At 41.6% G+C, this 263,684-nt stretch overlaps 7 protein-coding genes and 6 long non-coding RNA genes across 14 annotated transcripts; 3 read left to right on the top strand and 10 right to left on the bottom strand.

Moving 5' to 3' along the window:
* Positions 1 to 5,193: 5,193 nt before the first annotated feature.
* On the top strand, positions 5,194 to 7,971 carry LOC117521874. Its single transcript, XR_004564087.1, has 3 exons — positions 5,194 to 5,237; positions 7,731 to 7,823; positions 7,906 to 7,971. It is a non-coding gene; the product is annotated as an uncharacterized LOC117521874 (long non-coding RNA).
* Positions 7,972 to 11,239: 3,268 nt separating this feature from the next.
* si:ch211-106h4.6 (plexin domain-containing protein 2) lies at positions 11,240 to 51,164 on the bottom strand. Its single transcript, XM_034183903.1, has 13 exons — positions 51,021 to 51,164; positions 37,595 to 37,812; positions 36,013 to 36,156; positions 35,454 to 35,523; positions 33,027 to 33,149; positions 32,824 to 32,942; positions 32,648 to 32,747; positions 32,386 to 32,481; positions 24,081 to 24,162; positions 23,457 to 23,517; positions 23,136 to 23,340; positions 12,135 to 12,286; positions 11,240 to 11,468 (listed from the first exon to the last, which is right to left on the bottom strand). The coding sequence occupies exons 1-13, from the start codon at positions 51,100 to 51,102 to the stop codon at positions 11,253 to 11,255; spliced, it is 1,668 nt and encodes a 555-aa protein (XP_034039794.1). The 5' UTR covers positions 51,103 to 51,164; the 3' UTR covers positions 11,240 to 11,252.
* LOC117522481 lies at positions 35,061 to 40,679 on the top strand. Its single transcript, XR_004564224.1, has 3 exons — positions 35,061 to 35,070; positions 36,881 to 36,882; positions 40,478 to 40,679. It is a non-coding gene; the product is annotated as an uncharacterized LOC117522481 (long non-coding RNA).
* A 2,182-nt stretch (positions 51,165 to 53,346) lies between the features above and the next one.
* LOC117521725 (12 kDa FK506-binding protein-like) lies at positions 53,347 to 56,909 on the bottom strand. Its single transcript, XM_034183059.1, has 4 exons — positions 56,742 to 56,909; positions 56,605 to 56,652; positions 53,584 to 53,696; positions 53,347 to 53,512 (listed from the first exon to the last, which is right to left on the bottom strand). Exons 1-4 carry the CDS (start codon positions 56,776 to 56,778, stop codon positions 53,384 to 53,386), a joined length of 327 nt encoding a protein of 108 aa, XP_034038950.1. The 5' UTR covers positions 56,779 to 56,909; the 3' UTR covers positions 53,347 to 53,383.
* Positions 56,910 to 62,175: 5,266 nt separating this feature from the next.
* Positions 62,176 to 62,986, bottom strand: LOC117522326. Its single transcript, XR_004564198.1, has 3 exons — positions 62,905 to 62,986; positions 62,702 to 62,777; positions 62,176 to 62,463 (listed from the first exon to the last, which is right to left on the bottom strand). It is a non-coding gene; the product is annotated as an uncharacterized LOC117522326 (long non-coding RNA).
* Positions 62,987 to 64,896: 1,910 nt separating this feature from the next.
* LOC117521294 (MAM and LDL-receptor class A domain-containing protein 1-like) lies at positions 64,897 to 95,193 on the bottom strand. The gene is made up of 9 exons (XM_034182615.1): positions 95,138 to 95,193; positions 92,990 to 93,177; positions 90,266 to 90,431; positions 88,433 to 88,651; positions 86,761 to 86,933; positions 85,521 to 85,758; positions 82,867 to 83,026; positions 82,056 to 82,170; positions 64,897 to 65,106 (listed from the first exon to the last, which is right to left on the bottom strand). Exons 1-9 carry the CDS (start codon positions 95,145 to 95,147, stop codon positions 64,897 to 64,899), a joined length of 1,479 nt encoding a protein of 492 aa, XP_034038506.1. The 5' UTR covers positions 95,148 to 95,193.
* A 10-nt stretch (positions 95,194 to 95,203) lies between these two features.
* On the bottom strand, positions 95,204 to 101,051 carry LOC117522234. Its single transcript, XR_004564182.1, has 4 exons — positions 100,983 to 101,051; positions 100,663 to 100,822; positions 95,421 to 95,536; positions 95,204 to 95,280 (listed from the first exon to the last, which is right to left on the bottom strand). It is a non-coding gene; the product is annotated as an uncharacterized LOC117522234 (long non-coding RNA).
* On the bottom strand, positions 101,049 to 107,168 carry LOC117522233. Its single transcript, XR_004564181.1, has 3 exons — positions 107,061 to 107,168; positions 101,171 to 101,293; positions 101,049 to 101,069 (listed from the first exon to the last, which is right to left on the bottom strand). It is a non-coding gene; the product is annotated as an uncharacterized LOC117522233 (long non-coding RNA).
* A 1,940-nt stretch (positions 107,169 to 109,108) lies between these two features.
* On the bottom strand, positions 109,109 to 121,575 carry LOC117521293 (MAM and LDL-receptor class A domain-containing protein 1-like). The gene is made up of 8 exons (XM_034182614.1): positions 121,563 to 121,575; positions 120,225 to 120,307; positions 117,393 to 117,558; positions 115,560 to 115,777; positions 113,882 to 114,055; positions 112,650 to 112,887; positions 110,007 to 110,166; positions 109,109 to 109,314 (listed from the first exon to the last, which is right to left on the bottom strand). Exons 1-8 carry the CDS (start codon positions 121,573 to 121,575, stop codon positions 109,182 to 109,184), a joined length of 1,185 nt encoding a protein of 394 aa, XP_034038505.1. The 3' UTR covers positions 109,109 to 109,181.
* LOC117522232 (MAM and LDL-receptor class A domain-containing protein 1-like) lies at positions 120,135 to 162,679 on the bottom strand. Of its 2 annotated transcripts, XM_034183623.1 has the most exons (23): positions 162,560 to 162,679; positions 159,228 to 159,329; positions 158,994 to 159,144; positions 158,671 to 158,890; positions 158,446 to 158,569; positions 155,437 to 155,566; positions 155,088 to 155,166; positions 154,846 to 155,001; positions 140,373 to 140,498; positions 139,991 to 140,200; positions 138,169 to 138,288; positions 137,885 to 138,046; positions 137,703 to 137,794; positions 136,391 to 136,558; positions 135,041 to 135,223; positions 134,208 to 134,316; positions 133,993 to 134,001; positions 128,302 to 128,424; positions 128,113 to 128,200; positions 127,793 to 127,951; positions 122,552 to 122,666; positions 122,268 to 122,411; positions 120,135 to 120,307 (listed from the first exon to the last, which is right to left on the bottom strand). In XM_034183623.1, the coding sequence occupies exons 2-21, from the start codon at positions 159,242 to 159,244 to the stop codon at positions 122,633 to 122,635; spliced, it is 2,460 nt and encodes an 819-aa protein (XP_034039514.1). In that variant the 5' UTR covers positions 159,245 to 159,329; positions 162,560 to 162,679; the 3' UTR covers positions 120,135 to 120,307; positions 122,268 to 122,411; positions 122,552 to 122,632. The 2 variants fall into 2 exon arrangements, with proteins under 2 accessions (XP_034039514.1, XP_034039515.1); XM_034183624.1 differs by lacking the exon at positions 133,993 to 134,001.
* Positions 162,680 to 162,807: 128 nt separating this feature from the next.
* On the bottom strand, positions 162,808 to 176,179 carry si:ch211-106h4.4 (MAM and LDL-receptor class A domain-containing protein 1). Its single transcript, XM_034182613.1, has 15 exons — positions 176,072 to 176,179; positions 175,807 to 175,915; positions 174,949 to 175,080; positions 174,652 to 174,776; positions 173,320 to 173,557; positions 171,477 to 171,745; positions 171,292 to 171,382; positions 170,866 to 171,006; positions 167,821 to 167,952; positions 167,425 to 167,558; positions 167,148 to 167,319; positions 163,734 to 163,853; positions 163,217 to 163,367; positions 163,033 to 163,134; positions 162,808 to 162,876 (listed from the first exon to the last, which is right to left on the bottom strand). Exons 1-14 carry the CDS (start codon positions 176,177 to 176,179, stop codon positions 163,071 to 163,073), a joined length of 1,986 nt encoding a protein of 661 aa, XP_034038504.1. The 3' UTR covers positions 162,808 to 162,876; positions 163,033 to 163,070.
* A 2,953-nt stretch (positions 176,180 to 179,132) lies between these two features.
* On the bottom strand, positions 179,133 to 239,371 carry LOC117521653. Its single transcript, XR_004564014.1, has 3 exons — positions 239,268 to 239,371; positions 179,392 to 179,520; positions 179,133 to 179,235 (listed from the first exon to the last, which is right to left on the bottom strand). It is a non-coding gene; the product is annotated as an uncharacterized LOC117521653 (long non-coding RNA).
* LOC117521652 (macrophage mannose receptor 1-like) lies at positions 187,948 to 240,023 on the top strand. Its single transcript, XM_034182975.1, has 31 exons — positions 187,948 to 188,100; positions 188,509 to 188,865; positions 188,962 to 189,132; positions 194,909 to 195,064; positions 196,717 to 196,827; positions 198,613 to 198,750; positions 198,826 to 199,002; positions 200,519 to 200,673; positions 201,250 to 201,363; positions 201,475 to 201,590; positions 201,742 to 201,890; positions 201,989 to 202,188; positions 202,799 to 202,914; positions 207,406 to 207,478; positions 207,602 to 207,755; positions 210,838 to 210,876; positions 211,677 to 211,840; positions 211,946 to 212,007; positions 213,690 to 213,790; positions 213,963 to 214,105; positions 214,757 to 214,862; positions 215,039 to 215,166; positions 215,292 to 215,336; positions 216,669 to 216,771; positions 226,830 to 227,062; positions 227,326 to 227,491; positions 230,690 to 230,854; positions 231,080 to 231,196; positions 234,659 to 234,820; positions 239,145 to 239,174; positions 239,293 to 240,023. The coding sequence occupies exons 1-31, from the start codon at positions 187,998 to 188,000 to the stop codon at positions 239,538 to 239,540; spliced, it is 4,302 nt and encodes a 1,433-aa protein (XP_034038866.1). The 5' UTR covers positions 187,948 to 187,997; the 3' UTR covers positions 239,541 to 240,023.
* The last annotated feature ends 23,661 nt before the right edge of the window (positions 240,024 to 263,684 follow it).

The following is a 263,684-nucleotide window of genomic DNA, read 5'->3' as shown; positions in this document are numbered from 1 at the left end:
TATGATTGATGTCTCTGCTGCCTCGGAACTTTGCCAGTTACTTTAATGAGGGTTATGGTAAGGATTAGTCTTTAACTTTTCTGAAATGCATAAAAAGTTTGAAATTTGAACAACACTTCCAATTCTGGACCTCTTCCAGAATTGTTAGCAGTACAAGAATTCCAATATGGTCTATATGTAATTACAGAATATTTTACATTTACGTGCTGCGCACGTCTGGTGGTCAGAATGAAGCCCTAATTTGATGTCTCAGTTGCTTAGCAAGCTTGCAAATGGGTTTAATTTTCTGAAATGGCAAAAAAAGGTTGGAAATTACTTCCACTTCCAGAATTTTCCTGAATAGTAGCATCCTGATATGGATTAAGTCAATTTCTGGAATATTTTACATTTGCATACTGCACAATGAATACAATGGCTTGCAAAGTATTCATACCCCTTGGTATTTCACTCATTTTAATTTATGTATGACATTTCAAATATAAAAAGTAAATCAGCTTCTCAATATAAATTTCCTAAATTATCTTCCTTAGGCCTCAACGGAAAGTAAATCTCTACAACTTAATATAATTATTAAAAATATTAAAGCCAAGATGATGGTTGCATAAGTAATCAGCCCCTTTGGTATAATACCTATAAATTTAATTGCCAGTTTTCTTCAGACAAGTCAGGGGAATGGATACATGAATGGATACATTTCCAAGTCACTATGACGTTATAAAGAATACAAACACTGTGGCACTCTATGGTAAATCTGTGTGGAGTAGACAGTTCTCAAAAACTGAGTGACTGTGCAAGAAGGATAAGAATGAGGAAAGCCACCAGACACCCAGACAACCCAGAAGAAGTTATAGGCTTCTGTGGCTGTGACTGGAGAAAATTGTGCCATAGCACGTTTGCATTTTGTATCCCTAGTTATACAGCTTCATGATGAAGTGGTACAGAGGAGGGTTTTAATTAAAAAGAAGACCTGAAGTTCAGCTACAATTTGCCAGAAGGTACATCTGAGATGCAAGCCTAGATTTAATGTCTTGGTGAAAGAAAACCCTCCTCTGATTATTTACTGATTATTTACAGGTATGATACCAAAGGGGCTGATTACTTATACAACCCATCATTTTGGCTTTTACATTTTTAATTAATTTATATCAAATTGTAGAGATTTACTTTCAGTTTGAGTCTAAGGAAGATAATTTAGAATTTTATATTGAGAAGCCTAATTTACATTTTGTACACTGAAAAAAAGATCATGTTTGAACCAACTTAAAAAGTGTTACAATTTGTAAAAACCTGAATGAATTAAGCTGTTTGAACTTAAGTTTGTAAGTTAGAGTTGATTTAACTTTCAAGCGTAAGTTCAAACACTTAATTCATTCAGGTTTTTACAAATTGTAAACACTTTTTAAGTTGGTTCAAACATGCTCTTTTTTCAGTGTATTTGAATGCCATAAACAAATTAAAATGTGTGAAATACCAAGGGGCTAAATACTTTTGCAAGCCAGTGTACATTCTTTGAACAACTCAGACACATGCCAAAGTGAGACACTAACAAGATGTTGCTGAACACTGAGCCACAGTTTCTAAGCCAGTCTGAGTTCGGTTCACCGTGGTGGAAGCAACCGCTTCACCAGAACGACTGAGTATTTGCTCGATGCTCGTTCTTCATTTTTTTCTCTTCTTCTCTGTGCACACCAATGAAGAATAAACCATGTTTTAGTGGAAAGTGCTGAAGATAATTAACATGTAATGAGGCACCATGCAGAGAAGTTTAGATATGCATTTATCATTTATCATCATGTAGGTGCCACGCACCTTAGTGCACGTGTGAGTGGGCGGGTTCTGACTGCATTAGGCCACATCCTATGAACCACTGAATGTTCAGTTTTCATTTTGTTATTAAATTATTTCCAAGCCCCCAAAAGAGATCATGATTTTTCTTTAAAATGCAGCTATAGTTAGTTTGCAGTTTTTAAAAACGCAATCTTCATTCCCGAAACGGCTGCATTTCTCTGTAAATATAACACGTTTCTCATATATTATGAGAAATAAACACTTCTAAAACTGAAAGCGCTGTTTTTGGAACCTGATAATACCTCTGGAGTGATTTGTAGGACATCTTGTGGATGTCAGCGTGCACACACATCATACACAGTCAAAGGTCATTTCTGGTCTTTTCAAAAGAAAGCTCATGTATGTGCACAAGCACGCCCTCCTGCAGAGACCTTTAAAAGGTACATGCTCATACGGCTGAGGGTATTTCAGCATTGCTTTATTTATTTTTTTCTTTGTTTCTCGTACTGCTGAATGTTCAAATAATAGTTGTTTATTACTATGTCGCAGAAATCAAATATCAGACATTATTTGCAAACATTCAGTATAAATATTATATGATTTGATATCATGGTGTGTGTGTGTTTGTGTGTGTGTGTGTGTGTGTGTGAGCGCGCACTGTAGAGGTCCTCGGCTGAGTCTTTGCGCAGTATCACCACTGAGGTGCTTAAAGTGCTGAATGCCACTGAAGACATGCTGCAGGCTGTAGAATCGGGAGACGAACCCAGACTGCCCTCCATCTCTCTGCACCAAACGTGACCCCAGGAAGCTGGATCAGCCGTTCTCCAGGCTCGAGGAAATGTATGACTGACTTATTTTGGTTGTTTATTGTTTCCATCAAGGAGGTAATGTTTTTGTTGTTTCTCGTCTCTTTCAATTAAACTTAAAGGAGATGTAGCTTTGGGTCAAGGCAGAGTTAATAGAATTTTGGTGTTGATCCAGATCATTGGGGTGATCTTGCCTTTGATCTTTGATCGTGATTTAGTATCACAGTGTTGATGAGCGGATCAAAGGATCAGGTAATCTTTTGAGGTATCCTGCTAATAAATGAAAACACAATCAAAGAAACGTTATGTTGTTGTATGATCAGGTTCAAAGCTTTTCAGTCAGGATCAAAGTTCAATGATTAGGTTGAAAGAAAGGAAAATATCAACAGAGACCATGCAAAGTGGGTATTGTTGGACTGTAATTTAGGTTTTACTTGAGTTTGACCTTGGCTTAAGTTAGTATTCTTCTTCAATGAATTATGATGGAGCCCAAACCAGTTTTGCAGAAGGTAAAGTTTGGAAGCATAGGAAGCATATTGCCCCACCCACAGCACTATTAGTGGACCAGATTATGTAAAAATCATGCATTTGGTGTTACAAGTACCACATTTGCATGTCATTCTCATGATATTAATTAGCATATCTGGTGGATCGGCCCCTTGAAAATTCAAGATGGCGGCCATTTCCCAAGATGGCCACCATCTTGGGAAGGCGGCCGTTCCGGGCTGTCCTGTCTGGACACTGGACACATCCAAGTCTCGGCTGTTGTCTGTCATCTGTTGTGATTGTTTTTTTTGTTTTTGTTATGACTGTTTTCTGTGCTATGGGTTTTTTTTGCTCTCCAGTGGTGCTGCGGGAGTTCAAACGCAGCAGCAATGGAGTTTTTCTTTTCCCAATTCTTTCCTTGTGTGTGCTTTTATATGTGTTCATGTACCGGACCGGCTTATGTGTGTTGTTGTTTGTTAAGTGTGTCATGAGGCCGGTCAAGGTTTGCTCAGCCCTGCTCGTGACCTAGGGCAGGGATATACATCTGGAGCTGGGTCCCCGGGCGCCAAAAAAGGCGACCTCTGCTCCTAACTGGCAATTAGGATGGGTAAAAATGCAGTAACATTTCATTGTGCAGGGAACATGTTCCTATGTGCATATGACAATAAACTTCTTTGAATCCTTGAATCCTTGAAAATGACCTATTGAAAAACAATTTTGGATCAAAATGCACCTATTTGGGCAATTTAAAATGATATTGATATCAATTCCATTTTGTCATATTTTATTTTCTTTGCTATTTATGGTATTCATCATGTTTTGTTTGTGTATGTGCCAAATTAGAGTGAAGTGTATTACATTTAGTATTAATGGGTTTCCAACCAGCATGTTTGAAAGTGTTCCTCTTTTGAAACTACTGCATGTAGGCCTATTAAAAGATGTTAAGGGTTGAGTATATTGTGATTTTATTTGAATATATACAGTCAGCATGTGCAAATGGCAATTTATTGTTGTTGGAAATAGTTGAATCCAACATTCCTTCAGTGAGAGCATTGAAGATGCAACGTGTCTGGGTCTTCCAGCATGACAATGATCCCAAACACACCACTCGGGCAACGAAGTAGTGGCTCCGTAAAAAGCATTTCAAGGTCCTGGAGTGGCCGAGCCAGTCTCCAGACCTCAACCCCATAGAAAATTTGTTAACAGAGTTGAAAGTCCGTGTTGCCCAGCAACAGTCCCAAAACATCACTGCTCTAGAGGAGATCTGCATGGAGGAATGGCAAAAATAGCAGCTACAGTGTGTGCAAACCTGATGAAGACTTACAGGAAATGATTGACCTCTGTCATTGCCAAAAAAGATTATGTTACAAAGTATTGAGTTGAACTTTTGTTATTGACCAAATACTTATTTTCCCACCATCATTTACAAAGAAATTCTTTAAAAATCCTACAGTGTGATTTCCTGGATTTTTTTTCCCCTCATTTTGTCTCTCAATTGAAGTGTATCTATGTTGAAATTTAGACCTCTCTAATCTTTCTAAGTAGGAGAACTTGCACAATCAAGGGCTGAGTAAATACTTTTTACCCCACTGTAGAGTGGTCTAGTCCCACCTTCTGAATGAAGCCATCTATGTGCCACGGCCAGGTGATGGGCGGGCATCACCTTGGTCTTCTCCACTTGCAGTAATCAGAATTGAGGCACCTGCACCGTGGACCCTGCTCAGTCAGGGACGTGTGCTACATTGCCTCACTCACAATACAAGCGATCGTCCTCATTTGGGTCTCCCTAAGTAACCATTCCTTTAACACAATCCCATTCCAGCAGTAGCCAAGGATTCTCAGTGACCTAGTACCAGAGATACCATTATGTCCTTAGATCAGTAGTTAGAGTCTCAGAACTCTAGATAATTCCTGTGTTTTTCGCTGCACACGCGTGTCCTCGGAGGGGATGACTTGTTTTTGTGTCTCATGTTATTTCCTCCATTGTGCTGCAGGTGTATATTGCAGCTGGCACAGTGTGCAGCCTGGAGGAGGAGCTGAGTGACCTGGAGGAGTGTGCCAGAGCAATCAGCAGCAACACTTCTGACATGGAGCTTTATTTTCTGGAAGAAACAGGTGGCAACAGCAGCAGCAAAAGTCCAGCAGTCTGAGCTGCAGGTGGGATGAAGCTCTGCTGGCTTTTATTTGCTGAATATTTAACTGTATTTGGAATTGGGCAGAGATAAAGATGCAAAGCTAATTTGAATGTTTCATGTGCAGAAGGGGATTTTTGGCCTATAGGTGGCACCATAGGAAACGTTTCTGATGCCAGATGTCATCTCTTAAAGTACAGAGGCCAAGATGTTGGTCAGAAGAGATTACTGACCTGATGCTGGTGCAAGATAAAATTCAGTCATCAAAAGTCATAGAAAACATTCTCTGGAGTGTAAATAACAAATATGATTTCACTAACATCGCCAATAACAGCGCAGGCTTTGGATAAACAGACAAATGATAGGACTTCACATTTGGACAAGTACTCTGCTGGATTAATAAATAGAAAGTACTCACTAGAGTGTATATTTTGCCAAGGCCTGCAGACACCTGGGTTTCAAGTTAAACACAAACCTGAACCTGGCTGCTCATCTTTCATTGTGTTCCTGACCTTTGATCTGATTGTTGATCTTAAATAAAAGCAATTAGGGTCAAAGTCAGGATCTGCTCCTTGACCTGAATCTGCATCAACATGTAATGAATTATTCATTGGTATGTGTCCCATCCTTCAACAAAATTTCATTAAAATGGTTTATTAGGTTTAGTGTAATTTTGCTAAAAACTGAATAAATAAATGTGACCCATCTATTTATTATTTTAGAAATGCCACTGGTTGTCTTAAAAGAGTTGTTAAGGAGGATGAGTAACAGGAAGACGGGACGGGAAGGAGAGGAACAGTAGTAGCCAGTAAACCAGTAGCGAGCAGTATTCTGGTATTTATGTTTGTATTTACATTTTGCAAATAGTTTTTTACTTCTGCTTTTGATACTCTGTGTGCTTCTTACCGTGTGTGCTGCTATACAATGTTGCTGGAACCTCAATTTCCCTGGGGGAGTCTTCCCAAGGGATTAATTAAATTCTATCTAATCTAATATAATCCAGAAATAGTCAATCAATCAATCAATTTTTTTATATAGCGCCAAATCACAACAAACAGTTGCCCCAAGGCGCTTTATATTGTAAGGCAAGGCCATACAATAATTATGTAAATCCCCAACGGTCAAAACGACCCCCTGTGAGCAAGCACTTGGCTACAGTGGGAAGGAAAAACTCCCTTTTAACAGGAAGAAACATCCAGCAGAACCAGGCTCAGGGAGGGGCAGTCTTCTGCTGGGACTGGTTGGGGCTGAGGGAGAGAACCAAGAAAAAGACATGCTGTGGAGGGGAGCAGAGATCAATCACTAATGATTAAATGCAGAGTGGTGCATACAGAGCAAAAAGAGAAAGAAACAGTGCATCATGGGAACCCCCCAGCAGTCTACGTCTATAGCAGCATAACTAAGGGATGGTTCAGGGTCACCTGATCCAGCCCTAACTATAAGCTTTAGCAAAAAGGAAAGTTTTAAGCCTAATCTTAAAAGTAGAGAGGGTGTCTGTCTCCCTGATCTGAATTGGGAGCTGGTTCCACAGGAGAGGAGCCTGAAAGCTGAAGGCTCTGCCTCCCATTCTACTCTTACAAACCCTAGGAACTACAAGTAAGCCTGCAGTCTGAGAGCGAAGCGCTCTATTGGGGTGATATGGTACTACGAGGTCCCTAAGATAAGACGGGACCTGATTATTCAAAACCTTATAAGTAAGAAGAAGAATTTTAAATTCTATTCTAGAATTAACAGGAAGCCAATGAAGAGAGGCCAATATGGGTGAGATATGCTCTCTCCTTCTAGTCCCCGTCAGTACTCCAGCTGCAGCATTTTGAATTAACTGAAGGCTTTTTAGGGAACTTTTAGGACAACCTGATAATAATGAATTACAATAGTCCAGCCTAGAGGAAATAAATGCATGAATTAGTTTTTCAGCATCACTCTGAGACAAGACCTTTCTGATTTTAGAGATATTGCGTAAATGCAAAAAAGCAGTCCTACATATTTGTTAATATGCGCTTTGAATGACATATCCTGATCAAAAATGACTCCAAGATTTCTCACAGTATTACTAGAGGTCAGGGTAATGCCATCCAGAGTAAGGATCTGGTTAGACACCATGTTTCTAAGATTGTGGGGCCAAGTACAATAACTTCAGTTTTATCTGAGTTTAAAAGCAGGAAATTAGAGGTCATCCATGTCTTTATGTCTGTAAGACAATCCTGCAGTTTAGCTAATTGGTGTGTGTCCTCTGGCTTCATGGATAGATAAAGCTGGGTATCATCTGCGTAACAATGAAAATTTAAGCAATACCGTCTAATAATACTAGTGATTATAATAATGAACTGAAATTGATTTAGATCTCATACAAATAATGGACAGATTATCCCAACAAAGAAACATAGATTAAATGTATTTTAAAAAAGAGAAAAACTTTGCAGGGGCTCTACTTTTGCTGAAACTAAAGCAGATCATTTTTGTTGCATCATTTATAATGTTTTTTCTTTAAAGACAGTTTTCTGTTACTGCTGTTCAGATATGTGACATCTCTGCAAGAATCGCTGCTTTGAAGAGTGCAGGGCTCAACGTGGACCCAAAGTCACGTTTGACTAAAGGATGGATCAGACCAGTGATGGTACATTATTAATACTCTAACAGTGACACGGTCAGACAAAATAAAAGAAACCTACTTGTTACATTTAATTTTGCAGCCATTCACTCTGGACTCATCTAGACACCTGAGGAGGCGATTACCAGCACCACCAGTGAACGGTAACTGCCCTGATAATCACAAACACTGGTTACGAGAACAGTATATTATCAGCATAACATTTAATATAACCAAACACATTCCTCAGCACATACACAACTTTTTGAGTAATCCTGACATTTTTGATTTTTAATGACACAAAAGTGCATCTTTTTTTTGCTCTCTTCCATTTTAGACAAGAAAAATTAAGTTATCTACCGCCAACTGTCAACACAGCAGTGCCTTCACCCTGTCACTCTGCAGCCAGCCACAAGAGATGTGATCACACAGTCACAGCAGCTGAATTAACACCGTTCTAAAGGAGATCACATGCACTTTAACACTATGATAGCGTTGATTTAACACTGCTTTGGAGCTTTATGCACTCACTACCATGCCAATTTAACACTGCAAACCTTACTGTGTGGGTGACATTTGCCTTAATCTTATGATACAATAAAAAGATTTAAAATCATACAATGAGATACTTATGTGTATATGTTGAACTTTTAGGTTGTGTACCATTGTGGCACAAATATTACAAACTTTCTAAGCAATGAGACTGGGACGATAAAATTATTAGAACATAATACATGTAAAAACAACATGCTTATATAAGAGGAAAAACATGGTTTGTTATGTTTTGAAATAAATAAATCCATACAAATAATAATGTCATCACATCTATATTTATGCCTCAAAGGATGAAGTCACCCCACATAGAGTGGTGTTGCGAGGAAAGAAAACATTCAAAATTGCGAAAATATGACTGTAAAATGTGTTTATTTCTTCCTATGATTTCTTCCATTGTGTTGTCACATATGGAGTTTGTATTTTAAAATATACAATATAAAAACAAAACAAATTGATACATGCTTTAATATACCTGATGAATAATAGTGTTCGTAAATTCTTAAAAGCTCAGTGAAACTACACAAAAAGTTAAAAGATAACTAACATTTTTTTTTTCATTTGTCATGTTTTTTTTGGTAATTTCTGATAGTATTTTTTGTAAAGTGATGTTTATCGTCTTTCTAGAGTTCTATCAAAAAATTAGAAGGCTGCAGTTTATTTATATTCATTCTCAGTATTGTTGGTCAGTCAGGAATTTGCACAGGAGTTCCATCTCAAACGTCAGCTAAAACAGCTTCAGTTTACATGCACAGCAGTTAGTGAAAAATGTCAGGAATGTAAAAGAAAAAATTCAAAACCGTCTGAGCAGAATGAATCCGAATGATGTTAATTTAAAATGTATTCAATTCAAACAGAATTTTCTTTTGAGCTGAAATGGAACACAGGCTTCAAACAGCTGTTGTTTATCCTTCACCTGCGCACTTTTTAAATATCAACATTTGATCATTTTTAGTGATTATTTGTGCACGTTTTGATGTCACCTACTGTTTAAATCCAATTTCAGTGTGTTTCCTTGATCTAGAACTGATTAAAAACCAGATTAGCTGTCATTTCAAGGGATTTAAGACATTTACTGTGGTTTTGATTATGTTGTACAATGAAAGTACATTTCAAATACAAAAAGCAGTGAATCCATAAATGACTGAAGAAGGTCAATTTGGTCATTTTTTGATAAATCTCAACTTATTAATTGATATTCAAACTGTCTGATTTTTAATTAAACTCTACTAATCTAATTGGTTCATGTATGAGTCCCTAAATTTTCTACTCCATCATCTATCAGGTGTGTTGCCAATGAGCTTGTGATGTGATGGTGATTAAGTTTAGGAAATGAATGCATTTGTGCAGACGATGCACTTTTGTAAACTGAAGTCTACATTGATAAGATTATCCAACAAGCAACAGTGGCCTCTAGTGGCCACCAGAACCATGCATATGCACCATTTACACTCAACAAAAATATAAACGCAACATTTTTGGTTTTGCTCCCATTTTGTATGAGATGAACTCAAAGATCTAAAACTTTTTCCACCTACACAATATCACCATTTCCCTCAAATATTGTTCACAAACCAGTCTAAATCTGTGATAGTGAGCACTTCTCCTTTGCTGAGATAATCCATCCCACCTCACAGGTGTGCCATATCAAGATGCTGATTAGACACCATGATTAGTGCACAGGTGTGCACTATATTTTTGTTGAGTGTATATAGTGAGATGGGCCTGTGATAGAATAATTACCTCTGTGGACGTGGACTGCTGGGGGGTTCCCATGATGCACTGTTTCTTTCTCTTTTTGCTCTGTATGCACCACTCTGCATTTAATCATTAGTGATCGATCTCTGCTCCCCTCCACAGCATGTCTTTTTCCTGGTTCTCTCCCTCAGCCCCAACCAGTCCCAGCAGAAGACTGCCCCTCCCTGAGCCTGGTTCTGCTGGAGGTTTCTTCCTGTTAAAAGGGAGTTTTTCCTTCCCACTGTAGCCAAGTGCTTGCTCACAGGGGGTCGTTTTGACCGTTGGGGTTTTACATAATTATTGTATGGCCTTGCCTTACAATATAAAGCGCCTTGGGGCAACTGTTTGTTGTGATTTGGCGCTATATAAAAAAATTGATTGATTGATTGATCTAAGTGCCCTTGTAATTAACTTTTAAAAAAATCTGTTTATCATTTTTTAAAAAAGATACGCAGCATAGCAATAACTAAGTTAAAAACTGTTATGTCTATGGTTAATACTGTTCATAATCTAGAAAAACTTTTTTCATGGTTGTTGGGTCTTTGTAATGCTGTAGTGTGTATCATACAGTACTAAAAACAACAACAACAAAAAAATCAAAAAATATTGAAAGTGTCATTTATTACAAATATTTAAATAAATGGTTGTGGAAACACGCTGCTTCCTGTTTGCTCCAGAGGTGACTGTGGGTGTCATGGTGAAGAATTCAGTCTGTATTTTTCAGACGAGGAAGTGACACCCCATTACCACATTCCTCTTTTCGAAGAGGTCGTGGGCAAGACAGTCAACAATTCTGGAAACTTAGCAGCCATCTGACAGAAAGGCTTTAAAAACATTTGAAACGAGAATGAACCCAGCGGAGTAAAACTACAGTTAAAATGTCTTCCATGTGGTATTTGACTTCACTAAGTCCTGAACATACCAAGGGAGATTTTTAAAAAGACATCACGGCTCACTGTGCAAACGCTAACATCAAACCGCACTGCTACCACGCTAAGGTCATCCATAAACTCTGTTTTGTAGCAGAGGTTTAATGTTTTATTGTCTGAAAGCTCCAATGAAGTCCTTTAACTGAACCTGAGCATCAGCTGGAGAGACATAAATGTCATTTAAGAAAAGAACCAATTCTCTCCCAAAGCCTGCTGGGATATGTAGTATTGGTCAGCAGTTCTCTGACAGCAGGAAGAGTTCCCTCTGATCAGGAACGATGAATCCTTCTTTCTGTTCGCTCTCTCTTCTGTCTGAAATGACAAAGACCTGTTTAGGGTCAATGCCCGCTGTACTGTCTTTATCCTGACCGGGAGCCTCCACCTCAGCGTAGGATGGGTGGCCGGAACCCCGCCGGAACTTCATGATAGGCCAGTGGGTGGGACGTCGCTGTGGGGAATAACACAAACAACCAGCTGGGTGAACACTGTCAGCTGTTTTTCTTTTTTACTTTCACTTTTGAAGCTCTGTGTGCTTCTTACCCTGTGTGCTGCTATACAATGCTGCTGGAACCTCAATTTCCCTGAGCGAGTCTTTCCAAGGGATCAGTAAAACTCTAGATAATTTAATCTATTCTATTCTAATCTAATCTAATGTAGCTATGCTAGATACAGTAAGGTGTTTGTTTGTCTCCCGCCACGTAAAAACTAGTTGCATTCATCTGCGCGTCCATCACACCGCTTGTTGCTGCACTAATTCATTAATGCTTCCAGGTATTACTTTAATGTCGGATACACACGCTGACCCTTGTGACCTAGTTAAAAGTATGTCACGTCGTCGCTATAACGCTTGAAATATACATTTAAGATTTCACATGTTCCCCAAATGGGGGACAGAATTATGCCAGTTGTTAAATATATGAACCAACTATTCTAAGAGAATATGACTAAGTTATATTCCTTTTGTAAATCACAACATTCCACAACACATGCTGACAAAACACACGTGTTACTTAAAGGGGTCATATTAAACATCTGATCACCAGGTCTGTTATTAACAGATATTAAAGTTTGCATCCTAAAAACAAGCATTAACCAGCAGCTGTGTGTCGCTGACCTCCATGAAGAAAAGAGTGGCACTGGACGTAGGGTGGCTGTACATATAGATAACCAGAATAACCCCTGCTGCCACAAGCACCATCACCACGACAACACCCGGCAGGAGGCCATTTTGCATGCGGTCATCGTCCTGTGGTGCACTTTCTGGTGCTGTACAGAAAAGATGGTAAGTTCAGGTGCACTGAAAGTTCTACATACACATCATTAAAACCTAATCCCCCTGTTAAAGCTGTAGTGCCACTGGGTTTTTTAAAGATTTATTTCATAAAAAGAACTTTCTTTGGCATCACTATAATTTTATTCCTTAGCATTTAAATCAGGGATTCATAATTGGATATTGCCAATATTGTTGTGAAAGTGTAGGAACACGGACCCACAACAGGGGGCATAAAATGAACGGGCAATGGATAAGCCAAACAGTAACAATTTAATGTTGTGAAGTGCACAACGGAATACAGACAAATACAGTTTTGGTAGTACAGACAATTATATGTTGAGTGACGTGTGGGCAGGCTTGAGGATAGGAGACGTCCGTCCAGAACCGAGCCAGATCCCACACGGCCTTCACCGCCAACGGACCTGAAGAACACCGGAGCCGCCAAGTCCTGGATCCCCAGGTGGCCACCGTCTCCAGCTGTCAGACCTGGTACTGCTGGCAGAGAACAGAAACAGTATAGATGAGTGTGGGTTCGCACACTCAGTAATTCCACAGTCTGTGTTCCTTTGGGAGGGAGCACCTCCACCTCCAATCACACACTCGTGCAGCTCCTGTCTAACCACTTATCTGGTTGGGGTGTGAAGCGAAGCCGTCGCTGATCACACCAAATGCCAATCCCACAGATAAGGCAACACCACAGGAAAACGGCTGCAAAGAAGTTCAGACTATAAGTCAGTGTTAAGTTCGACTGAGAAATTACCTCTTCTGGTAACTGATTTCTCAGCGAGGAGGTGGAGTTGCAGTCTGGCCTTTATGGTGATGGTGATGAGTTGTATGAGTGACAGCTGGTGCTGATGATAAGTGACAGCTGTCACTCCCAGTGGCTCCAACGCCCTCTCATGCTTGAAGCCCGCACTTCAAGCAGGGCGCCATCTGGTGGTGGTGGGCCAGCAGTACCTCCTCTTCAGCGGCCCACACAACAGGACCCCCCCTCAACGGGCGCCTCCTGGCGCCCGACCAGGCTTGTCCGGGTACCGGGTGTAGAAGTCGGCCAGGAGGGCCGGGTCCAGGATGAAGCTCCTCTTCACCCAGGAGCGTTCTTTGGGTCCGTATCCCTCCCAGTCCACTAAGTATTGGAACCCTCGGCCCTTCCGACGGACGTCCAGGAGCCGGCGCACAGTCCAAGTCGGCTCCCCGTCAATGATCCGGGCAGGTGGCGGCGCCGGTCCAGGGACACAGAGTGGAGAAGTATGGCAGGGTTTGAGGCGTGACACATGAAAGACCGGATGAATCCGCAGTGAAGCTGGCAGCTTCAGCCAGCTTCACTGCGGCTGGATTGAGGACTTTAAGGATGGTGAAGGGTCCTATGAATCTGTCCTTGAGTTTTTGGGACTCCACTTGCAGGGGGATGTCCTTTGTAGATAGCCAAACCGCCTGCCCGGGCTGATACGTAGGGGCCGGGGCACGCCGGCGGTCTGCATGGGCCTTAGCCCTCGTCCGGGCTTTGAGCAGGGCAGAGCGGGCGGTACGCCACACCCGACGGCACCTCCTCAGATGGGCCTGGACCGAGGGCACCCCGACCTCTCCCTCCACTAGCGGAAACAATGGGGCCTGGTACCCTAAACATATCTCAAACGGGGAGAGGCCGGTGGCAGATGACACTTGGCTATTGTGAGCGTACTCGATCCAGGCCAGATGGTTGCTCCAGGCCGTCGGGTGTGCGGAGGTCACGCAGCGGAGGGCCTGCTCCAGTTCCTGGTTCATCCACTCTGCCTGCCCATTCTGCCCGGTTCTGCCATGGTTCTTCGCACCCCTTGGTGACAGGAGAGCTTGGAACCGTGACAGAAGTCCAGGACTGCAGCCCCGGCCTCTGGTGGGACGTACATCTTGTTCTTCGGTCCAGTCCCCGGGTCTGGGTTCCATGTCAGGGCCTCCCGGATGGTCTTCTCCACGTCCCAGGTGAGGGTGGCCACGACAGTGGACTCGGGGATGATGGTTTCTGTTGGGTCTGACAGCTCGGTCCTGACTTCCTCCTCGTGCACCCGGGACAGGGCGTTAGACCGTTGGTTCTTCGTCCCGGGGCGGTATGTGATCTGAAAGTCAAAATGCCCGAAGAACAGTGACCAGCGGGCTTGCCTGGGGTTCAGACGCCTGGCGGTCCGAATGTACTCCAGGTTCCAATGGTCTGTGAAAACCGTGAATGGTACCGAAGCTCCCTCCAACAGGTGTCTCCACTCCTCCAGAGCCTCCTTCACCGCAAGAAGTTCCCGATTGCTGACGTCATAATTCCTTTCAGCCAGGGTCAACCTGCGGGAAACGTAGGCACATGGGTGGAGAACCTTGTCGGACTCCCCGCTCTGGGATAGCACGGCTCCTATCCCTGAGTCAGAGGCATCCACTTCAACTATAAACTGGCGATTTGGATCGGGCTGCACCAGGACTGGTGCAGTCAAGAACCGGCGTTTCAACTCCCTAAACGCGGCTTCGCACCGATCCGACCAGGTGAAGGGGACTTTTGTGGAGGTCAGGGATGTCAGGGGGCTAACTACCTGACTGTAGCCTTTGATGAACCTCCGGTAAAATGAGCAAAACCGAGGAACTGCTGTAGTTTCCTACGGTTTGTTGGTTGGGGCCAATCTCTCACCGCCGCAACCTTGGCCGGATCAGGGGCGACGGAGTTGGAGGAGATTATAAACCTCAGGAAGGACAAAGAAGTACGGTGGAACTCACACTTCTCGCCCTTCACAAACAGCCGGTTCTCCAACAACCGCTGCAGGACCTGACGTACATGCGTAACATGAGTCTCAGGATCCGGGGAAAAGATGAGTATATCGTCTAGATATACGAAGACAAACCGATGCAGGAAGTCCCGCAAGACGTCATTAACCAAGGCCTGGAACGTCGCAGGCACATTGGTGAGGCCGAACGGCATGACCAGGTACTCAGTGACCTAACGGGGTGTTAAATGCCGTCTTCCACTCATCTCCCTTCCGGATCCGAACCAGGTGGTACGCATTCCTAAGATCCAGTTTTGTGAAAATTTGGGCTCCATGCAGGGATGTGAACACTGAATCCAACAGAGGCAAAGGATATCGATTACGAACCGTGATCTCATTCAGCCCTCTGTAGTCAATGCATGGACGGAGTCCGCCGTCTTTCTTGCCCACAAAAAAGAAACCTGCACCCATCGGGGAGGTGGCGTTCCGGATCAGCCCGGCAGCTAATGAGTCCCGGATGTAGGTCTCCATTGATTCTCGCTCAGGACGTGAGAGGTTGTACAGCCTGCTGGATGGGTACTCAACGCCCGGGATCAAACCAATGGTGCAATCGTACGGTCGGTGCGGGGGAAGAGTGAGTGCCAGATCTTTGCTGAAGACGTCAGCAAGATCATGGTACTCCTCCGGTATCGCCGTCAGATTGGGGGAATCTTGACCTCCTCACTAGCCATCACACCAGGCGGAACCGAGGATCCGAGACATTCCCGGTGGCAGGTTTCGCTCCACTGAGCCACAACCCCAGACGGCCAATCAATCCGGGGATTGTGCTTTATCATCCAAGGATAACCCAAAATCACATGGGAGGTAGAAGGTGTTACATAAAACACAATCTCCTCCCTGTGATTACCAGACACCACCAATGTCACTGGCTGTGTCTGATGTGTGATTAGTGGAAGAAGGGTGCCATCTAGTGCCAGTACCTGCAAAGGTGAAGGTAGAGCCACTAGAGGGAGCCTGACTTCCCTTGCCCATCTGCTGTCCAGCAGATTCCCTTCGGACCCCGTGTCTACCAGTGCTGGGGCGTGAAGGGTCAGATCCCCACTCAGAATCGTAACTGGGATGCGTGTTGATTTACGGGGTTTCCCCGCGTGCGTGTTATGGCCCACCCTTAGCCCAGTTTCTAAGGGCGGGCGTTGTCGTTTAACCGCTTGGGGGCACTTCTTCTGTAGATGTTCACTCGAGCCACAGAAAAAACACTCCCCGCGGGCCAGCCTCCGTCGTCTGTTATTTGATTTGACTTTGGCCCTGCTCGTGTCCATAGCTTCATCAGCAGGGGGAGCTGTTGCCACACGGGAGTCTCTGGCTGTGGAGTGTGGGGACAACGGCACCCTTTCGGACCCGGAAGAGAGAGGGACGGCTCGTGCCCGGCCACGCCCCCCCGCCCTGCTCCCGACGATGTTCCTCTAATTGGTTATCTAATCGTATAACCAGATCAACAAGCCCATCCAAGTCCCGCGGTTCGTCCTTAGCCAGCAGGTACTCCTTCAGGCCCGGAGACAGTCCGTTTACGAAGGCGGCGTGGAGCGCAACGTTATTCCAGCCAGACCTCGCAGCCGCGATGCGGAAGTCGACTGCATACTCCGCTGCACTCCGATGCCCCTGTCTCATTGACAGCAGCACGTTCGAAGCAGTCTCGCCTCTATTGGGGTGATCAAAAACCTGTTTAAACTCCCTCACAAACCCAGTATAGGTCGAAAGGAGCCGTGAGTCCTGCTCCCAGAGCGCCCTAGCCCAGGCGCGTGCCTCTCCTCGAAGCAAATTTATTATGTAAGCCACCCGGCTAGCGTCTGACGCGTACATGACGGGACGCTGTGAAAAGACGAGCGAGCACTGCATCAAGAAGTCCGCGCACGTCTCGACACAACCTCCATACGGCTCCGGAGGGCTTATGTATGCTTCAGGGGACAGTGGGGGGGGTTCGATGAACGACCAGCGGAATGTCTGTTTCTGGCACTCGATCAGCAGGAGGAGGTGCTGCAGCAGCGCCCTGAGCATGCGCTTCCACATGTGTTACTTAAAGGGGTCATTTTAAACATCTGATCACCAGGTCTGTTATTAACAGATATTAAAGTTTGCATCCTAAAAACAAGCATTAACCAGCAGCTGTGTGTCGCTGACCTCCATGAAGAAAAGAGTGGCACTGTACATATAGATAACCAGAATAACCCCTGCTGCCACAAGCACCATCACCATGACAACACCCGGCAGGAGGCCATTTTGCATGCGGTCATCGTCCTGTGGTGCACTTTCTGGTACTGTACAGAAAAGATGCTAAGTTCAGGTGCACTGAAAGTTCTACATACACATCATTAAAACCTAATCCCCCTGTTAAAGCTGTAGTGCCACTGGGTTTTTTAAAGATTTATTTCATAAAAAGAACTTTCTTTGGCATCACTATAATTTTATTCCTTAGCATTTAAATCAGGGATTCATAATTGGATATTGCCAATATTGTTGTGAAAGTGTAGGAACACGGACCCACAACAGGGGGCGTAAAATGAACGGGCAATGGATAAGCCAAACAGTAACAATTTAATGTTGTGAAGTGCACAACGGAATACAGACAAATACAGTTTTGGTAGTACAGACAATTATATGTTGAGTGACGTGTGGGCAGGCTTGAGGATAGGAGACGTCCGTCCAGAACCGAGCCAGATCCCACACGGCCTTCACCGCCAACGGACCTGAAGAACACCAGAGCCGCCAAGTCCTGGATCCCCAGGTGGCCACCGTCTCCAGCTGTCAGACCTGGTACTGCTGGCAGAGAACAGAAACAGTATTGATGAGTGTGGGTTCGCACACTCAGTAATTCCACAGTCTGTGTTCCTTTGGGAGGGAGCACCTCCACCTCCAATCACACACTCGTGCAGCTCCTGTCTAACCACTTATCTGGTTGGGGTGTGAAGCGAAGCCGTCGCTGATCACACCAAATCCCACAGATAAGGCAACACCACAGGCAACACCACAGGAAAACGGCTGCAAAGAAGTTCAGACTATAAGTCAGTGTTAAGTTCAGCAGAGAAATTACCTCTTCTGGTAACTGATTTCTCGGCGAGGAGGTGGAGTTGCAGTCCGGCCTTTATGGTGATGGTGATGAGTTGGATGAGTGGCAGCTGGTGCTGATGATAAGTGACAGCTGTCACTCCCAGTGGCTCCGACGCCCTCTCGTGCTTGAAGCCCGCACTTCAAGCAGGGCGCCATCTGGTGGTGGTGGGCCAGCAGTACCTCCTCTTCAGCGGCTCACACAACAAATATGATCAAAATTCACACTTTCTGGAAACAATTTAGAATTTCTCCCCCCGAGGGGGAGAAATTCAAGCCATCAGACAGTCATGATGTACATTTGTTAGTGACAGCAGACCATGTGGGGGTTTCCCCCAATATGCTGGGAAGGACACAGCCAATTGGAGTAAAGAAAGGCAGTGTGACATCACGTAGCTGCTCGATTGAACAAAATAAAGATGGCAGCAAACACTCCAAAACAGCTTATTTCTGTTTCATATTTTGTAAAAGTTAGTGAGAAATAAACTTGACTAAATCTAAAAATGCTATTTTTGAAAACAAAATAACACCTCAAATGATTTACAAGACATCTTATAGATGTGAGCGTGCACGTCCCAGGAACGTGCCTCACACAAGTACATTAGATCGGAAGTAATCTCAAAACCTCAGGCATGTGTACACACGCTTTCTCCTGTAGATGCAGTTAGAAGGAAAAGAAGAAATTCGCTGTGGAATTCCTCCCAGATAAATATGTTCTCTTCATTAAAATGAGCTGTAATTTTACAACGTTACTAAATTAAAGAGACATTGTAATTCTTGGACTTTGGCAGAAACTAAATTTGTCAGTTTTGTGAGATTTGAAAGGCCATACAGCTATAAATAAACACTTAAGTCAAACACATATATAGATATTTGTCACTGGGAAAAAAAATCTAAGCATGTAATAAACTCGGAATACATGAAATGTTTAATTAAATTATTTTTCCACAGCACTACTCATTTAAGAAAATCCTATTGCATTAACTCATATTACCAATCCAGGCCGACCCAAACAGACATCATGACAATTTACCTACAAATAAATTATGATTGTGGTTGTACATAAATAATAATTTAATCGATATTCTAAAATTACTTTATATTACTAAAATTTTTTGAGCACATGTAATTTCATAACTAGTAAAATAAACACATGTGGTTACTTATGTTTGACCAATCAGCTCCTCTGCTTACTTGGCAGAAATGTTATGATGCATGCCAGATAGCTAATCTGGAAGTGGGACACGTGACATGCAACTGCCTTTAGAAGTTTTCTTGAAAAACACTGAGGCTGACATAGAATGTGGCGAGGGTCCACTGGTCCTAGGGTCCACTGGTTCTAAGGTCCACTAGTCCTGGGGTCCACTGGTACCAACCTATTTATATTATTTGATGCTGTATATTACAACCCCAAACTGATTTTAAAGTTCACAAATAAATGTACATTCAAATAGCTAACAAACCAGATCCAGTTTTGTTCAACTGACAAAAATAAAACATGATTCTGCTGACATACACCATTAATCACCTTTAATTGTACTGTTGTCTATAAATCTGTTGAGTTGAAAATCAGCAAATAATGATAATTCACTATAGTTAAATGTTTCTTTTTAAATTGTCACACTTTTGTAACACTACTTAACGTACTTTAGTGCAACAGCCTACCATAAATGTAAAAATAACATGCTCTCCTTAAGATTAGGATTAGTGGACCCTAGGACCAGTGGGAAGTTTCCAATAATGCAGGTAAACCTGATAGTGATACAGCTAGAAATACATTGCTACCACTAGCCTAAATGCTAATGCTACTGTTACCGTTAGCTGCTCATTGGAGATGTCACCATCAACTGGTACTGTGCTAATATCGGCAAGTCGAGATTAGGAGCACGTGCTGGTACACTGCATCCACTAGACTACAAAATTGCTCCAGGAGATGAAACGCAACCACTGATAAGCAGACCATCTCCACCACTTAAAAGTAATGGCCCCTTGACACATAGTGGGAAGTTTGGACGGCATTTGGGCGAAAACGGCGATACAGCGCGAAACAGTTCTAAATTAGCGTATGAAATATCGCGCGACGGGCAGGTGTGCATGAACCTGTTGCGAGAGTTTATGCACGCACCGGTGTCTTTTGAGCAGGAACAGTGCCAAGTGCAGCACATGGCGCCGCTTATGTGGTATAAATAAAAAAATAAAAAACAGCCAGTACCTGTGGAACCACATCACACCGCTTATGTAGTATAAATAAAAAATAAAAACCAGCTGGTACCTGTCAAACCACATTGCGCTGCTTATGTAGAATAGTAAAAAAAGAAAAACACACTTCCCACTGGATGCGAATTCACACCTTTCAAAAGCTTTGATTACCAGGCAGTGACTTTACCACAGAGCTATGAAGCTGTTCTTTAAAAGCTACAGGAATCTGCCTCATATCAGGAAGGACATGGATGTCTTACAAAAAAAATTTAAATCCTTCACCATATAAAAACACCACATTTATCAAGCGAGCAATACAAATATGATCCGTCTGTTCCTCTGTAAATGACCCATGGTCACAGACATACAGTCATGAAATGACATGAATGAGAAGCAGTTAACTCGTCTCATTCATGTCCACATCTGCTGGCGTGTCTCCAACCGGCCGTGAGCGCGTCTTGTGGGCGATGCACCACAGGATGCTCACATGGGTGACGTGACAGTGAGATCGCCTGCTACGTGTTCTCATCTGACGATCCGTTTCAACCTGGGAGCAGCCTGTCCATGTGCGCGCAGTGTGCGCGCTCACTCGCTGCAGAATGTCACCACAGTGATATGTTTTTATTTATGTCCACTTGATAACAGCAAACAGACACGCGCGTCACAGTGGGCAGTTGTTTGTCCATGTCCATCCAAACACACTAGGTGGTGTCCAGCTGGACTGTCCAGATCCACAGATTTCCACAGCTGCTTCAGTGGGAGGACACACCTCCTGTCATCTCAGCGCACACACCAAAGCAACACTCGTGGGGGACTTGGACAAATTTCTCTGCGAGTATGAAGGTGATTGTCTACAGTCTGTTATTGTGCCAAGAGTGTGACTGGCCACACATTTTCTAAGTGGTCAAATGACCACACATTTTCTAAGTGCCATGCGAGCGGTGTTCGATCTTCGTGTGCGTCACCTGGAATTTGCCCGGCACCTGCTGCGAGAGGGCGCGATGGGTTCGCACAGTGCACACTCTGTCCTTCCGGCGCTTGTGTGCCGCAAATAGTTGCAGCAATGGTGTATGAGGCGTTGGAGGCAGGGATGACATTAGATGGTTTGCACACGATTCCTGCATCATCCATACTACAGTAGTGTTCAGAATAATAGTAGTGCTATGTGACTAAAAAGATTAATCCAGGTTTTGAGTATATTTCTTATTGTTACATGGGAAACAAGATACCAGTACATTCAGTAGATTCTCACAAATCCAACAAGACCAAGCATTCATGATATGCACACTCTTAAGGCTATGAAATTGGGCTATTAGTAAAAAAAAAGTAGAAAAGGGTGTGTTCACAATAGTAGTAGCATCTGCTGTTGACGCTACAAACTCAAAACTATTATGTTCAAACTGCTTTTTTTTTTAGCAATCCTGTGAATCACTAAACTAGTATTTAGTTGTATAACCACAGTTTTTCATGATTTCTTCACATCTGCGAGGCATTAATTTTGTTGGTTTGGAACCAAGATTTTGCTGGTTTACTAGTGTGTTTGGGGTCATTGTCTTGTTGAAACACCATTTCAAGGGCATATCCTCTTCAGCATAAGGCAATATGACCTCTTCAAGTATTTTGACATATCCAAACTGATCCATGATACCTGGTATGCGATATATAGGCCCAACACCATAGTAGGAGAAACATGCCCATATCATGATGCTTGCACCACCATGCTTCACTGTCTTCACTGTGAACTGTGGCTTGAATTCAGAGTTTGGGGGTCGTCTCACAAACTGTCTGCGGCCCTTGGACCCAAAAAGAACGATTTTACTCTCATCAGTCCACAAATATTCCTCCATTTCTCTTTAGGCCAGTTGTGTTCTTTGGCAAATTGTAACCTCTTCTGCACGTCTTTTATTTAACAGAGGGACTTTGCGGGGGATTCTTGCACATAAATTAGCTTCACACAGGTGTCTTCTAACTGTCACAGCACTTACAGGTAACTCCAGACTGTCTTTGATCATCCTGGAGCTGATCAATGGGTGAGCCTTTGCCATTCTGATTATTCTTCTATCCATTTTGATGGTTCTTTTCCGTTTTCTTCCACACGTCTCTGTTTTTTTTTTTTTTTTTTTTTTACCATTTTAAAGCATTGGAGATCATTGTAGATGAACAGCCTATACTTTTTTGCACCTGTGTATAAGTTTTCCCCTCTCCAGTCAACTTTTTAATCAGACTACGCTGTTCTTCTGAACAATGTCTCGAACATCCCATTTTCCTCAGGCTTTCAAAGAGAAAAGCATGTTCAACAAGTGCTGGCTTCATCCTTAAATAGGAGACACCTGATTCACACCTGTTTGTTCCACAAAATTGACGAACACACTGACTGAATGCCACACTACTATTATTGTGAACACCCCCTTTTCTCCTTTTTTTTTACTAATAGCCCAATTTCATAGCCTTAAGAGTGTGCATATCATGAATGCTTGGTCTTGTTGGATTTATGAGAATCTACTGAATCTACTGGTACCTTGTTTCCCATGTAACAATAAGAAATATACTCAAAACCTGGATTAATCTTTTTAGTCACATAGCACTACTATTATTCTGAACACTACTGTAAGTGTGCACTTCGTCCAAACTTTGCACTACGTGTAAAGGGGCCCTAACCATCTATCTACTGCACCCAGGTGAAACTTGGGTGAACCCTTGGCCTTCTTCAGCCAATGGAGTCTTCAATACTGAGGTACTGGGTCATAAAAGACAAATGCACCACATGTCCAAAATGTGCCACATGTCTGCCAAAATGAAGGATCACGTTTATTTGTCAGCCTACTGTCTGCAGTCTGTCCAGTTGTTGGAAGTGTTGTGGACATCCTGCTGCCGCTGCTGCGCGCTGAAGGGTGGAAAGGCAGTTTGCCAACAGGGCTGGGGGTACTCAACATCCTCTGGTGCCCCACAGTCACAGTAACTGCACTGGTCATGTGATTCCGCTGGTCAGATATGGTATTTTTCATTCGAACACAGTGGGGATCCTTTCTCTAAAAACATAAATATAATAATCAATACACAGTGTGTTCAGGTACATGAGATGCTCAAACCTTTGAGATAATAAGCATTGTGGGGTATATTAGGAAATAAAAGGATAATAAAACACCTCTGCCATGCAGCCAAGGTCAACCCACTCCTGACGATTACGATCAAAACCACTGGAGCATCTGAAGAGGAAATAAATATGTGTGGAGAAAATTGTTTAACTGCAGAGTAAGTGCTATATAGGCCTGAGCCTGACGCCTGTTAGAGCACCATAAAGTGGATGACGGTTTATGACTCCTCCTTCCTGAGTCAGACTGGCGTCTGAAGCCAAGTGAAGCCAAGGCTGGTACCCATTTCTAGCTGGGTGGACTGGGAAAATGCAGGTCACCTGTCACAGGGATCATAGGGAATTGAGCAACTCTTTATCTCACTGAGCCGTCTGCAGTATATATTTAATGATATTACCCTGCACACCGGCAAAGCAGGGTATTGTTTTCACTGGCGCGTCTGTGACTGTGGCTAAGATAACTCAAAAACAGCTTGGCGGATTTCCTTCAAACGTAGTGGGAATATTACTTGGAGGTGACTCTATTTTGGAGTAGTCTGGTCAAAGCTCAAGGTCATGGGAAAAAAAACTAATGGTCCACTGAGCTACCTGTACTACATTATACGTAAGTTAAAGTTAGAAGCTTGTGCACCTCTTACAGATTTGTGCATTTAAAGAGTGTTTTGTTGTGTAGTTTACCTCTGTAGCCGACTGCACCAGCTGCAGTTAAATCCAATCTGAGAAGTGACACACGGAACACAGCTGGAGAACTGCAGACATGCTGAGAAGAAACAGAACTGAATAAAGAGAGTGAGAGAAGAGATGCTCATGTATTTATCTTATAAGTTCCTCCTACAAAAGTGAGGCAGTTCATTAGTTCATTGCGATATTAATGTATTTATTTATAGTAATTTGATTATTTTGTTACTTTTGGATTTGGAGGAAAAATCCAAGGAAGTGTTCAGTACGATCATAGATTAATGTAGCACAACTTTAGGAATATGATGAGATAAAATGGATGTTGCTGCTGCTCAGGTTTTATGGATGAAATACAAAATAATTGTAAAATTGATAATATTTTTTTAAAATCACAAATTAAATTTAAAAAGGCAGCATCCATAACTGAGCTGCAGTCAGGTGAGTAGCCGTGTGTCTATATTAATTCTCACTCTCTATTTGATCAGTGCTTTTATCCGACAGTTTAGCCAATCACACAGTATGTGTTTATTTTTTGTCGATACAACAGTAAAATATTGTTTTCTCTCAGTGCAGTGAATTTGCGATAGTGTTCCATGTGGACTGTTTGGTAAGTGACCTAATAATGGTTTTATCCTTTTTCTGTTGTATAACACCACAAAGAAAAATGCAGACTGACTTGTTGACATTTTCGCAGTGACCTAAATTTGAAAAAAACAATTTTCCCTATTTAAGTGTTTCGTCAAGTTCTTAAACACTGCAAGATTATTTCCCTGCTGTCTCACACTTCACATTTGCATCTTACACTGCAATAAATATTTGACGGGTTAAAAAAACTCAGAAATTTGACTGCTGTCCTTGGTTCAATGGACAAAGTTGATCATGGTTGGCAGTGTTATTTGGTGGGTCTTCTGAATGCCCCTTCTTATTTTAAAGTGTAATCCTCAAAATAATCGCCATTTTTATGATTGCATATATTTGCAGTTTTTAAAAATATATATTATCCCCATTGAATATATTCTGTTGCTCCTCTACTCAGGGAGGATATCACGGCTTTAGTTTGGGCTGTCAAACTGAACTGAATTTGAATTACATTTTATTTGTCAATAAAATACATACAAAACAAGCATATACAAAATTACCATAGATAACAGCCCTGCCCCCGGTAAAACACTTGTGATGCACAATTAGGGAATAACCCTGTTGTGTCTGATGATTTGCGGACGTTAATGCTGGTGTTTATGGTCGCAAATTGAGTTTAACGGCTATTTGTGACTGTAATCCAGCATTAATGTCCACAAATCATCAGATAAAAGGGGGTTATTCCCATTCTAATCCAATTCCATCATTTGCACGGTTTATTTTTCTGTAAGTAATTTGGTTGGCAAAGCTTACCATAGCAACAGCGCCGTCGCTCCAGCGCCATGACTGACATCTGCGCAGCAAAGCGGTCAGGGTGTGGAGTAATACATCAAATGTGAAACGGTTGAATATTATGGTCGGAAATCTCACACGATTAACCAATCAGATTTGTGGAACAAATGTAATTGGATTAGAATAAAATGTTGAAGGCAAATATGGCAATTAAAAGGAAATAAAGTGGTACAAATGATTAGCATAATGTGAGACCATAAAGTACATACAATATCATGGTCTGGAGTACAACCCCAATTCCAATGAAGTTGGCACATTGTGTAAAATGTAAATAAAAACAGAATACAATGATTTGCAAATCCTCTACAACCTATAATCAATTGAATACACCACAAAGACAATATATTTAATGTTCAAACTGATAAACTTTATTGTTTTTGTGCAAATATTTGCTCATTTTGAAATGGATGCCTGCAACACATTTCAAAAAAGCTGGGACAGCGGTATGTTTACCACTGTGTTACATCACCTTTCCTTCTAACAACACTCAATAAGCGTTTGGGAACTGAGGACACTAATTGTTGAAGCTTTGTAGGTGGAATTCTTTCCCATTCTTGCTTGATGTACGACTTCAGTTGTTCAACAGTTCGGGGTCTCCGTTGTCGTATTTTGTGCTTCATAATGCGACACATTTTCAATGGGCGACAGGTCTGGACTGCAGGCAGGCCAGTCTAGTACCCACACTCTTCTACTATGAAGCCACGCTGTTGTAACACGTGCAGAATGTGGCTTGGCATTGTCTTGCTTAAATAAGCAGGGATGTCCCTGAAAAAGCTATTGCTTGGATGGCAGCATGTGTTGCTCCAACCTGGACGTACCTTTCAGCATTGATGGTGCCATCACAGATGTGTAAGTTGCCCATGGGCACTAACACACCCCCATACCATCACAGATGCTGGCTTTGAACTTTGCGCTGGTACCAATCTGGATGGTCTTTTTACTCTTTTGTCTGGAGGACACGACGTCCATGATTTCCAAAAACAATTTGAAACTCACTATTACTAACCCTACTCCTAACCCCAGACTTTGTGTCTGTCCATTTCAAATGAGCTCAGGCCCAGAGAAGGTGGCAGCGTTTCTGGATATTGTTGATGTATGGCTTTAACTCTGCATGGTAGAGTTTTAACTTGTACTTGTAGATGTAGTGATCAATCAATCAATCAATCAATTTTTTTATATAGCGCCAAATCACAACAAACAGTTGCCCCAAGGCGCTTTATATTGTAAGGCAAGGCCATACAATAATTATGTAAAACCCCAACGGTCAAAACGACCCCCTGTGAGCAAGCACTTGGCTACAGTGGGAAGGAAAAACTCCCTTTTAACAGGAAGAAACCTCCAGCAGAACCAGGCTCAGGGAGGGGCAGTCTTCTGCTGGGACTGGTTGGGGCTGAGGGAGAGAACCAGGAAAAAGACATGCTGTGGAGGGGAGCAGAGATCGATCACTAATGATTAAATGCAGAGTGGTGCATACAGAGCAAAAAGAGAAAGAAACAGTGCATCATGGGAACCCCCCAGAAGTTTACGTCTATAGCAGCATAACTAAGGGATGGTTCAGGGTCACCTGATCCAGCCCTAACTATAAGCTTTAGCAAAAAGGAAAGTTTTAAGCCTAATCTTAAAAGTAGAGAGGGTGTCTGTCTCCCTGATCTGAATTGGGAGCTGGTTCCACAGGAGAGGAGCCTGAAAGCTGAAGGCTCTGCCTCCCATTCTACTCTTACAAACCCTAGGAACTACAAGTAAGCCTGCAGTCTGAGAGCGAAGCGCTCTATTGGGGTGATATGGTACTACGAGGTCCCTAAGATAAGATGGGACCTGATTATTCAAAACCTTATAAGTAAGAAGAAGAATTTTAAATTCTATTCTAGAATTAACAGGAAGCCAATGAAGAGAGGCCAATATGGGTGAGATATGCTCTCTCCCTCTAGTCCCCGTCAGTACTCTAGCTGCAGCATTTTGAATTAACTGAAGGCTTTTTAGGGAACTTTTAGGACAACCTGATAACAATGAACTACAATAGTCCAGCCTAGAGGAAATAAATGCATGAATAAGTTTTTCAGCATCACTCTGAGACAAGACCTTTCTGATTTTAGAGATATTGCGTAAATGCAAAAAAGCAGTCCTACATATTTGTTTAATATGCGCTTTGAATGACATATCCTGATCAAAAATGACTCCAAGATTTCTCACAATATCACTAGAGGTCAGGGTAATGCCATCCAGAGTAAGGATCTGGTTAGACACCATGTTTCTAAGATTTGTGGGGCCAAGTACAATAACTTCAGTTTTATCTGAGTTTAAAAGCAGGAAATTAGAGGTCATCCATGTCTTTATGTCTGTAAGACAATCCTGCAGTTTAGCTAATTGGTGTGTGTCCTCTGGCTTCATGGATAGATAAAGCTGGGTATCATCTGCGTAACAATGAAAATTTAAGCAATACCGTCTAATAATACTGCCTAAGGGAAGCATGTATAAAGTGAATAAAATTGGTCCTAGCACAGAACCTTGTGGAACTCCATAATTAACTTTAGTCTGTGAAGAAGATTCCCCATTTACATGAACAAATTGTAATCTATTAGACAAATATGATTCAAACCACCGCAGCGCAGTGCCTTTAATACCTATGGCATGCTCTAATCTCTGTAATAAAATTTTATGGTCAACAGTATCAAAAGCAGCACTGAGGTCCAACAGAACAAGCACAGAGACGAGTCCACTGTCCGAGGCCATAAGAAGATCATTTGTAACCTTCACTAATGCTGTTTCTGTACTATGATGAATTCTAAAACCTGACTGAAACTCTTCAAATAGACCATTCCTCTGCAGATGATCAGTTAGCTGTTTTACAACTACCCTTTCAAGAATTTTTGAGAGAAAAGGAAGGTTGGAGATTGGCCTATAATTAGCTAAGATAGCTGGGTCAAGTGATGGCTTTTTAAGTAATGGTTTAATTACTGCCACCTTAAAAGCCTGTGGTACATAGCCAACTAACAAAGATAGATTGATCATATTTAAGATCGAAGCATTAAATAATGGTAGGGCTTCCTTGAGCAGCCTGGTAGGAATGGGGTCTAATAAACATGTTGATGGTTTGGATGAAGTAACTAATGAAAATAACTCAGACAGAACAATCGGAGAGAAAGAGTCTAACCAAATACCGGCATCACTGAAAGCAGCCAAAGATAATGATACGTCTTTGGGATGGTTATGAGTAATTTTTTCTCTAATAGTTAAAATTTTGTTAGCAAAGAAAGTCATGAAGTCATTACTAGTTAAAGTTAATGGAATACTCAGCTCAATAGAGCTCTGACTCTTTGTCAGCCTGGCTACAGTGCTGAAAAGAAACCTGGGGTTGTTCTTATTTTCTTCAATTAGTGATGAGTAGAAAGATGTCCTAGCTTTACGGAGGGCTTTTTTATAGAGCAACAGACTCTTTTTCCAGGCTAAGTGAAGATCTTCTAAATTAGTGAGACGCCATTTCCTCTCCAACTTACGGGTTATCTGCTTTAAGCTGCGAGTTTGTGAGTTATACCACGGAGTCAGGCACTTCTGATTTAAAGCTCTCTTTTTCAGAGGAGCTACAGCATCCAAAGTTGTCTTCAATGAGGATGTAAAACTATTGACGAGATACTCTATCTCCCTTACAGAGTTTAGGTAGCTACTCTGCACTGTGTTGGTATATGGCATTAGAGAACATAAAGAAGGAATCATATCCTTAAACCTAGTTACAGCGCTTTCTGAAAGACTTCTAGTGTAATGAAACTTATTCCCCACTGCTGGGTAGTCCATCAGAGTAAATGTAAATGTTATTAAGAAATGATCAGACAGAAGGGAGTTTTCAGGGAATACTGTTAAGTCTTCTATTTCCATACCATAAGTCAGAACAAGATCTAAGATATGATTAAAGTGGTGGGTGGACTCATTTACTTTTTGAGCAAAGCCAATAGAGTCTAATAATAGATTAAATGCAGTGTTGAGGCTGTCATTCTCAGCATCTGTGTGGATGTTAAAATCGCCCACTATAATTATCTTATCTGAGCTAAGCACTAAGTCAGACAAAAGGTCTGAAAATTCACAGAGAAACTCACAGTAACGACCAGGTGGACGATAGATAATAACAAATAAAACTGGTTTTTGGGACTTCCAATTTGGATGGACAAGACTAAGAGACAAGCTTTCAAATGAATTAAAGCTCTGTCTGGGTTTTTGATTAATTAATAAGCTGGAATGGAAGATTGCTGCTAATCCTCCTCCTCGGCCCGTGCTACGAGCATTCTGACAGTTAGTGTGACTCGGGGGTGTTGACTCATTTAAACTAACATATTCATCCTGCTGTAACCAGGTTTCTGTTAGGCAGAATAAATCAATATGTTGATCAATTATTATATCATTTACCAACAGGGACTTAGAAGAGAGAGACCTAATGTTTAATAGACCACATTTAACTGTTTTAGTCTGTGGTGCAGTTGAAGGTGCTATATTATTTTTTCTTTTTGAATTTTTATGCTTAAATAGATTTTTGCTGGTTATTGGTGGTCTGGGAGCAGGCACCGTCTCTACGGGGATGGGGTAATGAGGGGATGGCAGGGGGAGAGAAGCTGCAGAGAGGTGTGTAAGACTACAACTCTGCTTCCTGGTCCCAACCCTGGATAGTCACGGTTTGGAGGATTTAAGAAAATTGGCCAGATTTCTAGAAATGAGAGCTGCTCCATCCAAAGTGGGATGGATGCCGTCTCTCCTAACAAGACCAGGTTTTCCCCAGAAGCTTTGCCAATTATCTATGAAGCCCACCTCATTTTTTGGACACCACTCAGACAGCCAGCAATTCAAGGAGAACAGGCGGCTAAACATGTCACTCCCGGTCCGATTGGGGAGGGGCCCAGAGAAAACTACAGAGTCCGACATTGTTTTTGCAAAGTTACACACCGATTTAATGTTAATTTTAGTGACCTCTGATTGGCGTAACCGGGTGTCATTACTGCCGACGTGAATTACAATCTTACCAAATTTACGCTTAGCCTTAGCCAGCAGTTTCAAATTTCCTTCAGTGTCGCCTGCTCTGGCCCCCGGAAGACAATTGACTATGGTTGCTGGTGTTGCTAACTTCACATTTCTCAAAATAGAGTCGCCAATAACCAGAGTTTGATCCTCGGCGGGTGTGTCGTCGAGTGGGGAAAAACAGTTAGAAATGTGAACGGGTTGGCGGTGTACACGGGGCTTCTGTTTAGAACTACGCTTCCTCCTCACAGTCACCCAGTCAGCCTGCTTGGGATCTGCCAGGGGGGAACTAACGGTGGCTAAGCTACCTTGGTCCGCACCGACTACAGGGGCCTGGCTAGCTGTAGAATTTTCCACGGTGCGGAGCCGAGTCTCCAATTCGCCCAGCCTGGCCTCCAAAGCTACGAATAAGCTACACTTATTACAAGTACCATTACTGCTAAAGGAGGCCGAGGAATAACTAAACATTTTACACCCAGAGCAGAAAAGTGTGGGAGAGACAGGAGAAGCCGCCATGCTAAATCGGCTAAGAGCTAGTAGCTACGCTAACCTAGCGGATTCCTAAAAACACGCAAAGTGAATAATTTAGAGGTGATTCAGCAGAAGGAGTGCTTTAGTTAAGGCACGTAAAGATTACACTGGGAAACAAATCGTAATCTAGATAACTAGATCAATCTAACTGCGCAGATTAAACAGCTAACAGATACAGAAAAACACCGCTGTGCTCCGGAACAGGAAGTGATACAATACCGCAGTGAGAGCCAACCACCAGTCAATTTCAGTGATGAACTGTGTTAACTGACAGTGGCTTTCTAAAGTGTTCCTGAGCCCACGTGGTAAGATCCTTTGCACAATCATGTCGGTTTTTAATGCAGTGCCACCTGAGGGATCAAAGTTCACGGGCATTCAATGTTGGTTTTCGGCCTTGCCACTTACGTGTCGAAAGTTCTCCAGATTCTCTGAATCTTCTGATTATATTATGGACTGTAGATGATGGAATCCCTAAATTCCTTGCAACTGAACATTGAGAAACACTGTTCTTAAACTGTTGGACTATTTTTTCACGCAGTTGTTCACAAAGTGGTGATCCTCGCTCCATCTTTGCTTGTGAACAGCTGAGACTTTTGGGGATGCTCCTTTTATACCCAGTCATTTTATACCCATCCCTGGTTCTCAAGACCAGGCACCTAAGTGGCTCTACTCTACTCTTTTCTACTCTCCTATTTTACTCTTCCTTTTTAGATATTTAGATATACCTTTGTATACTGGCATAGTTCCACCTCAGAATTGGAATATAATATATAAGATATACCTTACTGAATTTTCATGACACTCACCTGTTTCCAATTAACCTGTTCACCTGTGGAATGTTCCAAACAGGTGTTCTTTGACCATTCATCAGCTTTCCCAGTCTTTTGTCCCAACGTTTTTGAAATGTGCTGCAGGCATCCATTTCAAAATGAGCAAATATTTACACAAAAACAAAAAATTCTATCAGTTTGATCATTAAATATCTTGTCTATATGGTGTATTCAATTGAATATAGGTTGAAGAGGATTTGCAAATAATTGTATTTTGTTTTTATTTACAATTCACCCAATGTCCCAACTTCACTGGAATTGGGGTTGTAAAATGGTAGAACTGAGATTGAATAGCAAAATAATCTAATTTAGTACACTACTAACAGCAATCATACATGATTTTTAAAAATAAGTCAAATTAATAATAATAGGTAGTCTGCTGAGTACGGCTAATGTCTGAGTTATTCTTGCAAGAGTATTTTATTTTTACAGATTAACAAAATACACTGATGTAAGATCATCTAAGCAGCAGCAGCTCGACATGTGTTTCTATACTATAAGTGTGATTAACTTACTAGGGAGAGGCAACATCTCCACCACCGTATAATTAGAGATTTTGGACTTGAGGATGTCGACTTTGTGATATTCGTAGATGGTTCTCCTCCGAACATCTGAAGCCGTGCAAAGCAACACAATGGTGTTAACTTCTGAAGAGACTCTGAGTTTGACAAATATGCTCAAGAATAAAAAACAATCCAGGTTGCACAGAATTTGAACATTTGAAAAGTAAAGGTTTCTAAGAGCTGCATCATGAATATATACTGAGCAACTACTCACGTGGGATCTGCTCGATGTCGTGAAGAACCACAAAAGCGTCAGATAATCCCACTTTGACCGGGTGATTCTCCGTGCTGATGTCGTTGATGTTGATGGGAATCTATGAATATAAGAGCTGTGAGATTTAACAAAGTTACTTTTCAAGCATGAAGTTGGAAAAACAAAAGAAACGCCACCTGTTTGTAAGCGAAGACGATCCGCCCGTCGCTGTGCAGAATAGCCTGGAATGTGAACATTCCGGCACTGAAATGGTCCTGGAGGTGGATGCGGCTCCACTGTACCACCAGTGCTGTGCCTAAATGGAAACGTGCACAATCACGCACACGCTGGACGTGGTATAAATATTCTACACAGTGAGCGTTACGGTCCTCTCTCTTACCGTTATCAAAGTAAAACACAGTGGAGTTTTCGGATATGCTCAGGTGAAAGTTAGCCATGAGGGGAGCGATGTACTGAGCGGCCGTTAACATTCGGTGGATTACGTCTCCAGTGTAAATGAAACCTGGAGAGAAGAAGAAATGTGTTTCTTAACATTTTTATCATGAAATGTTTTAATCTCAGTAATGTTGTTGGCTAATTAAAAAACAAGTTCACGTATTGTTTTTACAACTTTTGCCATTAAAAAAAAATGCTAATCAGGCCTGATTTCTCATCTTTAACATTACTTCATATGATTGAAACCTGCTTTTTTTCCCTGACAAATTGCAGAAAAATAAAAAAAAACCCTGCAGTCAAGGTTTAAATGAGTCAGACAGCATTTTCCCCAACTTTGAAAGTACACATTATTAATGCCTTTTTGACTTTTATGATTACTTAAACATATTTCACTTGATATGAATAGACTTCTATTGGGACCATTTACCCAGTGATGGTATTTCTACTGTCTTTGTGGCTCATCGTTCAATAAAGTTTGGGGACAAACAAACACACAGACACTTCCACTTTGGCTAGCTTACCAAATAGGCTAGCAACCTATTTTTTGGTATATTAGCGGACTTTACAACACTATTTGATCAATATGTTCTTCGTAAGGTTTTTAAACAAGGACTTGCTGATGCAGGGTTGATATAAAGTGGGAATTTTGGCGGGAGGAACACACAACATTGACTTGGAAGTACTCGTATTTCTTCAGATGATGATGTCCCACTAAAGTTGCAAAAATTTCATGTTAGGTTGTTATTGTGTTGCTATTTTGAGTGTAGAGTGGATTTTTTTATGACTGTACTGTTCACTCGAATGTATTCCTTACTAAATTAATTTTGCTCAAATAATAAATAAATAAATACATTTTGCAAATAAAACACTCATCAGTGAGCAGAGCACGGACCAGCACAAACACTAACAATGTCTGAATATAAATAGGGTTCTAAAGAAAGTGAACCAACACTATAAATTTCCTATTGACAATCTGTCAGCTGGAGACATACAATGCCATCGGTCTAACGTGTTTGTTTGTTTGTAATTCTTTATTCACAACAAAATGTTGTACACTAAAAATGAAACTCTTAAAACAGCACCAGGCTGTCACCCTGTACATACGTAAACAAGTAATAATCAAATGACATTCATGTTAATTCAAAAAGCCAACTTCACAACTGTCTCTCATTTTACAGAGCTTCTTAATTTGCAGTGCAAGTCTTAATAAGTGAATTATCAAAATTAATCTGCCAAAAGGCACACACATTTTTTATATCACAATTAAATGTATACATGAGATATCTCTTATTAGCACCTATCACAGAATGGGTACCTAAGTCCCATATTGGCAATGGTACTGACAACATTGTTATCACTATTACACAACTTATCAATAAATTTAGCGCATCACTTTGCAAGCAAGAGATCAATGCTCATAGTATTTGCAAGATAAGGTAAAATGTTACTATGAGTAGTATATGGAACATGCCAGACCTTCCAAATAGCTTTCCTCCATGCATAATAAATGTTTCTAATTCATTTGAGTACAAAGGAAGAATTTGACTACCGTAAAATGAAGTACAATACTTGTGAAATAATTCATTTCTAATGAAAGAATTATCATTTTTAAATCAGCAAAAAACATGTTACACTGATGATTGAAATCTGCAACACATTTTTCAGTAGATAATTTAAAAATATCCTCGTACAATTCATGGCCCAGATACATAACTTTATCTTTTCTAGGTACTCTGACATTATTCATAAAAATAACAGGATCTGAAGGTCTAGCCTTTGTACATTTGTAAATAATGAGCTCACTCTTTTTTCCATTGAACATGAAGTCAAATTCTCTGGCATAGTTTTCACATGCAGTATTATTAAAAAATAATAATGTATAGTTAAAAAATAAGAAAAAAAAACAAATAAACAAACAAACAAAAAAAAAACAAAAAAAAAACACCTATAGTCTAGTCCAAATGTATTTGGGTAGTGACAAAATTTTTGTAATTTTGCCTCTGCACAACACCACAATGGAGTTATATAGAAACAAAGTTCTGCTTTCAGTGTAGAGAGCTATATCACAAAATAAGTCACAAGGTGACTTATTTTGTGATATAGCTCTCATGTGATAAGGGGACAGTGGCAGGGAAAAATTCAAGGAGTTTAACAAAACTATTGCATTACAACCATTTTTATACACAGTCCCTCCATTTGCAGAGCCAATAAGTAATTGGACAAACTAAATACAAGAGTTCGTTTGACCACAAAGCTTCACTTTTAAAGCCAGTTTTCTTTAGACTTGTAGACGTGTCAGTGTATGTGATTTTGCAGATATGCATGTCTGTTTCACCATCGCAAAAAGGACAGTGTGCAGTGAAAGACTCACCTCCAGTGGTGACAACGATTTCCTTTAGTATGTGGCCATAGAAAGGAAAGTCAAAGGAAAGAGTCACCCTCTGGAAACAAAGAATCAAAGTCAGGCATGATCATAAAAACACATGAAAAGCTTTATGAACTATAACGTACGTATATACTGAAAATTCACAAATTTGTGATTAATAATAGTAATTATAATGACTATTTTAGAACTTTCACAAGAATCAATGAACTAAACAAAACCAAAGAATAAATGCCAGGAATAAAAAAATACACTACAGCAATGCACAAAATTTCCAAATTAAAGAGCTCATAACACAGAAAAAGAAGTGACTTATAGCCCGGAAAATATGGTACACGTTAATTCTGAGGGCATTTCACCGTGTGTACTGTCCATCCAGTCCATAAACAAAACAAGAACATGCATTTAATTAGTAAGATCTACGCAATTTTAATATATGTATATATTCATAATTTTATTCAAGAAAGACCAAAGACATCCACAAACTGACTGAATTATCGACTCACAGATATTGACTGTTTAGTCTGCTCTTGCAGATTTCTTGTACCTCTGCTTGCCTGTGCGTAGTGGACAGGAATTCATGCACTTTCCATTCATTTTCTTTCATCTTGTCAATGTTCACCCAAAGTTCCTCACCGGCTCCTTCTCCAGGACCGTAGATTTTAGATGTATAGTAGATATGATCAACATCCTGTACAGAAACATGAGATAGAAAATATGAACGTCTTTTTTCTACCATATTTATGATTTCTGTATCATCTTTGAATTTGCCAGATTAGATGATCCACATTCTGTTTTTTTTCCAGAGTATAAGTCATGTTTGTTTTACATTTGAGAAGTTATGCAACTTATATTCCATTAAGGCTTAAAGACTGAAAAGTCACACATTTGTTATTAATAATAATAAAGAAAACTTCAACAAGGTGCTCTGGTTACTACTAAAATATTTTCTGAAACCTAATTGTAATCCTAATGCTACGTTTTCCGGGTACCCATTATGTGCTTTATAGAACTGGGGACACAGAGGCCTGAGAACATAGAACCCTTTTCATGGTCCCATTATCAGCCATAATTACGTCAGGGACACAGGGCCTTGGCACACAGAGATGACCCAGAAGATGCCAGTAAACCAGTAGGGCTATCAATAGAGCTCGAAAAGCCAAACAAACAAAGATTTGCAGTTGGTAAGGCCAGTGGACCACAAAACTAGATGCTAGGCTTTGTGAGCTTTCTTTCACGTGACAGCAGTGCGAAACCCATTGTCTGTTGGTGAACCTAATGGGGCTATTCTACAGAGCGCAGTTCTTTCCTGTTTAATCCCGAATAGCAAATCGAGGCAAATTTTTGGAAGCATCATCGTAACTTCTTGATCCATCTTTGTTAGTCTTGAACAAACTTACTTGTAGTATATATAGTAGTTACGGCCATCATGATTTGAAATCTGGCTCCAATTTTTGAACTGTTCAAACATTTCATCGATTCATTCTCGAAATCGTTTATAGTACACGGTAACTTCAGGGTATTCCTAGTTTTAACCACTTCAATCATGTTTGAACGTCTTTCAACTGGGTATTTGTAGTGACTGTGACTTGGCAGCTTGTTTGATCATACTCCATCGGGGTAAAAATTTGAAGCTGAAGCAGCCTTGATGAACTGGGACTGTAGTAGAATGGTGCCCCGTGGAATAGCCCTGTTAGCTAGCCCAACAGGTGCGCTAACCACCCCAGGACTGACGTAATCTGGACTGCCCCTAACATCTAACTCCACTGACTCAAGCTGCTCTAATTTACGGACATGACTCTGCAAAGACAAACCTTTACGCGAGATTTGAATCGAAACAGCTGATATGGCTAATGATAACAAACCAAGCTAACCATCCCTGAAACAGACAATTAATGTTACTTAAACACTCACAGCATGTTAAAGAACATATTATAACTAACACATATGAAGTAAATGTAATTTAAATAGTTAGAAGGTGGAATAATTATGACCTTTTGTTAACATATTGAGAGCTCATGAGAACATCCCAGTTACAGGTTTATGGAGCCAGTTGGAATGAAACAGCAGAACAAAGATTCTGTTTCAACTCTAGTGACGAGCATTTCATGTGAGAGGAATAACCGTACCAACGTCTGCGTAGACTTGTGATGCCTCTCCTCCATCACCAAGTCTGAGTCTGAGTCCTCCTGCTGGTGTTGACCTCTGTGGTGACCCCTGTTATCTGCATGCCTGCCAGGGGCCCCAGAATCCCATGACCTCCTCTCCCTGGAAATGTGGCTGTTTGAGTTTAGATACGACGTTCCGTCTGGGTCAGGCTGTGCCCACATGCCTGTGCAGTAGACTCCTGTGGATCAGATGAGATTATGTTGCCGTGTGCTAATCCTCCTCGGTTCTTATTGTAATACTGCCCCTTACAAACTACAAAGTCAAACTATTTCGCACTTTTAAATTTATTGAAAGTCACAGTGAAAAACAGGCCTGGATTATGAAGAACTTCTCTCTCACAGGAGATCCATTTGTTCAGACTCCCGCACAAAACACTAAAACAGTTTTTATAAAACACAACATGGGCGTGACAAAGGCAGACCTTATTTTGCAAAATCCTTCCCTTATTGGTCCCTGTGGGCATTCATGGGAGGTCCCGCCCCCTTACCCATAACCTGCAATCTACCACAACCACATCTGATAGAATGATATTCTATCTGATATTCTATCAGATGTCAGGAAAACTGTAACGAACACTACATAGGTGAGACTAAGCAACCTTTACACAAAAGGCTATACCAGCACCGCAGAGAGGGTGCCAGTGGACCTCAGTCTGCAGTTCATCTCCACCTTAAAGACACTAACCACACGTTTGAGGACAAGGAAGTTAAAATATTAGCCAGAGAGAAGAAATGGTTTGAGAGAGGGGTCAAGGAGGCATTCTTTGTGAAACGTTTGAAACCCAGCCTTAACCGGGGAGGGGGTCTGAGACACGCTTTATCCCCTGTTTACAATGCGGTACTCAGGTCAAAGCAGTTTCAGTCTTTTGTTCATGGTAATGAGTCATTCACGTCATCAGCAGAGTCGTCAAGGGAGCCATCAGGAGAGGGACAGCTGCCCTGTCATTAGGAGGGTGTTAACTAGAGCACAATAGGTGCTAATTAGAGCTATTGTTTAGTCACCAGCCTATAGCAGTCTGCCTCTCGGTAGGAGGGGTCTGGTTAGGTTTAAAACTCCGGCTTTTGTGACTTCTTGATTATTCTTCTCTACAGAGCAAGAATTTTAGCTGAGGAAGCTTCTGCGATTTGAAGCGAAACGTCCTCGCGTCAAGCAACCCAGTCCAGTCGAAGATTCAAGCTTCTCTACTATGGAAAACACCTGGACAACTGAGAGCCTACACAGAAACAAACTAAGAATATAATCATTTAAGTAAAGTAATTGCTTAATACCAAAACAAATAGCCAAGAAAACAAAATAACAAAATAATAGATAAACACACAAATATATCTAAAACATGGGAACATACATGGACTGACTGTCACTGCTGTGTAATCAACGCCCTCACCAACAGTCTCATTTAAGCACATATCAAAGTTAATTTGCTCAGATTTTATGCTTTACTCATCGAAACTCAAACTGTTATCACCTGACCCATCCCTCTAACCTCTAGTCCTTCCATCATGGACTCAAGGTTGACAGATGTTTCTGCATCGCTGCATCACTGCATCATTCCCTCCGGCCTTCTGAGGGCCAGGAACAGCTCAGCACAGTTACAAAGTTCATTTTCTTAAACTTACTGTCAGTCAGAAACAGAAAACCGACCACAGACTGCAAATAAAGTTCCATTTTCAGGAAGAATTCTGGAAAAGTTAAAGGGAACCACACTTTTCTGTTGTTGTTTTGTCAACATGGTTGACTTAAATGTGCCACAACACATGAACATGTTCCACGTTTGGGGGGTGCGTTTTGTTTTGTGAACTGCTTTGGGAAAGCAGCAGGAAAAAGTAGAAAAAAATCACCCTTAATACTACAGTGTGTAGAATTTACTGCCATCTAGTGGCAAGGTTGGAGACTGCATTATGCTTTTACATTTTTGGTTCTTTGGGTATGGGGATTCATGCTCCCTTGCTTTCTCGTGATAAACAGCATGCATAATCATCCGGTTCACACATATGAGGGTTCTCAGACTTGTCAAGTCAAAGTCAAGTCAAATTTATTTGTATAGCACATTTACAACAACCAAAGCTGCCCAAAGTGCTTCACGGATACAGAATAAAAAATATATAAGAAATCCAAAAATACAAAATAGAAAATCCAAACACTAATAAATACAATAAAATTTAATACAAAAGTGCAATTCAGTTGAAGGCCTGTACAAAGAAATGGGTCTTCAAGGATGACTTAAAACATTTAAAGAAGGCGCAGATCTAATATTCAAAGGAAGGCTGTTCCACAGTTTAGGGGCAGCTACAGAGAAGGTCCTGTCTCCTCTGGTTTTCAAATGTGTTCTTGGCCCATTGAGAAGCAACTGACTGGTGGAACTCATCATCCTTGGGGGAGCATAAAAGGACAACAGCTCAGAAAGATAAGGTGGAGCCAGACCATTGAGGCATTTAAATACAATGAGCAAAATTTTAAAATCAATCAATCAATCAATTTTTTTTTATATAGCGCCAAATCACAACAAACAGTTGCCCCAAGGCGCCTTATATTGTAAGGCAAGGCCATACAATAATTATGTAAAACCCCAACGGTCAAAACGACCCCCTGTGAGCAAGCACTTGGCTACAGTGGGAAGGAAAAACTCCCTTTTAACAGGAAGAAACCTCCAGCAGAACCAGGCTCAGGGAGGGGCAGTCTTCTGCTGGGACTGGTTGGGGCTGAGGGAGAGAACCAGGAAAAAGACATGCTGTGGAGGGGAGCAGAGATCAATCACTAATGATTAAATGCAGAGTGGTGCATACAGAGCAAAAAGAGAAAGAAACAGTGCATCATGGGAACCCCCCAGCAGTCTACGTCTATAGAATCAATACAATAGCTGACTGGAAGCCAGTCCAGAGATGACAGAACAGGTGTGATGTGTTCACTGCGCCTGGTACCTGTCAGCAAGCAAGCAGCAGAATTTTGCACAAGCTGTAAGCGGCTAAGGGAGGATTGGTCTACTCCACAGTACAGCGAGTTGCAGTAATCGAGTCATGACGTGATAAATGTGTGGACAACATGCTCAAAATCCTTGCAGGGGAGGTATGGTTTCAACTTACTTAGGACTCAGTTGAAAAGGCTAGCTTTAAGCACAGAATTGATCTGTTTGTCCAACTTAAACGAGCTGTCTATTAGAACTCCAAGGTTTTTTTTTTTAGCCCAGACTGGGAGAAAGGTGCCAAGGGGCCAAGAACACAATCAGTGAATGATGGGAAATTAGGATGACCAAACACAACAACTTTGGTTTTATCTTCATTTAGTTTCAAAAAATGTTGAGCCAGCCAATTCTTCACATCCTGCAGACAAGCCAGCAAAATCACTGTGCTACCTGATTTGATGGGCAGATAAATCTGCACATCATCTGCAAAGCAGTGGAAGGTAATATTGTGTTTTTAAAAATATTACTGAGAGGCGAGGGGTGACGTCATGCACACCGTAGGGTAGACGTGTTTTCTTTGACTGCTCCTTGGGCTTGTGTAAAACGATATTTTAAACTATACCTTTGCCGTGTGCTTTGTTACAACTGAAGATAAAAGTCTAAACATGTCTCTGGACAACTTTTTTGGGAATCCCGCATCAAATAAACAAAGGAAAGGCTAGTGGTCGCAAGGCTAATGCTAATGCTACCTTAGCTTATGCTAGCCAAGATGGTTCGGAGACCAGCGCCGAAATGGAGATTACTAGCGGCCACGCTGATAGCAGGGAGGCTGACCAAGACCAGGTGATCATTGATAGCGAGGTAAATGATGAGCCTCAAAGAGAAGACGTGATAGTGGAACGAGTGACCAAGAACATTGAGCAAATGCTAAATAAACAACTCGCTTCCATACTCAAGCCAGTGACCGACCTCTCCTGTACGTTTGATGCTGTGGCTATAAGGCTGAATGAGATGGAAAAGCGTGTGTCTGATCTGGAGGATGCATCTGTGACTACAGCACCAAGGCTGGATGTTGTGGAAAAATCTCTGAAAAGAGCTCTGGAGCGCCTTGATAGTTACGAAAATCAAAGCCGCCGTCATTATGTGAGAATCATGGGACTGAGAGAGGGGCTCGAGGGACGGGACACGGTGACTTTTTTTGAGCAGTGGATTCCTGAAATATTGGATATGCCAGAAAAGTGGATCAAAATCGAAAGAGCCCACCGCATGGGACCCCCGACTGGACGAGCCAGAGATGGTCCGAGAGCAGTCTTGGTGAGACTACATAACTACACAGACAAAGACAAGATCCTCTACGCTGCCATGAAGAAGGGGAGAGTGAGCGTGGAGGACCGACAGGTCTCCTTTTATCAAGACTTCTCGGCTGAGGTGGTTTAACGGAGGCAGGAGTCGGCGGGCGCACGACAGCAGCTCCGGGAAGCGGGAATCGGGTACGCGTTCCTGTACCCAGCGGTGATCAAGATCTTTCATCAGAATGGAAAGACTACAGCCTTATCCAATATGGATGAGATCAATAACTTCATGAAGACACTTCCCGGGGGAAACGTTTAGCTTCCCAAATACACACGTAACCACTACGCTACAGGTAACCAAGACTTTGTAAAAGTGGACTTGTGTGCTTAACTGGGCTGATATCATATGGTTACGAGCATAAAAACGAATAGCTAGTTAAGCGGGAAATATCGGTTCCTCCTTGTTATTTACAGTTACAGAGTTGTTCTTTGTAACTGCTGGATAAATAATTGTGGTACTTTTACGGCAGGCCCTAAATATCACGGCCCAGGGGGCAGTACAGTTGACGCTTCTTTGTTTCTGTTATTTTTATATATAGCATCGTTACTTCCGCTATACTCTGGCCTAGGAGTGGGGTATAACAAGATTATTTCATTTTTATTTTTATATTTGTTTTTCGTATTTACACACTACAGCAGTGTTTCTGTTGTACATGAGCCTAAGTGGGTTAAATCCAAGCTATGTGTTCTGTTTTTGCTTGGATCTCTTCGCACAGGAAGCATTATTAAGGCAAACTTATTTTGTACTAAATGCAGCAAATATATACAAAACAAGGTGTAAATGGATTTAAGGATATGTACTTGGAATGCTAAAGGGTCAAATAATGCGGTTAAAAGAAAAGCAATTCTTAATAGTTTAAAAAAGGACAAAATCCAAATAGCCTTACTGCAGGAGACCCACCTAAGTGATGAGGAACACAGGAAATATTTAAGGGAGTGGGTAGGTCAAATCTATTTTTCGTCCTTCTCAACAAATAAAAGAGGAGTAATAATATTAATACATAAGAAACTGCCCTTTAACCTTACAGACACATTTAAAGATACAGAGGGCAGAATCATTTTAATTAAGGGTGTCTTATACGGTGAGCCTATTTTATTGGGTAATGTCTATTGTCCTAATGTACATGATGAGGATTTTTGTGCCTCACTCCTCAACCGGATTGTAGAGATGGATTGTCCAAATATGCTACTAGCAGGAGATTGGAACTGCCCTATTTGTCAAAAAATGGACAGATGCCCACCGAGTAGCATCCAATCAAAACAGGCAAGAGCAGTAATGAATATTATAGAAGAACTTGAATTAATTGACATCTGGAGGCATTTTAACCCCACAGTTAAAAGCTTTACATTTCACTCATTACCTCACTCCTCAATGTCACGCATAGATTACATATTTTTATCAAAACATCTGACACATCTGGTTGAGGAGTCAGATATAGGCATTATCTCACTCTCTGATCATGCTCCAGTCAGTATAAAAATGCAACCATCCCGGCACCTCAAACGTACAATATCGGCGGAGTATTCCATGGACTTTCGGATTTTTTCTGCTCAGTCAGGTTGGAATGCCGCAGCTTTACGAGGCGTGTTTGTAGATGGGTTAAATGAGTCATTAAAAGATGAGCTGGCAGTCCGTGACGAGCCAAACGATTTAGATGAGCTAATATCATTGGTGATTCGTCTAAATGATCGGATGAAGGAGCGTGGACGCGAGAGAGGATGCCCATCAGAGCGGGTTTTTTCGTCTCTGGGCTTTCCCCGACACAGATCTGGGCCGCCTCTTCTTCGCCCCACTGAGGCTCCTCCGACGGGACCACTGGCTCCTCCTGTTGACGAGCCCATGCAGCTCGGACGAGCAGAGATTACTGTATTGCCCCGACATAGAAACGTCAAGAAAAATAATGGTGACGTATCTCCAGGTGTTCTGGGACAGGCAAAATAACACACATAAAAAAAAAAAAAAAAAAAATCTAGTACGGGTTAATGTTTTGGTTTCTTTCAATAGGGGTTATAATTTGTTTGGGGAGTCAGAGGTGTGTCTGGTGGATTGAATTGTTAGGCGGATAGAAGCCCGTCTGGGCTCACTTAATCGTTAATTTTTTATGTGTTTTTAGGTATTTTCTGTTTGGGTTGTTGGGTCGTTTTATTTTGTTGTGTTTTATTTCCCTACATCCCTAACCCCAACCTCACTTGCCCCAAGACCGTTTGTCTTGTGGGTTGTGGGGTGGTGCAGGTTGGTCACGCTGAGCGTTCTCAGAAGACCTCTGCACCTGGGGGGGGGGGGGGGTGTTAGGGGCGTTTTTCTTGGTTTGGTTAGGGCCCGGTTCCACTCCAGCCTCGGTGAGCCTTTGTACCGTTCGTCATTGGTGTTGCCGGGGTGTGGTGCAGCGGAGACATACCTCAGTCGGAGGGGTGGGCCGATCTGTTGCCGTTCGCCATTTCGGTAGTTCCACCCCTCCTGAGAGGCTGGGGTATGGTCGAGTTGGGGCACCGGACGTATTTCCGGTTCTCCGCTGCGCCTTGGGGTTGGGGCTGGGTTAGTTTTTCCTGTTCCCTTCCCCGGCTTAATGTTTTGAGCCATTCGCCAAAATTGAGCCGTCGAGGGGCTCTGGGAGGGACCTGGGGTCTTTCGGGGTGCCGGGGAGGGTAACAGGGTTTACGGTCGTTTTATATCCCCCCGGGGTTGTTTTTGGTAGTCCTCCGGGGGTTGAATTTTGATTTTGTTCTGTTTCCTTCCGGGTTCCACCTCCAGGGTTGATGGGACGGTCCTCTGGGGGGGAATTGGCTTGGGGCCAACTAGCCAAGTGTGGCCGGGTCTGGGGTTCCAGGGTTGTGGGTTGGGTACCTCCTGGGGTTGATGGTACGGTCCTCTGGGGGGCGCCGTTTGCTCCATGTATCCCTGGGGACCTTTGTGGGATTCTGGTTCTGGCTGTTCCTCCTGGAACTGGCGGTAAAGGCCTTCTGGGGGGGGGGGGGGGTTTGGGCTCTGCAGGTCATTCTGGGGGGGGGGGTTGTTTGTTATTTTTCTTTTATGCATTTATGTTTGTATTGTGTTTGTGGGGCTGTGTTGGGTTTTTGTGTTTGGGAGTTTTTCTTTTCTTCCCGGGGTTTGATGGGACGGTCCCCTGGGGAGGTTTGTGTTTGTGTTTTTTCCTGTGTGTTGGATTGTACTGGGGAATGTTTTGGGGCTTTTGTTGATGCCAGCCGGCCTTCCAGCTGCAGTGCCCTGTCCTGCTGTCTGTGGTGGACCTTGGGAGCATGGTGCTGTCTGCTTCCTGACGAGGACCCCGGAGGGAGGTGCTGTTCTCGGGCCTGGTTTGTTCGGTCGCCGGGAGGCTTCCCGTTAAAGGGGGGGTACTGTTGTGTGTTGGGGGGTGTGGCTGGATATTTTGGTGTTTTTTTCTTTTCTTTGCTCTCCAGGTGGCATGAGAACTGATTTGTCTGTGGAGAAGGTGCTGGCTGAAGAATCCTTCACCCTCAACAACATCATGTGTAGCACCTGTGAATGGTGCTCACATGCAACCTTAAAGACTTTCAGCTGAAGCAGATAATTGGATGGCATTCTGCATTTAAGTCATGTGTGATTCAAGCAGAACTGCCGGGAACTCGACCTTGTGATGTTCGTTTGTGAGACGCTGAGGACCGCGCCTGGGTTTGACACATCGAGTCCGTGAAGCAAGGAAGGGTGAGGGACACATGCTGTCAGCACACATCAAAGGTGATTAAGTGTTTGACTAATTGTTGATAGTAACTTGGTATTTTGTTACGCAGTAAACTTGAATTGTGATGAGGATTGTGCAGCTCGCTTCTCACTGCTGTGGCATGCGGACAAGTGGTCCTCCACCTGTTGTGAGAAGCTGCTTATTTGCATAAAGCTTAAAATACAGACCTGTATGTGTTGCTGATAGTGTGTGTCTTTTGAAGGATATTAGTTGTAACTGCTAACTTACCTCACCTCTTCTATGCTTCGCAGAGAGTCGGTTTGTCGTGTCCACCTGGGGGGTGTTTGGCGGTGGTAGTGGGTCCAGGAGCGCCGGGCTTCGATCCTTTTGGGCGCTGGAGAGCGTGCCAGCCTTCACTCCACCAGAAGGACGCTATTTCTGTTTTTACACTTTTATGCACCAGTGGGTGAAATAAATATATTGTTTTTGGAACCGCTTTTCTGGTTATTGTAGCGCTGGGTTCCGTCTGACGCAGGTCCGCTCCTCAACCCGCGTCGACACATAACAGGAACATCCCCAAATTGTCCTAAATGTAAACTGACTATAGGAACTAGATTTCATTGTTTATGTGAGTGTAATATAATACAGTCATTCTGGAAGGCGGTGTGCACACAGATTAGCACTGTAGTGGGGCAGAAATTTGTCTCCCAGCCCTCTGCTATGTCTTCTGGGACTGATACCTGTAGGCCTTAAAGCTCACAAAGACATCTTACAATTCCTCCTGATGCTGGCTAGAAAGGCCGTAATGTCCAAATGGGTCAGTGGTGATGCCGCTTCCATTCAAATGTGGAAAAATTTAATTTCTGAGATAGTGACTTTGGAACGTTTAAGATATCGTCTTAATGGTAAAGCCAACCTGTTTAAAAAATGGGAGCATGCTTTGGACTGTCTGCAAATCAAAAGATTAGTGATTTGAAATTGCCAATAAATTTGTACTTTATCTTATTTTTATTTATTTTGCGGTAATTGCTGTAAACATCCTCAGACTACTGGCTACCAGCCAGTTGCTTGTATTCATGTACTGTGCTGTTCTGTTTTTTGTTTTATTTGTTTTCATTGGTGTGTTTGTAATAAGGAAAAATGTTTAATAAAAATAATAATAAAAAATAAATAAAAATAAAAATATTACTGAGAGGCAAAATGTACAAAGAGAACAAAACCGGGCCCAGGACTGAACCCTGGGGAACTACACAGGTCAGAGGAGCTGAACCAGATGAGTAAGGGTCCAAATGTACAGAAAAAGTCCTGTTTTCCAAGTAATTGCATCACATGTTTTCCAAGTAAGACTTGAACCAAAATAGGATTGTGCCTTTGATACCCACAAACTGTTCAAGGCAAGAAATTAAAACTTGATGGTCAACTGTATCAAAGACAGCAGACTTGTTGGTCTGTTTTAGCAAGATTAGATTCAATTATATTTGCTAGAACTCTATTAAACCCTTGGGAAGACTCCCTCCAGCAGCATTGTATGGCAGGACACAGGGTAAGAAGCACACAGAGTATCAAAAGTAGAAGTAAAAAACAATTTGCAAAATGTACATACAAATATGTCCTGTCCCCTGTGCTTGTCTTCCTGTTACTCCTCTTCCCCCCGAGTGAGGATATGCAGTATAAGAAATACACTGTCTCGTGGTGGTGGTGGTTGGGGTGTGTGTGTGTGTGTGTGTGTGTGTGTGTGTGTGTGTGTGTGTGTGTGTGTGTGTGTGTGTGTGTGTGTGTGTGTGTGTGTGTGTGTGTGTGAATGGACCAGTGGACCCAAATGTAAAGAGTAAGTCCCTTTTGGGCGACTGTATCAACATGGTGGTGCAACATGGCACCTGCCAACGTTGACCTCTGATACTGACTTTTTGAATAAGGATTAAGGCTCAGTGGGAACAAAGATAATATTTTTAACATTCATTTACTGCACTTTTTCTTTTGATTTTGTAGCATGGGAGCAAACTCAGAGGGTAAAAATTGATTTTCATTGTCTGTAATCAAGCTATACCTGCAGTAACTCTGCACTCCAGTATGTCTTTATAAACATGAGCACAAAACTGACCTTTAGGACAAAAAATAATCAAAGAATAAAAAAGTCTATATGATTGCGTAACTGCCAATTAAAATAAATAACCCTGTCACAAAGAAAAGCAAATATAAAAAAAATTGCTGACTGAGAAAATATTTTGAACCAGAATACCCTTAAATGCAGACAAACTAAAAAACATTCTTTCTGTATCTTATGTGTGCTTGTATCAGGACATAAACATGTGTCACATGTGTGCCATGAGGCAAACAATCACACTGTCATTCAGCCTTTTAGTGACATCAGCATGTCTTGGTTGTGCCTTTCACAGCTGAGAGTGAAAGCATGTTTCACATTCTTCACACCAGCAGGTCCACAGCCGGTCTGTGTGCACTTGGATACTGACCGGTGTTGCGTCTGGATTTCTGTCAATGAACGCTGTCCACCTGTGGTAAGAGTGACGTGAGCAGCAAACTGATGCCACATAATTTATGTTTCACACAGAAGGAGAAAAAAAAAAAAAAAAAAAAAAAAATCAGGGGAGCTGTGTGTTAGAGGGAAAACAGTTTTTTAAGAAGTGATGTTATGAATTTTAAAACAAATAAATGTATATCCCTCTCATTGGGGCATTTCTTCAACCTAGACTGACATACAGTAAGTAGACTTGAATCATGGCTGCAGGATTAATTACATCTATTTTGGAAACTATTAAAATGCAGACACACATACACACATTTTTGGCACAATTACATGTATATATTCTACAGCACTGCACATGCATGTGTATGTATCAAACACCTGCTGATTACTTTTCTGACAGATGCATATTGCTACACTGTAAAACTCAGAGTTAGTTGAACTCAAACCATTTGAGGAAACCGACTGCCTTAAACCATTTGAGTTTGTCAAATAAAATAATTTTCAAAAATTTAATTGTTAAAGTTTTAGTAACTTAACAATTTATAGTTAATTAAACATATGTAAATCCATCTTATGTTTTTCAATAAAAAAGTGACAAATTGTGCCTAAAAAAAATTAGCATTATATCTTAGATTAATTTTTTTGATGCATTCTTTGGTTTACTTGTTGACAATAATCTGCTTTCTAAAAAAAAAAAAAGAAAAAAAAAAAAAAGGACTACAACAGAATGAAAAATGCGAAATGGCAGCCCATGATCAGAACTTGCAGTTTTTCATGATGGTATAAATGTAGCGGCTGCACTCTGCATTGTTATGACTCCGCCCATTCGCTCCCCTCAGGACGCAAACTCACGATCTCCGGCATGGAAGTCGGACTGTCTAACTAGAAGGCTAAAACCCAGGATTCTGGCCTTGTGACCAGAGAATCCTTTTGAGCTATTGGGAGTGAGGTTTACTAACTACATCTGCACAGCGACACCTGCTGGCCTCCGTTACATAAACTCAATTAAAATGAGTGAATGGAATGCACTGGAAATACATCACCAACACTTAAATGCCCCAAAACTTTAAATGCACTTAAAGGAACTGAGTTGTTATGACAACAATTCATTTTTCAGTTAGTTTAATTAATGGAAATGAGTGACTATAACTTTTTCAAAGTTTGAGTTACAATAACTTCATTATTGTATTAAAATGGAGTATTCAGTTTAACAGTCATTTTAAGGTGATGGCAGAAGTGAAATGTCATGAAAATTTGGTGTAGTTTGTAATTCTCTTGTGTGACCTGCAGACTTTTGCACTGAAACATGGACAACATGGTTAAGCACAATTATTCAAAGGGGTCATATTGTCCAAATACTTTTTACAGTTTCATCCATTTGGCCACAATGAAAACAAGCGCTTTATGGTTTTTTGTGTTACCCTGTATGTATCCATGTTTGTTTATTACATTTTTATACTGTATTATCTTGCACATGTTTACATTTTATACAAATAAAAATCAATCAATCAATCAATCATGTGTTTGCGTTTTTATATTAAATGTCCTCAAAGTCTCAAAATTCTATAAATGTGCTCACAGAAATTCTGGATCTGTCAACATTTAAGCATGAAAGCATTCTTTGTCGACTTTGAAGAGTTTCAGTCAGGTTTTAGAATTCATCATAGTACAGAAACAGCATTAGTGAAGGTTACAAATGATCTTATGGCCTCAGACAGAGGACTCATCTCTGTGCTCGTCCTGTTAGACCTCAGTGCTGCTTTTGATACTGTTGACCATAAAATTTTATTACAGAGATTAGAGCATGCCATAGGTATTAAAGGCACTGTGCTGCGGTGGTTTGAATCATATTTATCTAATAGATTACAATTTGTTCATGTAAATGGGGAATCTTCTTCACAGACTAAGGTTAATTATGGAGTTCCACAAGGTTCTGTGCTAGGACCAATTTTATTCACTTTATACATGCTTCCCTTAGGCAGTATTATTAGAAAGCATTGCTTAAATTTTCATTGTTATCCCGATGATACCCAGCTTTATCTATCCATGAAGCCAGAGGACACACACCAATTAGTTAAACTGCAGGATTGTCTTACAGACATAAAGACATGGATGACCTCTAATTTCCAGCTTTTAAATTCAGATAAAACTGAAGTTATTGTACTTGGCCCCACAAATCTTAGAAACATGGTGTCTAACCAGATCCAGGACCCTTGGGTAAGGTTTTTAATCCCCGATTGCTCCCGGTGTGTAGTGAGCGCCATGTATGGCAGCACCCTGACATCGGGGTGAATGTGAGGCATAATTGTAAAGTGCTTTGACCGTCTGATGCAGATGGAAAAGCGCTATATAAATGCAGTCCATTTCCCATTTACCAATTTAATTTTATTTTTACATTTTTATAATTTTTTCAGAAAATAATGCTCGGACTTCATGTAGATGTGGAAGCTTAAACAAATTTAAATGTGGACATTTTTTGTTCAAATCGTCGATTATTTGAAGGGTAAACTGCATTATTATATTTTTATAATATTAAATATTTACAATATGTGGTGCTATTTGTATTTAACGCGCTTCTTTTTCTGCTTTACGCACTTTGATATTATATTAATTTAAAAGTTGTACAAGTGTTATTTTTCATGGCATATTCGCCAACATCATTCTACAGGACCACTATGGAAACAAGTGTTTTGCGGTTTTTTGTGTTATCTTTGACAGTTTTTTTTTTACAATGTGTGTTTTTAATCAAGCAATCAAACTTTACTTACTTCTCACGCAAATCAAATGCATCAGTTTTTAACAATAAAATTGTGCTGCAAACCCATCCAACCAATTACTTAAATGTATTTTATTGCAACAACAACAACAGTAATTATTATTATTATATTTCAAGTCAGCATGCGCTCCTTGTGCGCCAGTCGTGCGTAAATGCCGCATCCTGTAGTAAGGTTTTTGTTTTGTTTTTTTTTTAATAATTTTGGCCCTTACCATTTATCTTCACGTGGCTCATTTGAAACTGGAAAACAGCGCTCAGTCCTGTAATGAGGTGAAACGTCTTCATGACGATCATCGCCGTCCAGAAGAAAAAGAAATTCCAAGGCGCAACAAACTCACGAGTGCAAGCAAAGTCCAACTGCGCCTGCGACCATCACTTCAGCCCTCGTGAAATAATAAAATCCCCTAAAAACTCTACAATTTAAGGTAAAAATAAAAATGAAAATGGGTTTGATGTACAAAGTGTTAAATCTTTCGCATTAGAGTGCCCATAATGCGCAGTTTTCTTCTTTCATAGTGATGATAGAAAATGATGCGTTCACTGGCTGTTGGAATATGTAGAACTCTAAACCCGAAGACTCAATGATACAAGAAATGATTGTATTCGCTTATCTATTTTTTCTTTTTATGTGTCTCCGTTTATTTTAAATTACTGTGTTTCATTTGTAGAGTTTTACTGTTATTTTAAAGTCGTATTTTAATTTGAGAAACATGGGACATATGGCTGGAACATGCTAAACCATTATATTTCATCTGCTTTGAGAAACTTGGTTGGCCTCACAGCACCAAAAGAGACTGATTTGTATTTAATAACTGGATCCGTGTAAAAGTCCACATTTTCCTCTCCAAAATAATCGTCCATCACTTCATTGAGATGTGCAAATCCTGCTGTTTGTCAATCAAGCAACACATTCTGTTCTTCAACCTGCAGAACACTGATTGGCCCGGGCTGATAATTGAGTTTTTCGGGCACATATTCATAGATTAAGACAGGGATCACTAACCCTGCTCCAGATCACTAACCCGACAACTGGCCTGAATTAGGCCAGACACCTATCTCTCCTAGCCTGTGATTGGTTGGCAACACCTATCTCTCTCTCTCGTAGCCCGTGATTGGTTGGTGGCTGAGAGGCTGTCAATGTTGGTCAGTCACTTTGGTCATGTTTGGGGGTGTGGCACGAGTGCTGCTCTTCTATTGGTCGTTTAGGAGTGGGAATTCCTACTCCTAAATGGTGGCCAGTATCCAGCCTAATTCAGGCAGGTTGTCGGGCTACCAGATAACTTGTTAGCCAGGTCTCCATTCTCCGCCCACTGCTGATTAACTCAAGCCCTGGGTAACACCCACAGCCTTGACTAATCAGCTGTGGTTGCAGCAGGTAGACGTGGAAAAAGTGCACACTGGTGAACACCAGGAGCAGGATTACAGTCACTTCGCCCAGTTATACTGTAATCTCATGTAAAATTGGTCAACAAATGGCAGAGACAGGTGTATGGTCAGTTTCAATGGGTGGGTGAGTGTGATTGGCGTGACACCCCCCCACACACACACACTGAAGAAAGTGAGGGAGTCTGAAGTTTGTGATAAAAGTACGATAGTTCAACTCAGTACACATAAAATCCTACAAAACGACTAATTTTATGACAGTATACAGAAAATGAGTAAATCAGAAAAGACACGCACATCCAGTATATATATATATATAAAAAAAGGTGTGCTGGATCAAAAAAAAAAAAAAGAGATCAAAAGCAAAAAAGCCTCAAAACCTGAATGCTCCCCTGCAAAAAGCTTTATTAGGTACAAATAGTAGTGACGTTTCGAGCGTTCAGGCTGAGTATATAGGAAATGGCCATATTTTCCTTTAGTTCTGAGGAGGCTAAAACAGTAAGGGGTCACACAATTGATTCTGAAGATACAATCATTCAACTCAGTACACATAAAAACTTACAAGTTTTTTTATGGGGAGGGGGGGGGAATGATTAGTATTAAGTGGGAAAAAAAGAAGGTATATTTATAGTTCTGAGGGGGTCAAAATGGAAGTGCCCCCCCCCCCCCCCCAAAAAAAAACAAGAAAGGTGTCAGAAGATTTGAACCCCATCATTTTGGGATAGTCTGGTCCAGGGTCCCTAATGAAGCCAAAACAACAACATATCAGTTTTAGCCTGAAAATCTTACAGGAGCCGTTTGATTTACCAAACTGCACTAAAATCTGAAATCCTCAGTTATTTGATTACTTTCTCAGGAAAAGAAGCACGTTTACCAGCTTGTGTTTGCTGGGGGGAAGAAACTGAGGAAAATCTGGTTTGACAACATTGATTTCATAACATGACTACTACCAGAGTTATGCTGAGCACAGACAGACGGACACAAAGTCTTCGTAATACCCGATGGCCGTATTTTGGCATCAGGTAATAAACCAAAAACATTGTCAGAAATATGACATTATGCCAGTGATTTGTTAAAAAAAAAAAAAAAAAAAAAAAAAAAACACACAACCCAACGATTTACACTTAAATGGTGGAAATACAGGGAGCGACAGTCAATTTATGAAATCATTCATGTTTAATTAAAGGTGACTTTATTTTATATCAATCAGTTCCACGTCAAAGATGAGGGTGGCGTTTGCTGGGATTATGGTACTGAATCCTCTTTCCCCATAAGCATAGTCTGGTGTGCAGGTCAGTTTGGCCCGCTGGCCAACACTCATCTGTGGAGGAGAGAAAATACATCTTACACGACAGCACTACTACTTCATGACCACAAAGTACTGTGTCTTACCTGAGCTACACCCTCGTCCCAGCCACGAATGACTTCATTCCTTCCAATATGGAATGAAAATGGTTTTCCCCGGTCCCTGGAGGAGTCAAACTTCGTCCCATTTACCAATGTGCCTGTTTAATAAAGACAGTTAGCAGTCTATGAATGAGTGAAAAGCTTTTACTGATTGTACCTCCAATATAACGGAGGTGTATAAAACCCCCTGACTGGACTAGTTGGGCTGTTCCGCTCACCCTCCAGGTTATGGTAAAATGGTACATCCCACTTTGCCTCTGACTTGTCCAGACCTTTTGTGCCTTGTTGAACCTGCAAATTGATTGATAGTTTGTTGCTCCGAACGTGTGCAGTGTGTGCGCGTGAATATTAACGTGAGTATCCTGTATATTATTGTCATTACATGTGCTATGTTTAATACTGCACTGCATAATGTAGTTGTTAAGTTTGCGCGGTGTTAGTTTGGTTATAGTGTTTATTTGGCCGTGGGGCGTTCGACCATAATGGCGGCGCCCATACAGTCTTCAACCAGAATAAGGAGCCCTCAGTAAAGATGTCTACATTCCTTTGTTAGTAGGGTAGTACATTTTTTTGTCCAGAAGAGGGGGGTATTCTATCACTTATGAGTGGCCTGAATTTGAGTGTGTTTTTCATGCTGGTTTGACATGTAGATTTAGATTGTATTATGATTATTCATTCAATTGTAATTATTTTTTCCTTTTATTGTTTTACAGAAACCACACACACAAACACTTGTTACTTGCATGTCCTAATAAAGTCCTGGAACCCAAAGGCTGTGGATAAGACTTCATCTCAAGTCTCCAGTACCTTCTGACAGAGGATAGGAATATCCAGCTGTAACTACCCAGTCAATACACACGCACAACGTTCACATCAGGAGGTTTAAATTTCAGTTCAAGATTCAATTCAAAGATCGATTGCAAAGAACTCGATCAGTGGTTCCCAACCTTTTTCATCCCCCACCCACCTCCAACATTACTTGGATTTAATGCTAAAATCACATTAGCTACAATGGACAGTAAGCGACAGAGGCAAAGTAGCGACTTGTCATTCATTTCCAATCTGAGTGGTGTTTTGCAACAGCAAGAGATAAAGGTCTCTCCACCTCCAGCTAGGCGGGGCCCAAATAGATCTGAAGTCTATTTTATGCAAATCATGTGTGACACGACATGGCGACTGCCAATCAGAGTGAAGGAAGTATGACATTAGCTGGCTGGTCGCTTGAACAAAATAATCAAAGATGACAGAAAATACTGTAGTACGAAACTACTTATTTCTCTACATATCCAATAGGTTTCTCATATATTTTCTAAAAGTTGACAAGAAATAAACTCTTCTAAATCTCAAAATGCAGTTTTTGTAACCAGGTAACACCTCTTAAGTGATTTACAAGACATCTTACGGAGATGTTGGCGTGCACGCCAGGGAAACACCCATCAAGTGACACAGCCAAATGCGTCTTGCTGTCATTTCTAGCTAACATGACTGTAGCGTTAGTTACAAGGGACAGAGACAAAGCAACCACTTGTCATTCATTTTCAATCAGAGTAAGCATTTTGTAGCGGTAACAGACAAAGGTCGCTCTGCCGGCAGTTAGGCGAGGCCAAAATAGACCTGAAGTGTATTTTATGCCAATCTGAGTGAAGACAGAGTGACGTCAGCTGGTTGTTTGCGCAAGTAAAATAGTCCAAGATGGCGGAATATACTCTGAAACAACATCCATTATGTTTAATCCATTTTGTAAAACCTGATGAGAAATTAACACAGGTAAATCTAAAAACTGATACTTTTTGTAACCAGATAACATATTTGAAGTGATTTACAAGACATCTTACAGAGATGTTTTTGTGCATACCACGGGAACGCCCATTAAGCAACAAAGCCAACTGCTTGTCGCTGTTATTTGTAGCGACATGCATGCATGCACACATGCTAACTTTACAAACAAAAATGTTCGTAAACCCTCAAATCATACAACAAATCACAGTATAGAGGGTTTTCATTTGACGTATCGGTCACGTCATTTTGTGTCCCGCGCCCATTCTGGATTACGACGCAGTGGCCGCTGTGATACGCTACGTGCATTTGGCGAACAATTGCAGAAGCTTCAGCGTTGACGTGAAGAAGCCTCATGGCACCGTGGAGAGAGCTCCGCCGCTACCAGAAATCCACTGCTCCCACAATTTTATTCGGCAATAAAATTATATAAGAATACATAAAAATAATGCTGAGGATAACACAAGAACGCTTCCAATATGGATGCTTCTTTGCATTGTGGTCCTCGAGCACCGAACTGCTGATCCGCAAACTGCCCTGCTAGCGCCTGGTGAGAGAAATCGCTCAGGACTTCAAGACCGACCTCCGCTTTCAGAGCTCCGCTGTGATGCTCTGCAGGAGGCTGGCGAAGCTGACCTGGTCAGCAGCTTCCTAGTTCACAATATCGCAGTGTGACACTGTCGGCCAGTTCATTACATCACCACTAAATTTACTATCTGGTATAAGATACAGATCCACTGAACCAACTGCTACACATCTATCACGATAAATAGCTTTATCTCGAGGGTTTAAAGCATCGTAATAACTGGACATTCTCTCCATTTTTCTATCACACACCAACCTCCTTGTAATCCAGAATGGAAATGGCACCTGTCTTGCAGCAAATCGGTCACGTGACTGAGAACCCTGTAAACCCCCCCCCCCCCCGCTTTCTAATTGGTTTATTCAAAGAAAATGTTTTAAATTATTTTGATTGTTAATTAAATGTGTTAATTTTGACAACCTCACAGCAGGCAAAAAAATGTGAGCTTTGGCGCCCCCTAAGGGACATTTGGACCCCAGGTTGGGAACTAGCAAGGGTTCTTAAGTAAAATGGTGAGAGTGCTACTGAGTAAAAATTTGTAAAAATGTGGTAAGACAGCACTTTGGATTCGTGTGAAAGATATATCCATTTTTTTTCTAAACAACAACAAAATGAGTTTAAGTGTAATCAGCAAACGTGTGTCATACCGGTGTAGTGCACAAAGACTTTGTCTCCTGTCTTTGGAAACGTCTTTCCTAAAAGGGGGAAGAAAACATGCTTTTAAAGTCCAGAAACGTTCGGCGTCCGTCAGTAATTAGACAAAGGAAAGCGGAAAGCCTCTTACCGTCCCCAGCTTTAACGGTATCCACGGTTACTCCCATGGTTTTGTGTCTTTCCCTGAATCCAAACGCGTTGGTTGTCCTCGGTTTGAAGTCCTTTTCAATGACGTGAGGAGGAGCCCGTCAGGCTTCAGGAAATATTTGTCTTCTTTTTTTAACTTATGGGTGTAACCGCGTGCGCGTGCATGTCGGAACGGAAAGGAAAAAAAAGCAGGAAGAGGAAGAACTGCACAGCCTGCAAAACGTAATCCTGCTCTCGGTTTATGAATGGTAATGCAGTATATTAATATTATTATTATTCTTTTTATTCATTTTTTTTAAAAAGAGGGCTGTTCTTTAAAGGAAAAGTAATAAACCCGTTCTCTTCACTGGTTCTCTGCACCAAGGCGGCAAACTTTGATGACGTCAGATTTAGCCTTACCGGAAGAACAATTTGCAGTTCCTTGACTGGCCGCTTGAGGCAGGCTCTACATTCGTATAGGACTCCGTGTTAAAATGTCCTGCTTTAAAGCACGAATAAACATGTTTACAGCCTGGTACAAAAAAACAAAAACAAAAAAACCCCAACAACAACAAAAAACGTTTTGGTCTGTACTGATAGTTTACATCTCCATGACAGTGCAGCAGATAAGAGAATATTGTCGGTGGTCAGGTAGAGGTCAATTGAAGAATTACACAGGGGTCAAAATTAAAAGATTATCTATCTATGGCTCTCTCTCCATATATATATATATATATATATATATATATATATATATATATATATATATATATATATATATATATATATATATATATATATATATATATATATATATATATATATATATATATATATACACAACTCCTGGCCAAAATTATGGAATCACCAGCCTTGGAGGATGTTCATTCAGTTGTTACATATAGTTGTTATACTATATCACCCGTTACCCCTTCACAGCAGCGTGATGTCAACCTCTCAATGGGGGATTTTCACGCACACGCTCCGTAATTTACAAACTACAACCCCTGGCAAAAATTATGGAATCACCGGCCTCGGAGGATGTTCATTCAGTTGTTTAATTTTGTAGAAAAACAGCAGATCACAGACATGACACAAAACTAAAGTCATTTCAAATGGCAACTTTCTGGCTTTAAGAAACACTATAAGAAATCAGGAAAAAAAATTGTGGCAGTCAGTAACGGTTACTTTTTTAGACCAAGCAGATGGAAAAAAATATGGACTCACTCAATTCTGAGGAAAAAATTATGGAATTATGAAAAACAAAAGAACACTCCAACACATCACTAGTATTTTGTTGCACCACCTCTGGCTTTTATAACAGCTTGCAGTCTCTGAGGCATGGACTTAAAGAGTGACAAACAGTACTCTTCATCAATCTGGCTCCAACTTTCTCTGATTGCTGTTGCCAGATCAGCTTTGCAGGTTGGAGCCTTGTCATGGACCATTTTCTTCAACTTCCACCAAAGATTTTCAATTGGATTAAGATCTGGACTATTTGCAGGCCATGACATTGACCCTATGTGTCTTTTTGCAAGGAATGTTTTCACAGTTTTTGCTCTATGGCAAGATGCATTATCATCTTGAAAAATGATTTCATCATCCCCAAACATCCTTTCAATTGATGGGATAAGAAAAGTGTCCAAAATATCAACGTAAACTTGTGCATTTATTGATGATGTAATGACAGCCATCTCCCCAGTGCCTTTACCTGACATGCAGCCCCATATCATCAATGACTGTGGAAATTTACATGTTCTCTTCAGGCAGTCATCTTTATAAATCTCATTGGAATGGCACCAAACAAAAGTTCCAGCATCATCACCTTGCCCAATGCAGATTCGAGCCCATTGTAACCTTGTTTTTTTCTGTTTAGGTGTTAATGATGGCTTTCGTTTAGCTTTTCTGTATGTAAATCCCATTTCCTTTAGGCGGTTTCTTAAGTTCGGTCACAGACGTTGACTCCAGTTTCCTCCCATTCATTCCTCATTTGTTTTGTTGTGCATTTTCGATTTTTGGGACATATTGCTTTAAGTTTTCTGTCTTGACGCTTTGATGTCTTCCTTGGTCTACCAGTATGTTTGCCTTTAACAACCTTCCCATGTTGTTTGTATTTGGTCCAGAGTTTAGACACAGCTGACTGTGAACAACCAACATCTTTTGCAACATTGCGTGATGATTTACCCTCTTTTAAGAGTTTGATAATCCTCTCCTTTGTTTCAATTGACATCTCTCGTGTTGGAGCCATGATTCATGTCAGTCCACTTGGTGCAGCAGCTCTCCAAGGTGTGATCACTCCTTTTTAGATGCAGACTAACGAGCAGATCTGATTTGATGCAGGTGTTAGTTTTGGGGATGAAAATTTACAGGGTGATTCCATAATTTATTCCTCAGAATTGAGTGATTCCATATTTTTTTCCCTCTGCTTGGTCTAAAAAAGTAACCGTTACTGACTGCCACAATTTTTTTCTTGATTTCTTATAGTGTTTCTTAAAGCCAGAAAGTTGCCATTTGAAATTACTTTAGTTTTGTGTCATGTCTGTGATCTGCTTTTTTTCTACAAAATTAAACAACTGAATGAACATCCTCTGAGGCTGGTGATTCCATAATTTTTGCCAGGGGTTGTATAACCCGCTACTTTTTTCATACGTTTTGAACACTTCGGCTTAAACAATGATGAGGCTAATTTATGGATTTTTACAGGCTTTCATGTGATTTACTCATAATTCGAAATACATCCATCAATGCTGTCCATTGATTGGCTGAAATCTGCAGTCCATTATGCAGAGTAAATTCACACACAGAGTAAATAATAAAGTCTTACCTGTTTCAGTGGAATTCATTATCACACGATTCTGAAGAAACATAATCCACATAAAGCCTCTTGAGTTTGGAACACAACATCTGAAAATACTTGAATTCCTTGTCATGGCTGAAAAAAGTTCCTGTGACACCGCTCTTTGCACCGGTTCCTCTGTCAGAACTCAGATCACAGTTTCAGCGGCGAAGATTGTCCATCAGGTTGGTGAGTATCATCCCTTGGTGTGGCTGTTCTGGCCGATGGGAGGCTGGCTCGGTCTGCTGCTGGTGTAATCCGTTTGGTGGATGTCTGTGGCGCTGTGTTCGGACCTTCTGCTCCTCCTGCACAAGAAGTTGAGTCACTGCTCCTCGTTAACGGCTAATTTACAACAGGCAACGGGCTATTCTGTCTGAACGCGAGGAAATTATCCCATGATCCACAAAGAAAAAATAAAATATTAAAATTGCTCCATTTTGCCTCCGTGTTGCGGAGATGCCACGTGACACTGTGTGCGCGTGACGCCGTGATCTTCAATACTTACATGTTCCACATTTGGAAAAAAATTTCGTTTGTATTTGTGTATGTTACCTGTACTTACTTAAGTGAAAGGCTGTTTAGCTCAGTGTCACACAGTGTAGATGAAAACAGAAAGTCTCACAGCTGATAAGGCAGAGAAGCTTCTTTTCATCAAAAAGAATCTGCCCTCACAAAAAAGGCTTAGTGCTCACAGACATAAATAAAGTTAGTAATGGACAGTTTCAGTTGTGTTATTGTTGGTATTGTATATTTCGTAGTGCTGAAGTCCACGGGTTACATTTGGTTAATGTTATAGGGCAATTTGTTGTAGTCAAAAAGTGATGTCACATGATTTAAGTGAAATATGTGTAAATAAAAACAAAGCTAATGATGTTGGTAATAGTTACAGTCAAAAACTAAGGAACAACTGATGAATAAAACATATTTTCAAAGTCATCATCATAAAACTGTGATGGGATCATTAAGTATTCGTATCGGTACTCTATCAACAAATGTATGTACTTGTACTCAGTCTGTAAAAAAGTGGTATTGGTGTATCCCTACTTAGAATGAGCCTCTCATATCTACATGGAAGTGGGCCCCCTCCATCTGGTGCTGTTCCTCGTATCATTGCCCCTGTTGTCCTCTTCATAATCCTTTTGTTGGATTATATGTCCCTTGTTGCCCCCACATTCGTTGGTGTTCAGTTGCTCCATTTGTTTGTTTGTTTTTGCCTCCCCAATCTCCTTTCTCTTGTGTCTGTGTCTCTCTATGGCCCCCAGTTCTGCTGTCCTCCCGGTCCTCTACGTTACCTCTCATATTTATTATGTGGTTTCCTGGATGTTTTCTCCACTGTCAGTGTCCCACGTAGACATCTGTTATATGTCCACTGGTTTACTCACAATCAGTCCTCTTTTTTGTATGCGTGTGTCGCACTCACTGTTGCCCCTCTAACTTTCCATCTCCCCACTGTTGGCCACATTGCATGGTTTTGTTTGTTTTTCCCGCCCCCTTGCCTGCCCCGCTTTTTGTTTCGGTGTGTGTTGGTGGTCCTTTTGTTTTCCTGTGTGTGAGAGCTTTTATTTTGAACACAACTGTATCTGAAAAGGGTCTTGGAAGTATGACCAACCAGTCTACATGCATTTCGTGGACTTGGAAAAGGCACACAAATGGTTTCCTCCAGGTGTCCTGTTTGGGGTGGGGTGCTTTGAGAGTATGGGATACCGGAACTGCTGCAATGTGTGATCTGGTCTCTATACGATCAAAGTAGGAGCTGTGTCCGCATTCTTTACATCACATTGGACCCCGTTTCCGGTGGGTGTTTAGAGCATGAGGTCAATAGACAAATTGGGGAGGCACCTGATGTCTTACAGATGCTGCAGCAGACCATTATGGTGAAGAAAGAGCTGAGCAAGAAGTTGGGACTCTCAATTTACCAGTCAATTTTATGCTTTTATGGATGTTGGGTAATGACTAAAAAAATCCAAGTGGCGGTAATTGGATTCCTCTGTCAAATATCTGGGATTACACTCCGGGACAGGGTGAAAAACTCAACTATCCTGGAGGGACTCGGAGTAGAGACGCTGCTTCTTCATATCGAAAGGTGCCAGCTGAGGTGGTTCGTACATCTAGTGAGGATGCCCCCAGGCCATCTCCCTCGGTAGGTCTCCCAGGCACATCCAGCTGACCCAGGCTTGCTGGAGGAATTAAATTTCCCAACTGGCTTGGAAACACCTTGGGATCCCCCAGGAAGAGTAAGTGGACTTGGTTGAGGATAGAGAAGTATTGATGAGCTGCTTGCTCTGTTGCCACTGTGACCCAGATGTAGACAAGCAGCAGAAAATGAATGAAAGAAAGAACTAATTGGAAAAATACAAAAATTGACTTTACTACTACACTACTTGACGTCAATGAGATTGTGGGTCGTGCTGGTATAGATCCAATCATTTAACCATCTGAATAACTCATGAAAGGGGTTGACAGATGCTACTCTGGTTGGTTTATTATACCCAAAGCACACTCATGACTAATTTAGTGGATAGGTAGAACCATTTTGTGCCCTGCACCATAATTTGTACCCAGATTACATGTACTCTAACACACACACACAAAAACTGAAAACAATGACACAATGAAATATTTATTTTAGATTTTGTTTGAAATGTCTCCTGTAAAATTGAAAGAAGATAGTTTTTTTTAGCATTTGTTGATTGCAAATTTTTAAAGGCAAACATATAAAACTGAGACATTATATTTAAAATGAGGGTTGTCATCACTTATGCTGAATGTATTCTAGTGGTTTCTGTAGGAAAGTCTAAGACTCAGATGAAGCAACTGCAGCATCTGTTAACTGCGATTCATATAAAATGTTGAAGAAAGAGGAGTCAGTCTCAGTTCTATGTTCTGTGTCCTGTTGGGAGAAAGCATTGTTTTAAATTCATCTGAGCCACCAAAACATGTTAAATAAATGAATAAAAAGAAATACACATAATAAATCACACAAAAATGTAAATAAATTCTATATACACGTATATATATATATATATATATATATATATATATATATATATATGTAGTGTGTGTATGTGAAAATAAAAAAATAGAAATAAGTAGAAGTATACATAAAATACTGTAGCTTGCTTACTTACAGCTGTTCTGCAGTCATGCAGATCAAAACCTGAGTTCTGATCTGATTCATCATCTATCAATAATGCTGCCTTTTTCCTGATGCAAAGGTAAAAAAATAATTCAGAACATTGTGTGGTTACAGCAATGCATAACTCATTATTAGTGCATGTACATGATGCACGTTGTTCATATTTTTACATCAGTGATTGTACATTAATATTACCTCTTCAGTATTATGAGGACTGCAAATGTGATGCTTCCGGCCACCAAAGTCAAACTCACAGACAGTGCAATGGGCAACAGAGCTACAGAAAAAGAGGAAAAAAATTGGTCAGAATGCAACACATAAAACTGAACACTTTCTTTGCGTGCAGTTCCTGTAGTCGTATCTTTAAAAACTATAGTGTGTAGAATTTAGTGCCATCTAGTAGTGAGATTGCAGATTGTCATGATTTTGTTTCCCTTCCTGTTGTTGCAAACGGTTCCATGAACAGCTCATTTTTTTAAATTATTCACGCATCGATTATTTATTACAGATAAATTATACTTTAATGAACAGATGGTTATGAATACTACATTCCATTGTTGCTAACAAACATTCCTAAATTCTACACACTGCAGCTTTAAGCATCAGCATCATAAACAAAATAGCTAGACATTTCTCTTTCAAGTTGAAATTAGGGAAATTCTAGTTTATTACTTTTGCCAAATAGATTGTTTTTGCATGCATCCATTTGTATTTTTGAGCAATATTTCTCTATTACATTAAATTTTATAAGAAGGTTTTGAGGTGCAACCTAAAAAAGGAATGTAATACCTTTTTAGCATTGCAAAAATGGTGCTTTTTGGTGATTCTTAGACTACGGGCACTTATTATGTCCTTTGATCATATTGTATGAAAAAAAGAAAAAAGGGGAAACTTGACACTTTTATAGTTATCTTTACAATGAAAGTGTGTTAAGAAATTTGTTCTAGTAGTCTATGATGACTTTTTCACCTTTTTCAGCATCATTATATGCAAATATTGCCGTTTTGTGCTTGTCCCACACCCAGACTTTTGATCTTCAATGATAAAAATGAATGGTAAAGAAACATTTTTTTTCTAATGTTTTAAAATATCTCTGAATAAAATATCAGTAAAATAATCAAAACATAATTGGGGTATTCAATGTCATACAACTGTTGTGATTTTTTTTTAAACAAAATGTAGTTGTCCCACTATTGCCGTAATTTCCACCACAACACTGTAATGTCCCTAAACAGTTTGTATGAAAGATTGTTTGGGTAGTTTCTATGGAGATAAACAGTGATATCAGAGCACATGTATATAGCGCCAAATCACAACAAACAGTTGCCCCAAGGCGCTTTATATTGTAAGGCAATGGTGTGGTGGAAATTACATTTACAAGGCCAATAGTGCCTGTAGTTAAAGAATCACCCTTTTATGGCTTTGGCTGAGGTATGCCTTGAAATCGGCCTTGCAGTCTGTATATTTGCTTCCTTGGTTGGTGTCTTAGTGTGAATGCAGAAAAAATAATGACATCATGTTCAGAAAATGTAGTGATGAAGCTGAGGCTGGCCTGGAAAACAAAACATCATGTGATGGGGTGGCTCTAAAGAAGTGTTAAGGCATTTTCAGTCTTGATGACGGTACTGTATATATTCTAATGGGAACCTTCCTATTTTATCGTTGTTGATCAGTCATATCAGTTATGGTAACACTGTTGTTCAATCACTAAAATGTGAAAATGTGGTGATATTGTAACAATAAAGGAAAATGAGATGTCAGAAGAATACTGTATTCGCACATTGGAACGCATGAAATTCTGCCAGAAGCAACAAGCACTGATGGTTTCGTCACACGTAAGATGCAGAAGTGATGAGAAAAACATTGTGAAAACTCATTATTTTGTACTTTTTATGATGTGTTGGGGTCACAAAATTAATTTAGTTTAGGATGGGTGTTGAATCAACTTTAATAAAAAATCATTTTGGGTGGTCGTTTAACCAACTTTGATTAAAAACGGGGGTAAGGTAGGGAGGGGGGGTTGTTCCAATGCATGAATACAGTGCAAACCACATGCAAACAAACCTCTACTTCAGCCAAAGCTGTTTTAAACTGGACCCAGGTCAGCATTTATACAACCAAAATGTAGCCATTAGGAAATTTCACCAAAATGATCAAACAATAGCTTGTAATAAACTGATTTCCCTTTCACAGAGACTGAGCTCTTTGCTGATAAAACAAGAAATCTGTATAAAAGGTAGATAGATGTTCATTAAAACAATGTAAGAAGAGTTTTGTACAACTTGTATAATGATGCTCAATGACAGGATCTGTGTAGCAGGGACCCATGACAATGCTGATGTCATCCAGAGCAACATCTCCACCGGCATTCTCCCCTCGCTGATACACAAGCACAAACTGTGACATAAATTCAGGAGACAAATGATGAGTAAAGAGTTCCTCCACTGGTGAGTGCTGCATGTAAATAAAACAGAAAAGGCTTCATTCATCAAGACCTTGAGGGTACTGCAATCACATATAGTGTAGATTTGACTAACATGAAACCTTTGTGCAAGATTTTATGTCATGGCTCCCCAGTGTTCCTCCAAAGTCACCCAGGTGTAGGTGTTGACCTGCCCTCTAGCAGAGCTGTCAAATCCGGCTTCAGAAGGTTAAAAGTCCAGCCACATATTTGTTCCAGCTTTACCAATAAACCAGCTGATTGTAATTAGTTCATCTCTTCAGGCAGGTGGATGAGCTAATTATTGAGATCACCTGTTTTAGGTGCACAGGTAGAAGCAACACATGGGAGGGTTTTTACTTTCTGAAGGCGGATTTGACAGCTCTGCCCTCTAGAACTTTATATTTTTTTTTATGACTGAGATGGTGCCACTTCAAATGTTTAGTTTCTATCTGGGCTGAGAAGTCTAATCTTGAAATCAAAAGGAGAGTGGGTGTATTTCATTCATTTCCATTCTCCTCAGTCAGGGAGATGAGGAGTAACAGGAAGACAGGGGACAGGAAGGAGAGGGACAGTAGTAGCCAGTAAGCCAGTAGCAAGCAGTATTTGCAAATTGTTTTTTACTTCTACTTTTGATACTCTGTGTGGTTCTTTCCCTGTGTGCTGCTACACAATGCTGCTGAAACCTAAAATTTCCCTGAGGGAGACTTCTTAAGGTATTAATCAAATTTTGTCCAATCCAATCTAATCTGATGTAAATGACCATGAAGGAATAATTCAAATTAGATCTGGAGAAAATAATTAAAGGAAAGTCCACCATTTTCCAGCCTGAGTCCTATTATTTAGATGTTTTTGGGTTCAGCTTTTACCTTTGGACAAAAATGATGCTCCAGTGTTTAGTTAGAATGCTAACAGTGCCACAAACTAAACTGTACAACATAAGGTCATGGGGAAAGCTAAAAACCTCAAAGTAAACCACTTTGTGCCACCAATGAGTTGAGGAATGCTGGGAAAGTGTAATGACACAGACCCACAACAGGGGGCGTAAATGAACGGACAATAGATGAGCCAAAAATACAACTGTTACTGTTGTGAAATGTGCACAACGAGAATACAGACAAACATAGAATTTGGATCACAACCAAAATATACAAGGTGACGTGTGGGTAGGCTCGAGGATAGGAGACGTCCGTCCCGAGTAGAACCGGATCCCACACGATTTCCACTGCCACCGAACCCGAAGGATACTGGAGCCGCCAAGTCCTGAGTCCCCAGGTGGTCACCGTCTCCGACTGTCGGATCTGGTACTGCTGGCAGGAAGCAGAAGAACATGTAATGAGTGTGTGAAAACACACCCAGTAAACAGTCAGCAAGTTCTTCTTTTAATAGTCGGGTGGGAAGAACACCTCCACCTTAATCACAGAAACAACAAACGTGCAGCGCCTGACTACTTATCCGGTTTGGTGTGAGGAGAGAAGAACGTCGTCTCCTTCACGATCCACAACCCCAGCCTCCAGCTGCGGATAGGTATCAGGTACGCCTGCAAAGTATTCAGAATAATTGTTTGGCACCAAAAACGGCTGAGAGTTTTACCGTAGAGGTAGATGATATCTCGGCGACGACGTGGAGATGTCGTCCGGCTTTTGTGTGTGTGGGTGATGACCTGATGATTGGTGACAGCTGTCATAGTTAATGAGTGACAGCTGTCACCCCGGCTGTTCCTGTGAGGCGGCAGCGCCCTCTCGTGCCTGAAGCCCGCACTTCAGGCAGGGCGCCCTTTGGTAGTGGGCCAGCAGTACCTCCTCTTCAGCAGCCCACACAACAGGACCCCCCCCCCCCCAACGGGCGACCCGGCTTGTCGGGATGGCGATGGTAGAAATCGGCCAGGAGGGCCGGATCCAGGATGAAGCTCCTCTTCACCCAGGAGCGTTCTTCAGGTCCATAACCCTCCCAGTCCACCAAGTACTGGAAACCCCGGCCCTTCCGGCGGACGTCCAGGAGCAGACGCACAGTCCAAGCCGGCTCCCCATCGATGATCCGGGCAGGAGGCGGCGCCGATCCGGGAGCACAGAGGGGTGAGGTGTGATATGGCTTCACTCTGGAGACATGAAAAACCGGGTAGATCCGCAGTGAAGCTGGGAGCTGGAGCTTCACTGCGGCAGGACTGATGACTTTGAGGATCTTAAATGGTCCAATGTATCTGTCCTTGAGTTTTGGGGAGTCCACTTGTAGAGGAACGTCTTTCGTGGAAAGCCATGCCTCCTGCCCGGGCTGGTATGCAGGGGCCGGGGAACGCCGGCGATCTGCATGGGCTTTGGCCCTCATCTGGGCTTTTAACAAGGCAGAACGGGCGGTGCGCCACACCCGACGGCACCTCCGCAGGTGGGCCTGGACCGAGGGCACACCGACCTCTCCCTCCACCACAGGAAACAATGGGGGCTGGTACCCCAGACACACCTCAAATGGGGAGAGGCCGGTGGCAGAGGCCCCTTGGCTGTTATGCGCGTACTCGATCCAGGCCAGATGTTCACTCCAGGCCATCGGGTGCACGGACGTCACACAGTGCAGGGCTTGCTCCAGTTCTTGGTTGGCCCGTTCTGCCTGTCCGTTGGTCTGCGGGTGATACCCGGACGAGAGGCTCACGGTGGCCCCCAGTTCTCGGCAGAAACTCCTCCAGACTTGAGAGGAGAACTGGGGACCTCGATCCGAGATGATGTCCATGGGTATCCCATGCAGACGCACGACATGGTGGACCAGGAGGTCTGCTGTCTCCTGGGCCGTAGGGAGCTTCGGGAGGGCCACGAAGTGGGCCGCCTTGGAGAACCGGTCCACTATCGTGAGGATGGTAGTCATGTCCCGGGATGGCGGGAGGCCCGTGATGAAGTCCAGGCCGATGTGGGACCAGGGGCAATGGGGCACAGGTAACGGCTGGAGGAGTCCCTGTGCCCGTTGATGGTCAGCTTTACCCCTGGTGCAGGTGGTGCAGGCCTGGACATAGTCCCGGACGTCGGCTTCCATGGACACCCACCAGAAGCGCTGCCGGACCACTGCCATGGTCCTTCGCACCCCTGGATGACAGGAGAGTTTGGAACCGTGACAGAAGTCCAGGACGGCATCTCTGGCCTCTGGTGGGACGTAGAGGCAGTTCTTCGGTCTGTTACCTGGGTCCGGGTTCTGTGCCAGGGCCTCCCGGACGGTCTTCTCCACGTCCCAGGTGAGGGTGGCCACAATAGTGGACTCAGGTAGGATGGATTCTGGCGGATCCGACAGCTCAGTTTTGACTTTGACTTCGTGAAACCGGGACAGGGCATCCAATCTTTGGTTCTTGGTCCCGGGGCGGTAGGTGATCCGGAAGTCAAAACGCCTGAAGAACAACGACCAGCGGGCTTGCCTGGGGTTCAGCCGCTTAGCGGTCCTGATATACTCCAGGTTCCGGTGGTCCGTGAAAACCGTAAATGGTACCGCGGCTCCCTCTAACAGATGTCTCCACTCCTCAAGAGCCTCTTTCACCGTGAGGAGTTCCCGATTGCACACATCATAGTTCCGCTCAGCTGGGGTCAACCTGCGTGAAAAATAGGCACAAGGATGGAGAATCTGATCGGACTCCCCACTCTGGGACAGCACGGCTCCTATCCCTGAGTCCGAGACATCCACTTCTACCACAAACTGGCGGCTAGGATCGGGCTGCACCAGAACTGATGCAGTCGAAAACCGGCGTTTCAACTCCCTAAACGCGGCCTTGAACCGATCCGACCAGGTAAATGGTACTTTGGAGGAGGTCAGAGCTGTCAGGGGGCTAACTACCTGACTGTAGCCCTTAATGAACCTCCTGTAGAAATTCGCAAAGCCGAGGAACTGTTGCAGCGTCCTACGGCTTGTCGGTTGGGGCCAGTCTCTCACCGCTGCAACCTTGGCCGGATCAGGGGCGACGGAGTTGGAGCTAACGAGTCCCGGATGTAGGTCTCCATTGATTCGTGTTCCGGACGTGAGAGGTTGTACAGCCAGCTGGACGGGTACTCAGTGCTCAGGATCAAATCAATGGTGCAATCGTACGGACGGTGTGGGGGAAGAGTGAGTGCCAGATCTTTGCTGAAGACGTCAGCGAGATCTTGGTACTCCTCAGGCACCGCCACAAGATTGGGGGGGGACTTTAACCTCCTCGTTAGTGGTCAAACCGGGCGGAACCGAGGATCCTAGACATTCCCGGTGACAGATTTCGCTCCACTGAGCCACAACCCCAGATGGCCAATCAATCCGGGGATTGTGTTTGATCATCCATGGGAAGCCCAAAATCACGCGGGAGGTAGAAGGAGTCACAAAAAACTCAATCTCCTCCCGATGATTCCCAGGCACCACCAGAGTTTGTCGGGTTTGTCCCACGTGAATTTCTTGACCCACCCTTAGCCCAGTTTCTAAGAGCGGGCGTTGGTGTTTTAACCATTTGGGGCAGTCTCTCTGCTGATGCTCACTTGAGCCGCAGATAAAGCACTCTCCGCGGGCCAGCCTCCTTTGTCTGTTAGTGGTTCTGACTTTAGCCCTGCTCGTGTCCATAGCATCGTCAGCAGGGGGAGCTGTCGCCACACGGAGCGCTGAGGCAGTGGAGCGTGGGGAGGGCGGTACCTTTTCAGACCCGGAAGGGAGAGGGACGGCACGTACCCGACCACGCCCTTCGTCTCGCTCCCGACGGCGTTCCTCTAGCCGATTGTCTAATCGTATGACCAGATCAATAAGCCCATCTAAATCCCGCGGCTCATCCTTAGCCACCAGATGCTCCTTCAGGACTGACGACAGTCTGTTTACGAAGGCGGCGCGGAGTGCAGCAGTATTCCAGCCGGACCTCGCAGCCGCGATGCGGAAGTCGACCGCATACTCAGCTGCACTCCGACGCCCCTGTCTCATTGACAGCAGCGCTGTTGAAACAGTCTCGCCTCTGTTTAGGTGATCAAATACTGTTCTGAACTCCCTCACGAACCCAGTATAAGAGGTAAGGAGCCGTGAATTCTGCTCCCAGAGCGCCGTAGCCCAGGCGCGTGCCTCGCCTCGAAGCAAATTAATTACATAAGCCACCCTACTGGCGTCTGACGCGTACATCATGGGACGCTGTGAAAAGACGAGCGAACACTGCATTAAAAAGTCCGTGCACGTCTCCACACAACCCCCGTACGGCTCTGGGGGACTTATGTATGCTTCAGGGGATGGTGGGGGGGGGGGTCGTTGAATGACCAGTGGAATGTCTATATTCGGCACCGGGTCAGCAGGAGGAGGAGCTGCAGCAGCGCCCTGAGCGCGCGCTTCCATGGCGCACAGCAACGCCGTGATGAAGCCTCACTGGACATGTTCTGGCATGTCCAGGCACATCCACAATTTCTCGGATAATCACTCGATGGAAAAACCACCGACAGCTGTCTGAACGCCATCTCAAAGCCGTCCTGTGAGACCAAAACGGAGGTGTTCCTTGGTCTCGCTTCATCAGCAAATCGGTCGTGATGCGCGAAGCCTCCGCTCGGCTTTCCATGACAAAATCTCTTGTTAAAAGTGAAATCTGCCGGAAAATGTTGATGTCCAGCTCTTGTGATAAGCAGAGAAAGTGCACACGACGGTCTCGGATCCACAGAGCCATCCGTTTAGAAATGATCCGGTGGTTTGTGGCTCTCGATGGCAGCACGGAGCGCGGCGCACCGAGCGTCCTTAAAGCCGTCCTTAAAGCTGTAGTAACAGTCCTTATTCTCTGTGAAGCCCGTAAAATTTTCACCGAAAGCCAGATAAATTTTTCTAACGGTTTCCAGCTGCCAGTCTCTAACAGTTTCTGAAAAAATTCTGATGGAAAAAAGCCCAAATCATTCCGCCATTTCCTGACAATGAAAATCCGCCGAGGGGGTGGACCACTCCTCACTCAAAGCCTGCTCACAGGCGAATGATGCAACTGATAGGCGTGGAAAAACTCACGCATGTGCACGAGGGTTCAAGCTTGTCTGACGCAATCACACGTGATTCAAATCCATATAGTTTTTGAAAAAATAAAAAGGTCGGTTTCTTTTCTAATAGACCCCATATTGCTTTTCTGTTAACTAAATGTTCGGTTTTAACTAAATGTTCTGTTTGACCGCCTGTAATCTGTTAAGACATGCTCAGTGTGAAAGGCATCTGATAAGACATTCCTTCAGTCTTGGTGTAGCAATCTGATAAAACCATCCCTTGAGCCTGCCTTATCTCACAAATGACCTCTGAGTGACACTGCAAAACTCTGATCAATGACAATGCAAGAAAAGGCACCGTCTTAAATAGACACGTGTCACAGTGGGACATTGTTCACAACCTCCAAGTGACCCCTCATCCTCACCATGATGGAAAAGACATTCTCTCAGATGAAAGGGACTCTTTGATCATCATAGCCCTGTCATTCTTGTAAATAGAAGGCCAATAATTGAGTCTTCAGTAGGGATGGGTATTGATAAGATTTTATCGATATCGATACCATTATCGATTCTGCTTATTGATCCGATTCTTTATCGATTCCCTTATCGATTCCCTTATCGATACCTCTTGTGAATTTTGTACTAAAAGTAGGCTTTACAGGTTTTCTATGTATTTCATTGAGTCTTAAAGTAAATAAATATGAAATTGGTCACTGTATCCTTGATCTCTGGACATAAATAAAAATAAACAAAACGGTGTTTTGCTTTGAAGTAATTAATTCCGACTGGATTCTATTGTTCTAACTTGACTCAGCAGAGAGCCGCACAGCGTTTGGGGGTGATTCTTTAACTACGGGCACTATTGGCCTTGTAAATGTAATTTCCACCACACCATTGCCTTACAATATAAAGCACCTTGGGGCAACTGTTTGTTGTGATTTGGCGCTATATACATGTGCTCTGATGTCACTGTTTATCTCCAGAGAAACTACCCAAACAATCTTTCATACAAACTGTTTAAAGGGACATTACAGTGTTGTGGTGGAAATTACGGCAATAGTGTGGGACAACTACATTTTGTTTAAAAAAATCACAACAGTTGTATGACATTGAATACCCCAATTATGTTTTGATTATTTTACTGATATTTTATTCAGAGATATTTTAAAACATTAGAAAAAACGTTTCTTTACCATTCATTTTTATCATTGAAGATCAAAAGTCTGGGTGTGGGACAAGCACAAAACGGCAATATTTGCATATAATGATGCTGAAAAAGGTGAAAAAGTCATCATAGACTACTAGAACAAATTTCTTAACACAATTTCATTGTAAAGATAACTATAAAAGTGTGAAATTTCCCCTTATTGCTGTTTTTCATACAGTATGATCAAAGGACATAATAAGTGCCCGTAGTCTAAGAATCAGCCTTGGAGCTATGTGAACAGAAGGGAGGACGATTCTCGTTTCTTTCTCTCAACAAGACAGGAGTCCCAGTTAGTAACTTTAATCCGCACAAAAGTGACTCACGATTTCACATATTCAGGGATGAAAGTGGTGAAAAACTAAAAAAGCTGAAGCCCCAAATTACCCCCCAACAACACCCGCACGAAAATGTTTCAATTCTAGAAGCTCTGAAATGCAATCTGGGACTATTCTTGACAATAAACTGCAGTGACTCCAGCATCCATTTAGTGAGAAAAAAAAAAACAACTTTCCTTATTCAAATTCATTCCAGTAGTATTCTGCTCTTACTAGGATGCAGCAGTTTTCTAGCTTGGCAGATAGTTCGAGAGGAAATCACTGAAGAAATTAACACATTGAAAATATGGTTTGACCGAAACAAACTGTCATTAAACTTAAATAAGACAGGGATGAAGTGGAGGTGTGAGAGTCACTAGGTGTTCACAGGAAACACTTATTTCTGTATCAATCAATCAATCAACTTTTTTTTTATATAGCGCCAAATCACAACAAACAGTTGCCCCAAGGCGCTTTACACTGTAAGGCAAGGCCATACAATAATTATGAAAAACCCCAACGGTCAAAACGACCCCCTGTGAGCAAGCACTTGGCTACAGTGGGAAGGAAAAACTCCCTTTTAACAGGAAGAAACCTCCAGCAGAACCAGGCTCAGGGAGGGGCAGTCTTCTGCTGAGACTGGTTGGGGCTGAGGGAAAGAACCAGGAAAAAGACATGCTGTGGAAGGGGGCAGAGATCGATCACTAATGATTAAATGCGGAGTGATGCATACAGAGCAAAAAGAGAAAGAAACAGTGCATCATGGGAACCCCCCCACAGTCTACGTCTAAAGCAGCATAACCAAGGGATAGTCCAGGGTCACCTGATCCAGCCCTAACTATAAGCCTTAGCGAAAAGGAACGTTTTAAGCCTAATCTTAAAAGTAGAGAGGGTATCTGTCTCCCTGATCTGAATTGGGAGCTGGTTCCACAGGAGAGGAGCCTGAAAGCTGAAGGCTCTGCCTCCCATTCTACTCTTACAAACCCTAGGAACTACAAGTAAGCCTGCAGTCTGAGAGCGAAGCGCTCTAATGGGGTAATATGGTACTACGAGGTCCCTAAGATAAGATGGGACCTGATTATTCAAAACCTTATAAGTAAGAAGAAGAATTTTAAATTCTATTCTAGAATTAACAGGAAGCCAATGAAGAGAGGCCAACACGGGTGAGATATGCTCTCTCCTGCCAGTCCCCGTCAGTACTCTAGCTGCAGCATTTTGAACTAACTGAAGGCTTTTTAGGGAATTTTTAGGACAACCTGATAATAATGAATTACAATAGTCCAGCCTAGAGGAAATAAATGCATGAATTAGTTTTTCAGCATCACTCTGAGACAAGACCTTTCTGATTTTAGAGATATTGCGTAAATGCAAAAAGGCAGTCCTACATATTTGTTTAATATGCGCTTTGAATGACAAATCCTGATCAAAAATGACTCCAAGATTTCTCACAGTATTACTAGAGGTCAGGGAAATGCCATCCAGAGTAAAGATCTGGTTAGAGACCATGCTTCTAAGATTTGTGGGGCCAAGTACAATAACTTCAGTTTTTTTCTGCGTTTAAAAGCAGGAAATTAGAGGTCATCCATGTCTTTATGTCTGTAAGACAATCCTGCAGTTTAGCTAATTGGTGTGTGTCCTCTGGTTTCATGGATAGATAAAGCTGGGTATCATCTGCGTAACAATGAAAATTTAAGCAATACCGTCTAATAATACTGCCTAAGGGAAGCATGTATAAAGTGAATAAAATTGGTCCTAGCACAGAACCTTGTGGAACTCCATAATTAACTTTAGTCCGTGAAGAAGATTCCCCATTTACATGAACAAACTGTAATCTATTAGACAAATATGATTCAAACCACTGCAGCGCAGTGCCCTTAATACCTATGACATGCTCTAATCTCTGTAATAGAATTTTATGGTCAACAGTATCAAAAGCAGCACTGAGGTCCAACAGAACAAGCACAGAGATAAGTCCACTGTCCGAAGCCATAAGAAGATCATTTGTAACCTTCACTAATGCTGTTTCTGTACTATGATGAATTCTAAACCCTGACTGAACCTCTTCAAATAGACCATTCCTCTGCAGGTGATCAGTTAGCTGCTTTACAACTACCCTCTCAAGAATCTTTGAGAGAAAAGGAAGGTTGGAGATTGGCCTATAATTAGCTAAGATAGCTGGGTCAAGTGATGGCTTTTTAAGTAATGGTTTAATTACTGCCACCTTAAAAGCCTGTGGTACATAGCCAACTAACAAAGATAAGTTGATCATATTTAAGATTGAAGCATTAAATAATGGTAGAACTTCCTTGAGCAGCCTGGCAGGAATGGGGTCTAATAAACATGTTGATGGTTTGGATGAAGTAACTAATGAAAATAACTCAGACAGAACAATCGGAGAGAAAGAGTCTAACCAAATACCGGCATCACTGAAAGCAGCCAAAGATAACGATACATCTTTGGGATGATTATGAGTAATTTTTTCTCTAATAGTCAAAATTTTGTTAGCAAAGAAAGTCATGAAGTCATTACTAGTTAAAGTTAATGGAATACTCAGCTCAATAGAGCTCTGACTCTTTGTCAGCCTGGCTACAGTGCTGAAAAGAAACCTGGGGTTGTTCTTATTTTCTTCAATTAGTGATGAGTAGAAAGATGTCCTAGCTTTACGGAGGGCTTTTTTATAGAGCAACAAACTCTTTTTCCAGGCTAAGTGAAGATCTTCTAAATTAGTGAGACGCCATTTCCTCTCCAACTTACGGGTTATCTGCTTTAAGCTACGAGTTTGTGAGTTATACCACGGAGTCAGACACTTCTGACTTAAAGCTCTCTTTTTCAGAGGAGCTACAGCATCCAAAGTTGTCTTCAATGAGGATGTAAAACTATTGACGAGATACTCTAACTCCCTTACAGAGTTTAGGTAGCTACTCTGCTCTGTGTTGGTATATGACATTAGAGAACACAAAGAAGGAATCATATCCTTAAACCTAGTTACAGCGCTTTCTGAAAGACCTCTAGTGTAATGAAACTTATTCCCCACTGCAGGGTAGTCCATCAGGGTAAATGTAAATGTTATTAAAAAATGATCAGACAGAAGGGAGTTTTCAGGGAATACTGTTAAGTCTTCTATTTCCATACCATAAGTCAAAACAAGATCTAAGATATGATTAAAGTGGTGGGTGGACTCATTTACTTTTTGAGCAAAGCCAATAGAGTCTAATAATAGATTAAATGCAGTGTTGAGGCTGTCATTCTCAGCATCTGTGTGGATGTTAAAATCGCCCACTATAAGTATCTTATCTGAGCTAAGCACTAAGTCAGACAGAAGGTCTGAAAATTCACAGAGAAACTCACAGTAACGACCAGGTGGACGATAGATAATAACAAATAAAACTGGTTTTTGGGACTTCCAATTTGGATGGAAAAGACTAAGAGACAAGCTTTCAAATGAATTAAAGCTCTGTCTAGGTTTTTGATTAATTAATAAGCTGGAATGGAAGATTGCTGCTAATCCTCCGCCCCGGCCCGTACTACGAGCATTCTGACAGTTAGTGTGACTCGGGGGTGTTGACTCATTTAAACTAACATATTCATCCTGCTGTAACCAGGTTTCTGTTAGGCAGAATAAATCTATACGTTGATCAATTATTATATCATTTACCAACAGGGACTTAGAAGAGAGAGACCTAATGTTTAATAGACCACATTTAACTGTTTTAGTCTGTGGTGCAGTTGAAGGTGCTATATTATTTTTTTCTTTTTGAATTTTTATGCTTAAATAGATTTTTGCTGGTTATTGGTGGTCTGGGAGCAGGCACCGTCTCTACGGGGATGGGGTAATGAGGGGATGGCAGGGGGAGAGAAGCTGCAGAGAGGTGTATAAGACCACAGCTCTGCCTCCTGGTCCCAACGCTGGACAGTCACAGTTTAGAGGATTTAAGAAAATTGGCCAGATTTCTAGAAATGAGAGCTGCTCCATCTAAAGTGGGATGGATGCCGTCTCTCCTAACAAGACCAGGTTTTCCCCAGAAGCTTTGCCAATTATCTATGAAGCCCACCTCATTTTTTGGACACCACTCAGACAGCCAGCAATTCAAGGAGAACATGCGGCTAAACATGTCACTCCCGGTCTGATTGGGGAGGGGCCCAGAGAAGACAACAGAGTCCGACATTGTTTTTGCAAAGTTACACACCGATTTAATGTTAATTTTAGTGACCTCCGATTGGCGTAACCGAGTGTCATTACTGCCGACGTGAATTACAATCTTACCAAATTTACGCTTAGCCTTAGCCAGCAATTTCAAATTTCCTTCAATGTAGCCTGCTCTGGCCCCCGGAAGACAATTGACAATGGTTGCTGGTGTCGCTAACTTCACATTTCTCAAAACAGAGTCGCCAATAACCAGAGTTTGATCCTCGGCGAGTGTATCGTCGAGTGGGGAAAAACGGTTAGAGATGTGAACGGGTTGACGGTGTACACGGGGCTTCTGTTTAGGGCTACGCTTCCTCCTCACAGTCACCCAGTCAGCCTGCTTTCCCGACTGCCCGGGATCTGCCAGAGGGGAACTAACGGCGGCTAAGCCACCTTGGTCCGCACCGACTACAGGGGCCTGGCTAGCTGTAGAATTTTCCATGGTGCGGAGCCGAGTCTCCAATTCGCCCAGCCTGGCCTCCAAAGCTACGAATAAGCTGCACTTATTACAAGTACCATTACTGCTAAAGGAGGCCGAGGAATAACTAAACATTTCACAACCAGAGCAGAAAAGTGCGGGAGAGACAGGAGAAGCCGCCATGCTAAATCGGCTAAGAGCTAGTAGCTACGCAACCTAGCGGATTCCTAAAAACACGCAAAGTGAATAATGTATAAATAATTTAGAGGTGATTCAGCAGAAGGAGTGCTTTAGTTAAGGCACCAGACAGGCCATGAAGCAGCACAAGTAACGCACAGCAACAGCGAACGCACGACAACGGTGCAAAAATAAAATAAAAATCCACTAGACAGGCTGTGGAGCAGCACAGATAACACACGACAACAGTGGTAAAAAATAAAATAAAAATCCACTGGACAGGCTGTGGAGCAGCACAGGTAACGCACGACAACAGTGGTAAAAAATAAAATAAAAATCCACTGGACAGGCTGTGGAGCAGCACAGGTAACGCACGACAACAGTGGTAAAAAATAAAATAAAAATCCACTGGACAGGCTGTGGAGCAGCACAGGTAACACACGACAACAGTGGTAAAAAATAAAATAAAAATCCACTAGACAGGCTGTTGAGCAGCACAGGTAACACACGACAACAGTGGTAAAAAATAAAATAAAAATCCACTGGACAGGCTGTGGAGCAGCACAGGTAACACACGACAACAGTGGTAAAAAATTAAATAAAAATCCACTAGACAGGCTGTTGAGCAGCACAGGTAACACACGACAACAGTGCTAAAAAATAAAATAAAAATCCACTAGACAGGCTGTGGAGCAGCACAGGTAACACACGACAACAGTGGTAAAAAATAAAATAAAAATCCACTAGACAGGCTGTTGAGCAGCACAGGTAACACACGACAACAGTGGTAAAAAATAAAATAAAAATCCACTGGACAGGCTGTGGAGCAGCACAGGTAACACGACAACAGTGGTAAAAAATTAAATAAAAATCCACTAGACAGGCTGTTGAGCAGCACAGGTAACACACGACAACAGTGCTAAAAAATAAAATAAAAATCCACTAGACAGGCTGTGGAGCAGCACAGGTAACGCACGACAACAGTGCTAAAAAAATAAAATAAAAATCAAAATCCACTGGACAGGCTGTGGAGCAGCACAGATAACACACGACAACAGTGCTAAAAAATAAAATAAAAATCCACTGGACAGGCTGTGGAGCAGCACAGGTAACGCACGACAACAGTGGTAAAAAATAAAATAAAAATCCACTGGACAGGCTGTGGAGCAGCACAGGTAACGCACGACAACAGTGCTAAAAAAATAAAATAAAAATCCACTGGACAGGCTGTGGAGCAGCACAGGTAACGCACGACAACAGTGCTAAAAAAATAAAATCAAAATCAAAATCCACTGGACAGGCTGTGGAGCAGCACAGGTAACGCACGACAACAGTGCTAAAAAAATAAAATCAAAATCAAAATCCACTGGACAGGCTGTGGAGCAGCACAGATAACACACGACAACAGTGCTAAAAAATAAAATAAAAATCCACTGGACAGGCTGTGGAGCAGCACAGGTAACGCACGACAACAGTGGTAAAAAATAAAATAAAAATCCACTGGACAGGCTGTGGAGCAGCACAGGTAACACACGACAACAGTGCTAAAAAATAAAATAAAAATCCACTGGACAGGCTGTGGAGCAGCACAGGTAACGCACGACAACAGTGCTAAAAAAATAAAATAAAAATCAAAATCCACTGGACAGGCTGTGGAGCAGCACAGATAACACACGACAACAGTGCTAAAAAATAAAATAAAAATCCACTGGACAGGCTGTGGAGCAGCACAGGTAACGCACGACAACAGTGGTAAAAAATAAAATAAAAATCCACTGGACAGGCTGTGGAGCAGCACAGGTAACACACGACAACAGTGCTAAAAAATAAAGTAAAAATCCACTGGACAGGCTGTGGAGCAGCACAGATAACACACGACAACAGTGCTAAAAAATAAAATAAAAATCCACTGGACAGGCTGTGGAGCAGCACAGGTAACGCACGACAACAGTGCTAAAAAAATAAAATAAAAATCCACTGGACAGGCTGTGGAGCAGCACAGGTAACGCACGACAACAGTGGTAAAAAATAAAATAAAAATCCACTGGACAGGCTGTGGAGCAACACAGGTAACACACGACAACAGTGGTAAAAAATAAAATAAAAATCCACTGGACAGGCTGTGGAGCAGCACAGGTAACGCACGACAACAGTGGTAAAAAATAAAATAAAAATCCACTGGACAGGCTGTGGAGCAGCACAGGTAACACACGACAACAGTGCTAAAAAATAAAGTAAAAATCCACTGGACAGGCTGTGGAGCAGCACAGATAACACACGACAACAGTGGTAAAAAATAAAATAAAAATCCACTGGACAGGCTGTGGAGCAGCACAGGTAACGCACGACAACAGTGGTAAAAAATAAAATAAAAATCCACTGGACAGGCTGTGGAGCAGCACAGGTAACACACGACAACAGTGCTAAAAAATAAAGTAAAAATCCACTGGACAGGCTGTGGAGCAGCACAGGTAACACACGACAACAGTGCTAAAAAATAAAGTAAAAATCCACTGGACAGGCTGTGGAGCAGCACAGATAACACACGACAACAGTGGTAAAAAATAAAATAAAAATCCACTGGACAGGCTGTGGAGCAGCACAGGTAACGCACGACAACAGTGGTAAAAAAAAAAAAAAAATCCACTGGACAGGCTGTGGAGCAGCACAGGTAACACACGACAACAGTGGTAAAAAATAAAATAAAAATCCACTGGACAGGCTGTGGAGCAGCACAGGTAACACACGACAACAGTGCTAAAAATAAAATAAAAATCCACTGGACAGGCTGTGGAGCAGCACAGGTAACACATGACAACAGTGGTAAAATAAAATAAAAATCCACTAGGCAGGCTGTGGAGCAGCACAGGTAACGCACGACAACAGCGCTAAAATAAAATAAAAATCCACTAGACAGGCTGTGGAGCAGCACGACAACAGTGCTAAAAAATAAAATAAAAATAAAAACGAAAGCGTTAGCAAGCTAGTTAGCTTGCCAACGCTGATGAAAGTTAGCTGATAAAAGTGCTCCGTCGCGATGTTTCGACCGTTAGAGGTCTTCTTTAGGCGTTGGAGCACGGTGAAAAAGTAAAAAAAAAGTAAAAAAGTAAAAAAGTCTTGAAAAAGACTGTTAATTCAAAGAACTCAAACAGCTCAGTTCAAACAGCTAACAGATACAGCAGAACACCGCTGTGCTCCGGAACAGGAAGCTATGTGGGAAAGTATGTATGTATGTATTTATTTATGTATGTTCATTGTTAGTTGGTTTTCTATTTTCTGTTGTGTTTTTATTCAGGTTCTTTTTGTCTCTTTCTCTAAAATTGAGATTAAAATTGAGATCATTAGATTAGTTATTATTACTATTATTGTTGTGCTTGCTATTATTATTAATATCTAAACAAAAATAAATTTAAAAAATATTACAATTTGTAATACATTTTACTCTTTTACGACAACAAACGCTTGACAGCTGCAACTGCTTAATGCTAAGTTTAACATTGTAAATGCTATAGACATGCTAACGTGTTAGCATTGGTCCCGTTTTAAAGTTATAAAATACATCTATCAAAGTGTTTCAGAAGACCATAACAGGTCGGTTTAACATAAAAAAGGTAAATAATACTCGCAGCCATATGCTCTTTAGGGTTTTAGCGGGGGAAAGCAAAAGAAAAAATTAAGCAACGAAGCAATGATCAAAGCACTGCTTCGATCTGCAAATCACTGCTTTGATTGGTTCAAGGTTCAAAGCAAAGCCGCGCTGCAGAAAAGTTGATTACAGACCCGCTGCAGGGTCTGTAGTCATTGTAGAGAAATTATAATTTTCCTGATAAACACCCCCAAAACAATGGCCACTCTGAAGGACTGATAAGGGAATCGTTAAGTAAAAAGGTTATTGATGTCGGTGGATCGAATCATTTCTTAACGATACCCGAAAGGAACTGGTTCTCGATACCCATCCCTAGTCTTCACATAGGACTTTGTTTTAACAACCTGTTTCTTTTTAATTAACTCTGTGTTTATGTTTGAACAGATGCATTCTTTAGACACTGTACGCGTAACTTCCCCCTGCTCTGACATGTGGATAAAAGCAGAGCTCAAAAAGCCACACTTCACACTGTTCCAATCAGAACACTCTGGTTGACACAGTGTCCGAAGCTTCATATTAAAAAGCCTGTTATTGGACAAATGTTCAATGTCTGGACTCTTTCTTTCCACAGACAGCCTGAAAATCCTTCTGCCTTAATATCCGCTTATTGCAGGAATGAAACCCTCATCAACAACTGACTTATACGGACTATAATTAGATTCTCTGTGCTACCAGATACTTCTAATGACATTTTCACCTGTTAATCGGTGACAAAAGCTGATTTATTTTGAAGTGTTTATCTTGCCCCACAGGCTTATAAAGTATAGCTCTTTAATCCTTGATGGTGTTAGCATTCTAACTCAATACTGGACCTATTATCACTGATTTAGCCTTGAATGAAAATTTGAACCCAAATATACTGAAAAATGGGGGTCAGGTTAAATAATTCTGGATTTACCCTTTAAACATTTCCTTTGATGTAATGAAAAGTTAATGTTGTAATATTCTGAATGTGGCTAAAAACAATCACCTCTCCACAACTGGCAGGGTGGAGGATTTGGTTGCACAGTAGCAGTATGAAAGTGTCATAAAATCATTATTACCCAGAAGGCTTCTTCGTGGTGAACTGTCACACTGGCCTCACGCCATACAATGTCATTGTTTCCCGCCTTAATCCAATGTAGAATTCCTTTGTCATTTCCAGCGTCATGCATTCTTCTGAAAAACCGTGCAGAATTTTTATGTATTAATATATTAATAGCATATTTACTAATGTAAGCCAGCGGTTTTTCTAAACCAGTAAATTGGGGGCCACGCTTGTTCTGGCTGCGCGTCACCTTGCCGAAAGGCTGATTTTTAAAAAATAATTTTTTAAAAACCTTATTCCTAGCAGCCAGCCTTCCCCTCGACAATTGTTTCTTCCATAAATCCATAACACTGATGCCAGGAAATAGGAAGCCTGTTAGTAATAAACAGCGTATTACTCAAAAATACTAAAAATGTGGCAAAATGACAGTAAGAATGAGTAAATATCCTATTACATGCCGCTCTCATCCTCTGTTGTTGTTCCGATCCTACAAGAAACCTCAGAATGCCCTCAAATTTTCAAAAGCTCTACACCACACATTGCTCCCACTTTGCCGCTATGCTTTCTCGCTTCTGGTGTCACCCCCTTGCTAAATTCTTCTAGAAAGCCCCCTGTAAGCAACAGGTTGGTCATCAGCAGCATATATTCAAGGTTCTTGAAATTGAGCAATATCTCCACCTGATGGACATTTAATGCAGGTACAATAGAGTTTCACCAAGAGTGCTGCTATTGTTACAATATGACAGTGTTAATGTAAAAGCAAGAAATATTTAAATATCAAATTATTCTTAATGTACAGTTTTATGTGATGTTCCAGTACAGATTACCTGTTATTTATGTAGACTCTGAGAATGGCACGTTGACTGCCATACATTCGATACCAGAATTTAAGACAGTGCACACTTGAGATGGGCTGAAGTACGTCACTGATCAGGAAGGTCATGTCTCCCACCTGACCCACTGAGCTGTCCACATATAGATAGAAACCTAAAGCAAACATAGCAAGAACACTCAACATTGCATGCATCACTGTAAAAATGTATTTTATAGCTATAGTGTATTAAATCTGTGCTGAGTGGTATCTTAAATAGACAATGACAGATTAATGTTTAAAAAATTTGAAGCTTGCTGCGCTTTACATATGTACTATCTCTGTACTGTATTCAAATATAGGCTAAACTGTTCCCTGTATAGGGAGTAAAAAAAAAATTAGGGGAAACTCTAGTAATGTGAATTCCAACAACAAAATCAAATGTGGATGCTCTTGGTGATAACTCTTGTATCCCTAGAATACCAAAAACATGTCCATTTTATCACACAAAGATGATACAGTCCATGCAGAAAGTACTCAGTGTTGCACTTTTCCACATGTTTTTTTTAATGTTTCAGCTTTTTTCCAAAATGGATTAAATTATTTTTTTATGGAAAAGGCTGTGAATACTTATGTACATGTGATTTCTTAGCTTTTTTATTTTTAAGAAATTTGAAAAAAAAAAAAAATAAAAAAAAATTCACACTGTCATTATGGGGTATTGTGTGTATACTTTTGAAAAGAAAAAAAAAAAAGAGAATTTCATCCATTTTGGAATAAGGCTGCAACATAACAAAATGGGGTAAAAGTGAAGCACTGTGAATACTTTCTGGATGCACTGTAAGGTCCCACAGTTGACAGTGTCAGAGCACAAACCAAGCATGAACTCAAAGGAGGTACAAATCTGGGAAAGGGTACAGAACCATTTCTGCTGCTTTGAAGGTCTCAGTGAACACAGTGGCCTCAATCATGTCTAAATGGAAGAAGTTTGGATCCACCAGGACTCTTCCTAGAGTTGGTTGCCCATCTAAACTGAGCGATCAGGGGAGAAGGGCCTTAGTCAGGGAGGTGACCAAGAACCTGATGGTCACTCTGTCAGAACTCGACCATTCCTCTGTAGAGAGAGGAAAGCCTTCCAGAAGGACAACCATCTCTGCAGCAATCCACCAGTCAGGCCTGTATGGTAGAGTGGCCAGACAGAAGCCACTCCATCTGGCCACTCCGCCTTAGTAAAAGGCACATGGCTTTCTCTTATCATGTCCCTGTTCTGTGGAATGATCTCCCTGTGTCAATAAAACAGTCAGATTCTGTGGAAACTTTCAAGGCCAGACTTAAGACACACATATTTTCCATTTCGTATGGCTAGCATACTGGAATAGTATAGTTCTACGCTTTTTACTCTTTTAATTCATTTTATTAGGAAATGGAGCGGGCCGCGGCCTCAACTTTACCTAAATTCTGGGTCTTTTAGTGAAGCTTAGGGCTAGTGGCCGGCGATCACCTTAGTATTTCCTGTTTTTCTTGTTGTTTAATGCTGACAAATTATACTGTATTTCTTGTCTTTCTGATGCTTGATTCTGTTTTTTCTCTCTGTTTAAGGTGCAGCTCCATCTACAGATGGGTGTGGTATTTGTGTTGGAGACCCTCCTGTCCTGTGCACCAACAGCTTTTCCTGTATATTCGTTTTGTGAATTGTTCTGTAATTTATGTCTGTAGCATGGCCCAAGCAGAGGGTCACCCCTTTGAGTTTGGTCTGCTTGAGGTTTCTTCCTCAGAGGGAGTTTTTCCTTACCACTGTTGCTCTGGGGGTTAGTAAGGTTAGACCGTACTTGTGTAAAACACCTTGAGGCAACTCTGTTGTGATTTGGTGCTATATAAATGAAAATAAATTGAAACTGAAAAATGGCAGCCCACCTGGAGTTAGCCAAATGTACCTGAAGGACTCTCAGACTAAGAGAAACAAAATTTTTTGGTCTGATGAGACAAAGATTGAACTCGTTACCAGGAGTTTGGAGGAAACAAGTACCATCCCTACAGTGAAGGATGGTGGCAGCATCATGTTGTGGGGATGTTTTTCAGCAGCAGGAACTGAGAGACTAGTCAGGATTGAGGGTAAGATGAATGCAGCAATGTACAGAGACTTCCTAGATGAAAACCTGCTCCAGCGTGCTCTTGACCTCTGACTGGTGCGACAGTTCATCTGTAGGACAATGACTCTAAACACACAGCCAAGATATCAAAGGAGTGGCTTCAGGACAACTCTGTGAATGTCCTTGAGTGGTCCTGCCAGAGCCCAGACCTGAATCTGATTCAACATCTCTGGAGATGTTCCTCACCGACGCTCCCCATCCAACCTGATGGAGCTTGAGAGGTGCTGCAAAGAGGAATGGGCAAAACTGCCCAAAGATAGGTGCACCAAGCTTGTGGCATCATATTCAAGAAGACTTGAGGCTGTAATTGCTGCCAAAGGTGCATCAACAAAGTGCAATAAGTTTGCAAAAAAAAAAAAAAAAAAAAAATCATGTTGTCATTATGGGATTCTGTGAGTAGAATTTTGAGGAGAAAAAAAAGGATTGACTCCTTTTTGGGCTAAGGCTGTAACATAACAAAATGTGGAAAAACGCTGTGAATACTTTCTAAATGCACCGTATCACATACATTTCAACTAACCGTTTGTTGAGTTGGTGGTATGATCGACATCGGAACCAGTGTTGGGATTTAAAGAGGCTCCTCTTCCTCGGAGCCAGTCCCCATGATCAACTCCTCCTCCCACGTTGCACCAGTTGCACATACTGCTCTCAAAGTCACAATATCCAGGAGGAGAGCAGCGGGTATTGATCACCCGTACATCATTGAAAGCCATATCTCCCTCCTGGGAAGGACCAGCCTTTATGCCTTCCACCACAATCTGAAACATACGGCCACTGTTTACTGTCATGACCAACACAGAGATATTATTCTACAATATTAATAATTAATCTGTTTGCTAGTGTGGTCAATAGGGGCCATAACACTTCCACATTAAGATGACTTCAATAAATACAGAAAAACCCTTGCATGGCAAGAGTACGTCCATTCAGTTAATCAAATAAATAAACAGTCGAGACCTTGCTGCACATTTGGGCAGCTTTTGTCGCCATCTAGCAGGCGATGTGAGTATTTCAGGACTTGTGGAACATCCTCCTTGAAAGCCAAATTTAAGTTAAAAAAAAAGAAGAAGAAGAAGAAGAAAAAAAAAGGGCATTTGTAAATGTCAGAAATGCATGTTTTGTTTTGTTTTTGATCTCCCAGTATTGATGTATAAAAAAAATTTAGATTTTGAGTGTTTTGTGGTTCTTGAGTTTTAGGATGTGGAAGGATTTGTCATACAGACTGATGGAAGGACAGACAGAAGGACTAATTTATCTTGACAAGCACAAATTACAGTTGTGAATTAAACTGGTGCATGTGATGCAGGTTATACGATGCTTGTGTTCTCTGTACTGCAAGTGGTTTTATTTTTCCCTCCTCAATTTGGAAGAGTTTTTTTTAATGCACCTACCCGTTGCTTGGTTGATGCAGGGTTTGGTTGTTGGGGTTTTTTTTTTTTTTTGCATTTGTGGTTTTTGCTTTCACCAGTGTCTTCATTTATAAATGTTGCCGCCTATTGACCATTATAATTTGTACTTTTATTTTTATTGATGAAAATATTAAACAGCAATTATGCTTCAGTACGACAGAAATGTTTTTTTTTTCTTTAGATTTTATACTGTTTGAACAATTTTAGATTTTCCAGCTACACTAAAATCTATAATGTGTTATACAGGATTTCATAAAATGATGTGCAGAAAAATCCTGGGATTTTTATCATGGAATTTTCAGTTTGCTCCACCTGCATCTCATTGCCATACCTTTGTGCTAAGTGACCTACCCTGTAAGCCGGATCCCAGGGCACCACTGGAACCTGGGTAAACCTCCACAGGAGGCCCTGGTCTCCAGCTTGGGAGAAGAGCAGCGATTGCTTCCCTTGATCATCCTGCTGGTAAACATTCAAGGTTCCTGTGCCTTCTCCATACATGTGGTACCACAGCTGCACACAAACTCCTGCAAGAAATAGGAAGGAAAACTATACTGGACATCATTCCAAATGATACAGTGACCAGAATCCTCATTAAGTCATGGCCATTAAAAAAAAAATCCTTTAAACATACACGTCCTTCAGAAAATATAATAATTATGCAGCAGTGAAACACAGTAAATAAAATAATTTCACCTAATCCTTCAGTATACCATGCTGAAGAGGTGCTTTGCTTCTTGGCTTTGCTGAAATAAGGCTCAGCATCTGCAGCACTATAGTGTATAAACTCTGGCGCATACCCCAGCCTGGCATCAGACGTCAGGCTGGAAGGGCCAGACCTCCCTACCAACACTTGCCTCCTAAATCACATGTCCAAATTATGGAAACAGACGTTAATAAATTGTCATGAAAATTTTGCTTCAAATATGTTGTGTTTTCTGGGACATGTCTATCTCGGCTTTCAGTGCTTACCAGTCAAGTGAGTATAAGAGATATTGTGGAGAGCTGGGCTTGTCCCAACTTGTCCTCTAACACTCCGAAACGGAGGTGTTCCTTTATCTCGCTTCATCAGCGAATCGGTCGTGACGCGCGAAGCCTCCGCGTGGCTTTCCATGACAAAATCTCTTGTTAAAAGTGAAATCTGCCAGAAAATGGCTGATGTCCAGCTCTTGTGATAACCAGAGAAATTGCACACGACGGTCCCAGCTCCACACAGTGATCCGTTTAGAAATGATGTGGTGATTTCTGCCTCTTGATAGTGGCTCGGAGCGCGGCGCGCCGTGCGCCATTGTGGGCCGTCCTTAAAGCTGTAGTAAGTAAGTCCCTTTGGCTGCTCCCTTGTTTGCACTTGGGGTCGCCACAGCAAATCCAAGGTGGATCTGCATGTTTGAATTGGCACAAGTTTTACGCCGGATGCCCTTCCTGACGCAACTCCACATTACATGGAGAAATGTGGCAGGGGTGGGATTTGAACCCGGAACCTTCTGAACTGAAACCAAGCGCATTAACCACTTGGCCACCACCCCTGTCCTTAAAGCTGTAGTAACACTCCTTATTCTCTGTGAAGCCCTTAAAATTTCACCGAAAGCCAGATAATTTTTTCGAATGGTTTCCAGCTGCTTGTCTCTAACAGTTTCTGAAAAAAATCTGATGGAAAAAAAGCCCAAATCATTCCGCCATTTCCTCGCAATGAAACAACGACGAGAGGGGTGGACCAATGCTCATTCAAAGCCTGTCCACAGGTGAATGACGCAAGCGACAGGCGTGAAAAAACTCACGCATGTGCACGAAGGTTCAAGCTTGGCTGATGTAAAAACATATGAATCAAATCCATATAGTTTTTGAAAAAAATAAAAAGGTCCATTACTTTTCTCACAGACCTCGTATATATATGTGTGTGTGTGTGTGTGTGTGCGTGTGCAGACTTACCAATGGGCGCTGTGCATGTTGTATAGCTTCATTTTAACCATTCTAGCTTGACAGTTGCAGGAAAAATAAGACTAGAACCAAGACACTGGCAACTCACCTGATATGTAAAATGGTGACATCATTTGGGCTCGCTGTCCGTGCAGGTCAGCAGCAGTGGAGAGCAGGTAGTAGTAGTGTCCATAGGACGTGTTAGTGGTGTGGTCGCCATCAGGCCCAGTATTGGGGTTCAGGGTGGATCCTGAGTGGCGAACCCATTCAGCATCATCAGTGGTGTCCTGCTGCCAATTACAGTTTCCCTCTTCAAAGTCACATAAATCTACAGGATAACATTGTGAAAATTAATTAGAATTATTTTTTCAATTTATTTGCAGAAGATTTAAAAATGACAGTTTATGTGCTAGTGATAGTAAATGTGGTAAAATAATGGCTATCCGGGTATTCCACAAGTTTTCTTTTTGACGTAACAATGTGATATTATTTCAGTTTGTTAACATAAATTAGCTGCGACAGACTGGAGTCCTGTCCAGGGTGTACCCCGTCTCACGCTCCATGACTGTTGTGATAGGCTCCAGTCCCCCGCCACCCTTAATTGGACGAGGGGAAGCAGTTAAAGATTGGAGAGAACAGGCAGCTCCAGACAGAGGTTTACAGAAAACCCACTCACACTGACCAATATCTGCTCTTTGGCTCAAACCACCCCCTTGAACACAAGCTCGGGGTGATCAGGACTCTTCAACACAGAGCCCTACAGGTGCCCACAACTGCAGAGGGAAGGGCTAAAGAACAACAACTTGTCCGGAAAGCCCTCACAGTTTGTGGGTACCCACGATGGTCCCTGGACATAGTGCAGAAGTCCCAGAGAACAAAGAGACCAGATAGACAGGAGACGGAGACAAGAAGAAGAGGAGTGTCTCGCCCTTATTTAGCAGGAGTAGGGGAAAACTACAGAGGATCTTCAGACAGCACAAAATCCCAGTTTACTTTAAACTGGTTAACACCTTGAGACAGAAATTAGTTCACCCTAAGGACAGGATCCCTAGTTACAAACAGAGCAATGTAGTGTATTCTATCAGATGTCAGGAAAACTGTAACGAACACTACATAGGTGAGACTAAGCAACCTTTACACAAAAGGCTATACCAGCACCGCAGAGAGGGCGCCAGTGGACCTCAGTCTGCAGTTCATCTCCACCTTAAAGACACTAACCACATGTTTGAGGACAAGGAAGTTTAAATCTTAGCCAGAGAGAAGAAATGGTTTGAGAGAGGGGTCAAGGAGGCATTCTATGTGAAACAGTTGAAACCCAGCCTTAACCGGGGAGGGGGTCTGAGATACGCTGTGTCCCCCTTTTACAATGGGGTACTCAGGTCAAAGCAGTTTCAGTCTTTTGTTCATGGTAATGAGTCATTCACGTCATCAGGAGAGTCGTCAAGGGAGCCATCAGGAGAGGCTTCCGTCCCATCATTAGGAGGGCCAGCTGCCCTGTCATTAGGAGGGTGCCAATTAGAGCACAATAGGTGCTAATTAGAGCTATTGTTTAGTCACTAGCCTATAGCAGTCGGCCTCTCGGTAGGAGGGGTCTGGTTAGGTTTAAAACTCCAGCTTTTGTGGCTTCTGTTTATTCTTCTCTACAAGAGTCAAGACAGAAGTCAGACTACCAGAGCAAGAATTTTAGCTGAGGAAGCTTCTGCGATTTGAAGCGAAACGTCCTCGCGTCAAGCAACCCAGTCCAGTCGAAGATTCAAGCTTCTCTACTAACGATGACGGGATTATATCAGCTAGTCCTACATAGAAATGGCTATTAATGAAATTGATGGATCTAACGTGAGAGAATGACTGCAATTTAAGAAAAATGGTTCCTTCAAAGATGGTCAACACTAGACCTATCAACCATCGAATCTTGGATTTTCTGCAGCTTCAGCCTTATTACCAGTGGCAGGACATGGTCCACTGATGAAGGAGACATCATCGATGGCTATGTCCCCTGCCTCTCCACCCACCGTAGCCTCTAGAATCACTTGGTGGACTTCCTGTTCAGTCACGTGGCTTTGCACCAACTGCCACTCATGGCCTTGGTTTCCTGATTTTTGCCACACCTACAGGAAAGAAAGTCGGTTGATTCATTCTTCACAATGAGGATGTGAAGAAATTTTTGCAACACAAAATCATACAGACTCTGCAATGCACCCTCAATATACATCAACGCTGTTTTGCAATCAGTGTTTCACAACTATGTGAAATGCAGTGATGCCGGTCTAATCTGAGCACTTTTTTTTTTAGTAACGAGTAATCTAACGCGTTAATCTTTCCAAATCAGTAATCAGATTAAAGTTACTTCTCCATGTCACTGTGCGTTACTATTATTTTTCACTGTGGGTCGATATTAAACTTGGTCTGTGGGCAGGAGGTCGGGGTTCGACTGAACTGCACACTTTCAGTGAGCTGTGAGCTTTTCATCCGCGTTTTTTTGCAGCTGCTCGACTCGTCCTCACCTCTTAAAGCGCGGTGATCAGCACACCTGCACTGAGCTTTACAAAGACATTTTTATACTTTTTTCCCTCCTTTATTTAGGATTCTGAGCTGAGCCGCTCCGTATCTGGTCGTTAAAAACAGCTGATCTTCCACGACGCGTCAACAACTAACACTATTTTCCACTCAAATGCACCTAAACTCTATTTCTGAGGACCACATGATGTGAAAACGCAATAAAACTTTCTTACCTGTAAATCTGGTCCTGTTTTCTGCATAAATAAATGTTATCCATTCTTTGTGCTCAAACGCCAAAGCAGGGGCGAATCCAGATGGAATGGGGGCGTGGGGGAGGGATGTGCCCCCCCCACAACACCCCTAGATTAAAGGTCCAGTTTTGAAGCCTTTTTTTTACTACAACTACTAATACTACTTAAAATAATATTAATTTCGACAAGTAAAATATTTAGAGAGAATTTAAATGTTACAAAAATGCTAGAATGAATTTAATAGTTACATTTATAAACAATGTAGGTTCGAAATTGCAAGTTTTACTGTTACAGTGCTGTCAACAGTTAAATATGAGGTCAAGAAAGAGGTCTTTATTTTACTTTTTATAAAACAAGTATTTATTTTCATTGAAGTTAAGAAAGGTGACTATAAAGTAAGTTTTGGCAAAACAGGTATCATTGTCATGTTGAGGGGGGTTGTTGTTGGCAGCTGGAGAAAGTAACTAAAAAAGTAACTAGTAATCCAACTTAGTTACTTTTACAATTGAGTAATCAGTAAAGTAACTAAGTTGCTTTTTCAAGGAGTAATCAGTAATCAGTAATTGGATTACTTTTTCAAAGTAACTGTGGCAACACTGGTGAAATGTACGATACCAAAATGAAAAGCCACTGGATGCAGTCCCATATGTTTCTCAATCAGATTTTGGAGCCATTTAAGGCTGTAGTAAAGGGAAGTATGGCATATAGGAAACAAAAATCAGATTTTAAAAAACATTGGTTGACATGTTCTACCAATTTTCATGTCAATCCTGATAATTTAAGCATTTTGAGGCAACTGATTACCTCTAAATGTTTGCTAATTCACCATCAAACCTGTTTTGTTTTAATATGACAAACACAATAAATTTTGCATAAATCAACCTAAATGAGTACAATTTCATTCAAGCATTATGCAGTGCACCCTGCAGGTATTGATCCAGTAAAATTCTGATTTGTGAACTACACAGTCTGCCAACTATGCCAGAATCACAGCAACTTGCTGTTGAAATTATATTTCATCTTTCTAATATTTCTGGTGAGTCAAAACTGCTATTTACTTTTTAGGGCAACCCAGATAGTATATATACTGGAATCAAACACCAAACTGAAAATAGATTTTTATGCTTTGATGCATGCTTGCAAACCAAATAACAAAAAGTTTGTAGAACATATTCTGAAACTACAAACCTGATGGAAAATCATTAAGAACTCCTGTATGTCAAAGTATCCATGATAAAAACACTACACGCTCAAGTCCCATTAATAGTGCAGCAGCTAAGAGAATATTTAGAGCAAAATCCTGCAAATGGTGATACATCGTTACAGTGTACTTTTATTGCTTGATTTTAATTTGTTTGGTGCAGTGATTCATGGGAAAGTCCTTTATAAATACTTACTATGATAAATAAAGAATGCATGATTTTTAGGTATAGACATTTATCCAGAGTACAGGTCACAGGACCTCCTAAACTACCAAAAAACTAAACAAACAAACACCCCCCCCCCCCCAACAAAACAAAACAAAAACAAACAAACCAAAAAAACACCAACATCAATACCCCTCCAACTTATATTATGGAAATATGGTAACTATTGATGCTTGTTTTATTTAATTTTAGATTTGAAATAAATTTTTGTTGTTGATCAGTTTGAGGTATTCAGTTGCTTTAAAATGTTGCAGTTGGACTAACCTATCAGCTTTTGCAGTTTTGCTCATAAATCTTTAAATTTTGTTTGAGGCAAACAGCACTGCATGCAGCCTGATAAAACACATACAGAAGTGCTGAAGAAAGACATCAGTAATTTAACGGTAGTGCAGATATGAAGAAAATGTTGGTAGAGATTTGTTTTTGATGCTTGAACCCTCTGATGTGGGACACACAGATGAAAATGTTGATGCACTGTGTTGTATTTACCACAGTTTCAGTCACCAGATCGGCTGTTTGTAGAATCACCCTCAAAGAGCCCACTGTAGAGCCAAACATGTGGTACCAAAATGTAAAACAGTATCCTACTTCACCAGCAGGTGGCAGCAGGGAGGATTTTAGCTGGGCCACATTCCCTTTCACACTTGGAGGAGAACTTTCAATGTGGAGGTATTTCCCTGTGAAACACACAGGATACTGTATGAATGAGAACAGTGTGACAGGGGTGAGATGTGGGGTAGGAATGATGGATGGGTTCAAGGTGAAATGGTAAATGGGAAAATGGACTGCATTTATTTAGCGCTTTTCCATCTGCATCAGACGCTCAAAGCGCTTTACAAGCAATGCCTCACATTCACCTGGATGTGAGGGTGCTGCCATACAAGGTACTCACTACACAAACTGGGGATTAAAGACCTTGCCCAAGGGCCCTTCGTGATTTTCAGGTCAGGTTGGAGTTTGAACTGAAGATCTTCTGGTCTCAAGCCCAACGCTTAACCACTAGACCAATCACCTCCCCTAAAGGTGGAGGTGGACTGCATCAAGCATCAGCTCTGAGCCCTCTCTTGTTTGCAATGGTGCTAGATAGTTTGACAGGTGAAGTCTTACATGCATCTCCATGGATTATGATGTTTGCTGATGACACTGTGATCAGTAGAGTAGAGTGACAGCAGTGATTTGTGATAGAAGGGTAGTTGGCAGAGTGAAATGGAGAGTTTACATGATGGTAGTGAGACCCGTTATGGTGTACAGCTTAGAGGCGGTGGTGCCATTAAAAGGGCAGGATGGGGAGCTGGAGGTGGCAGAGCTGAAATGTTGTGTCATGCTGTGATGGTCTTTGGGAGTGAAGACAACAAACTAAATTATGAATGGGCATATTATCAGAACACTGATAAGATGCGTAGAGATAAAGTGAAAGGGATCAAATGGTTTGGGCATGTGCAATCAAGGAGAATGTATATCAGAAGAAGGATAGTGAGACTGAAGCTGCCAGGAAGATGGAGAAGAGGAAGACCAAAGAGGAGGTTTATGGGTGTGGTGACTTAGAGTGTGACAGAGAAACCCAGTCTCACGACAGTTTGTTGGACTGGGTTACGAACAGTACATTAATGTATGGGTTTGTGACGAAGGTACAAAAATAGGGCATTTCTCGTAACAGGGGCACAAATTCATTTCGTGATGGCGGCACAAAATGTGGGGTGAAAGGGAGGGTCTGGGGGGTCATGGTTAATGTTTGGGAACACACTTACGCTATGGTTATGGTTAGAGTTAGGAGAAGGGGAAGATTATAATTAGCAAAATAAAAAAAAACATGTTACGAAAAGCGGGTGCTTTTCATAATGGGGGCATGAAAAACGCCCACCCCAAAAAACGTGAGACCGGACTGGACAGAGGTAGATGTAGAAGACAGAGTGAGATGGACTTGGATGACCTACTGTGGCGACCCATAATGGGAGAAGCCAAAAGTAGAAGATGAAGTTCCTTGTTGATGTTCAAACTTATTCGTGGTCATCAAAGCTTTCTTTTGCACAAGTAACAAACAATTTGCAACAAAAGCAAACAAACAAAAAAGCTCTTAACATTTTCAGTTTCACTTTTGTCCTGTTCTTCAAATTTGTTTGTCTCATGGAGGGACCCAATGCATTTGCACAGGAAATCAGCTGAAAGGACCACTGGCTCATCAACAAACTCCTCTGCTGGTCTACTGCTGAATTACAGGGAGGGACTTTAAAATTCAAAGCCCTCCCAGAAGTGATCTCATCAAGCTATATTCATTTCATTCATTCGTTTCTAGTCACTTATCCGGGTTGGGGTCGCGGTGGCAGCAGAGCAAGCAGCTCAGCCTACACTTCCCTATCCTCGGCCAAGTCCTCTCTTTCCTGGTGATCCAAAGGCATTCCTAACATATATTTATTTTTAAAACTGTTGCTGGATTTTAATTTGGATTGTTGTATTAAAAATGTTGTTTTTGGAATAACTGTGTTCAGGAAATGTTTACCTCTATCTTGATATCCATATTTTGACATTTTATTGCTTAAAGGGTTTAAAGGATGACATAACTCTCCTTACAATACTGGAACATGAGTCATAACCATAGGTTATTGGAGGACACAAGTGTGTAGTTTATCATATACTGACCACAGCCCATAGTGTGGTCTTCTGCAGGTCCAGTATTGAGGGTTTCAGTGGGACCTGACCAGATCGCCAGTCCAAGTTGTCTTCACCCCCCTGCACCCAACCACACAAACCATCTTCAAATGAACATCCGTAGGCTGACAGAGCTGGTGAGAGAGAAAAAGTTACTAATGTTCCTGCCTCCTTGGTGTTAAAACAGTAATTGAGGACACCACGCTTATGTACTGCAGCTAATCTTACCACAGATAGTAATGAATATGATATGAATATGGTAATGCTTATTTACCTGGGGGTTGGAATGATTTTTCACAGTTTATAAAGAGATATCATCCACAGCAACATTCTGATCTGCATCCCACTGGGCCCCTAGACCTCCTCTGCATCCACACCACTGAACACAACCTAAAAATACAAAGTGTCACATTGCTGCTTTTGAAGGATTTCTATCACCAAAACCAAAGTACCATGTAAGTTGCACTAAAGTGTAAGTCACACCTGTAATCAATATTATCAACCTTTTAATTTGGGATTTTTGTTCACTGTTGTAGTGTACTTGTTATTATGTGACGTTTATTATTTTATAAAGTCTTCTTGTTTAGTGCTTTAATTAATGGGAAAGCCGTATATAAATATTTATTATAATTATAATTATTATTGTTATTAATAATGACTGATTATTAATTGATTGATTGATTGATTGATTGATTGTTTATTTATTTTTGGTACATAAAATCACACTGGCATATAAGTGACAGAACCTCCCAAACTAGTTAAAAATGCAACTTATCCTACGAAAAATATGGCAATAATTTTTCTTCCAGGCATTAACTGGCAACATGTTATCACAAAACTATGAATACAGAAACTACCCACAATATATTACAAAATGTGGCCGTGTATTAACTTAAAAAGTAATAATAAAAAAAAATTCATGGCTATATCCACTTTTAAAAGCAGTACATATAAATTATGCAGCAACAACAGCTATATTTCACAACACATTGCAACACTATCTTTAAGAGGGCCATAATATCCAAAATCTTATTTATGGACATTTACATTTAAACATGGTTTTAGATTCAGGTTTTCATGTCACATATCCCCAAAGGATCACAAGAGTTTGCATGTTGACATTCTACTGTTTTCAAAGTTTAAGTCCCCTATGACAAGTTTTGTGACCAGTATTTGCAGCAGAAATCTGTATCTGCACACGTATTTGCTCTGTGAGACACACATTTTGCTAGTCTGCCCCATGTGTGGACACACCGACACGGTCCTCTGGTGGTTTGGTCCACTCAACAAATGGGAGATCCTACATTAAGGGTCTGCAACCTTTACTGTCAAAAGAGCCATTCCTCTGTACGCAAAACATATTTGACCTTTAAAATTAATGAATAAAGATAACACAGCTTATAAAGGTTTTGTAAATACAGTTCAATTGCATATTTTAATAGGCTGTTTTTTTGTGGCACAGGCCAAAAAGGCAACATGGACTTTCCATCTCTACCGTGTGGGCTCACTACCTGCAGGGGGAACCGCTGTGATCAGGCACGCTGTCCCATGGGTGGCAGTGAAAGTCAAGGCCTTGACGGACCAGATCCGGGTGGCAGAGGCCAGCTCCGGGGGTGTGGAACATCACCTTGTTATGGGAGCCTGGAGCTGGTGCAGGTAGTGGAGTGCTACCAGTTAGACCTGTTGGGCTTCACCTCCATTCACAGCCTCAGATCTGGACCATTCTCCTTGACAGCAGTCTGACCTTATTCTTCTTTGGAGTTGCTCAGGGTGTGAGGCGCCGGGCGGGTGTGGGGATACTCAGCAAGTCACCGGCTGAGCACCGCTATGTTGGATTTACCGTTAGATGAGAGGGTCACCTTCCAGTGGCTTTTGGGTGGTGGGAAGAGTGGGGGGGGGGGGGGTACTTTAGCATCATGGTGCTTTTGGCAGACCATGAGGCACTTCAGGAGAAGAAAAACATGGAAGCAATCCAGCTGTCTGCAGTAAGGATTGGACTCTGTTGTCCTCAACTGAAGAGGTAATCGGACACTGGAAGAAACACTTTGAGGAACTCCTGCATCAGACCAGAGTGCCCTCTATAGTAGGGGCAGAGCTGGAAGCTGAAGGAGGATTTTCATCAATTTCCCTGGTGGAAGTCACTGAGGTAGTCAAAACAACTCCGCAGGTGGCAAGGCCCCGGGGGTTGATGAGATCCGTCCAGAAATGCTGAAGGCTCTGGGTGTGGAGTGGGCTGTCTTGGATGAGACGTCTCTTCAACATTGCGTTGAGGTCTGGGACAGTGCCTAAGGAGTGGCAAACTGGGGTGGTGGTCCACATATGTAACAAAAAGGGGACCAGAGAGTGTGTGCCAACAGGGGCATCACACTAATCATCCTACCTTGTAAAGTCTGCTCCAGGGTGCTGGAAAGGAGGGTTTGGCCGATAGTTGAACCTCTGATTGAAGAGGAACAATGCGGGTTCCATCCTGGTCATGGAACAACCGACCAGCTCTTCACTCTCACAAGGATCCTGGAGGCTGCCTGGGAGTATGCCCAGGCCAGTCTACTGTGTTTTTGGACTTGAGAAGGCATATGATCAGGTACCACTGGGAGATACTGTTGGAGGTGGCTGTGGGAGTATGGGAGTGAGGGGGTCCATTCTCAGGGCCATCCAATCTCTGTACTCGCAAAGCGAGAGCTGTGTCGGGATCCCGGCACGGGCATGTTTCTGGTGGAGGTTGGCCTCCGCCAGAGGCTGCCCCTTGTCACCATCCTGTTTTGTGATATTCATGGAAAGGATATCGAGGTGTAGTCAGGGGAGGAGGGTTTCCAGTTTGGTGGGCTCAGGTCTCATCATGCTTTTTTGTGCTTTATCAGCCTGTGACCTCCAACACTCACTGGATTGTTTCGCAGCTGAGTGTGAAGTGGCTGAGATGAGGATCAGCACCTCTAAATCTGAGGCCATGGTTCTCGACAGGAAACCGATTCTCATCAGTCTGGGAGGAGACCCCGGGGAAGACCCAGGACTAGGTGGAGAGATTATATCTCCATCCACACTGCACTGTAAACTAAATGAGTTAGTTGAACTCAAACCATTTGAGGAAACCGATTGCCTTAAACCATTTGAGTTTGTCAACTCAAAAATTGAATTGTTAAAGTTTTAGTAACTTAACAATTTATAGTTAGTTAAACTTTTGTAAATCAAGTTTATGTTTTTCAATAAAAAAGTGACAAATTTCTGTCTAAAAAAATTGCATTATATTTTGGATTAATTTTTTTGATACATTCTTTGGTTTACTTGTTGACAGTAATCTGCTTTGTAAAAAAAAAAATCTAAAAGAACTACAACAAAATGAAAAATGCTAAATGGTAGCCCATGAACAGAACATGCAGTTTTTCACAGTGGCTGCACTCTGCGTTGTTATGACTCTGTCCATTTGCTCCCCTCAGGATGCAAACTCGCGATCTCCAGCATGGAAGTCAGACTTTCTAACCAGATGGTTATAACCCAGGGCTCTGGTCTTGTGACCAGAGAATCCTTTTGAGCTGTTGGGAGTGAGGTTTACTAACTACGAAGTCTGTTAGAAAAGTATTGGACCTTTTTATTTTTTTCAAAAACCATATGGATTTGAATCACGTGTGATTGCATCAGCCAAGCTTGAACCTTCGTGCGCATGTGTGAGTTTTTTCACGCCTGTCGGTTGCGTCATTCGCCTGTGAGCAGGCTTTGTGTGAGCAGTGGTCCACCCCTCTCGTCGGATTTTTATTGCGAATAAATGTCTGAACGATTTGGAGCTTTGCTGCATCAATTTTTTCCAGAAACTGTGAGAGACCTCCAGGTGGACACCATTCAGAAAATTCTGTTGGCTTTCAGGGACGATTTTATGCAGATTACACAGATTAATCTTTACGCGCGGAATTCCTCCACTCCTCTTTCCATGACACAAACTCCTGTAACGGTGGAATGTGCCATTCATTTCCAAACTGGATGCTGTGTTGATCCGGGACGTCCTCTGACTAGCACAGGAATTGCGGAAGATGTGGACATCAGCACTTTTTTGGCACATTGAGACAGACGTGCGGAGGAATTCCCGCGCGTCGCGGTGGAGCCGCATGGTGCAAAGCAACGCCGTGATGAAGCCTCACAGGACATGTTCTAGCATGTCCAGCTCATGCACAATTTCTTGGTTAGTCACACGACTGAAAACCCACCGACAGCCGTCTGAAAGCCATCTGAAAGCCGTCCTGTGAGACCAACACAGAGGTGGTTTTGTGCCGCGCCATGAACGGCATGGTGGCACATCCGTCCGCTTTTCTTTCCATGAAAAAAAACTCCTGTAACAGTGAAATGTGCCGAAAAAGTACTGATGTCCACGTCTCCTGCCATTTTTGTGTAAGTCAGACGACGTTTCGGATCAACAAAGCCTTCACGTTGGAAATGATCTGGTTGATTCAGCCTGTCGATCAGCGCTCGGAGCACGGCGCGCTCTCAGCAGCTGTGGGCGGTCTTTAAACCGGCTGGAGCACTCCTTAATCTGTGTAATCCCCATAAAATCGTCCCTGAAAGCCAACAGAATTTTCTGAATGGTGTCCACCTGGAGGTCTCTCACAGTTTCTGGAAAAAATTGATGCAGCAAAGCTCCAAATCGTTCAGACATTTATTCGCAATAAAAATCCGACGAGAGGGGTGGACCACTGCTCACACAAAGCCTGCTCACAGGCGAATGATGCAACCAACAGGCGTGAAAAAACTCACGCATGCACACGAAGGTTCAAGCTTGGCTGATGCAATCACACATGATTCAAATCCATATGGTTTTTGAAAAAAATAAAAAGGTCCGATGCTTTTCTAACAGACCTTGTACATCTGCACAGCGACACCTGCTGGCCTCCGTTACATAAACTCAATTAAAATGAGTGAATGGAATGCACTGGAAATACATCATCAACACTTAATGCCCAAAACTTTAAATGCACTTAAAGGAACTGAGTTATGACAACAAATAATTTGAGTTAGTTTAATAATGGAAATGAGTTACTATAACTATAACTATAAAAAAATATTCACGGGCACGAGGTTGGACACGAGACGTTTTTTAGGAGCCGCAGGTTGCAGACTCCTGTCCTAGAGAATGGGCACTGGAAGGTGCATCTTCTTTTCATTTAAAACTACAGTGTGTACGATTTAGTGTCATCTCGAGCGAGGTTGCAGATTGCATTATACCATCACTGGTCATGATTATGTTTCCCTTCACTTTTTTGTGTTCTGTTGCTGATTTAATGCTGATACCTTTGTGCATTTCTACTCTGTTCAGTTATTTGTGTTACTAGTACTGAAAAAATATGGAATACAGTGCATCATGTTGCAGAATAAGAAGGCCTGCATGCTTGCAGCTACAAATGTTCCTTTGCAGTAGAAAAAAGTAGGAATGTGACTCCTATAATTCAAAATCACTGGATAAATGTGCACAAGGCATTGTCCTTGGCACTGCAGGCTTTAGATGTAACCTTATTAAATGATATGTATGTTTGCACCTTGTACGGCTGCTGGTGCGGGCCGAGAGGCAGAGTCTCTGGGCTCCATTGAGAGACAGTGTTGTGACTGCGTGACCACAAGATTGCTTCACGTCCCTCAGCTTGCTGCATAAGCACTCTGAGTGACCCAGCACTCACTGCGCTGATGTGGAAGTGAAACCTGCGTTTAGGAAAGAAGGAAGGAAGGAGAGGAGCGTGTTGATTGGGAAGGAGGATGGTAGGGGAGCATTGAGCAATTCAGTTTCTCCTCTGCACCAAAACAAATATTTTACACACACACACACACGAGAAATGATAATGAATGCAGTTTTGCTTCTTACTGCATCTGGCAATAAGGTGACGAGGGAGGGAGGCTGGGACTCTGCAGCCGAGCTTCACCCGGACTCAAATCACGCTCATGTAGTAGCCTGTGAATTAGGGAGAACAACTGCTAGTTCTTTTGCTGAGATGTGGTACGACTTGTGGATCCACAGAATGAATCAGTCAGTGGATGTGAGACTGGGAATACCTGCGCCTGCGGTGTGATCAGTGGGTGGTTTAGTATTGTTACTGGCTTTCTGTCTGTGCCACCTGCTCGGCCCGTCTCCACTCTCAGTCCAGCGGCATTGGTCACGTTCAAATGTGCAGGGACCTGAAAGATCAGCACAACACACGAGCATCTTACTACTGGTGGTCAAGAAAAAGGAAGCGAATCCCATCTTTAAGCAAAAATAAATAACATGTTGCAACAATAAATCTTGTGATGAAATATAGTTTTTTCTTAAAGGCACAAATCCCAATAATTGAAGACTTCAAACTGGAATTGATTACTTTCATACACAGCTTTCTATAGCATCTTACTATTGTGTAAACTTTCATTGAATTCCATAAAGTGGCTTTGGGGGAGTTGTACTCACAAAGTCAGTATCGTACAGTATGATGCATCACTTAAACACAAAAGTCAAATGACCTCTCCTTGAAGACATCGAACCAGAATTATTTTCCTTCATGCTTAACTTTATATGATGTGCTGCCACTCTGTGAAGGTTCACTGAATTCATAACCTGGCGTAGGAGGAGTTGCACTTATGAGGTCAATATCATATAGTATGGCACATCAATTAAACAAAAATGAAAAATTATCTCCCTTGAAGACAGTGGATTGGAATTATTTTCCTTCATGCACATCTGCATATTGTGTGCTTCCACTGGGTAAAATTTCACAGAAATCTGTCATGGAGCTAAAGACATGCTTACAAAGTTTTATACAGTATGATGCATCAAAACCCACACAAAACATCCAAATCTTTAGACATTACTCTTTTGACAAAGCCAACTGGCCACTTCACGTCACTAGGTGACCGGGTTCAGAACAATTAAGAATACAGGAGACTCAAATTTAGAAATTGTCAAATCATATTGAAAACTATACCCATTATTTGTCTGATCTTAAAGATTTCAAAAAGGTATAGTTTGGACTATCTATCACTGAATTCTATGGATGTATGGGGTAAAAAACAGCAAGAATGATGTCAAAGTCAATTTCAGTTTGTACAGGGTCAAAAGTTAAAGTTGCTCCAATTTTGATAGAAAGTGATGCAAATTATTGGTGGAGTTAATAGGGTTTTAAAAAGGAATTGTTTACTCCATCTGTCTTGCTTAGTTATTATGTTACGGGGTAACATAGGGAGACTGTTTAGGGAGACAGACACCCTCTCTACTTTTAAGATTAAGCTTAAAACTTTCCTTTTTGAAAAAGCTTATAGTTAGGGCTGGATCAGGTGACCCTGAACCATCCCTTAATTATGCTGCTATAGATTTAGACTGCTGGGGGGTTCCCACGATGCACTGAGTGTTTCCTTCTCTTTTTGCTCTGTATGCACCACTCTGCATTTAATCATTAGTGATTGATCTCTGCTCCCTCCACAGCATGTCTTTTTCCTGATTCTCTCCCCTCAGCCCCAACCAGTCCCAGCAGAAGACTGCCCCTCCCTGAGCCTGGTTCTGCTGGAGGTTCTTCCTGTTAAAAGGGAATTTTTCCTTCCCACTGTCGCCAAGTGCTTGCTCACAGGGGGTCGTTTTGACCGTTGGGGTTTTTCTGTAATTATTGCATGGCTTTTGCCTTACAATATAAAGTGCCTTGGGGCGACTGTTTTGTTGTATTTGGTGCTATATAAATAAAATTGATTTGAAATTGATTTGATTTAACATATGTCACATGTCATAGAATCCATGGACGTTGACATTGTTTGGCTTTGACTTTGGAGACCAGACATTCAATACAGTTAAAACTATTCCATTTACTAATCCTATTAGCTCAACATTACACGGAAAACAATACAAAAACTTTGGGACTTTTTGTCCGGTGACTGCAAATATCTGGTTTATATGATGATGGTTTAGGTGAGTTTACTGTATATGGGACTGAACAATAAATTTACCTCGCAAAGCTTTGATGATGAAGACGCTTCCATCCCACACCGTTGACTTTATTTTCCCAAATTTCTTCTGTCAGATCTAAAGGGAATCTGTACATCTTGCAAGCCCTTGTGTGTATTTGTGCCTCCAAATGCGCAACAACCCGGCATTTTTAGTGAATAAATAAATAAAATAACTGGATTTACATGCAGATAGATTAACAGCGAACGCTATTTTGGCCACAAGATGGCACCACGAGTCACGTGACTGTTTTTTTTTTTCAGTTCGTCATGTCGTTACTCTCTGAATAAAGGGACTCTAGTCCAAACTATACATTTTTGGAATCATTAAGATCAGACAAATAATGTGGTATATTTTTCAATATGATTGGAGCTTTTTAAAATTTTGACTCCTGTGTAATTCTTCACCTGGCCACCTGTTGCAAAATTCAAGTGTCATTTTTTTTTGAAACAGTAATGTATAAGGAGTATTTGTGTTGAATTTGGTGCTTGTTTCACCATTTGAAAGATTCCTCTGTAAATATTCTGTTATCTGCCGCACTAAAGTTCCTCATGCCAATACAACTAAAGAAATCACAAATAAATTATCAGAGATGTTTGAGGGTAGGAAGGACTGTGGGCTTTAAAAAACATATAATTTTTAGTTTGAGAATACTTGTTTACAGAAGAGTAGTGATGCCACACCTTACATTCATTTATTCTCTATAGCTGTTTATTTCATTGAAGGGCCTGGTCACATGGCACACAGCGACAGCTGAACGAAGGATAAAAAGTCACAAATCGTCGCGGAAAGGTGGATAAATGATCCTGCAGCTTTCCCATCACCGAGAAGCCTGTGACTCAAGAGCGCATAAACGAAACAAAACCAAAACTAATGAAAGAAAAATGAAGCAAACATCAACCTTGATGCTTTAAACAAATTCAAAACAAAACACTCACAATGACATGAGCGACAGGAGTTTTGAGACCAAGCGCAGCCAGCACTGTCCTGTACGCAGTACTTGCAGGTGCGAGGTTTGGTTGTCTTGACAGGTGAGAGATGTTATGTGCCTTCACAACAACAGTGTGCACATGCAGGCCAGCCACAAACCGCTGGAATGTGTGTCAATAGTTAAAGTAGTTGATAAAACGTTCTTACCGCTATTGTTTCTGTATGACAACGTTGCTTTTTGTCCCACACATGGACGAGTCATCAGCGATACAAGGATGTTACGTTCAGCTCGTCGGAGCTTTCGTTATTGATCCGTTCAGATTGTCAATGTTTGTGCAATATGTCAGACTTGCGAGGCTGGATGAAGTTGGACAACAGCTAAACAGAAAGCTGATGTTATGGAAACTACGCAAACGATAAGCAATCGTCAAGACAGACAGCAAAACGGAATACGGACGAATTGAGGATATCGTCAGGATTTGTTCACATTTTTCAACAGTTTGAAAATTCTGACGACGCACTGTCAGCTGTAGGAACGAAGCTGGACGACAGTTAAATGATGCCTCCAAAAGTCAATGTAAGTCCAGATTTCTTGTTTTGTTTGGGCTTTGTTATCCTTCGTTAGTGCCGTGTGACTGGGGCTTAAAGCTCACAAGGGATTTGTACAAGGCTATCCCATTGGTCACTAGGCAAGACGCGGCTACACCCTGGACAGACCGCCAGTCTGTCGCAGGGCCACATATAGATGGACAAATGCAGTCATGCACTCACTCATACCTACAGTCAATTTAAAGGTTTTAATTGACCTAACCAGCGTGTCTTTGGAAGTGAAAATAAGTCGAAGCACCTGGAAGGATCCCACATAAACACGGGGTGAAGATGCAAACTCCTTTAAAAAAAACAAACAAACAAAAAAACTAGTGTGGCATCACTACCCTTCTTTACAATACATATTACATGAATCAAAAAGTTGTACAGTTCACCCTGAATTAATTAATTTCTCCGTGTGCTCTCAGCACAACAGATTTGGGGAAATACTATTTCTCAATCAGTGAATCAGTCATCACAAAACTAATTTTATCTACAGCTGCCTATACTGCAAAACAGGAACTTATTAAAAACATGTTTAAATTCAACTAACTCAATCTGTCTCATATCTAAGAAAGACTTACCATTCTGTATTTCAGCTTATGTATTTCTACAAGTAAGTGTAACGTACAAGGGGTGACTGATTTTGAGCTTGACTCTGAAAAAAGTAGGGCTTGGTTTTCCATCTTTTGTATTCTGAGAAAGTAAAATGTCTCAACACTGCACCACCCAGTGAGTCAAAACCTCACACATGCTCGAGAAATATTGATTTGTCAGAATGCACAAGATACACTCTGTCTGAGTCAGGCTCAAAACATCTCCATTGCCCCTTGTACATTAACAAACAATATAATGTTTACCTTTAAACAAGGTGATCTCAACAAAACGGCAGGTTAAACTCCAAGTGCAACTAGACAAGCGCATTTATTGGAGGAAATATGTGTGACTGCACATAAGTTAAACTGCTTTGTTGAAAAAACTGGAGCTGTTGTGTTGCCCTTCCGTTAGATTCCTTTTACATTTCAATAGCTTCCATTACCGTTCTTTGAAGCAAATGGCAAAATCTGCCACTTTTTTCCTTCTAAATGAATCTTCTACAATAATCAGACATGCAAGCTAAAGTTACACCAACGCAAATAAAATTATAGCATGGCTATTGTTACAGTGCTATATTCCATTTTCACAAGGCTGTTCTTACAAAATGTAATAATATAATAATAGTCATGATTATCGCGAGATAAAGAGAGACATCATGGCACCAATGTTGTGCAGGAGGCCGTTGATGGATATCAAGCTTAGAATTTAAGGTTTGGTTGTGCATGAACTCTGATGATTCCCATGATGCACTGTTTCTTTCTCTTTTTGCTCTGTATGCACCACTCTGCATTTAATCATTAGTGATCGATCTCTGCTCCCCTCCACAGCATGTCTTTTTCCTGGTTCTCTCCCTCAGCCCCAACCAGTCCCAGCAGAAGACTGCGCCTCCCAGAGCCTGGTTCTGCTGAAGGTTTCTTCCTGTTAAAAGGGAGTTTTTCCTTCCCACTGTAGCCAAGTGCTTGCTCACAGGGGGTCGTTTTGACCGTTGGGGTTTTACATAATTATTGTATGGCCTTGCCTTACAATATAAAGCGCCTTGGGGCAACTGTTTGTTGTGATTTGGCGCTATATAAAAAAAATTGATTGATTGATTGATTGATGCTGGGCAGTTTAAATAACAGTAGGTGCTGTTATTTTAGCAAATCCAGGTAGGGTCCACTAGTCCTAGAGTCCACTGGTCCTAGAGTACACTGTTCCTAGGGTCCATTGGTCCTAGAGTACACTGGATCTATGGTCCACTGGTCCTAGGGTCCACGGATTCTAACCTCTTCATATATTTGATGGTGTATATTACAACCCCAAACAGATTTTAAAGTTGACAAGTAAATGTAATACTTTAGCTAACAAACCAGATCCAGTTTTGTTCAATTTACATTTGTTGACATACACCATTAATTACCTTTAATTGTACTGTTGTCTATAAATCTGTTGAACTGAAAAATCAACAAATAATGGTAATTCACCATAATTAAATGTTTCTTGTTATTGTCACACTTTTGTAACATTCACAGCTAAAGAAAGCTAGCTAAAATCACAAGAAGCTGCTATCATCAAAGCAATCTAAACAGTCATAAGTTTAAAAAGCAAATGAAAGCTTGCTTAAAATCACAGAAAGCTAAATAAAGTCAGCAAAAGACAGAGAAAACTAACAAGCACTAACTAAAATGAGAAAAAGGTTAAAACATTTGGCCAAAGTCAAAGAAAGCAATCCAAAGTAAGTTTCCATTAGTGAAAAGAAAGGTAATGCAAGGTAGCAAAAGACAAATAAAGATAATGAACACTAGCTACAGTCAGAATACTTTAAACAGTTAAAATGTGAGGAAGTTAAAAACTGTTATTAAAAGTCAGAGAATGTTCAGTTCTCACCGCAGCCATCCTCGTCCTCCCCCTGTGGGCAGTTTGGCTGATAATCACATTGTAAACTCTTCAGAATACACACTTCACCTGATGATCGCCAACAGAAAAACTCATAATCCTACAAAACAAAGCAAAAATGTTTTAGAGTGTTTTAACACTAAAAACCTTGTTAAATGGCCTCATGAGGGCAATTCCATGAAATTCTCATGTCAGTTATGACTTTCCTGTTGTGATGTAGTCATCTCAAAGAAGTGTATTTTCTCCATTATTTATTCATTTTATTGAGAATAAATCTCTGGGACAGATAGATCACACATTCATCCATCTGCTTTCTACATCCACTTACTCTGGTGTCACGGTCTGACTTTAAATAGAAAGGAGCTGGTCCTACTTGCTTCTTTTAAGAAAGGATGTCTGTTTTTCTGTCTCTTAAAGACTGAGTGGGTTTCATGGACACAGCATAGACCACACCAGCGGGTGTGTGACATACAGGAGTCTCTATCTGGACACATACTGTGGACTTCTAGGAACGGCTCGTATGGTACGGCGTTGGAGCACGGTGAAAAAGTAAAAAAAAAGTAAAAAAGTCTTGAAAAAGACTGTTAATTCAAAGAACTCAAACAGCTCAGTTCAAACAGCTAACAGATACAGCAGAACACCGCTGTGCTCCGGAACAGGAAGCTATGTGGGAAAGTATGTATGTATGTATTATTTATGTATGTTCATTGTTAGTTGGTTTTCTATTTTCTGTTGTTTTTATTCAGGTTCTTTTTGTCTCTTTCTCTAAAATTGAGATTAAAATTGAGATCATTAGATTAGTTATTATTACTATTATTGTTGTGCTTGCTATTATTATTAATATATAAACAAAATAAATTTAAAAAATATTACAATTTGTAATACATTTACTCTTTTACGACAACAAACGCTTGACAGCTGCAACTGCTTAATGCTAAGTTTAACATTGTAAATGCTATAGACATGCTAACGTGTTAGCATTGGTCCCGTTTTAAAGTTATAAAATACATCTATCAAAGTGTTTCAGAAGACCATAACAGGTCGGTTTAACATAAAAAAGGTAAATAATACTCGCAGCCATATGCTCTTTAGGGTTTTAGCGGGGGAAAGCAAAAGAAAAAATTAACCAACGAAGCAATGATCAAAGCACTGCTTCGATCTGCAAATCACTGCTTTGATTGGTTCAAGGTTCAAAGCAAAGCCGCGCTGCAGAAAAGTTGATTACAGACCCGCTGCAGGGTCTGTAGTCATTGTAGAGAAATTATAATTTTCCTGATAAACACCCCCAAAACAATGGCCACTCTGAAGGACTGATAAGGGAATCATTAAGTAAAAAGGTTATTGATGTCGGTGGATCGAATCATTTCTTAACGATACCCGAAAGGAACTGGTTCTCGATACCCATCCCTAGTCTTCACATAGGACTTTGTTTTAACAACCTGTTTCTTTTTAATTAACTCTGTGTTTATGTTTGAACAGATGCATTCTTTAGACACTGTACGCGTAACTTCCCCCTGCTCTGATAAAAGCAGAGCTCAAAAAGCCACACTTCACACTGTTCCAATCAGAACACTCTGGTTGACACAGTGTCCGAAGCTTCATATTAAAAAGCCTGTTATTGGACAAATGTTCAATGTCTGGACTCTTTCTTTCCACAGACAGCCTGAAAATCCTTCTGCCTTAATATCCGCTTATTGCAGGAATGAAACCCTCATCAACAACTGACTTATACGGACTATAATTAGATTCTCTGTGCTACCAGATACTTCTAATGACATTTTCACCTGTTAATCGGTGACAAAAGCTGATTTATTTTGAAGTGTTTATCTTGCCCCACAGGCTTATAAAGTATAGCTCTTTAATCCTTGATGGTGTTAGCATTCTAACTCAATACTGGACCTATTATCACTGATTTAGCCTTGAATGAAAATTTGAACCCAAATATACTGAAAAATGGGGGTCAGGTTAAATAATTCTGGATTTACCCTTTAAACATTTCCTTTGATGTAATGAAAAGTTAATGTTGTAATATTCTGAATGTGGCTAAAAACAATCACCTCTCCACAACTGGCAGGGTGGAGGATTTGGTTGCACAGTAGCAGTATGAAAGTGTCATAAAATCATTATTACCCAGAAGGCTTCTTCGTGGTGAACTGTCACACTGGCCTCACGCCATACAATGTCATTGTTTCCCGCCTTAATCCAATGTAGAATTCCTTTGTCATTTCCAGCGTCATGCATTCTTCTGAAAAACCGTGCAGAATTTTTATGTATTAATATATTAATAGCATATTTACTAATGTAAGCCAGCGGTTTTTCTAAACCAGTAAATTGGGGGCCACGCTTGTTCTGGCTGCGCGTCACCTTGCCGAAAGGCTGATTTTTAAAAAATAATTTTTAAAACCTTATTCCTAGCAGCCAGCCTTCCCCTCGACAATTGTTTCTTCCATAAATCCATAACACTGATGCCAGGAAATAGGAAGCCTGTTAGTAATAAACAGCGTATTACTCAAAAACTAAAAATGTGGCAAAATGACAGTAAGAATGAGTAAATATCCTATTACATGCCGCTCTCATCCTCTGTTGTTGTTCCGATCCTACAAGAAACCTCAGAATGCCCTCAAATTTTCAAAAGCTCTACACCACACATTGCTCCCACTTTGCCGCTACGCTTTCTCGCTTCTGGTGTCACCCCCTTGCTAAATTCTTCTAGAAAGCCCCCTGTAAGTAACAGGTTGGTCATCAGCAGCATATATTCAAGGTTCTTGAAATTGAGCAATATCTCCACCTGATGGACATTTAATGCAGGTACAATAGAGTTTCACCAAGAGTGCTGCTATTGTTACAATATGACAGTGTTAATGTAAAAGCAAGAAATATTTAAATATCAAATTATTCTTAATGTACAGTTTTATGTGATGTTCCAGTACAGATTACCTGTTATTTATGTAGACTCTGAGAATGGCACGTTGACTGCCATACATTCGATACCAGAATTTAAGACAGTGCACACTTGAGATGGGCTGAAGTACGTCACTGATCAGGAAGGTCATGTCTCCCACCTGACCCACTGAGCTGTCCACATATAGATAGAAACCTAAAGCAAACATAGCAAGAACACTCAACATTGCATGCATCACTGTAAAAATGTATTTTATAGCTATAGTGTATTAAATCTGTGCTGAGTGGTATCTTAAATAGACAATGACAGATTAATGTTTAAAAAATTTGAAGCTTGCTGCGCTTTACATATGTACTATCTCTGTACTGTATTCAAATATAGGCTAAACTGTTCCCTGTATAGGGAGTAAAAAAAAATTAGGGGAAACTCTAGTAATGTGAATTCCAACAACAAAATCAAATGTGGATGCTCTTGGTGATAACTCTTGTATCCCTAGAATACCAAAAACATGTCCATTTTATCACACAAATGATACAGTCCATCCAGAAAGTACTCAGTGTTGCACTTTTCCACATGTTTTTTTTAATGTTTCAGCTTTTTTCCAAAATGGATTAAATTATTTTTTTATGGAAAAGGCTGTGAATACTTATGTACATGTGATTTCTTAGCTTTTTTATTTTTAAGAAATTTGAAAAAAAAAAAAAAAAAAAATTCACACTGTCATTATGGGGTATTGTGTGTATACTTTTGAAAAGAAAAAAAAAAGAGAATTTCATCCATTTTGGAATAAGGCTGCAACATAACAAAATGGGGTAAAAGTGAAGCACTGTGAATACTTTCTGGATGCACTGTAAGGTCCCACAGTTGACAGTGTCAGAGCACAAACCAAGCATGAACTCAAAGGAGGTACAAATCTGGGAAAGGGTACAGAACCATTTCTGCTGCTTTGAAGGTCTCAGTGAACACAGTGGCCTCAATCATGTCTAAATGGAAGAAGTTTGGATCCACCAGGACTCTTCCTAGAGTTGGTTGCCCATCTAAACTGAGCGATCAGGGGAGAAGGGCCTTAGTCAGGGAGGTGACCAAGAACCTGATGGTCACTCTGTCAGAACTCAACCATTCCTCTGTAGAGAGAGGAAAGCCTTCCAGAAGGACAACCATCTCTGCAGCAATCCACCAGTCAGGCCTGTATGGTAGAGTGGCCAGACAGAAGCCACTCCGTCTGGCCACTCCGCCTTAGTAAAAGGCACATGGCTTTCTCTTATCATGCCCCTGTTCTGTGGAATGATCTCCCTGTGTCAATAAAACAGTCAGATTCTGTGGAAACTTTCAAGGCCAGACTTAAGACACACATATTTTCCATTTCGTATGGCTAGCATACTGGAATAGTATAGTTCTACGCTTTTTACTCTTTTAATTCATTTTATTAGGAAATGGAGCGGGCCGCGGCCTCAACTTTACCTAAATTCTGGGTCTTTTAGTGAAGCTTAGGGCTAGTGGCCGGCGATCACCTTAGTATTTCCTGTTTTTCTTGTTGTTTAATGCTGACAAATTATACTGTATTTCTTGTCTTTCTGATGCTTGATTCTGTTTTTTCTCTCTGTTTAAGGTGCAGCTCCATCTACAGATGGGTGTGGTATTTGTGTTGGAGACCCTCCTGTCCTGTGCACCAACAGCTTTTCCTGTATATTCGTTTTGTGAATTGTTCTGTAATTTATGTCTGTAGCATGGCCCAAGCAGAGGGTCACCCCTTTGAGTTTGGTCTGCTTGAGGTTTCTTCCTCAGAGGGAGTTTTTCCTTACCACTGTTGCTCTGGGGGTTAGTAAGGTTAGACCGTACTTGTGTAAAACACCTTGAGGCAACTCTGTTGTGATTTGGTGCTATATAAATGAAAATAAATTGAAATTGAAAAATGGCAGCCCACCTGGAGTTAGCCAAATGTACCTGAAGGACTCTCAGACTAAGAGAAACAAAATTTTTTGGTCTGATGAGACAAAGATTGAACTCGTTACCAGGAGTTTGGAGGAAACAAGTACCATCCCTACAGTGAAGGATGGTGGCAGCATCATGTTGTGGGGATGTTTTTCAGCAGCAGGAACTGAGAGACTAGTCAGGATTGAGGGTAAGATGAATGCAGCAATGTACAGAGACTTCCTAGATGAAAACCTGCTCCAGCGTGCTCTTGACCTCTGACTGGTGCGACAGTTCATCTGTAGGACAATGACTCTAAACACACAGCCAAGATATCAAAGGAGTGGCTTCAGGACAACTCTGTGAATGTCCTTGAGTGGTCCTGCCAGAGCCCAGACCTGAATCTGATTCAACATCTCTGGAGATGTTCCTCACCGACGCTCCCCATCCAACCTGATGGAGCTTGAGAGGTGCTGCAAAGAGGAATGGGCAAAACTGCCCAAAGATAGGTGCACCAAGCTTGTGGCATCATATTCAAGAAGACTTGAGGCTGTAATTGCTGCCAAAGGTGCATCAACAAAGTGCAATAAGTTTGCAAAAAAAAAAAAAAAAAAAAACATGTTGTCATTATGGGATTCTGTGAGTAGAATTTTGAGGAGAAAAAAAAGGATTGACTCCTTTTTGGGCTAAGGCTGTAACATAACAAAATGTGGAAAAACGCTGTGAATACTTTCTAAATGCACCGTATCACATACATTTCAACTAACCGTTTGTTGAGTTGGTGGTATGATCGACATCGGAACCAGTGTTGGGATTTAAAGAGGCTCCTCTTCCTCGGAGCCAGTCCCCATGATCAACTCCTCCTCCCACGTTGCACCAGTTGCACATACTGCTCTCAAAGTCACAATATCCAGGAGGAGAGCAGCGGGTATTGATCACCCGTACATCATTGAAAGCCATATCTCCCTCCTGGGAAGGACCAGCCTTTATGCCTTCCACCACAATCTGAAACATACGGCCACTGTTTACTGTCATGACCAACACAGAGATATTATTCTACAATATTAATAATTAATCTGTTTGCTAGTGTGGTCAATAGGGGCCATAACACTTCCACATTAAGATGACTTCAATAAATACAGAAAAACCCTTGCATGGCAAGAGTACGTCCATTCAGTTAATCAAATAAATAAACAGTCGAGACCTTGCTGCACATTTGGGCAGCTTTTGTCGCCATCTAGCAGGCGATGTGAGTATTTCAGGACTTGTGGAACATCCTCCTTGAAAGCCAAATTTAAGTTAAAAAAAAAGAAGAAGAAGAAGAAAAAAAAAAGGGCATTTGTAAATGTCAGAAATGCATGTTTTGTTTTGTTTTTGATCTCCCAGTATTGATGTATAAAAAAATTTAGATTTTGAGTGTTTTGTGGTTCTTGAGTTTTAGGATGTGGAGGATTTGTCATACAGACTGATGGAAGGACAGACAGAAGGACTAATTTATCTTGACAAGCACAAATTACAGTTGTGAATTAAACTGGTGCATGTGATGCAGGTTATACGATGCTTGTGTTCTCTGTACTGCCAGTGGTTTTATTTTTCCCTCCTCAATTTGGAAGAGTTTTTTTAATGCACCTACCCGTTGCTTGGTTGATGCAGGGTATTGGTTGTTGGGGTTTTTTTTTTTTTTGCATTTGTGGTTTTTGCTTTCACCAGTGTCTTCATTTATAAATGTTGCCGGCCTATTGACCATTATAATTTGTACTTTTATTTTATTGATGAAAATATTAAACAGCAATTATGCTTCAGTACGACAGAAATGTTTTTTTTTCTTAGATTTTATACTGTTTGAACAATTTTAGATTTCCAGCTACACTAAAATCTATAATGTGTTTATACAGGATTTCATAAAATGATGTGCAGAAAAATCCTGGGATTTTATCATGGAATTTTCAGTTTGCTCCACCTGCATCTCATTGCCATACCTTTGTGCTAAGTGACCTACCCTGTAAGCCGGATCCCAGGGCACCACTGGAACCTGGGTAAACCTCCACAGGAGGCCCTGGTCTCCAGCTTGGGAGAAGAGCAGCGATTGCTTCCCTTGATCATCCTGCTGGTAAACATTCAAGGTTCCTGTGCCTTCTCCATACATGTGGGTACCACAGCTGCACACAAACTCCTGCAAGAAATAGGAAGGAAAACTATACTGGACATCATTCCAAAGGATACAGTGACCAGAATCCTCATTAAGTCCATGGCCATTAAAAAAAAAAAATCCTTAAACATACACGCCTTCAGAAAATATAATAATTATGCAGGCAGTGAAACACAGTAAATAAAATAATTTCACCTAATCCTTCAGTATACCAGCTGAAGAGGTGCTTTGCTTCTTGGCTTTGCTGAAATAAGGCTCAGCATCTGCAGCACTATAGTGTATAACTCTGGCGCATACCCCAGCCTGGCATCAGACGTCAGGCTGGAAGGGCCAGACCTCCCTACCAACACGTGCCTCCTAATCACATGTCCAAATTATGGAAACAGACGTTAATAAATTGTCATGAAAAGTTTGCTTCAAATATGTTGTGTTTTCTGGGACATGTCTATCTCGGCTTTCAGTGCTTACCAGTCAAGTGAGTATAGAGATATTGTGGAGAGCTGGGCTTGTCCCAACTTGTCCTCTAACACTCCGAAACGGAGGTGTTCCTTTATCTCGCTTCATCAGCGAATCGGTCGTGACGCGCGAAAGCCTCCGCGTGGCTTGTCCATGACAAATCTCTTGTTAAAAGTGAAATCTGCCAGAAAATGGCTGATGTCCAGCTCTTGTGATAACCAGAGAAATTGCACACGACGGTCCCAGCTTCCACACAGTGATCCGTTTAGAAATGATGTGGTGATTTTCTGCCTCTTGATAGTGGCTCGGAGCGCGGCGCGCCGTGCGCCATTGTGGGCCGTCCTTAAAGCTGTAGTAAGTAAGTCCCTTTGGCTGCTCCCTTGTTTGCACTTGGGGTCGCCACAGCAAATCCAAGGTGGATCTGCATGTTTGAATTGGCACAAGTTTTACCGCCGGATGCCCTTCCTGACGCAACTCCACATTACATGGAGAAATGTGGCAGGGGTGGGATTTGAACCCGGAACCTTCTGAACTGAAAACCAAGCGCATTAACCACTTGGCCACCACCCCTGTCCTTAAAGCTGTAGTAACACTCCTTATTCTCTGTGAAGCCCTTAAAATTTCACCGAAAGCCAGATAATTTTTTCGAATGGTTTCCAGCTGCTTGTCTCTAACAGTTTCTGAAAAAAATCTGATGGAAAAAAAAGCCCAAATCATTCCGCCATTTCCTCGCAATGAAACAACGACGAGAGGGGTGGACCAATGCTCATTCAAAGCCTGTCCACAGGTGAATGACGCAAGCGACAGGCGTGAAAAAACTCACGCATGTGCACGAAGGTTCAAGCTTGGCTGATGTAAAAAACATATGAATCAAATCCATATAGTTTTGGAAAAAAATAAAAAGGTCCATTACTTTTCTCACAGACCTCGTATATATATGTGTGTGTGTGTGTGTGTGTGCGTGTGCAGACTTACCAATGGGCGCTGTGCATGTTGTATAGCTTCATTTTAACCATTCTAGCTTGACAGTTGCAGGAAAAATAAGACTAGAACCAAGACACTGGCAACTCACCTGATATGTAAATGGTGACATCATTTGGGCTCGCTGTCCGTGCAGGTCAGCAGCAGTGGAGAGCAGGTAGTAGTAGTGTCCATAGGACGTGTTAGTGGTGTGGTCGCCATCAGGCCCAGTATTGGGGTTCAGGGTGGATCCTGAGTGGCGAACCCATTCAGCATCATCAGTGGTGTCCTGCTGCCAATTACAGTTTCCCTCTTCAAAGTCACATAAATCTACAGGATAACATTGTGAAAATTAATTAGAATTATTTTTTCAATTTATTTGCAGAAGATTTAAAAATGACAGTTTATGTGCTAGTGATAGTAAATGTGGTAAAATAATGGCTATCCGGGTATTCCACAAGTTTTCTTTTTGACGTAACAATGTGATATTATTTCAGTTTGTTAACATAAATTAGCTGCGACAGACTGGAGTCCTGTCCAGGGTGTACCCCGTCTCACGCTCCATGACTGTTGTGATAGGCTCCAGTCCCCCGCCACCCTTAATTGGACGAGGGGAAGCAGTTAAAGATTGGAGAGAACAGGCAGCTCCAGACAGAGGTTTACAGAAAACCCACTCACACTGACCAATATCTGCTCTTTGGCTCAAACTACCCCCTTGAACACAAGCTCGGGGTGATCAGGACTCTTCAACACAGAGCCCTACAGGTGCCCACAACTGCAGAGGGAAGGGCTAAAGAACAACAACTTGTCCGGAAAGCCCTCACAGTTTGTGGGTACCCACGATGGTCCCTGGACATAGTGCAGAAGTCCCAGAGAACAAAGAGACCAGATAGACAGGAGACGGAGACAAGAAGAAGAGGAGTGTCTCGCCCTTATTTAGCAGGAGTAGGGGAAAACTACAGAGGATCTTCAGACAGCACAAAATCCCAGTTTACTTTAAACTGGTTAAACACCTTGAGACAGAAATTAGTTCACCCTAAGGACAGGATCCCTAGTTACAAACAGAGCAATGTAGTGTATTCTATCAGATGTCAGGAAAACTGTAACGAACACTACATAGGTGAGACTAAGCAACCTTTACACAAAAGGCTATACCAGCACCGCAGAGAGGGCGCCAGTGGACCTCAGTCTGCAGTTCATCTCCACCTTAAAGACACTAACCACATGTTTGAGGACAAGGAAGTTTAAATCTTAGCCAGAGAGAAGAAATGGTTTGAGAGAGGGGTCAAGGAGGCATTCTATGTGAAACAGTTGAAACCCAGCCTTAACCGGGGAGGGGGTCTGAGATACGCTGTGTCCCCCTTTTACAATGGGGTACTCAGGTCAAAGCAGTTTCAGTCTTTTGTTCATGGTAATGAGTCATTCACGTCATCAGGAGAGTCGTCAAGGGAGCCATCAGGAGAGGCTTCCGTCCCATCATTAGGAGGGCCAGCTGCCCTGTCATTAGGAGGGTGCCAATTAGAGCACAATAGGTGCTAATTAGAGCTATTGTTTAGTCACTAGCCTATAGCAGTCGGCCTCTCGGTAGGAGGGGTCTGGTTAGGTTTAAAACTCCAGCTTTTGTGGCTTCTGTTTATTCTTCTCTACAAGAGTCAAGACAGAAGTCAGACTACCAGAGCAAGAATTTTAGCTGAGGAAGCTTCTGCGATTTGAAGCGAAACGTCCTCGCGTCAAGCAACCCAGTCCAGTCGAAGATTCAAGCTTCTCTACTAACGATGACGGGATTATATCAGCTAGTCCTACATAGAAATGGCTATTAATGAAATTGATGGATCTAACGTGAGAGAATGACTGCAATTTAAGAAAAATGGTTCCTTCAAAGATGGTCAACACTAGACCTATCAACCATCGAATCTTGGATTTTCTGCAGCTTCAGCCTTATTACCAGTGGCAGGACATGGTCCACTGATGAAGGAGACATCATCGATGGCTATGTCCCCTGCCTCTCCACCCACCGTAGCCTCTAGAATCACTTGGTGGACTTCCTGTTCAGTCACGTGGCTTTGCACCAACTGCCACTCATGGCCTTGGTTTCCTGATTTTTGCCACACCTACAGGAAAGAAAGTCGGTTGATTCATTCTTCACAATGAGGATGTGAAGAAATTTTTGCAACACAAAATCATACAGACTCTGCAATGCACCCTCAATATACATCAACGCTGTTTTGCAATCAGTGTTTCACAACTATGTGAAATGCAGTGATGCCGGTCTAATCTGAGCACTTTTTTTTTTAGTAACGAGTAATCTAACGCGTTAATCTTTCCAAATCAGTAATCAGATTAAAGTTACTTCTCCATGTCACTGTGCGTTACTATTATTTTTCACTGTGGGTCGATATTAAACTTGGTCTGTGGGCAGGAGGTCGGGGTTCGACTGAACTGCCCACTTTCAGTGAGCTGTGAGCTTTTCATCCGCGTTTTTTTGCAGCTGCTCGACTCGTCCTCACCTCTTAAAGCGCGGTGATCAGCACACCTGCACTGAGCTTTACAAAGACATTTTTATACTTTTTTCCCTCCTTTATTTAGGATTCTGAGCTGAGCCGCTCTGTATCTGGTCGTTAAAAACAGCTGATCTTCCACGACGCGTCAACAACTAACACTATTTTCCACTCAAATGCACCTAAACTCTATTTCTGAGGACCACATGATGTGAAAACGCAATAAAACTTTCTTACCTGTAAATCTGGTCCTGTTTTCTGCATAAATAAATGTTATCCATTCTTTGTGCTCAAACGCCAAAGCAGGGGCGAATCCAAATGGAATGGGGGCGTGGGGGAGGGATGTGCCCCCCTCACAACACCCCTAGATTAAAGGTCCAGTTTTGAAGCCTTTTTTTTACTACAACTACTAATACTACTTAAAATAATATTAATTTCGACAAGTAAAATATTTAGAGAGAATTTAAATGTTACAAAAATGCTAGAATGAATTTAATAGTTACATTTATAAACAATGTAGGTTCGAAATTGCAAGTTTTACTGTTACAGTGCTGTCAACAGTTAAATATGAGGTCAAGAAAGAGGTCTTTATTTTACTTTTTATAAAACAAGTATTTATTTTCATTGAAGTTAAGAAAGGTGACTATAAAGTAAGTTTTGGCAAAACAGGTATCATTGTCATGTTGAGGGGGGTTGTTGTTGGCAGCTGGAGAAAGTAACTAAAAAAGTAACTAGTAATCCAACTTAGTTACTTTTACAATTGAGTAATCAGTAAAGTAACTAAGTTGCTTTTTCAAGGAGTAATCAGTAATCAGTAATTGGATTACTTTTTCAAAGTAACTGTGGCAACACTGGTGAAAATGTACGATACCAAAATGAAAAGCCACTGGATGCAGTCCCATATGTTTCTCAATCAGATTTTGGAGCCATTTAAGGCTGTAGTAAAGGGAAGTATGGCATATAGGAAACAAAAATCGATTTTAAAAAACATTGGTTGACATGTTCTACCAATTTTCATGTCAATCCTGATAATTTAGCATTTTGAGGCAACTGATTACCTCTAAATGTTTGCTAATTCACCATCAAACCTGTTTTGTTTTAATATGACAAACACAATAAATTTTGCATAAATCAACCTAAATGAGTACAATTTCATTCAAGCATTATGCAGTGCACCCTGCAGGTATTGATCCAGTAAAATTCTGATTTGTGAACTACACAGTCTGCCAACTATGCCAGAATCACAGCAACTTGCTGTTGAAATTATATTTCATCTTTCTAATATTTCTGGTGAGTCAAAACTGCTATTTACTTTTAGGGCAACCCAGATAGTATATATACTGGAATCAAACACCAAACTGAAAATAGATTTTTATGCTTTGATGCATGCTTGCAAACCAAATAACAAAAAGTTTGTAGAACATATTCTGAAACTACAAACCTGATGGAAAATCATTAAGAACTCCTGTATGTCAAAGTATCCATGATAAAAACACTACACGCTCAAGTCCCATTAATAGTGCAGCAGCTAAGAGAATATTTAGAGCAAAATCCTGCAAATGGTGATACATCGTTACAGTGTACTTTTATTGCTTGATTTTAATTTGTTTGGTGCAGTGATTCATGGGAAAGTCCTTTATAAATACTTACTATGATAAATAAAGAATGCATGATTTTTAGGTATAGACATTTATCCAGAGTACAGGTCACAGGACCTCCTAAACTACCAAAAAACTAAACAAACAAACACCCCCCCCCCCCCCCCCAACAAAACAAAACAAAAACAAACAAACCAAAAGAACACCAACATCAATACCCCTCCAACTTATATTATGGAAAATATGGTAACTATTGATGCTTGTTTTATTTTAATTTTAGATTTGAAATAAATTTTTGTTGTTGATCAGTTTGAGGTATTCAGTTGCTTTAAAATGTTGCAGTTGGACTAACCTATCAGCTTTTGCAGTTTTGCTCATAAATCTTTAAATTTTGTTTGAGGCAAACAGCACTGCATGCAGCCTGATAAAACACATACAGAAGTGCTGAAGAAAGACATCAGTAATTTAACGGTAGTGCAGATATGAAGAAAATGTTGGTAGAGATTTGTTTTTGATGCTTGAACCCTCTGATGTGGGACACACAGATGAAAATGTTGATGCACTGTGTTGTATTTACCACAGTTTCAGTCACCAGATCGGCTGTTTGTAGAATCACCCTCAAAGAGCCCACTGTAGAGCCAAACATGTGGTACCAAAATGTAAAACAGTATCCTACTTCACCAGCAGGTGGCAGCAGGGAGGATTTAGCTGGGCCACATTCCCTTTCACACTTGGAGGAGAACTTTCAATGTGGAGGTATTTCCCTGTGAAACACACAGGATACTGTATGAATGAGAACAGTGTGACAGGGGTGAGATGTGGGGTAGGAATGATGGATGGGTTCAAGGTGAAATGGTAAATGGGAAAATGGACTGCATTTATTTAGCGCTTTTCCATCTGCATCAGACGCTCAAAGCGCTTTACAAGCAATGCCTCACATTCACCTGGATGTGAGGGTGCTGCCATACAAGGTACTCACTACACAAACTGGGGATTAAAGACCTTGCCCAAGGGCCCTTTGTGATTTTCAGGTCAGGTTGGAGTTTGAACTGAAGATCTTCTGGTCTCAAGCCCAACGCTTAACCACTAGACCATCACCTCCCCTAAAGGTGGAGGTGGACTGCATCAAGCATCAGCTCTGAGCCCTCTCTTGTTTGCAATGGTGCTAGATAGTTTGACAGGTGAAGTCAGACATGCATCTCCATGGATTATGATGTTTGCTGATGACACTGTGATCAGTAGAGTAGAGTGACAGCAGTGATTTGTGATAGAAGGGTAGTTGGCAGAGTGAAATGGAGAGTTTACATGATGGTAGTGAGACCCGTTATGGTGTACAGCTTAGAGGCGGTGGTGCCATTAAAAGGGCAGGATGGGGAGCTGGAGGTGGCAGAGCTGAAATGTTGTGTCATGCTGTGATGGTCTTTGGGAGTGAAGACAACAAACTAAATTAGGAATGGGCATATTGTGAGAACACTGATAAGATGCGTAGAGATAAAGTGAAAGGGATCAAATGGTTTGGGCATGTGCAATCAAGGAGAATGTATATCAGAAGAAGGATAGTGAGACTGAAGCTGCCAGGAAGATGGAGAAGAGGAAGACCAAAAAGGAGGTTTATGGGTGTGGTGACTTAGAGTGTGACAGAGAAACCCAGTCTCACGACAGTTTGTTGGACTGGGTTACGAACAGTACATTAATGTATGGGTTTGTGACGAAGGTACAAAAATAGGGCATTTCTCGTAACAGGGGCACAAATTCATTTCGTGATGGCGGCACAAAATGTGGGGTGAAAGGGAGGGTCTGGGGGGTCATGGTTAATGTTTGGGAACACACTTACGCTATGGTTATGGTTAGAGTTAGGAGAAGGGGAAGATTATAATTAGCAAAATAAAAAAAACATGTCACGAAAAGCGGGTGCTTTTCATAATGGGAGCATGAAAAACGCCCACCCCAAAAAACGTGAGACCGGACTGGACAGAGGTAGATGTAGAAGACAGAGTGAGATGGACTTGGATGACCTACTGTGGCGACCCATAATGGGAGAAGCCAAAAGTAGAAGATGAAGTTCCTTGTTGATGTTCAAACTTATTCGTGGTCATCAAAGCTTTCTTTTGCACAAGTAACAAACAATTTGCAACAAAAGCAAACAAACAAAAAAGCTCTTAACATTTTCAGTTTCACTTTTGTCCTGTTCTTCAAATTTGTTTGTCTCATGGAGGGACCCAATGCATTTGCACAGGAAATCAGCTGAAAGGACCACTGGCTCATCAACAAACTCCTCTGCTGGTCTACTGCTGAATTACAGGGAGGGACTTTAAAATTCAAAGCCCTCCCAGAAGTGATCTCATCAAGCTATATTCATTCATTCATTCGTTTCTAGTCACTTATCCGGGTTGGGGTCGCGGTGGCAGCAGAGCAAGCAGCTCAGCCTACACTTCCCTATCCTCGGCCAAGTCCTCTCTTTCCTGGTGATCCAAAGGCATTCCTAACATATATTTATTTTTAAAACTGTTGCTGGATTTTAATTTGGATTGTTGTATTAAAAATGTTGTTTTTGGAATAACTGTGTTCAGGAAATGTTTACCTCTATCTTGATATCCATATTTTGACATTTTATTGCTTAAAGGGTTTTAAAGGATGACATAACTCTCCTTACAATACTGGAACATGAGTCATAACCATATGGTTATTGGAGGACACAGGTGTGTATTTTATCATAATACTGACCACAGCCCATAGTGTGGTCTTCTGCAGGTCCAGTATTGAGGGTTTCAGTGGGACCTGACCAGATCAGCCAGTCCAAGTTGTCTTCACCCCCCTGCACCCAACCACACAAACCATCTTCAAATGAACATCCGTAGGCTGACAGAGCTGGTGAGAGAGAAAAAGTTACTAATGTTCCTGCCTCCTTGGTGTTAAAACAGTAATTGAGGACACCACGCTTATGTACTGCAGCTAATCTTACCACAGATAGTAATGAATATGATATGAATATGGTAATGCTTATTTACCTGGGGGTTGGAATGATTTTTCACAGTTTATAAAAGAGATATCATCCACAGCAACATTCTGATCTGCATCCCACTGGGCCCCTAGACCTCCTGCATCCACACCACTGAACACAACCTAAAAATACAAAGTGTCACATTGCTGCTTTTGAAGGATTTCTATCACCAAAAACAAAGTACCATGTAAGTTGCACTAAAGTGTAAGTCACACCTGTAATCAATATTATCAACTCTTTTAATTTGGGATTTTTGTTCACTGTTGTAGTGTACTTGTTATTATTGACGTTTATTATTTTATAAAGTCTTCTTGTTTAGTGCTTTAATTAATGGGAAAGCCGTATATAAATATTTATTATAATTATAATTATTATTGTTATTAATAATGACTGATTATTAATTGATTGATTGATTGATTGATTGATTGTTTATTTATTTTTGGTACATAAATCACACTGGCATATAAGTGACAGAACCTCCCAAACTAGTTAAAAAATGCAACTTATCCTACGAAAAATATGGCAATAATTTTTCTTCCAGGCATTAACTGGCAACATGTTATCACAAAACTATGAATACAGAAACTACCCACAATATATTACAAAATGTGGCCGTGTATTAACTTAAAAAGTAATAATAAAAAAAATTCATGGCTATATCCACTTTTAAAAGCAGTACATATAAATTATGCAGCAACAACAGCTATATTTCACAACACATTGCAACACTATCTTTAAAGAGGCCATAATATCCAAAATCTTATTTATTGACATTTTACATTTAAACATGGTTTTAGATTCAGGGTTTCATGTCACATATCCCCAAAGGATCACAAGAGTTTGCATGTTGACATTCTACTGTTTTCAAAGTTTAAGTCCCCTATGACAAGTTTTGTGACACATTATTTGCAGCAGAAATCTGTATCTGCACACGTATTTGCTCTGTGAGACACACATTTTGCTAGTCTGCCCCATGTGTGACACACCGACACGGTCTCTGGTGGTTTGGTCCACTCAACAAATGGGAGATCCTACATTAAGGGTCTGCAACCTTTACTGTCAAAAGAGCCATTCCTCTGTACGCAAAACATATTTGACCTTTAAAATTAATGAATAAAGATAACACAGCTTATAAAGGTTTTGTAAATACAGTTCAATTGCATATTTTTAATAGCTGGTTTTTTTTGGCACAGGCCAAAAAGGCAACATGGACTTTCCATCTCTACCGTGTGGGCTCACTACCTGCAGGGGGAACCGCTGTGATCAGGCACGCTGTCCCATGGGTGGCAGTGAAAGTCAAGGGCCTTGACGGACCAGATCCGGGTGGCAGAGGCCAGCTCCGGGGGTGTGGAACATCACCTTGTTATGGGAGCCTGGAGCTGGTGCAGGTAGTGGAGTGCTACCAGTTAGACCTGTTGGGCTTCACCTCCATTCACAGCCTCAGATCTGGAACCATTCTCCTTGACAGCGGTCTGACCTTATTCTTCTTTGGAGTTGCTCAGGGTGTGAGGCGCCGGGCGGGTGTGGGGATACTCACAAGTCACCGGCTGAGCACCGCTATGTTGGAGTTTACCCAGTTAGATGAGAGGGTCACCTTCCAGTGCTTTTGGGTGGTGGGAGAGTGGGGGGGGGGGGGTACTTTAGCATCATGGTGCTTTTGGCAGACCATGAGGCACTTCAGGAGAAGAAAAACATGGAACAATCCAAGCTGTCTGCAGTAAGGATTGGACTCTGTTGTCCTCAACTGAAGAGGTAATCGGACACTGGAAGAAACACTTTGAGGAACTCCTGCATCAGACCAGAGTGCCCTCTATAGTAGGGCAGAGCTGGAAGCTGAAGGAGGATTTTCATCAATTTCCCTGGTGGAAGTCACTGAGGTAGTCAAACAACTCCGCAGTGGCAAGGCCCCGGGGGTTGATGAGATCCGTCCAGAAATGCTGAAGGCTCTGGGTGTGGAGGGGCTGTCTTGGATGAGACGTCTCTTCAACATTGCGTTGAGGTCTGGGACAGTGCCTAAGGAGTGGCAAACTGGGGTGGTGGTCCACATATGTAACAAAAAGGGGACCAGAGAGTGTGTGCCAACAGGGGCATCACACTACTCAGCCTACCTTGTAAAGTCTGCTCCAGGGTGCTGGAAAGGAGGGTTTGGCCGATAGTTGAACCTCTGATTGAAGAGGAACAATGCGGGTTCCATCCTGGTCATGGAACAACCGACCAGCTCTTCACTCTCACAAGGATCCTGGAGGCTGCCTGGGAGTATGCCCAGCCAGTCTACATGTGTTTTTGGACTTGGAGAAGGCATATGATCAGGTACCCTGGGAGATACTGTTGGAGGTGCTGTGGGAGTATGGAGTGAGGGGGTCCATTCTCAGGGCCATCCAATCTCTGTACTCGCAAAGCGAGAGCTGTGTCGGGATCCTCGGCACGGGCATGTTTCTGGTGGAGGTTGGCCTCCGCCAGGGCTGCCCCTTGTCACCAATCCTGTTTTGTGATATTCATGGAAAGGATATCGAGGTGTAGTCAGGGGAGGAGGGTTTCCAGTTTGGTGGGCTCAGGGTCTCATCACTGCTTTTTTGTGCTTTATCAGCCTGTGACCTCCAACACTCACTGGATTGGTTCGCAGCTGAGTGTGAAGTGGCTGAGATGAGGATCAGCACCTCTAAATCTGAGGCCATGGTTCTCGACAGGAAACCGATTCTCATCAGCTGGGAGGAGACCCCGGGGAAGACCCAGGACTAGGTGGAGAGATTATATCTCCATCCACACTGCACTGTAAAACTAAATGAGTTAGTTGAACTCAAACCATTTGAGGAAACCGATTGCCTTAAACCATTTGAGTTTGTCAACTCAAAAATTGAATTGTTAAAGTTTTAGTAACTTAACAATTTATAGTTAGTTAAACTTTTGTAAATCAAGTTTATGTTTTTCAATAAAAAAGTGACAAATTTCTGTCTAAAAAAATTGCATTATATTTTGGATTAATTTTTTTGATACATTCTTTGGTTTACTTGTTGACAGTAATCTGCTTTGTAAAAAAAAAAATCTAAAAGAACTACAACAAAATGAAAAATGCTAAATGGTAGCCCATGAACAGAACATGCAGTTTTTCACAGTGGCTGCACTCTGCGTTGTTATGACTCTGTCCATTTGCTCCCCTCAGGATGCAAACTCGCGATCTCCAGCATGGAAGTCAGACTTTCTAACCAGATGGTTATAACCCAGGGCTCTGGTCTTGTGACCAGAGAATCCTTTTGAGCTGTTGGGAGTGAGGTTTACTAACTACGAAGTCTGTTAGAAAAGTATTGGACCTTTTTATTTTTTCAAAAACCATATGATTTGAATCACGTGTGATTGCATCAGCCAAGCTTGAACCTTCGTGCGCATGTGTGAGTTTTTCACGCCTGTCGGTTGCGTCATTCGCCTGTGAGCAGGCTTTGTGTGAGCAGTGGTCCACCCCTCTCGTCGGATTTTTATTGCGAATAAATGTCTGAACGATTTGGAGCTTTGCTGCATCAATTTTTCCAGAAACTGTGAGAGACCTCCAGGTGGACACCATTCAGAAAATTCTGTTGGCTTTCAGGGACGATTTTATGCAGATTACACAGATTAATCTTTACCGCGCGGAATTCCTCCACTCCTCTTTCCATGACACAAACTCCTGTAACGGTGGAATGTGCCATTCATTTCCAAACTGGATGCTGTGTTGATCCGGGACGTCCTCTGACTAGCACAGGAATTGCGGAAGATGTGGACATCAGCACTTTTTTGGCACATTGAGACAGACGTGCGGAGGAATTCCCGCGCGTCGCGGTGGAGCCGCATGGTGCAAAGCAACGCCGTGATGAAGCCTCACAGGACATGTTCTAGCATGTCCAGCTCATGCACAATTTCTTGGTTAGTCACATGACTGAAAACCCACCGACAGCCGTCTGAAAGCCATCTGAAAGCCGTCCTGTGAGACCAACACAGAGGTGGTTTTGTGCCGCGCCATGAACGGCATGGTGGCACATCCGTCCGCTTTTCTTTCCATGAAAAAAAAACTCCTGTAACAGTGAAATGTGCCGAAAAAGTACTGATGTCCACGTCTCCTGCCATTTTTGTGTAAGTCAGACGACGTTTCGGATCAACAAAGCCTTCACGTTGGAAATGATCTGGTTGATTCAGCCTGTCGATCAGCGCTCGGAGCACGGCGCGCTCTCAGCAGCTGTGGGCGGTCTTTAAACCGGCTGGAGCACTCCTTAATCTGTGTAATCCCCATAAAATCGTCCCTGAAAGCCAACAGAATTTTCTGAATGGTGTCCACCTGGAGGTCTCTCACAGTTTCTGGAAAAAATTGATGCAGCAAAGCTCCAAATCGTTCAGACATTTATTCGCAATAAAAATCCGACGAGAGGGGTGGACCACTGCTCACACAAAGCCTGCTCACAGGCGAATGATGCAACCAACAGGCGTGAAAAAACTCACGCATGCACACGAAGGTTCAAGCTTGGCTGATGCAATCACACATGATTCAAATCCATATGGTTTTTGAAAAAAATAAAAAGGTCCGATGCTTTTCTAACAGACCTTGTACATCTGCACAGCGACACCTGCTGGCCTCCGTTACATAAACTCAATTAAAATGAGTGAATGGAATGCACTGGAAATACATCATCAACACTTAAATGCCCCAAAACTTTAAATGCACTTAAAGGAACTGAGTTATGACAACAAATAATTTGAGTTAGTTTAATTAATGGAAATGAGTTACTATAACTATAACTATAAAAAAATATTCACGGGCACGAGGTTTGGACACGAGACGTTTTTTAGGAGCCGCAGGTTGCAGACTCCTGTCCTAGAGAATGGGCACTGGAAGGTGCATCTTCTTTTCATTTAAAACTACAGTGTGTACGATTTAGTGTCATCTCGAGGCGAGGTTGCAGATTGCATTATACCATCACTGGTCATGATTATGTTTCCCTTCACTTTTTTGTGTTCTGTTGCTGATTTAATGCTGATACCTTTGTGCATTTCTACTCTGTTCAGTTATTTGTGTTACTAGTACTGAAAAAATATGGAATACAGTGCATCATGTTGCAGAATAAGAAGGCCTGCATGCTTGCAGCTACAAATGTTCCTTTGCAGTAGAAAAAAGTAGGAATGTGACTCCTATAATTCAAAATCACTGGATAAATGTGCACAAGGCATTGTCCTTGGCACTGCAGGCTTTAGATGTAACCTTATTAAATGATATGTATGTTTGCACCTTGTACGGCTGCTGGTGCGGGCCGAGAGGCAGAGTCTCTGGCTCCATTGAGAGACAGTGTTGTGACTGCGTGACCACAAGATTGCTTCACGTCCCTCAGCTTGCTGCATAAGCACTCTGAGTGACCCAGCACTCACTGCGCTGATGTGGAAGTGAAACCTGCGTTTAGGAAAGAAGGAAGGAAGGAGAGGAGCGTGTTGATTTGGGAAGGAGGATGGTAGGGGAGCATTGAGCAATTCAGTTTCTCCTCTGCACCAAAACAAATATTTTACACACACACACACACGAGAAATGATAATGAATGCAGTTTTGCTTCTTACTGCATCTGGCAATAAGGTGACGAGGGAGGGAGGCTGGGACTCTGCAGCCGAGCTTCACCCGGACTCAAAATCACGCTCATGTAGTAGCCTGTGAATTAGGGAGAACAACTGCTAGTTCTTTTGCTGAGATGTGGTACGACTTGTGGATCCACAGAATGAATCAGTCAGTGGATGTGAGACTGGGAATACCTGCGCCTGCGGTGTGATCAGTGGGTGGTTTAGTATTGTTACTGGCTTTCTGTCTGTGCCACCTGCTCGGCCCGTCTCCACTCTCAGTCCAGCGGCATTGGTCACGTTCAAATGTGCAGGGACCTGAAAGATCAGCACAACACACGAGCATCTTACTACTGGTGGTCAAGAAAAAGGAAGCGAATCCCATCTTTAAGCAAAAATAAATAAACATGTTGCAACAATAAATCTTGTGATGAAATATAGTTTTTTCTTAAAGGCACAAATCCCAATAATTGAAGACTTCAAACTGGAATTGATTACTTTCATACACAGCTTTCTATAGCATCTTACTATTGTGTAAACTTTCATTGAATTCCATAAAGTGGCTTTGGGGGAGTTGTACTCACAAAGTCAGTATCGTACAGTATGATGCATCACTTAAACACAAAAGTCAAATGACCTCTCCTTGAAGACATCGAACCAGAATTATTTTCCTTCATGCTTAACTTTATATGATGTGCTGCCACTCTGTGAAGGTTCACTGAAATTCATAACCTGGCGTAGGAGGAGTTGCACTTATGAGGTCAATATCATATAGTATGGCACATCAATTAAACAAAAATGAAAAATTATCTCCCTTTGAAGACAGTGGATTGGAATTATTTTCCTTCATGCACATCTGCATATTGTGTGCTTCCACTGGGTAAAATTTCACAGAAATCTGTCATGGAGCTAAAGACATGCTTACAAAGTTTTATACAGTATGATGCATCAAAACCCACACAAAACATCCAAATCTTTAGACATTACTCTTTTGACAAAGCCAACTGGCCACTTCACGTCACTAGGTGACCGGGTTCAGAACAATTAAAGAATTACAGGAGACTCAAAATTTAGAAATTGTCAAATCATATTGAAAACTATACCACATTATTTGTCTGATCTTAAAGATTTCAAAAAGGTATAGTTTGGACTATCTATCACTGAATTCTATGGATGTATGGGGTAAAAACAGCAAGAATGATGTCAAAGTTCAATTTCAGTTTGTACAGGGGTCAAAAGTTAAAGTTGCTCCAATTTTGATAGAAAGTGATGCAAATTATTGGTGGAGTTAATAGGGTTTTAAAAAGGAATTGTTTACTCCATCTGTCTTGCTTAGTTATTATGTTACGGGGTAACATAGGGAGACTGTTTAGGGAGACAGACACCCTCTCTACTTTTAAGATTAAGCTTAAAACTTTCCTTTTTGAAAAAGCTTATAGTTAGGGCTGGATCAGGTGACCCTGAACCATCCCTTAATTATGCTGCTATAGATTTAGACTGCTGGGGGGTTCCCACGATGCACTGAGTGTTTCCTTCTCTTTTTGCTCTGTATGCACCACTCTGCATTTAATCATTAGTGATTGATCTCTGCTCCCCTCCACAGCATGTCTTTTTCCTGATTCTCTCCCCTCAGCCCCAACCAGTCCCAGCAGAAGACTGCCCCTCCCTGAGCCTGGTTCTGCTGGAGGTTTCTTCCTGTTAAAAGGGAATTTTTCCTTCCCACTGTCGCCAAGTGCTTGCTCACAGGGGGTCGTTTTGACCGTTGGGGTTTTTCTGTAATTATTGCATGGCTTTTGCCTTACAATATAAAGTGCCTTGGGGCGACTGTTTGTTGTGATTTGGTGCTATATAAATAAAATTGATTTGAAATTGATTTGATTTAACATATGTCACATGTCATAGAATCCAATGGACGTTGACATTGTTTGGCTTTTACTTTGGAGACCAGACATTCAATACAGTTAAAACTATTCCATTTACTAATCCTATTAGCTCAACATTACACGGAAAACAATACAAAAACTTTGGGACTTTTTGTCCGGTGACTGCAAATATCTGGTTTATATGATGATGGTTTAGGTGAGTTTTACTGTATATGGGACTGAACAATAAATTTACCTCGCAAAGCTTTGATGATGAAGACGCTTCCATCCCACACCGTTGACTTTATTTTCCCAAATTTTCTTCTGTTCAGATCTAAAGGGAATCTGTACATCTTGAAGCCCTTGTGTGTATTTGTGCCTCCAAATGCGCAACAACCCGGCATTTTTAGTGAATAAATAAATAAAATAACTGGATTTACATGCAGATAGATTAACAGCGAACGCTATTTTGGCCACAAGATGGCACCACGAGTCACGTGACTGTTTTTTTTTTTTTCAGTTCGTCATGTCGTTACTCTCTGAATAAAGGGACTCTAGTCCAAACTATACATTTTTGGAATCATTAAGATCAGACAAATAATGTGGTATATTTTTCAATATGATTGGAGCTTTTTAAAATTTTGACTCCTGTGTAATTCTTCACCTGGCCACCTGTTGCAAAATTCAAGTGTCATTTTTTTTTTAAACAGTAATGTATAAGGAGTATTTGTGTTGAATTTGGTGCTTGTTTCACCATTTGAAAGATTCCTCTGTAAATATTCTGTTATCTGCCGCACTAAAGTTCCTCATGCCAATACAACTAAAGAAATCACAAATAAATTATCAGAGATGTTTGAGGGTAGGAAGGACTGTGGGCTTTAAAAAACATATAATTTTTAGTTTGAGAATACTTGTTTACAGAAGAGTAGTGATGCCACACCTTACATTCATTTATTCTCTATAGCTGTTTATTTAATTGAAGGGCCTGGTCACATGGCACACAGCGACAGCTGAACGAAGGATAAAAAGTCACAAATCGTCGCGGAAAGGTGGATAAATGATCCTGCAGCTTTCCCATCACCGAGAAGCCTGTGACTCAAGAGCGCATAAACGAAACAAAACCAAAACTAATGAAAGAAAAATGAAGCAAACATCAACCTTGATGCTTTAAACAAATTCAAAACAAAACACTCACAATGACATGAGCGACAGGAGTTTTGAGACCAAGCGCAGCCAGCACTGTCCTGTACGCAGTACTTGCAGGTGCGAGGTTTGGTTGTCTTGACAGGTGAGAGATGTTATGTGCCTTCACAACAACAGTGTGCACATGCAGGCCAGCCACAAACCGCTGGAATGTGTGTCAATAGTTAAAGTAGTTGATAAAACGTTCTTACCGCTATTGTTTCTGTATGACAACGTTGCTTTTTGTCCCACACATGGACGAGTCATCAGCGATACAAGGATGTTACGTTCAGCTCGTCGGAGCTTTCGTTATTGATCCGTTCAGATATTGTCAATGTTTGTGCAATATGTCAGACTTGCGAGGCTGGATGAAGTTGGACAACAGCTAAACAGAAAGCTGATGTTATGGAAACTACGCAAACGATAAGCAATCGTCAAGACAGACAGCAAAACGGAATACGGACGAATTGAGGATATCGTCAGGATTTGTTCACATTTTTCAACAGTTTGAAAAATTCTGACGACGCACTGTCAGCTGTAGGAACGAAGCTGGACGACAGTTAAATGATGCCTCCAAAAGTCAATGTAAGTCCAGATTTCTTGTTTTGTTTGGGCTTTGTTATCCTTCGTTAGTGCCGTGTGACTGGGGCTTAAAGCTCACAAGGGATTTGTACAAGGCTATCCCATTGGTCACTAGGCAAGACGCGGCTACACCCTGGACAGACCGCCAGTCTGTCGCAGGGCCACATATAGATGGACAAATGCAGTCATGCACTCACTCATACCTACAGTCAATTTAAAGGTTTTAATTGACCTAACCAGCGTGTCTTTGGAAGTGAAAATAAGTCGAAGCACCTGGAAGGATCCCACATAAACACGGGGTGAAGATGCAAACTCCTTTAAAAAAAACAAACAAACAAAAAAACTAGTGTGGCATCACTACCCTTCTTTACAATACATATTACATGAATCAAAAAGTTGTACAGTTCACCCTGAATTAATTAATTTCTCCGTGTGCTCTCAGCACAACAGATTTGGGGAAATACTATTTCTCAATCAGTGAATCAGTCATCACAAAACTAATTTTATCTACAGCTGCCTATACTGCAAAACAGGAACTTATTAAAAACATGTTTAAATTCAACTAACTCAATCTGTCTCATATCTAAGAAAGACTTACCATTCTGTATTTCAGCTTATGTATTTCTACAAGTAAGTGTAACGTACAAGGGGTGACTGATTTTGAGCTTGACTCTGAAAAAGTAGGGCTTGGTTTTCCATCTTTTGTATTCTGAGAAAGTAAAATGTCTCAACACTGCACCACCCAGTGAGTCAAAACCTCACACATGCTCGAGAAATATTGATTTGTCAGAATGCACAAGATACACTCTGTCTGAGTCAGGCTCAAAACATCTCCATTGCCCCTTGTACATTAACAAACAATATAATGTTTACCTTTAAACAAGGTGATCTCAACAAAACGGCAGGTTAAACTCCAAGTGCAACTAGACAAGCGCATTTATTGGAGGAAATATGTGTGACTGCACATAAGTTAAACTGCTTTGTTGAAAAAACTGGAGCTGTTGTGTTGCCCTTCCGTTAGATTCCTTTTACATTTCAATAGCTTCCATTACCGTTCTTTGAAGCAAATGGCAAAATCTGCCACTTTTTTCCTTCTAAATGAATCTTCTACAATAATCAGACATGCAAGCTAAAGTTACACCAACGCAAATAAAATTATAGCATGGCTATTGTTACAGTGCTATATTCCATTTTCACAAGGCTGTTCTTACAAAATGTAATAATATAATAATAGTCATGATTATCGCGAGATAAAGAGAGACATCATGGCACCAATGTTGTGCAGGAGGCCGTTGATGGATATCAAGCTTAGAATTTAAGGTTTGGTTGTGCATGAACTCTGATGATTCCCATGATGCACTGTTTCTTTCTCTTTTTGCTCTGTATGCACCACTCTGCATTTAATCATTAGTGATCGATCTCTGCTCCCCTCCACAGCATGTCTTTTTCCTGGTTCTCTCCCTCAGCCCCAACCAGTCCCAGCAGAAGACTGCGCCTCCCAGAGCCTGGTTCTGCTGAAGGTTTCTTCCTGTTAAAAGGGAGTTTTTCCTTCCCACTGTAGCCAAGTGCTTGCTCACAGGGGGTCGTTTTGACCGTTGGGGTTTTACATAATTATTGTATGGCCTTGCCTTACAATATAAAGCGCCTTGGGGCAACTGTTTGTTGTGATTTGGCGCTATATAAAAAAAATTGATTGATTGATTGATTGATGCTGGGCAGTTTAAATAACAGTAGGTGCTGTTATTTTAGCAAATCCAGGTAGGGTCCACTAGTCCTAGAGTCCACTGGTCCTAGAGTACACTGTTCCTAGGGTCCATTGGTCCTAGAGTACACTGGATCTATGGTCCACTGGTCCTAGGGTCCACGGATTCTAACCTCTTCATATATTTGATGGTGTATATTACAACCCCAAACAGATTTTAAAGTTGACAAGTAAATGTAATACTTTAGCTAACAAACCAGATCCAGTTTTGTTCAATTTACCTTTGTTGACATACACCATTAATTACCTTTAATTGTACTGTTGTCTATAAATCTGTTGAACTGAAAAATCAACAAATAATGGTAATTCACCATAATTAAATGTTTCTTGTTATTGTCACACTTTTGTAACATTCACAGCTAAAGAAAGCTAGCTAAAATCACAAGAAGCTGCTATCATCAAAGCAATCTAAACAGTCATAAGTTTAAAAAGCAAATGAAAGCTTGCTTAAAATCACAGAAAGCTAAATAAAGTCAGCAAAAGACAGAGAAAACTAACAAGCACTAACTAAAATGAGAAAAGGTTAAAACATTTGGCCAAAGTCAAAGAAAGCAATCCAAAGTAAGTTCCATTAGTGAAAAGAAAGGTAATGCAAGGTAGCAAAAGACAAATAAAGATAATGAACACTAGCTACAGTCAGAATACTTTAAAACAGTTAAAATGTGAGGAAGTTAAAAACTGTTATTAAAAGTCAGAGAATGTTCAGTTCTCACCGCAGCCATCCTCGTCCTCCCCCTGTGGGCAGTTTGGCTGATAATCACATTGTAAACTCTTCAGAATACACACTTCACCTGATGATCGCCAACAGAAAAACTCATAATCCTACAAAACAAAGCAAAAATGTTTTAGAGTGTTTTAACACTAAAAACCTTGTTAAATGGCCTCATGAGGGCAATTCCATGAAATTCTCATGTCAGTTATGACTTTCCTGTTGTGATGTAGTCATCTCAAAGAAGTGTATTTTCTCCATTATTTATTCATTTTATTGAGAATAAATCTCTGGGACAGATAGATCACAACATTCATCCATCTGCTTTCTACATCCACTTACTCTGGTGTCACGGTCTGACTTTAAATAGAAAGGAGCTGGTCCTACTTGCTTCTTTTAAGAAAGGATGTCTGTTTTTCTGTCTCTTAAAGACTGAGTGGGTTTCATGGACACAGCATAGACCACACCAGCGGGTGTGTGACATACAGGAGTCTCTATCTGGACACATACTTGCTGGACTTCTAGGACGTATGCTCGTATGGTACAAACATGCACACGTGCAAAGAGAATGGGCACAGGTGGGCTTGAACCCAGAACCTTGTTGCTGTGAGGTAAGAATGCTAATTACTCTGTAAAACATCAACAGTAACTCTGTCCCATTAGGATTATATTTGGACATACCAGACAACTATTTTAAAACTGAAGAAACTACATAGGTGAGTGGTGAAATATCTTGAAGAACAACATGAAGTTGGGTTTCTGCAGATGACACTCTTTGATATTTCTTACCTTGATGGCAAAGACATTTTATTGACTTCTATATGTAAAGTTCATTACCTTACAGGGGTTGGTTGGTGCAGTTGTTGAGGTTGTGGTTGGAGACGTGTGTGGAGCAGAAGTGGATGATATATCAGGCAGTTCACTGTTTTGTGGGTCAAACACACACTCCTTGGAAAAAGAGATATCGTCCAGTGCGACGAGGCCTCTGTGCCCCAATCCATGCTCATAGCAGAAGACAATCTAGAAAACAGAAGAAAACATCAGAAGAAAACATACTCTGAAATACGTTTGCCTGTCTTGTTTCTTCTTGTACTCCTCCCGGGTCATTGGCTTGATTTACACAGAACTTAATATGTGGATAAATGTCAACCCCATAGTTGACCTAAAGGGTCTGACCTTAAACTCAATGGAATCCAACAAAATTGAGATTTTTACTCCAGTGTCCACCAAACCTGGTGGGGTGGGTTCTGGAATTACACAGGTGAGGTCAAATTTTCGAAAGGTCAATCAGAGGGGTCAAGATAATTAAGGTCCAAATTCAAGGTTGGAATTCCACTGTCCACCAATTTGACACTCATGTATGTGGGTTCTGGAATTGCCCAGGTGAGGCTGAATTTTCCAAAGGTTTGAACTGGATTAAAATTCATTGGAGTTGAAAGACAAAATTTAGGTTTTTGACTCTGATTTGCACCAACCTTGGCACACATATGGAGGTAGGCTCTGGAATTGCTCAAGTCAGCTCACTTTTGCCAAAGGTCAACCATTGGGGCCAATGTCATGTCTGCCTGTCTTTCTTCTCTCACATCATTTTGCTGATTTCTACCAAACTTGGTAAAATCATTGAAGGTTGACCCCAAAATTAGCCTCAAAGAATTAATTTGGGCAAGATGGGTTAAGGGATGTGACTTTCAACCCGATTTGGAGAATATGTGGCACATACTCTAGAATTTCCCTGCCAAGGTCAGCCACTTGTCAGCCATTTGGATGAAGGTCAAGGTCATTGGCGTCAGATGTCAGGTTGCTGTCACCCTCACTGTCTTCATGCTCCACTGGTGCTATTAACTATTACTTAAAAACAGCATTCTGCCACTGCTTTTTTCCACTATAAAAGAAATATAAAGCTGGTAGCTGAGTGGATAAGGAGCTAGCCTGCGAATACGTAGACTTGGGTTCGAGTCCCACTCATGCTACCTGTCTCTGTCTTTGTATAAGACAGTTAGTATACATTGCCTCTGTCCACCCAGCTGTAAATTGGTACTGGCCTTGATTGGGAAGTAACCTGCATCAGACTGGTGTCCCTTTTAGATAGGGTCACATCCAATTGATGCTACAGAATCTGGAGATAAGCACCGGCATCACCGGACCTCAGGGTCTATATAGGACTTACTAGTCATCGCCTTCACTGACCTTACTGTTGGCTGTGGAAGAGAAGTTGAGCTGCACTCTCTGCCAGCTGAAGCTTTCTGAATTTTCTCTGAGCCACAACACTGTGTCGTCACTTCCAGACCGCCGAATCCTGGACTGAATGGTTAAATTGGAGGCAGCATCATCCATACTGTAGACGAAGAACCTCACCTATATGAACCGGTGTCAGAACACTGAAATGAGTGTTGAAAAGAAGGCGATCACTTCAATTTCTGTCACATTAGTACTGTTGCACGGACAGTACTGAACTATAAAAAAAATGCCGTTGTTTTTAGGGAAAAATTCTGGCAGCTGTGGTTACCAGGGGAATTCTGTAACAATTGCAGTGAATATGTAAATGGTTATACGTAAAATATGTAAATTTTTACATCTTAAACCTGTAATTTACAAACAAATTTGAATTAAAAAAAAGTAAAACTGTAATTTTAACGGTCTTTTCCTGTTGAATTAGCATAGCCATGCTGTTATTAAAACAATTTTTTTCTGTAATATTTACACATATAGTAAGTCCCTTCAGCTGCTGGTTCTGCATGTTGATTTGACACAAATTTTATAAATAAATAAAATAAAATAAAATATGAAATAAAATAAAAAAAGTTTTACGCTGGATGCTCTTCCTGACGCAACGTCAAATTATATGGACAAATGTGACGGGGTGGGGTTTGAACTGGGAACTGAAACCAAGTGCACTAACCACTTGGTCACCACCCTTGCTATCTATCGCTATATTATTGATTAATAATTATTACAATGCAAAATGAATCTGTTCTTCATTTTTGCATGTTAATTATTACAATGCAAATTTATGGGAACAGATAAGCTATTAATTGTCTATTTAGAAGATAAAATCTCTGCAAAAGGGTCATTTTATGTTTAAATATCCTCAAAATGTAGTTTAAACAGACACATCACCTCATTTTTCAAGCCCTTAATTTACAGTATTTTACTGTATTTGTAAAAATTCTTATCTGTAAAGTCTAAAAAAAGTTTTATTTAAATTAACAGAAAAAAAACATTTTAACAGTGTCATGTTGTAATTTCAACTATATTGTACAGTTTTTGTTATTACTGTTTTTCTGTGTTTAAACTAAGGTCATTTGTTTATTCTACATTGGTATATGCTTATTTTTAACATATTTGTACTGTTAGTCACAGTTCAGTTTCGTTCCACATTTTACAAATTATTGCGGTCAGTTAAACACAACTCTGTTGTTTTTATTTTCACAGTTTTTATGTTGTAATTTCACAGGATTTCCCTGTTAATTTCACAGACTTTTTTTTTTTTTTTACTCACAGTGCAGCTAGAACTGGGCAGTAAGGTTTTAGAGAGCATCTCTGATGTTTGGCCTCTCTCATTCAGGTGAGTCCCCGGGACAACAAAGTGACCTCGTTGAAGCAGATGAATGGAAAAATGGTGATCAGTGTAACTTATAAAAAAGGTCAGTCAGCAAGTGTAAGTCATGGACAGTTCTTCACCTGCAGCAGAGTTCTGGGTATGATCCCTGGGAGGCCCTCGCTTGGGCCAGGCTTCCTGACCTCTAAGACGTGTCCACTCAGTCCCAGCTGTGTCTACATCACTCTCCGCCCAAGAACACAGACCTTGTTCAAAATTGCAGCGTTCCGCCATACCTTGTTGCTCTAAATGAAGGTGGAAAGAGACGTGACTTAAAACTAAATGTGAAGAACATCTAAACTCTTTACCAAAGAAAGTAGCTGCATCGTGGTTAGACTCCACCACTACCAAATTTGATATATCTCACCGCAGTTGTTCTCATCGGACCGATCTCCACAGTCATCACTATAGTCACACACTTGGCTGTGATCCACACAGACTCTGTTGTTGCACGTAAACATATTATCTGGACATGAAGGCTGGGGCTCTGATAGCGGAAAAAACAAACAAAAAAAATATGAATAACATGGTTTTATTAAAACACAGTGAGAACTCTAAGAAATAAAATGTTGAATTTAATTGCTAAAGTTAAGGTAACTTTTTCCACATAACTTTGTCAATTAAGTGCAAAACAATATTGAGATTTAAGTAATAATGTTTCCTTTTATTTAATTAATTTCAGCTACAATGTTGTTTTGCACTTAATTAACAATGTTATGTGGAAAAAGTTACCTTAACTTTTTCAATTAAATTCAACGTTTTATGCCTAAGAGTACAGAAAGGGCGCTGAGAGAGTTCAACACCTACACTTTACATGTTTGACACTGATTCCTGCAAATTAATTCTGTGTGATTCTGGAGTACCATAATATTTACTGTATTTGTCGTAGTAGAAGTAGCACCTTTTTCTGTATTATGCTTTGTGCATCGTTGTAATGTACTTTTTTTTATTATTGCCATTCATTTGGTTTAGTGTTTTGATTTCTGGGAAGGCCGTCTGTAAATAGTTATTATAATTATTGTTAATAATGAAGGCATAATTTATTTATTTATTTATTTTTTGAGTCACACTTCAATATAAATTGCAAGACTTCCTCAAAAATACCCCATGACTTACAGTCTGGAAAATATAGTTCATATGATTATGTGTGGTCTTAGTATTTGATCACTTCTATCCAAAACTGAATTAGTTTATCTGTAACTAACACCATGTCAAATCCACACTGGCTCCAGACTCCTTGATTTAAACAGTCATGACCTTGAGTTTGACATTTGTTGGTCACCTAAGGCAGTGGTCTCCAAACTATTCTAGAAAGAGCCGAGAGGGTGCAGGTTTTCTTTGCAGCCACTGACTTCAGCAGGTGATTTCACTGATTAACATCCCTTTGAACAGGTGGGATGAGTTCATCAATGAAATCACCTGCTGAAGTCAGTGGCTGCAAAGAAAACCTGCACCCTTTCGGCCCTTTCTGGAATAGTTTGGAGACCACTGACCTAAGGTTTAAGGTCATGTGACCCATACAAAGGTGACATATGAATTCAAATTAGTGTTTAATAGTAACCATCGGCAATAATTCTATACTGTCAAAATTTAGTAAATGTCCACTCTTTCTATACCTTATGGGATATTTTCCTGACAATGATACTTTGGAGTACCGAACTCATACCTCTATTTCTCTGTGTGAAAGGTACACAAATGGACCTAAATGAGCCCAAATTCTTTCTTCCTTTACTTGTACCTCTGGGTAAAGAAATCGTGCCCCTATTTCTCTGTGTGTATAATTACAGACCCCAAAAATCAGACCTTGTTCTGTGACATTGATTTTTAACCATTTTGTTTTCAAAATGAAATCATCTTGCATTTGGCCAACCCTCAATCATTCCACTAACTTTGGTCCCAATCAGATCAAAACTCTTGTATTGACACATGAAAATTCAGTAAGGTATATGTTATATATTATATTCTAATTCTAAGGTGGAACTATGCTAGTATACTAAGGTATACCCAAATATCTAAAAAGGAAGAGTAAAATAGAAGAGCAGAAAAGAGTAAAGTGCCTTAGGTGCCTGGTCTTGAGAACCAGGGATGGTTCTCAAGACATGATACACAAGGCCAAAAACAATACCCAGCATGCGTTACTATTGTGAGTAGGTGCAAGAACAACATGGCAGAAGAGACTGATAGCCTACCAGGCAAGGTGCAGTTGGTGAAATCAATATCATCAATGGAAACATGTCCAGGGCTGTTGAAATTCCTTGAGCCTTCAAACATGATGGTGAAATCGTGAAGAGTTCGGCCAACTGTTACCACAGAATGACTCCACAAATCTCCCTGATTTCCAGATAGCCACCACAGTGTTGTATCTCTGAAGTCATTCTTTAACAAGACTTTCAGTTGTCCTATGCCAGGAAAAGTATGCAGCGTTAAAGATCGCATGTAACAACAGAATATTGTTTGGAAGCTGCTTTAATCCTAGTTCATAAGAAAAAAACACTGAGAATCTTGTTCACTTTTACTGTGTCCACATAAGTGCTTAGATGCAACAGCAGTGTCCTCACATGCAAATCTCACCTTCACCGTGCATGTGATAATAGAAGTGTAACGTGCATGTGGCGCTGGCCTGTATCATGGTGGGGCTCTTCAGTGTAGCAGGGTGGATGTGTTCACCTCGGTCTGACTGTACTGCCACGTACCAACCTAAAGAAAAGGGCACAATTTAGAACTAGAAATTGGGGGGGACAAAGTGTGAGGCCCGCAGGGTCGAAGCCCATAGGCCAGGGGTCTGGGGGCCGCAGTTTCTAGATAAGCTCAGATGCATTCTGAGCATCCATAACAGTAATTTTAATGTTTTGAGAAGACCATAAAGTGGACACCATTTGACTTATGCAATTTGAAACTGTGGATATAAGTACTTTATTCTGAGAATAGCCAGCACTGATTTTATTAACATCCTGGTGTAAATAAGGTATCACCACATGTGAAGAACTCAAAAAGAATGATAGGTTGAGTTTTCATTAAAAAAACAACTGCAATGCGGTAAAATGTATTCATAAATATGAAAGAACAGGCTCTTAATAATTATTAACTATCGCATACTGTATTTTTTTTCCCTCAAGATTTGTTTTTGCATAAGTTTGAAAAAACAACAGATCATAAGTTTAGGATAAATTATTTATCATGAATTTAATTTTCGAAGTGGCACTAATGACAACACTCATACTGAACATAATTTCGCTTGCATAGACTGATTTTGGAGATCAAGCAATAATTGCAGATGGGCTTTCTGAGGTCCCAGAAAGCTTTTCTGATTTCCTTTTCTAACTTTCAGAATTTAGTAAATTAGCATATGGTCCATTGATACTTATGTGTAGATACTAGTCAATCAATCAATCAATTTTATTTATATAGCGCCAAATCACAACAAACAGTTACCCCAAGGCACCTTACACCGCAAGGCAAGGCCATAAAATAACCACGTAAAAACCCCAATGGTCAAAACAACCCCCCGCGAGCAAGCTACTAGTCCCTAGAGGCAACTATTTTTGGTTTCAAATCTGGGCAAATGCAGTCCCAGAAAATTCTGAATGTGACAAACAAGAAACAGGTGTTGTAAACAAGTCAATGCTGCTAAAAATACAAACTTGCAGAAACAAAGATACTATTCTGACATGGTTTTGCACATAAGACTGGCATAGCATGTTTCAAGCACACACATATATGTCAGAAGGTGGGGGGGCATACCATATTCTGTCCCCCCCGGTTGAAAAGGTGGGGGGGACATGTCCCCCCTATCCCCCACCAAATTGCACCCATGTAAAGAAGTAAAACTTAAAACCAATCCTGTTGTCATTCATACCACAATCTGCAACGAGAATATCGCCACACTTGTAGAAAGCAGAAAACGATATCAGATCATTGCTCGGTCAGGATTTATAGATCAGCAGAAGTCCTTAACTGTTCAACAATATAGTAAAAACTGTTGTGAAAGTGTAGGAACACGGACCCAGAACAGGGGGCGCAAATGAACGGACAATGGAGTAAGTCAAATAACAACGCTTTACTGTTGTGAATGTGCACAACAAATACAACCAATCACGGAAATGGACAACAGTCAATTCACAAAAGTGTCGTGTGGGCAGGCTTGAAGATAGGAGACGCCTCTCCAAGGTAAGACCGGAACCACACGGCTTCCTCCGCCACAGGACCCCGGGAATACTGGAGCCGCCAAGTCCCGAACTCCCAGGTGGCCACTGCCTCCGCGTGTCGGACCTGGTACTGCTGGCGAGGAACAAAGAACAGTTAGATGGGGGCGCGTTTGCACCCAGGACTCCGAACAGCAGGGAAGTTACCTCCACCTCTCGTTGGAACAGTAATCCACAAACTAAGCACAAATCCAAAAGGATACACTCCGTCAGCTTTGATACGTTACCTCTCAGGAAGAAACGATATCTCGGCATTGAGGTGGAGATGCCGTCCTGCTGATATACCCCACTGATGATTGCTGTCAGCTGTCTCAGGTGATGGGTGACAGCTGTCACCTTGGCTGCTCCTGTGAGGCGGCGGCGCCCTCTGGTGCCTGGAGCCCGCACTCCAGGCAGGGCGCCCTCTGGTGGTGGTGGGCCAGCAGTACCTCCTCTTCAGCAGCCCACACAACAGGACCCCCCCCTCAACGGGCGCCTCCTGGCGCCCGACCGGGCTTGTCCGGGTGGCGACGGTAGAAGTCGGCCAGGAGGGCCGGGTCCAGGATGAAGCTCTTCTTCACCCAGGAGCGTTCTTCGGGACCGTACCCCTCCCAGTCCACCAGATATTGAAAGCCCCGGCCCATCCGTCGGACGTCCAACAGCCGGCGCACTGTCCAAGCCGGCTCGCCATCGATGATCCGGGCAGGAGGTGGTGCCGGTCCGGGTGTACAGAGGGGCGAGGTGTGATGGGGCTTGATCTTTGACACATGAAATACTGGATGGATCCGCAGTGAGGCCGGAAGCCGAAGCATCACTGCGGCGGGATTGATGACCTTGAGAATCTTAAACGGACCTATGTATCTGTCTTGCAGTTTTGGGGAGGCCACTTGCAGTGGAATGTCCTTGGTGGACAACCACACTTCCTGCCCGGGGCGATACGTAGGGGCCGGGGTCCGCCGCCGGTCTGCATGGGTCTTCGCCCTCATCCGGGCCTTCAACAAAGCAGAACGGGCGGCACGCCACACCCGACGGCACTTCCGCAGGTGGGCCTGGACCGAGGGCACACCGACCTTTCCCTCAACCACCGGGAATAAGGGGGGCTGATACCCCAAACATACCTCAAAGGGGGAGAGGCCGGTGGCTGATGACACTTGACTGTTGTGGGTGTACTCGATCCAGGCCAGATGAGTACTCCAGGCCACCGGGTGCGCGGCTGTCACACAACGTAGTGTTTGCTCCATTTCTTGATTGGCCCGCTCTGCTTGCCCGTTGGTCTGGGGGTGATACCCGGATGAGAGACTGACCGTTCCCGGCAAAAGCTCCTCCAGACGTGCAAGGAGAACTGGGGACCGCGATCGGAGACAATGTCTGATGGTATCCCATGCAGGCGGACGACATGGTGGACCAGGAGGTCCGCTGTCTCCTGGGCCGTTGGGAGCTTCGTGAGGGCCACGAAGTGGGCCGCCTTGGAGAATCGGTCCACTATCGTGAGGATGACGGTGTTTCCCTGGGACGGCGGGAGGCCCGTGACAAAATCCAGGCCGATGTGGGACCAGGGGCGATGAGGCACGGGCAGCGGCTGTAGCAGTCCCGGAGCCTTGCGATGGTCGGCCTTGCCCCTGGCGCAGGTGGTACAGGCCTGGATATAGTCCCGGACGTCGGCCTCCAGGGACGCCCACCAGAAGCGCTGCCGGACAACTGCCACGGTCCTTCGCACCCCTGGATGACAGGAGAGCTTAGAGTCCAGGACTGCAGCCCTTGCTTCTGGTGGGACGTAAAGTCTGTTCTTTGGTCCAGTCCCGGGGTCCGGGCTTCGTGCCAGGGCCTCCCGGACGGTTCTCTCTACGTCCCAGGTGAGGGTGGCCACGATAGTGGACTCCGGGATGATGGGTTCCGGTGGATCCGACAACTCCGTTTTGACCTCGTCTTCGTGTACCCGGGACAAGGCATCCGATTTCTGGTTCTTGGTCCCGGGCCGGTAGGTGATGCGGAAGTCAAAACGGCCGAAGAACAGTGACCAGCGGGCTTGCCTGGGATTCAGCCGCTTGGCGGTCCTGATATATTCCAGGTTCCGGTGGTCAGTGAAAACCGTGAATGGCACGGATGTTCCCTCCAACAGGTGTCTCCACTCTTCAAGAGCCTCTTTCACCGCAAGGAGTTCTTGGTTGCCGACGTCATAGTTCCGTTCAGCCGGGGTCAACCTGCGGGAAAAATAGGCACACGGATGAAGGACCTTATCGGTCTTCCCACTCTGGGACAGCACAGCTCCTATCCCTGAGTCCGAGGCGTCCACTTCAACCACTAACTGGCGACTAGGATCGGGCTGCACCAGAACGGGTGCAGACGAGAAGCGCCGTTTCAACTCCTTGAACGCGGCATCGCAACGATCCGACCAGGTGAAGGGGACTTTTGGTGAGGTCAGGGCTGTCAGGGGGCTAACAACCTGACTGTAGCCCTTAATGAACCTCCTGTAGAAATTCGCAAAGCCGAGGAACTGTTGCAGCTTCCTACGGCTTGTGGGTTGGGGCCAGTCTCTCACCGCCGCAACCTTGGCCGGATCAGGAGCGACGGAGTTGGGGGAGATGATGAACCCCAGGAAGGACAAAGAGGTGCGGTGGAACTCACACTTCTCGCCCTTAACAAACAGCCGGTTCTCCAATAACCGCTGCAGGACCTGACGTACATGTCGGACATGGGTCTCAGGATCCGGAGAAAAGATGAGTATGTCGTCTAGATATACGAAGACGAATCGGTGCAGGAAGTCCCGCAAGACATCATTAACTAATGCTTGGAACGTCGCGGGAGCGTTTGTAAGACCGAACGGCATGACCAGGTACTCAAAATGACCTAACGGGGTGCTAAATGCCGTCTTCCACTCGTCTCCCTTCCGGATCCGAACCAGGTGATACGCATTCCTAAGATCAAGCTTGGTGAATATCTTAGCTCCATGCAGGGGCGTGAACACCGAATCCAACAAGGGTAAGGGGTATCGGTTACGAACCGTGATTTCGTTCAGCCCCCTGTAATCGATGCATGGACGTAATCCGCCATCCTTTTTCCCCACAAAAAAGAAACCCGCACCCATCGGGGAGGTGGAATTCCGGATCAACCCGGCAGCCAAAGAGTCCCAGATGTAGGTCTCCATTGACTCGCGTTCAGGTCGTGAGAGGTTGTACAGCCTACTGGACGGGAACTCAACGCCTGGAACCAAATCAATGGCACAATCATACGGGCGGTGCGGGGGAAGGGTGAGCGCCAGATCCTTGCTAAACACCTCCGCAAGGTCATGGTACTGCACCGGCACCGTCCCTAGATTGGGCGGGGCTCTGACCTCCTCCCTGGCCTGGGAACCGGGAGGAACCGAGGAACCTAAACATACCCGATGGCAGGTCTCGCTCCACTGAACCACTACCCCGGACGGCCAATCGATCCGGGGATTGTGTTTCAACATCCAGGGAAAACCTAAAATCACACGGGAGGTGGCCGGAGTCACGAAAAACTTGATCTCCTCCCGGTGATTCCCCGACACCACCAGAGTTACTGGTGGTGTCTTGTGAGTGATTGGAGGGAGTAGGGAGCCATCTAGCGCCCGTACCTGCACAGGCGAGGTAAGCGCCACCAGAGGGAACCCTATCTCCCTGGCCCATTTGCTGTCTAGCAAATTCCCTTCTGAGCCCGTGTCCACCAGTGCTGGGGCCTTCAGGGTTAAATCCTCATAAAGGATTGTAACTGGGAGTCGTGTGGCGATGTGGGTGTGTCCCACGTGAATGTCTCGGCCCACCCCTAGCCCAGTTTCTAGGGGCGGGCGTTGGTGTTTAACCGCTCGGGGCAGTCTCTTACTTGATGCTCAATCGAGCCACAAACAAAACACGCCCCGCGGGCCAGCCTCCTTTGTGTGACCGGTGCCCTAAATGTTGCCCTACTCGTGTCCATAGCTTCGTCAGCAGGGGGGGCTGTAACCGCACGCAGCGCAGGGGCCGTGGAGCGTGGGGAGGGCGGAACGCGGTCGGAACCGGAAGGGAGAGGGACGACGCGTGCCTGGCCACGCCCTTCGTCTCGTTCCCGACGGCGCTCATTTAACCGATTGTCTAATCGTATGACAAGATCGATAAGCCCATCTAAATCCCGCGGTTCGTCCTTAGCCACCAGGTGCTCCTTGAGGACCAACGACAGTCCGTTTACGAAGGCGGCGCGGAGGGCAGCGCTATTCCAGCCGGACCTCGCAGCCGCGATGCGGAAGTCGACTGCATAAGCAGCTGCGCTCCGGCGCCCCTGTCTCATTGACAGCAGCACGGCTGAAGCGGTCTCTCCTCTATTAGGGTGATCAAACACCGTTCTGAGCTCCCTCACAAACCCATCATATGTCAGAAGGAGCCGTGAACTTTGCTCCCAGAGCGCTGTAGCCCAAGCGCGTGCCTCACCACGAAGCAGATTTATCACATAAGCTACTTTGCTAGCGTCGGTCGCGTACATGACGGGACGCTGTGCGAAGACGAGCGAACACTGCATACGAAAATCCGCGCACGTCTCCACACAGCCTCCGTACGGCTCTGGGGGGCTTATGTATGCTTCAGGGGAAGGTGGGAGGGGTCGTTGGACAACCAGTGGAACGTCGCTGTTACGCACAGGGTCAACGGGAGAGAGAGCCGCAGCGGCGCCCGGAGGGCGCGCTTCCACCTGCGCGGCGAGAGCCTCCACCCTGCGGTTCAGGAGGACGTTCTGCTCGGTCATCAAATCCAACCGAGTCGTGAAAGCGGTGAGGATCCGCTGCAATTCACCGATTACCCCTCCTGCGGACGCCTGTGTGCCTTGTTCTTCCATTGGCCGTTCAACAGCCGGTTGACGCCCCTCGGGATCCATGACGCTGGCCGAGATATCCTGTTGTGAAAGTGTAGGAACACGGACCAAGAACAGGGGGCGCAAATGAACGGACAATGGAGTAAGTCAAATAACAACGCTTTACTGTTGTGAATGTGCACAACAAATACAACCAATCACGGAAATGGACAACAGTCAATTCACAAAAGTGTCGTGTGGGCAGGCTCGAAGATAGGAGACGCCTCTCCAAGGTAAGACCGGAACCACACGGCTTCCTCCGCCACAGGACCCCGGGAATACTGGAGCCGCCAAGTCCCGAACTCCCAGGTGGCCACTGCCTCCGCGTGTCGGACCTGGTACTGCTGGCGAGGAACAAAGAACAGTTAGATGGGGGCGCGTTTGCACCCAGGACTCCGAACAGCAGGGAAGTTACCTCCACCTCTCGTTGGAACAGTAATCCACAAACTAAGCACAAATCCAAAAGGATACACTCCGTCAGCTTTGATACGTTACCTCTCAGGAAGAAACGATATCTCGGCATTGAGGTGGAGATGCCGTCCTGCTGATATACCCCACTGATGATTGCTGTCAGCTGTCTCAGGTGATGGGTGACAGCTGTCACCTTGGCTGCTCCTGTGAGGCGGCGGCGCCCTCTGGTGCCTGGAGCCCGCACTCCAGGCAGGGCGCCCTCTGGTGGTGGTGGGCCAGCAGTACCTCCTCTTCAGCAGCCCACACAACAAAAAACATTAACTGCCTGAATATACATTTAAAAGGCATACAAGGTGTTGTGGAATTTCTGCGATGATGTCAGCATAAAATGAGACAGGTGAGCAAGGAGCACTCAGGATTCAGATTTAATTGTGGTTGAAGCAGAAAATTGGTGCAGCTGGAGAAGCTCCCACAGGTACTGCATGCAAACATACCCACAGAGCCTTCTGGCTTCCACACTCAGACAGCCGTGTTAAGTGCAACTCCCATAATTAAAACAAATCATTATACAAACATGGCTTTTGGCTAGTCCCGGCCATAATCAGATGTTTAGTCCTGAACTTGGAGAAACACAACATGTTCTATCAACAAAGACAAGCAGGCAAGGGATGACCCGGGCTTAATATGCTCTGCTTCAGCAGACATAAGGAAAAACAACAATTTTTTTCTGCACACAAGGCAACAACCAGCTGTGTTTTGTGTATTTGTGTTCTCAGGCATTATAAGGTTGTATGTCCAAGAATTCTGCATCATGAATTATGAGATTTCTCTATTATTGTGGTCTTACTTTATACCAGATAACACAATGCGGAGCTACAAATAAATGCATAAATTCTAAGTTTTTCAATGGATTTTGGGTAATTTGGGTGCACTGAATCCGAATCTGGTGGCATTTCTGAAATATGAAAACATATTTTTTTCGTATCAAGCATTGAAGCAAAAGCTGCAGTGTCGTGCACCTCTTTGGTGCCATAAACGATATTACGGCTCTTGTTCACATTTCGCAAACCTGGTTTAAAAACTGTGCTTTTGAAGCTGCTTGTGTGCATGATTAGTGGTGTCAAACTCGTCAGTGAATGAGCAACTTTTGCGTAATCCATCAATAGGGAACATGCAGATTGCAAAAAAATGTGATGTGATAGAAGAAATCTGAGCCCAGATTCAGATTCAGCACCCCAAAATTATCCCAAATTAGTTATTAGTTATTAGTGCTGCAGCCAAACTGGGTTTGACAACTAGCTAATGCAGCCGCTAGCCAGATAATAAATTAACAGTAAGTGAATCAATCAATCAATTAATTAATCATTGCTAATCTGTTTTTATATTACTTGGGCAGAAATGTAATGAGATCATGACCTTTAGCAAACATGGCCGCTACCATCATAAACTAGCCATGAAGTGCAGTGAGGTGACTACAGTAATACTGTTGCCCAAAAAATGTCACCAGAAGCACTATGGCTTTCTGAAATGTTGTGACGTGATAACATAAGTCACATTGAATGCATATGGCAGGAAGCGCCGAATAGCATCTTGTTCTTTTGAAAGTTGGATTGTTACGTTTGCTTGTTGGTTATTGTTATTGTTGCCTGGGGGCAGTGGCATGGGGAAGATGGGTGACTATATTGTGATAAATTTGTTGTTGTATTTTTTTTTCTTTTTGTAATTCTATTATATTAACCATTTCCAAACTGTTGCTAAATTTGGCAACTTTTTGACATTCTCAAGCAACTAAAATCCTGTCTATCGACTATTGATAAATCTGGCGACTTTTAGTCTGTACAAAACCGGTCAGTTTGGCTATCTATTGTGATATCAAAGAGCTTTTGGATGGTGTTTTGTTGGGCGCACAGTGGATAGTGGGTTAGCACTGGTGCCTCACAGTAAGAAGTCTTGGGATCGATTCCCAGGGTAGTTTGCATGTTCTCCTGTGTCTGCGTAGGTTTCCTCCAGGCACTCTGGTTTTCTCCCACAATCAAAAAACATGCTTATTTAGTGTCTGCTCCTTTCTCTGTCCTGACCAAGGCAGCGTCTTTACATCTGGAGTTGGTCCCTGGGCGCCAGACTGTGGCTGCCCACTGCTGCTAGTGGCAGGATTGTGTCTAACTGTAATTAGGATGGGTTAAATGCAGAAGACAAATTTCACTGTATGTATGTATGTATGTATGTATATGTACAATGACAACAAAGGTTCTTTCTCTCACTCCGTGTACTATTTCCACTTAAATTGCTGTTTCCCTTCCTGCTTATAAAACCTGCAAAACCTATAGGAGTTTGTGCAGGTGGTGTGTGTAAATCAAGGGGACCCTTCAGTCAACTCAAACACACAACTGCTGCACTGTGCATTCATTGTTTAAGGTGGAATCACAAATTGTCTCTTCAACAAATCTCTGATTAACCACCATTTGTTGTCAAGAGAATGGTTTTATCTTAGTAGTCTTACACACCTCTCTGCAGCTTCTCTCCCCCTGCCATCCCCTCATTACCCCATCCCCGTAGAGACGGTGTCTGCTCCCAGACCACCAACAACCAGTAAAAATCAATTTAAGCATAAAAATTCAAAAAGAAAAAATAATATAGCACCTTCAACTGCACCACAAACTAAAACAGTTAAATGTGGTCTATTAACATTAGATCTTCTCTTCTAAGTCCCTGTTAGTAAATGATATAATAATTGATCAACATATTGATTTATTCTGCCTAACAGAAACCTGGTTACAGCAGGACGAATATGTTAGTTTAAATGAGAGGCAAACATCCCCTCTTGCTTGCCTCTACTGGTGGTTGGCTCTCACTGCGGTATTGTATCACTTCCTGTTCCGGAGCACAGCGGTGTTTTGCTGTATCTGTTAGCTGTTTAATCTGCGCAGTTAGATTGATCTAGTTATCTAGATTACGATTTGTTTCCCAGTGTAATCTTTACGTGCCTTAACTAAAGCACTCCTTCTGTTGAATCACCTCTAAATTATTTACACATTATTCACTTTGCGTGTTTTAGGAATCCGCTAGCTTAGCGTAGCTACTAGCTCTTAGCCGATTTAGCATGGCGGCTTCTCCTGTCTCTCCCGCACTTTCTGCTCTGGGTGTGAAATGTTTAGTTATTCCTCTGCCTCCTTTAGCAGTAACGGTACTTGTAATAAGTGTAGCTTATTCGTAGCTTTGGAGGCCAGGCTGGGCGAATTGGAGACTCAGCTCCGCACCGTGGAAAATTCTACAGCTAGCCAGGCCCCTGTAGTCGGTGCGGACCAAGGTAGCTTAGCCGCCGTTAGTTTCCCTCTGGCAGATCCCGAGCAGCCGGGAAAGCAGGCCGACTGGGTGACTGTGAGGAGGAAGCGTAGCCCTAAACAGAAGCCCCGTGTACACCGCCAACCCGTTCACATTTCTAACCGTTTTTCCCCACTCTACGACACACCCGCCGAGGATCAAACTCTGGTTATTGGCGACTCTGTTTTGCGAAATGTGAAGTTAGCGACACCAGCAACCATAGTCAATTGTCTTCCGGGGGCCAGAGCAGGCGACATTGAAGGAAATTTGAAACTGCTGGCTAAGGCTAAGCGTAAATTGGTAAGATTGTAATTCACGTCCGGCAGTAATGACACCCGGTTACGCCAATCGGAGGTCACTAAAATTAACATTAAATCGGGTGGTAACTTTGCAAAAACAATGTCGGACTCTGTAGTTTTCTCTGGGCCCCTCCCCAATCAGACCGGGAGTGACATGTTTAGCCGCATGTTCTCCTTGAATTGCTGGCTGTCTGAGTGGTGTCCAAAAAATGAGGTGGGCTTCATAGATAATTGGCAAAGCTTCTGGGGAAAACCTGGTCTTGTTAGGAGAGACGGCATCCATCCCACTTTGGATGGAGCAGCTCTCATTTCTAGAAATCTGGCCAATTTTCTTAAATCCTCCAAACCGTGACTATCCAGGGTTGGGACCAGGAAGCAGAGTTGTAGTCTACACACCTCTCTGCAGCTTCTCTCCCCCTGCCATCCCCTCATTACCCCATCCCCGTAGAGACGGTGCCTGCTCCCAGACTACCAATAACCAGCAAAAATCTATTTAAGCATAAAAATTCAAAAGAAAAAAATATAGCACCTTCAACTGCACCACAGACTAAAACAGTTAAATGTGGTCTATTAAACATTAGGTCTCTCTCTTCTAAGTCCCTGTTGGTAAATGATATAATAATTGATCAACATATTGAATTTATTCTGCCTTACAGAAACCTGGTTACAGCAGGATGAATATGTTAGTTTAAATGAGTCAACACCCCCGAGTCACACTGTCAGAATGCTCGTAGCACGGGCCGGGGCGGAGGATTAGCAGCAATCTTCCATTCCAGCTTATTAATTAATCAAAAACCCAGACAGAGCTTTAATTCATTTGAAAGCTTGACTCTTAGGCTTGTCCATCCAAATTGGAAGTCCCAAAAAACCAGTTTTATTTGTTATTATCTATCGTCCACTGGTCATTACTGTGAGTTTCTCTGTGAATTTTCAGACCTTTTGTCTGACTTAGTGCTTAGCTCAAGATAAGATAATTATAGTGGGCGATTTTAACATCCACACAGATGCTGAGAATGACAGCCTCAACACTGTATTTAATCTATTATTAGACTCTATTGGCTTTGCTCAAAATGTAAATGAGTCCACCCACCACTTTAATCATATCTTAGATCTTGTTTTGACTTATGGTATGGAAATTGAAGACTTAACAGTATTCCCTGAAAACTCCCTTCTGTCTGATCATTTCTTAATAACATTTACATTTACGCTGATGGACTACCCAGCAGTGGGGAATAAGTTTCATTACACTAGAAGTCTTTCAGAAAGCGCTGTAACTAGGTTTAAGGATATGATTCCTTCTTTATGTTCTCTAATGCCATATACCAACACAGGGCAGAGTAGCTACCTAAACTCTGTGAGTGAGATAGAGTATTTCGTCAATAGTTTTACATCCTCATTGAAGACAACTTTGGATGCTGTATCTCCTCTGAAAAAGAGAGCCTTAAATCAGAAGTGCCTGACTCCGTGGTATAACTCACAAACTCGCAGCTTAAAGCAGATAACCCGTAAGTTGGAGAGGAAATGGCGTCTCACTAATTTAGAAGATCTTCACTTAGCCTGGAAAAAGAGTCTGTTGCTCTATAAAAAAGCCCTCCATAAAGCTAGGACATCTTACTACTCATCACTAATTGAAGAAAATAAGAACAACCCCAGGTTTTTTTTCAGCACTGTAGCCAGGCTGACAAAGAGTCAGAGCTCTATTGAGCCGAGTATTCCTTTAACTTTAACTAGTAATGACTTCATGACTTTCTTTGCTAATAAAATTTTAACTATTAGAGAAAAAATTACTCATAACCATCCCAAAGACATATCATTATCTTTGGCTGCTTTCAGTGATGCTGGTATTTGGTTAGACTCTTTCTCTCCGATTGTTCTGTCTGAGTTATTTTCATTAGTTACTTCCTCCAAACCATCAACATGTCTATTAGACCCCATTCTACCAGGCTACTCAAGGAAAGCCCTACCATTAATTAATGCTATCGATCTTAATATGATCAATCTATCTTTATTAGTTGGCTATGTACCACAGCTTTTAAGGTGGCAAGTAATTAAACCATTACTTATAAAGCCATCACTTGACCCAGCTATCTTAGCTAATTATAGGCCAATCTCCAACCTTCCTTTTCTCTCAAAAATTCTTGAAAGGGTAGTTGTAAAACAGCTAACTGATCATCTGCAGAGGAATGGTCTATTTGAATAGTTTCAGTCAGGTTTTAGAATTCATCATAGTACAGAAACAGCATTAGTGAAAGTTACAAATGATCTTCTTATGGCCTCAGACAGTGGACTCATCTCTGTGCTTGTTCTGTTAGACCTCAGTGCTGCTTTTGATACTGTTGCCCATAAAATTTTATTACAGAGATTAGAGCATGCCATAGGTATAAGGCACTGCGCTGCAGTAGGTTTGAATCATATTTATCTAATAGATTCACAATTTGTTCATGTAAATGGGGAATCTTCTTCACAGACCTAAGGTTAATTATGGGAGTTCCACAAGGTTCTGTGCTAGGACCAATTTTATTCACTTTCTACATGTTTCCCTTAGGCAGTATATTAGACAGCATTGCTTAAATTTTCATTGTTACGCAGATGATACCCAGCTTTATCTATGCATGAAGCCAGAGGACACACACCAATTAAGCTAAACTGCAGGATTGTCTTACAGACATAAAGACAGAGGTGACCTCTAATTCCTGCTTTAAACTCAGATAAAACTGAAGTTACTGTATTTGGCCCCACAAATCTTATAAACATGGTGTCTAACCAGATCCTTACTCTGGATGGCATTACCCTGACCTCTAGTAATACTGTGAGAAATCTTGGAGTCATTTTTGATCAGGATATGTCATTCAATGTGCATATTAAACAAATATGAGGACTGCTTTTTTTGCATTTGCGCAATATCTCTAAAATTAGAAAGGTCTTGTCTCAGAGTGATGCTGAAAAACTAATTCAATGCATTTTATTTCCTCTAGGCTGGACTATTGTAATTCATTATTATCAGGGTTGTTCTAAAGTTCCCTGAAAAGCCTTCAGTTAATTCAAAATGCTGCAGCTAGAGTACTGACAGGGACTGGAAGGAGAGAGGCATATTTCACCCATATTGGCCTCTCTTCATTGGCTTCCTGTTAATTCTAGAATAGAATTTAAAATTCTTCTTCTTACTTATAAGGTTTTGAATAATCAGGTCCCATCTTATCTTAGGGACCTCATAGTACCATATCACCCCCAATAAGAGCGCTTCGCTCTCAGACTGCAGGCTTACTTGTAGTTCCTAGGGTTTGTAAGAGTAGAATGGGAGGCAGAGCCTTCAGCTTTCAGGCTCCTCTCCTGTGGAACCAGCTCCCAATTCAGATCAGGGAGACAGACACCCTCTCTACTTTTAAGATTAGGCTTAAAACTTTCCTTTTTGCTAAAGCTTATAGTTAGAGCTGGATCAGGTGACCCTGAACCATCCCTTAGTTATGCTGCTATAGACTTAGACTGCTGGGGGGTTCCCATGATGCACTGAGTGTTTCTTTCTCTTTTTGCTCTGTATGCACCACTCTGCATTTAATCATTAGTGATTGATCTCTGCTTCCCTCCACAGCATGTCTTTTTCCTGGTTCTCTACCTCAGCCCCAACCAGTCCCAGCAGAAGACTGCCCCTCCCTGAGCCTGGTTCTGTTGGAGGTTTCTTCCTGTTAAAAGGGAGTTTTTCCTTCCCACTGTCGCCAAGTGCTTGCTCACAGGGGGTCGTTTTGACTGTTGGGGTTTTTCCGTAATTATTGTATGGCCTTGCCTTACAATATAAAGCGCCTTGGGGCAACTGTTTGTTGTGATTTGGTGCTATATAAATAAAATTGATTTGATTTTGATTTGATTTAAAATAACTGTCTTGGTGTTGAGGTATATCTCTACGTATTCTGTTCAGGGTCATGGAAAGTTGAAAACCTTGGGTCAGATTTATTTATTTATTTATTTTGTATTTTGGAATGCTGTTAAGTTTGGTCTTACCCAACTCAGTGCCCAGTGTGTGGTCCATAGGGGGTCCTGCATTCTCAGTACCATTTCGTAATCTTAACCACTGAAATGGGCCATCACTGACGTCCTCCCAGCCACATGTACCATTCTCAAACGAACAGCCCACAAATCCACCAGTTGTTTCATTCACTACAAAGAAATACAGATTAGTGTATTTGGTTGGTCAGCTGAGTTTTACAATGTATTCTATGTAGAAAAAACTAAAGTATCAGTACCTTGACAAAGGCCTGGTGTGACGGTGATGTCATCAACAGCAATATGTCCACTGTTGACAGCCTCTGCCTCGATCAGCAGCTGAACATGAACGCAATGAATAATCATAAAAAGGATAAATTATCAATTGAAAAATGGTGTATATCAGGGGTCTCCCACCTACTGCTAATTAATTAAATAAAGCGTGCTTAGCCAATCAATAACTTGGAAACATGAGAATTGACGAACTGTGGTTGCAGCAGCTACACTTGAAAAAATGCAGGACGGGCGAACTGTGGCAGGCTTGGTGACCCCATGGGGTAGATGTAACACTGAATGAGCAGGTAAAGATAAAGGCCTGCTTTGGCATACCTGGAAAGGTTTGGTCAATGAGAGAGATTGAGAAAAACTGGTCCAGCTGGTTTTACTGGTGCTTGTGTTGAACAGCATGTCCTGCTCCAGTGGCTCTGAACGTTTATAGACCCGCAATGTTCCCGATTCCCTGACAAAGACACAAATAAGATGGTTTAGTGAATTTCCATGTGAGGACACGACGGACCAGTAGTTCCCACCATGGTGTTACTGTAAAGTTGTGGGTCAGGTATTTAGGCACTGACATTTCAATCCTTCCTGATTTGACCCTGAAAAGGAATCAAGAGAACCAGAGAACCTTCAATTCTGGGTTGTGTTCACATCTTTTAACATGCAACATATGATTTTAAAGCCTTGTTGCTCATTGATAGCTCCTGGGGGCTGCTGGAGGCCACTCTTGCTTGTTTAAGATGAAACCAGACTCATATTATCAGTAAAATGCAGATAAAAAACATTGACACATGAATAGTTTTAATTCAGCCAAAAAGCATGTTTGATTCAGATTTAGTTTTTGTTCTAATACAAGGGTAGGCTGAAAAGTTCTAAGGCTCACCAAGAAGACTTGGCAAAAAACTTGGCATGCATTAAGTTCAACTCTTCTGATGACTAACTGTGTTTTTTTTCTTCCAGGTTGTGAGGTAGTTTGTGGTTCATAGCCAAGTTTGAATGTTCGTGGTAGAGGGAAACGGCAAAAATGGACAAAATCTGGCATCGCGGTTTGATTAAGTACTTGCATAAGAAGGGGTTAAAGCCCAAGGACATTCATGTGGATATGGTTGCTACATTAGGGGATGAAGCTCCCTCCATATCTACAATGCAGAAGTGGGCAGCTGAATTTAAGAGGGGCAGAGAGAGCCTTGAAGACGACCCAAGGTCTGGGCAGCCTGCAACAGCCACAACCCAGAAAAACATTGACCTTGTTCATGAAATGGTGATGGACGACAGACGATCGACAATTAATCAGCTAGCAGATGCTGTGGGAATATCCCGTGAGAGAATTGAACACATTCTGCATGAAGAACTTGGAATGTCAAAGGTGTCAGCTCAGTGGGTGCCATGTCTTCTGACGCCTGATCAGAAATGCACCAGGCTAGTCATGTCGAAGGCAAACTTGGCACAATTTGAAGAGGATCCAGCCAATTACATGGAACGTTTTCTTACCCAGGATGAGTGTTGGGTTCACCACTTTGAACCAGAGACAAAAAAACAATCATTGCAGTAGAAACACCCAAGGTCACCACCTCCAAAGAAGGCCAAGGTTGTTTCGTCTGCAGGGAATGTCATGGTTTCAGTTTTCTGGGATGCCAAGGGCATTGTGTTCGTGGACTATCTTGAAAAGGGACAAACCATAAATGGACAGTACTATTCTAACCTACTGAGACAGCTACGCGAGGCTATCAAAAAGAAGCAACCAGGAAAGTTGACGAAAGGGGTGCTGTTCCATCAAGACAATGCCCCAACTCACAAGTCAGCAGTGGCCATGGCCACTATCCTTGAGTGTGGATTCGAACTGGTAGATCACCCACCATACTCCCCTGACTTGGCACCCTCGGACTTTCATCTGTTCCCAAACCTGAAAAAAAAACTTGGCTGGGAAGCACTATCAGAGCAATGTTGAGGTGATGGCTGCCGTTGAGGACTGTTTTGACTCTCAAGATGAAAGCTTCTATGCAAAGGGAATCGAAGCACTCAAGCACCGCTGGAAGAAGTGTGTGGAGTTACAGGGAGACTATGTAGAAAAATAACCCTGAATTTGTTCAATTCGACAACTGCATCATAGTCAGCCTTAGAACTTTTCAGCCTACTCAGAAGCAACCTATGTGCGAGTGCATGTACAGACCCTGAACTGACTGTCACTGTACGCTATAAGTATGAAATTCCTCATATGATATAGATGCACATTCTTGAAATGTCCAGCAGGTGTCGATGTTCAGCAGGTGGGGGCACAGCACACAATATCTTCCTTTTGATATGTAGTTGGGAACTGTGTTCAATATAAATATAAATATGGGTGTTTGTAAAGGTTTTGAAATCTTTTGGAACAGTCTTTCGTGTATGCCATATTGATGAAACCTTGTGGTATCATCCCCAGCCTCACATTCTATCAATTTCTTAATTCTGGTTTTACTTTCCCATTCTGTTGTATATTTTGTCCTTAATTTTTTCTCACATAGAGGACATCCTGCAAATTGCTATCTTATCTTGTTAGATGGCACTCATGTTAAGGCGGTTGATGTATTTAGCGGGTATCAAACACATCTCTGGGATGTAAACTAGGCAAACAAACAAAACAAAGCCGCTTTTATGATTGAGCTGGTGTGTCAAAGTTAACTACCATCATTGTCAATACCTGTTTTTTTAAAATTTGGTGAATAACTCATTATTATTCCTTACAAAATGTTGAGTGGGATGGACTAACCCACTCTCTCACCCACCCACAGGTGTGGGATGTGTGTACTGGTACTGCATGTGGCCACATCCACCACACCACAGAACCATCTTGGGTTCTGACTGACAACCACCCAGGTCGACAACCTACCCACTCCTCTACATTTGTGTTGTATAGCACAGAGAAAGCCAACTGTCATAAAACACCAATTAAGTTTTTTTTCCTTGAATCCTACATACTGTACAAGAGATATTAGTAGAAGTTAAAAATCAATATCAGTTGTAATGTGGAGTTGCCATCAGAAGGGCATCCGGTGTAAAACTTGTGCCAACTCAACATGCAAATCCATTTCGGACCGGCTGTGGTGAACCCAAGTGAGAAAAAACAGGGTGGCAGCCGAAGGCACTGACTTACTTATCAGATCTGGTCTAAAGTGCAATTCTTGAACGACACCACAGAATATTCTAAGGCTTGCACAATGTGCAATAGGTGATTCATGTCTCAATGACATTTGTGCACACTTCCTGAGGAAGTCAATGGGGAAATGAAGCAGGATAAACAGGATGAAGTGCATCCTCTGCATTCTCACATACTTAGCAATGTCAGTTTTTTTTTCTGACCTGTTGTCCATATGGTACCATAACGTGAGACAAGAGGGTGTGTTCTTCAGTTGAATCCATTCTGATACAACCTGGGCTACACTGGTTGGATTTGCAGGTTGTAATAAGCTCATCAAGAACCGGCCTAAGGGAAATAAGCAAAAAGATATGTCTGAAAATGTATGTCCATACGTTTGCAAACATGGATATTTATGTATTTATTCATTGGATGGACTAAGCTCGTACCCTCTGGGGTTTGAGTGGTGTGATCTGTAGGTGGACCCTGGAAGCCTCCTTTTGCCAAAAACCAGTCATCCCCCTCTTTCTTTGGGATGTTGACCCAAGTGCACCCTCCAGACTCAAAGTCACAATTTCCCCGGGGCATGCAGGCACCATCCCTAGCAGAATAATCATCTATTTGCACTGCAGAAGTGCTTCCTGGAGCATAGACTGCCTTAAATACCACCTGACGAGCAAAAGAATGATTTTATATGGCAAGAAGTGGCTGAAATACATGCAAGTGTGATCTCACGGCAAATATGGGGAGTGAGGAAAACAAAATGGATTACATGGAACTTTTCTGGAGAAGATACCGTGACCTCTGCAACCTCCCAGCCTGAAGAGGGCGCTCCAGACCTTTGCCAGAAAGCATCATAATACGTCCCACTCCGCAGGACAAGGACTTCGAGATCATTAGAGGAATCTGGAGGCAACCAATACCTACACAAATACAACACAGGCATGACCTTTAACCTCCATAACGAGATAAAGACACACGTGTGGAAGAGTAGTACTGGACTCACCAGAAGCGGATGCACATCTCACTTGCTGACAACTCTGGTAGTGAGCAGCTGAGCACTTCAGCTGTGTAGAGTTTGACGTCATCATAGACGTCATGTAGAAACCTACAGGGACGAGGTGCAATGCTTCAGAAGCAGTTCCAGCAAAATTACAGGTTAATTTAAGACAGAGTGATTCTGTCCAGCACATCTGATCTAACTAAATGCCATGCTAAACAGTTTTACAATTAAAACAAGAGCAATCCAGAGATTTCTGACATCGCCAATCCGGATCCAGATCACCTCCAAAATTTAATGGTGTCTTCCGTCCTAATAACTATCTGGTGGTGCAAATGTGGTCAGAATCTGTGAAGTAGTTTTGACTTAATCCTCAAGCCTATCTAAAGTGAAACTCTCTCTCTCTCTACTCTCTCTCTCTCTCTCTACTCTCTACTCTCTCTCTCTCTCTCTCTCTCTCTTCCGATGCTCCTTCACACTGAAAATGGTCCACCTAATCCGCAGTCACCCTAATTTACTGTTTGCAAAGTCATTCCAGTGGATCCCCTAAGAGACCTAGTACTCAAGACATTCTCCTGACGGTCACATTGGCTACAAACGACGAAACGCAAAGCCGATGGACTTGCTATTCATTTTCAATCAGAGTGAGCGTTTTTGCAGCGACAAGAGACAATGGCTGATTATGCTGCCAGTCAGGTGGGGCCAAAATGGACAAGAAGTCTATTTTCTGTCTGAGGACACGACACTGAGACTGCACTCAAAAAAAACAAGATGGGTGTCTTTGGTTTTTATGTTACATGAACGTAAGTCTAACATGTAGCTTCTACGATACAGAATCAAGTTTTATGGGTGAAGACATTAAAACCATGTTACTTTTAAACATAACATGCAACAACTTAAAATTCAACGTGCTCAATAAACATAATAAAATTATGGAAAGTATTTCAACCTAAGTAAAGATGCATTAAGGTAGCCAGAACCAATTTTGCGGAGTGACCTAAATGTAAATTTGTTGGGTCAACGTGATGAATTTGCATTAGTGTTACTTAATTATGATGGTATCAGGTCCAACTAGATTTGTAAGGGTAAAATGTAACAAAAAGAACAGTAATTCCCTTTGGCTGCTCTCTTGTTTTGTGCTCGGGGTCTCCACAGCAAATCCAAGGTGGATGTTCATAAATGTGCTGATCCAACACAGCAAAGTTAATTTAACTGTACTATTTAAAAGTAGTTGTAACTATTTACGTGGGGGGTGCACGCACACACACACACGCACAGCTGCTGTAAGCAGGTGGTTTTATTTGTCAAACAAAGACAGTGGCTGAAGACATTAAAATCACTACAACCATTTCACACATGGTACCAACATGAAACTTAAGTACCCATGGTAATAGGCAACATGAGACTTATCGAAACCTAACTAAAACAATTGAGCTACACAAAACACATTCAATAACACTAGCAACACTGTTAAACTAAAATGAACCACAATAATAACATTTAAACCTCAAAACCCCGAACTACCATGGGGCATTGCATCCTTGTTATATTAAGCTAAATTACTATTTCTCCAAAAATATTAGCTCCTTTCAATTTTCTGTTTGCTCAGCATTCATCCTTTAACCACATACATAAGCATACCCAAACAGGCAAATGTCATATCTCCCAGTTTTTTGCGTGATCAAAGCCATACACATGCACACAGAAGCCATTTGGCTATTATAATATGATGGTGGAAATGTGCAGAAACAGCTGTATTTCTGTATAAATCTAATATGTTTGTATTTTTTTCCTCATATGTTTAATGAGAAATAAACAGTTTGAAATCTAAAAACACTTTTATTACAAGATAACACCTCTGAAGTAATTTACAAGACATTGTTGATGCTGAGATGTTAGCATGACAATTAGAAATACCAGACATTATCATTATGCAAGATATTGGACTGAACAAATCAAGTGACTTTATTTATGTTAAGCAGCCAAGCGTGGAGGAAAAAACTTATCATACAATGTCAGTTTTTTCTGCCTTTTATAATCTATCATTAAGCATTGTATACGTACTTTGATGCCAAGTAACCACAAGCTGACCACAGCAGGGGAACACTCAAGTGACAAACGCCAACTGTTGCTCGCCTTCAGTTGTGGCTAATGTGACCTTTGGGTTAGTCGTCATCGTAAGTCTCATAGTTACACAGTAAGACAGGAAACACCAGAACCCCCAAAAGTGTGCTGTGATTGGCTGGTTCAAATTGAAACATTCAAACATTTAATCCTGATTCTCGAAATCGTTGATGGTACGTGGTAACTTCCGGGTATTTGTAGTATTAAGAGCTTCAATCATGTTCAAACCTCTTTAAACGGGGTATGCGTAGTGGCTACGGCTTGAAACGTGTTTGATTGTGCTCCATCAGGGTAAAAAACTGAAGTTGGAGCATCCCTGATGAACTTTTGTTGCAGATTTTGTTTCAAAATTGAACAGGGTCGATCATGTCTAGCGAGGGCACAAGAGTAGAGCAGACAAGCCCAGGGGAGGTGATGGTCTAATGTTTAAGAGTTGGGCTTGAGACCAGAAGATCGTCCGTTCAAATCCCAGCCTGACCGGAAAGTCACTAAGGGCCCTTGGGAAAGGTTGTTAATCCCCTAGATGCTCCCGTTGTGTAGTGGCCTCCTTGCATGGCAGCAGCCTGACATTGGCTGTGAATGTGAGGCATTGATGTATAAAGTGCTTTCAGCATCTGATGCAGATGGAAAAGGGCTATATATGTAAATGCAGTCCATTACCATTCAAGCCTGCAGCTGCTACGTAATACGGCAGGAGATTAAACTGTTTCATCCTATTTATGCACTTTCTTGGATCATGTGTAGTAGAACCGTTCTGTAGTAATTTTTAATAATTATTTCTTCAGCACAGTTGTTCCAACACATTCTCACTCCCAGTTCACCTGCTGGTTTATGCTTGTTTAGTGCCCATTTCCATCACTATGTGACAAGTAAGGCAGCCTCGTTGTATCATTTAGTGACAGGCGGGGGAGTAATTTCTCTCTGAGAGTGCACAGAACCTTCTGCGTCACAAACTGACGTTCAGTCAAGATGAACCGAATGAGACCGCTGGTTGTTCATCAAAGCAACAGCATCACAATAGTGCAAACATTGGCAGAATGATTACCATGTGGTAATCTGAACTATTGGATTCTGACATCCTAAAGCTAAGCATTTTCAACACAAATGCAATTTTTTACCCCAAACATATGTTGCATTTGCAGGTTTAACTCAGTCTTTATGGCTGGTTTTCTACAATCCATTCAGCAGCGTTCTAGAAGTCATTGCTCACTTACCGTTTTCAGTTCCATAGGTGTGATCCACGTGATCCTTTGTTCCTTGTTTACGACCCCAGCGACCTACGTGACTGACATCATTCTCAAAGCCACACCAGTTAGAATCAAACCCACATGAGTCTAAAATAGCATTCAATAAATGAATGAATAAATGAATCCTTTCAAAGTTGTAATAGTGCATTTGATTTCTTTGCAGCGTTTTGTGGTGGGCTCAGCATTTATTTACTCTGATCGCTGCATGCGCCCTCCCTCACTGTGATGTCATCTATGGTGATAAATCCACGGCTGCTTGGGTCTCTACGGCCAGCGAACAGCACCTTTGCACAAAAACAAGAACACATGCACCGTATTAACATGCTGTGAGCGGAATTCGTTGCCCACAGCTGTCAGGTGTCAGTGCAACATAACACGTGAAGTAAAGTGTGCTGAGCTTGTGTTTCTCTGTACTTGCATGCTTGAGTGAAAAAACATACTCGTTTTGCATCGCTGCTGCTGATTGTTACTTGTGCATTCATCCATTCTGGATTCTGGCTCCCGCTGCGAGTCCAGTGGGAGGACTGGAAGGACTTGGAAGACTAGAAGGAAATATTTCAGCTTTGATCCAATGGTGCCAAACATTTTAAATAATATTGAGTGCAGTGGTGATCAGGTACGTACAGTCTGAACCAGAAGATCCAGAGTGGACACTGAAGGCCCAAACATGTAAAACCAGAATCCAACACAGACTGTGATGCAGATTGCAAGGTAGCAGAGATGACTGCTCTGTCACCCTCCTTGGATCCAGAGCCATTTAGCTGTAAATAGAATCCTTCATAAAGGAGATACAGAATGAGAAGCTGCCAGACGAATGAAACTATTACACATATTGCTGTTCCTTTGTACATTTATCATCAGCAAATCAACATTTCTACACAAACCTTTGTTATTAATCACATGTTGTAGCTTTTTGGAGTTGTGCTTGCAGATATACAGTTGAACAACATTGCATTTATTAAAAGAAAGGTTCGTAGTTTTACAACCTTAAAACTCCTACTAAACCGAGTGCTCTATGCTTTTTGGGAAAAATCCTGTTTTGGCCACTTTGGCAACTCAGATTTCTGCCAGTGTGCCATTAGTACACAACTGTAGTAGTATTTCATTGCCCATAGCTTTTTATACAGTCACTCATCATTACCTTGATTGTTTCCAACAGTATGATCATGCTGAGGTCCATCCCATGGTAGGTCTGCTTGGAGTCCCCGACTTAAAATCCAGTCTGAATCGTCACTGACCTCCTGGTGCCAGTTACACAAACCTGCTGTACAAGATATAATTTTAAATCTTGATGCATTTTGGACAAGCATGTTGTTTAATTTACATAATGAGCTAATTATATTTTGAATTGAAGGAACAAATCTTCAAGTGGCCTCAAGCAGAGATCAAAAATGTGGTATAGCAAGACAAGTTTATTGATGGCCTAGTGAGTAAACGTCCAAAATAGAAGGTTAACAAACTCCATCTACCCTCCGTCTACTTGTGGTTGTTTTTCATTGAGTGTATATGTTTAGTTGTGAGAAGTTACACCAAAGAACAGTTTTCTTCATGTAAATTTGAAGATTTTGAATCATTTTTGGGCAGTGCGATACCGCTCATCATTTCACTGGAACATAAAGTCAAAAGTGCAGAAAAACAAACAAAATGCATCGTAGTTTGTTCTTTGTTCGCATCATTATTCATCTTGGATCACAGGTCACAGATGCTTTCAGAGTTGATAAGAAAAAAATTTTGTTCCAGTATTTTCTGGAGTAGATGTTGCACTGAAGTATAAATAATGCCTCTTGAATGGAAAAACCCATATACAATATGTAAAGTTTGGGCACCCCTGATGATTCCATGATTTTCCTTTACAATTAATTGGTGTCTGGATCAGAAATTACAGTTAAATATATCAATAGCAGACAAACAGTGATATTTGAGAAGTGAAATGAAGTTTCTAGGATTTACAGAAAGTGTGGAATAATTCTTTAAACAAAATTACCCAGGTGCATAAATTTGGGCACCCCAACAGAAAAAAATACATCAGTATTTAGTAAATCCTCCTTATGCAGAAATAACAGCCTCTAGACGCTTCCTATAGCTTCCAATGAGAGTCTGGATTCTGGCTGAAGGTATTTTGGACCATTCCTCTTTACAAAATATCTCAAGTTTGTTGGTTTTCAAGCATGGACAGCCCGCTTACACACCACAAATTTTCAACAGTATTCAGGTCTGGGGACTGAGCTGGCCATTCCAGAACATTGTACTTGTTCCTCTGCACGAATGCCTTAAAGGGGATAGAGAATCAAAATCATCTTTTTCATGTTTTTGGTGTTAGTTCAGAGTCTCCCCGCTGTGGGGAATACACACGAAGTGCCAGCAAGTTTCACAACCTCTATTTCAAGTATTTCTCCTTTTTTGAATTGCCCCTAGAAAACAGGCCAATCCATTTTTGAGAGAAAACTTGTCACTTTTTCACCAATAGCCCCCCCCCCACACACACCCACACCCACCCCCTTTTACACACGCCCCTTTGAAATTAATTATTCATAAGGTTGTGCCCACCCATTCGTACCACTGGAAGAGGAGCAATGGCGAGCTACAGGTGTGCTTTCCCAGGCTGTCAAAGCGGACTACGATCTTTCCATATTCTTCCCACGGAAAGCAATGTACGCGATCACTGGCTTTTATTCATTTTTAACCGCATCCCCAGGACATACACCCGCCGACTATTTCAATCAATCAATCAATCAATTTTTTTATATAGCGCCAAATCACAACAAACAGTTGCCCCAAGGCGCTTTATATTGTAAGGCAAGGCCATACAATAATTATGTAAAACCCCAACGGTCAAAACGACCCCTGTGAGCAAGCACTTGGCTACAGTGGGAAGGAAAAAACTCCCTTTTAACAGGAAGAAACCTCCAGCAGAACCAGGCTCAGGGAGGGGCAGTCTTCTGCTGGGACTGGTTGGGGCTGAGGGAGAGAACCAGGAAAAAGACATGCTGTGGAGGGGAGCAGAGATCGATCACTAATGATTAAATGCAGAGTGGTGCATACAGAGCAAAAAGAGAAAGAAACAGTGCATTATGGGAACCCCCCAGCAGTCTACGTCTATAGCAGCATAACTAAGGGATGGTTCAGGGTCACCTGATCCAGCCCTAACTATAAGCTTTAGCAAAAAGGAAAGTTTTAAGTCTAATCTTAAAAGTAGAGAGGGTGTCTGTCTCCCTGATCTGAATTGGGAGCTGGTTTACTGTAGGTAGCAAGAGTTTTTCTTGGAATGCTGTGTTCTTTTTTAGCAATGCATACTGCCCCTTGTTATGTCCAGATAACTCAATTTTAGTTTCATCAGTCCACAGCACTTTATTCCAAAATGAAGCTGGCTTGTCCAAATGTGCTTTAGCATACCTCAAGCAACTCTGTTTGTGGCATGTACACAGAAAAGTCTTCCTCTGCATTACAGCATCATAAAGCATCTCTTTGTGAAAGGTTCACTGTATAGTTGAACGATGCACAGACACACTATCTGCAGCCAGATCATGCTGTAGGTCACTGGAGCAGGTCTGTGGGTTGACTATGACTGTTCTCACCATCTTTCGCTTCAGATTATCTGAGATTTTTCTTGGCCTGCCACTTCAGGCCTTAACTAGTACTGTGCCTGTGGTCTTACATTTCCTCACTACGTTCTTCACAGTGGAAACTGACAGCTGAAATCTCTGAGATAGCTTTTTGTAACCTTCCCCTAAAATATGATGTTGAACAATCTTTGTTTTCAGGTCATTTGAGAGTTATTTAGAGGCTCCCATGTTGCCACACATTAGACGAGATGCAAACAGGGAAACATTTGCAAATCGCGGCCTTAAATGCACTTTCTCATGATTGGATTCACCTGTGTAAGGAGGTCAAGGGTCAATGAGCTTACCAAACCAGTTTTGTGTTCCAATAATTAGTGCTACATGTATTCAAAGCAATAAAATGACAAATTTATGCACCTGCCCAATTTTTTTAAATAATTAATTGCACACTTTCTGTAAATACTAGAAACTTCATTTCACTTCTCAAAAATCAGTGAGTTCGTCTGGTATATGATATATTTAACTGAAATTTCTGATCCAGACAACCAATGATATATAAAGGAAAATCATGAAATGTTTGCATACAACTGTATTTAGGGCAGCACAGTGGATTAGTGGTTAACACTGTTGCCTCACAGCTAGAAGGTTATGGGATCGATTCCCACCTGTGGCCTTTCTGTGTGGAGTTTGCATGTTCTCCTCGTGTTTGCGTGGGTTCCCTTTGGGTGCTCCGATTTCCTCCCACATCCAAAGACAAGCAGGTTAGGTGGGTTGGAAAGTTTAAATTGTCCGTCTGGGTGTTTGTTTGTCTATATGTGGCCCTCTGACATCCTGGCATCCGGCCCAGGGTGTACCCCGCCTCTTACCCTATTTCTGCTGGAAACAGGCTCCAGCCTCCCGGACCCTTAATTGGAGTAAGTGGGTATAGAGAATGAATGAATATTTGTATTTATTTACTACTATTTTCATGCTGAACTCTGTTTCCCTGGTGTCACCTTGCTCAAATGTACAGTCCATTGAAGAAACGGGAGCAGTGGTGGTTGAAGTGAAAGGGTTTGCAGTGGTGGTTAGAACGATGTCATCACAAGCCACGCCCCTCATGATGTGCACATCATCCATAGCAAAACTTCCTTCTTTTGAGTCTGGGTTTGTAGCTCGTAAAATGATCTGCAACAAAAATTGATTGGTTTTTTTAATCCGCTCAAATGTGTTTTCACCATCTTCTCAAATAAAATGATCACTACTGATTGTGTAATTTAAGCGCTGCTGCACCTGGTGAAGCCCTGGCGCTTTGTAATCCACCCTCTCTCGGAACCATGTGTCATTCATGTATCCGCTTGTATTCCACACCGAGCGCAGCCCAGATGGCTCATTGATCAACACCGTCAGCACATTGTGAGAAGGTCCTGGCAGAAGCAAAATCACTAGTTAAAATTTTGCTGTCATACTTCCAGAAGGATTCTCCTTCATCAGAACAGAAATATGGGACCATGCTTTGATGTTATACCTGCAACAATCATCCTTCTGAGATTGCACCTTTTGTTGACCTTTTCAGTATCTCATTCAGGACTGTTTTCATATGCATGGTGTACTGTACTTTAGACACATGTAAAAGTGGACTGCAATGCTTATTTTTGTGTCTCATAAAGTAGACAGAGTTGTACTTACTGTCTGTTGACCATCCCACAGCATAGTGCCAAAACTCCAAGCAAGCTCTGTCTACTGCCTCCATTGACTCACTCTCCAGCTGGGCGATTTCTTCAGTGTTAGACTGAGAGGACACGAAGGCTGCAAAGTGGCCTATAATAATAATAATAATAATAATAATAATAATAATAATTAATAATAATAATTCGAGCAAAGCGGCGCGAAGCTTGCTCGTGGTACAGGGCGTCCTAAACAGGAAGTGCCAAATTTCAAATCCACAGTAAAACAGGAAATGTTCAAATGTCAAACACTTCCCGGACTGACAGACGAGATCCCATGGAATCTTGCGGGAACTCAGTGGCAAGCTCACACTCAAACAGGAAGTGCCAAATTTTCAGTCACAGTGAAACAGGAAATGTCAAATGTTGAACATTTCCTTGCATGGGTGGAGCTAGAGCAGAGGCCGGGGTTCCACTGGACTTCCCTGACATCTGATTGGACACAGCTGATTGACATGTCACGGCACCACACGTCTAGTTGAAAGACCTGCATTTTCAAATCAGTGAGTCACATTGACTGCTAGGTTCCTCCTGTCCAGTAGTTTGTGCTGTGTACGACAAAAAGTTCTAATCCACCTTAGTAGAAGAAGAAAAATGTTTGCTTCAGATTTGCAACTGTTTGTTGTGATTTGGCACTATATAAATAAATAAATTTGAACTGAACACGTCGTTTCAACTATGGACTAATAATGACACCAAACTTATATTGGTGAGTAAACAACCATATTTTATGCCAGAAATGAGGTCCAGGTTGTTAAAAACAGCATTTCTCCTTTAAGTCCAAGACATATTCAGTGACCTGGAAATGTTCATGTTTCTATCCCCTAACTTGTCTAAAGAAAACTGGCAAGAAAACTGATTATTATTTGCAAGTTTTATCAAGTTTTAGAGATTTGCTTTCAGTTTGAGTTTGAGGAAGATAATTTTAGAAAATTTTATTCTTTATTCTTTTGTATTTGTTGTATTTAAAATGACATAAACAAATTAAATTGTGTGAAATTCCAAGTGTTCCAATACTTTTGGAGGGCACAGTATCCTTTGTTTAAGAATGCTGCTTTGTTTAAGAATGTTTAATTTTCATTGTTGCTGCACTTAGTATCAAATAATAGTCATATCATATGTCATATTGATATGAAAATTCAGTAAGGTATATCTTCTATTATACATTCCAAATCTAAAGTGGAACTGTTTACTAAGGTACACCTAAATATCTTTAAAGAAAATAAATAAATAAATAAATAAATAAATTAATTAATTAATTAAGAGTATAGAGCCACTTAGGTGCCTGGTGTTGAGAACCAGGGATGGTAGGTTGAAAAGCTTTTATATCCCATGTGAACTCTCCCTACCCACCTAAGCGTCTCAAGAATATGGACAGCATGTATATAAGTAACATTTACATGACAATTTATATGACAATATTGAGATATGACAATTTGGCCATATTGTACAACCCTACTCTCAACTAGCTGAAAACTTAGAATATGTATTTACATCTACATAAAAAATGCTTAAAGTTGCAGGGGGTTAAAAGGGCTGCAATTACGGGGTCAGCTGAAAAGCAAAAAAGAAAAATGCTTAAACAGGTGGGGGTCTGGGGGGATGGAGCCCTCCCCAAGCTGTAAGGTCTTAGTCATGCTCATGCTACCAAGAACCATTTTATTGAAAAAAGTCTGAAGGAACTAAAGGACATAGTTAGATGGCGAGGAGCTTTATCCGGCAAGTGAGAGGCGAAATGCTTAAAAAAGCGGGGGGTCTGAAGCTCCCCAGAAGCTGAAAGGTTTTAGTCATGCTCATGCTCCCAAGAACCATTTTATTGAAAAAAGTCTGAAGGACCTAAAGGACATGGTTAGATGGCGAGGAGCTTTTCCAGGCATGTGAGAGGCAAATAAAGGAAAATGCTTAAAAAGGCCCCCCCAGAAGCTGAAAGGATTTTGCCATGCTAATGCTCCCCTGAAGCATTTTCTCAAAATAAAGTCTGAAGGACCTAAATGACATGGTGAGATGCTGATGAGCTTCGCTCGTTCATGTCCGTGACATATGCATGTTAATAATAATAATGTGTTGTGTCCAATAGGGGCCACAACACTTCCAAATTACAACCCTTGCAAATGCAGAAAACACTTTCAAATTAAAACAAACAAACAAAAACAAACACCTGCATCAATTGTACAAGTAGCTGAATCAAAAACCAACCTGTTCCAAAATTACAGGACACAAAATATAACCTGCGGTACACGCAATAGTTACGGTAGGTAGGGTATTCTTGTCCTTGTGGGCTTCATTTTATCGACTACAAACAAACTGAAAAACTGCATTCCCAATCTACCTTCTCTACAGGAGAAATGGGAAGAACATTTTACATTTTAAAAGCCTTTTTGTTTAGTTCTGCTCTGGCTCTAAAGCTTGATGAAAGCACAATTCACATGTTCATAGAGGATTGTACCAGAAAGGCTGTGGCTTATCTAGGAAGGTTTTACAATCATTAGTCTTGTCTCTTGGTGCATTTTTGAAATGGTAGTGTTCTTCTTGATGTTCTCCCATCGTACGCTACTTTGTTTACCATGTACCATTTGGTACAGACTGGAACCACCACTACAGATGGGTCCAGGTCAGTTTAGCTGTCTTGTGTAGTGTTTGTTCCACAACTGTACCAACCTTCACAGATTGTTCCCATAGAGTTTCTTCTCAGTGCCATGTCCTGTTCTGATAAATGTCTTAACAGTTTTGTTTGAAGCCTTTCAAATGTTTGCTTTTTGATAAGAGAATTTCTGATGAAGTATTCTATTTATACATAAATGGACAGGCATTCTCAATGATGTCCTTGAAAATCAGGGGTGCCAGTAACTTTGACTAGAACTCTTCCTCAAAGTTTTACTCTAAAGTCCACTCAGTGATGTACATTTCGAAATGAAGCAGTTCTTCATCCTGAGTCAAGCATCCCTGTTCTTGTTAGTTTTCAGTTTCATTAAGTGCAGTAAGTTACATGTGTCAGGAGTGGACTTACCTAAAGGAGAATTGGTTGTATGGTCCCTTTTTGGGATTAAGTGGACGACACTGGTGCCTGACAGCCAGTCCCAGTCCACTGCAGAATCTGCTGGAGGATTGTTCAACCAACCACAGAAATCCATCTCAAAGTCACAAAAACCTGCAAAAATCAGGGAATATGCATCCAATATGGGGTTTGCACTAACTAAAAGACCAGAGGTGGGACAAAGTCACCATCAAGTCACTCTCAATTCATGGACCAGCAAGTCCCAAGTCAAGTCTCAAGTCATAATGACCACCAATTGCTTGCAAGCTGACTTGAGACTTGACTTGGGACTTGCAGATTGATGACTTGAGAATACCTTGACAGTGACTTTGTCCCACCTCTGTAAAAGACCTTTCACACCTTTTTTTAAATTATTGTTTATGGTCCAAGTTCACTAACCTGATTGAGGACAGGCGCCATTCAGCACTGTGAGATCATCAATGGCAATATCTCTCTTTGGCCCTTCACCTACCACTGCCTCAAAAACCACCTGTCCACAAAAGTTACACATAATAATCAAGACTATAATCAGATACAGATAATCACAATTGTCTGATTATCTGCTTTGATTTAGGTGGACTGACCTGATATGGAGTATTGAGGTTGAGAAGTGTTGCTCTTCCATGCCTCCAATGTTTCCCCTGATCTCCACTTCTGGTCCACAACTGGACAGCACTTTCATGGGTGGAAGGAGTTTGAAGGTAAAGATTGAATTCCCCAACTCTTACTCCCTCCATGTAGTACCAGAACATTAGGCATTCACCGTCAGGAGGGGTGGGCTCCATTACTGCAGTTGTCATCTTGCCTCTGGACCCCACAGGGTGACTCCACAACTTGGCACTCAGGTAATAACCTAGGCATGAAGTAGAGGGATGCTTATGGAAACCACCCAACTCGACTTGTGGAGGGGTGAGCAACAGCGGGCCATAAAGGGCCAAGACACTGCAGATTTTCCTTCCTACTGATCTTCTCAGCAAGAAATTTCATTAGTGATCAGGTGTTTAAGTTCAGGGGAGAAGCTCATCAGTAAATTCACCTGATAAGGTGATTGGTTTCAAGGAAAACCTACACCGTCTTAGCCTTCGTTGCCCACCCCCGCATTAGGACAAGGTTCTCCATGCAGTGTTCTGTATATCAAGCATGCTATCAGCTATTAAACCGTTTTCCTTGTTGGACCCTGTATCCCTCAGGGTGTAGATACTGTCACTCCCTGAGCTCCGTCTGTGCAAATTCAAGGGTATGCTGCAGGGAATGATGATCTTGTATCCCTGATGCTAAGCATTACCCACTGCACTTCCATTAATAAGATCATATCATTATTGAGTTGGTTATGTAACATGATCTGAGACGGTCAGGTCATTGTTGTTGGAAACCTGATAAAGGTGGCATCTCAACAACCAGAGTTAAACATTAACTGAAAGGCTCTGTATAGACCTGAAGATGCATTTGTTGCAGGTGCTTACACCTAGATACCATAGTGTGAAGTGGATGAGAGTTTATATCTCCCCTGGACAGGATACCAGTCCATTGCAGGTTACTTCACCTGCCAAGGCTGGTACCATTTACATCTGGGTAGACTCGCATAATGCAGATGAATTGTCTCGTCCACAGACACGAACAAGTATCATGACTGGCAGTGGAATCCTTATCTACAAGCAGTACTGAATGTGTTGCAGGCCTGAAATGCAAGAATGAATGAATATTAACAAATAAATTAAGCTGTCTGTCAAAACCTGAAAGATCAGGTTTATACTATCTGCAGTGAAACTGAATTCAAACTGTAAGAATAAACTGTGAGAATAACCAAAATCCCCCCTCCTCCCTCTTTTTGTGGACGTTTGCATTTTCCATACCATCCCAACTTTTCCTGGTTTGGAGTTGGTTGTATATTCACTGAATGGAGAATAGCTGAACCAACTTTAAAAAAGTGTTACAACTGCTAACACCTGAATGAATTAAGTTGTTTGAACTTAAGTTAGCAACTTAGATCAACTCTAACTTAAAAACACAAGTTCAAACAACTTAATTCATTCAGGTGTTAACAATTGTAACACATTTTTAAATTGGTTCTTTTTTCAGTGTTGGAGGGAAGTCCTTCAATTTTGGCACACAGCTTAGACTAAATAAATACATCATATAGGTTTCTCTCAGTTCATTACATCTGATCTAAGATCCATTAATAGGCCATCAGTTATATTCTTAAAGCCCACTCAATGCAGAATATTTCAAATAACTTATGCCAAACTGTGACCAGGAGTGTCTCAGATGTCAGTTTGGAAAAACATAATTTGTGTTGCTGGCACAGGCTGTAGCAGAAGGCTAAATTTACTTTAGAAGTAAATTAATTGAATAACAAAAGCAAAATTATAAATTTTTTCTCAACTTCTGGAATGATCAATATGAGGATATGTTCAAGGAGTCCCAGACCTTGGTCTGTCCCCAGTGTGTGATCTGCAGCTGGGCCTGAAGAGTTGGCTGGTTGGGTTGTCCCTGTGATCCGACTCCAGCTGAAGTCTGCAGTAGGCTGAGGCTGCAGACCACACAGGGAACCTTGGAAGGTGCACTCCCTTTCAGCAGGGCAAGAACCATTCTCACTGTTGGACATGATAATGTCATCGATGGATATACTTCCTTGCCCACTGCCTGGTAGAGCTTCTATAATAAACTGAAGAACAGATAAGTAAATTAATCATAATTTCAAGTTACAAGGCTATGGACCAAATATTTTATGCTACTCTCCTGACATGTATTCAAAGTAAGGATGGCACAATACTACATTTTCATGTCTGATATGCTACTGATACTGGAAACTAAAGTATCTGCTGGCACTGATACCAATTTGCAACAGTTTTCCCTGTCTTAACAAGAACTATTCTGGTAATAAATACATTTATCTAACAAAACACCAACTCAAATTGTAAAACAAATATTCTGCTCCCCTAAAGGTAAACCTACATTGACCACAACTTGACTAAGATGAACAATAAAAGGCTTTTTTCCACCCTATTTTTTCCCGACAAGTAAATTTGGCCCATATTGGACGATACATTCCAAAATATTGGATTGGACTGGCACACCCCTAATTCAAACTAACACTAACATTACTTGATATTAGTAACATTAGGCCCTAACTTACACCTGGCACAATTGTTTGCTAGTTTCCACCTGATGCATTTGTCACTTTTGTGCCCAGTATAGGTCTTCACTCTTCATGGAACAAAGGATCCCTGTGTTCCATGTGTTTCTTGTCTTGATAAATACACATCTCAAAATTAATGTTACTTTCATTTGCACAATTAGGATTCAAAGCCATGAGTTGTTTTTAACCGCATCAATGTTGCCTCCCCAATTCCAAGCTGTTTTATTCCTCAGTGTATCTTCAGGTGGTGTCCATGCCATTCACTGCATTTTACCACTCATAATTCACTGGTCAATACTTCTCCCTGGAAACTAATTTCTGAATCCTGAATCCTGATCCTGATGTTTATTAAACATCAAATGTTCTGCTTTTTTTCCTTTAATCTGCAATTCTGTCCTCGAACACCTTCAGTCATTCTTCTCGCTCCCTCTTCAATCGTTTTGAGTGCTGTACAACACCATGTCATCTGCAAAAGTGTGCACCAGGGGAATGCCGTTTTATCCCACAAGATTGCACATACATAAATTGTTCTTTTTATCATGTGGTCATCAGGACACAGCAAAGGGATTACAACACAAACAAATAAACAAGCAAACAAACAAAAACAGTAACAGGGCTACCTGTGTTGGTGTGTCACTGTTGAAGGTTAGATCTGCAAAGCGCCACGTGTTTCCTTGGGTGCCATTCCTCATCCACACAACTGTCTGCTGTTCACTGGCATGCTTTGTTATAAACGTTAAAGCACCTGAAAATATTTCAGAACTTTTGCACATGATGTACCTACAGTCGGCGACAGTGTGTGTAAGTTAAATGGTGTATGTATATGGTTGAATTAATCAAAATTATATGTCACAATGCTGGAAAAGACATTTTTTAGTCTGTGCATATAATAGAATATTGGACAATGAAGCACGTACCAATGCTGTTACCAAACATATGATACCAGAAGCTGACACAGATGACTTGACCTCCAGGTTGAGGGTAACTTATAAGTCTGGCTGCTGATGAGGTGTTAAGGTTGTTTTCGGCAGCTGTGAACATGTAATAACCTACGAGGAAAACAGCAGACCATTACAATAGTACAAATCTATGGAACTGTGCAAACCAAGAATTACTATCAAGTACTATAAGATATCAGACTTAACCAAGACAGGTCAAGACATGATAGATGAAGCTTTTTCTAACTCATTTTTCAACAACAGAACAATTTTCTTGTGGTTGTCATCTAGACTCCTGGTCAGAATTATTGGAACCCCTAAATCTTTTAGGGGTATGTATAGTATATAAAATAGGTTCAGAAACAAATAGAAAATGATCAGTTTTGCATAGACAGGTGAAAAATTCCAAGTCACTGAATATATTTTGGACTTAATTTACATCACTTTTTAAGAACAAGAAATAGTATGGCACTGCAGGATAAATCTGTCTGCAGTAGGAAGTTCTCAAAAACTGAATAACTGTGCAAGAAGAAGACTAGTGAGTGAAGCCAACAATGCACCCAGACAACACTGGTGGAGTTATGAGCTTCTTTGGATGTTACCAGTTCAGCAATGTAAGAGCTAAAACATTTATGTGCACCTTATCACAGTGCAAATAAATGTTTTAGCTTTAACTTTGCTGGACAGGTAACAGTCCAAAGTGGAGTCAGTCATGTACATACGTATATGAGCCCACTCTTACACGCTTACTTATGAAAGCCTTTATTCATTTAGTTTTTGATGTTCAATGGGAATAACTTCATTATTTATCATCTTTAAAGCCCTGTGGATATTTACCTTTTCCATTTGTGTGGTCATATCCTGGACCATCACCAAATGTCGTAGTACCACGAACAGGTGTCCTGTTCAAAATCACACGAGAGCCAGTCCGATCCGACAGGAATGTCTGCTTCCCCACAGTAGTCAAAACTGATATCATCCAGCATGATGTCTTGGTGTCCGTAAAATGGAGGTATGTAAAAAAACAGCAACTGTAGAAAGAAGAATTTTCAATTTATGCACTTTAAAATTATAAACTGATAAGTAAGGATATTTCACTGACCCGGTATCCTCCTGGCTGATTGCCTATGAAGACAGTAGCATTCTCCCAACCATCTGTCTTACTTTCAGCAATCTTCAGCAGTTCTTTCTCAGCATCGCCTCTTATCATCTTTACCCTAAAATCTGTTGTCAGAGACTCACCAAAAATATGGTACCAGAACCTGAAAAAAGGAAATACAAAAGATTATTTTAAAAATAATCGTATTTATTGTCAATAAAGTGTCAAAATTTGTGTCCATTTGGTTTTGAGAGGGACATGGCAATGCTGTGGTCACTATACTACTGGGTCAAATCAAGCATGGACTTCATTTATTAGCAGTTAGTATGCATAAAAACTACATTTATACGTCATATTTAACTTGAATTTGTGAAGGGTTTGTAAGGGAAAAATGTCCTGTGAAAATGTGTGCATGTTACACGTATGTTGGACCATGTATTCACAGGTTCTTCAGAACAAATCAAGCCAAATATGGCGCAGCAGAAATTAAAATAAAGAGTAATTTAACATAAGGAGTGTATTTTTTAAAATCATTAAAATATTGTGTCCATACAAATCCTTCTATATTAATGCGTACAATTTATCAGTCTGTGATTCCAAAGGTCTGGGCAGTAGGATCCCTGTGGGCTGTGAAGGTACAGCAGGTGGGCTCTGCCACACATCTATCCTGCACTCAAAAAAACTAATTCACTGGATTGGATTTCCATCTAATAAATATATGTAGTCCTAACTAAATTAAATGATCTTGCATGGATGTACTTTATTTGAGTTGGGGCTACATACATTTATGAGATGGAAATCCTGCACAGAACTAAACTGAGTTCATCCAATGAGTATTTTTTTGGGTGTGTGTGTGTGGTGGTGGTGGTGGTGGTGGGGGGGGGGTGTGTGGAAGGAGGGATTAGAGTCTATCCCAGTGGTCATATTGGCAATTTCATATTATGAATACGCTGTTTAAAGACTAATCAATAAGATTACAGTGGTGACAAAAAAAATATTTTATGACTTAAATGTTAAAAAAACAAACAAAAGCTGTACACTTTTAACTTGCATGTCTTTGGAAGTGGGAGGAAGCAAGAGCACCCAGAGAACATGGGAAGAACATGCAAACTCCCAACAGAAGAATATGGGAACTTCTCACTGTGAGGTTACAGTGCCAACCATTAAGCAACAGTGCTGCCTGACATAAGGTCAAATAAATAAAAACATCTTTGATATTCATTTTTGTGAAGAAGTTTAAACTTACCTCAAAAATATTGATTATTTTGGAAATATAGTAAGTCCCTTCGGCTGCTCCCTTGTTTGCACTCGGGGTAATTTTACATTATCAACCAGAGCCATGGGATTTAAATGAAACTAGCGTGTTGCCCGTGGGGATCCGTGGCCTCTAGACTGGGTAGTGTTTATAAAATAGGAAGCTGAAGTGTGCAACGCGTCTGTGCATGCGTGGGTAAAACGGGGGCAAAAATCCCAACTACCAAACTCACACCGCCTCCATTGAATTTTGTATACCGTAGCATTAGCGGACTGTAAAAGTTAAGGCTTACAGGGATTGTTTCAAAGGCTTTAAGCCTTAAGCAATGCATACAATAATGACAGGGGCGCATTGTGCTGTTTTCAAATGCTCAAACGGAATTTATAGGCTTGAAAGTTGGCTGAAAACATACGATTGCAAAGCTCCGCCGAGTCCACACAAAGATGGAAAGAAAAAGAAATGTGGTCGTAAACCTCCGTTCATTCTACACAATTTCGCCACAGAAAAGAAAGATCCAGACAGACGTAAAAGACGGACTAAAATTGTAAGTTTCTTGCAGACATTTATTTTGTCAATATCCTGAAACCGTGCCACCGTTTTTGTGCATCGGTTTATTACTGTAATGCCGCGCCATAAATAATGTGGCACGTAATATTGCATAGCTTGTATAATGAGTTGGAATGGTGTGTGAGTCCAGAATGTTTTTAGAACCTCAGACCTCAACAATTTTTAGAAGAGGAACTTAAGCCCCAAATGCATGCACGCAGGGCTTTTTGTTTTTCCTGTATTCTGCTGGAAGCAGGTGATTTTAATTGTTACACATGCACAAACAGAGACAGTGGCAGAAGACATCAAGAGCAATACTGTTTTCAGTCATGGTCATGACAACATGACTTAACTAAACTGACTAAACCCACTGAACTACAAAAACACAATAAATCACTAAACACTAACAACACTGTTAAACTAACATGAACCACAATACCACCCCAAAACCATAAACTCCCATGGTGCATTGCAGCACAATGTCCATTGTTTACTGGTTAGCTTAAATGGCAAATCAGCTTTCCATTTTCAGAGCGTTCATCCTTGACCCAAAATACATAAGCATACAAACGGCAAATGTCAGCTCTCCCCAGTTGTTTAGTGATCAAAGCCATACACATGCACGCACACACACACGAACACACACAGAGGCCACTTGGCTATTATAATATAGATGTTATTCTTCCTTTATCTGACCTACTTTAACATAATATATATTTAAAAATACTTCATTCTAATCTTATGTGTCCATCAAAATCATGAATAAAGGCTTTGGGTGGGCCCCAGCACATTTTCAGGTTTATATAAGCCCGCTTAAAAATATGATATATTTATTGTGTTAATTTGTGAACACAATAAAGATAATTAAGATTAATTAATTAAGATTAAGATAATTCTTAATCCAAATCATCACTTGATCATCATAAATCACAGATCATCAAACTGATTGTGTCCTGGATTTCATTTACATCAATCATTAAGAAATACAAACAGTGTGGTACTGTAAGATAAAACCGTCCGGAATAGGCAATTCTGGAAAACTGAATGTGTGTGCAACAAGGAGACAAGGGAGGGACAGTACCAAGACACCCATTACAATACTGAAGAAGTTATAGGCTTCTGTGGCTGAGACTGGACAAACTGGAGATAGTCCAGCACTACAAGCACATCATGATAGTTTCATTTCAGCTGTGATTAGAGGCAAAATTAGAAATATCGTGTCCTTGTCCAACTACTTTGGACAATGTCAGGTAGTATTAGTACCTGATTTGACATCCAAGAGCTGCTGCATTGTCAACAGTATACTCCAAAATAGCCTTGGCTAACATACCCCCTTCTTGTGTGCTGTCTACGTGCATGACATGTCCTGGAAAAACAAACATACTTTGTGTCAAATGGTAAAAAATAAACATCCCATGAAAACCAACTGCTAATCTATCTAATTACACACAAATTCACACAAAAATGAAGCTATACATCTGTATATAATAATGATGGAGCAGGGCAGAGGGTTGATGCTGACCCCATGGACTTCCTTTGGTGTGGTCCTGTCCGGGTACCAAGGTGACGTTTGCCATCTGCAGCTTCCAGTGGAAGGAATCTTGACTGATACTTTTCCATCCACAGGAATGATGCTCAAAGTCACATGAGCCTGAGGAACAGTAACATAGATTTGATATCTAAGTCTTGAAAACTGTTCATGCAGATGGTTTTAAAAGTATCTGTTGGTGGACTTATTAACAGGATGACTCAAAAACTGACAAACTAATAACGTCTGTGATCAGTGTATGTTAGAAGTAGCACCATGACAATTTTAACCAAATATTTTAGGAAATTTAAAATAAGTAGTTAAAAAAGCAGAAGTCCCAGCGTACCACAAAACTCCTCATCAGAGCCATCATCACAATCCTGCTGAAAGTTACAAACCACTGCAGCGGGGAGACATCCTCCAGATGGACACTGGAACTCATTATCAGGACATAAAGACACCAACACAAAGAACACTGTAAAAAGATTACAGAGCTGTAAAAAATCTATGATTTCAGACTTCGTAATGTTTATGTTTTGAACTGGTAAATCACTTCAAAGGGGTAAAATAAGTATTGAACACGTCACCACTTTTGTCAGTAAATATATTTCTAAAGGTGCTATTGAAATTTTCACCAGATGTCAGTAACAACCCGAGTAATCCACACATACAAAGAAACCAAAACAAATTAGTACAGAAATTAAGTTATGTGTAAATATGTGAAATGACACAGGGAAAAAGTTTTGAACATCTGAAAAAAGGAAGGTGCATAAAGTCATGTAAAGCCAAGACAGCAGCTGAAACTTATCAACATTTAGAAGGCAATCCTGCTCCTTTCCAGTGCAAATTAATATAATTTTGTTCACTGCCATCTGATGGCCTACATTATCTGTGTGTCTCATTATCAAGGTATAGCACAAAAAACCCAAAAAAACAAAACAAAACAAAAAACAAAGATATTCACAACCTTATTGTCGTATAACATACCGATGGCACTGGTTATAGAAGGAACCAAAATTTCTGATTGTTCCATTGAGCACTACTGGGTTCATAATCTGAAAGTGGATAGAACATTTAGCCACAAACAGGTGCTCCTTGCAAGATTTCTGACAGAGGAGTGAAAAAATTATCAAAAGATTTGTCCAAGAGCCAAGAACCACTTGTGGAGAGCTTCATAAAGACCTGGAATTAGCAGGTACAATTATTTAAAAGAAAACAATAAGTAATTAACTCAACTGCCATGGCCTGTATGCACGTTTACCAGGCAAGACTCCACTGCAGAAGAAAAAGCATATTGAAGCTCATTTAAAGTTTGCTGTGCAACATTTAGACAAGCCTGTGAAATTACTGGGAGAATATAGTCAGGTCAGATGAGACCAAAACTGAACTCTTTGGATGCCATAAATCACACCATAAATGTCACTGCACATCACCCCAAAAACACTATACCAACAGTGAAGTTTGGAAGTGGGAACATCATGGTGTGGAGCTGTTTTTCAGCAAACAGCACTGACAAACTTCATATAATTGAAGATAGGATAAATGGAAAAATATACCAAGATATTCTGGATAAAACCCAGCAAGATGAAGATAAAATGATGGTGGATATTTCAGCAAGACAATGATCCCAAACACAGCCAAGTAAATCTTCTAGAATGGTCCAATATTTATATTCTCCTGTGTCATTCCATTTTACTATGCATAACTTAATTTCTGTACTTATTTGTTTTGGTTCCTTTGTGCATGTGGATTCCTTGGGTTGCTTCAGACATTTGGTGAAAATTTCATGTCAATAGTACTTTTAGAAATATATTGACTGAGAAAAATAGTGACGTGTTCAATAGATATTTTACCCACTGTAGCAGTGTGAATGCTTGCATACAATTTCTAATTGTTGCAGATGATGCTCAGTCTTCAGTAAAAAACAAACAAGCTCCTGTTTCATCATTAGGTTCAATAATTGCTGTACAATTCTTGAAATAATGAGAGGAAATGAAAAGTTCCCAATACTCAGTCCCCTTACCTGACTGCAGAAGAAAGAACTGCTTCATGACTGAGACACAATGCAGGTCAAGAATTCCAGTGATAGGCTTTAAAACATGTTCTATACTTGAGCCAACCATTTAATCAGCTGTTTTTGTGTCATGACTTGAACCTTTGCAACAATATAATAACACCTATGAATGATTATCTGCAAACTCTCGCTTAAAGTCCGGATTATATTTCCACTCCTTGCCCTTTATGACTTTGAACGGAAGTAATAGTTAAGAGTTAAGAGTTTTTTTTTATAGTCATGTGCACAGTAAAAACAGGCAGTTACAATGAAATTCTTATTCTGTTCAGTCACATAGCAATTCCAAATACTGGCATCTCTGTTTTTGTATCCAGGCACTATATGTGAGACAGGGAGAATTTTGACCATTTTATGGTTTTAAAAATAATATTAAATCTTTCAAAAATGGTTGCATTTGTTAGACAAGGCCATTTCATACAATATATAAGAGGGTCGGCTCAAAAGTTCTACCTCCTATGCTATTATTTGAATGACAAGTGAGATACTCAAATGAATCTCATATCTGGTTACAGCTTGGGATGTTCTCTATCCGGCACTGTCATTACGTTTCCTTGTAGCCAGCTTCTGTTTCCACACATTTACATCAATGGAGGACAGGTTTTTGTATCCTGTCAGTGAAGAAATCGGGTGTCTTCTCTCTGCACCAGTGACACACAGCTGCACAATGTATTTTTGTCCATTCAGGTGTTCTTTCAGCATTGGAAAAAGTAAAATACCGGAGAGTGAGAGGTCCGGACTGCACGGTAGGTGTGGTAAAATCTTGTAAAATTTGAGCCGCTGCAATGTTTGTCAATGCGTGTGTGGACAAGCATTGCCATGCTGAATGGCCCTTTCACACATAGTGCAAAGTTTGGATGGCGTTTGGACAAAAATGGTGAAACAGTGCAAAACAGTTCAAAATTAGTGCACGAAACATCGCTCTGATGGGCAGACGTGCACAAACCCGGTACGAAAGTTCATGCACGCGTCAGTATCCGTTGAGCAGGAACAGTGCCAGGTGCACCACATGGCACCGCTTATGTGGAAGAAATAAAAACCAGCTGATACGTGTGGAACCACGCCACAAAACCACACCACCCGAGATGTGAACTTGCAGCTTTCAAAACCTCTGATCCCCAGTCAGAGACTTCACCACTGAGCTATGGAGCTGTTCTTTGAAAGATGCGGGAAGCTGCCTCATATCAGGAAGGACATGGAAGTATTAAAAAAAAAATTAAAATCCCACACTGTATACAAAAACCACATTTATCAAGCGAGCAATACAAATATGATCTGTCTGTTCCTCTGGTGATGACCCATGGTCACAGACATACAGTCATTAAATGACATGAACGAGAAGCAGTGTGCTTTAATCATGTCCACATCTACTGATCCGGTGCATCCAGTCGGCCGCGTGCGTGTTCTGCCCGACACGCGTGTCTTGTGGATGGCATGCCACAGCATAGACACTGCATCATGTGGAACAGAGCTCATGTGGGTGACGTGACGGTCAGATCGCCTGCTGCGTGTTCTGATCTGATGGTTCAATTCAACATGGGGGGCTGTCAGTGTCTGCTCTGTGTGCGCACTTGCTTGCTGCAGCTTGTCGCCACCACGGCGATATATGTTTTTATTTATGTCCACGTAAATACAGCAATCAGACACATGTGCCTCACAGTGGCCAGCTTCTGTCATAAGCCACGCCTCCCATGAGTGGAGTACACACACCCACGTGTCAATGTGTGTGTTTGCAAAGTCACACTCATGGGGAACTTAGACAAATTTCACAGCAGTACGACAGTGATTGTCTGCAGCCAGTTGTTGTGCCAAGAGTGCGACTGGCCACACATTTTCTAAGTGCCATGTGAGCTGTGTTAGGTGTTCCTGCATGTCACCTGGAATTTGGCCGGCACCTGCCGCGAGAGGGTGTGATCAGTTTGCACATTGCACACTTTGTCTTTCAGGCACTTGTGTGCGCAAATAGTTGTAGCAACAGGTGTACGAGACGTTGGCGACAGGGACGACATTACACGGTTTGCACACATCATGCGCATTAAGTGTGCACTTTGTCCAAACTTTGCACTATGTGTGAAGGGGCCCGAAGAACTGCATCTTTTCCCGGAGCAACCCAGTTCTGTTAAACAGGGACACATTCCGTTCTGCATCCCTTGTGTGAGCAGAAAATCAGGGAGGATGCTACAGGATTCTCAATTTATGCACCACGCATGCCAAGGTCCTACAAGGCATGTTTGGTGGTTGCACAGTGGATGCCAGGATCACTGTGAAGTATGAAGCATGCATCTGACAAATACAGAATCTCCAAGATTGGAAGATGCTCAAATGATGCGCAGGCAATGCATAAACAATACACAGACAACACCGTGGCCGCCCATCAGACGCTGAATGAATATACAATGATCAGGGCTGTGTGCCGTGATTTTTATAAATAAGGTTCATTTGATAAAGTGCTGTAATAAAGCACAAAATGGATTCCTTTTCAGCTGATATCTACCCAATTCATCAGAAGGTTTTGTGTGTGTTCAAAACTTTGAGAGGAGATCAAGCAGAGAGCTTTGTCTTCTACTTTTCCTGCAGTTGATGGTTTATTCTGGGCATCTGAAAGCTCCAGTGTCAATTCAGCACAAGTGGACATGCAGCGCCGCTCCATGTCTTGATGAAAAAGACAGCTGTCTCTCTCTCTCTGTCTCTCTCCCTCCCTCCCTTTTTCTGCATCTCTCTCTCGCTGTCTCTGGAGAAGGCACAGTGGAGTTGTTTGATGTCCTGGCGCATGAACAGTGAGGAAACATGACATCATGCTTTTTGACTACGACAAATTCCGCTGAAGTCCAGCATATATTTCAGAAAATCCTTCTGTTCAGAGCAAATCTCTGTGGAAATCTGACATAATCTGTAGCTCCTCAACTTCACGGGGGACAACAACACACAAGGGACACTGAAGCAATTACACAGGAAGATGTTTTTCATCCCTTCTGTGTACACAAAGCTTCTACATTTTCACCTGACATCAACTGTGCTCCATAACACTATTCGTGATGTCTTGATAGGCAAATTTAAGCATGTCTCTGCATCTTTGGAGGGTGATGTTAAAGGGTAGAAAGCACTTACTCATTACATTTACCCACTCATTACTTACTTATACACTTACTCATTAAGAATATTCTTAAAGCAGTCACTGCCATAAAATATAGCACTTTCAGCACAGTATTCTTCCAGAAAGATATGAACAGAAAAAGAGGAAGTGAAAACATAGAATCCTATGATGCATATTAAGTAAGAGGTGCGGGGCCAACTTCAAGATTCTTCTGTCTCACAACCGGACATTATGTGACTCCACTCAGGATGTACAAAATGTTCTCTTCTTCAGCAGCTGTGCAATATTACTTCGGGTTAATAAGGTCATAAAAAGAATTGTGCTTCTTGACTGTTATCTGAAGGGTGACTTTTGGCCCTTCTGGTGACTGTGTTTTATTCAAAAGTACACTTGCAGGCGCCTGATGCCAAAGGTCCAACCATCTGATTACCTGTCATTTTCTGAGTTGAAATGCACGTAGGGACACTTTTATCAAAGCACAAGATGGAAATCAGTAGCATTCAAAACAATGAATTAAAAATAATCATAAATCTGGTTCTGTCCCAAAATGTAATGAACTCTTCCTCATATGAAGCCCTATCGCTGTCTTTAATTTCACTTTAATTTTATTACATTTTAATTTAATTTTTTTCACTTTACATTTTATTTCCCTTTAATTTTATCAGAAAAAGTTTGTATTTTTGAGATATCCTGTTGAAAAGGTTGGAGCCTATTCCAGCAGTCATAGAGCATGAGGTGAGGTCCAACCCTGAACAGGACACCAGTCTTTCACAGGGCCGCGTACAGACAAACACACACACACCCCTACGGACAATTTAAAGTTTCCAATCTACCTAACCTGCATGTCTTTGGATGTGAGCGGAAGCTGGAGCACCCGGTGGGAACCCACGCAAACATGGGGAGAACATGCAAACTCCACACAGAAAGGCCACAGGTGGCCTTCTTCCTGTGAGGCAGCAGTGCTAACCACTAAGCCACCGTGCTGCATGACACTGACAGTAAACAATCTAGCCTAAATGCACTTCACAGGCAGTGGCTATATAGCCGTGTGTTAGCTAAAGCAAACTTGTTACAACATGTGCCCACAGTAGACACTTAGGGAAATTGATGATGATCCTCCATCAGCTTCCAGCCCTGCCTCTGCTACAGAGGGTGCTCCAGTTTGATGCAGGAGTTCCTCAAAGTGTTTCTTCTAGTGCCCGATTTCCTCCTCCGTTGAAATCAACAGAGTCCCATCCTAACTGTAGACAGCTTGGATGGTTCCTCGTTTTCCCCTCCTGAGATGCCTCACAGTCTGCCTGAAGCACTTTGGTGCTGACCGAAAGTCCTTCTACATGGTTACTCTGAACTCATCCCACACCCACTGCTTTGCCTCCCTCACAGCAGAGGCTGCTGCCCTTAGGTCCTGTTGGAACCTTGCAACAGCCTCCAGAGTCCTCCAAGGTAACATATCCCAGAAGGACTCCTCTTCAGTCGGACGGCTTCCCTGATTAACAGTGTCCACCACGATGTTCAAGGGTTGCTGTCCCTTGAGGCACCTAAGACTTTCAGGCCCCAGCTCCCGACTGCAGCTTCAGCAATGGAAACTTTGAACATTGCCCATTCTGGTTCAATGCCCCCAACCTCCACAGGGATGCCAGAAAAGCTTTGTCGGAGATGTGAGATGAAGATCTGTCAGACAGTGGACTCCTCCAGATGTTCCCAGTTACCCACACTATTTGTTTTGGCTTACCAGGTCTGTCCAAAGTCCTCCTCCACCCTCTGATCCAACTTACCACCAGATGATGATCAGTTGACAGCTCTGCCCCTCTCTTCACCTGAGTGTCCAGAACATGCAGCCTCAGATCAGATGATACGATCACAGAATTGATCATCGATCTTCGGCCTAGGCTCCTCTGGTACCATGTACACTTATGAGCATCCTTATGTTTGAACATGGTGTTAGTTATGGACAGTCCATGACTAACACAGTAGTCCAATAACAAACGACTGCTTGGATTTAGATCAGGGAGGTCATTCATCCTAGTTACGCCCCTCCAGGTGTCATTGCCCACATGTGTGTTGAAGTCCCCCAGCAGAACAATGGAGTCCCCAAATGGAGCCCCAGGGACTCCAGGAAGGCTGAATACTATAACTGCTGTTCAGTGAATACAGACAAACTACAGTCAGTTTCCCCCCGGCAACCCGAAGACGCACAGAGGCAACCCTCTCATTTACTGGGGTAAACTCTAACGTAGTGGTGCTCAGCTGGGGACTCATGAATATCTCCACAGCTGCCTGGCGCCTCACACCCTGGGCAACACCAAAGAAGAATAAGGTCCAACCCCTATCAAGGAGAGTGGTTCCAGAGCTGAGGCTGTGTGTGGAAGCGAGGCCCACCAGTCAGGCAAGGGGCCAGACTCAGAATGGCTCACAATAACTCTGGAAAAACAAAGAAGAAAAAATGTGACCCGGCCTCGAGGAACCCCGGGGCCACCGTTCAGCACCAAGTGGTCAGGCTTGCCATGGAGCTGAACCGGGCACAGCCCAAAAAGGCTACATGGACTTTCAGTCTCCACCCTGTGGGCTCCCCACCCACATGGGGAACCACTGGGGTTGGGTGCGTTGTCCCATAGGTGGCAGTGAAAGTTGAGGACCTCGATGGACTAGACCCGGGCAGCAGAGGCTAGCTCAGGGGTGTGTGGAACGTCACCTCATTGTGGGGCAAAGCCGGAGCTTATGTTCCTTATGGTGCACCCGAGACTCCCCAATTTTGGGGACTTCCCCCATTTTGGAACATTTGAAAGCTCATATTTAACCAATGCTGACACCAACATACACTAATTATATATCAAAATGTCAAGTGAAGTCTCCTCTACAAAAGTATCCACTTCAATCACATATCAACTAACCACAGCTCAAATGTCAAGCAAATAAAGACATAAGTCAGAATTTATTTTTTGGCAAAAAAAAAAAAAAAAAACTTAATTTACTCCTAACAAGTATTATTTACTTTCAATTTTTTTTTTGCATCCACAACATTCCCTAGGACCTGTCTTTTACTTGATCCAAAGTTTTGCATTTTTGACCTTGTACAAGCTGGGAAATAAATCATAATATATGGGTATGTGATTTTGGTGAAATGGGCCTTCTGCAAAAAAGAAAAAGCAAAGGTATCCTGATGAGTCATGTTGAAGCTAAATATCTTACACATCACTTTTCATGAATAGGAAGTGCATGAGGCACCTGCAAGTGCATGCAGGAACGCTTGTGAGTCCAAGTCGTCCACACTTCCCTTTACACCCCCTTTATTTTTGAGTAACAACATGTTGAAATGTGTCCCTCTGAAACATGATACTGTCCACCCCCCCACCCCCCAAAAAAGCATGACATTTTGAGCGCTATTAAGATTACTCTCTTTACATTGCCCAACTCATAATCCTCTGCTTGCAATGCATGGACAACATCAGTGGCTCAACAGGTAGAATGATGACTATGAGGATCGCGGTTGCAGCCTTGATGCTTCTCTTCCCAACATTCCAGTGTGTGCTTCAAGACGGTACTGTAGAACATGCCAAATTTACAATTTTGTTTTTAACTTGCATTCTGGACCTGACTTTATTGTTCTTGTCCTTGCAGGCATAAAAAAATAGTTTTGTGCAAATTCTTATAAAATGCAGAACTGATGGATGCTCTGAATGCATCTGTCACACTAAAACAGGAAATAATGTTTTGAACAGAAAACTGACCCACATGAAAACCACACAGATTTTTAGCTTTCACTTCAGCAACAAGTGGAAAATATTTTCACAGATTTATGTCTGATTTGAAATGTATTTAAGGTCAAAACATCAATGCGTGGTGAAGATTTGATATAAATTCAAAGTTTGCATTTTAAAAACAGAGAGTTAATTATAGTACAACATCAAGTTACATTGATGGATTATTTCAACATCTTTCTCCACAGATGGGCCGTTCATACTCACTAACAAGGCCACTGGATTTTGTTTGGCGAAAAGGTCATCCCGCTGTCTAGACATGCGTTGGACGACTGGTGGACGGCTTTTCGTTCCCTCATCCAAAAAGTGCCTGGGAGCCCAGGGGAAAACTGTGGGCAGCGAAGTCAACTTCTATGACTGTGATGACAAGAGCGATCTCCAAAAGTGGGAATGCCGGAATGAGACGCTGCTCGCCCTCAAAGGGCAACAGCTCTACATTGAAATCAAATCCGATGAGACGGTCGCTCTCACCAAAACGGTTGGGCCCAGCAACTACCTCACAATCACGGGGACGGGAAGCGGCGCTTGTACAAGAACGTACAGAGGTGCAGTATGGAATGCTTCTGAAGAACGTGCAAACTTTCCTGTGTGAACGTTAGGGCACAAATTCAAGTTGTAAGTTTCACTTTCTTTTCCTTTAGAGTTTTACACTATTGAAGGGAATGCGTTTGGAAAGCTCTGCATGTTTCCTTTCCTCTACAAAGACCGGTGGTTTTCAGACTGCACGACGTTTGATCATTCAGGAAGGCGTCAGTGGTGTGCAGTTGAAACAAAATATGAGCGGGAACTCTGGGGTTACTGCCCATCTACTTGTAAGTACTTGATTTTATCCTCAGTATGAACAAAGTTGAGATAGCTATGCAAAATTAGCAAACACTCCAATTTTCCCTCTGTTTAAAGGTGTCAATATTCCATGAAATTGCTAAAATTGATTTTGTGTGAAATTATTATACAGTGCATATATTTGTGCAAGATATCACAAAGTGATAGCTAATTTCATTCCTGATAAAATTCTCATTCTGGGGGGGATGTTCCATGACAAAAGTAAGAAGTTTGCTTTGTGAGATTTTACAGACAAGAAGAAGGATGAGATGCATGTGCAAGCAGTGACGGTGCCAGGAATTTTTTGTTGGGGGAGCTGGGGGGGGGCTGGGGTAAAAGTTGGAGGGGCTCCACAAAATGTCGTTGAAATGAACAATATATAGTAAATTGCTTTATAAATACCAAGGTATATGTTTTAGTCACCAGTGCTCCTCTAAAATGTGGTATCAGTGCATACACAAATCACTTAGAATCACATGCTTTGTGATCCACAAACACAAATTTCTGATTTGTAAATTGTGTGTGGGTTTTTACAAATAAATGTTTATTTGCAAAACTGAAAATTCTGTTTGTGAAGGGTGATTCAGCATTGGTGGATCACCAAACACACACATTCATCACTTTGTTCAGTTATGCAATATTGAGACATTCTCAGCGCAAAACTGCAGTTGAGATCTACAAATATGTCAGTCGCTATTCACATTATTGGCAGAATTATTGGGGGGGAGCTTGGCTCATTATTGGGGGGCTTAAGCCCCCAAGCTCCTCCCTTGGTGCCACCACTGTGTGCAAAGTACAAAGTTCATGCAGTATTCAGTGGAAACTGCGAGCTCAAAAATGTCTGACAAATACAACAACAAAAAAAAAAGCAAAAAAATACATCTAATAAAATTACAGTATGATAGTCTTCCTACTGACTTATTTTGCTCAAACATTGTAACTGTAACTGTTTGTATTGAGTGCTTACACAGTAGAGCTGTGTGAATGTCTTACTTGTCTAGAAGATATCCAGCAAAACATTTTTGGAAAATTTGTTCAGGTTTTATCCTGATGCCTTCCCAAAGGGATCTGTGGAACATCAAAATTTGCGAACTGTTTCTTAAAAACCAAAAAAACAAACAAAACAAAAAAACAAAAAAAACAAAAAAAAAATTCTTTCAAAAATAAAAAAAATTGGTTGTTCAGTCTCAATTACGTGCCTCCTTGCCGACCGTAACATGTAGTGTAGCGGTTATGCATGAACCTTGACCAGCAAATTCTGCTATCTCCACCCAAAAGTGATCTGTGATGCCACAAAAGTGTATCATTGTGTCTTATGGCTGTGTTTCAAACCAAGTTAGTCAAAAATCACAAATAAATAAATATATGGTTTCAAGACAAGGAAAATTTTGGTCATGTTCTCAGTATAACGCTGAGAATCCTTTATGTGAATGCTAAGGAGCAAAATTATAGTAGTGTTGAACAAAATCGTTTATATGACCAAAACATTAAAAGAAAAAGAAAAAAGGAGTAACACCTTTAAGAAGGTAGAGTGGTTGTCAACACTTGTTAGTTAGTTGCTTTACCGGTGTGATTTTCAGCTGATTTACTCAAAACTACTGAAGTATAGTTATTATAATGCTTACTGAAATGATTCGGTCTGTATGAAGTAGAAATGAATATTCAGATGTAAGGTTCAGATTCTTTGATTTTTAAACTATTTTGGAGCATCCAAAATGGTAACTCACCACTTCCTGATGTACTTCACAGTAAAAGTACTATATGGTGAGAGCACCTCTACGACTTTACTCTGGAAATGCAACAGTTGATGTTAATGATGCAAAATTGGCCAAACCCTAAAACTCTGGAAAATTGGAATAAACAAACTTCAGCACATTGTTTCAGGATGTTGTGCAGGCATTATATATAATACACTCAACAAAAATATAAACGCAACACTTTTGGTTTTGCTCCCATTTTGTATAAGATGAACTCAAAGATCTAAAACTTTTTCCACATACACAATATCACCATTTCCCTCAAATATTGTTCACAAACCAGTCTAAATCTGTGATAGTGAGCACTTCTCCTTTGCTGAGATAATCCATCCCACCTCACAGGTGTGCCATATCAAGATGCTGATTAGACACCATGATTAGTGCACAGGTGTGCCTTAGACTGCCCACAATAAAAGGCCACTCTGAAAGGTGCAGTTTTGTTTTATTGGGGGGGGATACCAGTCAGTATCTGGTGTGACCACCATTTGCCTCATGCAGTGCAACACATCTCCTTCGCATAGAGTTGATCAGGTTGTCAATTGTGGCCTGTGGAATGTTGGTCCACTCCTCTTCAATGGCTGTGCGAAGTTGCTGGATATTGGCAGGAACTGGTACACGCTGTCGTATACGCTGGTCCAGAGCATCCCAAACATGCTCAATGGGTGACATGTCCGGTGAGTATGCCGGCCATGCAAGAACTGGGACATTTTCAGCTTCCAAGAATTGTGTACAGATCCTTGCAACATGGGGCCGTGCATTATCCTGCTGCAACATGAGGTGATGTTCTTGGATGTATGGCACAACAATGGGCCTCAGGATCTCGTCACGGTATCTCTGTGCATTCAAAATACCATCAATAAAATGCACCTGTGTTCTTCGTCCATAACAGACGCCTGCCCATACCATAACCCCACCGCCACCATGGGCCACTCGATTAAACAACACTGACATCAGAAAACCGCTCACCCACACGACGCCACACACGCTGTCTGCCATCTGCCCTGAACAGTGTGAACCGGTATTCATCCGTGAAGAGAACACCTCTCCAACGTGCCAAACACCAGCGAATGTGAGCATTTGCCCACTCAAGTCGGTTACGACGATGAACTGGAGTCAGGTTGAGACCCCAATGAGGACGACGAGCATGCAGATGAGCTTCCCTGAGACGGTTTCTGACAGTTTGTGCAGAAATTCTTTGGTTATGCAAACCGATTGTTTCAGCAGCTGTCCGAGTGGCTGGTCTCAGACGATCTTAGAGGTGAACATGCTGGATGTGGAGGTCTTGGGCTGGTGTGGTTACACGTGGTCTGCGGTTGTGAGGCTGGTTGGATGTACTGCCAAATTCTCTGAAACGCCTTTGCAGACGGCTTATGGTAGAGAAATGAACATTCAATACACGAGCAACAGCTCTGGTTGACATTCCTGTTGTCAGCATGCCAATTTCACGCTCCCTCAAATCTTGCGACATCTGTGGCATTGTGCTGTGTGATAAAACTGCACCTTTCCGAGTGGCCTTTTATTGTGGGCAGTCTAAGGCACAACTGTGCACTAATCATGGTGTCTAATCAGCATCTTGATATGGCACACCTGTGAGGTGGGATGGATTATCTCAGCAAAGGAGAAGTGCTCACTATCACAGATTTAGACTGGTTTGTGAACAATATTTGAGGGAAATGGTGATATTGTGTATGTGGAAAAAGTTTTAGATCTTTGAGTTCATCTCATACAAAATGGGAGCAAAACCAAAAGTGTTGCGTTTATATTTTTGTTGAGTGTATATATATATATATATATATATATATATATATATATATATATATATATATATATATATATATATATATATGTGTATGTATATATATATATATATATATATATATATGTATGTATATATATGGACCCAAGACGCCGTGAGATAACAGAGAACTTTCAGAAGAATTCGGGATCAGGAATTTATCCAGACATTCCACTGTTAAAGGAGATTTTGTAATGAATGAAGGTGCGGGCAGATTCGCATGTCGGGCCGGACCTGACCGCTGGGGGTCGCGACAGAAAAAACACCTCCGTTGGAAACCTTAACGGGCAAGTTGGAACATGCCCAAGCTGTTAAACAATTTCTCAGTTACTCACTTGTTGAAAGCCATCAAAAGCCGCCTGAATTTTACAAATGGTTTTCAACACGGAGGTGTTTTTCCTGTCGCGGCGCACACAGATTCGCTGAGTCGTCACAGAAACAACTCGGCGAATTTGCGCGCATGTCTTTCACTACAAAATGTCCTCAAACAATGGAATGTCCGCATAAAGTCCTCATGCCGGCCTCTTCTGAATCTTCTCTGTTCTCTCACGACGTCCTGGGTGAATTAAGCCTTAAATTAGGATGTTTTCAGGTCGAAACAGGCAGCCGACGGCGCCTGGAAGCGCTGCGCGACGTCCCGCTCCGTGGGAAGTCCTTACACCGACAGAAACACCCCATAATCACTCATCAGCCGTTAAACTTTTCACCGAAAACCAGCTTAATTTCTCGAATAGTGTCCACTCGGATATCCCTCACAGGTCCAGAAAAAATGTTGATAAAGCAACGCGCGCCGTCTCGAGCAGCGTGTGAAACAAAGGAATTCAGCCGAGAGGGCGGGACCACATCTCACTCAAGGCCTGCCCACAGGGAAATGACGTCACCGACACGCGTGGAAAAAACTCACACATGCGCACGAGGGTTCAAGCATGATTGGTGTAATCGCACGTCATTCAAATCCATATAGTTAAAAAAAAAATAAAAGTGTCGGTTTCTTATCTAATCGACCTCGTATATATATATATATAAATAAATAAATCACACCAATAAAACTATATATATATATATAGTTTTATTGGTGTGATTTATTTTTTTTTTTTTTGCGGTACTGGTTATCTTACGAGTTTGGTCTAAGAATTCCAACAAGTAATGATGAAACTGAAACATACTTTTCCTTTGTGTGCCGACATTGAATTTAATGAGATGGCATGTCTGCACGCATCTTAATATGGTTAAAAAACTAAAATAAATTATAAGTACTATAGAAATAGGTTTTCTAATAGGCCTCACTTTGTACAGTTGTCTTAAAAATAATAGCGTGCCTTGCACTTCACTTACTTAGAAATGATGCATACTATTTTGTTAAAAAGAGGATCATTTTTGGGATTCTGGACAGAATCCACACACACTGCTTCTGTGGGTCTCCAAGCTTCTTCTTACTGTTCTCACTTCACTGATGTTATTCTTTCATTGCACAATATTTGGTTCAGTTTCCAACTTCTCTGGAAGATGTTACTGCATTTTTGGTTCAGTTATTTTTTTAAAAAGTGTTTTGTACGACTTGCTCTCTCATTAGAATTTCCAAAGCAGATGGCCACCCACTGAGTCTGGTCTGCTTGATATTTCCTCCTGTTAAAATGGAGTTTTTCCTGTGTTATTGTTCTAAATGTACTTATTCGTAGGGTGGGTAAGGTGTAGTCCATACTCAGCAATTTGTACAGCAAATTGAACTGGCTGATTGCTTTCTAGCTGCAACCTTCCCCATATTAGATCTGAGCAGCCTGGAGTCTGCAAACCCTCCCTTCTCTGAAGTTACTTCACACACTTCATATTTAATTGAGCTATTTCTTTTTGGATTGGTAACTGCAGTTTGTGTGTGTGTGTGTATATATATATATATATATATATATATATATATATATATATATATATATATATATATATATATATATATATATATATATATACACATATGGGGCAGTTTGCATTTACTTTGTCTTTAATGTAAAAAAGTATTACGGTGCAGTTTGTCTTCATTTTCTGACTAAACTTATCCTACACCGATGATGTTTGAAGCTTTAGACAATACATCCTTCTAAATTGTAATCATTTTGTTGCAAACAACATTTCTAATGAGATTACTGTAATTCAAGACATTAGGTGTTAATTAAAAATTTAAGAAATAAATGGTTCCATGTTCCATATTTCATTGCACAGCTACAGAACACTGGAGGAGAAACCCTGTAACAGGAGCGGTTTTCCAGGTGAACACACAGTCAGCCCTGACGTGGTCGCAAGCAGATACCAGCTGCAAGCAGCAGGGGTCCACCCTGGTCAGCGTCAGTGATCCCCACGAGCAGGCCTTTGTGACAGGTGAGGTTGTGACACAGATGCGTACCGATGAGTACTGATCCAATGTCAGTTAGTACTAATCCATAACGTTTACTAATTTATAACTGAACAACTACAATTTGATGAAAGTGTTTCAAATGAAATTTATTACTTTATCATATAAATCTCTTCTCTCGTTTCACTTGGGATCATCATGGCAGATTTGTTACGAATCTGCATGTTGATTTGGCACAGGTTTTACACCAGGTGCCCTTCTTGATGCAATTCTATGTTACACGCAGAGTACACAGGGGTGACCTTGAACCCGGAACCAAGTGTACTTAACCTCTTCGTCAACACACCTGCATGAAAAGCTATAAAAAATTAATTTACATTTAATTTAAAAATGTTAATACATGATTTGGCAACACAGTGGCTTAGTGGTTAGCACTGTTGCCTCACAGCTATAAAGCCATGGGTTCAATTCCCACCTCTGGCCTTTCTGTGTGGAGTTTGCATGTTCTCCCCATGTTTGCGTGGGTTCTCTCCAGGTGCTCCGGCTTCCTCCCACATCCAGTGATATGCAGGTTAGGTGGATTGGAAACTTTAAATTGTCCGTAGGTGTGCATGCGGGTGTGAATGTGTTCATTTGTCTATATGTGGCCCTGTGACAGACTGGCATCCTGTCCAGGGTGTACCCCACCTCACGCCCTATGACTGCTGTGATAAGCTCCAGCCCCTGCAACCCTTAATTGGAGTAAGTGGTTGAACATGAGTAAGTGAATACATGATTAAGCTGTTAAAAAAAGAATTCGAAAAAACAAATCCCTACTTTTACCAACTAAGGTTACATTATTCATCTTGTTTCAATGAGTCAGACTTTTGCATTATCATAATAATGACTTTTCTTTTTTGCAGTCAATTTCTAGAATTTTAATGAAATGATAAGTCAGTTATTTTGTAAAATCTGAAAAAATGCAACCTTCATAGAAAAAACTGAGTTGATTATGAAATGCTCTGAATACACACACACACACACACACACACACACACACACACACACACACACACACACACATATATATATATATATATATATATATATATATATATATATATATATATGTGTGTGTGTGTGTGTGTATGTGTGTGTGTATGTACTTGGATGTTGGAAGTGGTTTCCTTAAATTCATCATGAACATCTTTGATACAATAAACAGTCCAAAGATCAGTGTGAGTGTGTGCACAGAGAAAACACTGTAACATCAGATTAGCTCAGCACTAATATGAAATCTGTACTATGGCTGTAAAATGATGGATGAACTCAATAACCTCATGCACCTTAAACATAATCAGTATATCAATATAATATAGTTAATTTCAGGCTACATTAATATGGAACACTTGCTTAAAAACATAAAGAAAAACAATATATTTTAAAGCACACAGTAAATAAGTGTTTCAAGTTAATTTGGGAGGAATTTTGTACTTAAATGTGTATAAAGATTATATTTGATTAAAACACTTGTTGGTCTTTTTGTGCTCATGTTTTAAAACTTATGGTTGTAAAAGCACGTACACTGGATCACTTTCTTTTTGGATCAATTACACGTTTATCATGGAACTACTACATATTATTTTTTAATGTTATTTATGTATTTATTTGTCTCTCTCTACCACAAACACAACAATAGCACTTTTGGGATCAGAGAAATACAAACTTTGGATTGGCCTTGTACTGAACCAAGAAAGCGGTTGGCATTGGACTGATGGGAAGCCGTACCGTTACTTGAGGTGGAATTCTGGTGAGTGTTTTAAAAATAAATTCATTAAGATACCACACACAAATCAACAATTTTGGTAGGTGGGTGGGTGGTGGCTGTGATGGCAACCAGGTAAATGTATCCTTGATAAAAATGCATTAATTCATTCATTCATTTTCTGCTGCTTATCTGAGTCCAGGTCACAGTGGCAGCAGACCAGGCAACTCATCCCACACTTCCCTATCCTTGGGCAAATAATAATAATAACAACAAAATTTCTTTATATAGCATTTTGAGACAAAATTTTCAAAGAAAGGGGGAAAAAACAGGAAAGACAAGTCACAATTCAAACATAATAATAATAATAATAATAATAATAATAATAATAATAATAATTCAAAACAAACCAACCCAACCAACAAATATAAAAAGCACAAAATAAAATCATCTTCTCATTGCATACAAAATAAAATAAATATGTTTTAGAGTTGAGCAGTTAGCATAGGTCGCAGCTTTGCAGCACTGTAAAAGAAAAAAAAGAAGTTGTAATAACTCAGTAAGTTTTCTCAAAAAACATGTCAGATGTGATGACTTTAAGTTGAGGAAACTTAAAAATGTGCAGCTTTGTGTCTTTCATTTTCTCAACTTAAAAAACCAACACAAAACATACAAACAAACAAACAAAAACAGTGTATTTGTATAAACAAATGCTAAATGTGAAAATGTGGGTAAATCTGCAGGTTTTTATTTTATTGGGCTCGACTTAAGTATTACAACATGTGCCTCCATGAAATATACTGCAGGCCAATTAAATACTTATATTAAAACATAAAAATACATAAAGGGATAAATACCTCTATTATCTTGTAATGGTTCTTATTCCTGAGCTTTGGAATAGCTTAGGAAGGCACATAATAAATTTGAGTTGATAGATAGATAGATAGATAGATAGATAGATAGATAGATAGATAGATAGATAGATAGATAGATAGATAGATAGATAGATAGATAGATAGATAGATAGATAGATAGATTTAATGTATCATTAATGCATACACTGTAAAAAAAAAATCACTTGTTTTTAGGAAAACGTCCGGCAGCTGTGGTTGCCAGGGGAACTGTGTAAGAATGACAATGAATATGTAAATGATTTTACATAAAATATGTAAATTTTACAGTGTAAATTTGTTGTAATTTGATTGTCTATTTAGAAGATAATTCTCTGCAAAATGGTCACCTTACGTATCCTCAAAATGTAGTTTAAACAGACACATCACCTCTTTTTTCAAATCCTTAATTATCAGTATTTTACTTTATTTGTGAGAATTCTCATGTGTAAAATCTTACTGTATTGTACAGTTTTTTTGGTATTACAATTTGTCTGTGTTTAAACTCCAGTCATTTGTAAATTCTACAATGGTGTATGATTATTTTAACATATTTGTACTGTTAAATTCACAGTTCATCTTCATTCCACATTTAATACATTATTTCTGTAAATTTAACACTGCTCTGTGTTGTGATTTCACAGGTTTCCCCGTTAATTTCACAGACCTTTTTTACAGTGTAGGTAATAATTGATGTATAGGTATTAATGTAATTATTAAAACTTTTTATGTTGTGGCTGCTCGTGGCACAGCACTATCCCTACCGATCTCATCCTGCTCTCAGATGTTTTCTCAAATACAAAACAGTTACTTTTGATATGGCCAAATATTACAGAACAGCATAGGAAAGTGAATACAGCACGATATTTGAGATTTTAGAATTGATCATATTTTAAGATTTTTCTCAGGAGATCTTAATTTATTACTTGATGCGTTTTAGGAAACCCACTTCCAAACCCAGGACATAACTGTGCCCTGCTTGATTCATCGGTGCAATATACGTGGCAAAGCTCAAGCTGTGCCAAGAAGCTTGGCTACATCTGCTACAAAGATGGAGCACCACCACCTCAGATTCCAGGTATGCTGAGATACCTTCTCCCATTGTGTTTAAGCATCACACGTAGTTTTGCTATATCTTATCCTTTCTCTTTAGTTGAAACTGGATTTTGTCCAAGTCCCTGGATTCCTTACAACGGCCACTGCTTCCATCTTCACCGTACAAAGAAAAGTTGGTCTGAAGCTCAGAGAGAATGCCGTAAAGAAGGAGGAGACCTCGTGAGCATCCGAAATGTGGAGGACCAGAGCTTTGTCATCTCCCAGCTGGGATATGGTGAAGACAATTACATCTTACCTTAGCATAAAGATTAGAGCACAGACTCAATGCACTTTTATTGGCAAAATTATGATTTATCTTCTTATGACCAATGTGAGACCCAAAGAATTAAACAAATTGACTAATTAGCCCAAGCACATATCCGAAAAAAGTCGAAATTATCGAAATTTTGCAGAACAAGCTGAAATATTTAAGAAAGGTCCACTTTCATCAATGTAGACTTGAAACTTCCTGAACATCCCTCTTGTGGGCTTTTTCAAAATTTAAGAAATCATCCAACGTGGCAGCTGTTAAGATTTTGTGTGTGCGTGTGTGTGTGTGTGTGTGTGTGTGTGTGTGGTGTGAAAAATGTGAAACCTCACTGAAAGAAGAAAAAAATATGGAAGAAGAAATAATCTCAAGGGAAAAAGCAAGTGAGAATTCAATCAATATTACTTGAAGATTTACTTGAAACCTCTAGATGATCATTGTTGAGTTTCTCATGGCTTAATATATACATTTAGACACTTAAATTAGGTTTTTTACCTTTCCAGAACCAAAGATACGTCAAAGTAAGTGAAATGGTGGCCATTTTGGATGCCATCTTGAATTTTGAAAAAGTCACAAAGGGAATTTTCGAGGACTTTGGGTGTGTGATTCAACACATTTTTCTGAACCTATCCTGAAAGTTTCAGGTTTTCTTGCAAAATTTCCTTTTTCTAAACTAATATTCTTGAACTAAATAGACAAAGAACATAGAGCAACTGTTGTTTTATGCCGGATGTCCTTCCTGATGCAACTCTAGGTCCACCTAGAGAAACTTATAGCAAATGTCAAACTGAAAATATTAGTTGACAAAAAAAAAGAAATGGCAATTTTGATCAGTGATTAGCAGCCATTTGTCATCTAAATAACCCCTAATTAACTTGATGTAGCTTTTTTTAACCGTTAATTTTTTTTGTGATGTCATGATTAAAATTCCATTTGCTTCAATTCAATTTATTCACAAGTATACAACATTAAATCACAACATGCGTCACCCCAACATTATATAGATGAGTCAGGACTAGACTTTACCCACCCCATTAGCAAGCAGTTTGCCTACAGTGGTAACAAATAACAGTCTGCATTTTTTTTATTACAGGAAGAAACCTCAAGTAGATCAAACTCAGTGGGGTGACAATTTGCTCTGGCCATACTACAAAAACAAGCACCCCCCACCCCCCCCCCCAAAATACAAAAAAAAAAAAGAAAAACAACAGCAACACAAGACGATCTGAAATGTTGATTAATATGAATATATTTGAATCATCCAACAACCCAGCATTTACAGTATATGAAAAAAAAACCCACTTGAATTTTAATTACTTATTTACTTTTTGTGGTGATTTTGTAAAATCACAGTTATTATATTTCTTATAGGGTAATGGTTATATTAACAACATATTTCTTGGCAACACCCAAAGCACAACTTGTGCAAGTGTGCGAATACTTCATCTCCTGGTTTACCATGATTTCATTGTTATGTCCGCAGGGCCTACTGATGAGTTGTGGATTGGTCTGAATGACATAAAGACAGAAGGGCTGTTTGAGTGGAGCGATCACTCTACCGTCAGCTTCACAAGCTGGATGTACGGAGAACCCACCGTCTCCATGGACACAGAGGACTGTGTTGTCATCAAGGGACAGGTGAGTCGATGCACGTGCACATGATGATGTATATTCTAGTGCACCTATATGTACCCAAACAAAAACATAACCAAAACTGATTCAATAAGAGTTCATCAACATTCATTACAACAGACAAATAATCATTCATTTTTTTGAATCTAAATATCTGATTAAAGTATTACGTTATGAAGTATTCATGCATAGTTTTATTTCTTTAACTTAGAGCCTATTATTAGACTTAGATAATAATTCAAATTCCCTTTATTGAGGATCAGATGATTTATCAGGATCATTTATGATTTTTAAATAAATAATCATGTTACAAACTAACAAAATCTAGGTTTTATTTATTTATTGTTGTTTATTTGGTATTTAACAGACTTCCAGGTAAAAACCACAAATAATTTACGTTTTTATTATGATTATTATTATTATTATTATTATTATTGTATTAAAGCACCCAAGTTACTCTTTACAAAATCTTCCTCTTTTGCTTTAAAGCTTGTATTGACAAACAATGGTGGCCTTTGTGTACCTTATTCTTTACAAATTGCTTAAGAAAAAAGTCTTTCTTGGGTTCATTCTTTGCTCTAGAATGGGAACTGGGCCGACCGTGCATGTGATGAGAAATTAGGCTTCATCTGTATGAAAATGAGTGAGACACAACGTCCTGCAGAGGAAGTACAGCTGGACATCGGATGTCAAAGTGTGAGTAAACCTGCCATGCAATCAGTACAAGATAATGCCAAAAACAAGAAAAAAAGGAACTGCAGTATTTAAATGAAAACTCTAATCATAGCTGCTTTTGATCTAATCCAGGGCTGGAAAAGGCACGGATCCTACTGCTACTTTGTAGGATCGGAGACAAAGACCTTTGATGAAGCTAACGAAGCCTGCAAGAGTTCAGATTCATATATGGCTGATGTTCAAAGCGGGTAAGAACAGTTATTATCTCCATCATGTCATGCCGACCTCTCTGCAGACCTGTCACATCCTCACACACTGTGTTAGAGACCCTGCTAAATAGTTACTGTTTTACAATTTACTATTTTAAATGACTTTGTGAGAAAATCTGTGACTTTTCAGGGTGGATAATGCGTTCCTTGTAAGCTTGGTGGGAATAAGACCAGAAAAGTATTTCTGGCTCGGGCTCTCGAACCAGAAAAACATTGATAGTTTTGAGTGGACCAACACGGCTACTGTGAAGTTTACGCACTGGAATGCTCAAATGCCAGGTAAAGAAAATCTTTGACGCTCCACATGAAAAATGTGACAGAATCAACAGCATCAAAGTTAATATTTTGCAAAAAAAAAAAACCCTCAACAACACAAGGTTACCAGCAGGGATGTGTGGCCATGACAACTGGTATTTTTGCCGGCCTCTGGGATCTTCTGCCCTGCACCAATAAGGAGAAATACATCTGCAAGCAACTGGCACAGGGAGCGGTTTTAACTGAAGCACCACCGACTGTTACTCCACCTCAATGCGCTGATGGATGGTTTCGTGTGGGAACACGAAACTACTGCAGTAAGGTACAGTTACAACTAATTAAGTCCTGATCAGTACACTTACAGTGTGGACAGAAGTACAGAAGTCTATAGTCTACATACACTCATCAGACCAAATGCTGGACCAAATGATTGTAGAACTATCCTTAATAGTATACACACACACACACACACACACACACACACACACACACACACACACACACACACACACACACACACACACACACACACACACACACACACACACACACATATATATATATATATATCTTTTTGAGTGGACCTTCATTGCTTTTGTGAAGTTCACTCATTGGAATGCTCAAAAGAAAGGTAAGGAAATCGTTGAAGTTCCAGGTGCAAAATGTCACAGAAGCAACAGCATCAAAGCTGACCTTTTGCAACTTCCCCTTCAACAACACAAGGTCACTAGGAGGGATGCGTGGCCATGGCAACTGGTATATTTACAGGCCCTGGGTTCTTCTTTCCTGCACCAATAAGGAGAAATCATTCACACATTTTATGGATCCAAGCCATTTATCTGTAACTGATGTACAACTTGTGCAGTTATGCACATGGCACAAATATTCATCAATTTTTTTTTTAGCTGGCTGCGCCTCTTGTCTTGTTTTAGTTCTTCACAGGGCCACGTTCATCTGAGAAGACCTGGTTTGAAGCCAGAGATTACTGCAGGGCAATTGGAGGTGATCTGCTTAGCATCCACAGCAAATCAGAGCTACAGACTGGACGGTATGACCACCTTAAATACAGTTCAAGACTTCCAATTTCAGCACTGAAGTTAATTGTTATTAAAAAAGTAATGTCCCATATAAAAGATATGTCAGTTTCTATTGTTAGCACGCAGGGAAAAATTTGAAACATATTTATTTAAATCAAATGCGATTAATGCTAGTGGTCGTACAGACCCTGAGCTGACTGGAAACCTTCATTTACTTGTGTTTAATGTTCAGGTTTCAGTAGCCAACGGGGCAAATCAAGTAGAAACTTTGTTAGAAGTCAAAAACTCTGGCTACAGTGAGTAAAAGGCACACGGTGCATCTGGAAAGTATTCACAGCGCTTCACTTTTTCTGCATTTTTTATGTTAGAACTTTATTGCAAAAATGGATTAAATTCATTTTTTTCCTCAAAGTTCTACAGACAGTACCCCATAATGACGATGTAAAAAAGATTTTTTGAGATTTTTGCAAATTTATTAAAAAGAAAAAGTAAGAAACTACGTGTACATAAGTATTCACACCCTTTGCCATGAAGCTTAAAATTGAAATCAGATGCATCCTGTTTCCACTGATCATTATTGAGATGTTTCTACAGCTTAATTGGAGTCCACTTGGGGTAAATTCAGTTGATTTGACATGATTTGGAAAGTCACACACCTGTCTATATGTAAGGTCCCACAGTTGACAGTGCATGTCAGAGCACAAACCAAGCATGAAGTCAAAGGAATTGTCTGTAGAACTCAGAGACAGGATTGTGTGGAGGCACAAATCTGGGGAAGGGTACAGAAACATTTCTGCTGCTTTGAAGGTCCCAATCAGCACAGTGACCTCCATCATCCATAAATGGAAGAAGTTTGGAACCACCCGGATTCTTCCTCGCATTGGCCTTCCAACTAAACTGAGAGATTGGGGAGAAGGCATTAGTCAGGGACGTGACCAAAAATCTGATGGAATCTCAGTTTGCCAAAAGGCACCTGAAGGACTCTCAGACCACAAGAAACAAAATGCTCTGGTCTGATGAGACAAAGTTTGAACTCTTTGGTGTGAATGCCAGGTGTCAAAACCTGCTCCAGAGTGCTCTTGACCTCAAACTGGGGCAAAGGTTCATCTTTCAGCAGGACAATGACCCTAAACACACAGCCAAGATATCAAAGGAGTGGCTTCAGGACAAGTCTGTGAATGTCCTTGAGTGACCCAGGCAGAGCCCATACCTGTGAATACTTCTGTACATGCGATTTCTTAGTTTTTTTTAATTTAGAATAAATTTGCAAAATTAATAAAAAAATGTTGTCATTATGGGATGTTGTGTGTAGAATTTTAAGGGAAAAAAAATTAATTTACTCCATTTAGGAATAAGGCTGTAACATAACAAAATGTGGAAAAAGTGAAACACTGTGAATACTTTTCGGATGCACTGAATTTGTTCCATCCGCCCACTGAATCCATTTTCTATACCTGCTTACTCCAATTAAGGGTCAGCTGGGGGAGCTGGAGCCTATCCCAGCAGTCATATGGCTTAAGGAGGGGTACACCCTTGAATGGAGCAGCGGCTCGACTCCGAGCTCCTCAAGAGTGACCGAGCTCCTCACCCTATCTCTAAGGGAGCGCCCAGCCACCCTGCGGAGGAAACTCATCTCGGCCGCTTGTACTCGCGAACTCATTCTTTCGGTCATGAGCCAAATCTCATGACAATAGGTGAGTATTGGAACGTAGATTGATCGGTAAATCGAGAGCTTTGCCCCCCTACTCAGCTCTCTCTTCACCACGACGGTCCGATACAGCGACCGCATCACTGCAGATGCTGCACCGATCCGTCTATCGATCTCACGCTCCATCCGTCCCTCACTCGTGAACAAGACCCCGAGATACTTAAACTCCTCCACTTGAGGCAAGGACACTCCACCGACCTGAAGAGGGCAAAGCACCTTTTTCCGGTCGAGAACCATGGCCTCGGATTTGGAGGTGCTGATTCTCATCCCGGACGCTTCACACTCGGCTGCAAACCGCCCCAGTGCACGCTGAAAGTCCTGATTTGATGAAGCCAACAGAACCACATCGTCCGCAAACAGCAGAGACGAGATTCTGTGGTTCCCAAACCAGACCCCCTCTACACCCTGGCTGCGCCTAGAAATTCTGTCCATAAAAATAATGAACAGAACCGGTGACAAAGGGCAGCCCTGGCAGAGGCCAACGTGCACTGGAAACAGGTTTGTCTTACTACCGGCAATGTGAACCAAGCTCCTGCTGCGGTCGTACAGGGACCGGATAGCCCTTAGCAAAGGACCCCGGACCCCGTACTCCCGGAGCACCCCCCACAGGGTGCCCCGAGGGACACGGTCAAACCCCTTCTCCAGATCCACAAAACACATGTGGACTGGTAGGGCGAACTCCCATGAACCCTCGAGCACCCGATGGAGCGTGTAGAGCTGGTCCAGTGTGCTGCGACCAGGACGAAAACCACACTGCTCCTCCTGAATCCGAGGTTCAACCATCGGTCGAATTCTCCTCTCCAGTACTCTGGAATAGACCTTACCGGGGAGGCTGAGGAGTGTGATCCCCCTGTAGTTGGAACACACCCTCCGGTCCCCCTTCTTAAACAGAGGGACCACCACCCCGGACTGCCAATCCAGAGGCACTGTCCTCGATGGCCACGCGATGTTGCAGAGGCGTGTCAGCCAAGCCAGAGACTTGAGGTACTCAGGACGGATTTCATCCACCCCAGGAGCCTTGCCACCGAGGAGCTTTCTAACCACCTCAGTGACTTCAGCCTGGGTAATGGATGAGTCTGCCTCTGAGTTCCCAGTCTCTGCTTCCTCTTCAGAAGACGTGACGATGGGATTGAGGAGATCCTTGAAGTATTCCTTCCACTGCCCGACAACATCCCCAGTCAGAGTCAACAGCTCCCCACCCGCACCGTAGACAGTGCTGGTGGAGAGCTGCTTCTGCATCCTGAGGTGTCGGACAGTTTGCCAGAATTTCTTTGAGGCCGACCGATAGTCCTCCTCCATGGCCTCCCCGAACTCCTCCCAGACCTGAGTTTTTGCCTCTGCGACTGCACGGGCTGCGGCACGCTTGGCCTGCCGGGACCTGTCAGCTGCCTCCGGGGTCCCACCTATCAAATAAGACAAGTAGGACTCCTTCTTCAGCTTCACAGCATCCCTTACTTCCGGCGTCCACCACCGGGTTTGTGACCACAGCTACGAGTGGCCGCATCGACAATGGAGGTGGAGAACATGGTCCACTCGGACTCCATGTCTCCAACCTCCCCCGGGATCTGGGAGAAGCTCTCCCGGAGGTGGGAGTTGAAGACCTCGCTGACAGAGGGTTCCGCCAGTCGTTCCCAGCAGACCCTCACAATACGTTTGGGCCCGCCAGGTCTGACCGGCTTCATCCCCTCCCAGCGGATCCGACTCACCACCAGGTGGTGATCGGTCAACAGCTCAGCCCCTCTCTTCACTCGAGTGTCCGAGACACGTGGCCGAAGGTCAGATGATACGACTACAAAGTCGATCATCGACCTCCGGCTCAGGGTGTCCTGGTGCCACATGCACTTATGGACACCCTTGTGCTCGAACATGGTGTTCGTGGCACCATGCACACACACTTACAGACTATTTAAAATTTCACTTCACTGCATGTCTTTAGTTGTGGGAGGAAGCCGGAGCGCCTGGAGAGAACCCACACAAACATGGGGAGAACATGCAAACTCTACATAGAAAGGCCACAGGTGGGAACTGATCCCATGACCTTCTTGCTGTGAGGCAACAGTGCTAACCACTCATCCACCGTGCTGCCTTCCGTCTAAACCAGTTAAGTCCAAGTAGTTCAGCTCTTCAGGCAGATACTTGAGCAAATCAGTGAAATCAGTGGTTTTAGGCAGAAGCATGCAGGTCACTTTTACTCAGTGAAGCCGGGGTATTCCACCTCTCATGTTCATTTAGATACAGTTGACGTAACGACTTTCCTTTCACACTGCAGATAACTTCTTCCTTTTGATACAGACTCTGGAACAATGCTTCAAACAATGGGTGTGGCAACATTTTCGAAACATTCCGGCACATTATTTGAGTTTGCTCTCACTGATTTGCACTGCCATTGACAGGTTTTGTCAACCCCATCCACATGCACTGTCCATTCTTTAATAACAGTTTGACCTGCCGTTGTATATTTCGTCTCTGCTACTCTGGCTTGAGATTTCACATATCAGTAAAATCAGTGTCTATGATAACAATTAAGAAAATGCATAAATTTTGCAACTCAGTCTCATGCTTTTTCCCCCCTTAACCCTCACCCCAAATATTGTGGTACCATCACAAACTAATAGATTAAATCAATTTTCATGATGCCATCATGAAATGTCATGAGATTGGGTTGAAATTTTGGCTTAGATAATATCACTTACTCACTCATCTTCAACCGCTTATGCAGGATCGGGTCACGGGGGGCTTAAACAATATGCCTTAACTAATAATAATAGTGCCATTTATGTGATGGGACCCACAGGCATGGGAAAGCTTGGATAGGACTTCGTGTTTCTGACTCAAACTCTGGTTATACTTGGAGCGATGGAACCCCAGTGAGTATATTCTACCTTCATGACTAATTTGATAATCTAACTTTTTTCCATCATTATTATTTACTTTCTATTACCAGTGAACCCATAAGCATGTCCTTTTTTATTTTTATTTTTCATTTACAGCTAAATTTCCAGCACTGGCAGGAAGGGGAGCCTAACAATTTTAATAACGCAGAATCTTGTGTTGAGTTCAGGATGTATCACTGGGATGAAAGCGGCTCTTGGAATGACGTACACTGTGAGAGTTACAATGACTGGCTCTGTCAGATCCGTGCAGGTATAGTGGAGAAAATGTGGCTTGTATTAAATGTGTGCCTTCTAAAGCTGTGGCACCCAATCTTTGATCCTGGTTCCCCAAGGCTGTGGACAAAAGAATGAGGTCTTCTGTCGGAAAAAGGGTGGCTTGTCCCCTCTGTGTCAGAGGAGAGTTAATTTCCACACTCTTGTTTACGAGTGTGAGTAAGATGGAGCACGAGACTGGCAGACAGATTTACGCTCCTAGCCTCACCTAGTGTGCCTTGATAGAGTGCCAACATGATGAGTAAAAAAGAAAAAACTGGTCACGTGACTCATCGTGCCATCTTGGGTTCAAAATAGCATTCACGGTTAATCTGTCTGCATGTAAATCCAGCTATTTTATTTATTTATTTGCTGAAAATGCCGGGTTGCTGTGCATTTGGGGCACAAATAGACACAGCAAGGCTTCAACATGTACAGATTTCCTTCAGATCTGAACAGAAGAAGAATTTGGGAAAATAAAGTCAACTGTGTGGGTTGGAAGCGTCTTCATCATCAAAGCTTTGAGAGGCAAATTTATTGTTCAGTCCCATGTACAGTAAAACTCACCTAAACCGTCATCATATAAACCAGATATTCGCAGTCACCAGACAAAAAAAGTCCCAAGTTGGGACGTTGTGTAAAATGTAAATAAAAACAGAATACAATGATTTGCAAATCCTCCTCAATCTATATTCAATTGAATACACCACAAAGACAAGATATTTAATGTTCAAACTGCTAAACTTTATTGTTTTTGTGCAAATATTTGCTCATTTTGAAATGGATGCCTGCAACACATTTCAAAAAAGCTGGGACAGTGGTATGTTTACCACTGTGTTACATCACCTTTCCTTCTAACAACACTCAGTAAGCGTTTGGGAACTGAGGACACTAATTGTTGAAGTTTTGTAGGTGGAGTTTTTTCCCATTCTTGCTTGATGTACGACTTCAGTTGTTCAACAGTCCGGGGTCTCCATGTCGTATTTAGCACTTCATAATGTGCCACACATTTTCAATGGGCAACAGGTCTGGACTGCAGGCAGGCCAGTCTAGTACCCGCACTCTTTTATGAAGCCACACTGTTGTAACACATGCAGAATGTGGCTTGGTGTTGTCTTGCAGAAATAAGCAGGGACGTCCCTGAAAAAAGACGTTGCTTGAATGGCAGCATGTGTGGCTCCAAAACCTGGTTGTATCTTTCAGCATTGATGGTGCCATCACATGAGCACTAACACACCCCCATACCATCACAGATGCTGGCTTTTGAACTTTGCGCTAGTAACAGTCTGGGTGGTCTTTTTCTTCTTTTGTCTGGAGGACACAATGTCCATGATTTCCAAAACCAATTTGAAATGTGGACTCATCAGACCACAGCACACTTTTCCACTTTGTGTCTGTCCATTTCTAATGAGCTCGGGCCCAGAGAAGGTGGCAGCATTTCTGGATGTTGTTGATGTTTGGCTTTTGCTTTGAATGGTAGAGTTTTAACTTGTACTTGTAGATGTAGTGACGAACTGTGTTAACTGACAATGGTTTTCTGAAGTTCTCCTGAACCCACGCAGTAAGATCCTTTACACAATGATGTCAGTTTTTAACGCAGTGTCACCTGAGGGATTGAAGGTCACGGGCATTAAATGTTGGTTTTCGCCCTTGCTGCTTACGTGTAGAAAGTTCTTCAGATTCTCTGAAGGTTCTGATTATATTATGGACTGTAGATAATGGAATCCCTAAATTCCTTGCAATTGAATGTTGAGAAACATTTCTTAAACTGTTTTTTTCATGCAGTTGTTCACAAAGTGGTGATCCTTGCCCCATCTTTTCTTGTGAACGGCTGAGCCTTTTGGGGATACTCCTTTTATACCCAATCATGACACTCACCTGTTTCCAATTAACCTGTTCACAGGTGGAATGTTCCAAACAGGTGTTCTTTGAGCATTCATCAACTTTCCCAGTCTTTTGTTGCCCCTGTCCCAGCTTTTTGAAATGTGTTGCAGGCATCCATTTCAAAATGAGCAAATACTTTCACCAAAACAAAAGTCTACAAGTTTGAACATTAAATATCTTGTCTTTGTGGTGTATTCAATTGAATATAGTTTGAAGAGGATTTGCAAATCAATGTATTCTGTTTTTATTTACTTCATCTGCCATCATATTATAGTAGTTTTTGCTGTGCGCACACTGATTACAAATGGATCAGAAAAGTCCAAAACACAGCACGAAGTCAGTAAAAGTGGAAAATGTACAACTTACCTTTGATTTGGAGGTGATGATTGAAGAAAGAAAAGCTTGTTGAGGGTCAAATTAGTCCAGAATAAATCATAATCCAGAGACGGAGAACTTTAAAACTGTCATGTCATTGCATGACACGGAGTTACAGAGCAGCAGCTGTATAAATCAGGTTTTAAATTAATTAAATAAATCATCATAAATTGTAAATTTATGTAAATTTCATCACTTAACTGATTTTATATTTATTTTGATAGTACCTGTACCTGGATGTGTTGCTGTTTGGGGTTAAATGATATTAAAAAATGTTGAAAACATTAAAGGTTCATTCAGTAGTTCAGTGCAGTTGGAACCAAAATGGTGCCATGTTCTGAGTTGACACCACTCTATCTGGGCACATTAGCCTCACCTATCATCATGAACTTTGGGTAATGACTTAAATAACAAAGTCACAGATACAAGCAATTAAAATGGCAAATAGACTGCAACTACACAGGACTGAATCAGAAGCTCAAAGTGCTTTACAATGATGCCTCACATTAACAGATGTCAGGATGCTGCCATGGAACGCACTCAACTGCTCAATGGAAGTAAACTGGGGATTAAGGGCCCTGCCCAAGGGCCCTTAGTAATTTTCCAGTCTGACGGGGATTTGAACTTACAATCATCTCATCTCAAACCCACTGCTTAACTGCGAAACAACACCTCCCGAAAATGAGATTAATACTGCTAATCTAATTCACATTAGATTACAAAGCAATTATTACTGATTTGATTAAGGGAAAAAATAGCCAAATTTGTATGTTTTGCTAACCTTTATTGTGTACATAATTTTCTTGATGATGTATTTGCAGGAGTGACTCCAAAGCCACCTCCAAATAACACTGCAACGGGTAAGCTTTCATTGAACAAACAGCAAAATAATAATGTTCTCTGCATCCTTTAATAATAAATTATAATCTTAAAAACTTAAACATAATAGGCTATGTTGATTTTTTTTTGTTTGTTTTGTTAATAAAGCATAATCTTAAAGTATTGTAATTTATATATTTTTTTCTTAAAGTTGTTATATTACAATACCCAGGTTAAAGAAAGAAAGAAAGAAAGAAACAAAGAAAAGCTAAACCTGGGTATTGTATGTTAGCGAATTTAAAAAAGAAGAGCACAGTTAATAAAATTTGTTTCGACAGTCGTTACAGGCTTTAGTCCACACCAGTGCAGTCTGTGATAGTCATCTATTTTACTGTACAGCTCATTTATATTTTTGATCTCTACAACTCAAATCAAATAATTTAATCAGGACACACGTGTTACTGGAAAACACATATCATGGTATGTATGGGTTATTCATTTTTTGAAATTACATACAGATAAAGACAAAAATACCAGCTCCCCGCCCCACCCCACACACGAAACTGAATGTTTTCTTCAAATTTTCACAAGTGCTTTTTTAACAGAGCAAGGAATTTTCAACACATTTCCAAATATCTGAGTTTAATTTTTGGATGCTTACCTTGTTTTACTTTGGACACAGAAACAAAATTGTTTCATAGAAACCTTTGAAAAAAAAAAAAAATCATAGGGGGCTAATAATAACAATAACAATGCTTTGGACACAGAATAAAATTGTTAAAACTCAGTGTGTGAAAAAATCTAAAATGATTCAATGTACATATTTCTGATACCTTTCCAGAACACAATATGACATCCGATGGCTGGTATGTGTGGAGGGGAAATCAGTATTATATCAACACCATGTCAATGGCAGCGGAGGATGCGCGCCACTACTGCCAACAGAAACATGGCGACTTGGTTGTCATTAACAGTGAAGCTGAAAGTGTCTTTCTGTGGAAACTGGTATGTACTTCCTGGACTGCTAAGTCCATTCTTTCAGGTTCAACATATTTGACTGACCCAGAATAAAAGCTATAGTTCTTAAAGTGTCTATGTGTGTGCATACAGATATCCAGAAACTACGGGATGTATTACATAGGTTTGAAGGTGGATTATGATCGATCACTCTGGTGAGTATGTTACAGTAGAAATATGGATGTGTCTTAAATTAAATGTAAGACAGCAGACTGAAATGCCTCTCACCCTAAAAACCCTGTCAATAATTCTTATCATTACTGGTTTATATGTAGGCTGGTTATACTGTTGCATTATTTGCTTCAGTCTAAATGTTTGGAGTTCTGAGGGGACATACTCGTTCCATGCGCTGCATCGTTGAACCACCGTGGGTCCTGAATAGCAATCATACAGGCATCCATTCAATCCACCCAATCCCCTCAAAAGCACCCATCTATCTGCCACAGCCAGGTGCAATGTGGACATCACCTTGGACCTTTTCAGTTGCTGTGGTCCTCAACACCAGGGTGCTGGATCATATATGGAGAGAAACACGCCACATGGCTAAAATGTTGTTGCTGATGTTACCTCACAATGCAAGTGTGCAACTGATCTGAGTTTGCTTAGGTAATCGTTCATTTGGCACAGAGTTTTTTTTCTTTTTCGTGGTACCCAAGGATCCTCAGAAGAGACATGGTATCAAGGATATCCATGACTTGTCAATGTCCAAGTCTCATAACCATCCAGTACCACAGGAAGCACCGGGACCATAAAGACTTCATTCATTCATTAATTGTTGCTTATCCGGTCTTGGTAGCAGCTCAACCCACACTTCTTTGTCCTCAGCCAAGTCGTCTAACACTTCCTGGGGGATCCCAAGCCATCTGGGAAATATAATCCCTCCAGTGTTTCCTGGGCCTTGCCTGAGGCCAGTTAGATGTGCCTGGAAGACCTCCCTAGGGAGACAACCAGGGGCAGGCATCCTTATCAGTTGCCCGAACCTCCTCAGGTGGGTCTGTTCGATGTGAAGAGGCAGTGGCTGCAGTTTGAGTCACTTCCTGCATATTTGAGCTTCTCACTCTGTCCCTGATTGTAAGCCAGTTGCCTGAGCAGCTTCCTCAGCATCCTCCTCTCTGACACTTCCACCACAGACTCCAGGTCAACCCCCAGGACAGAGTCAGCTCTCCTGATGAAGCATACAAAGCTGTGTGAAGCCAAAAACAACGTTTGACAATTCTTGATGTGAACGGCTCTCTTTGTGATCTCAACAAGAACAGAAGAAAGACTCAAGAAACTCAAATGTGATACAGGCAATTGGATGTTTAATGACCTGTCATTTCAAACTTGTGGAACTTGAGAATATTGAAGCATACAAACTCACGTGAAGCCAGAAGCAACCTCAGGCAGCAGGACAATATTCTACTGTATCTGGAATATTGTCCTTACTCTTTTTATTGTTTATGACTTAGTTTGTCCAGTCTTGTTTCCACTTATATGATATATAACAATCATAGTTCACCTCTATGGTGATTCATAGGTGACTATACTGTATGTGATAGAGAGAACTAAAGGGGAAGAAGTCAGCGAGTCTGCCCCTTCTCCACACAACACCGCAGCACCTCTTTACAAACCAATTATGACGTCCAGCAACTTATTTTTAATCCCACAAATTCTCAGACTGTCCCACAAAACAGCCCATCAGCAAAATCAAACACTTTGAGAAAATCAGCAACATGCAAAGAGGAGTTTTTCCACTTTTCTATGACAAGTTAATGGCATCTGAGAGCGTGTTTGTTATTCATCACGTACAGAAATTATTTTCATAAATTAATGTTCCCTCATTTGTGCAACATTCAAGGTGGATGGATGGATCTTCAGTGGTATTTCGGAGATGGGATGAAAATCAGCCAGATTTTACCAGCTATGATGAAAACTGTGTTGCTATGACTTACTATATGGGTGAGTAACCTACAAGGTAGAAACTCAAACTACATCATAAATGGCCAGATCTCTCACTTTATTCTGTGTTTGGCCTGAATTAGATGCTCAATCTTGCAGTTAAAAAAATAATTAAAAAACGAACAAAAAAATGTAAACAACTTCACTAATTATGTCTTTACTCCACTTGCAGGTTTCTGGTCAAACTATAATTGTGGTAAAGAATGTCAATCCATCTGTAAACGCAGTATGTCAGCGCCTGTCAACACAACTGCAGCCCCCACAGTGCCCCCTAAAGGCGGTTGCCCTCTGGCATGGAAAAAGTTTGATTCAAAGGTCAGAAATCACAATAATTAGCTGTGGAAATAATAATTATAAAATGCAAGGGACAATCATTAGGGCCCCTTCAGACATAGTGGGAATTTGGTTGGATTATGGCGAAACAGTGCAAAACAGTTCGAATTAGTGAACCACAAGAACATTGCGCAGATGGGCAGGCGTGTACGATCCTGCAGTGAAGATTTTGTGCAATGTCCAATGTGGAATGTGGAAATCACGATAATTAGCTGTGAAAATAATAATAATAATTATAAAATACAAGGAACAATCATTCGGGCCCCTTCACACATAGTGCAAAAATTTGGTTGGATTACGGCGAAACAGTACAAAACAGTTGAAATTAGTGAACCATGAGAACATCGCGCAGACGGGCAGACGTGTATGATCCCGCTGCGAAGGTTTTGTGCACGCTTGTGCACAAACACAGTGTGAGCAACTGGAGCAAGTGTAACCACATGCGTGAGTAGGATGAGTCAGATTTGGAAAAACAGGTTTGAACGTTATCTGGCTAGAAAGCAATCCAGAACAATTAAAGACTAATCCTGGGAAGAAATGAAATGAAATGAAAGAAAAAAAATTACATGACACAGAAGTTAGTAAAAGCTATTGTTTGGTTGCTTTGTTCTTACTTTTGTTTCTTACTTGCAGTGTTACAACTTTGTGACGAACCGGAAGACCACCTGGGAGGATGCAAGAGCGCAATGCATTTCCATAGGAGGGACTTTAGTCTCCATTACTTCGAGGCGCATTCAAAGTTTGTTTGTTTTTTTGGTATAATGCACGACATGTAAAAAAGCCTCAAGATGTGATTTTTTTTTTTGAAAATCGTAAAATTACTTGTTGAAGCCAAATTCATGTTTCATTTTTTATATTTAGCCAGAATCTAAAACAAGTTGATGATAATATTTTGATTCAATCTATGCTTTTCAGCATTTTTGATTGCTCAGTTGGCGGAGGCAGCCAGTACAAACTTGTGGATTGGTTTGAACAGTATCAAAGGCGAAGGCTTTTACTGGAGTGATGGAAAACAACGGAAGTACACCAACTGGGGCAATTCTGTAAGTATTCTTTGAAACCTTGTCACCTAATTTGGATCAAACAACTGTCAAAATGACAGAAGATGCACAAGACTAAATTGTATGTTGATTAAAAATATTTGTTAATTTTTATTGTTATTTTTTAGGGAAATCGACGCTACCAAGGAAGCTTTTATCAAAGATGGAATGAGGTTAGGCAACTCACAACTGATTGCACCATGCACAAAAATTTGATATCAAAGAATAACTGATATGAGGAATAGTTTATTGTATCTTTACAGTCACCTGGTTGCAAACAACCAAATCTTCAAAGATCTTCTAATCTTAAATGTGATGGGCAGATGCAGAGGTTTAAGGCCCCATGCTGAACCTAATGTGGCAGATGGCTCCGCTACAGTTTAGTTTATCTTAAATTTTGTTCCTGTTAATAAAGAGGTTTTTTGTTTTTTTTGCCTTACGACTGTTGCCAAGTACTCCCTCTTGGGGAAATACAGAGGATATACAAATTATATAGTACTGCTCTCTAAAGTGCATTGAAAATACTACATTATAATGAAAATATAATGACCCCGATTATAAAATGTCTCCCCCTTTTCAAGATAAATGTTTGGAAACTTTTGGAAGATCAGATCTTATTTTTTAATAAAGAAAATAGTTTTATTTGAAAATATAGCTTTTTGACCATGGATTACATATTAAAGATATTTTTTTTTGTGGCTACATATTTCTTAACTGCTTGAGAGTTGTTTGATAACTCTGCTACATTTATGACCACAAGTTTAAAGTTTGCATTATAATGTCTCATTTTCTGGCTAAGTACTTAGTTTTGAGTTGTTTTCTTTCCAAGACTGTTACTGTGTACCTCCATCATGTAGCACTGCAAGACAGATAGAATCCTAGGTAGCACCCTCATTCCACAGGCATTTGGCGTCACCTGCTATTGCAAATGTATTTGATGCAAAATGCTCATCCAAGAATATGAGATGATCCCATTTTTGTCAGATGTATTCCAAGGAAAGCCATCAAACAAACAAATAAAAAGCAGTCTTATAGTCACAACAACACTGCAATATCTGCTGTGATTTTACTTGACATACTGTCCAATATGCCAACATCTGCAGCTAAACATAAATCAACACAAAGTTAAAACAAATCCACCCCAATTAAATTGGAATCAACTAGGCATCATGATTATATATACCATATTGGTCACAGGTTTGGACATGGATCGGCCAATCCTTGCAAAATTCTCTGAACAAATACAGGACAAATACATTGACAAATTCATGGTAGGAAATTTTTTTCTGATTAAAATGAGAAAAATGGCACACAAAAATATATGCCCGGGGTCATTAATGACCCCTCTTGGTCGCTTGAGGGTTAAAATTACAATAGTGAAATTTTAGCAGGTCAAGTTTAAATAGAGTAAATTATTAAAAGAACAAATCAGCACATTTTAAGTCTTGTAGTTTTAGTTTTCCTGTGCCTTGCTTTTAATAACCCTTCTCTTTGTCCATTACTAGGAACAATGTGTTTTGGTGACCAACAATCCTTTGCTTGGCATTGGCAAATGGATAATAAAGTCCTGCAATGACACCAATGGATTTATTTGTCATCGAAATGTTGGTGAGCTCATAAATCCCACCTTTATTAATTGCCTGGTGCTGAAAGATAAAATTAATGGTCCAGAAAGAAGGCATTTGTTTAGGAATTTAGGTACAGTACATCGGATGTAGAATCCAGGATTCTACATCAGAAAGAAACATATTTAGCCGATTGCTGCCTTCAGGTTGGGAGTGAGCTGTCGCTTTATGTAAATAAGATTAATTTCATGAGGTTTTGTTCACAAAAAGGCCACTATATTAGCAGATGGATAGTTGCACCTAAAATACTAATGTTACAGCAAAACATTGTAACGAAGGGGGAGTTGACTGTGCAACTAAAACAATCAGCGCTTGATGTATGGCCACCAACACTGATTAAAGAGTGAAAGAGTGAAGCTGCAGATACAGTGACCTTTTTAAGGGGTTGGTAAGGTTAAAACTTACTTGTGTGAAGCGCCGTGAGGTAGCTTTGTTGTGATTTGGTGCTATATAAATGAATGAATGGTGCTATATAAATGAAATAAATTGAACTGAAAATAAGGTGGCTGGGCATACTTTATACTTTATTGATCTCACAGTGGAGAAATTATGTTTACACTCCAGTTACCTCAGACAGCAATTAGTCCACAATTATTACTTGTTTACCGTAATAATGGCACACATCAGAATTAAAGACAGCACATACACATTTGACATTGTTTATGTGCACTAAGTTTGAAGAAGTCTGTTATCCGAATTGAGGCAAGTGGCTGAAGGCCACACAGCAACCCTGAGATGCACCGCCGTCAGCTTGGGGGTAATAACGGGGGCTGCAGCTAAAACTGCACCGCCCCCGCCGAAGGGGAAAGGAGTGACGTGAGCCGGATAGGAGGGGGTGGGGGAGGGAATGGAGCATGCTTCAGTCCTGTGAAAAGCAGTTTATTGTCTTTGTGAGATAAGAAACTATGGAGTTAAAATTGTCTCATTAATATTTGTAAATGCACACAGGGTGATCTACAAATAATCATTGATTTGCAAATGTGTTCATATCCACAAATGCAAATTTCATATTTGTAACTTGTAAACTGGTCTTTGCAAATAATGTTGTATTTGCAAATATAAAACTTAATTTATAAAAAAAAAAAAATTACATTTGTAAAACTGGAAATTGTATTTGTGAATTGAGTTTCAGCATTTGTGGATCACCAATTACACGCATTCATCGCTTTCCTCTGCGACGTCATTTTGAGACATTCTTTTCGCAAACACAGATCCACAAACAAATGCCAACTGATTCACAAATACACACGCACACTGGATATCCACTAGATGGCAGTGTGGTTCCATTCATTTATGTGGCAAGCTGAAACTATATGCTCCCGGATGACTCTTTAATCGTGATCGTTACTGAGTATTTAAAATGCTTATCGCAAAGCGTTCTTTTTTTTACGACATAATGCAAGTTTTATAAGTCCGCGGACACTGATCTGTGTGTTACAGATACAAATCAGTTTCCTCGGATCCGCGGAGCCTGACTGTTGCGATAGTTGTCGTAAAGCGGGACTGGTTGGTTGCTGCGGTGACGCTGTGTGGCTCCTGTGCGAAGCTTAGCTAAATGTAGCAACTTTTAGAACTTTCAAGTTTTTAAAAGAAGAATTTTGTAGCATGTCTATGTCATGGAGCACGCACAGGCGCAATGCTGTTTAATACGCTTATTTGAACCACTGCGTTAAACAGTACAACACTAACACCCCCATCCCCCTTTCCCATGATGAAATCCGCGGACACATAATTTTAAAAAATAATTCAGCTTGCCACATCAATGAATGGAACCACACTGCCAACTAGTGGATATCCAGTGTGCATGTGTATTTGTGAATCAGTCAGCATTTGTTTGTGGATCTGTGTTCGCGAAAAAAATGTCTCAAAATGACGTCGCAGAGGAAAGCGATGAATGTGTTGTGTGGGCCGCCAGAAGAGGAGGTACTGCTGGCCCACCACCAGAGGGCGCCCTGTCTGGAGTGCGGGCTCCAGGCACCAGAGGGCGCAGCCGCCTCACAGGAGCAGCCAGGGTGACAGCTGTCACGCATCACCTGCAACAGCTGTTACCAATCATCTGATCGGCAGGAGTATATCAGCAGGACGACGTCTCCACCTCTTTGCCGAGATATCGTTCTACCTGGAAGGTAATATTCTCAGCTGACTGCTTGACAGTAACCTTTTGTGATTTTTGTGAGTGATAGCAGACTTTTTCTCCAACGAGAGGTGGAGGTAGCTTCCCTGCCGTGCAGGTTGCTGGGTGCAAACGCGCCCACGTTTAATTGTGTTCTTGTTCCTCGCCAGCAGTACCAGGTCCGACACGCGGAGGCAGTGGCCACCTGGGGGTTCGGGACTTGGCGGCTCCAGTATTCCCGGGGTCTGGTGGCGGAGGAAATCGTGTGGTTCCGGTTCTGCTTTGGACAGGCGTCTCCTATCTTCGAGCCTGCCCACACGACACCTTTGTGAATTGACTCTGGTCTATTGTTGGAATCTTTTGTATTTGTTGTGCACATTCACAACAGTAAAGTGTTGTTATTTGACCTGCTCCATTGTCCGTTCATTTGCGCCCCCTGTTGTGGGTCCGTGTACCTACACTTTCCCAACAGGATATCTCGGCCAACGTCATGGATCCCGAGGGGCGTCAACCGGCTGTTGAACGGCCAATGGAAGAACAGGGCGCACAGGCGTCCGCAGGAGGAATGATCGGTGAGTTGCAGCGGATCCTCACCACTTTCACGGCTCAGTTGGATTTAATGACCGAGCAGAACGTCCTCCTTAACCGCAGGGTGGAGGCTCTCGCCGCGCAGGTGGAGGCGCGCCCTCAGGGCGCTGCTGCGGCTCTCCCTCCTGTCGACCCTGTGCGTAACAGTGACGTTCCACAGGTCGTTCAACAACCCCTCCCACCTTCCCCTGAAGCATACATAAGCCCTCCAGAGCCGTACGGGGGTTGTGTGGAGACATGCGCGGACTTTCTTATGCAGTGTTCGCTCGTCTTCGCACAACGTCCCGTCATGTACGCGACTGATGCTAGTAAGATATCTTATGTAATTAATCTGCTTCGCGGCAAGGCACGCGCTTGGGCTACAGCGCTTTGGGAGCAAAATTCACGGCTCCTTCTGACATATGATGGGTTTGTGAGGGAGTTCAGAACAGTGTTCGATCACCCAAATAGAGGAGAGACCGCTTCAGCCGTGCTGCTGTCAATGAGACAGGGGCGCCGGAGCGCAGCTGCTTATGCAGTCGACTTCCGCATCGCGGCTGCGAGGTCCGGCTGGAATAGCACTGCCCTCCGCGCCGCCTTCGTAAACGGACTGTCATTGGTCCTGAAGGAGCTCCTGGTGGCCAAGGACGAACCGCGGGATTTAGATGGGCTTATTGATCTCGTTATACGATTAGACAATCGGTTAGAGGAACACCGTCGGGAGCGAGGCGAAGGACGTGACCGGATACGCGCCGCCCCTCTCCCTTCCGGGTTCGAAAAGGGGCCGCCCTCCCCACGCTCCACAGCCGCAGCGCTTTGTGGGGCAACAGCTCCCCCTGTTGACGTTGTTAGGGAAATGCACAGGGCCAAAATGGGGAGGCTGATCCGTGGAGAGTGTTTTCTCTGCAGCTCAACAGAGCACACACAGAGAGACTGCCCCAAACGGCCAAAACGTCAACACTCGCCCTTAGAGACTGGGCTAAGGGGGGGCCAAGACATTCACGTGAGACACACACAAATTACCACACGACTCCCAGTCACAATCCTGAGCGGGGATTTAACCCTTCAAGCCCGATCACTGGTGGACACGGGGTCAGAAGGGAATCTGCTAGACAGCAGATGGGCAAAGGAGGTAGGGCTCCCTCTGGTGGCGCTTCCTACGCCATTGCAGGTGCGGGCACTAGATGGCACCCTCCTCCCTTTACTCACACACAAGACACAACCAGTAACTCTGGTGGTGTCTGGAAACCACCGGGAGGAGATTGAGTTTTTTGTAACTCCTTCTACCTCCCGCGTGATTTTGGGCATCCCATGGATGTTAAAGCACAATCCCCGGATCGATTGGCCGTCTGGGGTGGTGGTTCAGTGGAGCGAAACCTGCCATCGGGTGTGTTTAGGATCCTCGGTTCCTCCCAGTTCCCAGGCTAAGGAGGAGGTCAAAGTCCCTCCCAATCTGACGGCAGTGCCGGTTGAGTACCACGATCTTGCTCACGTCTTCAGCAAGGATCTGGCACTCACCCTTCCCCCGCACCGTCCGTACGATTGTGCCATTGATTTGGTTCCAGGTGCTGAGTTCCCGTCCAGCAGGCTGTACAACCTCTCACGACCTGAGCGCGAATCAATGGAGACCTACATCCGGGACTCATTAGCTGCCGGGCTGATCCGGAACTCCACCTCCCCGATGGGGGCAGGTTTCTTTTTTGTGGGCAAGAAAGATGGCGGACTTCGTCCATGTATTGATTACAGGGGGCTGAATGAGATTACGGTTCGCAACCGATACCCGTTGCCATTATTAGATTCCGTGTTCACCCCCCTGCATGGAGCCAAAATCTTTACTAAGCTGGATCTTAGAAATGCGTATCACCTGGTTCGGATCCGGAAGGGAGACGAATGGAAGACGGCATTCAACACCCCATTAGGTCACTTTGAGTACCTGGTCATGCTGTTTGGCCTCACAAACGCCCCCGCAACGTTCCAAGCATTAGTTAATGATGTCTTGTGGGATTTCCTGCACCGATTCGTCTTCGTATATCTAGACGATATACTCATCTTTTCCCCGGATCCTGAGACTCATGTCCGGCATGTACGTCAGGTCCTGCAGCGGTTGTTGGAGAACTGGCTGTTTGTGAAGGGCGAGAAGTGTGAGTTTCACCGCACATCTTTGTCCTTCCTGGGGTTTATCATCTCCCCCAACTCCGTCGCTCCTGATCCGGCCAAGGTTGCGGCGGTGAGAGACTGGCCCCAACCCACTAGCCGTAGGAAGCTGCAACAGTTCCTCGGCTTTGCAAATTTCTACAGGAGGTTCATTAAGGGCTACAGTCAGGTAGTTAGCCCCCTGACAGCCCTGACCTCACCAAAAGTCCCCTTCACCTGGTCGGATCGTTGCGATGCCGCGTTCAAGGAGTTGAAACGGCGCTTCTCGTCTGCACCCGTTCTGGTGCAGCCCGATCCTAGTCGCCAGTTAGTGGTTGAAGTGGACGCCTCGGACTCAGGGATAGGAGCTGTGCTTTCCCAGAGCGGGAAGACCGATAAGGTCCTTCACCCGTGTGCCTATTTTTCCCGCAGGTTGACCCCGGCCGAACGGAATTATGACGTCGGCAATCGAGAACTCCTTGCGGTGAAAGAGGCTCTTGAAGAGTGGAGGCATCTGTTGGAGGGAACGTCCGTGCCATTCACAGTTTTCACTGACCACCGGAACCTGGAGTATATCAGGACCGCCAAGCGGCTGAACCCCAGGCAAGCCCGCTGGTCACTGTTCTTCGGCCGTTTTGACTTCCGGATCACCTACCGTCCCGGGACCAAAAACCAGAGATCGGATGCCCTGTCCCGGGTACATGAAGACGAAGTCAAAACGGAGTTGTCGGATCCACCGGAACCCATCATCCCGGAGTCCACTATCGTGGCCACCCTCACCTGGGACGTAGAGAGAACCGTCCGGGAGGCCCTGGCACGAAGCCCGGACCCCGGAACTGGGCCGAAGAACAGACTCTACGTCCCACCAGAAGCTAGGGCTGCAGTCCTGGACTTCTGTCACGGCTCTAAGCTCTCCTGTCATCCAGGGGTGCGAAGAACCGTGGCAGTTGTCCGGCAGCGCTTCTGGTGGGCGTCCCTAGAGGCCGACGTCCGGGATTATATCCAGGCCTGCACCACCTGCGCCAGGGGCAAGGCTGACAATCGCAGGGCTTCTGGACTGCTCCAGCCACTGCCCGTGCCCCATCGCCCCTGGTCCCACATCGGCCTGGATTTTGTCATGGGCCTCCCGCCGTCCCAGGGCAACACTACCATTCTCACGATAGTGGACCGATTCTCCAAGGCGGCCCACTTCGTGGCCCTCCCGAAGCTCCCGACGGTCCAGGAGACAGCGGACCTCCTGGTTCACCACGTCGTCCGGCTGCATGGGATCCCAACAGACATCGTCTCCGATCGCGGTCCCCAGTTCTCCTCGCACGTCTGGAGGAGCTTCTGCCGGGAACTGGGGGCCACGGTGAGTCTCTCATCCGGGTATCATCCCCAGACCAACGGGCAAGCAGAACGGGCCAATCAGGAGATGGAGCAGGCCCTGCGTTGCGTGACAGCCGCGCACCCGGCGGCCTGGAGTACCCATCTGGCCTGGATCGAGTATGCCCATAACAGCCAGGTGTCATCAGCCACCGGCCTCTTCCCTTTCGAGGTATGTCTGGGGTACCAACCTCCTTTGTTTCCGGTGGTTGAGGGAGAGGTCGGTGTGCCCTCGGTCCAGGCCCACCTACGGAAGTGCCGTCGGGTGTGGCGTGCCGCCCGTTCTGCCTTGCTGAGGGCCCGGATGAGGACGAAGGCCCATGCAGACCGTCGGCGGACCCCGGCCCCTACGTACCGGCCAGGGCAGGCAGTGTGGTTGTCTACCAAGGACATACCCCTTCAAGTGGACTCCCCTAAACTGCAGGACCGGTATATCGGTCCGTTCAAAATCATCAAGGTCATCAGTCCAGGCCGGAAGCTGAAGCCTCACTGCGGATCCATCCCGTTTTCCACGTGTCCCGGATCAAGCCCCATCACACCTCACCCCTCTGTACTCCCGGTCCGGCACCACCTCCTGCCCGGATCATCGATGGCGAGCCGGCTTGGACTGTGCGCCGGCTCTTAGATGTCCGTAGGATGGGCCGGGGCTTCCAGTATTTGGTGGACTGGGAGGGGTACGGACCTGAAGAACGCTCCTGGGTGAAGAGGAGCTTCATCCTGGACCCGGCCCTCCTGGCCGATTTCTACCGCCGCCACCCGGACAAGCCAGGAGGCGCCCGTTGAGGGGGGGTCCTGTTGTGTGGGCCACCAGAAGAGGAGGTACTGCTGGCCCACCACCAGAGGGCGCCCTGTCTGGAGTGCGGACTCCAGGCACCAGAGGGCGCAGCCGCCTCACAGGAGCAGCCAGGGTGACAGCTGTCATGCATCACCTGCAACAGCTGTTACCAATCATCTGATCGGCAGGAGTATATCAGCAGGACGACGTCTCCACCTCTTTGCCAAGATATCGTTCTACCTGGAAGGTAATATTCTCAGCTGACTGCTTGACAGTAACCTTTTGTGATTTTTGTGAGTGATAGCAGACTTTTTCTCCAACGAGAGGTGGAGGTAGCTTCCCTGCCATGCAGGTTGCTGGGTGCAAACGCGCCCACGTTTAATTGTGTTCTTGTTCCTCGCCAGCAGTACCAGGTCCGACACGCGGAGGCAGTGGCCACCTGGGAGTTCGGGACTTGGCGGCTCCAGTATTCCCGGGGTCTGGTGGCAGAGGAAATCGTGTGGTTCCGGTTCTGCTTTGGACAGGCGTCTCCTATCTTCGAGCCTGCCCACACGACACCTTTGTGAATTGACTCTGGTCTATTGTTGGAATCTGTTGTATTTGTTGTGCACATTCACAACAGTAAAGTGTTGTTATTTGACCTGCTCCATTGTCCGTTCATTTGCGCCCCCTGTTGTGGGTCCGTGTACCTACACTTTCCCAACAGAATGCGTGTAATTGGTGATCCACAAATGCTGAAACTCAATTCACAAATACAATTTCCTGTTTTACAAATGTAATTTTTTTTTTACAAATTAAGTTTTATATTTGCAAATACAACAATATTTGCAAAGACCAATTTACAAGTTACAAATATGAAATTTGCATTTGTGGATATCTGAACACATTTGCAAATCATTGATTATTTGTAGATCACCCTGTGTGCATTTACAAATATTAATGAGACAATTTTAACTCCATAAGAAACAGCCAAATGATCCCCAGGCTGAAGAAATTCCTCTGGAGGAAAACAGTCGAGCAATTTGACCTTCAGGCTTGATAAGCCTGTAATGTCATGGTTTGAGCAGTGAAAAACACTTTTTAACAGTTCAACTTCAACAACCAAATCCCAATTATGAATTAAGAATATTCCCAATTATGAATTAAGAATATTCACCGGCCTCTGAAATCTTCAACTTCAACTGCAAGGCATGCATCTGCTCCAAGATGTCATCCAATTTGCACTGCCTTGCCAACCTCCTTAATCATAACGGACAAGCGAGGGGCCGTGGTTCTCGATGCCGCCGTCTTGCCAATTTTCCGGTAGATCAGGGCAGCACATAAGCCAAAAAGGACCAGCCCTGCTACCATAAGACCAAAAATGAATAAATCCTCGACGTCCTCAAAGGAGAAAGGCACCAAGCATGCCACACGCCAGGAACTCCAGGAGTCGAGTACATAGCCCGCTGGATACGTTCCATCTGGGCAGGTAGGATCCCCCGGTCCTGACCTTCTTGTAGAAAACATGGTGTCAATAGCGTTCAGAGACCAGCTGATCAATTCCATGGTTAATCCAGTAGTAGTCCATTAGATCCAGAATCCAATATAATTTGAGGAATTCATAGTCTGGTGAAGTAGGGACTTAAAGGTCAAAGCAGAGAACAGAGATAAGGGAGAGTGGAGGAGATGCGACCGCCCTCGTTGGAGTCCCAAGCTGAAAAAAAGATAAAAGAAGATATTGCAGTGAGGACCCCTGACTTCTCCTCTTGTTGAAAACAGCAATCAGCCCCAATGCAAATCTTGCTTGTAACCAATGACATAGGTGTTCCAGCAGGTTCCAGTTAATGGCTGGCCTGTGCTTATGTTGTTCTTGATCAACAAAGCTAATTTCCTTTCAGCTGAGGGTGACAGTTTGTCTTCTTTCAGAGCACAGCAAAATGACTGCACCTTCTAACAACTTGCTTGCATATAATTTCTTTGACCGAATCTCGAGATAGATTCAGAGAGGCTGAACAGACAGGATATAGGGTCTGATTTACCACATTTAAACATTTGCATGTGTAAAAACATGCACAAACAAAATAACTTCTGCAAAAAATGTGCATGCTGATTTACTAACATCTACACTGAGGACTGCAACTTTCAAATGCTCAAAATGGCATATCCTGTCCATTTAACGTGTTTGCCTTCATTCAATTTGGGGTGTCAGGAATGGAATGGAAATGTGGTGCAACGGCAGGTTGTTACATTCTTGGCGCTATCATGTCGAGTTTCAAGTTCAAGGTTTTCACTCTGTTTTCTCTGATAATTTTGCTTAAATTTATTGAAATTTGTCAGTTTGCAGCCATGCGGAGTGATTTTGAGGTGGTTGGCGGCAGGGAAAACCTGCAGTGTTTTGGCCCTTCATGGCACATGATTGTAATTAAGCATTCATTTATAGTGGCCACTCATGTGGGAAGACAGGAGTCAGCATGCATCAGCACATTACACAGCACACGTGGAAAGCAACAGCTACAAATACAGCATACAAAAATGATTCTTATTCTATTTCACATTGTCTCCGGCGGTTATGTGAACGTATATATATATATATATATATATATATATATATATATATATATATATATATATATATATATATATATATATATATATATATATATATATATATATTTATTGTGTGTGTGTGTGTGTGTGAGAGAGACTCTAGTGTCAATATATATACTATATTGACAGCAGATTCATGGAAAAAGAACTCCATCATAGGAATGGGCATTTCAAACCAACAGTGTAATAATATTACTAATGAGAATAACAGATTTTTTCAGGATATCCTACAGTATGCAGACACAAGAAATGGATGCTGAGTCCACTTTCAGCAGGGTGACTGGAATGAATAAAATCAAAATCATATTTATGTGGGTGGGTGCTTTTCACAGTAGCGGCACTGAACCCATCTCGCAATATGTCAATCTTTTCCACACTTTGTTGTAACATTTTCCTGTTGGCCCAACACTTTTTCTTCATTTTATCAGAATAGAAAATGTAATCATAGCATACATTAAAACAACAGTTTTACTTGTTATTACATTTCATTTCCTCTAAACAGACCCAAGCTTTCCACTGCGGCAAGACCCCCTTGTTCCCAACACGTACGTTGCTCTGGCAAATGACTCTATAAAGGCTGTGACTCAAAACCTGACCTGGGCTGATGCCAAGAAGTATTGTGAAGGTGACAAGGCCAAAATGGCCAGCTTACGGAATGAGTGGACGCAGGCCTATGTCGAGCTCCTGGCTATGAATCTCAAAACACCGTTGTGGATTGGGCTGAACAAAGCTGAGGTAAACAGCAACAAACTTTTACTGTCATAATTCTTTTATTCCAAGGAAAACAGTGCTAAAGTCAAGTTTAAAATAAATTAAATCTACGTTATTGCAATTATGTGTCCTACGCTAATCCAATCAACTACTAAGAAACATTTCTTTAAAACATTACACAAATGAGTTTTCAAATTAATTATCATTTGTTGTTTTGTATTTAACAGTTTCTGGCAGAAATGTGGGGTATGCAAAAAAATAATGTTGTGATTCCTTGTTGCTTTCAGACTCAAGGTTATTTTAAGTATGTTGATGGCTGGCACATGACCATCGCCAACTGGGCTGAAAGAGAACCCACCCAGAATCAACCATGTGTATATGTGGATGTGGATGGGATGTGGAAAACAGCCTTCTGCAACCAGACAATGAACAGTGTTTGTATGATGTCAACAGGTTTGTTGGCTCTCAGCCCAGTGCACAAATAATTCAATTTATTTATGTATCGCCAAACACAGCATAAATTGTCAAAAATGCACGTCACAAGGGTCTAAGGTCATAAGGTCTAACCATACCACCCCCACCCTCGAACAAGCACGTAATCAACAGTGGTAAGGAAAACTTCCTCTGGAGCTTTAGTAGAAGAAACTTCAAGCAGACCAGACTCAGAAGGGTGACCAATTGCTTTATCCATACTAACAGTAACAAAAATTAGGTGAACAAAATACAACAAAGAATTGTCTAACATCCAAACAAAAAAGAATGTCCACATGGAGATAGAGTCCAGTGGGCAGCATGAATGCTGAGCTTAAAGGTGTAGCCACACTGTGGCAGATTGAGTAAACTGATTATAACAGACTGAAAAATTTTTCCGATGACTAAAATAGCCAAATCTGTCAGTCTCCGGTGGATTTGGGGGTATGATAGAATTAGTGGACACCCACTTAAACCAGGAGCAAAGCTCTTCCAGATGCGAGCAGAAGATGAACAGATAATGCATAGATAAAGCTAATATCTACCTCTGACAAGATTAAAAGAAATCAGAACAAAACACTGAACAAATGTGCAACCACTAAGGAAGCTCTCAGTGTGATGTCCACTCAATGTTTTAAGCATGCACAAAACTTTCTGATGCACTTGCCGGACATCAGTTGACAAGGAATGTAATTAACAAATAAGAAAAGGATTTATACAGAACAAAAATGTACATGAATGGATGTCAAAATATCCTATCTGTTACTCATACATTTCCTCAATCCATCACAGTGTGAGAGCTGCTTAAACTATTTGTGTGGCCGCATGCTGATTCATCATTTTCAGAAAGTGATACTAGAATATCATGCAGTCTGGCGTCAAGTTCAGTTATAAAAGAGGAGCTAATGGGATGATGCTATACAGGTTTCAAGTCACTGTGGACAGGATAATGAAACAGTAAACTGAATAAGTGAGCAATCTGAAACTGCTGATGTAAGAGAAGCACTGTCAACATCTGAAACAGTATACCACAAACCAGGACCAAAATTCAGTGTTACCACAACAGTGGGCCACTCCCTGAATGCAATGATGAAATCCCAACATTTTCGCAATGTTTCTAAACCCTTTGCTAAGTTGATCAGAAGGCTTGTTTACATGGATATTGAAATCACCAGCAATTAGGATCAGTAAATTTTGCCAGATCAGAAATAAACTGGCCAAATTCATCTTAGAAATTGGAGTAGAGGCTGAAGAGCCCTGTAGACAGTAAGAAAGTAATATGCCTGAATTTCATCCTTCTGTCATGACTGCTGGTGGCAGCCTGAGCGGGCCAAAGAACCAGATGTTCAAATTAACTAAATTTATGACCCTCATGAGCCATTAAAGTAAACCCAGATTTGTAAATTAAAGCAACATCTTCTTGCTTCATCTCACGGGCAGTGTAACTAAATGTGTGTGCCAGTGGGTAAACTTCACTCAAAAGCAGGAGGACATTTGTTTTCAGCCAGGTTTCACATAAGCTGATCATCTAAACAATGTTAAAAAAATTAGTTGACAAATCAACAATGAATTAGAGGACACTGACCTTATATTTATGAATCTTAAAGTAAGAACCTTACTCAATTTGGCCAATGATCTAGTTGAAATGGAGTGATTTTGTCAGATGTTTCAGATTAGATATAGGTTTACAGAGGTCCATGTGGGGGAATGGGGAATGGTGATAAAATCAGAATTTTGTGATACCTTGAACAATCAGCTACTCTTATTGTATCCAAGATGCTTGATGGGCACTAAATTTGCATAATATGAACTTCTAGATGAGACCTGTTCAAAATGTCAAATGTTACATAATCTTTTGGACCACATGTTGTTCTTGTTCCACTAATAAAATAAAAGCTCTGTGACCAATTTAATTGTAATCAGACATTGTTTAGGGGTCCCCCACAAAGCAAAAATTTTCCCCAAACAAGCAATGTAGTAATCCAGTAATTCCAGTAATGTTCTCCTCTGGGTGACCAATCCACCACCACTTTTTGCGATTAGAAGCCATCACATGTACCTGTAAAAGAAAAATAATGGCATCAGAGTCTTCTGCCGTTAGGGTGATGTTGCCTTGCCAGCAGAGGGAGAGGAACCTGTGTCACTCTGGGGACCTTTAAATCTTATCTGATTGAGTTCAAATTTGTTCTGCACCTATAAAACCCCAAGTGGAACAAAAACACCATGTGGCCCGAAGTCTCTCACCACTTTTATTTTTTCACTATTTAACATAAACAGCCCTACTCTAGATATTTTGCAGGCACATTGATGGATGCAGGCAACAGCCTCAATATGAAATATTTCCCTCCCTGTCACATAAACTAAACTATTAACATAGTGGTCATAGTTTTCACAACCGCATTAGTAGTAGGCCCTGCAGGCTCTCTAATCACCCATTCTGTGGTATGCTGTGGTGTCCTAATGTTACTGTCACTTTAAGTGTCTATCTTTGTTTGAGATATGATGATGGCACCTTCCCCAATAGGGTGAAGGCCATCCAGTATCAGTAAGCAACAGTTAACCCAGAAAGACAGCCCATTTTTGATAAAACTAAGTCCCTGCTGTCTACAGGACTTTACCAGTGAACTATTTACGGATGGAAGCCTGCTGTAAACCTCACCTTTTCCCTGGGAGGGTGAAGGGGCCACAGAGTATTAATTGATGCCGGCACATCTTTCTGGCGAGGTCATACGTCCTCTTTGTGTCCACCTTTGTGACACATTGTTGGCACCAACATGAATAACAACATTGCTATATTTAGTGCCATATTCTTGGGTCTGTCTATTCTTATGTGATGCCAGCACCCTAAGATGAGAAGCTGTGTCGCATGCTCTGGCCCCATGTAAACATTTAACATCTGCTGGCATCTCTATTGTGTTGTGGAAAAGTGCCATGGTATCTCTATCCTAACTTTGGGGGTGATATAATCTTTTATCACTAACTCAGGGATTTTCAGGTTTGGAATGGGGGTGGATGTTGCCTGTAAATCAACAGGCCTTGCAAAATAATTGTGTTAGATCAGCAGCTTGTTACTGTATAATTTTTCTCTTATTAAAAAATGGAATTGCTAACATTTTTTGTTCTGGTAAGATCACAATTTGTTAAGACTGCAACGGATAACCAGATATCTGTCACTTGCAGATGTACCACCAACAGAATCAACCATTTTCCCAGGAATTTGCCCTGAAGAGGTGGAAATGAGATACCTAAACAAATTTTCTTGGATTCCATTTAGAGGCTACTGTTATTTATTCGTCACAGATGAAATCGAATGGGCAGACTCAGCAAGTAACTGTGTCATACACGGTGAGACTTTCCATACACAGAAAATTGGGCATTTGAATGTTCCAGATTTTGCCACAAGTGGGCACCAGAACATATGAAATCATATTAAGAAATCTGAATGTGGGCAGCAAGGAGGCATAGTTGGTTGTTTGCACTGTTGCCTCACAGCAAGAAGGTCCTGGGATCACTGGATATGGAAAATGATGAATGAATGAATGAATAATATGATTGTCCTGTGTTCTATAGGTGGAGTCCTGACCAGCATAGAAGATCCTTCTGAACAAGATTTTATTCAAGGCAACGTGAAGGTATTTCAAGATAGCCAAACAGCTTTTTGGATTGGACTGTATAAGACCCATAAAGGTATGAATACATATGTATCAAATAATAATAATTTACAGTAAAACATTGAAACACATAATGGAAAAGCTTTTATTCTTCTAAAAAAAAAACACATTAATGAAAGCAAGAAGACGAAAACTTAATTGTGAATTATTAAAACCTAAATGTTGCTCTAGGAGGACATTCAATGGGTATATACCTCTGCCAGGGTCCACCAGTCCTCTGCTTACCCAGTCTCCACCGCTGGACTGATAGTATTGCACACCGGGCATTTGCCCGCTGGCCTGATGGACTACTGGCCTGCGGATTGATTGATTGATTGATTTACGAAGTAAAGCAAACTGTGAGCTTTTCATCCGCGTTTTTTTTTTTTTTTTTTTTGTAGCAGCTTCGACTCGTCCTCACCTCTTAAAGCGCGGTGATAACAGCACACCTGTACTGAGCTTTACAAAGACATTTTTATGCTTTTTTTCCTCCTTTATTTAGAGCTGAGCTGAGCCTCTCCGTATCTGCACATTAAAACAGCTGATCCTCCGCGACGCGTCAACTAACATTATTTTCCACTTAAATGCACCTAAACTCTCTGTCTGAGGACCACATGATGTGAAAACTCAATAAAACTTTCTTACCTGTAAATCTGGTCATGTTTTCTGCATAAATAAATGTTATCCATTCTTTGTGCTCAAACGCCAAAGCAGGGGCGAATCCAGATGGAATGGGGGTGTGGGGCAACGATGTCCCCCCCCCCCTCACAACACCCCTAGATTAAAGGTCCAGTTTTGAAGCCTTTTTTTTACTACAACTACTTATACTACTTAAAATAATAATAATTTCGACAAGTAAAATGTTTAGAGAAAATTTAAATGTTAGAAAGAATTTAATAGTTTTATTTATTTATTAACAATGTAGGTTAGAAATTGCAAGTTTTACTATTACAGTGCTGTCAACAGTTAAATATGAGGTCAAGAAAGAGGTCTTTATTTTACTTTTTATAAAACAAGTATATATTTTCATTGAAGTCAAGAAAGGGTGACTATAAAGTGAGGCGGGGACCACTATGGCCATGACGGTAAATGAAGGTTAACTTCAGCTATTAATTGATGAACAGCAACCTAACTTGTTCATAAATCAGACATCTGTTTGTGAGAGAGACATTCTGATCTTCTGGTCCGAAGTAAAGTGCCGTCTAACTGGGTCACTCAGATATGAATTAAGGTTGGATATTATTTTCATTCGTACTAACTCTGCCAGTCACGTAACCTAGCCTAGCAATGTAACCTGTGCAAATGGTGTGCATGGCTAGCTACCATGCTGCCGCCGCCAGGTTGTTTCTTTATTCTTTATTCTATTTGTGTGACGGTCGTGCATCGGTCATACGAAGTATGCTGTTTTGCACAGTCTGCGGTGCAGTGGCATGGTATAACGGCGTCCCTGTCTAAAATGTATTTTCCCAAGTCCTGGCATAATTTCATATACCTAACATTTTACTTTAGTTGTAGCAACACAAACTGGTAATAAAAGAAATCCTTGCTGTTACTTGTAGCTTGTAGTGAGATAGACAACTGTCTCCATCTTGTGGCCTTTTTTTGTATTGCAGTTTCAAAAGTTCAACCTTTGTATCCAGTCATTGGTCCAGTCATCCAGTCATTTCTTGCTTTATATGATGAATTGTATCACACAAGTAATGATATATTACACTGGTCAACAACAAATTTGTTGTCTGCGTTTTTTCAGCTGATTTAGGACGAATCTGATGCGCTCAATCCAAAAATCACATTGGTTTTGCTCAATCAGGTCAAGTTTTTGAGTTATGGCCACATGTCGTTTTTTACGTTTTTGTTCACATGTACGCATGTGTTTCTGTGCATGTGGGATAGTAGGGACCATGCTCAGCATTACACGAAGAAGGACTGGCCTGTGCGGGAGGAATTGGTGCCTTGCAAAGAAAGGAACGGCATCAACGACCCTCTGGTGGACAGAGACAGACTACTCTTCCCACTGCTGCACATCAAACTCGGCTTAATCAAGCAGTTCACTAAGGCTCTGGACAAGGATGGTGACTGTTTCACTTACTTGTGCCAGGCTTTTCCAGGATTGACCATGGAGAAGTTGAAAGCTGGCATCTTTAATGGTCCTCAGATCCGTAAGCTCATCAGAGATCCAGAGTTCGAAAACTCAATGAACGAAATGGAACTGGAAGCGTGGAAGGCATTTGTTGGTAGTAAAGAACTTTCTTGGCAACAATAAGGCCAGAAACTACGCAGAACTTGTCAACAACATGCTGACTGCTTTCAGAAACCTGGACTGCAACATGAGCGTCAAGATGCACTACCTATTTTCACATATGGACCGGTTTCCTGAGAACCTGGGTTCAATGAGTGACGAGCAGGGGGAGAGATTCCATCAGGACATGAAAGAGATGGAGACCAGGTATCAGGGTCGCTGGGACGCAGTCATGATGGCTGACTACTGTTGGACTCTGAAGAGAGACCTCCCTGCCGCTGAGTATTCCAGGAGATCGAATAAACGGAAGTTCAACCCCTGAAGTTTGAACAATGGTGAAGCAACATGCAATTTACGTGTACTTACCTTTATCATTGCCCACCATTCAGTTTACAGTAATCGATGTTTCTATCAGGTAATAAATATATGTTGTTGGAAAAACATTTTTTTTCTCTTAAAAACATATTTAGGATGGTATGTGTTGACAAAATCAGCTGATAATGCCACAAAAATGTAATCAATTTTGTCACAAGATCTGATTTTTTTTTTCAAATCAACTTTGCACAAAAACCTGACCTGATGGAGAAAAACGGATGCCATTTCCTGATTCAGCAGTGCAAAAATACTCTAAATCAGTTGTAGAAATCTAGACAACATTCAAAAAGTAAAAAATTGTTGCCCAGTGTTATTTATAGTATAGCCTACAGTATTTCTATAACAAATGTTTTTATATAATTTCTATTTCTAAATTTAAGTAACAAGGCTGAATGAAATGACGGCTTATTATGTCTAAAAAGTAATGTGACCTACTGTCAATAGATTGTACTTTTGATAAGCCTATGATAACTGTACTTCGCGAGAACTTTTCATAATGCATCTTATAGTGTTAAAATGTATGTGTCTCCTGGTGCACATTGATCGGTTAAGGGACCAAAAAAAAAAAAAAACACACTGTCACAGCAGCTTAATTTTTTTCCCCTTCGATACCTGGTGGTGGCCTGGTCTTTGCTTTGATCCTGATCTGTGATCCTGGGCAGTTATCTTTGATATGTGATACTTATCACTCTCCAGCAATCCTTCTTATTAATACTATTATTATTATTATTGCTGTTGTTACTAGTGTATCAACTGTAGCTTATTATTTTTGTTTGATGACTGCTGTAGCTCATAAAAATGCAAATTACAGCTACAAATATTATATAAAATGTGTATTTATCAAATTATTCAAGTGGGAAAAGTCAGTATTTTGTTTGTTTACAGGACAGTGGTTATGGTTAGATAAAACAGTCATGGGCTATTCCAACTGGGATCCAGATGAGGTTGATGACGACGACATGTACGGACAGATTTCATCTTCAAATGGCGTCTGGAGGACCGGCCGCCGCTGGCATGATAGAGGATACATTTGCAAGGCCCCCAAAGGTGAGAACATCATGCATGAGTGGATTATTATTTTTTTAAATAATGACTTTGCATGAAACAAATGCCAAAAAAGAGAGAAAAAGTAATCCCTGTCGACAGCCGTGCAAAATGACATATGCATGTTTAGACCTTGAAAGAAAGTCCTGCTGATGGAATGTGAATGCTGGGTTCTATTTTCTTGGGATAACTCATTCTACTAAGGCTCTGAATAGTACTGTAAATCCAGTAGTCATGGCGACGGAACAATAAGCCCGGCTAAATATTGCCATTTTGTTGTTTCCCCACACACAAACCTGGCTGGAAAGTAGCTTTAGAATGTCATGTGATGCTTTTTGTACAACGTGTGACCTATAATACAAAATATGTGTTTCTGTTGCAGTTCTACAAAATAAGTCTTTTTTTGAATTATCTGGAAAAACCATATTGTGCAATATTTAAGAGTTCTTTGGAAATGCACGTGTTTCCATTAAGTATATTTTCAATTCGCTACTTCAAATTGTGCAATCTGAAGGCTAATGGAAACACATTTAGTGTGACTGCCAAACTGCTGCAACAGACATTAAGTGCAGAGAGTTGCATGGGAGTGGACAGGCTTCCGTCCCATTCCATCTCCTGGTGAGGAGAAAGGTTCCAAATGGGCATCTGTGGGTGAGCCCAGCCAGACAGCAAATTAACAAACATCTCACACTGCAAAACCACCTTTGGCACGTAAAAAAATGTTGCTCATCTCTGGGTTGATGAATTTCCAACGACTTTTCATCCACATTCACTTCAAACCATTCAGCAACAGAGTCCAGCCCTTGCTTCACTGCTAACAGGACTATTCCATCTGTGCCATTAAACTACGATCACCTACCACCCAAGAAAGTGCAAAAACAGGATGAAACGCCTTAATCCAGTTTGCCTCATAACAGGCTGGCATATAAAGTGCAACCCGCCTAAAAGTGAAAGAAAGGAGCTCGAGCTGTTCGACTTTGAACAAAAGCTGCAAAACCGCTGCTTCAGATTCAAATTTTTACCTCTATAGAGCACGATCAAACAAGTTTCAAGCCATAGCCACTAAGAATACCCTGTTTAAAGAAGTTTAAACATGATTAAAGCCGATGACTATGAATATCCCGAAGTTACCACGTGCTAACAGTGATGTTGAGAAGTGCGATGAAATTTTTGAACAGTTCAAAAATTGGATCCCGATTTCAAATCTGATGCTGATCACGGCCATAACTACTATGTATATTGAGTTTGTTCAAGATTGACAAAGATGAGTCAAGATGTTGTTATGATGCTTCAAAACCTGTCCTGATGTGCTATTTGGGAATAAACAGGAAAGAACCGTGTTATGTGAAAAAGCCACATAACACAGCGACACACTGTATTTTTTTCCCCTATGCAATGATTTTAGCGAGTTTCTTAATTCCACTGTTCATGTTGTTAACGAGGCAGCACAGTGGCTGAGTGGTTAGCACTGTTGCCTCACAGCGAGAAGGTCGTGGGTTCGATTCCTGTGGCCTTTCTGTGTGGAGTTTGCATGTTCTCCCCGTGTGTGCGTGGGTTTCCTCCGGGTGCTCCGGTTTCCTCCCACATCCAAAGACATGCGGGTTAGGTGGACTGGAGTCTTTAAAATTGTCCGTAGGTGTGCGTGTGGGTGTGTCTGTGTTTGTTTGTCTGTTTGTGGCCCTGCGAAGGACTGGCGTCCTGTCCTGGGTGTACCCCGCCTCGCGCTCTATGACTGCTGGGATAGGTTCCAGCCCCCTGCGACCCTTAATTGGACTAAGTGGTAGAAGATGAATGAATGAATGAATGTTGTAAACAATTACAGGCTTTCTTTTGTCTTGCTCTGATAGCACGATGTCAGTCTCCGAAGTTTCTCTTCGGGCTGTTGATTCCAGAATCCTGATTGGATGCCTCAGACATTCGCGAAGCCTTAGGCTCCATGTCCATATAGTGTGGTTTTGTTTCCCTCAGCACCAGCATCTTTTTTTTTTCTCAATTTCTCTAAATGAGAACAGGAAAAAAAAAAAAATTGTAGACCTGCTCTTAGCATTTTTAAGTTGAAAATCTCCAGACTTTCCAGAAAGATGTGATATACTGCTGCCTTCAGATTTGGAAGTTGTGACATTTTTAAGGAAATGTCTTATTTTGAACAAATGTCAATATTTGTGTACCCCCGTTACATCTCTGTGTGACACGTGGGGAAATGCTAGCCCTATTCTCAGCCATAACTTTAAACATGACCATAACCAAAGCATAGATGAATGTTGCCTGAAGATATTGAAATGAAGCAGAGAGCTGAGTGCGCTATCAGAGAGAAATGATGTCGTATTCTAATGAAAAAATATATGAATGTCTACACTCTAAAAAATGAACCGCTGTCTCAACGAGAAAAAGTGATGCAACAAAATGGGACATTTTCAACTTGCGTTAGAGCAGCGCCTACGTGCATGCGTAATGACATCACAACTCTGTCCATTTACTGAGATGCGGTTTTGTTCAATAAGAACTCAAAAAACCTTCTTATGTGTGGTTGGACTTGTGTGGAGGTAGGAATAACCTTTTGAATGCTTGAATAACGATGTCAGTCACACAAAGAAATCAAATGATAGTGAAAACATGTTCATTGTGCCCAGAATGTTGGTATTTTGGTTGTTGAACTTTCCTAGCAACGAATGTAAATCCCCGGTCACATGGCGCTAAGGAAAGACACCGAAGCCAAAAAGAAACAAGAAATCTGAACTTAATTTGATTTCTGGAGACATCTTTTAATCTGCGTCCTGCTTCGATCACTCAGCCGCTTCGTGAGGCGTCATAACATCCGAATGGTCAGTCGCTTGAAGAGGCGTCATAACAACCAATCGGTTAGCCCCTCCATGAGGTGTCGTAATATCCAATCGGTTAGCCGCTCCGTGAGGAGTCATAGCATCCAATCGGTTAGCCGCTCCGTGAGGCATCATAACAACGGATTGGTCAGCCGCTCCGTGAGGTGTCGTTAGATCCAATCGGTCAGCCGCTCCTTGAGGCGTCGTAACATCCAATGGGTCAGCCGCTCCGTGAGGCGTCGTAACATACAATCGGTCAGCCGCTCCGTGAGGCGTCGTAACATCCAATGGGTCAGCCGCTCCGTGAGGCGTCGTAACATCCCATCGGTCAGCCACTCCGTGAGGCGTCGTAACATCCAATGGGTTAGCCGCTCCATGAGGCGACCTAACAACAGATCGGTCAGCCACTCCGTGAGGCGTCATGACAACCAATCGGTCAGCCACTCCGTGAGGCGTCATGACATCCCATCGGTCAGCCACTCCGTGAGGCGTCGTAACATCCAATGGGTTAGCCGCTCCGTGAGGCGTCGTAACATCCCATCGGTCAGCCACTCCGTGAGGCGTCGTAACATCCAATGGGTTAGCCGCTCCATGAGGCGACCTAACAACAGATCGGTCAGCCACTCCGTGAGGCGTCATGACAACCAATCGGTCAGCCGCTCCGTGAGGTGTCGTAACATCCAATGGGTCAGCCGCTCCGTGAGGCGTCGTAACATCCCATCGGTCAGCCACTCCGTGAGGCGTCGTAACATCCAATGGGTTAGCCGCTCCATGAGGCGACCTAACAACAGATCGGTCAGCCACTCCGTGAGGCGTCATGACAACCAATCGGTCAGCCACTCCGTGAGGCGTCATGACAACCAATCGGTCAGCCGCTCCGTGAGGCGTCGTAACATCCAATGGGTCAGCCGCTCCGTGAGGCGTCGTAACATCCCATCGGTCAGCCACTCCGTGAGGCGTCGTAACATCCAATGGGTTAGCTGCTCCATGAGGCGACCTAACAACAGATCGGTCAGCCACTCCGTGAGGCGTCATGACAACCAATCGGTTAGATGCTCCATGAGGCGTCAAGCTGTTGTTTTTAATGATGCCAAACACGTGAGCGAGAGGCTCACTAACCGGAAGTCTCAGTTTCAAGATGGCAGTGCAACTTGAAAATCCCCCACTTGTACAGATTTTTTAAAAAGTTATTTCAACTTAACTAAAGATATTCCAACTTAACTAGAGAAGTCTTGTGGTATTAATTCAGTTTTTTTTTTTTTTTGAAAATAGCATTTCTCACATACAAAGCAAATGTCTAAGGTTGGTGGAGCAGTCAGAGGCATAATTTAAAACTATGTTTTAATATAAATAATGTTCCAAAAGAGGTGAACTTATCCTCAGACCACCAGCTTTAATCCAGAATATGTTCATAGCATGTAGGGTCAAGGTGAATCATGGAATCACACATTTATATTCAATATACATCCTAAAAATGTTCTGAGTACTTTTTGTTTCTTTCCTATTAGTGATTCCTGACGTTTCGTTGACAAGAACAGGTAAGTTCCACCCCTGCATACCCAGAAAGTGATATATCAGTATTTCAACAAGGCATGAAATAATCATACAAATGATGGTTCAGTTGGACTGACCCTCATCCTCTTGCTGATTCTGCAGACAAACAGATAGAGGAATCCCTCCGCCGCCGCCTCCACACGAGCTTGACAGTTGTCCTGGTCATCACTGCCATTTCCACACTGGCAGTTGTCGCATTCTTCATCTACAAGAGGCCTCATCCTCTTTTATCCACCTTTGACAACCCCCTCTACTTTGACAGTGAGCGATCGCAACCAGATGTAGTTGATACCAACAAGTTAATAGAGAAGGCAGACGAAGTGAACCCCGAGCCAATTATAACTCTGTAATGTAAAAACAACAACAACAACAACAACAAAAACAGACTGTTGTGGAACATGCCCAATACACCAGACTGACAAAGAAACTCTCGTGGGCCGGAGTCAGTCAGTTGAAGTTATGATGACGTCCTTATCTTGTGTCAGTGCTTGATATATACTTCTTTGTTTTGATCTATGTCAAATATGCCGGAAGATTAAAAAAAAAAGTTTTTCATCTTCATATGACCTGATATATAGGGCCTGATTTACAAAAGGTTTGCATGTGTTTAAATGTCCACAGACACCATAGTACCTGCAAAAAACCCGGCCTGCTGATTTGCCAACAGTGCACTGAGGATTGCCTCTTTCAAATGCACAACATAGCACGTATTGTCCATTTAACATGCAGTTTGAGGTTTGTCCACCCAAGTCTACAAAATTGTGGGAGGGAACATGCAAATTGGTAGAATTTGCACACACATAACAATTTATCAAGGTCCTCATCCACACAATTAAAAAAAACATTCATTGTAAGCATCAGGCATATATAACTGTTTAATTCCTGCTTGTTTCTTTCAGAATAAATGCTTAAAAGGTGGACCATAGTGAATTTTGGGGCATTGATGTGTTTCTCTCTCTCTCTCTCTCTCTTCTCTCTCTCTCTCTCTCTCTCTCTCTCTCTCTCTCTCTCTCTCTCTCTCTCTCTCTCTCTCACACACACACAAAACATTTCTGAAGTCTGTGTGGAATAGTACACAGATGCCGGTCACAATTATAAATGTCTGGCACAATTATAAACCATTGAGTGGACGGAAGAATAATCACCAATGCATGAACATGCTCAATTATATGGCAAAGGTTGTGCATAAGGACACACAAAATCCTCATTTAGAGACTGATGTCTATGTCACATTACCACCCGCTATTAATTTTGCAGTTAATCTTAATGAATCTCACCCCAATTTCACCCCATTGTGCAACAGTTTGGTCTTCTCATGCAATTTAGCAGCACTTGTTATCTGGGATTTTAGTAAATTAGGCCCATACTGAGACATGCACATAACCGGTGCTCAGGTGCTACTGCTTGCTAAAAATAAATGATACAGTGAGGGAAGCAATTCTCAGGCCTATAAGAGGAAAAGTGGCCATGCATACATAATTAGGCACCATCCAATTACTCGGAGCTGTAGGCAGCCACAATCAGGCCAAATCTAGACCAAATCCAGATGTGTTTGATGGTGGGAGGAAACCAGATTTTCTGGAGAAAACCCACATGGAAAACATGCAAGCACCAAACAGAAATTAAATGAAGTGGGTATGGGTGGAATTGAACCCAGTGCTAACTACAAAGTCACCTGCTCTGCATAGAAAAACAGCATTTCAGTCTAGTTCTCTCACCGATGTACATCCCATTTTTTTTCTTTTTTGTTTTTTTGAAAACTTGTTGTGAACTTTGACATACTTTGATTAGTCTTTGGTTACGGTGTGTCTTTGTACTTCATGCCATGATATGAAGAAGTTATTATATAGTTATTATTCGCCCATGGTTCCCAACCTGGGGTTCCAGCCTCCCTCAAGGGAGCACCAAAGATCACAGAGCTGTTTTTATATATATATATATATATATATATATTATATATATATATATATATATATATATATATATATATATATATATATATATATATATATCCTTGTATAATACACCAATTTTTCCCATGTTGCAATGGGGGTGGGTGAGGGGGGGTGTTGGTGCAAAAGATTAAGAACCACCAGGTTAGGCTACAGCTGTTTTTTCATAACATCATCAAGCCATGTGCGAGCTGATATTTGTGGGTAAATGTGATCTTCCCATGTTGGTTTGTTGCTTCTTGGATGCATATCAATGGAAGTAACAAAGGGTTTGAAATCAATCCAGTGAATCTGAAAGATATACAGTACTGCAGCACCTCTCATCACACAAAACCCTATGAGACCCTCTAGCACTTGTAAATTATATATCAAATAAAATTTACTTATATACCAGCCCATTTCAAGTATAGTCAGGAAATAGAAGTGTGAACAATGTATTTTTAATTTCTGTGTAACTTTATAGTTATTACTGGCTATGTTTGCTCTTGCAGAACTGAATGATTTAAGATGTAATGTATTTACATGTGATCAGTGTTTGAAATTAATTTCGACAAAAAGAAAATAAAAATACAAGCAGTGGTGGCCTTGGTGATCTCAAGGCCTAGACTTTGGAAATGGAATAAAATAAACTGACAAACAAGCACACTGGAAGCTATTCATATCTTCAAAAGCATACATGTTTTCCAGAGAAACAGAGAATGAAGAAGTGTCTGCTTTGACTAAATTTATGTAAGTTTCTTTCTGCAGGGTTATGTGGACTTGTGATTGGGTAGTTTGAGCATCAGAACACAACTGCTGGATAAGCAGTGTAACAGCGTAATAACAGCGTACTTATCTGATCTAATACATTTTTGAATTAAAATCGTTTCTATCATAGACCTCTTTCGCTGTGCACCTAGCTCAGCCATCTCCTTCAATAGCTTTTCCTTTTATGGAGTTCTTTCTGCAGAGTTCTGTGATGAGATGACTGTGCTAATTGTTTTTTTTTTTTTAGAATATATCCACAGTGATTCAATCAGAAAATAATGGTTTAGTTCTCTGTTTCAGTACATTTCCATCAGTCTCTCGCTGACAACCACTTGTCTTCTATATCTTTTTTTTTTTGGGCTACTCCCATTAGGGGTCTCCACAGCAGATCATTCATCATTTTTAGCCCTGTCTTTTGCATCTTCTTTTGTCACACCAACCACATACATGCCCTCCCTGAGTCATTCAGAAACCTCCTATTTGCTGGCTCCATCCTCAGCACCCTTCTCCCTATATACCCTAACGTGTACCCTCCAGTGTACATGTCCAAATTATCACAAATTGTCACCTCTCGGATTTTGTTTCAAAGCCAACCTGTGCTGTCCCTGTGATATGTGCATTCCTAATCCTGTCCATCTTCCACACGCCCAAGGAAAATCACAGCATCTTCAGCTCTCTGACCATTAGCTCCATCTCCTGTCTTTTTTGTTAACATCACCTCTAAGCCATAAAACATAACTGGTCTCTCTACCAACTTGTAAACTTTCCCTTTCACATATCACTCTTTCCACCTTTTCCACTCACTCCACCAGAGGCTAGTCTCAACTTGCTCTCCATTCTCACTACAGATCACAGTGTCATCTGCAAACATCATCTGATCTTGTCCGTCAACCTCTCCATCACTACTGCAAACAAGAAAGTGCTCTGAGCCGACCCTTAATGTAATCCCACCTCCATCTTGAATACATCTGTCATTCCTACTGTACATCTCACTGCTGTCACACTGTCCTTGTACATGTCCTGCACCACCCTCACATACTTCTTTGCCACTCCAGACTTCCTCATACAATGCCACAACTCTTTTCTTGGCACCCTGTTACAGCCTTTCTCTAAATCCACAAGCACGCAACATGACAACTTTTTGATCTTTCTCCATCAGCACACTGAGAACAAAAATTGCAGTGGTAATACTTGATCTCTGCATGACACCATATTGCTACGCGCAAGTCTTCACCTTTTTCACATTCACTACTGTTGCACAACTTTATGCTGTGTCTGACACCTGCTCAAAGCTTAGACAAATCATGATTGAAATTGTTGCTTGTGTGTCGCACCTTTCAGTGACTTATGTTGTGATTTGATGCTGTTTAATAAAATTGAATTAGATTGAACGTAATTGGTACGTGTTCTATTCATATTCATGCTATTATTATTGCTTTTATTCATGAAAGTGTCACAAATGTGAAATGTAGACATATTATACACTGAACAAAAATAAAAATGCAAAACATTTGTTTTTGCTCCCATTTTTTCATGAGCTGAACTCAAAGATCTAAAACATTTTCTATATACACAAAGACCTATTTCTCTCAAATATTCACAAATCTGTCTAAATCTCTGTTACTGAACACTTCTCCTTTGCTGAGATAGTCCATCCCACCTCACAGGTGTGGCATATCAAGATGTTGATTAGACAGCATGATTATTGCACAGGTGTGCCTTAGGCTGGCCACAATAAAAGGCCACACTGAAATGTGAAGTTTTGCTTTACTTTGGTGTGGTGGGGGGGGGGGGGGGGGGGGGGTTGTTGGTGGTGTCAGAAAATCAGTCAGTATCTGGTGTGATGACCATTAGCCTCAATATTCCCATTAAATTCTACACAAATTAAGGAATGGCTGCAGAAAAGGGGTTAAATGTGTAAATGTGTACTGGACTGGCCTGCTGACAGTCATGACCTGTGGCTAATTGAGAGTGTGGAGAATTTTGAAATGAAAAATGCAACAATGACACCATACTGTTGCACACCCAAAGACATCTTTGCAGGGAAAATGGGGCAACATAACACCTTATCACCAAATCATCTTTGTTGTGAGAAGGAATTTCAGCATTACAAAGTAGTAAATGCTTCACATCCTCTGCTGTCCCAAATTTTTTTGGAATGTGTTGCAGGTCTAAAATGGGTTCAAACTGTCTGCAATGAAATAGAAGTCAAAGTAAATGATAGAATCACTGTAGTTTTTTTTATTTTTAATTTGCATTGTCCATATTTTTCCAGCTTTTTATAATTTGAGATTGTATTGATGGAAGCCATTTAAAAGCTGGTCCAAAATTCTGCATACCAAATTTTGTGCAATTTCATTCAGCCAATTTTGGAGTGTAAATTTTTCAGGTTTGTGGCCCCCCCCAATGTTCAATCAGTGTTAAAATTAACATGCGTCAACTCTGGGAATTTTGACATGAAATTCCAAAGGTTTCCGAGTTATCGTTATGATAAGTTAGTCAGTTAAGATATGGCAACAGTTTCTGTGTTAGGTACATTCAACAGGAAATTCTTCCTTTATATCTTAGGCAGTATTTGACTATCAAACTCATTTTAATATTTTCTTGCCAGGAGGGTTCATCGACCAGACATACAAAGTCTCATGTTGACTGGAGACATGGTCTAGGAGGAAACTGAAAAAGTAAGTTTTGCAAGGTTTACAATTTTGTGTGAAATCTATCAATGTGGGAAAGGGTGTCACCTACATCAGGAGACTCAGTTTAATCCAGAGAATACATAGATATAAGATATTTGAATGTGACATGTATGGCTTGGGGCAGCAGCATGGTTTAGTGGTTAGCATTGTTGCCTCAAAGCAACAATGTCATGGGATCGATTCCCACTTGTTGCCTTTCTGTGTGGAGTTTGCATGTTCTCCCCATGTTTGCATGGGTTCCATCCGGGTGCTCCGGCTTCCTCCCACATCCAAAGACATGCAGGTTAGGTGATTGGAAACTTTAAATTGTCCGTAGGTGTGCGTGCGGGTGTGAATGTGTTTCTTTGTTTATATGTGGCCCTGTGACAGACTGCCATCCTGTCCAGTGTGTACCCCGCCTCACGCCCTATGATTGTTGGGATAGGCTCCAGCACCCCAGTGACCCTTAACTGGAGGAAGTAGGTATAGAAAATTGGTGGATGGCTGAATGTATGGCTTTGGAGTTATAGGCCAAAAGGCATTTATGTTGCTATGGTGCCATCTACAAGTGGGTTGGTTGTAATTCTTTGTATCTGAGGTGCATTCAGGGGTTTGTACTGGTCACCACCATCAAATTGCAACATCAGGACTCTTAATTATGAAGACAGCTCATCATTTTTACAGCCGGTTTTCTTGAGATAAGTGTCAGGATGGATACACTAACAATTCCAAGTGACCAAATATGTTTTGTACTTCATGAACATCAATCATTAAGAAACACAAACAGTATGCTACTGTTGGTAAAATCTGTGTTTCATAATAGACGTTAGTCCAATATAGACCCTGAGGCCCAGTGGTGCTTATCTGCAGATTGGTCAGCTGACGAGAGCCGACAACTCCCCCTGGACTCTACAACTTCCACCAGTCCAGCGTAATGTTGGTACATATTTACAGCTGAGTGGACTGGGACAAGGCTGATGAAGTGTCTTATCCAAGGACACAGACACGTAGGATGAGTGGGAGTCAAACCAAGCTACACATGTTGATCACCCAATATTCCATTAAGGTTTCTGTTCTACACTGAGCTGTCTGTACAATAACAAGACAAGTGAAGGAAGCCACCAAGACAGTCAGATAACGCTGAAGGAGTTATAGGCTTCTGTAGATGTGATTGGAGAATGAATGAATGAATAAATTTTCCATACTGTAATGAGAAAAAAAAATCCATCCATCCATCCATTTTCTTCCGCTTTATCTGGAGTCGGGTCGCGGGGGCAGCAGCTCAAGAAAAAAAAAAAAAAAAAAGAAAAAATAGCGCACAGTGCCCAATCCAAAAGTAATAGTACAAAATTAGTAAACTTAATTTTCCATACTATAATGAGAAACAAATAGCGCATAGTGCCCAATCCAAAAGTAATAGTACAAAATTAGTAAACTTAAGTGTCATGTGACTGGGCCTTTAGAACATGTTTTGATTTACCTGTTCTCTGGATGTAAGACTGTAAATTATTTCAATAAACTAGAAGCACTCAGAGAGTGCAAACCTCTGCCAAGGCCATGGGGTCACTGACGCCATAACATCTACACACCATGGAATCATTGAACCTAAAAAAGTCTAACAATGATGTTTGCTCAATATTAAAAAAAGTTTAATCTGCTGTGGCTGGATAGCATGTATCCTTAGTGCATGGTATCACAGTTTATTGCAACTTGCACCTTTCCCAGAAGCTACTGTCATCTGAGCACTGATATTGATATTGCATGTGCTTATAGACAAAAACAAATAAGAGACAAAATTCAATTTATTATTCAACTAAACTGCAAATTTATGATTTTTTTAACATTCATGAAACACTTCTCCAAACACGGCCATAGGGTCACTATATATATATATATATATATATATATATATATATATATATATATATATATATATATATATATATATATATATATATATATTTGTGCATTGAATTTGACAGAATGAACTCCATCAGTTCAGAGTATATCAACAGAAGTGATCACCAAATGATTCTTTCTTGTTCCTCGAACAAACTTTACTTCATTCTAATGAGTTATATTGAATATAGGTTGCGCAACTAGTCATGAAAACACTGAGCAAGGTTACTTTTTCATAAAATTTTGAACTGTAAATGCAAAATATTTCTACCAATATTACAAAGTAGATAAATTAAACTTTATTGTTTTTTTTTTCTGAATAAATTATAATATTCTAAAGAAAAGGTTAAGTAGTATATGGATCAGTACTGCTGCATAATTGTTTAAAAAATACTTATTCCCTCCACCATGAAGGATGTTACAGTGTGTCATTGCTGGTTCATAACAGAATTACTCAAATACCCATTAAAACTGAGTGTTGATCAGGATCCAGATCTGAATTCAGCATCACTTCAGTTATTTCTGTAACACTGCAAAATGGAATATATTTGACAAAAAAACTAATAGTTTTTATTGAATCTGTCAGATATCTGTGACAAACAAGTAACTTGCAGGTGATGGTGTCACAGTCACCAGAAGAATTTTCTGTACATTGAATAAATCCAACAGATTAATATGTAATTGAACATGAAAAACAAGTGCAACAAAAAAGTCCACCTTGTAAAATGACTTGAAACTAATAACTCAAGTCGAATATTACACAAGTGAAGTGAAGAGGGTGTGGCTATAATAATTTGGCGGGAAAGGCCAGGTGCTGGTTGCATGTCTGCAGAGTCTGAAGTCTGGCTTGACTTTGACTTTCAGTGTTTCCAGGGCTGCTGCTGTCCAACAGATTAAAGGAAAAGCAGACGAGATCAAAAGACTCACAACCTTCAGACTCACTGTATGGAATTTGCGGAGTCTGTGGACAGATTGACTCAGACCGTCGTGGTTGCTGTCATAGTTGCTGTGTACGCGTCACATGAAGTCTACAAATGCTGTACGTGATTGCTGGAGTAAAGGAACACAACTTGCCTAATAATTGTGTGTGCAGTGTAGTTTGTCCACATTCTTAAGAGCTCTGAAAAAAGAGGGACTAATTCTGAAAATGGTCAAAAAAAAAAAAAAAAAAAAAGCTGATAAACCAAACAATCACATATCGATTATGCAAAAAAAATTATTTTATTGATTATTGCAAAATTGATTTTATTTTTTACAGCTTTCACTTTTCCCTGTCCAGTTATCCAGTTCTCTCTCAGATCTTTAGTTATTTTATCATAATCTTTCCTGCCAAGAACCCAATGAGAGCACAAGTCCCACCAGCAATATAAACCCAGGAACGGCTCGTTTTCCATTCCATTTTCTTTTCAAAGCTGGCTTCCTGGGCTTCCAGCTTTTGCCTGAAATGGACCTCTTGCTCTTTCAAGTCACTTTTGGCTCTTGACTTCTGAGCCTCGAGTTCCTTCTGGAAGCTTGCTTCCTTTTCTCTGTGCTCTTTTTGGAAGTCCTCCTTCAGTGCTTCCAGCTGTTTTTGAGCATTACTGCTCTGTGCTTCTTGCTTTTTCTGGAAGTGGGCTTCTTGTTCCTCTCGCTCTTTTCTGGCATTTATCTCCTGAGCTTTGAGTTCTTTTTGGAACCTTGCTTCCATTGCTATGAGCTCTTTGTTTTGCTCTTCCCTCACTGAGTCCAGCTCTTTCTTGGCATGTGTGGTCTGAGCTTCCAGCTTTTGTCTAAATGTCTCTTGTTGTTTATTCAGTTCCTCCTCTGCGTTGGCCTTCTGGTCTTCCAAATTCCTGAAATAAATTTCCTTCATGGTTTGCAGCTCACTTTCATGTCCTTTCATGATGTCTTCCAGCTTTGTCTTGAAACTGAGTTTTAAAGCTTCCAGCTCCTCCATCAGATGTGCTCGCTCTTTTTTTATTTTGACTAACTCCTGGTGAGCGTCTGGCAGGTTGTCGGTGGTCGTCACAGCTGTGCTGACCTCAACCCGAGCAGGTTTTGCAGGGTGTTTAGGGACCATCTTCACTGTTCCAAACTGGAGTGCAACTTTCTCATGGTGTTTACTGGCCGGCATCACTCTGCTGAGCCCAACTACAGGTTTCGTAGGAATTTTAGCAGCCAGTGTCACTGTGCTGACCTTGAGTTTAGATTTTCCAGACCGTCGAGCAGCCGGCTTTGCTGTGCAGAACACAACTATTGGTCTTTCCGGCTGTTCAGTGGCTGGGATTTCCTTGCTGACCTCTACAGTCTGCTTCACTGGCTGGCTAGTGGCTGGCGTCGCTGTGAGGACCTCTACTTTTGCAGGTTTCACAGGCTCCATTGGTGGAAACTCATCGTCAAAATGCTCCTTTTTCAATATTTCTTCCATCTGCCCCTCCTTATTTTTCTGATCCTCATAGCTCTGTGTACAACAAAGACAATAATAACATGAAGTATGACTACAATGTTCAATTCCATGATTAAATGAGGGAACAGGTCCAAAAATGTAAACCCACCTCCCAGTGTTTGACAGTTTTGCTAAAATTTACAATAAAATCTTGTTTTTAATGTTTAGCATCACAACATGCAAAGTCATTTGCTCCCAAATGGACAATCGGACTCACCGTCCTCAGATGCTGGTCCACCGTGTCATCAGGATGGAGTTTTTCTTCAGTCGCTGCCACAATGTAGTCATGGAGTGTTAAGGATGACCTCTGGGTTGATGGTGACCCATCACTGTACACATGCGAAGCTCCATTCTTGTTCTTTTTCTTCTTCTTCTTTTGCAAAGGTTTCACTTTCAGGATGAAGGGCTGTTCTTCATCATCTGACCATGTCTCCTGCATTGTCGTGAAAAAGGAGGAGGAGGAGGAAGAAGAAAAGCCTTTATTGTCATTGTACATACAACAAAACGTGTCCTCTGCATTGAACCCATATAAAGTACAGTTAAACACAATCTAACCACTAGGGGCAGTGGAGAGCTACAGTCCAGTGCCCGGGGACCAACTCCAGATGGAGGCAACTTGATGTATAATTTAACTTCTAGTTCATTTGTAAAATTTCTCTAAAAATGAACACTTGAAAAAAAATAAAAGTTACAATCAAACATTGAATCAAATAGTGAAATTAGAAAGAAATTACCTTTGGTTGTGCTGTGGAAAACATTTTGTTTATCTGATGAAGAAAATAAGTTGCTGAGAAGAGGTAACGATCAGCTGACTGAAGATTGTCTTGTTAAGACCTGGTAAGGAGCACCTTTGATTCAAATTGTTCAGATCTGGTAACAATCAGCAGTGATGATAGTTTGCCTCTTCACTCACTAATGGACCACAGCACAAAGGGAATAAAGTACAAATGCACAAACACTAAAGTAAAGATTTTCCTCTTTGTGATTTTGCTTCATCACGTGACCCCCATGCTCTTTATTGTGACGTCACAAAGACATGATTATGAATAATTCATGAAGCACCTACGTCACTTCCGGCAAAGTGGCGAATGTGAAGGAATCTGACAGCCAGCTGAAAACCCACTCGGGCTTCTGGTTTGGTTTTTTCTCCAGATTACCCGGAATGAGATTTATACACCAAACTGACCTGAAATGAACCATTGTGCATTAAACTGACTTCATTGACCAGTCTGATCGCTTTGAAAAGTGACCAAATTACATACATTTGTATCGAGTTTGGCGATGTTTTCAGTGTCCAAAATGGCCATCAGAGGGCGCTCTCAAGTAAAAATCTGTGCTCTCCTGTAATAATGACAATTATTATTAATTTTGCTCCTGTTCTTGGTGTCTTGCTTATAAATAGGGTAGGGTTTTAATTTCTATTTCTATTTCTTGGTTTGTACTCATATTTTAAAAGTAAAAAAGTTGGCACAAATACTCCTTCGACATTACTCTTGAAAAAACTGAGTATCCACTTGAATTTTCAGTAGGCGGCCAGGTAGGGGTCAATTGAAGAACTACACAGGGGTCAAAATTTAAAACTGTTTCAATCATATTGAAAGCTATACCACATTATTTGTCTGATCACAACGATACCAAAAAGGTATAGTTTGGACTATCTATGACTGAATGTTACGGAGTGATGGGGTTAAAAACAGCAAGAATGGTAACAAAGGTCAGCATTAGTTTGTACAGGGGTCAGATGTTAAAGTTGCTCTAAATATTGTCAAATGTGATGCAAATTATTGGTTGAGTTAATAGGGTTTTAAAAAGGAATAGTTTGCACAATGTGGCATCTTGGACACCAATTCCACGGTTTCAAAAAAATCTTTCAAGGAATCAACACTCCAACGGCAAAAATAATCAAAGTCTCTATCATTCTCGACCAGAGGATCCTTGGTTCAAATCCCAGCCTGACCGGAAAATCACTAAGGGCCCTTGTGCAGATGTAAAAGCACTATATAAATGTAGTCCATAGTGTATAGCTGCACATGAAAGCATTTTTTTTTTTTTTTTACAAAATCACAAAGAATAAAGTTGTGTGCGCCTGGTTAAAGGTCAATAGAAAAGACCTTTCAAATCCCATTTCCCTTAGGTGGTTTCTAACAGTTCGGTCACAGACGTTGACTCCAGTTTCCTCCCATTCGTTCCTCATTTGTTTTGTTGTACATTTTTTTTTATTTTTGAGACATATTGCTTTAAGTTTTCTGTCTTGACGCTTTGATGTCTTCCTTGGTCTACCAGTATGTTTGCCTTTAACAACCTTCCCATGTTGTTTGTATTTGGTCCAGAGTTTAGACACAGCTGACTGTGAACAACCAACATCTTTTGCAACATTGCGTGATGATTTACCCTCTTTTAAGAGTTTGATAATCCTCTCCTTTGTTTCAATTGACATCTCTCGTGTTGGAGCCATGATTCATGTCAGTCCACTTGGTGCAACAGCTCTCCAAGGTGTGATCACTCATTTTTAGATGCAGACTAAGGAGCAGATCTGATATGATGCAGGTGTTAGTTTTGGGGATGAAAATTTACAGGGTGATTCCATAATTTTTTCCTCAGAATTGAGTGATTCCATATTTTTTTCCTCTGCTTGGTCTAAAAAAGTAACCGTTACTGACTGCCACAATCTTTTTTTCTTGATTTCTTATAGTGTTTCTTAAAGCCAGAAAGTTGCCATTTGAAATGACTTTAGTTTCGTGTCATGTCTGTGATCTGCTTTTTTTCTACAAAATTAAACAACTGAATGAACATCCTCCGAGGCCGGTGATTCCATAATTTTTGCCAGGGGTTGTAGAAACAGTTAAGTTTACCATTTTAACTAACAGAGCATGATGGCAAAATACTAAATTTTAAGGTGGCATAATGTCATCATGTTATGCGTTTCTCTGCATTGATTTTTATTTTTTTCTCTCTTGTAAATATGAGAGTGCTGGAAAACACAATCATGCAGGTTTATTTTTAATTAATTTTTTGACAAATATGCTGGTAAAATACCCCCCCGGCACTGAAAAAAGCTCCTTTGTAATGCAGTGAAACATGATTTGTGATTTGAATCTCGACTGTGTTTCCATGTGGATGATAACTGAATAAAAAACAAAATGATTGAATGAATGAAAACTAATATAACAAGCAAATTTGTATTGTAGTCCCATTTGAGAAAAAGCATCTAAGTGGAATTAACAGTTAAAAAAAAAAAAGCTAGATCAATTTTTGATTGTTTATTCAGGTCCACTTCAGTTTTAACCACCTGAGGTGAGGAGATGCACGGTGTGCTGTGCGTACTTTCACTGCCCTCTTTGTCCCACTGGCATTCTCATATTTAATCAGGGACACCTTTAAATATCCACCTGTAATTTTTGGTTGGTGGATTTGGTGCCCAGAACCACCAAAGAGACAGAGGAAGTGAGTGGTATGTGTGTTGCAATCTTCAGAATTATTATTTTTTTTTTTTTTGGTCGCAAAAATCTTTGTATTATCAGAATCTTTAATACGGTCACCCAATACTTTGCAGGGTGTTTTAATATTTGGCTGTGGATCTCACGTTCAATTTAAATACTGGTGGAACATTGGTCAGAAAGTTTTTCAGGATTTGTACAGACTGATAGGTTTTCTGTTTATATTACACTTTGCTCTTTCCATTGTGCTCGGTGTACATTTTGATTTCACAGATATAAGTGTCCATATCATGCCCAAATGCATTGTTGTGCGTGCATTGTTTTGTACAACATGACTTCGGTATTTGTATTATTGTATTTCCAGGATGACATGGCCACGATCAGGGCCCGGTGGTGCCTGTTGCTCCTCTCCAGTCATTCAGTTGTCTGCTATGATTTCATTATCACATTTGCAGCTGTTACATGAAAACGTGTACCATATTTGAAAAAAGCATGCAGATAAAAGTTTTGTATTTCTCATCTCTAGTATATGATTTAAAATAATATTTCGCTTCTAAAGAAAAGGAAAGCTGCAGATCCCAGCATGAGACTCACATCTTTATAGTTTGGTTCTTGACAAATCAAAGCCTGAAGCTAATATGGGTTTTATGGTCTTGTGGTTCCAAAATGCTCTGTTTTTGTGGACAGCTAAAGGTGGATATGGAGTCGGCAAAGAGGCCCAGAACAATCCCTCTGGAAGAGTCGGTGATTGTGGTTGAAGTTAACCAGACTGAATGTTTGGGTCAAAATACTACTAGTCTACCTAATGAACTATCAAAAGAATAAATGATGCGCTCATTCAGGAAACTGTACATCAGCGGGGGATCCTGGAGGTTAGTATGGAACTGAACATGATATATGAAATAAATTATTCTAAAATCCCTTTAATGAAAACGTACAATAAATTATATTTCCTCTATATCCTTTCCAGATGCCAAGAACTTGTCTGGAGAACAAACTTCTTGAGGTGGTCCTCCATGATGGTGATGCACCACTGTTGACCTTATGACCCTAGTGTGCTCCTCTTTTGGACACATTGTCACAGATCAGTCTTTCAGGAAGAGAGCACACTTCAGCGGCTTGACAGTGAGTAAAAATTATGCTTTTTATAGTTGCTGACTTCCAAAATCTCAGCACATTTCTTATATGAACATCAAATTTGATAATCCCATATTATGTTATACGGGTGTTGGTACTTGGAGCAAGTTCTCCAGCAGGTACAAAATCTAATTCTAAATCTTGTATTCTCTAGAAAACTCCGCTTACTGCAACTCCACTTTCAAAAGCTGCATACGAGATACAACCCCAATTCCAATGAAGTTGGGACATTGTGTGAAATGTAAATAAAAACAGAATACAATGATTTGCAAATCCGCTTCAACCCATTTTCAGTTGAATACACCACAAAGACAAGATATTTAATATTCAAACTGATAGTTTTTTGTTGTGCAAATATTTGCTCATTTTGAAATGGATGCCTGCAACACGTTTCAAAAAAGCCAAGACGGGGCAACAAAAGATTGGGAAAGTTGATGAATGCTCAAAGAACACCTGTTTGGAACATTCCACAGGTGAACACGTTAATTGAAAACAGGTGAGTGTCATGATTGGGTATAAAAGGAGCATCTCCAAAAGGCTCAGCTGTTCACACGCAAAGATTGAGGCAAGGATCACCACTTTGTGAACAACTGTGTGAAAAAAATAGTCCAACAGTTTGTTTTGTTTTGGTTTTGTTGTGATAAGTAAAAGTTCCTGAGGTAAAAGGGGTAGGTGTAGACAGAGGTGTCAAATCCAGTTTCAGAAAGTAAAAACCCTCTCATGTGTTGCTTCTACCTGTGCATCTAAAACAGGTGATCTCAATAATTAGTTCATCGAACTGCTTGAAGAGCTGAACTAATTACATTCAGCTGGTTTATTTGGAAGATGGTACAAATATGTGGCTGGACTTTTACTGTCTGAAGCTGGATTTGACACCTCTGGGTGTATATAGGCTTTGCTTCTCCCTACACCCTTTCGGTTGCAAGGGTTGACTGGCTGAGAAATCAGTTTTGTTTTATTTTTTTTATTTTTTTTTTAAATATAATTTATTGTCTTTTAACAAAACAATGCAACACAGGGCAATCCAGCAAAGCATAGTCAGTGTGAAACTAACTAATAAAATGATTACAGGGTCTGCATGTGAGTCAAGATGTCAAGAAAATACACAGCCAGGAGCTCGGCGATTTGTCATGGAATTAAGAACTGGTTAAAAAGTCAGTCAGAGTGAGTGAGTAAAATTTTGGTTATTGTTATTTTTATTCTCCAGTCGCCCAGCTCTAACATTGCAATTATTGATTGTGTTTAAAGACAAAATTTGAGCCACCTTTGCAGAGTGTATCAGTTAGGTCCTGAGGAAGATGATCCAAGAGCGGTTGCCATATTTTATAGAAGGTGTCTGAGCTGCCTTTCAAAAGTGCACTTAAGCGTTCCATTGCAAAGACTCTAAATGTTTCTCTGTACCATTGTGTAACGGATGGGGGTTGTGCCTGTATCCATTGAAGCAGGACGCATCTTCTTGCTATATGTAGAAGTTTGTGCAACAACTTTGTGTCCAGGTAGCACAGGCAATCTCTCAAATAGTCCAAAGAGAAATAAAACAGGATTCATCATGATCACACAGTGAAAAATGGAGTGAAGCTCCGTAGCAATATTTCTCCAAAACCTCATTATTAACGGACATTCCCAGATACAGTGGTAGTAAGTACCCACAGTGTTCTTACATTTTAAACAAAATGGTGAAAGTTGAGGGTTAATTTTATGCAGAAACTGAGGGGTACGTTGGAGTCTGTGCAAAATTCTATATTGGTTTTCCCTGAGCCGATTGCAAGTAAACAAATTTCCAGCAAGCTTGAGGGCGCTTGACCAACTTTCAGTACCAATCTCAATCCCAATGTCTGATTCCCAGTGTGTTCTAGAGTTCCCAATGCTGGGAGGATTAATTTCCAGTAATTGTGCATAGCACAAAGAAAGACATTTCTTTTTAGGTATGGCCTCCTTATTAAATTTAAGAAGGAATGTTTCTAGTGAATTAAGAATTGGTTGATCCTTTGGAAAAGAGAGGGAAGATTGTACAAAATGTCTCACCTGGAGAAAACCAAAAAAGTCATTGCGAGCGATACCATAAATGTTTTGAAGTTGTCTGAAAGACATAAGATCCCCCCCTTCAAACAGGTCGCAAATGAACCTCAGGCCCTTGGAATACCAGATGTCAAATATACCAACACTTCTGCCAGGGGTAAATAATATATTTTTAATAATTGGCTGCAGTGCACTTGAGAAATCTTTCTGTCCAAAATAAACCCTTATATTATGCCATACTTTAAGTGTTACAAAAAGGATATTGTTATTCCTCACCCCCACTGGTAGTTTGTTTAAACCCAAGGATGAAAAACTCAACAGTGATAGGGGTTCACAGCACCAACTATCAACATGAGGTTCAGTTTGATGAAAAAATGAATGTACCCATCCTGATATTATCCTGACGTGACAAGCCCAATAATAATATTTAAAGTTGGGTAGAGCAAGACCGCCCTCATCAATTGGATTCTGCAAGATCTTCATTTTAAGCCTAGGTTTCTTTCCGTGCCATATAAATCTTGATAAAAGTCTCTCAATCTCAGAGAATGTTGCTTTGTTAATCTTAAGAGGTAACATCTGCATAGGGTAGAGTATCCTGGGAAGGATATTAATTTTGATGAGACTTATCCTGCCTAACAGCGACAGAGGGAGGTCAAACCACCTATTTAGGTCACTTTTTACTGTATTCACAACCGTTTTACAATTTAGTTTGTATAATTCAGAGGTATTTGCTGACACCCTTATGCCTAGATATTTAAATCCTTCAGTTGACCATCTGAAGGGAAAATTTGGGGGTGGGTCCCCTCCCTCCCCCAGAGGTAAGGCTTCAGATTTATCAAAATTAATTTTGTATCCTAAAATTTGTCCAGATGTGTTAATAATTGAAAGAAGAATTGGAATGGATGACTCTAGTTTGGTAACAAATAGCAGCACATCATCTGCGTAAAGTGAAATTTTGTATTCAGTATTTCCCAGTGTGATTCCAGTAACTTCAGGATGAGTTCTTATAGCCTCTGCAAGCGGCTCTAAAGCCAGAGCTAATAATAGAGGAGAGAGGGGACAACCCTGACGAGTACCCCTGCCCAGAGGGAAAGCATCAGAGGTACACCCATTCACCAAAACCCTGGCAGTGGGAGCCTTGTACAGCAACCTCACCCAGCTGACAAAGTTAGAGCCCAATCCAAACCTCTCCAGCACATTAAATAGGTACTCCCACTCCACCCAATCAAAAGCCTTCTCAGCATCCAATGAAATGGCGAGGGCCTTGTAGTTTCTATTTTGTGAGTATTGTAAGATGTTTAAAAGTCGCCGCATGTTGGAGTGGGAGTACCTATTCCTAATAAATCTGGTCTGGTCAGGCCTCACGAGAGTTGGCAAAATCTCTTCCAGTCTACCAGCCAGAATCTTGGATAATATTTTACAATCTACTCCTAGCAGGCTGATCGGGCTGTAAGATGTACACAAGTCAGGGGGTTTATGCTTTTTAAGGATTAAAGATATGTGAGCCAAATTCAAAGTCGGAGGGAGTGTTCCACGCTCAAATGATTCTTTATACATTTTTAATAAGGGATTTACAATTTTAGGGGCCATTTTTTTATAGAAGTCCGGTCCAAACCCGTCTGGGCCCGCCGCTTTCCGGCTCTGTAATGATTTTATAGCTTTTAAACTTCCTGAGTGCTTATAGGTCTTTCCAAATCAACAACCCGTTTTTGTTGAGATAATACAGAAAGATCAAGTCCATTAAAAAAACTGTCACTTATTTTTGTTGTGCCCTCACATTCAGAAGAGTAGAGTTCTTGATAAAAATCTCTCATTATTTTACAAATATTCTTTGATTCAAAATGCAGATTATTCTTTTTATCTCTAAGAGAAGATATTGCAAAAGATCCACCTTTTCCCTGAGCGAGGCAGGCAAGAAGGCCTCCCGGTTTATTTCCTGACTCAAACAATTTGTGTTTTGCATAAAATATTGCTGTTTCTGATTTTTGGGTAAGTAATTGGTCTAGAGCAGATCTAGCTGCATCTAATTTCTTGAGTACAGATTCAGACGAGGACTGTTTAAATTCCCTCTCCAAAGTTGTAACCTGCTGTTCCAATTCCAATTGTCTAGAGAGTGTATTCTTCATTTTTGCAGCTGTAAATGAAATAATAAAACCCCACAGAAATGGTTTGCCCACCTCCCACAAGGTGGAGGCGCTCATTCCAGGAGTATCATTTGTAGATATGAATAATTCCCATTGGTTCTCGATATATTTTATAAATACAGAATCACTCAGGAGAATAGGATTCAGGCGTCAATGTCTCGCCAGAGGATCACAGTAGGGTGGCAATAAATCCAGAAAAACTGACGAGTAGTCAGAAAGGACACATGGGTTAATTGAACATAACTGGGTCCTATCAAGAATAGATCTAGAGACAAACAAGAAATCAATTCTAGAGAAAGACTGATGAGGACGAGAAAAAAAGGTAAACTCCCTAACATTTGGATTGCAAATCCTCCAAACATCGAAGAGGCCGAGATCAGCACACAGGTTAGATGTAGCTTTTACCATTTTCGAAAGTGGTTGACTTTTAGGTGGGTTGTAGTCGGAGCAGTAAGAAAGACCACAATTAAAATCACCACCAATTAAAACATGAAGAGGACATATAGATGAAATTTTTGACAGAATTGTAGAATAGAACGTGCCGTCATATGTATTTGGGGCATAAACACTACCAAGTAAAATTTGTTCCCCATATAAAACCCCTGTAATTACCACAAAACATCCTTCCTTATCTTTTATAATTTTATCCACTGTAAAAGGTAAGTTTTTATGAATAAGTATTGCCACTCCTCGACTCTTTGAGTTAAAAGAAGAATAGAAAATCTGTCCCATCCAGTCCCGCTTTAGTTTTAAATGTTCAAAGTCAGTTAGGTGGGTTTCCTGTAATAATGCAATCATTACCTTGTCTTTTTTAAGCATGGAAAGTATTTTGCGCCTTTTTATGACATGATTAATTCCCTTGACATTTAGCATCAGAATTTTAGTGTTACTCATTAGACACACTCAAAGATTTTGTAAAAAAAAAAATAGTGTACCATAATGAGACTAAGTAACACAATACAATAGTATTGACCCTTTAACTAGACTAGCTGTGCTGGCATGAACAAAACCATCAAACATAGATGGCAAAAGAACTATTACACACAAACCAACAAAATGTGCAAAAGATGAAAGGTACATTCTTGAGAATGATTCAAAGAAAAAGAAACACTCAAAAAATGGGAAAAAATCCTGAGTGCTGCCAAAAGAAGTCTCCACTAAAAATCCTACTCTGTTCCCACCAATATAATGATTCTGACTACCAAATTATTTGTGAACAATAAGTACTTAAATTGTCATTTTTCTTCATTACTCAGGCTTTGTCCTCGATATGTGACCATGAATATAGTACATTTACGTGAAACAGTTTTCTTGACGGTGAACTTTTCATTCTAAAGCATCGATGAAATCCTGTGCATCCGTTGGCGAGGAGAACTCGTGCGTAGTACCGTTGTGTTTGAAGGCGAGTGTGGCGGGATAACGCATGATGAAGCGTATGCCCTTTCCAATAAGAGCACGGCATGCATCGTTGAAGGCTCGTCTCTTCTCACGTACTGCTGCGGACAAATCCTGATGAATGAAGATGCGTTGCCCGTCATGTTTAAGCTCTGGTGCTGCTCTCACTGGTGCCATGATGCGCTGCTTGTCTCTGGAGTTGTGAAGCTTGATGATAACCAGGCGTGGATGCGTGCCTTGTCTGCCAGAGCCTCGGTGTGTGCGGTCCACCTTAATGCGGGGCGCAGCTCTATTTCCCGTGCCCTTATCCAGACCGAGAAACGAGGGGAGCCAGGCTTCAAAAAAGTCCAGTGGGTCAGCTCCTTCTGTGCCCTCTTTCAGACTGATAAGGCGAATGTTGTCCCATCTACTTCTGTTAACCAGGTCGTCCAACCCGCTGGCAATTAGTTCAGTTCTCCTTTCCGCTTCAGCCAGTCTTAGCGCCAGGTCCCCAGTGCTGTCTTCAACATCTGAGACTCGCTGCTCCACATCTATAAAACGCATTTCATACTTATCGAGTCTGGATGAGATTTTATCCAGTGTCTCAGAAAACTTAGTCAGTCTGCCTTCCGTCGCTGCACTGAAACTTTCAGACACTTTGAGAATCAATGCCTCGGTCTCATCTGGTCCCTGGGCTGGTGCTGGAGTCTGTGCGTGAGATGGCTCCTATGTTAGCGGTGCGTCTTTTTGGCTAGCGCTAGCGTTAGCAACGAGCTTTTTGGTCTGGATTTTCAGTTGTTTCGACATAGTCCTCCATTCAAGAGTGAGAAAGTGCATATATATAGTGCCAGAAACACGTAGCTTGCTTAACTATTAATGATATTGGTAGTCATGCATATTACACTTTAATACCTGTTGGTGGAAGCGAGAGCACAGCGAAGACACGTCTTCTAGCCAGACTTAATCACCCGGAAGTCAGTTTTGTTTTATTTTATTGCAAAGTTCTGAATAAACTTGAATTTGAACAATGTTTCTCAACGTTCAATTGCAAGTAATTCCCAGAAGCTCATGGTGGATAACCCTCACAAACCGGTGTGTGAAGATCTACCATGTGGTTTGATGAGTTAATGCTGTGGACTTGTACCGTGTGAAGTGTGCAAAAACAATTGTAACAGTCATCTTGAAAATTTAGCCACGGTTAAAACAAGACTATGGCACCATGACTGGTTCCCCCTTCAGGACCCTCTCAGGTTTTCCATGGGTAGGTTAAAGTTTCAGACTGTGATCTTTCTGAATCTGTGTGAGAGAGAAGATAGAACTTTGAAAATAACAGAGGCTTGGTGGTTATTTGGATCTAACTGCCTTCTATCATTTCACAGTGGCAACTGATCCTCAAGATAACGGTACAAAACACTCGCTGGAATCTCTGCAGCTTCAGAACACCCTGAACTTATAGAGTTTTAAGATGAGCTTTTTCCCCAATTTTGATTCATATGCTAAAATAAACATCTTTTTGTATATTAATTTTGTATCCTGATAGATGGCCGTATTTTGTGAGGGTTGTCATAAGTGCGGAAAGGGAAGAGTTTGGGTTCGATAAATATACTAATGCATCGTCTGCAAAGAGAGCTATTTTATGTTCCCCTCCCCCCATATCTATACCTGTTATATTTTTATTCTGTTTTATCCAATTGTTCAGGAGTTCCAAGAAAATGGCAAAGAGAAGGGGACTCGCTGAGCAACCCTGGCAACAGCCTCGTTCTAGTATGATAGATCCTAGCTGTCGGTTTGTTATACAATGCCTGTATGACCTTAATAAACATGTTGTTGAAATTAAACTGTTCCAACACTCTGTACAGGAAATCCCACCCAACAGAATCAAATGCTTTATCAGCATCTATTCCCAGCATTACCATCTCTAGCTGATTTTTAGTTACGTATTGCATTAAGTGTAAGGTGTGTGGCGCGCCTAATATTATCTTGCGTCTGTCTGTGTTTTATAAATCCCGTCTGACCCAAATGAATTATTTCTGGCAGAATTATTTCTAAACATCTGGCTAGAATAGCTGTGAACAGTCTATAATCTTGGTTAAGAACGCTAATTGGTCTGTAGCTGGAACATTCCAGCTCATCCTTCCCCTCCTTCGGAATTACCGATATAATGGCTTCGCTTCATGAATGGGGAATTTCTCCCACCTTCAACACCCAGTTAAAGGCCTTCCGAAGAAGGGGGATTAATATTACCTTAAGTCATCTGTACCATTCTGCGGTGAACCCGTCAGCACCCGGGGATTTGTTGGTCTTGAGATTTGAGATTGCTCTGTTTATTTCTGCATCTGACATTTCAGCTGTCAAGGCCTCATTCTGTTCTTCTGTTACTATCTGTACATTTAAGTTCTCTAAAAACATATCTATCTGTGTCTTATTACAAGTATCCCTTTTGGCATATAAGTTCTAATAGTAAATTTCAAAACACTTTTGAATTTCATCAGTTTTATCCACTATCCTTCTCATGTGTGAGTCTATCATTTTGTAAATATTTCTTTTTGCCTGTTGTTGTTTCAGTTTATATGCCAATAATTTTGTTGACCTGTCGTCCACTTCGTATTATCTTTGTTTTGTAAACAGTAGGTTTTTTGGATCTCCTTTGCATAAATCTCATTTATCTCTGCTCTCTTTTTCTTAATTTCCTGGTTTATGTGCCCTTCCAATTTGTCTTTATGCTCGGTTTTGTACCTTTTTTAATAGGCTGTTTTAGCTATTATTTTCCCTCTCATTACAGCCTTACATGCACCTCACATTATCATTTTCATCTATACGTATATCTCTTAAGGTCCTTCACTATTTCTTCCTTCATGTGTCCTTTTAATATGTCTGAGTTTAATCTCCAGACTCTTGTTTTTCTCTCCCTCTCCAGACGTAGTGTTAAATAAAGGGGGCTGTGGTCCGATAGGTCCCTTACTCCTATATCACATTTTTCTACCTTATGCATATCCTTATTGTACATCAGAAAATAGTGGATCCTTGAGTATGCATTATGTGGTGCCAAGTAATAAGTATAATCCTTCACTGTGGGGTTCAAATCTCTCCATACGTCCACAATTCCCAGTTCAGCCATCAGTCCCCCTATTTTTTTTACTTATAGACCTTATTTGTGTTTCACTTCCTGAAGAGTCTAGCTGTGGATTAAGCCTTTGGTTTAGATCACCTCCAGTAATCAGTGTACCCTCCACGTCCAAGTCACCAGGTCAAACATTTGTCTGTAAAATCTCCACTCCGGGCCCAGTGAAGCATAGATATTGAGAAAAGTTATGATTTTACCCTCCAGTTTCCCCTTAACCATGATAAACCTTCCCTCTTTATCCCCTATCTCAATTGTTTTTTTCGAATAGGGTCTTCCCTGAAATTAAAATAGCCACTCCTCTCCTGTGTCCTGATTTGTAAGAAGCAGAGAATATCTGATTATAGCCTCTTGAGCTTTACATGTTCCTTTTCTGTTATGTGGGTCTCCTGCAACATTATCACATTGAATCCTTCTTTTTTCATCTTTCATATTATCTTACTCCTTTTGGATGGGTTGAGTACACCATTTACATTATATGAGGCTACTTTAATGCAGTTTTTGGGTGTTGTCATTTTTCTCTGTCCCTCTTATCTCCCTGCTTTTTTCCCCCTGTCATATTTTCCCTTTTTGTATAACAGAAACATAACATAAATCCCTTATAACCAAATAATAAAAGAAAAGACTTCCTTTGGTGAGGTCTGAGGTTTGACCTTCTCTGAGCTCTGATGTTCAGTCTGCTCTGAGGGATGTCCTCTGTCCCCGGGGGGCAGGGGGCCCTCGCTAATAGAGTCAGTGTTGTTCCTAAATCCACAACAGCTTTGAGTGCTGCCCTGATGTTCTTTGCTTGTGAGGGTATCAGTATTCCAACCTAAAATCCGTATAAAATACTAAATTCTTTATAAAAATAAAAAAAATAAAAGGCATGTATTTCACACTTTAGCTATATAGGTAAGTATTGAACATGCTTATACTGAAAGTTATTTGATACTTTGTACAAATGCCTTTGTTGGTAATGAAGCTTCAAGATGCTGCCTGTGTGGAGAAACTAGTCACATGTGTTGCTCAGGTGTGATTTTGGTCCATTCTAAAACACAAACAGTATTGAAGGTTCCGTGGACCTCTTCTATGAACTCTGGTCTTTAGTTCTTTCCATAGATTTTCTGTTTGATTCAAGTCAGGTGATTGGCTGGGTCATTCTAGCAGCTTTATTTTTATTCTCTGAACCCAGCTGAGCGTTTCCTTGGCTGTGTGTTTGGGATTATCGTCTTGCTTCAATGTTCATCCTCATTTCATTTTCATCATGCTGGTAGATTTTTATAAAAAACAAACTACCAGTGCCAGATACTGAAAAAAGGCCCACACCATGATGTTCCACCTCCAAACTTCACTGTTGGTGTGGTGTTTTTGGGGTGATGTGCAGTGACATTTGACCCTCAAACATGGTGTGTACCATGTTTGACCCTCAAACATTTTTGTGGCATCCAAAGAATTCAATTGTGGTCTCATCTGGCCACAATTGAACAATGAATCTTCAGTGAATTACTGTTTTCTTTGAAACAACTGTACCTGCTAATTCCTTTCTGAAGTGGTCCTTGGCTCTTGGACAGTTCTTCTGATAATT

The sequence above is a fragment of the Thalassophryne amazonica genome, chromosome 12, assembly GCF_902500255.1.
Source record: "Thalassophryne amazonica chromosome 12, fThaAma1.1, whole genome shotgun sequence".
In the NCBI taxonomy this organism is placed as follows: domain Eukaryota; kingdom Metazoa; phylum Chordata; class Actinopteri; order Batrachoidiformes; family Batrachoididae; genus Thalassophryne; species Thalassophryne amazonica.
The sequence above is the reverse complement of the archived record's forward strand: the minus strand, read 5'-3'. Positions and strand labels throughout refer to the sequence as shown.

Bases quoted from the DNA above. Each gene is read 5' to 3' on its own strand.
- LOC117521652 (XM_034182975.1), top strand. From the start codon at position 187,998: ATGGACAACATCAGTGGCTCAACAGGTAGAATGATGACTATGAGGATC. The intron at 188,866-188,961 runs GTGCAGTATGGA...CTTTTCCTTTAG, and splicing joins TTGTACAAGAACGTACAGAG to AGTTTTACACTATTGAAGGG. The intron at 210,877-211,676 runs GTAAGCTTTCAT...ATACCTTTCCAG, and splicing joins TCCAAATAACACTGCAACGG to AACACAATATGACATCCGAT.
- LOC117522232 (XM_034183623.1), bottom strand. The intron at 137,795-137,884 runs GTGAAGAACTGT...TGCTTCAACGAG, and splicing joins TACCCAGAACTCTGCTGCAG to GTCACTTTGTTGTCCCGGGG. The intron at 127,952-128,112 runs GTAAGAAGCAAA...TCCTAAACGCAG, and splicing joins TCACCTTATTGCCAGATGCA to GTTTCACTTCCACATCAGCG.
- LOC117521725 (XM_034183059.1), bottom strand. From the start codon at position 56,778: ATGGGAGTAACCGTGGATACCGTTAAAGCTGGGGACG. The intron at 56,653-56,741 runs GTAAGAGGCTTT...TCCCCCTTTTAG, and splicing joins TACCGTTAAAGCTGGGGACG to GAAAGACGTTTCCAAAGACA. The intron at 53,697-56,604 runs GTATGACACACG...TTTATTAAACAG, and splicing joins AGTCTTTGTGCACTACACCG to GCACATTGGTAAATGGGACG.
- si:ch211-106h4.6 (XM_034183903.1), bottom strand. From the start codon at position 51,102: ATGATCGTCATGAAGACGTTTCACCTCATTACAGGACTGAGCGCTGTT. The intron at 36,157-37,594 runs GTACGGTTATTC...GTTTCTGTACAG, and splicing joins ACAAGTCTACGCAGACGTTG to GATGTTGATCATATCTACTA. The intron at 11,469-12,134 runs GTCAGCGACACA...TATTCCCCACAG, and splicing joins CCACTCTTTTCTTCATGGAG to CGACGTCCCACCCACTGGCC.
- LOC117521293 (XM_034182614.1), bottom strand. The intron at 114,056-115,559 runs GTGAGTTGCCAG...TATTTCTTGCAG, and splicing joins TGTCACCATTTACATATCAG to GAGTTTGTGTGCAGCTGTGG. The intron at 110,167-112,649 runs GTTAGTTGAAAT...TGTTTGCTTTAG, and splicing joins TACCACCAACTCAACAAACG to GTTTCTATCTATATGTGGAC.
- si:ch211-106h4.4 (XM_034182613.1), bottom strand. From the start codon at position 176,179: ATGATAAGAGGCGATGCTGAGAAAGAACTGCTGAAGATTGCTGAAAGT. The intron at 174,777-174,948 runs GTACGTGCTTCA...AAATATTTTCAG, and splicing joins TATGTTTGGTAACAGCATTG to GTGCTTTAACGTTTATAACA. The intron at 167,953-170,865 runs GTAAGTCCACTC...TTATTATTATAG, and splicing joins TACAACCAATTCTCCTTTAG to GCCACTTTGCAGCCTTCGTG.
- LOC117521294 (XM_034182615.1), bottom strand. The intron at 90,432-92,989 runs GTAAATACAACA...TCTTTCCTGTAG, and splicing joins ATCTGGTGACTGAAACTGTG to GTGTGGCAAAAATCAGGAAA. The intron at 65,107-82,055 runs GTAATAATGATT...TTTATGTCACAG, and splicing joins ACCACGAAGAAGCCTTCTGG to TTTGTGCTTGTGTATCAGCG.